The following is a 278,252-nucleotide window of genomic DNA, read 5'->3' as shown; positions in this document are numbered from 1 at the left end:
CACAGAATGTTAGGGATTGGAAGGGACCTCAGAAGATCATCTAGTCCAATCCCCCTGCCAGAGCAGGAACATCTAGATGAGGTTACACAGGAAGGTGTCCAGGCAGGTTTTGAATGTCTCCAGAGTAGGAAATTCCACAATCTGCCCTGGGCAGCCTGTTCCAGTGCTCTGTCACCCTCACCGTGAAGAAGTTTCTTCTCAAATTTAAGTGAAACCTCTTGTGTTCCAGTTTGCACCCATTACCCCTTGTCCTACCATTGGTTGTCACCGAGAAGAGCCTGGCTCCATCCTCGTAACACTCACCCTTTATATATTTGTAAACATTAATAAGGTCACCCCTCAGTCTCTTCTTCTCCAAGCTAAAGAGACCCAGCTCCCTCAGCCTTTCCTCATAAGGGAGATGCTCCACTCCCTTAATCATCTTCGTTACCCTGTGCTGGACTCTCTCCAGCAGCTCCCTGTCCTTATTGAACTGAGGGGCTCAGAACTGGACACAATATTCCAGGTGTGGTCTCACCAGGGCAGAGTAGAGGGGAAGGAGAACCTCTCTCGACCCACTAACCACCCACCTGCTAATACACCCCAGGATGCCATTGGCCTTCCTGGCCACGAGGGCACAGTGCTGGCTCATGGTCATCCTGCTGTCCACCAGGACCCCCAGGTCCCTTTCCCCTACACTGCTCTCTCTCTAATATGTAATTTCCCAACCTATACTGGAACCTGGGGTTGTTCCTACCCAGATACAATATTCTACACTTCCCCTTGTTATATTTGTTATATTTCATTAAATCTTTCCCCGCCCAACTCTCCAGCCTGTCCAGGTCCCGCTGGATGGCAGCACAGCCTTCTGGCGTGTCAGCCACTCCTCCCAGCTTAGTGTCATCAGCAAACTTGCTGATAGCACACACTATTCCCTTGTCCAAATTGTTGATGAATATATTGAATAACACTGGCCCCAGTACTGACCCTTGAGGCACTCCACTAGATACAGGCCTCCAACTAGACTCCGCACCATTGACCATGACTCCCTGGCTTCTTTCCTCACTCCCTCAGTTTAGCTGTAAGGATGCTATGGGAGACTGTGTCAAAGGCACAACTGATGCTCCTGGAGTCAGTAAAGATGTTCATGTCAATGACTAGAAAAATCACCTGAGCCAACCATCCCCTCCAAGAGCTACCTGGGCACAATTTTAACCTTACTTATAATGCTCTTTCCACTAGCTCCATTTCAGAGACAGTAGACACACAGAGAGGAGACCAAAAGTAAATTAACATAGCAGGAGCTTGTCATTAATTATCAACCCACAAATTGTGCAATGTCCATAAAACTTCTTGATGGCAAGGTGTCTGGTCTTCAGCACTCTGCTGGGAGCCTGCAGGCCCCAATTCATTCAGTCCTTGACTTACCCCTTCTCATGTAGAAACAGTTACAGACATCAGGATGGAAAAAAAGCAAAAATTTGCCAGATTTTTCTTAGAAATGGAGGGGGTTCCCGGTAGGGAGCTGTAGGCCATCAAAGCTGGTCTGAAATGGTGCTTTGTTCAGGTGGCTCCAGCAGGAGCAGCCCTATGAGAGCGCCAGGGCAGTGCTGGCCTTGCTCTCTGCTCTGGGGATCAGCCCCTTGGGCAGGCTGGGAATACAAAATAGCCCAGGGAAATCTATCCGTAGTAAAGAAGATCAAAGTAAGGGACTAAGACTGCACAAGGTTAAAGGCACAGGTTTTTGGGTCTTAGTCTCAAAATAGAGATGCAGCTGATGGAGATGCCTAAAAGAGATTTTTCCAGCATTTTATGCAGACATGGCAAGGGCAGTGAGGGTTGGGTCACGCATGGACGTGGGGCTCCTTAGCTTGCTAAGTGACCTGAGGGGAGACGCAAGTTCCCCGGGACAAAATGCTTTGGATCTAGGGGAGCCAATCATGGCCACTGGGGCGGGGAGACCAGACGTTGTCCAAGGCACTGAGATTTTTGCCATATGCCAAGATTTCATCAGTGGGCCCTCCCTGTAGCCCAGCAAGGCATAGCTTTATGCCATAAACAAGTTATTGAAGTGCTTTTCTGCCAATGTCACAGCAATGTTGCTGAGGGCCAGGCTGCCGCTCAGAGCACAGGAAATCAGAAGCTGGGATGAGGGAGAGGGATTGTGGCAGCCTTAAGTCTCCAAACCACAGCCACCTTACCTCAAGACTGATATGTGAGCATTGTTGAGGTCACTGGTGAGGAAGCTCACCTGGCTGGGAGAAGGTCATCCATCAGTTGGCCATCTTGGCTGTCCACTGTGTGAAGCAGGGGCAGGAGCCTCCTAGGAGCTCCTGGTACAGGTTCTCAGGGGAGAGGTGGATCAGCGCAAGAAGAAAAGAGGACATCATCCCTTGGACTGTAGTTCTTCACAGATGTTATGATCACAGGGGCAAGTGGACATGGTTCCCTTTTCTGCCAAAAAATGAAAATATGATGAACACTTCTGAAATGGGAATTTGTTTTCACAGGATATTGCTCTTCTAAATGAAAATGCCCGTCCTGAAACTCTCACAGAAAGTTGTTTTTTCATCAAAGTTGTTCACCTTACCCTACTTAATACCTTCACTGTGAACCCCCTGATGAGTAGCAACTTGTTGCATGAGCAGAACCACTGTCTCCACAGGCATAACCATGAGGAACAGACAGTGCTGTTTTGGGTAAATTGAGTTGCCAGAATCTGGTTTTATAAACCAACAATTTAACTGGTTGGTGCCATGCCCTTTTTGTCATACAGCAGGCATGAAGGGATGAGGGAAGACAAGGCAAGGATGATGGTGCTTCGAGGCTGGTGGAAGAGAAAGGAACAGTACTTTGCCCCCAGATAGTCAAAGTCAGGAGCTTCTGCTGGCCACTGTCACTGCCTTGTCCTGGTCCAACAGTCTAAGTCAGTTTTTAGAATAAATATATTTGTGAAATTTGAAAAGCCCCTTGGCGCTTCTTGCTCTCAATACTAAGTTTTGGCAGGGTGTGATGCTGTTCCCAAGTGCTGGCCAGAGCATGTCCAGCACACTACAGAAAATGTGTTTTCTGTGCTACATGCTGGTCTTATTAATGCACACAAGCCCTCATATTTGAACTGTGTAAACTGCTTCTAACAGCTCCTTTCCCCTCTTTGTTCAAACAAACAATGGCCTTTGGAAATTTATTTTAATGCTGCCGAGACCAAATTGTTATTTAATTTAACAAATGAATAATTCTCCCTTCCAAATCCCTTTTAGCTCTGCATGTATATTACTTAATAGCTTATCTATACACCTATCAAATTCTTGCTCCTCTGAAAGAATACAATGAGCAACCCCTTGCTTGTACAGCAGATTAGAAGAGGGAAAGGGGGATATGTCTCCTCTCTTCATTCCCATCTTGCCATACTGAGAAACAACATACTTTGGTTTTCTATGGACCTGTTTGCCAGCTTTTTTCACCATGAGATACCAAATCTGGAGCTGCCTCTGGGAAAACATTTGTGATAATGAATGCAACATAGGAGATATGTTTCCTTTAATAACTCCTGCTGATAGAATAAATTACATCAATGCATTTGGGATTCATGTTGATGGGGATCAGTTAACTCTCTGAAGGCCCCCACACCGCAGCTTTTGCATACCTGAGGAGCTACGTAGGTGACCTGTAGAAGGCAGTTTGCTCAGGACCACCTATTTTAGGAGCTGATCTTACCTTCTTCCACCAGATCACACCCTGCTGCCCTTGGCCAGGGCTTTGGCTTTGCCCAGGGACTTGCTCTCCATCCTGCAGGTAAAGAGCAGTCCTGGCAGCACAAGCTGAAGGTGAAAGCTGAGTGCTCACCTCCAACAGAGAAACAAAAAAACAGGTGTGCCATCCCTGCAGCCCTCCCAGGTAATATTGGGAGTCCCCTCCTCAGGTACCCATCATGAAGAGCATGTGTAGGCAGATACCAAAGGAGCAGAGGAGAACAGGGTGCAGAGCACCCTCATGGGCATTACAGCCCCTTGGCACAGATGGGAACGGGTTGTCTCAGCCTCTTTGCAAACTGGGGCACCACAGCACGTGTTACCACGTGTCATATTTCCAGGGCTTTTCCACAGCCAGCGATGGTACCTTCCCTTCACACCACTATGCTTTTGGAAGGCACTTACTGTCATGATTTCTACAAGAAATTTCTTGTTGGATTTCTTCAGGAGTGAGCAGGGATAGCTTGCATGTAAATATATATATATATATATATATACACACATGTATATATATACATACATGTATATTATAAATGTTATTATAGCTACTAGGATTGTCAAAACCAACATTTTCACCACAAACAAGGAAGGTGCAGGCTCTCCATGGAAAGGAGCATTGTTAGCTGCTGGAACTCACCACATGCTCTCTTTCACCACAGTTCCATGATTGCACATCACCAGCACAAGAGCACTACTCTTCCTGGAGGCCTGTGGGAGATTTGAGGGATTTTCTTGGAAGTTAATGTGTGGATGGGTTTCTATTAGGTAGAGATTTGTTATTGAACTAGTCAGGCCCTAAGGAATTTCAAGGCCACCTTGGAAAGCTGAAAACAACAGACCTATCAGCAGTGAGACTCAGGCACATGGAGAGCTCATGAACATAGACAATATCCAATCAATTAACGCATGCTTGGAGCATGGGGAGCATGGATGCATGATCAGGAAATAACTGCATATATAAGGAGGTTTGTTTCTGTAATAAATAGGGTTCACTTGAATTCACATTGGATTGTGTGGAGTCCATGATAATTCACCCTCGCAGAGGCTCAACACATTGCTTCACCCTCCACCACCATGGCTGCAGTGAGGTTAACCTGCCCTCACCTAATGGGGTGTCCCAGGCTGGCCAGTGGGGTCCTGTGGCCTTTGAGTTGGGTTTCTGTGGATGAAGGTAGGCAGGAGGGGATGACAGTGCTGGCTCAGCTGAATAACCTCTCTGCCTGCCTGGTGGGGAAAACAAACAAACAAAAAATGTTATTAGGAAGTTAACAGTGTGAATGGAGAGGGTGGACAACCCAGTTTAGCTTAGTCAGACCTGGTTGCCTTGAATATGGAGCCTGTGTGGCTGTGGGGTCTTCTCTTAGTTACAGGTCAGGAATCTTGCATCTTCCCTGGCTTTACAAAAATTACCTCTGGGGCTGGGGGCAGTGGAAAGCAGCAGCTGAGCTGTTCTGCATGTATTTCAGGTATGATTAGCCTTGAGAGCATCAAAAGGTGTTTTCGTGGGACCAGAGAGTGGGCAGCATCAGGGGAGCCTTGCGGGTACAGACAGCACTGCAACTGCTGAACTGCTGAGTTTTCCTTATCCTTTCTCTTCAGTCTCAGGCTGACTTCTGGATTCATTCAGCCTCATTCCCCAGATCCTCAGATCTACAGAAAACATTCTCCAAGGCTTCTGCCTTTGTAATTTTTAAAAGATACTTTAAAATAAATAAAACCATGAAATAAAACTAGAGGATATACCATAGGAACTACCATGTCAAGTCATAAAAAAACTGAAAACATTTAACTTTGAGAATAAACACGCCCATCACACCCCCCCTTCACCCTGCAAAAGGCAGCATTAGAAACATTCTTGTATTTAGGTAAAAATGTGAGGCCTAAGCAGTTAAAAGGCAATGTGCTCTAAAGCTTCCCTAATCTATTTTCCTCCAATTCTTTCCACCTCTAAGAAGCTTGTGGAGTTAGTTGCCGATTAACATTCAGGAAGATTGTACTCTGTCTCCAGTTCATTGCTCTCTTGTTGGCTTATTGTTATTCAGAGCCCATTTATTGTAGATGAGCCATTCATTTTCCTCTAATTGGATGGGATTGGATTTCACTTTCATTGTTGGATGCATTGAAAACCCGGGAGGGGCTGCGGGGATCAGCACAGGGCTGGGGAGATTTAACTCAGCACAAAGTTTGGGTTGCAGCTGAAAGAAGCTGCAATTTTTTTTATTATTATTATTTCTTTTTCTTTGACGTGCAAATGCCTCATGGCTATTTTGCAAAGTCTCCCTTGTGATCCCAAACACCTTATTACATAAGTTATACTTTTCGTATTTTTATATAGTTCCTCACCAAAGCACTCATCACTTAGGGGTTGCTAGGAAGACTTCTCGGCATCAGAAACCCAGCAAGGGCTTTGCCCCAATGTCCTTCCTGTCAGGATCCAGCTGGCTTTCTGATTCTCCCAAATGTTTGGATTAAATCCTTTCACAGTGCCGGGATCCTGCACTGTGACGTCCTCCCTTGCAAATCTGTTCAGATTCATTTGTGGGTAATACAAGGGTCTGCAAGCAGAAGGTAATTTGGAGTCTGCGCTCTTCTGCCTTTTTATTCACACCGCAAATTGCTCCAGCAGCTGTTGTGTGTCCCCACCTAAGGGCAAGCAGAGGGCTGAAGAGCCTGCCCAGTGCTGAACCACAGCCTGGTTCTGTGATAGAGACACAAGCCTGGACTAAACCCATCTCTCCCAGTCATCTCATAACTCTGAAGCGTTGGCAGCAGAGCTAAAAACACACACATGGGCACCTACATGTGGGTGTGTGTGTTTCTCAGGGGGAAGCCTCCTTCCCAGTCGGAAACATGGTGTGGCCGTGGTCACGGTGTGGGCAAAGGGGAATCTCATGATTGAACTATCTGAATTAAAGGCAATATTAAAATTAAACTCAAGGGTTTAGTGTCTGAAAAAAATACATGTCTGATAGCTGCAGGTTGCTCTGGAGTCAGTAGAGAGATGGGCACTCCTGGAGAGCAACTGATGCCTCCCAAGGCAAGACTTATGGGTGGGATGAGCTGCTCTCTGGAGCAGAGACGCAAGGAGACGCCTACCTTAGACGCAGCCCTGAGCTCTAGCACATCCTCTACATGTCCCCCCTAAGCTCACCTCTAAACATCAGCTGGCCAGGTAAAACCAGGGGCTGTCTTCGTGGAATAGAAGGTAGAGGGAGAGGAAAAGGAGCAGGGAGGCAGTATGGCGAAATTACTGTGGTGTGTTAACATCTGGCCTCCTGCAAATGTGCATCTGATTGGGACCTGGGGGCTGGCTGAGCTGGGATATTTACATGGGAAATTCTCCAGCAAGCTGTGAGCAAGTACTGCGGCCTTTCCCTTGGTGGAGCCCATCTTGCACCTCTCTTTTCTTCTATGGCATGGATTTTCATTAAACGTGGTGGGGTATCATATCTCTGACACCTTTACTGTGCTGACATATGTTTTTTTAAGCTGGCTAGCAGGTTTCAAAGCTACTAGAGGGGACACAGGGAAAGAACTGAAACATGTGTGCCTACACACAGTGATGGTGTGACCAGAAAACAGGTTATTAGAAGGATTAAACAATTATCAAAGAAATTGTGGAGAGACCCTCTGCTCATGCACACAAGAACCAACAACCCCTCTTTCCTACTGATCTGTGCCCAGTTGCTGATAGCATGTAAGGAGGTGCCAGCTTGGCCCAAAACCCCACCTGCAGTAAGGTATTTATTAATTTATTTTTTCATGTGGATCTTCTGGTGTTTTATAAATGTTGAGCACACACTTGAACCTTTCGCTTTTCTCTCCCTGCATGCTTTAGTTAAATTTTAAGTCACTTGATACTTCTGAGAAATCCACCCACCTCCCACACTCAGTGGAAGGAGACCAGGAGAGATCACAAGAGCCTGGGAGAGAGGCAGAGGGAACCATGCACCAAGTGAGTTGAAAATAAGAGATTTAACCTCAGTCCCAAAGACCAGGCTCCGGCTCAGACACAAGATATTTAAGACATTAACCATTAAAACTGATATACCAAGCAATGAGGACAATGTGCAAAGGTGACTGAAATTTAAAATAATATTAAAAACAAGAGGTGAAATTTGACCTGTTACTTGCTGTGCATTTTTTGTTTAAAAGGACTACGGGAAACACAATGCTAAAAGACTTTGACATGAAGATCTGCGTTACAAGTAACTGGTACAAAGCACAGATGTTTTGAGGCCCTGCAGCCCCACCATGGTACATGAAACACCAATGGCAGCAACAAGCCTGTCTGTCCAAATTTGAAGGTGAGTTGACCAAGCAAAGAACAAGCCCACCAGACCTCACAGTCTGTTGCTTCAATGCCAAATTATATCCTTTTTTTTTTTCAGTTCTATTAAATAAATCAATTTTACATACCTTCTTCCTACAGAGATATTTGGTGGTTGTCAGCCTCTGGCTCTTGGTGGTTCCTGGGGACTCCAGGCCCCTATTGAACAGTCTACAAATGGTAATTAAACAAAGCAAGTCTATGAGCTCAGCAGCCGCTATCCCGGGTTTGCATCTCCCATGGAATATTGTGGTGGTCTGCAAAGCAAGAATTACAAAAACCATCTGCTCTGGCTCCCACACAGCATCTCCTTAGCCTTCCCCTGAGTGTGCTAAGCAGCATGATCGTAAATCATCTCAGTGGGTTTTTCAGGCCTCTGCAGATACGTGGGTTACATGCGCTGAAGCCGGCCATGGTTGTGGTGTCACCAGCACCGTACGGAGGGGATCAACTCCTTATGGCCAACAGCGCTTCCCCACATTCCCCATGCAGGGATTACAGAGCCTCTGTGTAACTCATCGGCTTTGACCATTACACACCGTTTCTGTTCTACCTCCAGCACTTTCAGGTTGTTTTCCAAATAACAGATGCAGACATTGAGTCCCCCAGGGCCACAGGTTTTCCAGGAACCTGTTGGAACTTTTCCTTTGGATTATGTTGTCCAGCAGCAGTTACTGCTCAGATCCTGCTGAGCTACTTACAGTCATGCTCTCTTTGCTGAACCAACTTTAGCATTGCTTTTTCTCATAATGTTACTTCTTACTTAATCAGGGACCATGCTTTTCCACTGCTAACCCAGCTTCAGGAGAACCTTTGTCTGTAAAATCACATCAGGAGAACCTTTGTCTGTAAAATCACATCAGCCCACATCATTAAACATCTCAGTTGTGTGACACACAGAGAGTTCAGGTATTTTTCTCCTGTTTTTCTCCATTTTTTTTCCAACTATCAACTACAAAGAGGCAGTGGGACTCACAGTGAGTCACCACCACCAGCTAGGAAGTTTGCTTCCAAAAGTCAAAACAGAGTCTAAGAAGCCAGTGTGTGGGCCAAGGACCTCTTACCTCTTCTGTCCTCGGGAACAGCTACCTTTCAGCTTTTCCTCTTGCACATCAGCCACACCGAACTCCACTATTCTCTATAGAAAGGCAAAGCCAAACCTTTCATCCCACAGCCACAGAAACTCTGGGAGGCATAGACTTCTACTGGTGCAAGGGCCAGGCAAAAAATCTAGCAGGAATAGTAAAAATTATGGCCTTTTAAAACTCTTCCAAACAATTACAGAAGGAAATGAGAACTTTCTGTGCCATTTCAATGTCCTGCTGTTTTAGTAAAAAATGGACATGACTGTTTTATTTCATTTCAGAATTTTTTCTGATTTTGCCTGGTCTTTGTTTACTAATTTTTCCTTCCTCCCACTCTTAGAGAATTTGCAGAGGTTAAAAAGAACACATGCATACGAAAATTCAGAGACTGAGAAAAATAGATAACCATTTTTTCCTTCTGATGTCTTTGAATGAGAACAACCAACCAGGCAAAAAGGCCTTGAATGATGAATTTTTAAAAAAAGCGGTGGAGGAGGGGAATAACAGAAGTGGGAAGGTGAAGAATGGATGGTTCCTAAGAGTAGGACATTGCAGCCCAGACCACAGCTCCTCACCCTCCAATTGCACAACCATTGGTTATTCAGAGGCTGATGGCTCTCCTGGCTTCACTTCCTACCAAACCTTTATTTCCCAGAAAGCCTCTTTCCTGGCCCAAAAAAGGGAGCAGGAGTCCCCTGAGTGTTACCAGGCAGAGGCAGGAGCTGTGGTGGCACTGACACAGCCTTACCCTCACTCTTGGCGTGCCTCTGGGAAACACAAGACGCGCTTACAAAGGCATTTTGCCTTAGGCTGGAAAAAAACTGTCCTCATCCTCCACAATTGTCCAAGAAATGACAATGAATGAATGTCTCCCTGTCACTCGTTATTTTATTATGGGTTTTCCTGCATGCGAACAAGCTGCGCCATGACCTAGGGAATGAAAAAAGCCTTATTCTTGCAGGTTTGCACCCAATATTTCCACTTCCTCACTGCAGTAATTCAAGCTCCCCATCCCTATGCCTCTTACAACCCTCTCTCCTTCCCTCCTGCCGTGCCTCAGGAAGGGCCCCAAGACTTTCCATGGTGTCCCCAGGTCCCCCATGTCTGGTTGGGCAGGACCTGCCACAGTCTGTCATGGGGACCAGCCCAGGGGTGTTTCTGCCACCCAGCTGGGGATTTGGGGGCCATTTCTATTTGAAGCACAGGGTTAGGTCTTGAAATACATTGCCATGAACAAAAAGAGACAGGCCAGTAGGTAACAAATAACAAACCCACCACAACCATAACATTTGCTTCCATCCTTGGGCTATAAAGTTGGTGAAGGGTTTGGAGAGGAAGCCGTATGAGGAGCAGCTGAAATCACTCGGTTTGTTCAGCCTGGAGAAAGGAGACTGAGGGGAGACCTCATGGTGGCTACAGCTTCCTCACAAGGGGAGGAGGAGGGACAGGTGCCAAACTCTTATCTTTAGTGACCAACTACAGAACCAAAGGAATGTCAGGAAGATGTTCCAGGGGAAGTTTAGGTTGGACATTAGGAAAAGGTTCTTCACCCAGAGGACGGTGGAGCACCGAAACAGGCTCCCTGTGGTGAGCAGGAGGAGGCCTTGCAGGGCTGTTGGTACACTAAATGGCCTTTCCTCCTATGGCTGCTCTCCCCAGGAAGTGGAAAAACATCTTTTTTTTTAAATTATTATTATTTTTTTCCTCCAGGGTGCCTCCCAAAGGCCAGAGAGGCTCATCCCAGAGCGGCCTGGGGCACAAACCCCCTGCAAGGGCAGCCCAAGGAACCCCGTTCACCAGTGCCTTGCCGACCACGTTGTCCCAGCCTTATTTATTTGTTATGAATAATTACAGCTCCCTTTTCCCCTCCCCTCCAGCCTGGACACAAAGCAGCCCGCTCCCCAAAAGGCAGCGGCATGTAAAAGTTTGTTGTCACGTCTCCATTAAACTGTACGCTCCCCGCCCGCCGGCAATAATGCACTTCAGATAATTCGTTGACGTAATATATTTTCCAGGATAGGCTTTTGTTTTCTTTCTTGGCCGCTCACCCTCTTTCTGTGGTCAGTTTTGCTCATTTCTCTTGTAAGCTGTCTAGAGGCAGAGAAAAGGCTTTCAGTTTTAAGCAGTTTCCTTTTCAGTCCCCCTTTATTGAATTCCAACCTCCATTTTTTTTTTTTTAAAGCATAGGGACATCATTTATCTTGGACTTTAAGTTGCAGGGGCCTTCAAGGGGCTTCTTTTTTTCTCTCCCAGCTGCATTTGTTGACACACAGTCAATCTGTTTTTTGCCTTCGTTTCCCCTCTTCCCCCCAGCAGGCCATAAAGTATCGACAGCTGTGCCCTTTATTAGCATAGCCATTTTAAGCACAACAAGGGGGAAGAGACTAAATATATTACAGCCATTACCTCTGTCAAAAAGTGACAATTTTAAAACATTTTAGCTTTTCACTGGGAAAGCCGGCAACACAAAAGAAAGTGCTATAATTTTATTGTAAATGCTTTTTAAATATGGGTCACTTAGCCATAATCAATAGAAAGGATGGAAAAGTTCAAAGCTTGAGAACAGTTCAGGCAGTTAGCAGAACTGTTTTTTTTTCTTTGTTTTAAAGGTTTGTCTTTAAAATATGTTAATTGGGGCAAAAATACAACAGTGAGAAGCGTGCAAAATAAGATCTTGTTCCGGGTGGTTTTGTTTTCTGTACAGCTCCGTTCATGCTTTTCCCATCTACTTATAAGTGTGTTTTACAACCTGGATGGGAATTATTCCTCTCCAACAGGGTGTTATGAACATTTGGGGACTGAGAAAACAGGAAGGAATCCAGGCGGTCACTACCCTCTTCTCAAAAAAAAAAGAGAAAACAACAGCAAAAAACCAACCCACCCACAACAAAAAACAAAAAAATCCCCAAATCAACCAACAACCTGCTATTTTTTCAAATGCCTTTGGAACTGTGATGTGCCACAGCACTGATTTACCAGGAAAGATCACTTCCTGAGGATAAAATAATCCTGAAGCCTTAGAATCCTGGTAACTTACTTAGGTTCAGGTTTGGATTCTTATGCTTGCTGGTTTTCATATGGAAGAAACTTGTATTTTAAGCTTCTAAAATAAGGAATTAACCGTTTTGATTAGCAGAGGACTAATGCCCACAGTCAGCATCTATTACAAGTTCTAAAAGGTAAAAGAGGGCTTACAGATGCCCTGGAGCCCGTGGATCTTGGCTGCTTTTGTTTTAATTTGTAATGGGTTTATCAGGCAAAGAGGAAAGGGCAGTCTCAGCAGGGTTTATTTTGAATGGCTTCTCCATTTGCAACATCTGGAAAGAACTTTTCTCTCTCTTATCTGTACCTCCCTAATTGCAACTTTTGCTCCAGGTTTCCTTTCACTTTTTAAATTTCAGAACATATGTAAAACTTGGCTTATACCAAGGCAAGGTGTTAAACAGGCTCCCAAAAGCAAAGCTGCTTCAGAGGCTCTATTTAAGCAAAAGTCCATGAAACCCTACACACGATATACATTACCTATCCACTCCGGTGATGCAGCGTTTGTCTTGAGGTGGTTCCTGGGGACCCATATTCCACTGCACCGAGCACTCTCTGAATTTGCAGGAGAGAGGGAGGGAGAGCATCCTGCTCTGGGATGAGTGCAGTCCATGGCAAAGGGGAAATGGGAAGGAATTCTCACCACCCATCTTTTGGCAACCAATTTAGCAGTTAAATGTAACCAGCTGGTCTCCCCAGGCTCCCTCTGTAGTCAAGGGAGGGAAAGCAAAGCTCCTGCAGAGGGTCATTCAGTGCACCCAAATTAACCTTACTCTGAATTGTCCTCTCTCTCATCCGTGACTGGAGAAGGAGTTTGAAGAGACTACCCGGGTAATTTAGCCAGCTAAGATGGGTGGTCTGAATAATTCCTTCCCCACCAGCCTCTAAAAGCTTGCCTAGGTACCCCACAGAGATCAGCATGCTGTCGGAGGGATCGATTCCCAAGCACGTCAGCAGTTCAGCAATCTGCGCTCCTGCCTGCTCTAGAGAAAGCCAGGATGCTCACAGATCTTCCTTGATCCTGTTGGACCCTGTAGCTCCCACCCAGGACAGGGACCTGACCTGAGCCATGTGCTGTCAGATGATGATGTTGGACCAGTTGTGGCAATGGTCAGGATTTGGGGATTTTTCTTTTTTTTTCCCTAGCTGTCAGACTGCATCCTGGCTGGAGGCCACTGAGACGGGAGTAGCTGTGGGACAGCCTGGCCCTTAGAGGTGTCTAATCGTGAAGTTCCAAGTGGCTCCAGTGCTGCATAGATGAGATATGGCCACTCCTACCTCCTTCCCAAGAAACGAGTCTGATCCCTTCTTGTGGGACCCACTTTTCCTCATCCTCACCTGTACAGAGCAATGAACAGGGGCTTGCTCTCAAGAAGGGAACAGTCATGGAAGTATGGTGCACCACCAGAATGAGGGACAGACGCAAACCAGCCAAAACATCACCGATTCTTGCAACCAAAGGTGATATCCTCATGAGGGCACAGCCTTCCATAGGGCCAAGTAACACCTAAAAGCAAAGGGTTAACTGGACTCACCTGCAGACAGCGGTGCTGGTGGTAAGAGGAGGAGCCCTGAAGAATACTCATCTTTCCTGCAAGTGGGCAATTACCACCATTCTCTGTGCCACGAAATCACCTGCATCTCCGTACCCACCTGACCACCCTGCAGCCTGTGCCTGCCCTGGTTACCCCTGGGCAGCAGGAGATAGGCAGGATGGCTTCCCAGGTGCCACCTCCACCAGACAGGACCTCTGCTGCCCTCAGGTCACCCCTGGGCAGCTGGCTGGCAGAGAGGCCAGGCAGGAGCAGCAGTGTCCCTTTCCATGCTCTGGACACCTTGCAGTAGGAAGAGTGTGACCAGCAGGTCGAGGGAGGTTCTCTTTCCCCTCTTACTCTGCCCCGGTGAGGCTGCGTCTGGAGTACTGTGTCCAGTTCCGTACTCCTCAATTTCAGAAGGACAAGAATTACTGGAGGGAGTCCAGTGGTGGGCTGCAAAGATGATGAGGGGCCTAGAGCACCTTTCTTATGAGGAGAGGCTGAAAGAGCTGGGTCTGTTCAGCCTGGTGAAGTCTAAGATCTCATCAATGTTTATAAATACCTCAAGGGTGGGTGTCAAGAGGATGGGACCAGACTAATTTCAGTGGTGCCCAACAATGGGATGAGGGGCAACAGGCACAGACTGAAGCTCAGGAGGTTCCGTCTAAACATGAGGAGAAACTTCTTTACTTTGAGGGTGCCAGAGCCCTGGAACAGGCTGCCCAGAGAGGTTGTGGAGTCTCCTTCTCTGGAGACATTCAAGACCCACCTGGACACATCCCTGTGCGATCTGCTCTGGTGAACCTGCTTTAGCAGGTGGGTTGGACTGGATGATCTCCAGAGGTCCCTTCCAACCCAATCACTCTGTGATTCAGCCAGCACTGAGCTGCCTGCACTAGAACTGCATCCACCTTTCCAGGCACATCCAGCTGGAGGATACATGGCAAAGCTGAAAAAGCATCACATCCCCCCAAAATTCCTTGTCTAAATATTGCATCACCAGAGTGAGAACATGGATTTTTGGACAGAACCAACTTCAGGATGAGCAAATGTTTTTGCACAAATAAACCAGGCAATGTTTCCTATCACTTTCCACAAGAACCAGAGTCACCCAAGTAACTAAGATGTCAATGCAACAAAGATTTTCATTTGCCAGATTAAATTGTGCTTCTTTTTTTCTTCTTCTTTTCCTGCAAGTGTGCTACATCTTTGTATTACCACTAAATCATCATTTTTCTATGCTTGGCCAGAAAAGAATCTGACCTGGGCAGCTGTCTGACTTGCTGCTTATCAAAGCCTGGCAAAGTCTGGCTCTCAACTGTTTGAACAGTGGAACAGTCTTTTTACAGCCGGCCTTATTAAAGCACAGGATTTTATTAGCTGTTCTGTGGTAATACGGTGAAGGACAATGTTGTGGAATGCTCCTTCAGGAGATTTGGAACCTCGTATAATTCGGGGTTTACTTTGCTCCTTCAGACTAGGATGCTTGGTAACCAACTAATACAACAGCTTCATTGTAATATTCTCTTCCCTAAAGTCACCTTTAACAACCGATTTTTCATCTAAGTAGAGGAAAATTACTGCTTGAAGAATTATAAGAGAAATATACTATTTCCTAGGGTTGGTGTTTGGGTTTTGTTTGTTTGTGTGTGGTGGTTTTTTTTGTGTTTGTTTTTTTAGCCATCTCAGGTTTTCAGGTACTTGAAAAATGTCCAGATATAGGGTGAAAAATCTATATTTTGCCACACACAATATACAGCAATATTGTGCATTCAAAACACTGATGCTCTTCGACAAATTTCTTTTAAGTTCTGGTAATTTTCTCACGACGAAGTTTTTAACGGATTGTAAAGTCCCCTTTTCCTGAAAACCACTTTTGGGGCACATAAAGTTTCAATTAGCATTTGAGAATACTTGCCAGGAAGTTTTCATGAACATTTAAACAAATACATCCGAGTTATTTTGCAAAAGAACAAAGTATTCTGACAAATTTTAGCAATTTCCCATCATCTTTTGTTTCATAACTCTAATGGGAAACAAAGAAAAGCAAAGCTTCCAAATCACTGATGAGCTTTAATGAGAGCTGTGTTACTTCAGACTGTTGATTCCAAAATAAAGCTTGAAAAACACGTTTTTGTATTTGGGACTGACTGCGACAAGTTTTTTGGGGAATGAAAGGTAGATGTCTCTGGAACCCGCTGGCTAACACCTTTACAGTTACCATCAGAAAAATCTATTAACATTTTACTCAGAAGAGTTCCGTTTTCCAATTACAGTACTTTCTGTGTCAAGTGTACTCAAATGTTTTGGGGGAAAAATTAAAGCATGCATTTATATAATCAAATGTCATTATTTCCTACAGAATAGCTTATACCGTGCAGAATGTAATGCATTAGTCAAATACATGTATAATGATTCTATCAGAGGTATTTCTGGAAGAGGCAGCAAAACATTTCTTGCTCTCCAGGCTTCACATTACCAGGTATTAACATGTTGCGAGTTGCAGCAGATTCTCATGGTCATGTCTGAACAGGAACTTTGGACACTCGTTCAAATGCAGACACGGCACTTCTGTGCTCTGTTGGGGAGGAAAGCGAGAGCGCCCCCCAAACCGCTCAGGCTTACTCACCAGTGTGCTGGTTTAAGCGGGTTTCAGTTGCCCACACCTCCAATTTTGGAGGTTCAGCTTTGAAAATAAAGCTGGGAGGAAATCCTGATTTCACAGGAAATAATTCCAGGGAGGTGGTTTGTGGTTTGTTTTTGTTTATTTGCTTTTTTAACCACCAAATACTCACTTTGCTTTCCTCCAGGCTCCCAATCCAAGAGAAATCTTACCATGTGCACGGCTGCTTTGAAGAGAAAGCAACACCTTACAGCGCACAGGGAAGCAGGGGCACTGCTGTGTTGGAGGAACTTTGTCCCAAGATTTACCGGCTGGTGCAACCAGAGATGGACCTATGTTACACCTCAAAAGATAAGCCAAAAATCTTGCAGCACCACTTCCACAATCACCTTGGAGCAAGAGCTGCTTCGGGATGCTGCATTAGTGGCAGTTATTAATTTAACTAGATCCACCACAGGCAACCCAATTATGAAAATCACTCTGGAGCTGGAGGATTCTGGCAGAACCTTCTATGCTTGGGCTTCATTTTTTTCTTCTTAATTGAAGCAGCATCTCACGTCTGTAAAACCTACTACGAGCATGTATTTTCCAAGATAAACTAAACAGAAGAACTGTTTATTGTGGCTATTGTTGCCCAGTTGCAACCGGCAGGAGCCAGACCACAAAAGCCTCATGCTATACCATTCGTAATGAGGTCTCTGGAGCCAGTATCATTTTATTAATCTCTTTAGCCAGCTAATTGTAAGAACATATTCTGCAACTTGTAAAGCAACAAATTGAGGTTTTGCTCTTTTTCATGCTCTACACTCCTCCCTCTCTAGCAAACCATACAGCCTATTACTGAAATTACTGCTTCTCCAGCCCCCAGGAACAGCCTCGGCTGATAGCGGGACCAGACTCAATTCCTCATTAACAGAGCTCCTTCAGTTTTGCCCCTCGGGGAGGGTCCATGAATTCTTTGCACTTGGCAGCACACTTAATACTTGCCTGTGCTGGGCTCAAAGTAGTCAGTGGATGATGCTAAACCCAGTATTACATTTTTTGGAGTCCTAGCTTAGATGCAGCTGAGCATATTTTTCACTCCTCGACACATCCTCCCTCCCCCTTTTGGATTCATGCTTAACAGGCATGATCACAATATTATCAGTACATTGATGGGTTCGCTGTAGCTGTTGCTGTGTGGGAACAGCAGCTGCCTTCCTTTTCCCCCTATGCAAACTGTGATGCTCCGTATGGATGCAGCAGCGTAGCCCAAGTAACAACCCAAAACATCAATGATTTTAACCTTCAGAAAGGTCCCAGCATACACAAATGTACAGAATCAATGACCTTAAATTCCCTTTTTTTTTTTTTATCCTTAAAAAAGGGGCATTACTGTGGCTGGGCAGTGTCCTTTGGGAGAATAAACTTCACTGCTGAGAGGACAGCAGTGCATTATTTCGTTTTAGTCCTTTTGGAAGACTAAGGAGATCTGTGGAAGCCCTTCACATGGGAAACCACGGTATGATTTCCTATCAAGTCCTACCTTTACAAGGTCTTTGAACACTGATGTCCTTATCTCAGGGAACCAGTGTCAAGCCATAGGAAAACCAAGACAAACTGGAGAAACTTCACCAGCCTCTGAAAGGCTCTCAAGAGTGGCTTGTGTATACTTCTGAGCCAAAAAGCCAAGGAATTACAAACTGGGCATGGATTATTCTTCATGCAATTCATGCTGGAAGAAACACACAGAGAAAGAAACCAAGCAGGCAAAGAGCCAACAACAGCAGTGCAGCACGCCTAGAACTTTAATCTTTGTTTTTAAAGAGTACAGAGTTGAAAGTGACACTTTTTTCTCCTTCCCACCTTCCCATTCTCTACCCCATCGCTTCCAAGGTTCTCCCTAAAGGAAATATTTCTTTGTTGGTTAGTTTGAGTTCCCTTCAAGTGAGGCATACCCACTAATCTCCAAAAGTAGCCCCAAATCAGTAAAACACTTGCACATGCACTTCACTTTAGTCCACTCCCATTCATGGCAACATTTAAGTGTACATACTTGAATGCTGCTTTGAATGAAGATGTTTTTACTTAACCAAAGAAGGGAGGGAGGTATATTCATGTGGTCTTAATGGGGGAGGGAAGACATACAACATACATGACCTTGTTCCCAATTTAAAGGTAATTTTAGCAGCAGTCGGTGACTGACACGTTGGTAAAATCTTAAGCAGCAGCTTAATCACAGAAGTGTGTAGCAGTAAGAATCCAATGTCATTTTTAAAAGGGGTTAGCTCTGAAATCACAGCTGAATGCCAGTTCAAGCAGATTCACAAGGTCAGTCAGACTTCTAAGTTTAAACACCCTGTGCTCCTAATGCCATTAAACAAACACGCTTCTTCAATTGCAATTATATAAAGGGAGAGACTGGCAAGACAATACAAAAAAATAAAAGATCAAGGATGGGAAAACCTACCGAGTTTGGAAAACGGTGCTTGTGTTTTATTTTACAGTGTAGGCTTTCATTTTGTATCCCTTTGAAATACATTTCATTTTAAATTAATAAAGATCATAAACTAATAAATTGATATGTTCTTTTAACGGCCATAATAAAAATTCAGACATTACAGCACAGGACCCATCATTTAAATATTCCAATAACAGAACAGTTAAAGTGACGCTGGCTAGTGTGAGGATAAAATGCCTAGATAAAAGGTGTCGTGGTTCTAAGGAAAAGCACAGATTAGAGGAGAATTGAGAGTGAAGCAGGTGATGCTTTAGTCTGAGTCCGAGCTCTCTTGCTTGTTGGTCTGGTACTGGCTGACGGCTTCTTCCAAAGGAGCCATTGTACCATCCGGCCGCACTCCCATTGGCTTTATAAGCTCATCTCTGTAAGAGATTTAAGAATATATATTAGCATATGCACACATATCAATTCACATGTGTATAATACAGTCACATACAGTATATGCTTTAGTACATAATGAGCCTTTAAAGGGAAGTTACTTCTGCTAAAGCCCTCTGTTTAGAAGAAAGAGGAACAAAAACCCCTCCAAATAGGTGGGAGGGGAAGAGCAGGACAGATAAAGACTTCATTCATGTAGGCCAAACCTACTTAGCCAATTAAAGACACCATGAAAAGTCAGTGCCTAACAGGCTCAAGACAAGGAGCAGGTTTACTGGTTTAGATACACAAACTGGCTTTTCTTCTAAGAATTCCCTGACAGCCATTTCTTCCGAAAATTTCACCTGCTGTTCTGGCCAATATATGCCCAGGCAATTCAAACAATGATCTGATACATATTTATCTTGTGAAAGGAAATAACTCAGTTATGAGAGCAGACTTTGCCTACACCACTGCTAGCGGTGTGTAAGTACTTGTTGATTCATTAAAAAAAAAGCTGACCGATTCTAATACTACTGCTTTTGTTTGTGGCAGTTTAATTACAGGATTGACAGCCATTTTAATCTCTTCAAAGCTCCAAAGGCCTCTCAGCAGCTAATCCAATTATATCTACTCCACAAGCTACAGCCTCATCTAAGAGATGATTAATTATTGATTAAGCCAATCAAAAAGTATTAGCAAAGATTTATTTAATCCTTACTTTTTAACACCTCATTTATGTGTGGATTATGGCAAAAGCTGTAAGGGCAAAGATAACAGTTTGATTTTCTGCTGGAAAAAAAAATATGGAGAATACCTCTAAATATTCAGGAGTCACCTTAAATAAATGAGCGGAGGCTTGATGTCAATTTACCCTTTGCTTGAAAGATGGGCCTAAAACTGCTGATTTCACAAACATATACCACCCTCCTCAGCCACACAAAATAAACTCCATCACTTAACGGGGAAGCAAATGCATTTCACCAGATCTCTGCCTGGTCTGCACTTCTACCTTGGCTGAAAAAAGGGACAAAAATTGCTTGTATGCAGCTGGTAATCTAACCCTAACTCAGCCACAGGAATGGCAAGAAAGGAAACATCCAAATTACATGGCATGTGTACACTAGATATCGTACAGTCAAGCAGCAGTTAAATTAAGTTTCCAAGAGTCTTTTTTTGCACCTGAGGAGAAATGCAGCTATTTGCACAGATGTGGCAATCAGATACTAGGGTGATAAGCTCACAAATCCCTGTTTATGTGTGTGTGTGTTTTCAAGTATCTGCTGGAGATGTGTTTGAGAAGGGATCAAAGGCACACTCAAAATCAAATTCGAAAGGGCTCAAAAAAATAAAGACTGTAGATCTAGAGTCCAAACTGGACCAAAACCCTCCCTGCCTGCTGTAGGGGTCCCAGAAAGGCAAAGCTGGAGTGCTTTGGAGTCGCATCTAATAGTGAAGACTTTTTTCACAGGAAAAAAAGCCTGTAAATCTAAGGCCTTTTGGGCTTTTAAACTTTAAACACCATAATACAAAACAAGTGTCCTTTGAAATCAGTCTTGCAACAATTCTTCAGTGCCACTTACTCAAGTTCAAGCCTCAGTAATGATCGATTACATTTATTTTTGGAGAAGAATAACCTGAAGTGTAAGTCCTTGTTCATATTTTTCAAGTCCTAAAAGTAAAAACATAGCCACAAAGAATAAAAACACCTTTGCTTGCCTGCTAAGCCACAAAATACAGCTGATCTCACATTTCATCAAATAACAAGGATGTTTATTAACCACCTTTCTGTTCCTGCAGGAGTTTCCTGCTTTGCAAGTCCTTGAGTAGGATGAATGATGGTTGTTGCAAGTTTGCTGTTCTTTCTCTGTATGAGGAGGCTGAACTCCATATATCCTTCCTCAGACAAATGGTACCCAGTAAAGCTGAACTGTATGAAGACAGAAATATTCTAGGCCACCAAAATGAGGTAGAAGGAGAAGCAGGGATCAGCCTATTTTTTCCCTAAACTAATCTAGTCCCTACAATGGTGTTAAAACATGGCATCCTTTCACTGGTGAAGACTACACTGCAAGCTCTGAACACTATACAAGCTTATTCCTGATTTCAAAGGGGAAAAATACAGAGGGAGACAGATCATAGAATCATTTTGGTTGGAAGAGATTCTCAGGATCATCAAGTCCAACCATAGCCTAACTCTAGCACTAAACCATGTCCCTAAGAACCTCGTCTAAACGTCTTTTAAACCCCTCCAGGGATGGTGACTCCACCACTTCCCTGGGCAGCCTGTTCCAATGCCTCACAACCCCTTCTGTGAAAACTTGAGGTGCAACTTGAGGCCATTTCCTCTCATCCTGTCACTTGCTACTTGGGAGAAGAGACCAACCCCCTCCATGCTACAACCTCCTTTCAGGTAGTTGTAGGCAGCGATAAGGTCTCCCCTCAGCCTCCTTTTTTCCAGGCTAAACAGCCCCAGTTCCCTCAGCTGCTCCTCATCAGACTTGTGTTCCAGACCCTTCACCAGCTTCATCGCCCTCCTCTGAACTCTCTCTAGAACTCAATGTCCTTTTTATGATGAGGGGCCCAAAACTGAACACAGGATTCAAGGTGGGGCCTCACGCACGCCAAGTACAGATGAAAAGATCTGGGCTGCCTAAAAAGTTAGTTCCAGAAGTTTGGAACAACTATCTACTAAATAACAGAATTTTGGGTAGGATTGCAAGAGGAATCACTCAGCTAATTGCAGTACCACACAAGAGCCCACAGAGATGATCCTTATCTGGTATGACCCAGCTCAGCTCTGCCACCCTCAGCAATCTGCCCATTTAGCACTGGCTGCTTAGTGACCCTGACTGAGCTTTGACAACTCAGGATAGCTGAGGATGCTTTTACTGTTTAAGGTGAGATACAAGGTGGCAAAAGAAGCATCAGAACTGGCACGTATAGCCTCAGAAAACAGTTCACTATTCAGAAACTGGATGTTTATATGTAGGGCAGAAGAGAGATCGCTTCTTCAGCCCATTAGGTGCCAGCAGGAATACTTCTGTATCACAGAATCATTTTGGTTGGAAAAGACCTATAAGATCATAGAGTCCCACCGTTAACCTAATACTGCCAAGTCCACCACTAAGCCATGTCCCTAAGAGCCTCATTTAAACACTTCCAGGGATGGTGACTCAACCACTTTCCTGAGAAGCCTGTTCCAATGCCATGAAGATATACACAAGTACACAATGTGTACATTTTCACATATTTGAACATCCTTACCTGACCTCCCATATGCTCAAATACACCTTCTTGCAACATTCATTTTTCTAATGCAAACAAAGCATTCTTTTCAAGTGTACTTAGAAACACACCATAATTAAACAGTTGCTAAAATGCATTCTCTTCTTCCACTTCCAGATCTCCCAAGAGTCCCTTCAAATATATCTATATGAGTTCTAGCTTCCTGCTTGCCATTTAGCTTGATAATGACTCAAAAATCATTCCCTTGTTTTGAAGGGTAACTCTTACTTGTCTGCTCTATGTGCTATAGGGCAGTATTGACACATGGAATTAATGATGGTGCCTGTAATGAAACAGCCATCATGTAAACACCAGTCTGCCCCTTTGATAAAATGGCATGTTAGGGACCTATTCACCTCCTTATAATTGAGTACTACATAATAGTTCCGATCCTTTCATGTAACATTATTTTGTTCCATGATTAGAAAGGGGAGGAAAAAAAAAATCTATGTAACATTGCCTTCTTCATTCATTCCATGATTAATTTTGTGTTTTTAATGAGTATGGCTGCCTATTTAGACAGGTTCTCTTACATACTCGTTTTGTTGACTTCTGTTCAACGTACAACAAAACCCAAGCTGTGATAATTGGAGACCATTTCATCAGCAAAAGGATTCTTGCTATTAATACAAGGTTGGCTTGGAAAAAGCATCCTGACATTTTAAATTAGTCAATTAATATACAATTCTACCTACCATTTATAATAGAAAAAATGTTAGCATTTTTTCCAGACATTTTAATTAACACCAAGTATTTCCAATAATCTATGATGTAAACAGAGAGAATATCATACAACACTGATTTAAAGTGGCTAGCTTGGTATTTTGCAAAAGTGAAAGGTTGAGTTAAATCTTTTTGCAGATTTGGGGAGTTTTTCAAAGCTCAAAGATGTGCATCACATGCATACAACAGTGATTTACAGTCACCAAACCATTCTCAATGAATCAACAAGATAGTACTGACACTTACTGTGGACAAATCCCATAGAGTTACTCAAGGCCAATCCAGGCATCCAGCAAACTACTTAAGCAACATCTACATCTCCCAAGAGCTGCAGTAATTAAGATTTTTCATCCTAATTTACACTTATAATTTGTATATATACACATAATGATTTTTAAAAGTAGTATCATCCAGGCAAATTTGAGCGAAATATTGATTTATATAAAAGCTTTTGTAGAATCCAAGTCTATGTTAAAATATTGGGGCAGAGGAAATGGGTTCACAAACAATATTCAGCTTTCCCCCATACATTTTGATAAAAAAACCCTGTGATTTATTTTAATTTTGCCTTGTCGATGGTCAACTACCCCATGAACAGGCCTAAACAACCTAACAGAATGGAAAAACTTTGGAAGTAAGACCTGAAATGAGCCAAAGCACGGATCAGTTTTGCATCACCTCAAAGCAGTTTCAATTCTTCGGTGCCAAAGCCAAAACTTAAGAGAAAACTGGAGAGCAAAAATCCACTTGTCATGGAACAAGGGAGAAAATGCCACTGGGACAAAGCAAGTGTCCTAAGCAAACTGGTTTTGTTGTACCTCATGCAAGTTCACTCCAAGCTCTTGTTCAAGTTACGCAGATAAAGTCACACAAACTCATTCAAGATTAGAAGAAGGAGACACTGGTTCCCTGTCCAAGTTCCTGCACTCTTAAGAGCAAAGCACTGCTCCAAACTGAAACTGGTTCATTGTATTTGTCCCCTCCCACGGTGACAACAGTGAAGACCAGCAGAAGCAGGAAACCTGCCACCTGCCTCAACTCACAATCAACTCAGGAAAGCAACCTCCAGTTTAAATCTGGAGGTTGCAAACCAAGGGCAAAAAGTGCATTCAACTGGTAGCCTGAAGTCTCTGAAAACTCCCCAGTGCTGAAAAGCTCAAGCTGGAGGCAGAAGTGCTCAATTCCAAAACTCCCACTACTAGCAGCATGTAACTAACTCTTTCTTCTTGTATTTGTACACAAAAATGGCAGCTTCCCGTTTTATTTAACATCCACAAAACACACAATTGCACTCAATTACGTTTGTTAAAAGCATCCCACAGCCTCCTAAACCCAAGACTCACTTTCTTTTTTCTTCCTGCCAGTACTTCCCAGCCCCAATTTTCAGTAAACCAAAAAGGGTGGGAAGAACAGTCAAGTGATTTTATTCATGTTGTCACAGCAGATCAACAGTACTGTCCCACAGCAATCGCCACACTAAAAACCAACTAAACAAAAACCTTACAACAGAATGAGTCCCAAATCCTGAAAAGTTTGCAGGCCAAGTGCTATAGAAGAACCTGCAGGTGGATGTAAGTGACACAGAAAGCCCAAGGTAGAAGCAATGCTCCTGGCCAAGAGGATAAGCAGTGACACAGGGCACCAGCTGCTCATTTATTGTCAGTTTGTGGCAGGGAACACAGCAGGTGCCTCCGATCCTTCACGCTGAAAAGGCTCTTATGCTACACTAACGCCATTTGGACTTTTTGTGTAACTGCTATAGTGATAGCAACTGACTTGTCTTCAGTCTCAGTTTATCTCTGTTCTCAATCTTCCTTTTAAAAAAGTTTTAGACCATTTATTCATTTTATTGTGGTAGCCCTAATGCTCAGCATTTTCATTCTCTAGTTTACATAGCAATCATTCAATTTTATGTAGTAGTTTAATTAAGATTACATGCGCATTGCGTTTTCTTCTCTTTATTAAAAAGACTGTAGCACGCTACACTTACTTTCCATGCAAATAATGTGAAAAAGTATCTAATTACTTCACCGACAGTTTCAGATCAGTTGTTTCGAGATCCTTCCCTGCTTTCGCTCCTGCTTACAATTCAGTCTCTCAGCTAAGACAAAATCCAGATTCTCCCCTATCTTTTGCTGTATTCCTTATTTTTAATGGAGATGTAAAAATACTTGGTTTGATGAATTTCTCTCAGTAGATCCTGTTGAATATCTATAAACTCTCGCAAAAAAACACAAATATAAAAGGTGTTTCAAAAGGATGGACCCAATTTCAAAAGGCGGTGATTTCAAATTGGGTACAAATCCTGTACTTCTAGCTGCTGAGCTTTCCCATGTTTGAAGAATGATGCACTTAGATATTTACTTAAACTCCCACAGCTCAGTTCAATGGTAAATTACCATTACATTAAGTGTTTCTCAAGCATGTGAAACTTCGCTTACACAGAAAATAAGCTACAAGCAATCACTCCAATATGGCTATGAGTATGGGGGAAGAAAAACCAGCAAAGTATATTGGGTCACAGAGAAAAAAAGCTATAGCTAACAGCACAGGCCTGTTCCCTTTTTGTATGTAGAAAGCTATAAAACAAAACCCAGCTTTCTTTGTTAATAATGTACCATTTTCTTTTACGGCATTATCTCAGTCATTTAAAACAAATTAGAAAGGCTCATTTGTAATCCAGTTCACACTTAGCCTAATAAATCCACAATAATTCTTAATTGTGAATTCCCTTTTAATTGCTCTATTATATAATTTATTGCTTCTGGTGACAACTATTTTCACACTGTATTTGTTCTTCATATAAGCAGCAGACGTAAGAATTTACCACAAGATGCTGCTCATTGACTTGGGGAAAATGAGTACACTTGCCTTAGGCTTGGCTTGTGTCCCATACTTTCAAAAGAAAAATTCTTTTCATTATTATCACCATTATTATTCATTTAGAAGGCAGGTCCCCACACCACCAGATCTTGTGATTCTGTCCAACCCTCTCCAAAAGAGGTTTCCTCTGAAGTCCTGTTACATATCACTCTTTGATTTGAAGCGCTAAATGTTTTTCTCTGCAGTTACAGTGGTCCTAGTCCTGCATGAAGTTGAGTCTAGTACTGTTTTGAAGCACTAGACCTTAGTTAAGAGCCAGGGTATGACCTGCCTCGCACAAAAGCAGCTACAATGCAATACCTGGAAAGTTTATCAAACATGTTGACAAGCTTCATAGCTTCATATTCTTTTTGTTCTTCTGTCATTTCATCCATCGGATTGGGCATCGGTTCTTCTAAGTGACCAGTGATAAGGTTAATGCTGGAAGTGGAAAAACAATACAATTCACACTTCTATAGAAATAGGTATTTAAATTGTCTGCCTTCTTGACAGAAGGAAAGAGGAACACACTAACAGAAATAACAGTCTGAACTGCACATGAAAGTTTTTACTTTAAATAGCCAACATTCATTTTTATACCTTTGCTGTAGCCTTCTCCCGTGTATCACGATATTGTCTTGCTTATTCACTGTATTAATTTCTTGTTAGCTACTCAGAAATGCACATTCCACTAGTACTTGATATGTTATAACCCATACACAAGAAGTTTGAAAGCGGGGGAGTAACGACGGTGATAATGGCAGTGTCATTAGTTATAATCATAAATGGGGAACAGAATTAGCAACTAATTCTGTACAGGCCTAATTTAAAATAATATAGACAAGTTCCAGTTACATTTTCTTATTCATGAACAATCACTGAACTAGTTTACTGTTCACCTCCCGTGATGATTTTTGCTCAAACCAAATTAAGGTTACTCTGAAAATCTACAATGCCAGTTATTTTCACTGTGAAAACAAATGAACGGTGACGCAGAAATGGCATTACTTAATGCTCCTTATTTGCTTTTGTTACTATATTATGGAAGGTGAATACGTAACAAAAGCAGATGAGTAGTTTTAAAGAACACTTTCAGGGCAAATTACCTATTCAAGCAGTTTAATCACAAAAATTTGACAGCAATACAGAAAATCAGATGCATAAAGCAACTGACAATTGATTTGAACGTCTCATTTAAGTTTCAGCTTTTAAAAGTAAAATAGATGTCATGCTTTTACTTATATGCATATAACTGGATGTTAGGCTTTTGAAAGAAGAGCAGAGGCTAAAGAGCAAGAAAAAACAATCCTGAACTGCAGAAATAAAAAAGAAGCCTCCTGTTTTAGAGTTCATGTGTTGGCATAGAAGCAATATAATGTCTGTAACTTCTCCAACATTTAATCCTGTCTTTCATTCTCATTCCTTAATAAGAACGTTTCAATGAGCCACAACCCCCCATCATGTATCTAGTCATGTCTGTGTAATTCAAGGAAAATAAAGTAGAAAAATAACATGCTTCAGATGCCCACTATCAACAGTTTCAGAACCTACTTACAATAGCATCAAATCACAGATGTAACATGACAAACTGAAACCTTGAACACCAAATCAATTAGAATTAATAAAAATCAAAGAGACAGAACATCCTTCAAACAAACATGCTGGATTCCTGAGGTCTGACTTCTACTGAAGTTATTCTGGTCCTTCCGTATTTACCTATGTGACTCACTTGATTCCTTAGGAAAATTTTAGTAGCAGGCAGTCTGACTGAAACTAGACCTACTGGTTTGTTCCTTTTTTACAAAGTCCCGCCTAAAACCTTAAGCCACATTTGACATTTTTAGTTTCTCTGCTGCAGACATACACCCCACAAAAAATAGTTAGTAGTTTGGCAACTTAATGTGAGTTTCTGGAAAATCTGGGGCAAAAGCCATCCTTGCTGAGATTGTCTCTATAATTTTTTTCCTAAATTTGCTCAATTTGTTCAAAAATCTCTTTTCACAGTTGAATTTTAAATTGTTATTCAAACTCATAGTCTGCAATGAAAGGGATCTCAACTGCCTCAGTTACAATGATGCAAAGAATTCCTTTACTGTTTTTGCTATGGACTTGTCACCTTCCTCCGATCACTTACATCTCAACCACCTACTGACCACATACAGACTAGAGGCCTCCAGCTTTTGATGAAGCTGTGAAGATTCTCTTTATTCTTAATGCCTCCAGTAAGCTTCTCTTCAAAACCTCTTTGGCCTGCTTTGTTACTCTTTTATAGTATCATTTCCAATAGCCTCCTTTACTCTCATTTAACAATTTGAACTTTTTAAGTAGCCATTTAAATGGAGAACACACATGTACTCCGAACCTTTAATATGCATCTTGAAACTGCTCTTAGACCATCAACAAACATTTCTTGGGTTTGTTCCTTTTTTTTTTTGACAAGTTTTCGTTTTTACATAGTTCCCCTTACTGAAGTTAAATCATTCTCATAGTGATTTTTTTTGCAGCCACCCAACTATATGATAGTCCCTATTAGAGGCTGTTTCTTCAATAATTAGACCATGAAGTAAACAGGAGACAGTAATTAATATAAACACATGCAATTCCAAAAACAGCCTCTCTGAAAAAGGTGAAACAAAACAATTATGGCAAAACATCTGAATTGCAACAGGATATGCAGAATGAAAACAATACTATACTTTGGCTTTGCAGATTTGTATTCTTCTGTGTCCGTATCTTCATCATCGGAGTACCAATGATCTCCTCTTCCTCCGGCTAACAGGCCCCTTGCTGCCAGCAATCCTGCCGCGTTACCATAGCCTGTGTATTTTAACAAGCTGTCAACTGCAAAGAGCGATACAGAGAATTATTCAGCTATATTCAGCTACCAAACAGAAACCAGCATAGTGTTCAAAGAATTGAGAGTTACAGCAAGAGGCTAATACACTATTTACAGCAAGACCTTACACAGAAGGGAGAAGAAGTAATTTTTACCTCTCTCTTTACAAAGAACAAAAAGGAATTCTGCTGCAATTTGCTTTACTCCAAGGTCAACATGTGTCATAAGGCGCACAAGCTTGTTTCTCACTGTTGTGCCAACTTCTGGTCGATTTGATACATCTCTTAATGGAGGCAATACCTAGCAGCACAAAAAAAAGAGAAAGAAAATCAGCATAGAATGCATGGCAATACTTGCGCAATCCTTGCAGAAACAAACACAGGCAAAAGAATGAGAAAGTACCATAAGCTCTGCTCATTCAAAACCAGGAATAAATCAGCCCAACCACGCTTATACATGTACTAGTAACGACTCTTGCTTCATAACATACTCAGGCCTTCTGGCCTCCCATCCTGAGCAGAACAGAACGCAGTCCCAAACATAGACTTTTTTTTTAAAAAAAGACAACTATTAGAAACTTAAGAGCACAAATGAGTGTCCCAAAATAGTGGGCTAACAGGCAGCAGTAACCTTGTGTTCTTTGTTTCTTCTGTTTTTCTCAAATATCTGGCGAAAGCACTAAAAACACAATCTTAAGGAAACTTATTAATATGATGGGTAATATGTACAGAACGAGGAATAGACTTACAGTGGTAAAGCAGGAAAATAAGTCACATTGCAAGTTCTACTACCAAGAATTTCAAAAATTGGCTCTATGTGGATAGAGGCTATGCGTACTTCTCTCCAAAAACACTCTTTAAAAAGCTGAAGCTGAGATTCAAAAAGATTTGAGAAAATGCCATTTAACATTTCCTCAAAGACAATATTTTCTCATTAAATGGCATTAATATTAACTTCAACCCTCAAGAAAGGCGGAAGGTGCCTGAAATATGGCTGGTTTTGCAACATAATTTCCACCTTCTTGTGTATGTGCATTCAGACTCGAAACATACTTTTTTGTTTTCGCATTCACAGGATACAATAATATCTGCAATCGAATTTGGGCTGTAGTATGAAATGTTTAATGGTCTGAGGACTCCTGTAAGAATTATGGGTCTTCAACATTTTACCAGGGAATGAAACCAAAGATGTCACTAATTGTTCTAAGTAATAGCAGGTCCTTTGTCTTCTAGGTGTCTAATGTAAAAATGTCATGTTCTGTGCAAAATTACTGCACAATTACTACTGAAATCAGATTCACTGGGAACCAATACTTTAAAAAATGACTGCTATGGTATTGACTACTTTGAAAAAAAACAGACCTCGTCTTTTTCAAACTAAGTTTTCAAACAATTAGCAAAAACATGTTCCTTTGTCCCCGCTTACTTTCTATAATGGGGATAGTGCCATGACTGCCATTGCACAGTGTGTTGTAAGAATGAATTAATGTTTTTAGAATACTCTAGTATTAATACAGTGATGAGTGCCATAGGACAGTCCAAGAGGAAATCAATCATTCTGTCTTCAGATCCGAATTTGAATAGTGCATAATAACTAAAGCCTAAGGCCAACACTTAACAATGAGGGTAATTCAAAATATCAAGCATCCGGTCATGCAGTTAGCAGCATCCAGCCAATCTGTGCACTATATGAAGCAGCAGTCCTGTCGTAAGAGACAGCATGCAATTATATCCTGACATCTAGACGTCAAGATGTCGTAAAAACATGCAGACAACTTCATTTTCTAACTTCTGAATGTTTGGCTCTGCAACTCTTTTTCTTTTTTTTTAAACACTTAACAGCTCAGAAGACTATCCTAGGAAAGAACTGCTGTGAGCAAAACCAATACACACTAAGAATGAGTTTCTTAAATTCCTCAAAACCACTTTTCTGGTATAGATGAAAGAGGCAGAAAATATATGCAAAATACACCTTTTTCCATTAAAAACTCTATTTATGAATTCAGGCACAGCTTTGACCTGGGAGTGGCATCTCAGATGCAACCCAAAAATCACTGCAGCTTAGGAGAAAGAACATTTCTCAGCTGGTTTCAGCTGTCTCTCCCTTGCTCATCTTTTAACTTTCTTCACTCAGCTTCAGGAGAAGCAGCAGAACACACAGAACAGAATACTGCACCCAGCCACCAAGCCATAAAGATCCTCTAGCTCTCCAACCATGGCATGGAAATATTTTTTCCTGTAAAATGCCTACCCAGAGTCTCTACTGTACTAAACAGCTCTTTTAAGAGGTCAAGTGATTAAGTCGCTCTGTTCAGGGACAGAGTTTTACTCTATCAGACCAGCAGATACACACTGGTACACAAGTTCCAATTCCAATGACTCCTGCCCTACTGAGGTCAAACTAAAGCTTAGGCAGAACCTGCCAAAACACCTGAAGCCCCACCAGCTACGACACAGCTTCGCAAAGTTTTTAACTGCACTGAAATGATTTTTTTAAATGCTGGATGTGAGGGGACAGACCTCACTGAGTTCTTTGCCCCTGTGTCACATAATCCATAGTGACCCACGTTAACACAGCTTTACAATACCACTAGTCTTATTATTTAACAGCTCTACAAAGTGTACTGTGGAACTTAGGCCATAATATCTTTTGATTTACATGACCAAAAAATTTATTTCTAGAGCTGACAGTTGTCAGAGACCAAATAGAAAAAAATATTGCAGCGAACTTTGTGGGTAAATTAATATGAAAGCATTCATACTTCTAAAGTATCGGTGTCTTGCAGCGATATACAAACCTCAAAATGTTTATCATTAGCTTCATATTCAAATTTTGATGAATATTTTACTCACCTGAGCTTTGATAAACTTCCTGATATTTCTGTGAGTTCGGCAGCATTCAGTTAACAAACTGAGAACTGGAGTCAGACCTTCTCTATAGCTACTCCCCTAAAATAAAACCAAATACAAATAAAATAATTAAGAGCAAGTTTTCCTTTTCAAATCCTATGACCTCTTTGATAAAGTCCTAAATGACAGCCGACACGTGAACTTTACATAGATATAAACAGAGCGCCAAATGTTCCTCCTCTCACACACACAAGTATGCTTCAGATATTCACAAGAATTTGTTCTCAGTTTTGAGGTGTTTCACAATCTAGAAGCAAAAACGTCCATATTTGTGCTAAATACTGTCTGAAAGGCTTGCAAGAAGCTTTACATATGTGCACTTTTTGCTTTAATGAAAGAGGTCCCTTTTGTCAAGAATCTTTACAGCCCGTACCTTGTCTATTCTCTTCTCCATGAAATCCAGTAAAATTTGAATTGCTCCCATATTCATCCCATTGTATTTTATATCTGTTTCCTCTTGGGATGATGGACTAATAAGAACATCCAAGCACGAAACGGGAACATTGCTTAAGAGGTTGATTGCATTGCTGAAACAGATTTAAAAAAAAAAAAATCATTATTCATTTGGAAGAATGAATTAAAACCAGAGTACAACTCACCATACACTGTTTGTACAACTGCAAACAAAAAGACGCCTTGAACTCAAACAATGCTTTATTTTCTCCTCGCTGGGATTTAAAGAAGGTGGCATGCATTATCGCCTGAGCGCTGGCTCTTGGAACAAAAAAATAAAAAGCCAGACACAAGCCCCCAAAGCCGAAAAGCAGCAGCACGGTATTACTTCCATCCTGCCCCACAGGCTGTTCCAGCAGCTGATCTTCCCGGACAGCAGGGGGAACTCTCACATTGATTTGCAGAGAATGGAGGTTGGTTTTTTTTCCACCCCTTGAAACTTAAAACCATTTTATAACTCATCTGTATTACCGTCATTAGTGTGACAAAGTACACCATAGAAAACATCTCCTCCTCTTTCAACAGTGGGGTGTGGTGGCAGCTTCTCAGGTCCCCTGAAATATTTCCACTTTTACTTAGCTTAGTGTGTAGGAAATACAGAAGACTTTTAATCCATTAAAAAAAGATATATTGATATAGGTATATATTTTTTTAACCAAGCACTACCTTTCAATATCTGGCAGTCTTTGCATCCTACAAAGCACAAAGAGGAGCGCTTCTCAAATATCCATTAAGCGATTTAAATCAGACCACAGCTTCCCTCTGTTCTCTTTAACGGAGTAAGATGGGACTTATTTTCCAAGAGTCTCTGGTACAGTTCACATCCCTTGAGTATGCTATCTAGCCTGTTCTCATTATACAGACTTGTGTTTGTACTCTTCCCTGAATATGGGGCTAAATTACACAGATGCTACAAAAATCAGAATTTTGACATTATTTACTTGCTGATGCGCAACTAAAATTTAAAATGGATATATTTAGAAATACTACAGAATCATTTAGGCTTACATATGCAGGCCTCAAAGCTATCAATCAAACCACAAGCACTGATGTTTTAAGGATTGGCAAAGTATTCCAAGAACAGAGAAAACTTTTCAACTTCACATAACCCTTTTAATAATATTTACTTAGAAGCTGCCTTCATTTTTTAAATGTTATTAATACAATTCTAACAAAGGTTTAGTACAACAGTAAGCAAATCATGGCAATCAGCCGTAACATGGTTTCTAACAAACGTGCTGGTTTTAGTCTGATCAGACTGGGTGGCTGTTCCACATTGTGCCATCTCCCTTTTGCTCTTTTAGCAATTGAAATTCAGACAACTTCTACTTTTTGGAAAGCTTGTTTTCTTTGTTTTGTTCCTAATTCCTGTTTAAAATACGTCTTTTATATCACGGAAGTTATTTCTCGCCAATAATTCAGGAATAGTCAGAAGCAAAACAGTCTGAAATTTAACAAATATTTGGTGGCTTTAGGCTTTTCACCAGACGGTCTCTTTTTACCAGTTTCTTATTAAACAACCAAGTTCCCAAACACCTACAAAATTAATTTTCTGGATCACTGTGTCTGAGCTATTCTTTTCAATAAATGAAGCCTGGCTTTCTGATCTTTGTCACTTCACTGACAGTTTTATTTGTGGTAGAGGAGTGTATGAAATTCTCCAGCTACCAGGAAGTCAGTGACTATGCACAGATCCGCACAATAGTGTTTGCATTCCTACTCCAGGGGGTAGAAATACTGCGTATATTACTCTCCCCTTTTCGGCTTCCTAGAGATCATTAATCACTGGGACATGACACCCACCCACTCATGCTCCCAGCCCCCTCCTGATATGCAAATTTAGAAGCAAAGGCCTATTTAGAGCTGCTGAATGCCTTGATTAAAACCTTGTTAGTGGGCAAAAATGGCACTCACTCTAATATGTGGTGCTTTATGCCGTTCATATTCAAACATTAAGTAATGACATGACAGAACCACAATAATGACAACAATACCAGGTACTAAATTAGTTAAGATATTTTTATAGGTAACTTCTGCTTTTTTATTAGAAATAGAGTCACACTGACACACTGATTACAGCTCAGGGCATGTATCCAACACCTTATGATTGCATAAAACAAATCCTCAACTTAAACATGCAGAGCCCCAGCATTTGTACAACATGCTTTAACAGGCTGCCCGAACCCTTCATTTAAACATCGGAACATCCTGCAGATTTACAAACTTACAGAAGGGCAAGCGAGCAGCAGTTCTGAGAAATATACCTATGCCTCCCTGATGTTTCCTGAAGTTTATTCTGCATTCAGGACTGCTCACATTTTATTCCATTTGTAATGTTTTTTTTTGTAACTGCCTTATTGATGGGCTTCCAAGTGGAATGCAGAGCTACAAGTTGCACTCTGCTCTCTGACTCACACCTCATCTCTAGCAATAAAGATTGTACAGAGTCAAGCACCAAATACATCAGGGGACTGAAGTAGGGCCCTCTGATCCAGACCCCTGATCCATCTGATGGGTTTGCAGGGGCATTAGTTGTGACTATACCTTTTCTGTTCCAGAGCTGCCTTATGATGAATAGTCTTGGTGCAAAAGTATATTAAATTATTCAGCTTGTATTGCATCCCGTAGCATTCAAAGACAAAACCCATGTTCTGCAAACGGGCTGAAATACTTGAATCACAAAGGTCAAAACCTGCACAGAGCCCTTCTAGCATGTTAAAAGTAACAGCCAACCAACCAACCAAGTACGACATGAACCAAGATTGAATACTACATGCAGCAATATTATACTTGCATTCTTTCTTCTATCAACTTGAACAAACTTGCTACAGTTAGCTAACAGAGGGAGAACACTGTGTTCCCAGCATTAACAGAAAGACTGAAGCAGCGCCATGCTGAGTTCGACAAGGAAGGGGAAATAACTGAAGTGACACAAGGCAGTGATAACCATCCTTACTTCTTTTCTGCTTCCCACTCTCAGAACTAGGGAGAATTCTTGCCTTGACTTAGTGTCTCCATAAGGTCCATGCGGGCAGCACCTCTACAGAAAATATTCCTTCTGACTGAAAAAAGCAAGGGCAGAAATCACACCAATACTACATATTATCTACAGCTGTCTACTTCTATATGTATATAGATATATTCTATATCCTTTTTGGATATCATCTGCAAGGGTTTGCAAAACCTAAAACCAGAAGGACCTGCTTAACATGCATCTTTTTGCAGTAGCACAAGATAACAGAATTTTACAGGGTGATTAGACGAGTCAGATTCCTAGACAAAGAAATAGAACATGCTTTCACGGGAAGAGCATCAGCTGAATAATAATTCACCAGAATACCAGGCAGTCTTGCTGACAAGGTACAAGCTTAAATGCTAAAAGCCCATCTCTGTCTTCTTGTAGTTGTTGAATTTATCCAAATTTGTTCGATTTTCCCAGCAGTGGGGAACTTATTCTCACTAGTTCATCCCTGAAAGGAGGATGAGTGTGCAGAACACCCACCATAAGCAGCAAAGAGAAAACACAGACTGCCTTTTAGGACACACTCAGCACTAATGTTAGTCATGGCAACTACCGCAGGAGTATCCTAAATTATTCCAAACTTGTCTGCACCAGCTGAGAAGGGCTCTGATGTGGGATTTTAGTGTTCACCAAGACCATTGATCTCTAAGAGCTTTCCAAGATTTTAATCAAGTTCATTCACAGCCAGCAGCCTTGAAAGCGTTAAAAACTATATCCTGCTTCTTGGAGACCAGTGGTTTAGAAGACAATCTTCAAAAGATCCAGCACTAGATATACAGACATCTCAGAAGAAGAGAATCGCAACACTAACTTTCATTGCCAAGAGAGAACATGGGATAGTGTTTGAAGCTGCTGTACTACTGGGTCCTGTGAACAGCTGACCTATTTGGATAAAAATAAGTATGGCATGAAAAAGAGCTAAGAACACTGAGCAGAGAACTACCACCTCACTAAAATATACTCTGAGTTTTGATTGAATTATTGGCTGCAAATACATAACAAACAGTTGGGTGCAGGGCTGAGGAAGGAAAACAAACAAACAAACAAAACAATGCACCTAAAACTGAAAGATGATTCACTCATCTTTGAAAAAGAAAATATTGTTACCAGGGAACTTACATTTGTACTTTTACTAAAACAGCCTAGAACCACTGGAGATAAAATATCAACTTGTTACTTCCATCCCAATCCATCAGAATTCCAAAAGTTACATACAAAAATCTCCAAATGCAGATTTTTTTCCATCAGCTTCTGTACAAAACCACAAGAGTCTCATTCAACTTTAATTTGCACTGCCTCTAAAACTTCTATATATTTTTTCATCCTCAGTTTTATATATATATAAAGAAATAAATTCAAAAAGGATAGCTTCATTATTATTGATTAAAAATAACAACCTCACCAGCCACTTTCTGCCTGGAATAGTGGACATGCACAAATAATATTCCAGGCAAACACAGTTTTCATCCAAAAGATTAATAATATTTGACTCAAAATTAGAGATTTAATTGCTTCTCAGATTCCCACTTCAGATTTTAAGCAAATATTTTTTTTAATAAATAATAACCTTTTAAATTAGTTTGGTTCTACAATTCTACCAACCTGTGCAGCTCTTCAGTTTTGTCTTCAGTAGGGCCCGTGGTTAATAAGCAGTGTCGAAGGATGGCAGCCATGTAACGAAATTGATGAGATTCTTTCTATATAAATATAAATTATGAAGATATTTTTTCATTTTGAAGATTGCAAGTGGGGGTTTCAGGTCACTAGAATAATAAAAATTAAAGATGAAAAATACCTATTAGATCATAACATCCATCCCTATCAATAAAAGGATTGTACCTTAGAACTCACTGAATGCTTAATGCAACATAGCTGGCATATGCAGGTCTTTTAACCAGACCTTTTAAAAGGGACTTTAAAAAAGGGATTATTTTCCAGTCGAATGAGCCTCCACTACCAGAAAACCCTGTTACAAGCATTTGCTCAGTTCCATACCATTGTTTCTAATATACCACTACTATCTTCCTTCCTGTATTTACACAGAGCCACGTTTTCATCCACTTAGATTACATACGATCTGCATTTCATTTGCCTCCTCCTCATTTTGACTTTTTGCTGCCAACGCTTCAATTCCCCCACCCAGTCTGTTGCCCTTCCTAATTCACTTTTATCTGTTCCCTTGATACCTTTTCACCATTTCCTTAATAATTTCTCTACTCTTGTCAACCTTACTTGCCCTACTTTGCTCTCTCCAAGCAACTCCCCCTTCCCATCTCCCACCAGACAACGGCCACAGAGATGTCCACCAGGAACTGCAATAATTTAACTGCGGGTTTCATTGTCCTGGTCCTTTTTCATTAGCTCTTCTCAGCATACATCACATGTTCTGGTATGTTTGACCTGGCTCAAAGCACCCTAATGTATCTTGTGTAACATCAGCATCCCAATCTGCTGACTGTAGTACCTGCGGCTCTTGTCTGGGTTTGCTACTTGAAACCACCTCCAGTCATTAAACATTGGTGTTGAAAACTGTTCTCTTCCCCTTAGGATAGATCTCATTTAGTTTTCTACCTGCACATCTAACCTCTCTGGTCTCTTTTTATTTTCCATCCCACCAAGTGTTTGTAATCTCTTCAAATTCTGCATCTTCAAACCACTTAATTAACATGCTGTTTACTCTTCTTACAGATCATTAAATATTCCCACAGGGATATTTGCAAACAGAATGCCACTTAACATATCTGGCTAACAGTTTACAACTACTGAAGAACTCTTTAATTTAAAGGTTCCTTCCTCATAGGAACTTTTAGTAAGAGTTATTCTATAAGCTTTATCTCAAAACACAAATGAAGCTTCTCCCATCCCATAATGTCTTAAACTCTCATCCAAAAGAAAAAAATTAATAAAAGCACTAACACCAGAATTTCCTCTGATCTGGCAGCTGAGTGCTTGGGCTCTTTGAGGAGGAAAAGTTCTGTGGGACAAAACCTCCCTCATTCCACAGACAGCGGCCAAACAAAACGTCATCAGGTACCACCACGACTGAGTGTCACCTCCCACCTGTCTTTCTGTGGCAAACCGGGCTTTTCATTTCTCAAGATTCCCACTATTTTGTAAGAGTAAACCAACTTCAAGATCCAGATTTCAAGCGCTTACTTCTCAGGAGGAGAACATGTAATACAGCTTCACTTTCCCACTTAGCACCTGACATTATTTCCTCCACACAGAAGTCCTTAATCGCAAAGATGATAGTTCTCAATGTCTGAAGTAGCAAACATTCACGTAGCTGTGTTATATGCTTGATTTCAGGTCAAGATTCTCCACTCAGGTTCCTACCTTCATAACAATCACTTGCCTATACAAAGAACATTCTCTGACAAAGTTAAAGATGTGTTTAATAATGGTCTAAGTCAGGGATATAAACAAGAGAAAAGCTTCTTGGTTTCTTCATCTCTCCTTGAAATTTGCTGTATTAGCTTTTCTGATTTTTTCCCCCCATTCAATCTTAAATTTCAACATTTCTTATTCAGAGTATCCTTGAGACGTTAAAGCAAATAAGCTGCATACTTTTCTCAAGTTTTATGTTTCTTAATGTTATGATTAATATAATATTTACTGTTTAGACCAATGCACTAAATAGAAAAATAATTTGTCAATTTTAACTACTGTAAACTTCTACTCAGCTTTATATACTGCATATCTACAATAGCCAGTGGCAAGTTAACACTGTTTTAGAGAAAATATGATGTGGACTAAAAAGAAAGATTCCCTATTTAATTCTATTACTGTAGCACAGACGTAAGTTCTTCAACCAAAAAAGCTATCCTTATCATTTCTGTTTATAAATTCAGGGATGCAACACATAGGAAGCATATTTGTCTACGAAAAAAAGTAGATCTGATGTTGCAATGAAAAAAAACACCAAGATAGATCTTGTAAGACATAACAATGAAAGCGTTCTTCGTTCTTGTATTTCACCTCATCTTAAAAGATCATGTTTAAATTCAGATCTGGGGTTGGGAGGATGGCAGAGAAAGATATTAAAAACAGTACTGCTCTCTCTTCAGAGCTATTTGTTAAAAACTGCAGTTGATGTGCTCATCACCATGTGCAGAAAAAAGAAACAGAAGAAAACTAGAGATACTTCTGAGCTCTAATTATCACCCTATTGCCATAGTCCGCAGTCCACAGAGATGTACCCATCTGATACACTTACATTAAAAGTCAGCTAATTATTAGTGAACAGCATTTACTTTCTTTTAGAAATCTCAGACTCTTACGAAACTGTCTTCTTAGCATTTTTTATTTTAAAACATACAGTTCTAACTTGTGTTAGATAATCCAAATTACTCTCCCGTTGCACAGAAAATGTTTCGATTAGCTTTTTTGCCTAACTAGTAACAAGAACGTTATTTTGGTATTCAAAGCAATGAGCATGAAAGGCTAACTACTCTTGAAAGCCCAAGATCATTAATACGTGACACAAGCAGAATTCAGACAGAAAAATTTTCTCAGACTGATTCTGCATATAGAGAAATTACGATACAAAATTTCAAGACTACCTTAGCCTCTATTCTGAAAAATGTAATCATATTCCATCAAAATCACAGTAGTAAAAACTAAGTATTAAAATCCTTGCTCTGAGGCTTGGACAACAACTGCCTCTTGTGTATCTACCTGCTGATTCTGGCTCTTGCAGGCCAAACAAACCCAATTAAAAAACCACTTCAACTAAACCTTACCTCGCTGTGGACATTCCAGCTGTCAAGTGTTACATTAAAAAGAGCCTTTAGTGCCTCAATGGCACAATCTGTTTCTTGCAAAGATAAAGGTCTATCGTGATCTTCCGCTGCTTTATATTCTTCTGTCCATCTTACATTTAGAGAACGTTCCAAAGCCTGAGTCAAAACTTGCACCCCCTGTAGTTCCTGACGCAACTGCGATCTAATATCTGTGTGCAGAAGTGACAAGAGGAAGAGGAGACGCAAAACAAAGCATTTAATGTCATCAACGAACTCTTGGTCCTTGCATTTTTCCAGGAGATTACAGAGCATAGCCGCAAGATTCAGTTCCAAACTGAGCTTCTGTGCAACAGCACTATTAAAAATTATGTTACAGAGGCATTTTAAAGCTTCTACTATAACAGGAAATTCAGATACTCTCTCCAAAGGATCTTCTGTAGCATCCAGCTTTGCTAGCCTCATAAGGATCTGCATGTTCCTCTTTGTGGTTACAGGCACTAAAACTTTCTTGTCCCTGGAGAGGATGCGGAGGGCTTCCAGGCAGGCAACTTGACATGAAGTTTCTGCATCTTTTTCAAGGATGTTTAGAATTCCCTCACATAGTTTCTATGCAAACACAAGGAAACAAAAAAGGAACAGTTTTAGCATCGAAATACTGGTGGCAATAGGACCCTGCTTTTGCTAAGCTTCCATGTAACTTTTTAGCTTTCAGCTGACTTGAGAAACTCAGTATTCTGTATTAGCTCTTCAAAATATAAGCTACTGCAAAAGATCATCAAAAGCAGTTTTCCTCATGGATACAATCCAAGTACCTCAACACTGGCAAAAGCCTTAAGCCAAAACAGCAGGCACTACCCACCATTGCCAGTTACCACGTTCTCTCAGTATCACGGCTGAAAACTGGAGTAGCCAGGACAACAAGGTGAAAGGTTTCAAAAATGTGTCAAAGTAGAACAGTCACACCTACAGTACCTGCAAAATTATAAGCTGCAAAATTTTAGCCAGGAGGCTGGGAAACAAGAAAGCAAACCAACTGCTGTTCAACATGCAGGTATTAGTAATGCAGGTTTGGTAACAGCTACAATTTGTGTTGCCTCTTCAACCGAATCTACAGACTTCTCTGGTCTTAAGTAAGATAATTAGAAATGTTACCTCTGACAGAGAACTATAACGCAGTTTTACAGTAAGACTTAGGCTGTAACAGTTTTAACAGACCAGCAAAAGTGCTGCTTTGTCAACCCAGATTGCTCTTGAATTTGAAATATTTCGCTGATACTTTATACCAACATGACTGCAGGGTAAACATGAAATGTATAAATGCAGCATGAGAAAATAGAACGCTCCAAGAATCTGCAGGGCAGCGCAGTAAAATCTGAATTACAGAAGAATTACCTTTTATAAAACAGAAATGGACAATTAGGTGATAAATCAAAAGTGAGAAAAGACAGGAGAGAAGAGATTGCTTGATGGGGGAGGACTCCATTCTTGATGGGGGAGGACTCCATTCGGTTTTTATGCCTCAACCTCAGAATAACATTACTACTCAAGGACACCAGAGGCCGAATTACAGTTACAAAGAAATTCCCAAATAAGTGGCAATATAAACTGCATTGTACTTCACAGGACACAGTTCCTCACCCCTTCTCACCCCACAAATTTTTTGTCTTGACCACTGTAATGAATAAATTACCCAAGAAGCCAGAGTAGCAACTGAGTTGAATAGCCCCAGTGCAGAAGTCCACTTAGGACCTGAAATTCATATCATGGTCTCAGGCACTATATGTCAATAAGAAAGTGATTAAAAAATAAAGGCGTAGAAATACTAATACAAGTAAAAAATAGTTCTTGGTGAATGGTCTCTGGAACTGCACTTTTCAGCACCACCACAACAAAAAGACAGGAAGCAGAGCAGCCCAGCACACTGACCCAGAGCTCAAAACCAAAGTTCCCCTTGGAACATCCAAGCAAGTTTTGTTACTGTGATCACTTACAATCAAAGCCAAAAAAAAAGGTTAAGTCTAAAGCACATCTAGAACAGACACTCCAGAAGAATAAAGGAGGAAAAAAACACAAGTCTTCAACAATGTTAAAAGACAATCTGTAAACAAAGTCAGACAGTAGGAACTCCCAATATGATTTTTAATATGCGCATCCTGGGGTGAAGCCCACCCAAAAGCACCATCCAGATGAGGAAGATCTTGACTACATCTCCACAGCCCTGACCAGATTAATCCAGTAAGAGTCTGAAAGCAAGGAGTGAGCTCCACCTCTTACTATCACACAAGCAACATGAGAAATCTTTGTCAGGGTATTATAGATACTGCAACAGTACAGAGTCCACATTTGACCACCTGTGCAGGTATCTAGATACTTACCATGGGAATTTCAAGGATAAGTACCTCGAAAAAGTTACTAAGCTTCCTAGCCATTACAAGCAAATACATTTTTTTAAGATGCAAGATTCACATAATCGAAAAACATATAAGAACCACTGACAAAATTCTCTGGAGTTAGACCCTGGTAAGCCATCAAGAGTGATTTTAAAGGAACCAGTTACTCAGTTATGATACCACCACTTGTAATACTAACAAAAGCTGTGACAGTGAACCACTGCTGGCTGATCTTAGGTACCAACAGGAGCTTAGGAAAAACCAGAGCATCTGACTATATTTGAAGAGTTATCCACGGGTAGCTTTGAAGCAAGGAAACAAAATTCATCCTATTACAAAACTGCCTTGGAGGCAACTAAAACCAAACACCATACAGAACATTTTCTGCTTTCTTCTTGACAGTGTGAGAGAAAGGATGTGCAGAGAGAAGAGAAATGGGAAAGGATGGGACCACAAAAGCATTATTATCCTTTTCATTTTCTTTAGGTGGTGCTTTTTGTACCTCCCCGTAGACCATTAGCACGGCATAAACTAAGGGGCACACATGTTACTTATTTGCTTGGAAATTAAAGCAAGTAAAAGAATTCAGACAGCAAGGTACCTCCCCTTTCACATAATATATTATGATTGTCCTAGCTTCAGGGTTTTATTGCTCTCCCCTAAATTATTGTATTAATTTATCATTTCTGTTTGTTTTGGTTTTTTTTGAGTTCTATCCTTTCAACATTCAGAAGGGAGTTTTACTTTCATGAGTCGTGCTGCGAAATAAGTGTTTTTCATATACTTTTCCAGAGAACCAAGGCAGCTTTTACAGTTTCACAGTATGTTTGGGATTGGAAGGGACCTCAAAAGATCATCTAGTCCAATCCCCCTGCTGGAGCAGGAACGCCTAGGTGAGGTCGCACAGGAACATGTCCAGGCGGGTTTTGAATGTCTCCAGAGAAGGAGACTCCACAACCTCCCTGGGCAGCCTGTTCCAGTGCTCTGTCACCCTCACTGAGAAGAAGTTTCTTCTCAAATTTAAGCGGAACCTCTTGTGTTCCAGCTTGATCCCATTACCCCTTGTCCTATCATTGTTTGCCACCGAGAAGAGCCTGGCTCCATCCTCATGGCACTCACCCTTTATATATTTATAAACATTAATGAGGTCCCCCCTTAGTCTCCTCTTCTCCAAAATAAAGAGACCCAGCTCCCTCAGCCTTTCTTCATAAGGGAGATGCTCCACTCCCTTAATCATCTTTGTTGCCCTACGCTGGACCCTCTCCAGCAGCTCCCTGTCCTTCTTGAACTGAGGGGCCCAGAACTGGACACAATATTCCAGATGTGGTCTCACCAGGGCGGAGTAGAGGGGAAGGAGAACCTCTCTGGATCTACTAACCACCCCCCTTCTAATACACCCCAGGATGCCATTGGCCTTCCTGGCCACAAGGGCACAGTGCTGGCTCATGGTCATCCTGTTGTCCACCAGGACCCCCAGGTCCCTTTCCCCTACACTGCTCTCTAATATGTAATTTCCCAACCTATACTGGAACCTGGGGTTGTTCCTGCCCAGATGCAGGACTCTACACTTTCCCTTGTTAAATTTCATCAGGTTATTCCCCGCCCAACTCTCCAGCCTGTCCAGGTCCCGCTGGATGGCAGCACAGCCTTCTGGCGTGTCAGCCACTCCTCCCAGCTTGGTGTCATAAGCAAACTTGCTGATAGTACACTCTATTCCCTCGTCTAAATCGTTAATGAATATATTGAATAATATTGGCCCCAGTACTGACCCTTGAGGCACTCCACTAGATACTGGCCTCCAACTAGACTCCGCACCATTGACTATCACTCTCTGGCTTCTCTCCTTAAGCCAGTTTGCAACCCACCTCACTTCTCTATTGTCTATACCACACCTTCTCAACTTAGCTGTGAGGATGCTGTGGGAGACTGTGTCAAAGGCTTTACTGAAGTCAAGGTAGACAACATCCACCGCTCTGCCATCATCCATCTACCTTGTTACATTTTAGCTTTTTAAACTTTTTTGTTTTAACTGTAAAATACATTTGCATCTCCAAAACTCAAGAATTCTCAGCTTTCATGCTAACAGCAAGGTTAAGAAAGAGCAATATACACAATTCCTTTACTCTGTGCTGTAGTGTGATTAATGTTAAAACATTTTTAAATTGTACCGCATGTTAAAACAGGAAACCCAGAAACATCCATTTGTCGTCTTGACGAGTGAAATATTAATCCATTTTGGTCCTTTATCGTGACAGTATAAAAGCTTGATGCTAAGAAGCAACACAGTCCCAAAGAAAAAAACAAAACAACAACAATATCCTGAGACACAACAGACCTGTATTTTCTTCCTTGCTCAGCCACAGGTCTATTATGTGGCTTTGCAGATAAAGGTATAATCTCCTTACTTCCATTGTCTTGCACCATCTTTGTTTATGGGGTGGGGGGGGGAGAGGGGAGCACTGCAAGTGCTTATTAGCAGGTGCTTGTATTGTCCGGGTTCAACCTCAGCTTGTGAAAAATAGGATACCACATGATCTTGCTCTTTGGTCCTGAGGTGTGGGCATGTGAAGTCCTTTTCCACCTCCTTTCTTTGTGTTTGAAGATGTTTAGAAAACACACTTGACCTATATCCACTTTTTTCAATTCACAGACCACTAAACTTTTGCTACATTATGTCAGTTGAATTTACTGTAGCTTCTCAACATCAGAGTAATAAATGTCTTGGTAAGAAAAGAAGACAATTTCCCTCTATTTGCTTTTTCCCCTTTGGCAAATCATTCTATTTACACAGGCCTTTGGAACAAAAGAATATAGTCTCCATTCTGCAAGTATTCAAATCCAAGCAAACACTGCTTTATTGAATATAGCATTTAATTTAGACGCAGATTATTCAGTGCTAGAGAAGCTGCAATTCAAAGGTGAACAACAAAAGGCCTGCTAAACATGACAAATACACTTCTCAGCACTTAAGTTTAAATTACAGCAAGGGGAAAAACCTGTTGTTAAACTAACTTGGAAATACACGTTGCTCCCATTTTCCACTTTCTTCAGTGACAGATAGTATCAGTAAGAAAATTGCCAGGAAAGTCCATCAAGAAGGGAAATTCTATAACGGAACACAGGAGGCGTGCTTGGTTTTATAGCACCTTCACTCCTTTCTCAAGATCAATGATCTGAAGACTTCTTTGTATATCTTGAGGCATAAATACATCCGTCTTAATAAAAGAGCAACTGATATTAGCACATGGGGAACCATATGAGTATGTCAGACTTACGAAATTCTTACTGCTTTTGTTAGGCTTATCTTAAACAAAAAAAATCAAGCTTTTTAAAGAACCATTCACCAAAAACAAAACCCACGAAACCACCATCAAACTAGTCCTCCTCACTCTTCTTTAGTAGCTGGGAAGGAAAAGTCACAGATCTAACAGCGAGTACTTGCTCACTGTTTCAACGTGGGTGAACCAGAAGCCACAATGTCTTTGGCCTCATCAAGTATTATGTGCCAGAGCACATAATTTATTTAGGAGAATGAGATCATCATAAAGTGGTACCAGATCATGTTTTTCTTCTCCTTCACTGTCTTAAGTCCCTCCTGCTCTCTTTGTCTTCTGATCCATGTTTTTCATCATTTTTAAATTTCAATTTTTAATTAAATACTCTCTAGGGGTTCAAGAGAAGTACATTCTTAATTCAATCTAGTTCTGCAGCTGCTCAGTGGTGAGAATGGTTAATTAAATCAACCATAGTGCCAGACACAAAGTTCAAGGAACTGTATTTCCTCAACAGGTCATACAGGTCTGCTACTGTTCACTCTATCTATATTGCCATCTATTCCTCAAACTTACCTTCTACTTTGCTATGACCATGAAGATTCACAGCAGACTCTACCCAATTTCAGGTAATTGAAATGAACGTTTGTAGTAACCACAATAAACTGGACTTTATTTTTTACAACAACTCTACATTTCTGTGGCTCTTCAAGTTACTAAGAACTTCTCTTAACTAGCCTTAAATAGTCCCTCTCCATCTCATATAAGGCAAAATTAAGCATTTTAGATGTTTCTGGTATTTTCACTAGACTATACAAAACAGTGTTGTAGAAAAACAAAGAGAAACTACGTTTCTAGCAAGTCAGAGGTAAGAGATTTCAGTAGCAAAGAGGCATAACTTGGAATTGCTGAATAAGAACATTGGCTGATTGCTTCTGCTAACAGAAGCAGCATTAAAAGAATAAAATAATTGTTTTATTCTGCTATTAGGTTTCAGAGTTAAGCATCCAAGGCAGTAAGAAAGTAAGCCCAGGAGTATTTGAAATATTATTTCAAGCTTTCATTTTCTCTGGAAGTCAAGACAACATTTATATAACATTTATAATCGACTGTGCTGAACAATGGGACAATTAGACAACCTCCTCTGAAAAGGCCATGCTCACTTTTTGCCTGGTCTTTGTGGACAGACCTGGGCAGGAGGGAAGATGTACACTTGTATTCAATGTGGATTCTGTCTGCTTCATTTCCAAACTTCATGGTTCAGCCCATACTGACAGCAGGAGGTTGGCCTGTTGGGCAGGAGCCTCCCCGCTCCGACACAGCAGAGACCACGTCGCAGGTTTGAACATAGGAGACCTCTGGCCAGACGGCAATCTGCAGGGAAGGTGAGGACCATGTGCAGCAATCTGTGTTGTCAGAAACCAGTGGAATAAACACGTGGTTCAGAGTCACTCTCAGCAGCCCTCCTTGCCCTCCCCACTGAAGAGGGAGAGCCCATATCACCTCTGTAACACAGAGGTTTTAAAAAGAGAGATGGGTTTCACTGGCTTTACATCTCTTAAGGTTTATGTTGAAACTGAAAAATGCTGGATGGGAATAGGCAGAACCAGAGGGAATTAGAACATATGCTTAGTATTAATGAAGGATACTTAGTAAGTTTTCTTCTCTTACAGGCTGGTACTCCCTTAAGGGGTTTCAGTAAACTCAGAACAATAACAACAACAATTAATACTAAGATACCACACAGTGTGCCTACAGGAAAGCTTGAGCTTAATATTTTTATAGGTCACTCACTAACAGACTTTAAAAGCTTACAGAGAAGTTACTGGGAGGAGAGAAGTTCTGTGCCTCTGTGGTTGCAGGAACCTTCAGACCTCCCAGAACTGTCACAGTGTCAACATTATCTAATAACAAGGTTCTTCTGAGATTTAGAGCATGACAGCATCTTGCTCCATCAACATACTTTACAGCTTCCATCCTTCCAAACTTCAAATATGGTACAGTCCACAGCCTTAAGGAATCTTCCCACATCATGAATTAAATTTGGGGAGAAAGTCTCACAATACATTTGATATGATTTACCATCATCTATTTCAACACCTTTAAAACATTCAGCAATGTGGGAGGAAAATACCATTTTGGTGATTTTCTTCCCACTAAAGGAGGCCTTGAATTTTAGATCCATTATGTCCAAATTGACCCTGAACAATAAATCAAGAAAACCCATCTCAAACTTTCAAGATTTATATTACAGGACTGACCTAACACAGTAAGCCAGAAACAGCAGGGTAGAAACCAGATATTTTAGTCCTACAAGAGGTGAAACAGACAAAGCAGAAGGCATTGAGGATGAAATATGTCATTCATGAAGACCTGGCCATTTCAGGTAATTATACGGCTTATGAGTAACATTCTTACATTTGGTTGCTGCTTCCTTCCCCCTGCTGCCACCCCCCTGCTTCCTCCCCTAAACTCAGTATTATTGTCCAATTTTAAAAGTCAGTCTTGCTTGCTACCTTGGACAGACTGACCTTTCCTATTCTATCAGCCAGGCAAACAGCGCTGTAGCTCCTTCCAGCTGCGCAATGCCACGGCTGACTAGGGAATTGGTACTGACAGACATTTCCAGGCCACAAACACTGCTGTGATTTTCTTGCCATTTTAAGTCTATAAACAGCACAAACAGAAGCAGAACTGGGGCCTGTCAAGGTACAAATAATGGAGAACAAAGCTACTAAATGATGAGAAAGTGGTTCTAAAAAAAAAAAAATCTTTCCTCTTTGTATTGGGACATGTGAGGCTTGAGCTGAAGTGCCTGCTGTGCCACATCAAGGGCGAAGGACAACGCCTGACCCCTCTCACAAAGGTGACTGCCCAGTCAAGTCACCAGATGTTCATTTGCTGGAGCTGATTCCAGCATGGACCTAAAGAACCAACTGTTTGTGTCAACCATGCCATGCTGCTGTGAAGTGTTGTAGTTCTGAAGATTCAACCTTTTCCAGCAAAACACTGCCAAGGATTTCTTGGCTGGTTGAGACAAATACAGCATACAGCTTGTCCTCTCCCTGACACCACCCAACCTAGAGAAGCCTAAAGTTCAATTACACCTGCATTACAATACAATTACAGTCTAGACACAGCCTTGCTCTAACGCTAAGGTCATGGCTGAAGCTGTGAAGACTTGCATTGCTACACTTGATCTTCTACTTGCACTTCTGCATGGGCATGAATGACTGCCAACAAAATCGGTGAGGTTTGCTGGAGTAAATAACTAAAAGAAAATTTATTCCTAGGCATGAACAAATCCAATATGCAGCAAGAGCCTGGTAAGAAGCATTATTGCAGTCTTCAGGTTACATGGCAAGTTTCCAATAGCCCCAGAAACCAAAGACAAAATCTGCAAGTCCCTCTGTATTTGCCCCCATATCTGAACTTCAAATCTACGACATGACTTCATTACAGATTGTGACCCTTTGAACTCTCTTTCACTGCAATCATTCTAAGCTAATAGCAGTAGAACTGCACATACTCCAACTCAAGTGTATTTTGGTATTACTAAATAAAAAAAGTGGAACTTGTTTCTGTATTAGCAAGAGGCTACATCATAAGGTATTCAAGCAACTCTCATTAATTTTGGTGACAATTTCAGTAGTTTGCTCTTAGCAAGAGCATGGTACCATTTTACCTTTCAATTGAAAGCATTTTTATTTTTACCTTAACTGAAGGATAAAAGGAGAATGCTGAACGTTTTACAGGCACTAAGGATATTGAGGAAATATATAGATTAAAAAGGACACACATAGTCCTGTCACCACATTACTGAACATCAGCTTTGAGTAAAGCCATAGATAAAGCCAAATATTTAATAATTCTATGTAGGTCTTTTGAAGCTTTAGAACTGTAGAAGTTTTCAGCGGCATCTGTTCAGATGTGTATTTTTCTTACCTACTTCCCAGAGAACCATGAGGGCAGATTCAGGAACAAAAATAACTCCACAGCTTTTGATTGTCAAGTATGTGCACACAAAAGCTGCCTTTATAAAAGTGACTCTGATCACATATGATTAACATCTTTTCGAGTAAGGAAGTAATGCTATGAAAATGCATTTTTAAAAAAAGAGGTTTCTTTTAAAAAAGACTTGTTAAATCTGCTTACTGTTGTTGACACTCCTTGATGAGCTTTGTTCAGCTTTAACTTAAATGCCACAGAAAGAACAATTTGCACAGAAAATGTGTCAAGAATGTAACCAATTAAGCAACAATTCTACCGAGTACTTTCAGAACACTCCTTAGCAAGACAGAAGGCACCACTAACTACAGCAACAGGCTTAAAACATTGAATAAAGCATTATTCAAGTGTATATACACCTCTAAACCACTCAGCTTACAAAGTTATCAAACACACTTAAGTGTTTGACATACTGGCTATTGCTCAACTACAGCTCTAAACACAGATTGACATTCCCATATCCTACAGTACAGGTATTTCTCATTAAAATCCTGTTATAACTCTGCATTTAATACATATCTAAATTGCAATCAAGAAAGCTACAGATATCAGTGGTGGTGGAGGTGAAAAGCCTCTTGTAGTCTGTAACAACTGTTCTCTAAGATATAAAAAGCAAAGCAGGGAAAGGTGTTTTCAGAGAGCTCCCAGGACTGTGAAACAAACCTATTCTAGAGGAAGATTGATGAAGGCTTCTAGGCCACATTCCTGGTTTTATTTTATTTTGATTTACAAGAGACAACAGCAATATATACCATACATTTTATATAACTCTCACAATTCCTTTTGTGAACTGCATACTCGCATACAAGAGTGAAGTCAAGCTAAGAGGTCTTCAAGTCATCTGTGTAATAAACAACTGTCACTTAAGATTACCTTACTGATGGTTTTGTAAATGCAAAGGACAGACAGACTTTTCCCACTCATTTCTACCAGAAAAAGACTTCAGAACTGAAAATATTTACATTTTGCATAAAATCACTGAATGAATTGATTTGTGTCCAATATGAGACAGGCTGTCCCTACAGGAATGTTGCAATTCTGATTTCAAGCTCTGAGTTTATTTCAGAAATAGAGGAAACATGCAGCCTCATTCACTAAGGAACATTTCCTGAATAAATATGCAAATCAGCCCCAAAACTAATTAGAGAAAAGAAAAGAAGGGTCTTGTCATCACATATTATGCCATAAAAATAACAGGGGGAAAAAAAAGAATAAAAATCAAAGGCAGCCCAAGCTTTAAATGTGAGGCTGCAAATGGATCTCAAGGGACCTGTTAATCCCTGACTCACCTGTACAGCTCCATGCTATAACACACAAACATTTCCCATCTTTGGAACCTGACATGGACAGTACACATTCTGCTGACTACAGCTAACTTTGGATTAACAGGCTTCTGTAGGTTTGTCTCCCTTACAGCTCCACAGTTTTCTTCTGCACTTACGCCTTCATCTTAACCTCTAATATTCTCCAAGTATCTAACATAGACAAGAAATTGTTGCCTGCTGAGAGGAGAAAACATGCAAAAATGTATTGCAAGATGTTTATCTCAGATCCAGAAGAAAAGAGTATCTTTATTCCCCCACCCTGAATCTACACCAAACAAAATAATTTATAGGCTTTTCTGTTACTACTTTTATTAAAGACAGGGCTTTTTGTTAAGAAGATTTTTCTTCTTCAGAAAAGAGGCGAATGGGTAGTTGTCAGGTCTCTTGCACTAAAGAAACAAAACAGAAAACAGAACTTTCTAACCACTAATTGCACCTTTTCACAATGGCAGCTCAGTTATGAGACTGCTTTTCCTCTGCTATACTTTGAACGAGAGCAGTTATGCAGCTCTATAGTCTATTTTACTTACCTTTCTTTTGTCTTCATCTGCTGGATCAAATCTGAAAATGGCCTGATTCTGTGAAAAAAGAGAAGAGTTTGCATTTGTTACATGAACAACAGCTGCCAAGTAGGTAATACCTGAAAAACTGTTATAGAACTTGAGGAGTCTGGTTCAAACCAGCCTCTGCTAACGAGGCCATAACCATGTCCACTCATGTCCTTTTCCATTCTACCCAACAGCAAAAGCTTCACCAAGTGGCTCCAACTAAGGATTTCACCATTATCTCACTACTGGTGCCGAGCAAACCATGGCCTGGGGCCTGCACTTCTGAGGTGAGTTAACAGCCTCACATGTGGCACTTTACAGGGTGAAAAACACTAGTTACAGCTTTGTGTTGTTATTATTATATTGATATATTAAGATATCTTATTACTCAGACTCTTCCCTGGGCAGTTCCTGTTTACGAGCTTTTAACTGCACTTTAAAGTGTCCCAAAAGAACAACCATAGTATAATCTTGCCCAGAAAACATGTAGTATAAATCAAATAAGCCTTACTACAACGACTGCCAGTTTCTGTAGTGTGGCAATTTCCATAACACATTAACAAGGTATTTGTTTCTCTGGAACAGTTAAACACAAGATCTAAAGGTCTAAAACACAAGGTCTAAAAACAAGTACTTACTTCCTGTTAAACACTTCAAAGAGTAATTGAATCTAGTTCTATGTTAGTCTCCTAAGCTATGTTATTAGTGAAATATTACTCAAATGACAGAGTTTATTCTGCCAGTCAAAGAAAACAGCAGTAATACCAGAGAGTTATTTTAATGGTATTTTAAAACTTCCAAGCTAAATGATTAAGCATGACGAACAGCTTTTAAAAAAATAAAAGTCTCAGTTTCTATTATTTCTAAAACACAACTTGCTACATCATGCAAATGACTGAAAATCAAAAGCGACCCTCCACTGCACATTTGCAGGCCTCTTGCATTTCATGACACAAGCTCAGACCTCCACAGAAAGGCCTTGGACACCTACATCAAGGGTTACCAATATCAGATCCTTGAGGATGGCAGGAAAATAATTCCTTTCTCTTACGTGGCTCCCTAATTAACACAGTTGAATGACAAGTTCAGCAAATGCCAGCCAAAGGCAGGTGAATATTAACTGATAAGCAACTAAACATGAGAGGACAATCTTTGCATTTGCACAAGAACTCTTTTGAAACTTGGAAATGTACTGACAGCAAGTAGTCTAAGCGCTAGAGAAGCAGAGATTTGGAATAATCGTTGCAAACGGGACAACATAGAGGAGCAAGAACAGACCTACTGATTTCTCTCATAGTTTTTCTATAGCCATCTGCACCTTTAGAACTACACTTAATCCATCCTCTCTTTTCAATTAAAGCACATTTAATCCATTATTTGGAAAGAAAACTAAGAAAACCTAAAGCCCAGAAGAGGTATGGGTAAAGATAAGGAACGTGGAGTACTCATCCCAATCTTTGCTGGCCAACAGGTAACATATCTGAGTTAGTAACACATTGCACAGAAAAAGAGACGTAGGAAACATTAACCAAACTTCTTAACAAGAAACACAGTAAGAGAAATGTCATTTTGAAATGATATTAAGATTCCCATGCCACTTCAAAAGAAGTATTTAGCTACACACCTAACTCCAATACTTCATTCAAAGACCTGGAATGCTGAACAGAAACCACATCAGCTTGAGAATTCAACTATCCTTGGAGAACTCAACTTAAGCCTGCATAATTATCTGTGGAAGCTGCTGAGAAGGCATAAAATCCAGTATTGCAAATTGAAGAACAAATGTTTGTGTGCACTTTTTGATGAAACACATTTAACAAAGGGTCGTCAAGAGTAAAGACAGGAGATCAGAATCCTTCCTCTGTACCTTAGAGGTCAGTGAGTTACAGCAGTTAGATGCACCTAAGCAAACTCTACATCTACCAACCCTTCAGAAAAAGTGTTCTGCAGCTGCAGCAATTCCTACATTTTAATTTCATGTGCACAAAGGCAACCTGCATTAAGACTGTTGCTCAAGCTTCTTCTAGAAGCTCAACTCTGTTATTGCCATTGTTACACTTAAAACATACTGCACCTAAGATAGCAAACTTCAAGCCATCCCTTGGAGGCTAAAGAACAACCGTATGCCAATCCACATTAGCTTGGCTTTTCCTCTATTCACAAAGCTAGGAAACTTGAACCAAAAACCTGAATGTTTGTTCCTGTAACAGATTTCTAAACTTCAGCAGACAGTTAGCTCAACACAACTGCATTTAAGTTACATCCAGAGCCAGATATTACATCCAGAGTCAATATCAGCTTTAGGGACTTGTGTGCCAGTCACAGAGGTGTCTACAAAAAGGACAGACACCTGACGGGTTGAGATGTGATCTTTGGAAGCAGACCACACTGAAATTTAGGTTCCAAAATGCCCCTATCAGAGGACGGGAAAAAAGAAAAAAACACCTAGCATCTAGCTTCACTCCAGTTTCTGCTTCCCAATATTACCAGGAAATCCCTTCATTTCTTGACTTTGCATAGACATATCACACTGTAATGGCAAAAGACACAAGGTACTCTTTAATAACCATCAGCATTCAAAGCTCAACCTGTTGTAACCCTGCTTTTAGCTGTCGATTCTTTCGCCTTTTCTTGGCCAGAACCACAGAAAAATCAAGCGAGGCTTGGCAGTCCATTTCACACCCCCCTGCCTCCCACTGCACGGCCTCTCCTCCACGTGTTGACGTGGTCCCTGCCAAAGCAGTGGGTGCAAATCCCCCCCTCCCGCACACCCGCTGACCTTGGCTGACCCCAAAGGCAGGTGAGCAGGCATCTAACACTATCACTGAACAGACCTCAGTGTTACTGTGCCTTGCCTCTTCCCAGAGGCACACGCAGGTTAAAAGGCTTTTGAGGCAAACTGATGCCGTGGGATGGCTCTTTTTGCAGCCTGGTGACCCGCTCAGGCGTGTAAAGCAGAGGTAAGACAGAAGGTGCGGGGGGCCAAGCCTGGCAACAGGCTTGATGTACCTGCAGTATGCTGGGTCTGTGCTGCTGTGAGAGCTGGATTTCCTGCAGGCCAGGGGTGTCAAACTCATTGTCACCGGGGACCACATCAGCCTCATAGTTGCCCTCAAAGGGCCAAATTCAAATTATGAAAATATATGATTTTGTTTTCAGGAGGGAAAGTTGATTTAAAAAAAAAGTGGATTATCTGGCAAAAGGATTTAAATTTGATGAAATAGAACAGGTGTTGGCTAATGAAACAAAGAAACTACAAAAAGCAGCTCTTGGCTTGCAAGATTCAGATGATGAAGATACAACTGTTGATGTAAGTACCTGAAAATCAGATTTAAGTTGTTTAAGGATTTCCAATACATTTGTATTTTCCCCAGTAGGTTACGTAACATGTTGTGGAATGCCTGGATTTTTGTTACTCTGTGTCCTACGCTACTGACTTAGTTAACTTCCATGAGTAAGATCTGTATGTATTCTTTGATATAAAAAACATACAGCTATGAAGGTCAAGATCTATGAGGATCTTGAAAGTCTGACTTCAGAGAACTTATTTTATTTGCAATATTAATCTTGCATAAGTGGAATAGAATGATTGCCCTCAATTACAAACATGTTTTTCTTGCAGTGTTTTAAAGAAATTTTGCCCTTTGAGGGCAACGACGAGACTGACGTGGCCCCCGGTGACAATGAGTGTGACAGCCCTGCTCTATCCATTCCCGCACACACCGCCCGCGGGCAGAGAGCGCACAGGGGAGCGGGCCAGGCTACACCGGGCAAGCCCCTGCCGGGGGAACGGCAGCCGGGGCGGTGACCGCAGGGGACCCTCCACAAAGCCGAGCCCGGGGGAGCAGGGACGGGCCCCCGCGGCCCGGTGCTGCCGAGGGCGGGGCGGTGACACCGCCGGGTGTGGGGAGCGGGGGCGGAAGGGCCGGCTCGCCCCGCAGCGGGAGAGGGAGGACGCCCGCCCTACCCCAACAGCCCGTTACCTCTTCGTTGTACTGCGCCAGGACCCGCTCCACTGCCTCGGGGCCAGTGCGCCCCTCCACGGCCTCCAGCACCGCGCCCAGCTCCATGCCCGCCGCCCGCCCGGCCCCGCTCCGCCGGCAGCAGCCGCCGCCCCGCCGCGCCCTGACCTCCCACCCCGCACCCCCCTGACGTGCCGTGACGAGACGAGACGTGACGCGACGCTCCCCTTGGAAACCGCCCGGACTGGCAGGCAGCGCTTGCGCGCTATTGGTTGGAGGGAGCGGTCGCATAGACCCTTCAGCTCTCCTATTGGCCGCCCTCCCGGCCCACTCCCGCCTGGCAACGAGAATGCGGCGAGAGGACTACATCTCCCGGCATGCCAAGCGCCGGGGCGGGCGCCGGGATCTGCGGAGTTTTAAGTGCCGCGGGGCACGATGGGTGCTGTAGTCCCTTTGGGGCGGCCAAGATCCGCGGCGGGCGAGAAGGGCGGCGAGCGGGATGAGGAAAACGGTTCGAGTCCCGAGTACCCTAGGGTTGGGGGTCCTGGTGGACAGCAAGACGACCGTGAGCCAGCACTGTGACCTCGTGGCCAAGAAGGCCAATGGCATCCTGGGGTGTATTAGAAGGGGGGTGGTTAGTAGGTCGAGAGAGGTTCTCCTTCCCCTCTACTCTGCCCTGGTGAGACCGCATGTGGAATATTGTGTCCAGTTCTGGGCCCCTCAGTTCAAGAAGGACAGGGAACTGCTGGAGAGAGTCCAGCGTAGGGCAACAAAGATGATCAAGGGAGTGGAGCATCTCCCTTATGAGGAAAGGCTGAGGGAGCTGGGGCTCTTTAGCTTGGAGGAGACTAAGGGGTGACCTTATTAATGTTTATAAATATGTAAAGGGTGAGTGTCACAAGGATGGAGCCAGGCTCTTCTCGGTGACAACCAATAACAGGACAAGGAGCAAAGGGTACAAGCTGGAACACAGGAGGTTCCGCTTAAATATGAGAAAAAACTTCTCAGTGAGGGTGACAGAGCCCTGGAACAGGCTGCCCAGGGGGGTTGTGGAGTCTCCTGCTCTGGAGACATTCAAAACCCGCCTGGACATGTTCCTGTGTAACATCCTCTAAGTGTTCTTGCTTTGATGGGGGGAATTGACTAGATGATCCTTCTAGTCCCCTTCCAATCCCTAGCATTCTGTGATTCTGTGATTCTGTGTGTGCTCAGCAGCACAAAGCACACCCTGGCACATGCCCTTCTCTTTAGGTGTTGCTGTAATATGTGACAGCAAAAGAAACCCCCTTTTCTCAAGTCTAATCCATCAGAGTCATGTGGGTACATGAAAATTCCCCGTTTCCGTTTGGAGGCAAAACCTCACTCTGTGGGGTGCATCATGGCTGCACTCCCAAAACTGCCCGTATACCCTTTCACAGAGGGGTCAGTTTGGAGGGTGTTGATGTGCGTGTGAGCAACCAGGGCAGTGTGGACTAGAGATGCCACGTTTTGTGGGGGAGGTAGCAGGAGGGGAGGGTGGGCTGCACTGGTGGAGCCTGCGGCCACAGAGCAAAGGTGAGCCACGTATCCAAAGTGCTCTGCAAGACCATAGGCTTGAACTACACTGAGAAAATATATGGTATTTTCACACTGAGGGTGCCCTATAATCAAAATTCACTGTCCAGGTAACAGAAAATGATATATCAAAATTAACAAAAAAACCCCCACAGTAATAAAACTTCAGAAGGAGTTGCAGTTGGTCTCTCCTTGAAGTTTTTATTCCTTCAGCAGCAATTTAAGAGGTCCTCGGTGGTCACGAAAATAAACCTTTCATCTCAGGAATGACTGGCACCATGGTGGAAAATACCACAGGGACAGGGAGGTTCCATCTGCAGATGGATGGTGGCCCCAAAGAGCTCTGAAGGTGCTCAAACGTGTCGGTGTGTGCTCGTGTGTGTTTAAGACCCAAACTAGGCTCTGAATTTTCTGGTTAGGGGGTTTCTTGCCACAGTGGGTTGAACAGAGTTACAAAACCAGAACAACATAGTCATTGAATGGCAAGGAGTAACAAAATCCAGCCCAAAGTGCGTAACCATTTCTTCTCAGTCAGGTCCATGTCTATACTACTGCAGCTTTTGAGAGAAACCCAGTAAAAGTAATCCTTTGTTTGTTTGTTTTACAATTCTATCATAAACCATAAGCCTGCTTAGTTTTACTTCACAGCACAGCATAACACTAATTTTTCTTTTACATTGACAATTACTTTTCTATTTTAATTAAAAAGCCTAAAAAAATAAAGACTATAAAACTGTTACTGCCCTTTAAAGGCACATTGTTATTCATCATCAGTGCATTTTAGTTTCCACTTTAGGTAGCATATGAAGGATTAGGATTTCAGTGAAAGAGAGGGACAGAATAAATTGCATCCTCTACCAAAGAACTGCCAGACCTTTTCAGATGGGTGCATACCATGAGCCCTTCCCATGTTAGTCAGCTTTATCTAAACCTTCCAAAGCAATGTCTGCCCCTGAATTTCATGGGTTTCAGGGTCAGTCACAACAGAATTGTGGGGCTGGGGAGGTCAGAGGCCATTTTTGTCAAAGGGTAGTGACCTTAGCAGCAAGAGGTAGCCTGACAAAAACAGGATTCATGCTAGTGAATGGAGTTCTCACTGTTCTTCCCCCGCTGAGTCTTTTTTCTACCTGGTAATGAAAAATCTTGAGAATTGTAATGGATTTTTATTTGGATGCATGTAGATATCTGTTTAAAAGTATTATATATGTGGTGTTAGTTAGGCTATAATATACAATAATAAAATATATTGTATAAATTACGTCTATTTATCTTTTGTTATATGTTTTAGCCCATGAGAAAGACCACACTTTAAATAAAATGCTTATTTGTTGTGAGAAGAAGGTAGAAAGACAGAAAGGGAAAAAGAAAACTAAAAAGAAAAAGCAAGAGTAAGTGAAAATGAGATGATTGAATTGTTTGGCATGTGGTATAAAAGCCTCTCCAGAATGATTTATGTAGTCACATATTTACTTTACATGCACATAAATATGTGGCTAGGCAAGAAACAGCAGTTTCAGTTGCTGTGGTCAAGGGAAAAGCGTAATGAACAGGCTGCAGGCTCTGACTCAGGAGCTTTGGCAATTTGTACTAGGATGATTTAGGAGATTCCTGCCTCTAACCAGCCGTTCTACCCAGAGATTTTCATCTTCTAATGAGCCACTGCACTTCACAGCCTGGTATATACCCCTGCCACCTGAAATCTGGGGTGGTTTATATTAATTTGGCCGATTCTGACCTGTAGTGGTCAAGGAAGGAACCTGCTTTCTCTTGCAGCGCTTCTGATGCAGATGGTGGTGGTGGCCTCTGTAGAGCTGTGTTCGGTAATCTATGTATTGCTCCCCATGTATGTCCAGTTTAAATTTCAAAGCCCTCATCAGGAAACAGTTCAAAGGTAGTTGGAAGTGCATGTTCAGACTCCTGTGGCATCAACTCAAGTGTCTAAATCAATTAAAAAAACCCGCAAACAACTGTGGAGGTTCTTTTGTAAAAGGCTTTCAGAGCCCCATCTGACTGAAGATGTTCTGTGGCACTTTGTTATGAGCAGCTTTGTGGTGCTGCTGTTGGTTAAAATTCCCTCTCCCAGCACCCCATGCACAGTTTTGCTGTTCTACACTCAGAAGTTCTTTATTCTTAATATTTCTGGTGCTGACACTGTGTCCAATATCCTTCCTCTTCTTGGAACAGTCTCCCATCAGGTAACTGGAGATTAATCAATGTTCTTGTGAGTGAACAGGGTCACAGTGGACTCTAGGCCAATGTGATGCAATGCAGAGATTTGAAATTCACTGGGCAAGAGAAAGTGGACTTTCCTATTCTGCTGACACTACCTTTCCCATACAAATTTCTCACAGTCTTGATGAGGCAGATATTTCTGCGCTTGTTGATATTAAATAAGCCAGAATCAATGCTTTGATTTAAATATCTTCAATAACAAACTGCCAAGCAGGACTTTGGTCTCAAACTCATCAAAACTCCAGTTGCTAAAGACTGCCAACTTAAAAAAATTTCCTCACATGACTTACTTTCTTCATGTGTAGACAATTTTGCCTGAAGGTAACTTTAATAAGAACAAAATAGGTGTGTTAACCTAAGCCTTATCTCCCCTGTCCTTAATAAAAGTGAAGAGTTAAAGTATATTGGGTAATAACACCATCTGACAAGGGTAAAATTTCAAAAGGTCTGTGGCACTAATCCAGGAAACAAGATTTTCATCAGGTACCTGAAGGTGGAGATAGGCTCCTGATGTGCTTCTGAAAACCCCATGAATATTTAAAGAGAATATTTACGAACCCCAACTCTTGCCAAACCTGACCTGGAACATCCTTCCTCCCTCAATCCTTGCAGGTTTCCAGCACATTCCTGGTTACTTTAGACCCCAGATTCTCACCAGTTTACCCAGTAGTTAAATATACAAAGTCTGAGAATTTTACCACTTAATTTACTTACCTAAGGAAAAATGACTTTTCCATTTCCAGTATTCTAGTGGCAACACTTTCGTAACAAGGTGCTGTAAAGAAGATGGCACATCTTACCTGCCCCAGCGAGTACACAGGCTTGGGTGAGCAACAGCAGTGGCAGGGCTTAAACCAAGCGATAGGGAGTCATCTGTCCAGTCGTAGCCTTGAGCCTCGTGCAGTTTGTAGCTTCAAGCACAGGTACAGAGCTACTCCTTTGCTGTGAGTTATATACGTTCTCAAGGCCTTCATTGGATAAAAACATACATGGTCACATTGGGGATTTTTTGAAGGTTTGCAGCTTGTATAAGTTTCTGTATTTAAGTAAATTTAAATGGCATCTGTTTAATTTCAAGAGCTTTATTTGAGTGTGAAAATCCCTCATATATCTTGCACAACTGTACAAATAACACTTATGTCCATTTTAGGCATAAACATGGTTATCATCACACTGGGTGCTATCAAAGATTTTATTTACAAAACAGTTACTAAAATGCCTGATGTCATATTTCCATTTATTTATTTCTTACCCATAGGGTAATAGGTCCACCATAATTGCTTGGTGCATTTTATAATACAGACAAAAAAAGCTATGTTAATAAAATCTAACAAAAACTCACAAATAGCTACAAATCTGACAGAAAATGTCTAAGAAAAATTCTCCCCAAAATACAATACATTTTTCCACACACACACAGTACGGAGTAAGTTCAAAGGCACAGCTTTGAATTTTGCTTTTGTAGAAGTATATAGCATTATCACCACATGAAGGAATTGAGAAAACAGTTTCATACCTGTCAATAGGTAATTAAATGAATAATCATGTTTGCATTGTAATTTTCTTTACATAATTGCTTCATATCATCATATTTAACATATGTGGCTCTGAATCCAAAATCTTCCCAGTCCTCAAGTCCCTTCTTAACCTTGTCATTACTGACCAGAGAAGTTAGATTTTTCCAGATTGTGCAAACTTAACACAAATACATATATAATAAGAACAATAGTCAACTTAAGGCAGTGTATAATTCAATGCTACACGTCTTTTCTTCTCTTTTGTAAAGATCAAACTTACTGGATCAACAGAAAGGTGCATCAATATACAAAGTTCGGTGTAAACTGAAACCTACTGCAACACTCTTTTAAGGAGCCAGATAGAGGAATTGACATGAAATAGTGATGACTTGGCAGAATGTTTTTTAAGGAATGCATTAATTGCTTAAAAGAAGAACAGATGACAGAGTTCTGCTGAGAGTGAATTTCTTGTCTTTAATTCAAATGATAAATAAGTCCCATTCCAGTACTTTCTTTTGTAAGACTCATCAATATTTGTCAATAAGATCGGGGTGGGGGGAGAGGGCGCAAAACCGGCTCAAACTGATGTCACTCAGGGTTGGCCCACATGCCAGATTTAAAAAAGGCACAGATTGGCCTCAAAAGTGGTCTAGAATGGCACAAAAATATTTTTCAGCTACAGGAACATTTAGTCATACTGGTCTGCAATCTGCCCATATTATGAACTATATTTATCTGCCCAGAATCTTTTTCCATCTTCACCTCCCTTGAAGAATGTCCATGAAAAGTCCCACATAACATGAAGATTTTATCAGTCTTTTAAGTATATGGGCTTAGCTGATACCAGTCATTTTCATTTAGCCCAACCTGTAGTGGCTTCCCCATTGATGTAGGCAAAGCCGGGAAAGTGTTGCATGTGCTCATATTCAGAATTTCTGCGTGTAGTCAAGGGGGTGTATATGTCACCAGAATTCCCGTATCGTGTGGAGTGCATGGGTGGGCTCGTGTAGCAGGAGTTTGCGGCCGGGACCTCCGGCCAGCGAGGAGTCACTGGTGTGGGGTGCAGCCTCGGGGTGTTGCTCATCAAACAGGGCTCCATTCTTGACGTTGGGCTGTTGAAAGGGTACTGCAATAAAAACAAAGAAAAACAAATTAAAGCATTATTTACCACATACTTACATTTAAAATATGGGCTGGTGGTATCACTGTTCCCTATTTAACAAAACCAAAGCCATGTGAATTAGCAGCACTCCAACAACTAGGTAACATATTGAAACTGGAAAACCAGATGACTAGTGCCTGCATTCAAACTAAAGTGTCAGGAAAAGTCTTGCAAAGTAGTCAGTGCATTTAAATATTTAATTAATTTATCAAAGAGCTAGATACTGGCAGGTATCTTTGGGAGCAGAAAAATAAATTGAATTCATCTAATCTTTTTCTCACTGTTTTTACCTGGAAATTTGCTATTCAGTAAAAAATAGTCTAAAATGTCCTGACTCCTGCTTTACTCAACTGAGTTTTGAGGGAGAAAAGCGAAATTATCTTTATTACCAGAAAGGTGCTTTCCCTTTTAAGTGTTCACAAGCCATCCTGCCAGTTTCAGCAGAAAAATAGTATGGTCTGGCCTCAGAACAAGCAGCTAATTGGAGAACTTATGAAAAGAGGCAGGCAGAAGAATCTCTCTATTCCCCAGCTGTTCGCAGTGACAGTTGGAAACTAGAAATTAAAGTAGTTTGACAAACGCCTCCCACTAAGGAGAAGATGTGCTGAGGACAAGACAGGCAGGAAAATAGAGAACATCTTTTGCTCTCTATAGCCACAGGCTGCCCGGCAACAGAAAGTGAACTGTGCTCATGAGTGTTTGCTCAGAACGTGTTAATCTTATTGCCTGTCTTATAGGAGCAGATCAACTGTGTGCTGTGCCTAAGAAATGCTTCTTCTTGTTTTGCCATCCTGTTATCCATCTGCATAGCAGAGATGGTTAAGATGCCTGTTCCCCTTGACCAGCCATGTATCTTCAGAGCTTCCACATTTTACACCTTCACACCTTTTCTACAAGAATTGTCATAATTTAAAATATTATGATCTTGGGTTGTTTGACACTGTGGTATTTCCTTAACTAGAAAGCTGTCACCAAAGTAGGACTGTCACCTCTTCTGATGCTCACAAACTTTGAAAGCTGCATGGCAAAACTTCATATGGCTGAGGACTGTAAAACTTCTTCTCCATATTTTGGAGGGTCATGGAGAGAAGAACTGGTGTAGGTTTTTGCAGGAGGGAGCTGTCAGCTGGCTTTGGGATCTGACTCCCAAAGGGTCTCATTACATTACTCCAATGCTGGATGGGGCTGGGGTTATTCAGCTGTGTAAACAGGTCCCCAAAGCAATTACAGAGATGTCCCCATGAGGAGTTTCTGCTCAGTCCCTTTAGACCAGAGCGAGGAGGGCAGTGTTGCCTTGGCAAATGTATTTGAACAGTTCACAAACCTCAGGCAGCTCAAAAGCCACACACTGGCCACTCCTGATTGAAGACGGGAAAGAGAAGACTATTTTTGACCAACATATTGTGCTGGTTTTGGCTGGGGTAGAGTTAATGCTCTCCATGGTAGCCAGTACCGGGCTATGTTTTGGATTTGTGCTGAAATCAGTGTTGATAACACAGGGATGTTTCAGTTACTGCGAGCAGTGCTCACACAGAGTCAAAGCCTTTTCTGCTTCTCACCCTGCCCTGCCAGCGAGTGGGCTGGGGGTGCACAGAAAGCTGGGAAGGGGGACAGCTGAGACAGCTGACCCCAACTATCCACAAGGGTATTCCATACCATATGACATCATGCTCAGCATTTAAAGCTGAAGGAATGAAGCATTTAAAGAAGAAGGAATGGGGAGTACATTTGGAGTGATGGAGTTTGTGTCCCCGAAGTAATAATTACATGTGATGGAGCTCGGCTTTCCTGGGTATGGCTGAACACCTGCCTGCCCACGGGAAGCAGTGAATGAATTCCTTCTTTTGATTTGCTGATGCGCACTGCTTTTGCTTTACCTATTAAACTGTGTTTATCTCAACCTGTGAGTTTTTTCACTTTCACTCTTCTGATTCTCTCCTCCGTCCCACCACAGGAGGAGTGAGCGAGCAGCTGTGTGGTGTTTAGTTGCCAGCTGGGGTTAAACCATGACAATAATGTACTTGTTGATATAGTATATTCCACCTTGTCCTGGGGAGACAGGACAGTTAGTAAATGAGAGGGAAGACATCATTGCTGTACGATGCATTATTTAGCATATACTTCTCATCTACCACAGAGACTGGATTTACATGTGCAATCAGCTGCTGAAACAGGCTGGTAAATGGCAGCACCACACTGGAACATCGACACTTCAACTGGTATTGCTAATACGACTATCAGAATAAGCTGTATTGGTGACAGTGGCAACAAGTCCATATAATACCAACTAAATTTCCAACTTTACTTCCAAGCCAGGGAAAGGCCTTTAGGCACTGACCAGAGAAAGCCTTATATTCCTTTGCAGAAGAATCAAGTTTTCAGACTTGTTGACTTTCCAGAGGCTTTTGCTGAAGATAAGAGTTGCCAGTGCCCAACAGAAATTAAAATCAAGCTTTGAAGTTTTAAACGAGGTTATCTGAATTTAGGATCATGGTGCTCTTCTTTAACTCAGTTAAGGACACAGCACTGTGTCAAAAGACATCCAACCTGAGTATTCTAAGTAAATATAAGAGGTTCCAGAAAAGGTTGAACGATTTTCATATTTTTAATGTTTGAGAGACTAGTTAATAAATTTAAGATGCTGCTTTCCTGGTCTGCACTGGCAATACACAAAAGTAATTTTCGTGGGGGTGCCTGCTGACTGCCTTTGCCTGAGCATCTTCATGAACAAAGCTCTTGCCATAATGAATACAGAGGAAACAAGTTGTCTTGTGATTTGCTATAGATTCAGTGTTGAATTAATTTCGCTTAACTTCAGTTATCAAAAAGCCAGGCATCTAATAAAAGTGCGTCATCTCTGCTCTGTCTACAGCCACCAGAAGAATTTATCAAGCCTCAAGATAAATATTTAAGACAGAAGATGAGCAGTCCTCAGAAGATGTCTCTTTTCTTCCTCTTGCTACGTGATATAATCCATTAGTGAGGTTGGCCTGAGTTAAATAAAAATCCCTTTTCCAAGCTGTCAAATCCATAAGTTGTTTTTCCTGGCTGATCCCAAATGCCCCACTAATGACTGCATACAAAATGCTTTGAAATGGTCAGAGTCAGGACCAGGCTGGATCATCCAAAAAAAACCACATCACAAAACTAATACATTTTTAAGTTTATGTTTTCTATACGTCACCTGTGCACCTGGAAGATGTGGGCTAAGATAGAAACATTCTTCTTCATCTTCAGTAGTGTTTTACTTGATACCAATTGTCATGATATTTGCCTTTATCAATTATTGATCTATACCTAAAGCCACTCTAGATTCCTGTATTAAAGAATATACTTACAACAAGGTTAGTCTAGACTCTTGCCATAATACACCAATGATTATCTCTTGTCTTCTTCCCAATGTGATATCTGATCTACTTTGTTGTTAGCTGCAACACAATCCCTTGCCACTCTGACTCAGTGCAGTTTTCCTTTGAGGCTTGGAAAATGAGGTTGTGAATTATAGCACGGGAATGACTTGCTTTCACATCCCTTACGAACGCCAAGAGAAAACCCCAGCTTAGAATCATAGAATCATTTCGGTTGGAAAAGACACTCAAGATGATGAAGTCCAACGATAACCTAGGTCTAGCACTAAACCATGTTCCTAAGAACCTCATCTATGCGCCTTTTAAACACCCCCAGGAACAGTGACTCTGCCGCTTCCCTGGGCAGCCCATTCCACTGCTTCTCAACCCTCTCCGTGAAGAATTTTTTCCTAATATCCAACCTGAACCTCCCCTGGCGCAACTTGAGGCCATTTCCCCTTGTCCTATCACTTGCTACTTGAGAGAAGAGACCAACACCCTCAATGCTACAACCTCCTTTCAGGCAGTTGTAGACAGCGATAAGGTCTCCCCTCAGCCTCCTTTTCCCCAGGCTAAACAGCCCCAGTTCCCTCAGCTGCTCCTCATAAGTCTGGGATTATTTGCTACTTGATAATTTGCAGGCTGCAAAACTGTCACCCACGAGCAAGAGGAACAAAATGAACTCTAAGAATATTGTGGTGGGTCTCCTGGTTGTGCATGGCATTAGGTGGGGAAGGCACATAATATTGTTTAGGTAGTTTAGAACCACAAAAGCTGTGCTGTTACGGGAATGAAACCTTGGCTCCCAGAATGAACTTCAAGATGCACTGAAAAAGAGAGATAATCCTCCTCCTATCTGCTGTCAAGAGGCCATGCTAGGCTTGCTAAGAAGGCAGAGCTAATGGCTGCGCATGAGGGGAGAGGGTACAGTGTGCTGCTTTTCCTTTTCATCAAGCGCACCCGATGCAGCTGCGTTTATGAATGTGTCATGAATGTAAAAAGAATAATTGCTTGAAAATAACATGGACTCTAAATATCCACTATTTTACAATAAATTCTGTTATGACTGAATGCAAGACGGAAAGTTTTGTAATGGTAGGTCAGCTAATCGCAAATGAGTCAGTGACTTCTTTTTCCCTAGAGTGAAGAGACTATTGAAAGACAATATTTTTAAAGTACTCATTGGCCCCTGCCTGACTATTAACTCACCCGATGAAGCATCTATTCAGCCTTGTTGGAGTGTCCGAAGCGAAGCCATCTGGGCGGATGCCTGCCCATGCTGCCTGAATCACCTTTCACACTCTACATCCGGTTTAATGAAGAGTGCTTAAGCACGCTGGACTCAAAACACTGGGGCCTAGTGATCTTTGCCAGATATAAAAGTGACATTTGTTGGAGGGCTCTTGACAGGAAATTACCATTTTCTGGGTTAACTCACACTTGCTGTTACTGCTGCCATTAGACCTAGACAAGAAGCCCTTTAAGGCTGGGAGACTTTGAGCAGATTATTGTTAGGGCCTTGCCCAAAAATGTAAAATTAATTCAATTTTTTTTAGTATTATTTTAGAAAATACGTTAAATATGTCCTTCCATGAAGAGAAGACTGAGTTCCTGTAGTGTGAGGATGGAGAATAACCTCTTTTTTCTTATCCTCAACTCACTGGGTGATTATACATGGAGGCGAAAGGTGTCTCTGTCCAAACATCAAAATATTTTCCTTATGAATGTGGCTCTGACTTTACATTGCAATAGCTCACACTTTTGCAGAATGGTATAAGTTAATGTTGTACGTTAACCACTACTTTAGGACATGCAAATAACTCATACCAGAAATAATAGCAATTGTGAAGAACTGGCTATAAATTAACTTCACAAAAATATGCTTAAAAATCTCAAAAAATTACATAGTCAAAACTATTGGTTGATTGCATCTTACAGCCCTTAATTTGATCCTTTTCTCCACAAACTGAAACTTATTGAATATTAATCTGTCAGATGGTTTGAATGAAACTTTCAAGCTAATCTAGGTGATGTTGGTACTTTTGGGAGTAACATTTGAAGCCTTATGAAAATGCTATTCATAATTATTTAAAAAGAAGTCAAGACATCTGTTACCCTTTGCATTCAATACATAATTACTTCAGTTACATTCTAACAATCTCAATTTCATTCTGAAGCCATACGGTTAGGAGCAATGATTCTTGATGCATGGGTGGTGTTTGGACAGTATTTTTTTATTTCTGCCATTACTAGGTGTTTGATGACAGAGTGGTTGTCAGGGAGGGTATATTGGTATATTATCTTTACAGCATTGGTATAGTTATGAGCTTATACTGTATATGTGCTGGGAGGACAAGAACTTTTCCCCTATTTTTTCTTTGGGAAGGAGATGGGCCAGAACAATGTGAATGGACACTAAAGCATAGGCTGTGCCTGGGAAAGGTTTTCTTCATCTCTCCCACTGTAACAAGAACCAGTTACTGCTTTCTTCCAGTACCGCCTCCGCGTAAACCCTGCTGTAGAGGCACATGAAGGGAAGCGAAGACACGGTTGGGTAGAATTGTGCATGCAACATTGCACAGAGAAACCAACTGGTGTTGCAACTCTGGGAAGCCATGAGACCACTGCAGTCCTCAGAGCAATTTAGGAGAGTCAAAGTACAAACACTGCTTAAAGCTGCTCTAACTGTGGCCCCAATACTGTGCTCTATGTCTCTGAGACGTGCAGACCCAACCTACTGAGTAATAGCATGTTGTACTACCATGACGTTTTCCAGACTGACTTTTTCTGGTCAGACCATGGAAGTAAACTCTGTTCATCATAAACCCAATCTGCCAACAACAAAACAGCTGCGCATATAAGTGTGCTCCCCACAGTCCCAGAAGTTGATTAGTGCCTCTTGAGGAGAGGACCCCAGTTCAGGAGCAGCTGAGCCTGGCGATGCTCCTGAGTGCAACAGGAGACAGGTTAAAAGCAGCAGAAAAAAAAAAGCTTGTCTTTAGGGTGGGAACTGCATCTCAAGGAACAAAAAGGTGAAGACTGCCATGCCACTTCTGTGGCTCTCTGTTAAGTACCTCCATCCGAGATGCACCATTTGCAGGTGGTTGCTCCATTTTGGAAATGCAAAGGAAGAAAAGGTAACATAAGGCTGTGTGCAGCGTGGGGTCTAGGAGGACTTCCCAGATCTAAGTGGCTGACCCGGCAGATTCTTAGCTGAGTCCCTCCTACCTACTGTGAGATCAGGTTTGCACGGAAAGGCTGGAGGGGAGCTGCGGCTCCAGCAGGTTCCCTGCTCCACACACTGAGAGAACAGGATGTTCTCACACTCCTGAGACTACCCCTGCCCTGCAGAGCAGATACAGTCCTCAGATAAATCCCATGTATAGAGCATCTGTCGCAAGAGAAACTAAACAGATGATACTTCTTAAGTCTGGAGAAGAGGTGACAGGAAGGAGGTGAGAGGAATGATGCAGACCTGTAATGTCTTGACTGGTGAGAATAGATAAATAGAGAATGAATATTCCCCATTCCTCATCACCCAAAAAACATAGGGCACCCAATGCAATTATGGGACTTAAAACAGACTTAAACTTAACATGAGAATATGTTTCATGCAATCAATCCCTAAGCCTGTAAGTACAAAAAAGCTAAAAGAACTAAAAAGCTGGAGGATGGAGTAACAGGGAGTAGTTGGCTCCAAATACAACAGTCCAGCTGGTGCTTCTTACTCAGGATGTCCCTAGGTCAGCTCTTGACAAAGACAGTGTGGCTATGCTGGTGAAAGGACCACTCTCTACTTGCCCTATTTCTAAGACATTTCCTCCACACATTCCTTTCTGGCCTTTGCTGGAGACTGAACCTGGATAAATGGACTTACAGGATGATTCACTACAGCCATGCATTAAGAGTACTTACACGTGTTATCAGATACATTAAAATATAAAAATATATACTGCTGCACATTTCCCTAATGAGTCTTCCTACTACAACTGTTATTCTTGTGATCTACAAGTTAAAATGACTGCAGCATGAATTACTTTGTGTTTAAGGAAGATGTAGAATTATATGAATTGAAATATTTATGGATAGATGAAAAGAGGATCAAGGCCTGTCCAACCAGGGTGAAACTAGCTGTGATCAAAAGCCAGTCAAGTGTACATTGTGGAGGTGGATTAGGTGGTGACATGGTGAAGGGGTTACCTTTGAAGGGGGTACCTCTCTGCTAAACTCAACGTAGGCTGATAAGAACACTGAGAAGCTTTTGGACAGAGTTTTGCCTATTTTCTACCCTGGTATCTGGTACCTAAAACTGCAGAGACAGAGAATGGACAAAACATAGTGTCCACATAAATATATGCACATACATTACAGAGTCCTTTGCTATATGATGATGGAGTAGCACCATAGGATTGTATGCACTTCTGCACCATAGCTCAGAGAATTAGGTAGTAACAAATCAATCTGCAGATCATTTTTCTTTATTTGTGTGCCAGGCTCCTGGCCAGGAAGCCAAGTCAAGGAATGAGCAGTCAGGCCTGGAGTTACAAGGAAGCAACTGTTCTGAGAACTATTCACAGATGCTGATGAAAGAAAAAAAGAATCGGATTAAGACCAAGGTTTGAACAGACTGTCCCTGTCAGCAAAAAGGCTCTTAGCCATCAGTGGGAGTTACTCAGCCTATATTGCCAGAAGGAACCAGTTTTAGACTTATGCTTTAGTAGCTGCAGATATTACTTCAGCAGATTTACAAGCCATCTCCTCCGTTTTTTGGTTTTTTGGCTTCTTGTCCATCTGAGAACCACTGATCTTCATGAAATGATGAGCTACTTATCAAAATTTTTTTTAGCCTGAAGTCACAAGACACTTACCACATTCCTCTGTGAGCCAAGGTAAGCTCCAAGACTGCATCGGAGATGGGAAAAAACTTAAAGGGCTCTCACCAGTCTGTACAGGACTGGGTGTGAATGAGCATGCAGCTGTGACACATGATCCTTCAGTGTTATCAGCCTTAGCAACTGCCACTGTCTCATTTCCTCTGACACCAGTGGATTCAAATTATCCAGAAACTTCTCACTAACATGAGCTTGCCACTTGAGATGGGCTTGGCTTTGGACCTGCACTTGTGGTTTTCAAGAGCTGCACATAGTACAATACTATAGCTGCGTAACTTCTTCCCCAGCACAGCCCCACTGTAAGGATTCCAGTGACAAAACCACAGTAGACATCCTAAAATTAGTGCAATGCAATCGTCAGTGTATTGTTGGGTTGGGATTAACATTCTACATGTTGGCAAATACAACTTAAAGCAGGGGTGTCAAATTTAGGGCAGTCATAAAATTACATTCGACCTTTCGAAGGCAACTGTGAGGCTGATGTGGCCCCTGCTGAAAATGAGTTTGACACCCCTGACTTGAAGGGTCATTCCCTTCCCTTCCCTTCCCCGTTCTCAGCTGTGCAGTTCCCCACTTCCATCAAATAAAAGTTATTCCCTCCACCCCCTTTGCTCCAGTTTCAATTTTTGTTGATGGTCTGTAAATCATATCTGTAAAAGGATCCATGTTAAAATTCTACTAAACCAACAAAAAATCAAGCTCAACTCTCTGTTTATCTTTAGGGACATTTCTCTGGGATGGAAAATAGGCTCAAAATAATGGACCTGATAAAACCTGGAGTATGCTGCTCTCTTCCACAGAAAGAGGTTGGACATGGTATTCTTCAAGACTAAAATAGCAATTTATAGCTGCTGCCTAAAACCCACCTTGATTACACATCACGTGTTTTGGCTCAGACCCCTGTCCAGGACAAGGTCTCCTTCTGAATTCATGTTTGTAGAGTATAACTTACCAGCCACACAGATTTCTTTTTCTTAGGCATTAATCCCTCGACACTACGCTAAAGACCATGATAGAATATTAGCTAAAGTTGAGCCACAGTTCTATATTTGGACTGAGTGTGGATTATAACAAAGAGTTCTTTTGAAGAGTTATGGTCAATGCCTCTTCTTCTCAACTGATTATATTACCACTTTGCATCTCCTCCAGTTTCAGCATAGTGTCAGCTGATTACATATTTGTTGCAAATTTGGCTTCCTGTACTTGGATTTTGCAATGTTGGGAGTCCTACTGATACTCCTTGCACCAAGTTCCCCCCAAAAAGTCACTTAGAAAAAGAGTAGTACCCTAACATCTTATTAGGGACATCTTAAGAAATTTTTGTTAAAAGTATCTAAGAAAGGACTTATCACAAGGGCAGGCATTTTACAGAAACTCAGCTTTAAAAAGAATGTCAGCACATTCCATATTAAACCAGACTTCGATATTAAACAAGATTTTTAGTTTATTTTTGAAAGTAAGGTTTCAATTTGTAACTGAACGGGTGCATTGGTAGGGTTTTGTTAGCTGTGTCCTGCTGTGAGATTCCATCTCAGTTTACAAGACCATGAGAAAGAACATGCTAAATACAAGTTGAAATAATTTTGCTCTTAAGTGTGATCATTAAACTGTTGCTGTCATTCATGTATGCTCAGGACAATTCAAAGGCTAGCAAGAAATGATCTGCTATCTGCACTTGTAGAGACAGCCTACTACAGTATGAAAAATATTTGCATGATTTTAATGTAAGTTACTATTTCCATGTAACATGTTAACCAGGACATGAATAAACTAAAAATGTGTTTATCCTGATTTGCTTTATTTATTTCTTGCTTAACTTGTGTTATGTCAGTGTGATAGGCAGTTGTCAAAGGGTAGAAAGAAACTCCTGTGTGGGTGATAATATTTCTAATAATTAAAAGCCTAATTCCCTGTTTTACACACAAATTCGTGGCCTTACAGACCTTGTCAGAATCAGAACTCATACGAGTTTTCTGCACTGAAGGGTAAGAGAGATTGAAGAAAATTGGCAAGCCAATTTTAAGTCAAAAAGTGATGCATTCTGGCAAAAATCTTGAGATAACAGGATAAGGCCTGTATTGAAAGACCAATGAATAGAAACCTGTATTGAGTACAGAACACTGTACTTAAACATTCACTCACTGTTCCTATTGAAGCTGTAACAGCCCTCAACCAAATCCTGACACCAGGTGCTACACAAATAGGTGAGAAGTTGTAGACTTGTTCTTTCCATAAGCTAGGGAGCTGTTGTTGAGCTGGTCCAAATGAGTATACTGCGTTTATACAGGACAATATTCCCAGCACATCTCAAAAACCTATAAGGAGATTATTACCCTCATTCTTATCTTACAGCTAGGGAAAATGAGGCATAAAAAAGAGAAATTACTACTCTGAGATCCCTAGGCATACTGATGCCGAAGACCAGAATGAAATGTAGGATTTATGTGTTCTAGTCCAAAGCACTATCAAATTCACATCTTTGCATCTGGTATGAAACTGTTCCAGTCCAGCGATGATAGTTAAGCAAGGTGGTCCCTAGTATGCCTGTATAAATTTCCAGCAGATAAAGTATAAGAGGTGTCATATGAGTGGTATACCCCAGTGCCATCACCTCCCTCCTGCCTGTACCTGCATACTGCAAATCTTCCAGCAGACCACCCAGAGAGGAGCTTCCTACACTGGGGAAGCACCAACTGCATGAGGTGCTGAAGCCCTCCCGCAGTGGCGCTACTTTTGAACTGTTGCCAAATATCGTCTTCACACTTAATCTATGCTGGTTCCTACTGGCTCAGTTTCATGAAGTGAAATAGTCCTGAAATAGCTACTGACATGATTTCTCAGCATTATGGTAGGAGACACAGGGATTAAACAGAACCTCTTTGAAGTGGCATCCTGAAGTTATTCAAACTATATGCAGAACTCATAGTTTTGGCAAATTCCTAAACATACATATTCTCAAAAGCAGAGGCCCCAGAAGAATTCACTATGGCCTCTGCATCTTCTTTCAACTATATGAAAACATTTCTATTTCTTGTTAGGAATTTCTTCCTGTTCCCAACACCTGAGACACATGCAACTAGTTATATTCTTTTTTTTTTTAGCCTCTCCTTAACACAAAAATATTTTCTATCACCCTGACTGCTGGATTCTAGAGTGAGTACTCAAAATTCACAATCTAACACTATTCTGATAAAATAATCTCCACCAAAATGAAAAGATATCGAGATAATATTAGAAGAGAAAAAATATAGGGACCATCAATGACCAGACTGATGAGAACTTTTTGATTCAGACACCTAATATGCTGATAAATTTACAAGCACAACTTTACTTAAAATGTTATAGCAAGCATTATCAAGTAATAAATCCAACTTACCTGTGAAGAGCTTCTGTGGTAAGCTGAGTAGTGAAGTGGTCCAGAAATAGCAGTATCATGCGGTAAGGAAGGATACTGACTCTGCATTGGATGGGGATGCTGGTTGCTATAGCTACCGTAGTTGTAACTTCCTGTGTATCTAAAATCCATACAAAAACACTATTCAGTGTGCATAATAATTGTATTCCCATTAGTAACTCTAGAACTTGAACTAGACTTAAGGAACTATACAGGGGAGTTCAGTTATCTGTGTCCTTACACTGGGGTGAGATGTTCTTTCCTTGGAAGGGAGAGAGGTGTATTAATTTGCATCTGAAGCACACAACCAACAGCTTTAGCACAGCTGACTCAAGAGCAGAGTGGGATTTGAGGTTGGAGAACCTGTCTACTTCCTTTTTTTATCCCAACCCCTTGTCTAGGGACAGCCGGGGGTAAAGGAGGGAGCAGTTCCCTGAGCTACAAGAAACTGCAGGGTCACAGTTTCTTGACCACCATTATTTGGGCCTTTTGCTAGCAGAAGATGCACGGACACTTTCTGCAACCTCTCCATCTTTGTGTAGCCATGCTAATTCAGCACCAAAGTTTAAAGGTTGTTAAAATAATGCTACTGAAATAATAAAATTACAGGGTGGTTTGAGTTGGGAGGGACCTTAAAGATCATCTGGTTCCAAGCCCCCTGCAATGAGCAGGGGCATCTTCAACTAGATCAGGTTGCTCAGAGCCCTGTCCAACCTGGCCTTGAACTCTTCCAGGGATGGGGTATCTACCACCTCTCTGGGCAACCTGGGCTACTGTCTCACCACCCTTATGGTGAAGAATTTCTTCCCAATATCCAATCTAAATCTATCTCTTTTCGGTTTAAGCCTGTTTCTCCTCATGCTATTGCTGGACTCCCTAATAAAGAGTCCCTCCCCATCTTTCCTGTAGGCCCCCTTTAAGTGCTGGAAGACTCCTATAAGGTCTTCCCAGATACTTGTCTTCTCCAGGCTGAACAACCCCAGCTCTCTCAGCCTGTCCTCACAGGTGAGGTGCTCCTGCCCCCTAATCATCATTATGGTTGGTCTCCTCTGGACTTGCTCCATGAAACACAAACCATGATAAAAAAAGTCACACAAGCAAGGTAACCAATTCATTATATGAGAGAGAAGACAGTTATTTGTACAGACTTATTCTTTTTCTGGAAAATTCAACATTACCCTTCCAAACAGTACTCAGTCTTCCACACTGGGAAAGCACTTCTGCAAAGTTAATGAGTATGCAATGAGACTGAGGAACTCGGTAAACTCTTTTGAACCTCTTGCACCATGTCAGCACATGGCTATTTGCTAATCTTTCTATGTGCCCAGCCCTTCTCCACCCATTATTTTGTGATTGTTTCTTTTCAGTTGTGGATACCTATGAGGTATACACTCACTTAAATCAGCATGGCACAGAAGAAGTGTTGCTTGACGAAAAGAGCACTGAGAGACTTAGTGACCAAAGTTTTCCAAGATCAAATAATTTTACATAAAATTATACCATAATTATTTTCATTGAGAGCCTTGAGGAAATTTTGGTAATGAAGATGGGATTAGAATACTATGGTGAAAATGGGGCTATTTCTCCAAATGTTGGACATTTTCTATCTGCAGTTTTAACAGTAGTCATAGAACCATTGAATCACTGAGGCTGGAAGGGACCTGTGGAGATTGTCTAGTCTAACCCTCCTGCTCAAAGCAGGGTCCACTAGAGCACAATGTCGAGGATCATGTCCAGATGGATTTTGTCCATCAGCAAGGACAGAAACTCCATAGCCCTTCTGGGTAATCTGCTCTAGTGTTTGATCATACTTAGAGTAAAACAAGTTTTTTGTTTGTTAATGTTTAAACAGAATTTCTTGTATTTCTATTTGTGCCATCATGTCCTGTCACTAAATACCACTGAGAAGAATCTGTCTCCGTCGTCTTTACATCCCCCAGTAGGTATCTGTACACATTGATAAGACCCTCCCTGAGCCTCCTCTGACTGTTGCTAAACAATCCCAGATCTCTCAGTCTCTTTGTATGACAGATGCTGCAGTCCTATAACCACAGAATCACAGAATGTTAGGGATTGGAAGGGACCTCAAAAGATCATCTAGTCCAATCCCCCTGCCGGAGCAGGAACATCTGGATGAGGCTATACAGGAATGTGTCCAGGCGGGTTTTGAATGTCTCCAGAGAAGGAGACTATAGTCATCTCAGTGGTCATTTTCTGGACTAACTCCAGCATGCCTGTGTCTGTCTTCTACTGGGGAGAACAGAATTGGATCCAGATGTGGTGCCAGCAGTGCTGAATAGAGGAGAAGGATCACCTGTCCTGAGATATGCTATAGCAGAGTTGTTCTTTGGGCACAACTAACCTTTGGGATGGAAAATGGCCCAGGAAAATGAATCAGAGAAGAAATCTACTGAAGCCTTCTCTTTTATAAAACATTCTCCAAGCCTATGGTGTTTTTAAATAGAAATAAATGAGATTATACAGCTGAGATATATTATAATCATACAAGAGTAACAACAGCCAAAGAAAAATGGTACTGGCATCTTTGCAATATAGACTTACTACATCAAAAAACAGATTTCACTGTATTTCCAAAAAAAACCTCAGAACCTTAAGCATAAATTAATGCAAACACCATATAAAAAACCCCAACCAACCAAACAAACCCCAAAACAAAGAAACCACCAAGAAACTGGGAAACGACTTACCCGTGTTCTTCTCTGTGGGGATAGACAGGTATCCGATGTGTGACAGATGATGATGGTACATGTGGACTTCTCATGCAGGGCAGCTGTTGGGAACTTTCAGCAGGTGACCCTGCAGCTGTTGTCACAGTGTAGGTAAGTGACCACGTATAGGATTGCATAGCTCCTGCAGACAAAGAAGCATTAAAGGAACACAGCTAACATCATGCGTCATCCACAGAAGTGTTATGCTTTAAGACGATTATAGAAAAGCAACCTCATAGGCAATAATAATGGGAACAGCATCAACCAACGTGAACACAGCAGTTGTATGTGAGACAAAAATAAAAATACAAATAGATCAGCTGGAACATGCGAAGGACCAGAGGTAGGAGACCTATCTGGAATGGCTCACGCTGTGAACTTTCAGTGTGGTGTTGAAAATATTTTTCAGAAAAAAATTGAATGGTATGTAGAAGTGGAAGACCACCAGTGCTAATATTTCTCAGGCACGATGCACCAAGCCCTGAGGTCTCTCTCACATGGAGTGAGCTGCTGGCCTGTTTATCTCTGAGAGTGATCAGGCCTGGACTGAAGCAGGAAGTATGACCAGAACAATGAAGGACTTGAACAAAATTAGTGTTAGGCAAATAAATTTCTTGAATCCTTTTGCAGCTTGCATCTGTTCCATCCAACTAGGTACCAGCCTTTGTAGTGGCAACACAGTGCTAGAACTCAAAATTATAACCAATATATAGACAGAAATAGCCTAGCCATTTTCTTCCCACAAATAATATTTCTTTATTCTTTTGATGCTGCAAGACTGGTCTTAATTTATTTTTTCATGTAGCATATTTGTAGGAAGAGTAAAGCAAAGAAGTGGGTTTTCCATTTTGCTTGGAAGTTGCTGAGATTTTTAATCATCCTGATCCCTTCCAGGCAGGAACTTCAGATTCATTGGCCAGCTGCTGAGAAACCTTTGTCCTTCGCACACACCCCTTTCACTCAGGAGGCTGACAGATCCATTGTTCCAGTTTAACATAGCTCTTGCTGGAGGTCATGACCATACTGGCTGAGATTACCCTGCAAATGAGGACCAGAACACTGAATTTAACCCAGTACGAACGCTAGTTTGGGGGTCTCTGGGCACTCTTTACTCTTTTTCACCAGCTAAAAGGAATTGCAGGAGGTGACTCATTTTTTTTTTCAGTGTGGATTCTAGGACTTCCTGTAGGATGAAAGGGCCTAAATCAGAGGGGGAAGCGATTGTATGACCAGGTCTGTGTCCACTCCCTAGCTTTTGGAAATGAAAAGCCTTTCTCAGATGTGCATAATTTTCTTCAGTGCATGTGATTTGCTTTGGCAAAAACAGATAAACAATGTTTTTAAATAGGAAATGCTCAATTCTGGGACTGAACAAAGGCATTCTGAGCTTCAAAAGATAAGTCCAGCTTGAAATACTCCAGCAGGGTGTGATTTGGTACTCTTATAGTCGAAACATCCTTGGATGTGTTATGGTCAGGGATATTTGTGTTACATCTATTTTCACATGACTGCATTTTCTGTCACTGACTTGAATTTCCAGTCTTTCATCTCCTCCCATTGCAGAGGACTATTGAGATCCCTGAGAGCAAATTGAGGCTGGCACATCAGTCTGTCTGTGGATATAAGTGGTCACAGTTCCTTCAGTTGAGCAAAATATTAAGGAAACCTATCTTCGCTAGAAAATACAGTTCATGTGGAAGGGGCCAAAACTACTTATGCAGTCACCAAATAGCTTCATTTGAAAACAAGAGAAAAACTGTTTTGAAAATATCAACAGCTTGTCTGCGGAATACTTTGGTGAAATGTTGCGGTTTCAAGAGGTCAAACATATTTTCCTAGCGCTATTTTCCAAAAGAAATTTTGAAACTTTGTTTCAAAACAGGTCTAAATTCAAAAGACAAAAACGAAGAGAAAAAAAAGTGAAGAAGGACAATAAAGACGGTGAAAAGAACCAAATACTTATTTTTAGTTAACATTCCTGAGTTTTTTTCGCTTTTCAAATTCAACATAAACCAAAAGTTTTTCTTTGACCTGATTTCTTCTTTTCCAATAAAAAACTTGGCCATTGAGCCAAAAAAATCTCATCACCTTCTTCACCCTAACAAGAAGTGCTAATAACAGGGCCAAAGGATCCTTTGCATTTTACCTAATATGATTAATTTGACTGGCCTCAGCCATTCTGACAGTCTTCTTTTCTTTTTTTGAAAAGCAGTAGGGTCTTATCTCAGTTTGATGAAAATGAGTCAGTCCAGGACAGCAAGTTGTTTCATGTGCTCCCTGTGGGAAGCTGGACTCCTTGGATGAGAAGACTTGGCCACTCCTTGCATTCAATCTGACTGGAAGCCACCATAGTTCAATTTTTAAATAAATGTTCAGGGTGTAACATGCTGTGTGCCCATCAAGACTACACAGAAACAAATACGGAGAATACGTATTGCACTGGAAGAGTTGTGAAAATCTTTGTTTAATTCTCCTAATCAAGAATTGTCCAAGGAACTACAGGATAGTACCTCACACAGCTGCTCTAAGAAATACTTTCTTTTGGAGGTTATGGTTTAGAAACAAATGTATGTTGGGTCTTGCTCTGGATTTACAGAGTGACAGAAAGATGTTCAAATATTTTTATCAGGATGTTCTTGGGAATCTACAGTTGCCTCACTTCTCCTTGCCTTTGTGGAAGGGATGCCATTATTTTCAGTGACCTAGTCACAAAGACAACAAGGAAGGACAGAAGACAACAACAGATTTGCAGATTGTGTGTATGTATATATCAGGTTAGCCAGGATACTGCAAACATTGTGGTGGGTGGAAAAGGATGAATAAGTCTGAAATTTTTTTCATAGTTAGCTTTTTAGTACCCGCTTCTCTCCCAGTCCTATATGATTAATCTCCTCAGCTGGCTGCAGAACTGAACTCCAGGAGATGAAGTCTCTTTTAGATATGACTGAACCCAACTGAACTGCTTTCTGAAATAAGCAAAAACAATAGCGATTGAGCAACATTCTGGTCTGCTTTGTGTTCTGAACATGCAGGGTTTGATTAAAATAGGGAAGTTCATTTAGTATCACTCATTTTTCTTTTCTCTTTTAATGAAAAAATTGATTTTGACAATACTGACCAAGAGGCCATCTGACCTGTAGGAAAGTCAAATGTAAATGGAACTTCTATCAGTCCATGGACAGCCCTGTTCTTATTGGTGCCATCCCCTACACCAGTGCAGAAAGAAACAAATGTTACTTCATTATGCTGCATTTTATATTTGCTTTATGCTGGAGTAAATGACCACCCAGGCACAAGCAAGATACAGCACTGTGTCTTATTGCTGATAGTAAGCATTACTGTCAGCTTCAAACAATCAGAAATCTGGAGTCAGACACCCATTCTGGCCACACACAGCAAAGAGATTACCTTAAACTATCAGCTTTAGAAAAAACACAAACCCTTCCATTGAGAAGGGGAGAATTGCCTTTTGAAATGGGAACATTTGACTTTTACACTCTGCAGCTATGATAATTAAACTCTGATCGTTGAACAAGAGCTGATGTTCTCACATAGTCACATGAGTCCAGAAGCTGAAGATTTAGGAGAAAACCAGAAATTTTTTCTGCTCACATACACAAATAAGAGAGGTGGTAGCTCTGTGCAAGCATCCCCTGTGCCAGATTCCCATAACTTTAATACCTAACCTAGACTTTTAAGAACAGTGACCTTAAATGACCATTGCTGGTCTGAAGACTTTTGTCACACATACGTTTCTTGAAACTAAATTACTTAGATCAGTTTACTAACATATTAGGAGCAACTTACAATTCAGAGTTCATTTTGGGTTGTCTAAAAACCATTGCACTGGCAAATGAGTAATCACAGCTTTAAGAGGGGCTTTAAGAGAGAATAGCAAAGTCAGCCATATAGCTATCACTTTTATTACAATATTATTGCAGTTTGAACAATCATTAATCTGGCCTTTGTGATTTGGAAAGGATGGAGACTAATTATCCTCTTAAATGTCTAGTAACTTAACAAAAAGTTTTAAATAAAATGTCAGTTGAGCCATGCCAGATGTTCTACCACAGAATGCTATACATAGGATCTACCTTTCTTTACTTGGTATCATGTAATTGCAACAGTTTGATTTGCTGGTTTTGTACTGACCACTGACTGAAAGCAAGAACGTGAAACTGCAAGCTTAATAGTTAACTTTTATTGCTAATGCCACAAGCAAGAAAGAGTTAATGATGCCTTAAACTGGGGAACTGAGAGCTAGTGGTAACCAATGGAACTAATTCTCAAGATTTGCAAAGCATTTGCCTAGTTTCACATTTACCTCATAAACGACACATCAGAAAATCAATACAATATACTTTTAGTGTTTATCTCCAGAACAGAGTTACCTGTTCCAAAATATCCCATATATTAATGTCACAAATCTGTATATGGAATAGTTTGAAAAATGGAATACATCTTCAGCAGGGCTGAAGCAGGGTTGCTATTTTGTATTACTCTGTGTAAATGAACCTTGCATTCCATAGTGTAATGGTGAACAAACTAAAATCAGTTCATCTACATGATCAGTGTGGGAAGTGGAGGTATTACTAATTGCCCAAATTAACACCAGGAAATTACTACATACGTACTTAATCTTAACCAGACCACTGCTTGCATTGGCGAATGTGGCTTATGCTAGACAGAAACTATTTTCACAATCACAAAAGTGAGACTGCACCAGACTGTAAGAAAAAAATCCAGATCAACCAAACAAAAGTTTTTAAAACAACCTAAAAATTAAAATCGGAGGGGGGGGGGGAACAACTAAAAAATTCAGAAATCTTTTTCTTGCTTAAGTTCTGCTACAGGAACAACTACATCATAATCTACTGCCTGTACTGTGGGAGCAGATACTTCAACCATTGTTCCTAAATGATCCTGTTTTTGGCTTGAGACTTCACACTAGCAGACCTCGGACTTACCAGGACATTAAAAAAATTAGAGGGATAGAATAAAAAAGACTATCATAAACAACATGGATTAAAAAGGAATTGCATTGATAATGTTTAGATGAGTCCGTTCCCTTGCGTTACAGGTGGGATTCAGGAGGGATATACAAGATCCATGCATTTCCCAGGCTTGCCCAGATCTGTGTCTAAGCCAAGTACCTAAGTCACGTAAGCAGAAGGTGGAATCTCAGATAGCTGACAAATAGGCTATTACATAAGTATGGAATAAGCTTTGGGTGAATAGTTATGACAGTCACATAGAGTTACAGTCTCTGCACCCCAAACACAAGTCCGTCAAATCTCCATTCCTGTCAACACCATCAGAGAGCACACAGTTCCTTACTTTTCTGTCTTTTACTTCTGGGTACAGTTCTGTATCACACTGAGTTCTGGTTATAACATCACAATGATCCCGTTGGGTCATGATGTCTACAGATCAAGCTGCCCACACAATCAAAGTTTCAACAAGACTCAAGCATATACACAACCTCCAGCATTGCCTGATCTAAAGCAGTGAGCTCACCTGCCATGTCTAGAATTATGTCTTTTGTCTAACTGTTCTGGGGCTAATACCCTCCTATTTCCCTCCTAAATGTGCTAGTGTCTCCAACAGCGAGAAAACCTTAAGTTTTTATGCGGGGACCAATGTTCTTAAATCTCTTTCCACCACAATCATGCGTTGTGTTTTCCCGTTGATGCCTTTGAAAACATGAAAAACATTTGTCAGAAAGATTTATTAGTCCTTTAGCCACTGCCAAATTCTCCAGTGTGGTAAACCATCACTTTCTGACATTCTTTCAAGAAGGTTTTGTAACTTTTTTAGTATATCACAAAAGTGATAGTTTCCACATTCTGATTATACAGCCTTTTCACTATGGAGCATCAAAGCTGGAATTTCACTGTCTAGAAGGCCTTCTGAAAGTCATTCACGTTTCTGCCTTTTTTTCCAGGAGTCAAGAAAACACTGTCTTCTGATCATACAGACAGACTGTTCCGCCCGCATCAGAAAGGTAATGAGTAAGTTTCCCATCCGAGTACAGAGGACAGTTGTCCATTTATACAGATGAAAAAAGAAGCCAGTTTTGTGCTTATTGTTTTCTGTCAGTCCTACCCACAAGCTGAATACCTTAAAGCACAGATTTTTTAGTCGCTGGGCCCATGAGAATACAGTCTCATGAGTTGCCATAATAACACTATACAGCTGAAAATAGGCTTCAGACATGTAATTCTTAGTCTCTAACACTGAAAGATGAAAGTAATCAATGAGGTTTAAAACATTTCCAAGAGAAACTTGCACAGCTGTTTAAACATATTTGGGTCTCAGATATGTTTAAAGATACACAATTCCCATTTTACCCACTAGGGATTCCAGAACCGCTAGTGGTTCAGGATTTTGAAAACCTCACTAAACCTTAAAATATCTGGCACATTTCCTTGAAGTATAAAACATCCAGACATCATATCTTTTCTCTATTAGATTGCATGTCATGTTTGGATACAGTGAGAAGACATAAGTGATATTTTGAACAGATTTCTTTTTGGGAAGGGTTCTCATCCCTTGAAAGCCAGCACATCATGTTCTTAGGATCAATTTCAGGTGACTAAGTGCAAAAACCATCTTCAAGCAGATCCAGTTGCTGTAAGCCTACCTACCTGTTGTAGCTGTTATCCCACCATACTCTGGGGACTGATTGCTGATGGGTGAGGGTGCAGAGGGCATTTCCACTGAGGTGGCAGATTTAGCTGGGGAGAATGGCACTGGGGAGGGAGTTGGAGGAGCTGGTTCACTCAGAATAATTTCTTCTTGTACTTCTGCTGTAGGACGAGAGAAAAATCATCAAACTTAGCTAAAGGTAGAGAAAGGGAACACTGAGAAAAAAAAAAAAAATCAATGGAAGAAGTTAAATTCTGCAGGTTGTATTTCAAAAAATGCATAGCAAGAATCAGAAATCTTTGAAAGAAGTACTTCTGTAACATCCAGCATTACAACCTTTAATGTACCTTCATAAGACCTCTTAAAGAACAGTGCTGTTTTTCCTGTTGTATAGACAGGAAACCTGTGCATAGACAGATTAAGGCTTATGTTCCTGTAATATACAATTAGATACCTAAAATTATGAGTCTAGTCCAAGTCAGGCACTCCTAACTCCTTCTAGAGATGTTGGAAAGAAACAGGAATCTCCAGGGGATTCCAGTGGCTTTTGGTTATGACATTTCTTCATTGACTAAAGAGGATGACACTCTGGATAGTCCTCACTGCTAAAGGTATGCGGAAAGTATACAAGGATAAGCAACTTCATCAAAAAAACAAGAGCCTATGGCAGGGCAATGAATTCAATCCAGATCTTTCAACACATAGAAGATATTATCCTAATTGCAGAAATAATCTTTTTCCTATAAATCTACAGAGGGACAATTTAAGCCACATCTAAAATAAATAATGGAACTTTTCAAAGGTGACAGAGGGGTTTAACTTCCCAAAATTAATGGGAGATTCAAGGAAAAAAGATCACTGAGAACCATTCGTTAAAAGGGGCTGCCCTAAGCAGAGGGAGACTGAAGGCAATCTCTGCCTGCTTCTCTTCTGGCAAGTCAGTGTAGAGTGGAGGGGGACTCAGAATCTGCTTCTGTACGGGCACTCAGAACAAAAGCGTACCTGAAATAACAGCTTTGATTTTTGTGTTTGTTCACTTACTCTATCTCTCCCTTTTATTTAGGGTTGCACAAATCTACTAATATCAGTGAATTTATTTGCTATTAAACCAGGGTGAGAGAGAACCAAGAATCAAGACTGGGTCCACTGAAACACAATGGTGGCTAAAACAGATTAACTAAGGTAAAGGGTTTCGCGCAAAAATCTCTTACTGAAACACCAAGTTTGGTGTTTCAGACATCCAAGAGTTACATCATGAAGCAGGCAGGCCTCTTTCAGAACATGTTAACCAGGAATGCCCCCTCTCACAAATGACTTATTTAAAATCATGATGGAACTGAAAAACTTAAAAATTAACTCCTAGATAAGCCTCATTGAGTTAGAAGAAGATAAAGAAATGTCATAACACAGAAAACAGTGAATCCAGTGGAATAAAACAACGAAAGATGAATGAAAGAACAAACTCACCTGTGCTTCCTTCTCCTTTCATTGCCCTCATTAGCTCATTAGCTCTCTCCTGACAATGGAGTGATTCTAGCAGGTACAATACATAGTCATCGAACATCAAGTGAATAAGGTGAAAAGACCCTGGTAATAAAGTGAACAAACAAAAAAGCCATTAACTGTCTCAATACACTCATTAAGCCAATGATTATGGTATTCAACACAAACAGTACTGAGTAGGACTGCCTCCATAGACTACTGCCACTGAAGGGTCTCTCTTACTCAAGGCAAGAGAGGTCAAAGTAAAACTGAGGACTAGCAAACTCTGTTGACTCCTGGATTTATGCAGGCTTGTATGACCAGTTACTGTGGTTTAAGGTGCAAGGAGGCTGCCTAGCTGAGAGCTGGGACCTAATGAAGTTTTCTCCTCCTACATTAGTACTGAACAATTTAGACAATTACACTACAGTGGAATCATTTCCTTTTATCTAAAGGAACAGATATAAGTTCCTGCCAGAGTTAGAATCCTGAATTGGCTGCATTAGTGACACATCCTGTTATGAATTATCTGAGTGACCTGTGTCATTGAACAAGGAAATGAGAGACTAACCAACAGGAAGGTAGAAACAACCTTTTGAGTCTCCTGAAGGTGTATCTCCAGAGCTTTGCCTGGGCTGGATGAAACATCCATTAAATACCAACCACAGAGACATTCGCAGCAACTGCAAATGTCTTAAAGAGTAAGACTTGTGCCAAAGCTTTGTTCTGTCATACATTCATACGGTTCAAACTGATAATCAGGAAAACATAGCGTAGCAGAAAAACTACTACACAATCTTTTCCTAATTATCAGTTTGAACCATGTCAGTAGCAAAACATTTGGCCTGTTCCTGTGCTTACCTCTGAAGATGCGCTTGATACTACCTCTTATACTGTCATGACAGGGATGTGAAAAACTTAAGGGCTAAAGAACTAGAGGGCTTAAGGGAAGAGTATGGAGAAAAGAAAATCTGGGTGATGGAGTCAAAAAGGACTTTGAAAGTTAATAGTAAAAGGAGGCTATATGGATAGCTATCTGCCACAAATTCTCAAGTAAGATTTGATTAAAGATGGAGCACTTACTAATGTTGTTAAGAGGAAGAACTGGGTAACACTATGGACTATAGTAATGGAAATGAACTTTAATAGCATGGTGTTATAAGTTCTGCCATTGGTGATTTATATCATCCTCTGATTTATATGCTTCCTCTATAGAGGAAGCACATACAGAGCACATATAGCCACAAAAACCAGATACATAAGAAAAGAGCATGGATGCATTTCAGGGGAAAATTAGACACTGTGTAGTGTCCTAATGAAAGTAATAACATTCATCTGCAGGGGAAGATTGACAAGTATTAGGATGAACTTTGGTCAGTATATGCAATAGACTCCATGACACAGAGCATCTGTAATAGCTCCAGACAGGATTTGATCATACAATGTTTTTTAAAAAAGCTCCTATGTTTATTTAGACTTGCATGGAATATTTAAAACCTATTCGTATCAGTCACTAAATAACTCTGGCAAGTGCAAATGCAGTCAGGTTAAAATAATGGCCAGTCCAGCAGCTGGCTTAAACCAGAGAAAGATCACCAGTTGAGAGGAAAACAGGGATCAACTACTGCCAGACAAAAAAAAAAGCCTCACATAGATGTGTTGCTTTTGAAATTCCACTACTACATTTTGAGGAAAAATTCTTCCATGGGAAAAAAAGATGCAAGAAGTTTCAAATTCAATTGAATTTCATGATTGGTTTGTTCGCAGAAAAGTTAGGTTCATCTTGGGATACCAGATTTATCACAGCAAAGCACAACTACCCCTACTCCAACTTCTGTACTTAAACATAGCATTGAGGGGCAGAAGAAGTGGTTTGAAAGACCCTACATCCTTATACAACTCTAGCTGGCAATTCAGCTTTCAAAGTGACTCTGAGCACATTCTTTTTCTTTGTGACCTGGATAGTCTTTGTGTTTAATTCTCTCACTCCATGCCTGCATGGCTTCTGGCATCACTGATATGAGCTGAGCACACACACTGGGAGGTGAACACACGCCTTTGTGTTCTTGGGCAAGGCAGCACAGAAAAGGGACGTACATGGTTGCAACACCTTTGCTATGGAGAGGAAATATTTGGCTGCTGGTGAACCTGGAACATCGAGTTTTTCATTTGTTTCACATATCTATGTAAACCAAAATGGGAACAAGTTTCCCCAGCCTTTCGAGGGTAAATAGTGGAGTCCTTCACTGAACTACTGCAGAGAATTTGGTTTTAGAAATATTTTAGGCTCAAGGTCTTGTTAAATAAAATACTATTTAATTCAACAGTGCAATAAAGGCAGCAGACCTGGCTGATCACCTTCTTCCTGACCTAGGATTTCCCCAGTGAAAATCTAGATTATCAAGAATTTCCACAAAATACTCACTCTTCTTCTGATTACAGTTTTTCATAGGGAAGCGTCTATTGACTTTAGTGTAGTTACTATTGATAAGTATTTCCAAAGTAAGAAAAACAGGCCTAAACGCTGGCAAACTTCATGTGGTGGTACAAAGCTCAGGGTATTCACTGTTTCCCATCAAAACCCTTGCTCAGCCTTAATTTAAAAAAAAAAAAGAAACTCATTTGTAAGTTTCATAAAAATATTTGGTAGTGTGAACTCTAAACACTATGGTGCTAGCAAGCAAACAAGAACCCAAGATTTGCTACTTTAAAAAAATGTCTTTGTTTTTGGGGGGTCTAATGTTTTATTTTGAAGACTTGAGGTTGGCAATACTGAATGCAGCATTTAAAAACACTCCAGTGCCCTTGTCACTCTTTTGAATTTCTCTCTTCCTCTCCTATTATTTCTCCCACTGTGTATTTTTAAACTCTATACAGAGTTTTTGAGCCCAGAATTTGCGTGAAAGACGCTAGACAAACAAGTTGTTGGTACTGAATGAATGCAATATTTTTACATTTTTTAAATGAGTTGAATGAAATGTAAGCTATAGAGGGAAACCAATATCAGGGCATGCATTTCAACTACGCAGTGGATAGCTATTCAGCACAATGTACAATAATTTATTCTGTGTTGGCAAGCTACTGTTTTTCACATGATATTGTTTGGTTCTTTCAAGTATATCTGTAAGTACTGAAAAGGATCCAGCTGTAGGTAGTAAACCATACACTTCTTTAGGAAGAGGTAAGAAGTCATTCAAGAGACTAGTTGAAACAACAAATAGAATTTGGCTCTAATTTTCATGAGTTAACAGAAATCATAGTAATGATTACCCAGCTAACGTATAGTAAGTATCAGCAGCCATTAACAGATACAGCAATTATGTGTAAGTAGCAAAACAACAGTGAGATTTCCAGATCTGGGGAAAACCATGGAGCTCCTATTACTAATTAGTTACTTTGTACACTGGATGCATTACCCAAACACTGCCACCAACTGTGCCTTTGATATGCATAGATGGGAAGGAGGGAGGGAGGCAGAGAGAAAAAGGGAGCAGGAGAGGGAGTGAGAGAGAGGAGCTTTTTCTTCCACCTGCCCATGCCACCAAACTTTAAATCTTTGGATAATCAAATCTCTGTGCTATTCAGTCCAGCGCCAGGTATTCCAGCTTCCTCCAATCAAATTTCTTTATCACATTTTTCAAAGATAAAAATGTTCTGTCCCATATATAGTAAAGATCCCATCATTTAACACATTATTTTACTTTTTTTTAAAAAAAATACACTGTGATCATCTGAGTATATATATCGCTTGAAGTGGTAAAAAAATCAGTCCACAGAAACAATTCCAATGCAGTAAAGATGCAAAGCTTTTAACCTCAGTTAAAAACAAAAGCATATGGATATAAATATTTAGAACAGTAAATCAGTCTTTGTTTCTCTCCATAGAACTCACTTAAATGCATACATTATTCTGAAAAGCTAGAAGGAACCCTTAAGCACTGGAGAGTTTCTATCATCTAGCTTGGAGCTGTTTACGTTCAAGGTTCATTTTTTTGGAACTTGCTCAACTCTGATTCATTAACAAAGTGTTAAATGGTCTTGCAGTGACAGAGTAGCATCATTAATAAAAATTATGATTCGGACATTTTGAGGGAAACAAGATAGAGATAGTTCAGGCTTCTGCCTGATGGGATGGGAATATGGTTTTGGTATCATTCTCCCTTTTGAAAACCTGAAGGCTCCTCCTGCCTCTGCTGGAGCTGTACCTGAGCAGGGAAAACTCCACCCTGCAGAAACTGAAGATGTCCCTGCTCATGGCAGGGGGTTGGACTAGATGACTTTTGAAGGTCCCTTCTGACCCAAGCTATTCTATGATTCTATAATATGATTCTATGAAAATTAAAGTACCAAAGCTGGGTGCACTGTGCAAAGTCATGTCTCGAATCACTCGAGTGCCAAAACAGGACCACATCAGGAGGAACTGCTGAGCTACTTTCTTCAAAGAGCCTTGTCTCTTGGCAGCTACCTGCAAGAAAGAAGATACATGTGACATGGAGAAACTTTTATTTCTACCACCTGATACAGCTGAATGATGCACATATCCATCTTTTATATACATACATACTGAAAAACTAGTTACCATTATATTCACATGGAAATATACACTCAAAATTTTTTTTTAAAACAAACAAACAGGAAAACAACCTTACACAGGAAGCCAACTTGTAACTATATACAGCCTTCAGAAAGAGGAAGACATAAAGTACTATTCAACACCAAGGCTGAATTTCCTTTATAAATGGTGAAAGGACTGCCAAAAAATTGCCCTGATCTTCATCTTAACCTAGTTACTTACATGTTCATTCTTGCTTCTTGGCCAAGGAAACAATTTATAACCAAGAACACTTGATCTACACTGAAAATTTATATTAGTATTTCAATTAAAGTTTACTATTGAATATAATTGTTTTTGTTCCTTCACATTTTTTTGTTTTTGTTAATACACATAATTATTTTACTAGCAAAAATACTTTCCAGAAAGTACACTTTAGGCATCAAGTCTTCAGAAATGTATTTACTATAGCCATATGTGAGTCTAAGAATTAGGTTCAGCCAATCAGCTAATAAAATTCATGTCAGGTTCTTCATGAATATTAACAGTTGAGGTCTGAACTTCAAATTGCATTCCACTGACTAAAAGAGAAGTTCCCCAAAACAGTCAATACATTTCAAGTAATCTGGGGAAGTATCTGTTGTTTTGTGTATGGATCTTTTGCAGCAGAGGGGCAGGCACTATTTTTAAAAAATTATTTCTCAGTTCTGACAGCTGGAATGAAGAGTTTAAATTCTAATCGGATGTTCTATTAGAATACAAAATATAGTTAGTGACAGAAGTTAAAATAGTCATCCAGTTTCACACTCTATGTAAAATCATGGCGATACCTAATCACTTTTGAAAGTGTTTTTAAAATATTTGTTAGTAGGTTTCTGCACACACTTAAATCAAAATAAAAATACAAGCCTCGGTCTCCCAAGTCAGCTCAAAAGGCAACATAAATGTATCCTTGACTGAATGGTAATGTAGACTTTCATCCTTAAAATTGAACATACACAAATGAATTAACTAACCTAAATATCCTTTTCATTAAAATCTTAAAAGGCCAGACTAGATAGTGCTTTTTATTTGCACTATGTAGTTAGGATGAGTCTGAACTCATCTTTCCACACCCTTGAAGTATTGATTTGACTGGAAAACTCAACCGTGTTCCATTTGTGAATACCATCTTTTGGGACAGAACAGACAAAACCAGAATAAAGCAGAATCCTGAGTGTGAGCAGTTCTCAAATTGAGCATGAAAACTGGTAAGATGTTGCCCACTGCTGCTTTACTCGTGCTTATTACCAATGTTTGTCTTCTTTGTTGTTTTGGTTTGATTTTTTATTTTTCTTTTTTTTGCTAGAAATCTGTGGGCTGAATAGAGCTCATACTGCACATCAGTGACCCAGGTCCTTACTCCTGCTTACCAACCTTCACAACACATCTGTCCACCATGGAATCCAGCCACTCGATGTACGACTCAATGGGGGACTGTTCCTCTAGAAGGTGATCAAACTCCCGATACACTGGCAGACAAAGAAAACATAGCCCACCTCAGTACTCGGGTTACATTTCAGACAAAAGAGAAACAAAACGTAAAAAGCTGCCAATAACGTCACAAGTTTGCTGTGGTTTTTATAACAGATTGTTTAGCTATAACAAATACATCTTCCCTGGTGCTGATCCAATAAGTTTGCTTGGTCTTTTATTTCCTTTCTACTAAAAGTGATAGAGTCATTGGAAGTTGTATTTTAATGTGAGCAAATCAGGAACTGTTGTTTAAAATTCGTCATTTGATTTAAGCTTCAGCTGTCTGGTGTGCCCAGAAGAGAAACATTCATGGTGTTCTCTACAAAGAGTGTGAAGGTAGGCCTTGATCCTGGTGATGAAAAAGGGTGTGCATAAAATTGATTTAGAAGTGCATAAAGAATGTTCTAAGCACCAAAAGGATGAGTATTGCTGACAGGGCTCTCATCTGTATAATGCTTTAGTTGCAAAAACATGATTTAGCTGCTGCAAATCATCTATTTGCAATGCCAGACACACACACACAAAGAATTTCCATAAACTTCTGCTTATTCAAAACACATTGCTACCAATGCACTGAATTTACCAAGAAGAGCTTTCAAAAGCAGACTGAATACTTTTAAACTTCTCCCAAATACACATATTCATATTTTAATACAGAGAGTAAAAGCAAGTCATTCAACTGCAGATCTTAAAATTGCAAGTCTGTAGTTTGTTTATGAGAATCAATGACTGGAAAACAAAGAATCATGCACTTTGACACCTTAAGAAACTGTTCTTCAACTCAGCTGAAATAAAAGGCCAAATAGGTCAAGAAGAAAGATACTTTCTACCTGCTGTGCTACAGGATGATCTCAATGCTCTATGCATTTCCATTTCTGCTTAATTATAAATAACAGGAGGAAGGAATTTCCCACAATAGCAAAGACAGTGAGGGAGGTGGAGGAGGCAAATCTCAGAGGTGACAGCTAGAGAAGTGAGCCAGAGAGGCTGAGAATAAAGCAAAGAACAAGCTCCCTGGTCTCTAAGTTGGATCAGGAAGACAAGCAGGAATGCATTTGCTTCACACCTGACTTTAACTTTGTTTAGTTTAGACTTGCAAAGGCTGGATAGATCAGAAACACTAGCTGGGGAAGAAGGGAAATAATTATATTTGAGTCACCCTTATCTTGTTTCACTGAATGGGCAACTTCCCTTTTTTCAGAACAGGATCACAGAGGAATCTAAATGTTGTCTCCTTACCCAAGTATTTGGCTGGACGAAAACTGCCTGATACAACAGATGAAGTAATTCATATGCTGTGCAAAGAGGGGAACAAGAGTGGAAAAATCAGTTGCCTGCTTTGCTACTGGAGCAATTCAACTGTGTACAACAACCTGTTTGAGAAAAGTAACTATTTGGCCTGTAGTGACTGTTAAAAATACTGCAACAGGAACTGAGAAAGAAGGAATAAAGAAGAAACCATGTCAGAGACAGCTATCATAGCAGAGCAGGAAAGAGCTTGTCTTATACCAAATGATTTTTCTCTAAGCTTTCTTATAAGCTAATAAACACTTTTTCCCAGTTACAGTAGCTAGAAATTATACTTTTTTGGTTAATAATACAAAAAATGTGAAAGCAGGCCTTAATTCCATGTAATATGAGTCATATAGAGTATGATCTTTTCTAAGATCTTCAGCTAAGTAAAATAAACATCAAAGATGGAGGGGGGGAGTCTCAATTCTAGAATAATATCTACACATATCTGCAACTCTTAGTGAAATCCCATCTCATTATGAACATCCATGTTACATTACCATTTCTGGGTAATTGCTTAGTGGACTTTATGTGCCTAAAATATGTAAAAAACTGTTCAAATCCATCAGTATTCAGGAAAATACCATTTGATTTGGTTACACTTACATTTATATTTAAATAGTTAACACATATAGAAAGAGCTTTCCTGAATAATAGGAATTTTCTGAATGAGAACCAAAACTGTTGCTGCTACTAGGGATTATAACTTTGAGAACTTTGTCTTTTCGCCCAGTGGGATGACATTGGGTAGACATTGAAAACATAACAGATGATGGAAGGATGTACCATATTCTGGTCTCCAGTCTCCCTATGTCCTACCCTCCCTGCCACCATGTCAAGTTTCTATCTCCTCAAAAGGGAAGAGGGCCATGTCAGGAAAAAAATCAAGGGTTAAGAAGGAGAAGAAAGAGTACCAAGCACATCTCACTGGAAAACAGAGCTAACAGAGAATGCAAGGCCTGTCCCTAAACTGGGGAGAAGACTTTTAGTGTTAACAGGATGGGACAAGTGCCAAAGTCAACCTTGAAGGGTCCAGTGTACATGCTAAGGTGTCACCCCTCCTCTTCCCAGCCACTCACTGAAAGAGTGACCCCACTGGCAAACCTACCCTTGCAGGGCTCCCACAACTGGTTGCCCAGGTTGCTCCCCGTTAAGGCTGGTTCTGGATAAAAGATGACTGGTCCTCCTCAGGAGAGAGATGGCAATACAACAGGTTGGTTCACAGGGAAGTGAGGTTATGAATGATGCTAAAGACAAAGCTGGTCACCCTGGGACAAACTCAGTGTGCTTAGGGTTATACCTAAGCTTACAACCATGAAAACTTGCTGGACAACGTAAGTTAAATTTTATATTTACAAAAGATCTGTGACTCTAAAACCAATTTGCCAACATCTACAAAGTCACTTTTCAGTTAATGCCCCTCACTATACTTGGCAGAATCTAAATTAGCCAATAAGTTTGTTTAATACGGGATTTCTATTTCCTCATGAAAGTTCAGGATAAAAGCTTATCCCATCAAATGACCTTGCTTATGAAAACACTGTGTAAAATTGAACTTTTTATAAAGAAAAGTTTTAAAGGAACTCAACTACACAGCCACTTTAGTGTCAAAGCCATTCAAAAGACAACTCTCCTGCAATTCTACAGCAGCAGAGGCTGGATTTTATCAGATTCAATGGTTAACTCATAGATTCATTTTGCTCAAGTTCATGGAAAAAAATCCTCCTGAATCTGGGTGCAAGTTTTGTACCATTGGCTATTCTGGTTATTAGAATGAAACTCATAATGGAAGAGTGCCCAGATCTATGCCTCAAAACATTAGACCTTTACAGGGCTTTGCTTTATATTTTGATAAAGGTCTCTATATTTATCTTAAGCCTCCAAGCAAACCACTGGCTACAAAAACAGTGTTACTTTCACTGAGCTTGTTTTCCAGCAGGAAACCAAGTTCACCTGGCTTTATTTGAGGGTTCTGCTCTTACACTGTATGATGAGCTTTCTGTGTTCCTCCCGTGAGTCCTCCATAGTATAGAGGGTTTGTTTGGTAATACTATTCAGATCCACATTCCTCCAGTCCTCCAGCATTTGAAATGTGATGTCCGCACTGTGGATCACCGTTCTTGATGCCTGTAATCCAATCCAATCTATTCATTAGTTCATGGTTTATTAGGTTAAAAAATAGGCTTTATCCCCTTTTACGCTTCCTTAGCTAGGCTCACTAAGTTGATTCTCCTCATGGACCCCCACCCACCAGCTTGATGTCTTATGGATGTTACAGGGCGCTCTAATCACAGAGAACTCCCAAGTCTTTTTGCCTACTTTAACCAGCTGTAAATATTTTGCTTGCACCCACCACAAACCCCAATGAGCAACCCTAATCTGGCAATGACATTGCTAGGTTCCTCCACCTCTAACAGCTCCGTTGGTTTTCTTAGAATCATAGAATCATTCCAGTTGGAAGAGACCATCAAGATCATTGAGTCCAACCATAACCTAACTCTAGAACTAAACCACGTCCTTAAAAAACCTCATCTATGCGCCATCTTGATCAACTTCAGTTCAAAACCAAAAAGCGACAAGAAAAACTAGGCCAAAACTGAACAAACCCCAGTCAGGTTTGTACCCTCCCCCCTCCCAAACTGTGAAGACTCTCCTTCTTCCCTCAGCCACATGAAAAACTTAGAGCTCATTTGCCTTCACATCAGATCTGCTTCCTGGCCGGCTGAGATGGGGTCTGCTGTTGAAAGGGGAACATGGGCTGATAGAAAACGGATTGACAGAAGATCATGGTCATATAATATACACCAGATCTCTATAAGTTAAGCAGAGATGATAACCCAGGCTAAGGTTATCAGCTTCCCCAAGGAAATGATACATTTGAAGAGTCCTTCATGTAAGTAAACTATTTGATCCTAAGTCCAATGCAGAACGTTGTTGTCTCTGTATCTTGATTTCCTCTGAATCCCTATAGACCTCCAAAGTTCAGTGATGACCCACCATGTTTGAGGAAAGGCAACACTGGCAACTTTGCCTCCACCACTAAAATAATGGAGGAAGAAATCTACACCTTGCAGAGCTCCCCCAGAGCTTCTTCCTGTGGGCTTCACCACTCAAAGGATTAACCTGGGGTGTAGGATACGCCTTCCAAAAGTGGAGCTTTCAGTGTGACAGGGAAAACAAACTGTTTGCTCCAATACGTAGGTGAAATGTTAATGAACTCGATGCATCCTTCCCCTTTTTATACTACGCAGAATTTGGTCTCATGAATTTTTGATAAGTAATTGTGATCTAAACAAACTGATGAAAAACAAACACTTCAGAGTAGTTTTTATATTCACTTGCTATGGTTGCAAGAATATTTCTATTTAAAACCCCAGTGGTTAAACCATTTTGAGTTTTACTAATCTGCATTTGATTTAAATACACAATTAGAATTGGATTTTTTTTGTCAGGTATATAGAAATTTTTCTTGCTTTGTAATGGTCCTGAGACAAACCACTCTGAAGTCATAGGAATGGCTCTCCTGTATTTCATTGAAATGAACCATCTCTTCAAATCAAGTAACAATTTTGTTTGATAAAAGTTCCCCACTAAATTGAAAGATCAGGGGTTGTGAGTTATCTAGAAAAGTTTTTTTTTTGCTGATTACTTTTTGATTTTGTAAAGATGGGCACAATAAATGTTGGAGACAAACTTTTAACATGATCTCTTCCTCTTTGGGTAAAATCTAGCCTGCCAATCCATAAAATTATTTGAAAAGTTAGTAAAAATTGCATTCAGCAAACTTGGGTAACTGAAATATTTACTTGGCAGAGATGATTTAGTGATGTCTGTCGCCGGAGTATTTGTGAGAATCTTCTGGACACTGCAGAAAAGAAAAAATAAATATTTACATATTGTTTGAAATAAAGAAAAATATTTCTAAAAATATTAAATTAAAATAAGAACAAAAAAATATATCCAGTTTCCTGTATACAATTGTGGCTACATAAAGTTCCTTCAAATAGCCTAGTTTTAACTTACTTTAAACCTTGACCTAAAACCTTACATCTGGATGCTCAATCGGTTTTACAGAGGCATATTACAAGCAGTGATTTATAGATGCTGTGAATAATGAGATGACAAGAGAAATGTGGAGGACAATGGAAGAGCTTCACTTGTTCAGCATAGCAAATTTTCTCTTGGTACACAAAGGAACTGAAGACTAGAAAGAACTACTTAATAGAAAGAAAAATGTTGGTGCAAGAACCAGTGGACATAAAATAATGATAGCTACATTATGCATGGAAATTAGAAAAGGTTGCTACTTAGCAACTTAATGCAAACAAAATTTGTTGGAGTCTTCTGACTGGACTAGTAGGAGCTAAAATCAGTTTCGGGTAGAATTTGGTCAAAGTTTCTAAAAGAGATGTATGAATATGCTATGGAGTAAGATGGCCCTGGAGGCACTTGCCAGTTCTCTGGTCCTATTTTAGCTATTTCAAAACAATATGGACTTTGTATTAAGGTACTTCCTATACTTGGATTTTAAAATGTTGGTTTGTGCATCTTTTGTCTGAAATCTGTGACTTGGCAACTACAAACCTGACCAAGGCTTGCAGTTACTCCTCTCAGTACCTCCATTTGCTGTGCACACTATCACAAATTCTGATAGGGAGGAAACAGTTGCAGGAGCAACAAAGGCTCACGTAAAAGGTGGGATGCACTCAAGTTTTTCCTTATATTAGAATCACCAAAGACTTGCAGATCTATCCAGACAGGCCTTAGACATGGCCACAGAGTAGGTTTTCCCTCTGCACTGTACACAGAGGCAGTTAAAGAGTACAGGTTGAGAATGACTAGAAAATACAGTGTCTATCTCCTTTTTCCCTATAAGATCAGAAAATATTTTGCTGTTGCAGATTCTCGACATTTTTGAACTGAAAAATATGTGATAAAGCATATTTTCACTTCCAACTCTGTGTAACTTCAAAAATAAATTAGTAAATAACACAAAAAAGCTAAAATGAGTTGCTCCAATTTATATCCTGACTGTTCTTAGTAAAATATACACCTAATTTTCCATGCTGATCAAAATAGTTAATCCTTCTCCTAAATTAGTTTTTTTTTCTTCTTCTTTAACTTTGTGGTGTGGAATTTAGTGCTCATGAAAGGCAAAGAATTGAGAGCCGTGAAATAAAGCAGACTTTATCAATAGGTGATGTGCACTGCAGGCATCTACAAAGCATGTCTGAAAAGGACTAGTGCCCTTTCCTGTGGCGACAGGGTAATTTGATCTCCTTCATTTTTAACTCTGGCACTTTTTTTGAGCAAGGGCCTCAAAGCTGTATTCAAATTGTGCTAGCCAAAGGCTTGTTTAATAATTTCCTTTGCCTAATATCATCCCTAATGTTTGCTTACTATCAACAAAATTAATTTCTTATCAGAATCCACAAGAAAAGAAAGACAATTCTTCTCATTTTGAGCAGTGCCTCATTTCTCTAAATAAAATTGGTTCTCATGAACAAGTGGAGATTGTAAGCGAATACAATATTTATAATGCTGGCCGTTGTTAAGAGAACATTAGCCTCACTTCCAGTTAATTTGTACTCAATAAACACCGTATGCATTCCAGGTTAATAGGAGAGAGATTGGGAAATACATACATTCAAATTTGATATTTCGTAGGTTTTCTGGTAAATCATGGAGAGCTACTTTCAGCCACTCATCCAGTTGCTTTGCAAACTTTCGGATCACCTGTGTCAAACTGAAAAGAGAAATCAGTCTATCAGAACATGTTTACTCTGTGCTTTAATCTATAAAATCTGTGAACATGTAAATACTATGAGTCAGTTATTTACAACTCACTATTATGCAGACTTGCTGGCATATTTGAGTTTGTAGGCATGAAGATAAACTTCTGACTATGTTTGCAGGAAAAGGAAAACACATCACCATGTGAGGGTTCAAAACCTGACAAAGAATGAAAGTCTCTGTACTGCACTGCTTTGATACTTACAAACGGTATTCTTAGCTTGAAATAAAATCATTCCCACTCTGTACAAACACAAGAACGTAAAATCAGAACTGTTTAAAGAACACAATAGAGCAAGCTTCTGATTTCAGCTCAGCTGTACCCACATGTATACAGATGTACACAGGGATGTGCACCAACCATATGTGCTGCAGGCAGTGAGTGGGTGATGATGGTGGAGAGGAATTTCCAGGCCAAGCCCACACAGGTGGAGAAGCAGGGGCAGAGCACGACCTGCTTGTTTAGCTCTGCACAGGACAGGAACTTCCCTAGTCAAGTGAGATTTCTCTGTTTCCCCTTTACTACCCTTTCCTGAGGGCTCCATCATTTCCTGCTAAACTTGGTGAGCAGATTCTTCTTGGCATTGATCAGTATAAAATGGCCATTTCCAGGAAAAGTTGCAGGGTGTTGTTCAGGGGACTCCAATAGTTGGTTCTGACAGACTGAGCTGCACTGCATGGAGCAATACTCCAGACACAGAAATGAGAAAGACAGGGAAGATGCAAGGAACTTTCCCTCTTTCAACCAGACAGCTTATTCTGTTTGCACTCCTAAGATGCTGCACTGAGAACGGAGCAGGTAAAATAAACACAGCCACAGGCCTGCTGTGCTCCATGCAGACACCCAACATGACAGGGAATGAATGATGACTCCTGCACCCACGAAAACGTGGCTTTTCTGGACAGACAATGTTTGTTCCCAGGAAGTACCTCAGAGGGTTCTGGCTGAGTCAGCAAGATTTTCTTCAGGAGCTTCCATTGCAATGAGACCCTTCTTCACCCCCTCCAGTGCAGGCTATGGCTTAATAGCCACAATCTGGCCCTTTATATGCATTACAAAAGTCCATATTCACACTCAAGTCTCTCCTTATTTGCTATGAAAGAACTAAGCAGCTTGAGAAAAGGACTGCTGTTCTGTTTAATCCTTCCAATGAAATAGATTGGGAGGGGTGAAGGGCAAAGCCTGTAAAAATGTACGTGTCTTATCAAGGAAAGCCCATGCTTCTAACAGGTTTCTTGTGGAAATACTTTGGCTGTACTTTAGCAGTCATAGAGTCTGCACAGGGGAGCAGAACATCTTGAAAACATTTGTCATAATTAGAACAGCTTCAAAATCTTAATGGCCAAACATACAGCACTAATAATAAACTCCTAGAACAATATTCTTAATGAATTACTCAATCTCAGGAAAGCATCAATCAAATAATAATGAAGATGTACTCATATATTTAGATGATGCTCATCTTAGGAAAATCAAAGGGGGAAACAGGGTGGCTGCATTCAGTGATTACACTTTTTGCTGTGAAATACTGATATCTGACCTGCTTCATCTATTAAATAAGACTTTTTGGACTCAGATGAGCTCCAGGTAAGAAAAGAACAACTGAGATCTACCACATGGAATGGAAAAGTGAATTTAGCTTTGAAACAAAGTAGGCGAATACTTAATAATAATAATAACAATAATAATAAAGTGTTCCTAAAATAAGCATGCATCTGCTCTTCATAAGATAACATTTCAATCAAACCAGCTTGTCCAAGACTTCACAAGTATGATCTTTGTGTTTTACATCCCTGGCAAGCAGAATAACAATTGGGGTCCAAGAGTGTAAACAGAGACAAATGCTTAGGTTTCAGTATCTGAATATGCCTATGACTATTCACAAACAGAGCAGCCAGGCCAGCTCCTTTTGTCGTTATAATTCAGAACACTGTTACACTGTTATCCCAGGCTAGCAGAAAAGTGCCTGAAATTTTCAGAAGACAGTGTGGCACTCTGCAGCCTGCAGATTTGTGACATTACCTGAAAGTCAGGACATGACTACCAGCTTGATGTTAATAAACCAAAAAGAAGGTGGTATCCTTTATCACACAAAAAAAAACTTTTTTTTTTTTTTTTTTTTCAATACAAGCCTTGTTAAAATCTGAACACTTCTTCAGGAACATGCAGCTCTTTGACCCCCTTGAATTGACACTGTGATTTAAACTCAAGCAGCAAGTAGCTTTTTGTGAACCTGTGCCATTCTTGAAGACATGTAACAAAGACAGCTGAGCTAAAAGTGGTCAGTGCTGCCAGCTACACTGACCTGTCAGGTAATGCTTGTAGTACCGTTGGCATCAAAACTCCAGAAATTGCTTTGTACAGAATTGAATCACAAACTCCCACTATATTCACTACAGTTGAAGAACCCAATACAGGCAGCATATGAGGAGGCATCCCTTGCCAAAAGTGCAGAAGAAAACTTTGAACCTGCAATCACAAGAAAAAACAGGAATGTTTAAACAAAGATGATCAAAGGCCACAAGTACCATTTTTTCTTCAATGACCCTTCTTACATAGTATTCATTTCAGCCCCAGAGCTGGACTGATGCTGCATAACACAGGCAACGCATATTCCTTAACCAGACAGGCTTATACTATAACACAGCCACAGTGGTGTAATCAATCAAAGGGCAACGAGACACTCTGAGTTGGTAACAGGGTGTCTTTATGTTACTACAGTAGACACGCTCATGGGTACCACCCTATTTTTTACCTTCCATCAATGGCTGGTGAGTGTGACTCTGTGGCTTCCACATGTCAAGCCTTTTTCTCTCTCTTTGCTCTCTGTCCCTGTATACAAAAGGATGCGGCCTAGGGCTTGGTGTAGGGAGGGATAGGAGGATAGCGCGTGGCTTACAGGGATCAGTATACCATTCCCCATCTTTATTTGGGAAAGAACCACTACACTTTTGGATTTCTTCTTTCCTTCACTATGAAGGAAATAGAAGAAAGAATGGAGAAAGGCAAAAAAAAAGAAAATAGGGAGGTGATTTCAGACACAGCAAAATATACCTCTGAAATTTTTAATTTAGGAAATGAAGGTCTAATTAAGGGAATGTGATCAGTGCTACAGGGGTCAGAACACCAGCATTCATCAGTTATAACCTTTTGCACACAATTGGTACTGAAATAAGTAACGACACCTGGGGCAGTAAAGAATATTTGCCATTTATATACTGTTGCTGCTCTGCCCCTTCACCACCATTGATCCTGACAAACAGACTCCCTAACAAAATATAATGTCCGCCTCCTAAGAAAGTATTCTGAGACTTATCCAGCAAAAGTCCCTGGATTTGTGTCACATATTTCTCTCACATGGAAACATCTCAACTTGTTGCAATGACTTAAAAGAGCCTCAGCTTTAAAGCAGAAGAGTGTGAGAATTAAACTGGGTAAGGAAATAAAGCAGAGAGTTTCTTGCCATTGTTCAGAAGACAGCGTCAAAAGACCCAATTTCCTTTGATTTTTTCCAGGACCTGGATGTCATACTTGAATTAGGCCCTCAGCATCTCTATGGTCAGATTTGTTTTCCTGGACTGGAGGCCTTTCCCACATGTAATATAAAACTGCTTGCATTCCAGTAATGTTTTGTTTTTCAGCTCTAATCATAAAGCTGTCTGCATGCACTGCCAGAAACCCCTCAGACTGCAGGAGGTACAAACCTTATCCATCTCTAATGGATTGTACCCATCTCCAATGGATTGTATCCACTGCTGAGCAGAGCATGTGTTCAGCGCTGCACTGCAGTACAGTTGAGCAACTGGGGACTCCAGCTACAGCTTTCTGGGATGTCTGGGAGGCTGCTGAGCCCCCAGCTGCCCTGCACCTTTCCTAATAGACCAACAAAACCCACCATTTTGACTGTGGCACCTGTCCTGTGTTTATGCTGAACACCCAGAGAAATTCCTTCAAACAGAACTCAGTCCCAGCTCAAAGCTTAGAAAAGTGGTGACGGACACACTTCTTGAGTTGTAAGAACTGAATTGTCCACTATCTTGTAAGGGGATATTGCTGCCTTACTCTTGCTGGAGAAAGGAAAGACAAAAAATTTCCATTGCTTTCATTCCTCTAACTTGCACAGTGTTCTGAGATTTAATTCTATCGCTCACATATTATGTACTCAAGTACAGCTATTGTTCATTATTATTGGCCACCACAAACCCATAAGTTTGTAATATCACATTCAAAATAAGCTCTTGGATCTATCAATACCCTATATATCATTAAACTACAACTGTAGTTTCCAACCATACCTCATCAAAGTTTGCTCTTATTACAGTGTCGAGTATTCTCTGACAGTGAGTTCTATACATCATAATAAAGGTAGAAACCTGAAAAAGAATGAGAGGTAGACACACAAAAGATCATTCTACTTTAAGAAATGTGCTTTTAAAACTGTCAGAATATTGAGCACCAAAAAGTAAGTTTTTTCTTCTTACCTATGCACAATTACAAAAATAACTAAATCAGAATCTAGTTAGATTTGTTAGATTAGCTTAAAGATGAGCTTTCTTCTTAGAAGTAAATTCTTCCTTTGAATTCATGAATTTTTCTATGTCAATGGGGATTCTTCAAAATTCCTCTTACTTCAAAAGTAGGAGGAGCAAAAAGCCTCGGTGAGATGAAAGATAAGAATGTGGCCCTCATTAGGACATAAAGAACTATAAAACCCGATTCTTTTGTCCACTTTACATTGATACTACACATATGAATAGCATTAGAAAACTAGCGAGCTCAGCTAAAAGCAGCCAGAGCACTTTTGTCATATGTGCAGAGAGGATTCTCTTCATTTCTAATGTAGCAGGATAAGAAATGCTCAAGAAAGCATGAGAACTGTTTTCCAGTTTGCCATCAAATGTGTTCACAGATTGAAGAGCTGTAATATTTTAAAACTGTTACGCTCAAACCTCACCTGCTGTATGTAATGTAACTTTAGAAAAAAACTGTGCATGGGCTTCAGTAATGTTGTACAGCAGCGAGTGTCAGCTGCCTATTCTAAGGGAAGATACTTCTTCCTATTACATAAAGTAATTAAGACCCTCATAAATAAAATAATAGCATTATTAAACTCACTCTCATTTAAAGGTTTTGTATTTTAGATGAGGCTTTCATTCAGAGCAGGGACCAAAAAAAAACCCCAAGCAAACAAACAAAAAAACAAAACCAAAAAACACAACCAAAACACCACCAAAACATAAAAACCCACAAAACAAGAAGCTGAGAAAAGATTTGCAAAGTGTTACCTTCTCCTCTGGCAGACTGGCTGGCAGATTTAGATCTTTGACATTTGGAAACTCTGGCAGTAATGTTCCCAATTTGGATCGTGGTGAATACGCCACTGTCTGTTTGGTTACTTCTTTTTTCCCTGTTTCGTTGACCCAGGCTGCTCCTTTTTTAGAATACATCACATCATAATACTGGGAATTTTCTTTCACTGCAATTCCATAATAATGGTACCTGATACACAGAGATGTATATTTTATAAAGCATACTGTTTGAAAATTTAAAAAGAAGAGGGGGAGGTAAGATAAACTGATAATGCAAATACTTTCTGCAGCAAAACAAACTGTGCAATACTTTATATATTATTAACAAGCATTGATTCAGTAGCAGAATATTGGGTAATATATTGGGCTTCCAATTTTCATTCCTTCTGGTAAAAGTAGATCTCTTCAGAGTTAATAAAGCTTACTCTATGGCAGGGCAGTAAAATAGTGGACTTCCATTTTTTTTTTCTTATATTAAAAAACAAAACAAAAACAAACAAAAAACCCCCCAACAACCAAACCAAACCAACCAACCAAACAAACAGCATCCTAAAGCTACTCGTTGGCAGAGCTCTGCTGTGCAGCTGCCCCTTTAGTTTTGCAATAAGCCGAAGTACAGACCCTCTGGACTGGCCCTTCTGTTGTTACTTCAGCTCCCTGATTCTCAGACTGTTGGGGGCTGGTTTGATCCTTGACAAGCACGAGTTTTTATTGCAAATGCATTGTTCAGAAATGCTTCAAAAATTGAAAACACTTCAATGAAAAGAGAGTGGGGAAAAGGCTTGTGCTGGAAAGCAACGAATGGTAGGAAATGTACAGTTCAGAATTATTTGCTTCGTAACTTAGCATCAGCACTGGGCTTAAATCAGCAAAGGGCACTACACAACCCTGTAACTCTATGCAGACCACAGTGGGAGTTACACAGTGCGGCTGTGCTACAAAAGTGGATTGGTGGCCTAGTGGCACAAGTTTGTGCTACAATTTAGCTTTATTATATGTGTTAGTGGAGGCACTGATTATCCTGTCTAATTCTTGCATCAAAGTAGCGTTCCTTCCATAATTTGCCAACTTTTATTTCGGTTTCTCAGCTGTAGACACCACCAAGCCATCACGCAAAGTTCTTAAAAAGGCAACAAAAATTATTTTGCTTATATATTTTTGATATCACCCTACTTTCCTAGAGGGAATTTTCAAGGATTTTCTAGTTCTCTACTTACAGCCTTTCAAAAGCCTGTCAGAGCATGATGAGACACTGAATCCCACTACGATGGCAGGAGAGGTTGCCATCTCTGGATGTTTTTGTTACTTCTCAAACAGTTACTGATTTCACAGTGCTGACAGCAGATCTGTTCACCTGAATAGACTCAAGATCGCTTAAGGCAAAATCAGCTGGTTTTACAAAGGTCATTTATTAAATGAGTGAGAGTAGCATCTGAGTGATGGTAGTTTACACTGACTCAGGTGATATTTTTTCCTTTTTTTTCACTCTCAGTCATTCACCCACAGATCAATGCAAGTCCTAATATCCAGCAGAAAGTGGTGGCAAAGAGCTGGAAGCCCTAATCTTGTCCACCAGCACAGATGGGGTGAGAGGAGGCCTGGGGAGTTGTAGCAAACTTGTAGTATGTGGCTCCCTTGCCAGGCACTCTGAGGACGTTACATGTTGGCCATTAAAAGTAAAAACTATCCTGAGCTCAATATTGAATAATCCACCTTAGATTCATTAAAACATTAAGCTGACACAGATTTCCTAGCTTCAATATTTTAGAAAGTCACAGTATCTGCTTCAAATCTGCCCATCAGCACTTAGGCCAAAATGTATATTCCACACTAAAAACCAGGCTCCAGATCAATCCTATACTGTTTCAGGCAACTAATGGCAGGTTTGTGCTAAAACAGTGGTTATAACACCAGCTGTAGAAGTTTGTCTCTTCAGCTTGAATGGTAACAAAGCCATCTTGCAGTCCAAGTCCCTGGTTTGGTCTCTAGCAGCTGTCACGCATGCACTGCACTTAAAAGCCATAAAGCTCACATACGTTCTGTGCAGCATGTCTGGGGCTGAGGAAACCTAAAGGAAATGCTGCAGGGAGTTGGCACCATAAATCACTGAGGAAAGTGTGGGGAGGAGGGAAAATGTCACATCAGGCAGGACTGCAAGTGTTCTAGATGGACTGAAGGTTTGCATAACTTAAGCAGGGGTCAGTCTCTCATACCAAGCTCCCTCTTAAATAAATTCCAGATAAAAATGAACTGAAGCCTAGAAAATGTAGCAGAATTTCACCGTGCATTATTTAATTTCTTGTATATTTCACTTGGCAGTAAACTACATAAAAGAGTTTTCTGAGTATCTTCAAAATCATATAGACAGCAATAGCCAAATTAAAGCCAAAATTTTTCCAGAAAACCCATCCCAAATGGCAAAAATTCACTCGTGCACCTTATAAAGATTCTTCTCCAAGCACTTTTCTGTATTTCTATTAGAAAAAAATCACAACTTAACTCAATAAACAGAGTTGGAAAGTTTGATCTGCAAAAGAATAATGCACAGACTGCATAATTATTTTGTGGTAAACAGTGGAATGTTTTCTCCTCTCATAGATCCATTATCTGCAGTACTCCTTTAAAAAAATAAGTCAAATTCCCTTCATACCATGTAGTTTCCATCAGTTTAACTAACCTCTTGTGTACATATTGAAGAGTTTCAAGGTACAGCACAGCAAGAAATTACCTTCTGTGTTTAGCTGCCTGCTCATGGCTCACCTGGTGGTGGAACTGGTTTTAAGCTCAGTGCAATAAAGAACAGCTGCATGCTTACAGCAATAAACCCAGCTGCAAGAATGAAAACCTCACAACTGATGACCAAGAGTATAGTACTATTGTAGCTCTGAACTTTGTCATGTTACAAGGCAGCTGTGCTATAAAAAGATTGAAGGCAGAACAGTGTGAAGTCAGATAATCTTAACCACTTCCATGGCTGAATTTCCTTTGGCAGTAGCAGGGAAGTGGAATGAAAATCATACTGGTGGTGATCGGTCAGCACAGCTGGTGATAAAAGGACTGAAGTGTTAATACCTAAAGTCATTTCTTTATGTAACACTTAATTGGAATGCCGTCAAATGTTTTGGAAAAAGAAAAGAAAACAAACAAACAAAAAACACAAACAAACACAGAGCTCTGTTGCAGCTGTGCTGGGTCTAGCAAGAAGTGTATTTATTGAAAAGAAGTACAGTGTGTATGTAGTGTGTGTTTATACCTCTCCTCTTCTTTGGGTCAAATGAGGAGGATTCCTCTGTATGCTATAATCCCTGGGGTGTTAACCACTGCCAAAGACGTAGGCATCCTCTTGTGGAGCAGAAGAACTCAATTGTGTGTCTACTGAGGCTGTGAAATTTGAGTAACCATGATGTCCTTCACAGGGGTGACCAGGGACTCTCAGAGGCCAAGGGTTTTGCCCAGCACAGACAGCATGATTTTCAGAAATCCCTTCGTGTTTGCTAGATAGGGAGGAGAACCACTGCAAGGGTGACATGAGAGGAGTGCGTGACCCTCTGATAGGCGTGCAGGTTAGGGGGAAAATATGCAAGAAATATTAAATCCCATTGGTTTTTAGCCTTATTGAGAGTAAAAAGACATAGCTTTTGGAGATACAAGACACCCCTAGTCAGCAGATCAAGAGCATCTTGCTCATCTGAGAGACTCCTGGAGCTATGGGACGTGCCCCACTTCGAAAATGCAGCAGTACTCATTCCTTTCATTAAACAGGAAGACAAATACCAAAGCTGTAGCCAATGTCAGAGTGGTGTGATGGCTTACAGCAGGTACTCTCACCTGAATCCTTCCTTAAAGCAATAAAGCAACTTGTGCATGCTTTCACTCTGCCTTTATGAACTTCCAAATAACTCATATTCAGAGCTAAATCCTGATTCTACAAGTCTGGACCTATCATGCTTTCCTAATATGCTGTTGGACTAGCCCAGAAATTGCACCTGAGAGATTCCCAGTATCTCTGTTATGATTGATGTTACAGCAGCTCTGAATGTGCATTTAAGATTTCAGATCTTCAATTAGCTGCTTATATATGACTGCTCTACTAAAAGAAAGCTTAGTTATAAAAATTAGGAGAATATCAAGATGGGGGAAGTGACATTTTGTCCCATCAAGGTGAACCTGCTTGGCATGGACCATTTGTTAGAAGAGCACAGTGAAGGTAATGTTAATGGCATTTCTTTAGTGCCTTAATTTCTTTTTTCCTTTAAAGAGTAGGTCATTCTAGCTTTAGTATGTAAGTTCAATTCTCATAGCGTATTTGTCTCTCAACATTTATCAATATGGTGTTTATAGGTTTAATTTTCAAAAATAAGTTTTACCAGGAAAATTTTGCAAACACAGGTTTTCATTCCCCCCTCTATAGTTTTCCACTTGTGATCTACAGAGACCACCCTTAGACTACCCTGTAGGATTCTGTGAAAGTTAATCAAGAAAAGCAGATGTGTGTATATGTGTGTATATATATATTTATATATAAATATATATATATACACACACGTTTTAGGGGGCTTGTGCTTGCCATAAAAAGATCCAAAACTCCACTGGAAAAATTTCATGAAGTCCACAATCAGAAAAAATGGTATTAAAACATCACCATATCCTCTTTGTAAAATAGTAGAAACACATCTTGACAACAACAGGAAAAAGTCAAATACTCCAGGAAGTGCGCTGTTTTTCTGAATCAATTTATCATTCAGGAATTAGGATAAACTGTTTCCAGGAAGTACCATCTTTTGGGTAAGGCAATAAATTAATTCCTTGATCACTTAAAGATATGTTGGATTTCGTTACACAAGAAAAATGGTGATTAAATCCAGATTTGTGGACAATTTCAGTTTAGACCAATGTATGTTCCTACCTAAATTCCAGATAGCTTTCTGCCACTTGTTCTCTAAACTGAAACATGATGTTAACCAGCTGTCATTTTCCAGCCTCCCACAGTAGCTCCGTTACTACTGGGTGGGAATGTCCTTTACATCATGTAAAGTGAGATGAGATGAAAAACATCAAAGGAACAACACAGAAGATATTGCTGATTAAATCAGTAAAAGGCCTCCATTAGACTACCTTTGCAGGACTATCACTGCTGAACCAATAAGACAATGAAAAGAATGGAATCTCCAGCAAAGTTGTGGTTTAAGTCCCCAATTGGACAAGTTATTCCCTGATGGCATACTGTTCTATTCAGTAAAACCAGAGCCAGACGGGGCCCTGTGTGAGATGATAATAAGACCATACACTGCTTACTTTGATTGACCTCTGGTTCCAAGTCTTCTTGTTGTTAGCTGTGGAAACTGTTGCCTTATTATCTGCAAATATATAGAACAGATAATTGAAAAAATAAAAAAGCACATTTACTAATACTTAATATAATCTGTTAAGACAGAAAAGCTACAATGTCAGCAAAATACATGCCAGGAGAAATCAGAAATAAAGCTTTTAATTTTTTCCATTAGTGAAAGTGGGGAAGGCACTTTAAAATTCAGTATAATTGCATTAACTACCACTATTTTTTAAAATAAGACTTTCAGAGGTTTCTGCAGCAGAATATACTTCCTTAAAACTCTAAAATCATTTCTGCCTCTAATCTAATAAGGATTATACTTAGAATTGGCCTGCTATTTATTTATGTCAGTTTGTGGGATCAACAAACTTTCTTTTTGAGAGTTTTGGAGGCCACAGCTCTTTAAAGACTTGCACTGTCCTGCCATTAAACACTCCTTTTTCTAAAAGATGATTCCCTGAAAAAGATTTTGGTATTTGACAGGGGCACAACTTCTACCAGGGAAGAATCACTGTTGTAAAGACAGATACCTCATAATTAATGTATCCTCTATAGAAAACAAGTGCATCTCAGAAACAGCAGGGTATTATCAAAAATCTGGACTCCAGTCTGTCAGCAGAGATTAAGTAAACATTGTTACAGTAAAACAAAACTTCTTTAGTGCCAGACGAATTTAAGGAAATGGATTAATGAATGTAGATTGTGCCTCCGTCAAGCAAGCAAGACCTGATGAAAACGCTCTGGTGCAGTTGCTGGAAAGGAGGAGTTCAGCACCTCGCAGGATTGCACCTGATTCGTGGTGTGGTCTGTAGGAGGAGGAAAATTCTTCTGGCAGAACAGTCATGTAAGAAAGACTGCAGAAGCCTTGAAGATTCACTTGCAATAGGAATTGCTTCCTTTTAAAATTTATAGTCTATTTTGTTTTCATTATCTAAATTGCTAAATGCTTCCTCTTTGAGGGGGACAGCAACTAATACTAAAGGAATACAGGCATACAAGACAGAATATAACTGCTTAACTAGAAGAAAACGTCAATTAAAATTGATTAAATAATATAGATTTTTTTTTCTCCATTAGACATTTTGCCACCATGATAAATATTTAATCCTGATTGATGACTGAAAGCTCTGGAACATGTATTTAGATCAAAAGGTGTTATATAAATAAAGACATTACAGTGTCACACGTTTGACCATTTCTTCAGGTTTGTTTTTGTTTTTGTTTTTAGCAAATGTACAATCATCTTCCCTTTGTATCATGTAAAAATTGACCTGCGTTGGTTTCCAAGAGCTTTGCACAACACGGCTGGTGTCAAAAATGCAGCACAGACTCAGAGTCGCTAGGTTGTTCAGCTTTAATTTCTGGAGCAAAACTTCAGCAAACAGTAAAACACTTTTGTGGAGCTGTGAAAGTTCAGCCTAGCTGTTTGATAAATGAGCAGACAGGCAAGCAGCCCTTCTTTCTTTTTTTGTATGGATTCAATGAAGCCTGCCTAAAGAACACCACATGCTGTTCCAGCTACTGATCTAACATTCCGCAACATCTCAGCCTTCCAAATTCCCTTTAATTACACATTAATCCCACCCCTCTCTCTTTCATTTTCTGCAGACAGGGTTGGGGGCTCCACAAGGCTGTGGGAAAAAAGGCGGTGTTGAAAAACTACTTTCTGAGGATGATTTTTTTGGGGCTAAGGGATTTCTTTATTATTTTTTTTCTTTTCTGGTGGCATTTGTCATTTAGAAAATATCATTCCTCTCCAAAAGTTGACTTTACAGCAGTAGACTCAAAATAAATCTTAACATTAGAGATACTTTTACCGTATTTTATCTTTTGGAACAACATGAACCCATATTACTTTCAAGTCTTTCTAGTGGTGATGAAGTGTTACAATGCACACTGTAAATGCTACTTTATGAACCATATGCCATGGGAGTTCCTGGGATTTAAATAAATCAGCCAATTTCTACATACCAGGGCAGAGGTGATCACGAAAAGAGAAGAATAACGGAGCAGTTGATCAGATGATCCCTCTCTCTTTTCTTTGTTTCTTTTTAAAATCCAATGCGTTTTAAACAATGAGATATACCTTTCAGAATACAGCTGAAAAGTATGCATCACTGAAAATATTCTTTACCAATAACTTACAAAACAGAAAAAAAAAAGCATATTCTAGCAAACCTTCAAAAAAATGTCAGACGTCTTTGATCTAATGCTGCATGTGTAAAATATGTCTAACATGGCATACTCATGCTTGGGTGCTCATACACATATTTGTGTTTGGAATGAAACAAGTCAAGTGCTAAATGAACTAGTTGTTCATATAAATATTTCTATTCAGCTACTTTATGTGAACCCCTGTGCAATGATACTGCCCAAAGGCAGTGAGATTTTCCTGAAAGGAGAGAAGCAGCCAGATCGGGCAGGACAAAGTAGAGTACACCGTGTGCTGAAACCAGTGGAAAAAGCAGAGGGTCCAGAAGGTTCATTTTTTAAGTCATACTTTCATCTTGAAAAGTCACCCTATAAAATACATCATCATTGTGTTTCGTGTCTAACTTTTAAAGAACAACAGAGAAAATTAGTCAGATTTACAGCTGGGTGGGGAGGGAAGGGAGTTCCTAATTGTTGAACATGAAAATTCAGGTTCAGATCCGAAAAACAAATCGGATCATTTTCCTTTCATCACTGCAGTGAGGTTGCGCAAGCAGAAGAATCAAGACCAGACCACGCAGTTTGAACTGTTTTCTGAATGGAGCCCAGTCCCCTTTCTCACAGTAGCGCTGGCTTCTCAACAGAAGCAGTGCTAAAACGATCTCATGGGTGGTATCCAAGGGAATTTTGGAGTGAACTGGCCTTTTACCATTGTCCTTCAACGGAGCTGAAATTTCATCTCATAGTTCTCCAAAGTGACCACAAGTCCAGCTGCCCTATGAGATCCGAGTAAAAGGGTACAAGTTTTACATTTTGCAAGTAAAATTCCACCTAAATTATGTGGCAGTATTGACCGTTAGGCATTATTTTATGGTACTCGGCTTTTTGGTTTTGAGACAGATGTACATCAGGAGCTTCATATGCAAATAACTTCTGTCCCTCCTACATTAACCTCAGATATCAATGCTCCTTCAACTTCTTTCTCAGTTACTAAACTTTAGTTGTATGCTCGCTCTCTCTTTCCTCTGTACCCTGCTCAAGATCTCATCTTGCCTTCTGCTTATAGAAGATATTGTATGCCTTTCTTGATTTAAAAAAAAAAATTATGAACTGCCTTGTCCTTTTGCAACCTAACAATTCTTTTTAGTGCTTGCCTACCATGTACATAAAAGCCAGATAGAAGTCATTACATTATAAAACAACATACCTTTAGTTTATACCTTTTCAAGGGACTAGTATATCCAAATCAACATGTGTTTGACCCTTTTGCAGAAAATCCTGATACATGGTTTTAGGAAGGCCTGTGCAGGTGGAATATAAGGGGATCTTTTTCTTTCAGACAGGTAGTAACTTTTCCCCTCCAAATGTATGGGGCAGATAAAGTAAATGCAGGAAAGAAAAGTCTTCTCTTATCGTTCTCTCACACTGAGATTACAATGCTGGTGGTACAACGTTCAACATATATCGCACAGATCTTGGAGCTAACATGATTTTTAGCCTGTATTCACTTTTTAAACCTAGCAGTGGTGTCTGAATAAACTTAAATTAAATATCTAATTACTTGTATTTTGGGCATTTTAAAAATAGTTCAATAAAAATTCAATAAGTTACTTAAGCATCCATGCAAAACACAGAAAACTTTATGAGCAACAACTTTAAAAATGCACTTTGTCTGTAAAGGTCTGCACGACCTATTAACCTTGGCCATGGCGAATGGCAGGAGCTGCTCTGTTATTTGACAGTAGCTGCAGACGTGCGCTTCTTCATCTTGATTACTGCCAGCTGTGATTTCTGTCACCGCATCTCTCCTCACATCTCCAGTACTGTGACATTCCAACACAAGCAGACCCAACCCCAGCTTTAAAATAAGGAATGGTCTAGTCTGTCTTCATCCCTGCACTGTGACCCATCGCTCCTCATTGCATTCACTATCAAACTGTGAATTTTATGTTTCACAATCATTCCACCTAAATTATTCTATGATGTGAGATACCAGAACAAATTGGGTGGAAAAAAACTTTAAAACCATCTTATGTGTTTGTCTTCACGCAAACAAATGAGGATGTAAGAAATCAGAGAGATCTGGAAACTTCTGCAGTCATATTTTCTTCCCACCCTGTGTCAAAACATTAAATTTTGCTTGAGACAATAGGAAGAGGATGTTAGAAGTCTTTTCCCTGGAATGATTTAAATTGCTACTTTTCAAAAGGCATGTTCATTTTGTTAGTGCATCTGATCTAGAGGGATGTTATTCTTCATGACTCTTGTTCCTTTTTATTTGTAATAATTCCAGTTGTGCTTCTAGAACTTCCCAGACTAATGAAATAAAATCAGATTAGTTTGGAATCCAGAATTTGCACTCTGCCAGAATGAGAAATGGATTTCAGGCTCTGGGCTCTGTAGCACTGGGATGTTCTAGAGAGATTCTACATACAGTGGAATGTAGATAACAATTCTTCATAACAGGGCCTGGCTCTATTTATCTCAACTCAGGTTTCAAGTCTCATAACTAGAAGGCAGGTTTTTCTTCTACCAAGTCAGGTACAGAAGATCTATGTTTATTTATCAAATTCTTCTGTAGTGTTTCAGTCTTAAACTTCATTGCCATGGCAGCAGGAAAGAAACCATTTATGCCAAATACAGCTATACTCCCACCCAGCTATGCTTTCCTTATCCTCACTGCCGTGAAACACAAACAACGCTGATATCCTCAGTCTTACATGATAAGTGTAGGATTTTTACGCTCATTCATCTTTGGCCTGGTACTGCTCCAGCTGGGTCATTCTGGGGTTTCCCCATCTGCTTCAGTGCTTTTGAAACTCCTGACCTGAGACAGCCTTATTATTAACACCTGTGTTAACAGGTACCACTTGGCTCAGAGATAGCTTGGGACTGGCTTAATACCACATTACCTCAAGGAAAAGGTAAAAAAAGCTTCACCCGAAGAAACATTGACTGATAAGAAATAGCGTAATCAAATTGGACCACTACAAAATATTGTTCCTGTCCCTCAAATCCAACAAACTATCAAAAAACACCCCAACAACAACAAAAAACAAAACAAAACAAACAAACAAAACCAACACAACAACAAACAAACAAACAAACAAAAAAAGCAAACAAAATAAACCCCAACCAGACAAGGGAGAAAAGGTGTGACTGTATCAATACCCTCTCTACTTCTTGCTCACTTCGTTTCATGGCCCAGGAGAAAAGACTGCAGTGTACATGTCCTGTATTCTTTACCTCAGATCTCTTATCTGTTTAGATTCAATAACCTTCTCATTTCTTTCCATTCTCTTTCATCATTTTATAGAACAGCTATAGGATAAGGATCTTGTTTCTAGCACTGACGCATCTCTACTGATCCTGCAAAGCAAGTCAGAAAAGCCTGCTGACACTTTACCTAAATGCCTGTGCCCAGTTCTGCCTGCTATGGAGATTAGACTCCATGAGGAACTCTAGCTGAACTGGACCTTTTAGTGAAGCTTCTGAGACCTCTCCTCAAATTCATCTATGCACAACAATACTCTCCTTCAGCAGCCCTTCTGGCCAGATGGAATTCAGCCTAAGGCATGATCAAACAGATTACTGCATCCTAACAAAGCTGCAAACACCAAATGCTCTGACTCAGATGCTTAGCTGAGCTGCAGCCACTTTTGGTGCTGACTTGCTGAAGCCAAGCAGATCTAAAACCCTGCACAACTCCCCCCGCTCTATACTGGTGCCAGCACACTTAGTGCCATCACCCAGCATATCTGTGGGAAAAGGCTGAGCGCCAGGATCCCTGCACTCTGGCAGCCCCTGTGCTGTAAGAACAGCCTCTGGGATGTGTTGACAAGGCATGAGGTAAAGCAGCCCAGAGGCTGCTCTACTTCATGCTGAAGACCCAATTAGAAGCCAGATGCTTGATGTGGCAAAGCCAGTAAAAATCCCTTTGCTAGAGGGCAAAGCTTTGGGAAAGGAAAAGTCACTCAGAAGAAACTGAGGTGTTCTTGCTGGTTTTCTTACTCCCCACACTCAAGGAGAAAAAGGCAATAGTCAGCAACCTGCAATAACACAGAACCAATGGGCAAAGATCTTTCTAGCTACGTCGCAGGATCCCCGTTCTCCACACCAGTGTGACGGCTTGCTTCTGCAGTGTTGCGGTGTTAACTTGTGTTATTGTGGCCTCCTCAGGGGAGCTTGTCCCAGAAGATGCTGAGTTGGGAAGAAAAGTCATACTGGTGTTAATGGTCCTTCAGTCAGGAGCCTTAGCTGTTAAAAAGGGATGAAGGAAAACCAGGGACAGTTCAGATAGTGCTGACAGACTGACAGGGTCTTTCAATGCAATAACAGAAATCACATCCTCAGCTTTAGATTGATTTTTTCCCCATCCCGTATGTTGGAATTGTTAACAATAAAGTAAGTGCAGTTTTAATCTATGAGAAGAGACCACTAAGAGTGAATTTGGCTTTGCTATGCCAGTTATTATTGAGGCTACTTAGGAGCAAATTGAGAGTAAAGGAAAAAAATATATCTTCAGAACTACCCCCTTACACACAGCATGCAATTTCCGGATGTGTGCATTTCAATACAAAGACAAATCAGAATGCAATCACATCACAATGTCGTTTTCAAAGAGGTTTCCAAAAGGCTACTTGTCTGTCCTTTTAAAACATTAAATATCTACAGTATGATGGCACAAAACTGTAAAACCTATTTATGCTAATCATGCTTGGAGGAAAAAGTCCTGCTGGCAAAACTTCTGGGCATAGAGACAGTGCATAGTGATAAAAGGGGATGCTGGCTGGTACAGCGTGTACTTCTCTGGAGCAAAGCAAACTCTGGAAAAAAAATCAACACAGTTTTCTGCTGTTATAACCGTGCCTCTGTCCATTTTTTGGAAATGGTCTGGAAATACTGGTTAAAAATGTAAAAGATCTTTTTTTCCCATCAGTATTTCAAATCTATTGTGGACTCTACTCTTCTTTATTTAGTGAAATAAGTTTATTGGAATCTAATTTTCAGTTACAGCAAAGCCACTGAGGGAGCAACAAAGAGACTCTAAAACCTGTATGAGCCTGCATCCATGCTAAACCTCTTTATGCTGCCAGAGTGATGTGAAGGGACCTCAGGCTGGGGGTGAACCACCCTGCAAAGTGTCAGCCTCTTTCGTTTTCCTTTTCAAATATTAATTTATTATTGCTTGTCAAAAGACATGGCAGGAAAGCACCAAAAGAAAAAAGGAAAAACAAAAGAGGAAAATATTTAACCTCCAGGGGGCATATGGGAGTTGTGGGAAGAACGCTACATGAGGACGCAAAAGAGGTTGCACCACGGGAAACTAAGTGTTCGTGAGAGAGATGGCAGGGTCTGGGATGTGACTTAGCACTGCACAGTAAATTTAAAGCAGTGAACTGAGGAGGTGGAGGATAAGGGAAATCAGCACAGAGGAGGAGGATCACTTCTTCAAGAAGCTTGATTAAGAAAAGAATGTTCATACAGGGTCACAAGAGAAACAAGGACAAAAATCAGTGTTGGAAATAAAAATGAAAGAGAAGCTCAGGGACGCACTAATACAGCTCAAGAGCTGGTTGACATGCCACAGCTAGGAGAGAACCCACCCACACAAAATGACTACTGAAGGAGTTGGAAATGCTCAAAACATTCCTGCTTTTTGATTCAGTGAAGTCCCTGATGAAGAATGATTTAGATTTTGCAACTAAACCCAGTGAGAATGAGTCAGTGCCTTCATCGAATACAATTCTTAGCTCGGTGTATTAATTATCGCTGACATTTTATGTTAACATGTTGCTCAGAAAACAAACAAAACAAAACCAAAACCAACAACAACAAAACACCAACACCTGCTCAGCCCTCTCTGCTGCAGGCAGTGGCAGAACTTCCACGTGGAAACACCTTAAACTGCTCCCCGAGTCCACAGAGTCCCAGAGCAGAGCCCAGGGTTTTTGCAGCACAGGGCTGAGGGTCACAAGGTCGCTGTCTTTTTTAAATGACCCCAGCAGCAGGGCTCTCACTCCTTCTGACTGAAGACTAATTCACAATCTAAACATGTTCACTGTGAGAATGTGAACATTCGCAGCTTTTTCTCATACACAACATTTTATTGTTAGTAACTCAGCGACATACCTGTCCTTCCTCACTGTACTTCCCTGCCTTCCCACTGGTTGCATGGAACTTTTTGACTTATTCTGCTTCACTTTTGGGTGAAATCATGATCCCATTGAAGAGAATATGCTTTGCTGCCTACAGTAAGAGCAGAAGTTTAACACTGGAGTCTCCAGTTGCTGACACTGAGCTGTAGCCAGCAAATACAGGGCCCTCCCTGGTCACTGATTATGGGTAAAAGAGTGTGTGCTCCTGTATTTTGCAGGGAAAAAAAAGTTCAGCAATGACAGACTAGGTAGCATAGCTATTAGGAGATTGGCAAATGCTAGTATAGACAAAACTGCCTGTAATTTTCATGTATATTAATTTGGCGAGTAAAGCACTAAAATCTTGACTAACATATTGAAGCTACAGCTCACATTGTCAAATAAGAATATATCACATTAATAACCATATTAGAGTCTTCCTTATTTTATATGTGGCTTATGAGTATAGGTTGCTTTTTTAAAGGTGTTTATTTATACAGTAATTATTTCCTCTTCTTGTTACTTTTGTTGCTATTAGCCTGGTTTCCTCGGCAAACAGTCAATGACATATCACTGTCTCTGTTAATCTCTTCACACCGCAAACCAATTTTTGTTTCACTCATCCAATATTACCAAATGCCTGAGGTCCAATCCATGTCCTAGAAGTTTAATAGAAAACAGTGGCTGAAGAATGGGGAGAACACATCAATGTTCATGCTGAGGACAAGAAAGGGAAGAAAGCTCAGGATTTAGCTGAGCCATTTGGCACTGACTGGACAACCATGAGTGTGGGGCAACCAGTTAACATTTCTATTGCTCTGAACCAGCCACCCCATGTGCTGCTTCTTGTCCAGCTGTTGGCATGAAGGGAAGAGACAAGCAAATAGACAGACGTGAGGAAGTCTAAAAATAAAGTAGAAGGAAGTTGCAGCAGATATCTGAGAAAACTGAAAGAAGCAAAACCTTGATGTAGTGACCTGGACCTAGAAATAATTGAATGTGCTGCAGGGAAACATAGAAGTATTATATAAAATTTAGGTAAAGCTGTAGATTTAGGGAATGTGGCAGTTGGTAGGAAACAAGATGCATTAGTTCAGCTGTTCATGGACAACTTGTTTGTTCTCCCTGTCACACTCTTGTGGACACAATTGACTTACATCAGGATTAAGAAGTACACATGGCCTGAAGTGCTGTCTACAAAACCTTAATCTGGACGGATCACTTTCAAGGCAAATATCATATGTCTCCAGTGGCATCTTTAAAAGTGAAATCAACACTGTTCTGTTAATTGGGATGTAACTGAGTATGTAACAATACAGTCGGATGTTACTTATTACAGATTGTTTTAATGTGCTGAACTCCATGTCTCTTTCTAAAAACTACCAGCCTGTTAAAGAAAAAGCCTAAATGTTTAACATTGCCCACAGAGCTAAAGTTCAAAGATGAATCATAAATTCAATGTGGTCCATTGAAAGGCGAACTGTCTACAATTTCACAGAACAACTAACTCCTTTCTCTGGAGGAGATGACAGCTGCAGGGCTCTTGATGATTCCCAGTGAAAACAAACATGTCTGGGGCCTCTGTTTCAGCAGCTAAGCACAGAAGCCCTCAAACAGCACCTATTTCACTGCACTGCCTCCAAGGCATTTATGCAACACACATTGCCAACCTGGTATTTAAGTCACACGATAACAAGCCTGTTGGCTAAAACTTCATCTGTGCACTGCCTGCTCCTAAGGAGAAGGTGACTGCAAGCTACTGGTTGAAGTGGGTGTCAGCCTCGACGATTGTCATGACTGTGAAGCACATTTTCTTAGCAATAACAGATTGGACAGAAACACTGGGGTCTGCTCTGGCATCTGCAGAAGCCTCATCTGCTCCAATATTTGTGCCAGTGTTGTCTGAGGTTCCTAGACACACCTGTGCAGAAGCCACAGTTCCCAGACCCAAAAGTAATGGCCACACAAAGCACTGGTTTAGCATGGTACTATGAGGATTTTGTAAGGCTTCCTCTCCCTAGAAAGGGAAAACAAGATTTGTGCATCAGTGCTTCAGAACACATTGGAATGCTTTGATTTTTGGATGGAAGACACTGTACCTGTCCTGCTAGGTCAAGGTACTCCTACTGATGAACAGGTGTGTATATGTGGGACAGGGGGAAAAGGAGGATGGAGTAATATACAGGGCAACAAGACCGCTGCACACTGAAATTTGGTTAAATCCCTGGAAAATTTATGTTCTGATTAAATAATTTCAACAGCTTACAACTTAAAGAATTTTTTTGTAGCAGAAAAAATAGCACTTTGTAAATTTTACCCAAGTTTCAAATACATTAGCCTGCATTAAATCTGTTTCTTGTTCTCTCTATTCCTAATTACACGTTTCCACTATACTTACCACTTGGTAGCCATAATATATACAATGAACTATTACATCCACACTTATGCAGTGTATTTAAACAGAAACCTAACAGAATCAACTGAGCTATGTAGATCTTTAAGACACAACAAACACAATAATGTTACAACATGGTACATTTTACTTGCCTTGCAAAGATGCCTACATGAAGATGCACTGTAGAAAACAACACCTCATTAAATACATTCTTTCCCTTCACCTACTCTTTACACAAGCACTTAGAAACATTTTCTCCTTCTCAGAATACCCAGCACTTCTACAGAATAAATGTTGCAAAAACTAGAAAAGAAAAGCTTACAGGACAATCGGCTTCAGATTCATGCCTGCAAGCATTTCAAAAATAGTGGTAAACTCTGCACTTTTTATTTTTTTCACTGCCTACAAGTTTTAAAGACCTGTGACATATTCTAGTGTAAAATTTCAGCTTTAAATTAAAAAATTAAAAATATCCTCCTGTTTTTCACTGGGCGATAAACATCACCTGACCAGCAAATCCAAAATAAGAACTTTATGCAACATCCTAGCCAGTCATTAATGTCTGCTAGTGATGTATAGCACAAAAGCTTTACTGCTTACCTCTGGACAAGAAACAGCTGCATCTGTGCTAGGAGTGCATCTCCACTGTGAATCTGGACTTAACTGTAGTGGCCCTTACTAGAGCTGAACTGGAAAGTAGAGGCACAAGGAATCATTGTGCAAAGATAACCTGGCAACCTGTATCTGCTGTGCCACACAAATGCCCTTAGGTCCTTCCTCAGCTTTCACACCAGGAGACGTTGCACTCCAATGTGTGAATTTGTCAGTGTGGACTGATATTGTCAGTTCAGGGATCTCCGTATCATGCTTATAAGAATGGCACAGACAAGCCTCAGACTTAAATGACTGATATTTTACATTTCTATCTAAGAAAAAAATATATTGGGTAAAGCAATGCAGGTCACAATACAGATGTGTTTACACTTGTATTCAACTTCCAAGTGGCCAAGGTTGTATACCATGTCACTGTCCAGCCTAGCTGACAGTGACAAGAAGTCATCAAAAATTTTAGTGTATTCTGGACCTTAGCCATGATCAGAAATTATCCCAACTTTCTAAATACCTAAAATCTCAGCCTTTGCCCAAAAAATTGAATACATAAGACTTTCTGGTCATATAGCTCTATCTCCAATGGTAAATGATTATTTAGTTATTTTCAATAATCCAGATTCACCTGAACTGGGTGAGGGCTCAAGGCATCAAACTGCTGTTTGGACTCACCTTCCCAAAGCTGGCGGCATTGACAGGTTGCGTGTCATTTTTCTCGCAGAAGTCCAAGTAATGCATGTAGAGAGCGCTTCGAGGAATACAGACACCTTCTGCAATCTCATAGTTCTCCTCCAGCCTTAAAAATCAAATATCAGAGAGAACTGCAAGTATGTTGGATGTCCTCTGTGGTAAACAGTGTGCAAAGCTACTTCTTTAAAATTAAACATTCTGGCTATTAATTGTCAACTGAATTTTCTCTGCTTTGTTCCTCAGTGCTCCTTGTAATTCACTTCCATACTGCTTACTTGCTTCATTTCATTCGTGCTTGCTGTTCAAAACATAGGCTGTGAGTTCTCAGGTGAGTAGAGATTAGCACAAAGAGATATTGGTCTTTGACCATGCTCCAAAGTGCTATTTTTAGGAAAAAAATATGCTAGTAATCTCTTATACCCTAAAAACATCCTGCAGTAAACAAATATATGTACAACTCTGAAATAACATTCACTGAGGTGAAGCATTCTCTCATTCTTTACAGAACAAGACACCTTTGGTTCATGACACATTTTTCATTCCTGGCCAGCTGCAAAATTCCTTACCTTGAGGAAGCAGGTGTGGCTAAAGCAAGTTATTTGCAAGTCCTGAAGAGTACGCACTGTATCATATCTGTATAATGCTTTCTTGTTATTGTTGATGAACAAAGTGGAAAAAAAAAGAGTCCGTGATCCGAACTCAGTGCCAAATAAAATTGTGACATAACATCCTCCTCTGCCTTGAAGAAACTATCATCATTCATTTACACAGGCAAACACACAATTATAAAATTTTAAATTATGCATCAAATACATGAATAGGCATATGCTTCACCTTTAAAATTTGAAACTGGGCTCATTATAAATCTATATGTTAGAAGAATCATTCCTTTGAAATAACCTTTTTATGATTGCTGATCCAACAATGTTCAAGAGGTATTTACATATACACTTAACTTGAAACCATAATTAATCTTGTCATCAGTGGTGTTACTCATAAGCTTATAGTTACATGTGTGCTTGTCTGCTTTGCTGGCTAGGAGAAGAAAGTGGGTGCAACTTCCTCTTAAACATATTAGAAAATCAATAGATATTCTCAGAAAACTCAGATTTTACTGTAAATAACTCCCTGTAATTTGATAGTTGTAGAACACCTTCCAAATACCTAGTTTTGCTCCTTCATTGCCTTTTTCAGGACCTACCTACCTTCCATTTCAGTTATCGTGGTCATTTGCGACTGCAAACTATTTTAATAAGATAGCCGGCTGGATGAATGGAATCAGTTTGTATGGGCAACATCTATTCTTCCTTGGTTTCTACAGAAATATCATCACGGCATCTTTCCTCAAATTCATAGCGCTTTAACAAAACCTCCTTTCAAAACCTGGAGAGTTCGTTTGTATACTATAGCTACTAATTGGAATGTCAGCTTCCGTGACCAAGACAGGACAGAAAGAAAAGCAGTTAATTATTTCTGTTCATATCTGATGAATTTTTCTCTTTTTCTCCTCTCTTTCACAGAGAGTCATTAGTCTGACACCGAACAATGCTCCATTATACCTGAACTTTTTTTTTTTAATGATCAAAACCCCATCTTGCTCCACTTCTTTTATTTTCCTGTCTTTTATTTAACAACTTTATCATATTTTGAATTCAGCTTCATTCTACAGTATTGTGGAAAGATAATGAACTCAATCTTCTACCTAACAAATCATTATCAGAAATAATATATATATAACATTTTAAATGTCCTAATAAAGCCATGTGAAATCCAGTAGTTCACAATGAGACCTTTTGTGCCACTACAGTATAGCAATAAAACACCTAATCCTTCCACAGGAATGACAATTTTATCTGTCCCTATTACTATTTCCCTCTTTGTACACTTATATACTTCTGGATTAAATGAGATTATTCTATAGCAGAACGAGGTCTGTAGTGTTGTTACAGACTTGAAGGCAACAGAACAACTGTCATGTTACCATTCCTAATCACATAAAGGATTCTAGAACAGATTAATTTTGATGCATTATAACATTTTCTGAGAAACTATTAATCTGGGGAGAATGTTACCTAGCAATGATTTACCTTCCCTTTTTTTACTACTTTTTACAAATGTTGCAGAAAATAGTTTTGTTGATTTTAGTTTCACAATACTGTTATTATTCGGAGCACCTACACTGCAAGCCACCAAACTGCATGGAATTCGGCTGTCCGAGCTTTTAATAATTCTATGTTTGGAGAAACAGGCACACAGACGCCCCAAACTGAGTTAAATCCAGGTTTCACACAATTTGGTCAGCCACTTCACCACTGAAATAATCACCAATGTTTTAGAGCCAGGTGTTTAGCAAGCTATAGTTTTATAGATGATAACGAACACAGGAACAGGGGATAAGCACAGGATGCTAAGTATTGGTGTATGCGTGCCTTAACAGTTACATTCAAGCTCACATAGTTTCCCCGATTATGATGTATTTGGCAGTAATACTACATTTGCTATGCGTTTCACATTATTTTGTCTCATCAACAAACCAAAACAAAAACATGTTTCCAGGAAAATGTTATTTAGCCAGGCTGACAGTCATCTAGACTTTTCCTGACATTTTCAGCTACTTCTTCCTCCTCATTTATAGTGTTTAATGTACTTTGCCTTTGGAGAAGCAGAAGCATTAAGGACAGATCCCTGTCGGATAGATGTTGTTCACTCTTTTCAGCAAGATGCCAGACAAGGAATAACTAATAAAGTTGATGGCAAAATGAACCATGTGACAAAATGTACTTATTTCCCTTATGTCTCATTTTGCTTTCCCTAATACTTTTTTCCTCTTCTTTTTCCTTGTTACTGACATTTCCTCTGTTTCTGTTCTCCAACACTCCATTGCCTTCATTAGCTGTAAATGATAGTAGCATCTAACAGTAAAAATGTGACCAGTTTTAACTTGGCAGACACTGCAGACAATTGTGGTGCTTCCATTTACCAGCACAAGACAAGTTTGGTTCTGTGTCCTGAAATCTGGTCAATAATTTACCCCACCACTTCCACCTCCTGAAACTGGCCCAGAGATTCCTGTAAGAGGGTAGGACACATGCTTAGCCAAGGCATATTCAGGTAAATTTAGTCTTTTTTGCCTGTGCAAAAACTTGGATAAGGCAAAACTGTCAAACACTTCAAGCTAAATCTACAGGAAGTGCTCAGTGCAACATTTGTGCAGTGCTGACCACAATATTTTATCAACCCAGAGGTTGGTAGGTGTTACCGCAGCAAAAATTACCTGATGCTGCTGTGTCTGGCACTCCAGAAGGGTGAAAACTCCATATCTTTACTCAAAGCAAGCTCGCTACTTTAGCAATTTGACAACAACTTTTGAGCTTGTAGTTTTATTTAGTATATCAAACCCAGTAGTACAGTTTATCTGGGACATACCAATTCAAAGCTGCAGTACATGGGCTGAAAAGCATATGGAAACCACCATCAAACTGTTCTATGGTATGGCTACAAAGCTGGGAAACTTTCACCTGCAGGTCTATTAATAAATGAGCCAATTGTATCATTCAGTTTAAGATCAGCTAAACAAATTAAACTTGAAAACTTCATTGCTTTCTGTTCCCTCATGTATTTTTGTGTGGAAAATGGAATGGAGGAAATTGCAGATGATGCGAAAGACTCAAAGGGGAGAATGTCTGACCTACCTAAACGTTTCAGAAACAGGACAAAGCAAGCAGGTAGTGAGCCAGTACACTAGCAAGGGGCAAGGAAAATAATGTGAGCAGCCTTTTCAGAATCAAAATTCTAGAATTCTCTTGCAAACACTGCTGAATGAGCATTAGCGTGCACACTGCATTCCAGCAGGGCTCAATATCCCTGGAGTTTAGGGATTTACCAACCTTTATGACCAAGGAAGCTTGAAAGTATTTGGCAGAAGACTGTTTACAGTATTTGCATGTTTTCTGTTGGGAACAGTATCATTGGCATGTTCTAATTAACTCTGACTTCTCAGCTACTACGTTATTTGCTTCTCTGGAAAAGACTCTTAACAGACTCTACTGCAAAACAAACACTGTTCTAAATTTGGGACCTACCTCCTATTTTATTTTAGTTAGATAGTTATTTGTTATCCTGTTTGAAGTGTGTTGAAGTTGTACGGGTGAATAATGGAAAATAATAAAATACATCTGTGACATTTCACTATTATTTTAATAATTTTCTCTTGATCTGCAGACATCCCCTTTATTCACTTTTCTTGAACTTCTGAAAAACAGTCCTTTAGTGATACAAATAGTTGCAAAGAAGCAATAATTCAGAAGTAAATGCCTTTATTTATATTTGCCCATCTCATTATTTGCACTGGAATTTTCTGCAAGTTTCTTCAAGGTAGAACACTGAATACTTGCAGCAACCTATTCTAAATCAACCCACAGGTGTGGGGTTTTTGAAATCTAAAATTTAAATTATGAGATTTAAAAAAGAAATACGGATAAAATAATCCAAATATCTCTATGTGTATTTCACAGAATTACAGAATTTCACGGAGTGAAATTTACTGAATTAATTATTCTTTGCTGTTTGTTCAATTAGATCTCCCAAGAGACTGACGGAAGCAGAAAAATAATTTTGCTGACATCTTGCTAAAAACCCCACATTTTTTGCCAACAATCTGATCTTTTCATCCAGGAAACTATGACAAGTACTTCGAGGTGAACTAAAGGCCTTTCTTTAACAGACTTAAAACAAGCTAAGGGGCATGGGTTTTCAGACAAACATGCTCCCAGGCTTCTCTGTAGCAGAGCTCTGCTCTGCCGGATACAAGGAACCCCCTGAAAGATGCTTGATTATTTACAATGTTAAGAAAGCTAAATCAGAATAAAAGTCTAAATTAAGAGAAAAGTCAACAAAAGTCTAAGAGATAACCTATACAAAGGGATGTCAGAAGCATAAGTGACATCACAGAACATGCAGCCTTAAATACTGCTGTAAACTATAGCAAAAAGCACTTGTTCATTTTTCATAGCACAGTAAACTAACAAACTTTCCTCTCCCCATCTTCTCTCTCTTCCTAATTACTCTTCCTTTTTCCCCCTCACTTAATTTGCAAGGGATTTTGGGAAATGAATCAAACCACAAACTCACTCTCTTCTTTTGTTGTCTTCTACATTAAATTACAGAGATCTGATTCAGTAAAACAGTAAATGTGGGCTTCACAAGACACTGAAACAAATGTGAGTCTTGAAAAAAAATTCTTAGTACTAGTTTTCTTTATGTAATAGATATAACAATGATGACAAACCACAAATCACCACCTGGCAAGGTGGCAAACAAATATGCCAAGTAGATCTTCTAAACTCTATCAGAGGTTTCCTATGTTCAACCAAATCCCATAAGAGTAAGACATTTGTTGAGAAATGCTGTACAAGATACTAATGAGCAGATTAAACACATACAGTGAAAGTATATTTTGAACTGTATAAGATGTCCAAGTTGTCTATTCTCTTCAGCTGAAAAAGGCATAAGAAAAAACACTAACAGGGTTTCTTGATTTTTTAAAAAAGGCATCTTACCATTGCAGTGTAGCTGGAGTTGAATGTGGTTTCGATGCTCTATTATTTTCTTTTTCCTCATCTGTTAAGAAACAAAAATTACTATGTAATTTCAGTGGGAATTGCTCAGGCATTTATGAATTGCTAAGGAATTATCTGATTTTTAAAAAGTTCTAAAGTGCCAAGGCTTTCTCAAAATATATTGACTCAATTGTGGGAATGTAAATAATTATGTTCTCTAAGTTAGCATATGTAGATACTGCTTAAGGCAATAAACCTTGCAAACATCACTGATAGCAGGAGCAGGGTGGAGCATAGGGATAATGACATTGGAAAGGATAAATTTATTTGAAAAAGAAGTGCAAGTCTTAGACCTCTAGCAGCATGTCAGAACATAAAAACCCTTTCACCTGCTTTAAGGGAACAGTTGCCTTACCCAGGTTTTATATTAGATGAGGCATTATACATAATTCATCCACGGTTGTGATCCTAACATACAATATGAACTGGAAGTTTATAAATTTACAAAGATTAATTATGTACAAGAAAAACTGAAATTAAAAACATTCTATAATATACTTTCTTCCCTTTCAGATATTTTTTATGATAGTATTCCTCATTAACTGTTTCCAAGGTAATTCTCTGATTTGCCAACTTTCCAAAAATTAAAATAAAAGATGAATAAAGAAGATAATAAAAATAAAACTCCTAAAATATTGGATTATTCCTAGTTCACATTAGTTCTTTTGAAACAATTTTAACGTATGTACAGAATAATTCCTACTAAATTCTAATTTGTGAAGGATATAAAACATTCATAGGTGAAAGATGGAGTGAAGCGCAATCAGCATCTCCAGAAGGGTATTCTCTGGGACACATTGTTTTATTGAATGCGGTTTGATATTTTAACAACTTTGTCCCTTATTACAGCATTAGGTGTAGCAGGCTTTGATACCTAAAAAACCCAAGGTAAACCACTGCGCCTGTACACCTTGCTTGAAGTTCCATTTCTTCATACAATTAACTTTAAGAAGTTACTTAAGTGAGCCTTTGGGATGCTGAATCCTAAGGGAGCTGCGCTATCACCTCTGAGCCTCAGACCCCATTGGGAGGCCCTTTGTGCAGTCCCAAGAGCTGACATGCACAAACAAAACCCCACTTTGGAAAACATCATCTTCAGCCCTCACGCCACATTATTTCTTCTGTTACATACAGGGCAAGCTGTTTTTACCGAACACCCTTTACCCTGTGAGGCCGGTCCCCCAAATGTCAGGAAAATCCAGATTCACAGTTACCCGCAGACACTGCCAGCAGCCCCTCTTCTGCATCTGCATGACAATGGCCCTCTAATTATTGGACCGCACACTCTGGCCCTGCCTTTCAGGGGCCCACTTTTATTCAGTGCATAGCACCAACATACACATTTCAAATCACTTTTAAATTGTGTTTTTCACTTGTTTTTCCTAAACAAACGGTCGGCACGCAACAAACCTTCAGCACACGGGGCCTGAATGCTGAGTGGCCATGGCTGTTGCAGGCCAATGGCGCTAGACAACAGGACAAGCGCCTTCTCCATAGCAGGAGGCAGAGCCGTGCAGCACAGATTCAAACCACTTGGTGGATTAAATAGTCAGAGCCCCCTTCTCTCACAACAATGACTGTTTTTCCCTTCTTACCCTTGACAGCACAGGCACCCTAAGAAGAGTTCGCATGGCTGCAGCCTTCCCTGAGAAGGAGCTTGGGGAGAAGGGGGAAGACATGTCTGCCCCTGAGTTTCATTGTTTATCCAGGCAACAGGGGACAAAAGAGCCTGGCTTGGAGGTGTGAGAGCACCTGCTGGGAAGGCAAATGAGCCATAGGAGTTGGACTCAATGATCTTTGTGGGTCCCTTCCAACTCAGGACATTCTACGGTTACATGATTCTATGGTGTGGAAGGTCCCACAGTTGCCATGGAGGGGCAAAAGGCAGGTCACCTGACCAGAGCCCGGTCCAGTCCTGCATCCTGCTGTGTCTCCCCAGCCAGGGAAAGAATAGACAGCAGGGCTGGGAGGGACTCACAGTCTCACATCTCCCCAGGCTTGGGGCAGGGAGACTGCTGCAGCTCCATTCACCTACAGGCAGCCCTGTGGGTGCCCAAGAGGCAGAGACCTCCCAGCCTTTCCCAAATTAAAAGCGAGAGAGAGATAGTCATGAACAATTCATCTCAGCAGAGTGTTGTGGGAGGTGAAGTACTGACTGGCAGGGGGCCTTTCCCCTCCTTAAGAAAATTATGGCTGGCAGTCAGGGGGGTAACACAAGTTGTACCAACATGACATGAGCCAGCAATGTGCACTTGCAGCCCAGAAGGCCAGTTGTATCTTGGGCTGTATCAAAAGCAGCATGGCCAGCAGGTCAAGGGAGGTGATTCTGCCCCTCTGCTCCGCTCCAGTGAGAACCCCCTGAAGTCCTGTGTCCAGCTCTGGAGGCCTCAGCACAGGAGAGACATGGACCTGTTGGAGAGGGGCCAGAGGAGCCACAGAAATGGTCAGAGGGCTGGAACAGCTCTGCTGTGAGGACAGGCTGAGAGAGTTGGGGTTGTTCAGCCTGAAGAAGAGAAGGCTCTGGGGAGACCTTATTGCGGCCTTTCAGTACTTGAAAGGGGCAGACTTTGTAGAAGGGAGTGTTACGACAGGACAAGGGGTAATGGTTTTAAACTAAAGGAGGGGAGATTCAGGCCAGACATGAGGAAGAAATGTTTTACACTGAGGGTGGTGAAACACTGTCCCAGGTTGCCCAGAGAGGTGGTAGATGCCCCATCCCTGGAGACATTCAAGGCCGGGCTGGACAGGGCTCTGAGCAACCTGATCCGGTTGAAGATGTCCCTGCTCATTGCAGGGGGTTGGACTAGATGACCTTTGAAGTCCCTTCCAACCCAAACTATTCTGTGATTCTAACAGAGACCCATTTCACAGGGCAGGGCAGAGCCTTTCTACAGACTGGAGAGATTCAGGTCTTTGCTGTTGCAGGGAAGGAGACATTGCAGCGAGGTACAACCACCAAAGCTGTTGCCTTTAGGTATCAGCAGCATGTGGGGGCCCCGGACATCCTCCTGTCCCCCACTGTCTTCTTGTTCAAATTAAGGTTATTAAGGTCATCCATTTTCTTAATTAGTATTTTCTATGTCAATGCCAAAGCCTATCATCCACTGGTTGGTTTCAGCCTCACTGGAAATTGCTAGCCTGTTTCCCCAAAAATAAAACCTACCCCAAAAATAAGCCCTAACATGATTTTTCAAGATTTTTGAGGATGCTCAAGATATAAGCCCTACTCTAAAAATAAGCCCTAGTTACAGTTCATTTTTTAAAAAGTCGATTTAGATAGTGTCCAGGCAGCTATACATGTAAAAAAGTAAGCAAAAATTTTATAAGACCCTGTCTTATTTTGGGGGAAACAGGGTAAGGAGATGCAAATTGGAAAGGCTGAAAGCCACTGATCTAAATAACCCCTCCTCTAACTAAGGTTCAGAAATCTTAAACCTCTGCATGTGAAACCAAGAGGTACTACTCCACCCTCTCTGGAATAAACATTTTTATTATCTTTCTTGATTTAAGGGGGGTAGTATTTAAAGGTGTGTTATTAGTTAGCACAGGTGAAAACCATCTAGACTTAGTTTTCCCCTGGATATGGCCACTCTGTCAGACATCAAGCCACTATCTAAATTATACAGTACTAGAGTTCCTACATCCCTTTCATCCCTCCCCCAGCTGTTTTTCACTCACATTAAGAGTGAGCAACTGTGAGCAGGTGCTTTACCTAACCTGCCCTCAGACACACTACAAGCCAGCCATACTCAGCTCCTCTCATTCAAGGATTTGTTTTAGCAACACGAACAACAAGATCATAAACTGCAGTTTAGATCTCCCTCCTCAGGTATGTCTGCTTCCTGGGGTACACCTTCTTCAAGACTCTTCAGCATCATCTAACTGTCCCTTAAAACCAAGAAGGAGAATGACAGACTTTGAATTTATTTTTAAAAATTCTTTAAGCACCATTTTCCTTCAAAATATTACCCATTGAACAATTGGATTTTCAACAAAACCTTTTTTTCACACGGTTAGCAGGTCTCCCCCAAAAATCAATTCTCTATAAAAGAGAACATGATTTTTTTTTTTTCCAATGGACCAGCTGTCAGCCAAAATGTTTCTCATTTTCACCAGGTGTTTGCTGAAATATTTATTTTCAGAAAACTTTGACCTTTTTGGTTAAATAGATGGAAAGAATTACACGTAGCATAGGAATTGGGGGCGACCAAGAAATACAAACATTCAGTATTACATATACAAGCACTTTATTCTGCTTTGTGTAGTTCAACAATGCAATTTCATCAGGTAACTGACTAGCAGAAAATAATAAATAACCATATTCTCTATATTTTAGTTGGTAGCAGCACATTCAGTAACTTCCCTAATGAGCTCAGAATGTTTTTTTTTTAACTCTTGACTCAGATCTGATCCCAAATCTGTTTGTACAGCACGAAATAAATGAGGAATGCTGTTTTCCCATACTTTTTGGCCTGTCATTTTATCAGTCCCCATCAGAACAATGCTGTAGATTAAAATTAACCCATACCTTTTAAGATTCAATACTTTTAAACTCCAACATATTTTGTAAAGAAAGAAAATAAAGACACTGAGAAGAAGCCTTGCTTCAAGGCACCACCAAGGAATAGAGTTGAAAATTCTTCCATGACAAATGCAAAAGGACTTGAAGTCACAAGGATAAACCCTGCTCCTGATGCACAGCTGCAGGTGGAGAAAACCACTTGCCAGGTAGGAGCAGGTCTCACTCCACCGCCAGCAGGAGGACTACCAGCATTCCAAGAAAAGGTATCTTCAAGGTACTTGGTTAGGTGGGAAACCTGGTATTTATCCCAAGCTGAAAGCAGGTAATAACATAGTTGCAAGTAAAACTCTCAGTATGGAAGAGGCCTTTAAAGAAATGCAAAACTGGGATCATCAAAGTGCTAGAAAAAATAGTATTTATTGGGTCACAGAGAATATTTTTCTTCCCAAACTCCATTGAAGCTGCTTTGCTAGCAGCTGCATCTTTCTCCTTTCAAAACTCTATTACAAAGCCACTGTAATAGAGCTCTGTTTGTAACTTCTTCACGTTTGTGGCTCTCCCTGAACTCTCAGTAGTATCCTCTAACTTCTGCTGTCTGCCTTTAGGTCCAGCTCAAAGGAATTCTTGCTTCTTGGAGCAAGACATGGAGACAATAGGAGCTACGCTCGGCACCTCTTTAAGCACGCTGCCTTAAACACAGTAAGCAGAACAAACCCAAGTGAAGACTCTGTATTAGTACACCTTTTTCTAAAATGTTGATGTTACTCTGCTTGTCAGAACTAAAGTGGAGTTAAAGCTCTGCTTTCCACTGTGAATAGAGGGTTCTGTACTTCCCAATGCTGCCTGCATGTGTGTCAAAACCTTTAAGGACATAACATTATTAGTAGCTTTATATGGATAAACTCTTTCCCTTAGTCCAGGTAACTCCACACCTTTCAGAGGAATAGCCTCTTCCTCTGCAGCCCCGGCAGTCTAGCTTCTGACTGTTCTCAAAAGTGATTTTCTCTTAGCTAAAATTAAGCAGTAGTGAGAAGCTTCCCTGTTTCTTACTTACATGCAGCCATAAATAAGATTGAGGCTCATTAGGATGTAGTCCATGCTTTTAAAATAAAGAAACATGGGAGCATAGTTCCAATTGAGTAGGTACAATTAAAAAAGAAATCATTTTCTCCAAGGAAAATTTAAACAAAATCAAGTAGCTCTTTTTTTAAACTTCTATTTTTTTTTAATTGAAGAATAAGAGGCTTAGTTAAAAAAAAAAAAAAAAAAAACAAACCACCATTGCACTATTGGATAAATCTTCCATTTCATTTTCCAGTTTGAACACAGACTTTGAACAGTGCTTTTGAAGTGCAAAAATCAGTCTGAATTAGCCAAAATCTTATTTTATCTCACATGAACTATTTACACATTTACACTTCTAAACATACAGGAAAATTTGGACAAGGAACCCTTCCAGTTCATCATGTACTGTCATGACTCCTTTCTTACAGAACTCAAGTTGAAACTTTAATAAACCTTGAATTGTGTTCTTCCAGATCCCTATTTCAATTTGGAGAATCTCGCTTAATGCTCAATACACAGAAAATGTTGTGAGTTTGAGTTTTTTAATTATTAGATATGAAGTTGTACTGTTCCCTTTTCCTGTGAATCTTTTAAATAACATGTAGAGTGTGGAAGTGGTGGAAGGAAAAAAATGTTTTAAAAAATCGAAAGTGAAATAATATTTAAGAATTTTTATATTAGAATATAAAAGTTGTGTTTTGTGAGAGGTCATATGAGGTTCCAAGAGGGTAAGAAGTGCCCCAAGAAGCAGTGAGACCATGGGAATCCACAGCTCTGAGTCATTGCTTCCCTTCACATGTAATGCAGGCTCAAGAGGCCTGGAGGTATCTGGACAAGAACAGAAGATTGCAAAGGACCCCTACATCCTGAAGTATGGTTCTGTAGCATGCTCCAAGTATAGGAAAGGAGACCAGCAAAACTATTACTCTTGTCCTAAGAACCTATAAACTCTAAAAACATCCAGGAAGAAACAGTCACAAGACCAAGCATGGTACCGAGTAAGAACATCATCAGTTCACAGTGCAAATTCTCACAGTTGTCACTAGCTGCAAGGCCAAAAAAACCCCAACAACACACAAAACCAACATACATACACACAAAAAAATACAACAAAAAAACCACCCCACAACCCTACACTGAAGCCACATTTTCTCTGGTAGAGCCAACAGCTACTTAACGTATTTAGAGACAGAAACTAAGCAGTCAAGAGAAAGAAGGGTAATGCCTTCTTTTGGCTGCAGATGAAAACTGGAGCTCCACTGACAACAGCAATTTGACCACCGTTCTGAGGAATACAAGTAGGGTTACGTGGGTCTTTCAAAACATTTTGCCTCCTGCTGTTGGCAAATGTATGACAGAGGCTGGATAAAGAGTGACATGATGGCTTTTGAAATTTCTTAATTGGTGTATGAACACTGTTAGAAAAATGTTAGAAAACTCAAGAGCTGGAAAGGAGCACATAATACAATGATTTCCAAGATGAAACTTCTGGTTTGTTCTGGATTTCACAGATTATTGGTCTTCTTGCTGCTGGGCAAGTGACTTCTTCCTCTTTCCTACTCCTTCATCTTCACTCTTTCCCCTCATCCCCAAAGCCAAGGATGACTTTTCAGGTGGATTAGTTCTCTTATCTGCACTGCAAAAATGCTGCTATCAGCGCAAAGGAAGCATCTGGGAGTACTGACTATTAAGAAGGAAGCCAGATGAAAACAACTCTCATTCCCATTTCCATTACATATTGTGACAATATCTTCTGCACACAAATTGTGGCAGAAAATGTATATATTTATTTTATCAGCTCTACGTTTGCTGCATTTCATTATCACCGCTTGTCCCTTAATTCCAGCACCAGAAAACAGAATGAACAGCCATCTGATCTTCTCAGTGCTGTTGTCTTAATTATCTGCTCTTCCTAACACTCAGAGGTCCACTTCTTACTGTCCCTGGGTATGTGGCAGATTTCTCATGCTCGCTTTCTGACTGAAAACTACAGCTAGTTTTGCTACAACCTGTTTAGGGTAACAGATATAAAACAGAACATAGAAAGAGATTTATAATTGTGACATTATAACCTGTTTTACTACAGTTGGTGGTGCTAAATTGTTACCTTGACAATACTGTCTTGAACTGTGAGTCTAAGGAAAAGCTCACTAAAGTCAACAGGGTTGGATAGAGTCTGAAGTCACAGGTCATTCATTACAGATTCTTTCCATCACTTTCTCAGTAGCATCAGAGTGAAATGAATTTTGTTGAGCCTCACACATTCTCATAAGAAAAAATCAAATTAGCAAGCAGATGCTTTCTGTGTTTTAATAAAACACACTACAGTTTTATTTTTAAAGAAAAAGTAATTTTAATCCCTTAATTCTTAAAAACAACAAAAAACCCAAACCTGTCCAAGTTGTATTATCTGTCTTTAAGGATTCTTATTCAGTGTCCTTAGCTTGGGAGTCACCAATAAACACCATGTTTCTAACACCTTCTTTCTCCTTCTAGAAGAGATATTGTCTCAAAAGAGATCCCCAGACAAACAAAAAGGCCCAAATACAGCAAATTCCATGATCCATTAAAACATCATGATGCAAGGTATGTAATTTTACTGTAACATCAAACTAAAGTAGTTCTCTTAACATAGAAAATTTTAAAAAAAGAAAAAAGTGAAAGGGACATTCAGCCATTAAGAAGTGATTAAAAATGCATTTTTTAAATTATGTGCTTGAATATTATAAAAATGTGAGACTTTATGAATTAAAGAATTCAGTCTGCATTAATATCTTGTAACATGAACTAACATGAAATACAGAGAGGAAATCTAACGAAAAGAGTGTTCTGTTTCAGGCAAATGAAGTAGAATGAAAATTGCATAAACAGGGAAAACTAAATGGTAAACTTAAAATTGTCTTACGATTTTAAAAATGAACATTTAGATTATTTTAAGGTATTTTTTGACCTTTTAAATTACCTGCTCCTATTAAAAATCAAGATAGAAGATATAAGGAAAAAAAAAGCTATTTTAAAATCAGCTAGATTTATAATTGTTCCCACTCCATGACCAAAAAGGAATCAATATCATTATTTAATATGTGATTTTTTTAATGTGATGATTGTTTAATTCTTAAAATAAATATTTTGTATGTATGAATTGATATAGTAGTACTGAAAACCAGCACAGTTTTTCCTGTATTTCAACCACATGGTGTTCACCAGTGAAAAGCAAAACAGATGGTTTTACTCATGAGCTAATACTAATAGCATATTTTAGAGGCCAGTCAACCTTTAGTCAGTGATATACAAATTCTTCTGGTTGCTTTAACTAATAGATAGTAATACTTCCTTTTAAATAGTGCATAATAGCAAATATTCCAGAAAAAAAAATAGTAAAACCATTGGATGTGTCAAACAAGTTGACTCTTCAAACCACAGAGCACTAAAAATATTACCAAGATGTAGCAACATATAGAAGAAAATTAGCACTTGGCCATGTTCACACTGATTTTAAATGAATGACAAGTTACTTACTTTCATCGTTAGAAACGTTCCCCAGAGAGGTGTGACTGGAATAACGTTTGTTTTCACTTTCATTAAGACATCGTTCAATCCAACTCTCTGCAAAAGAACAAAGATGCTCTTTTTTGTGTGTGTTTGTATAAAAAAAATAAACATCCAACATATAAAACTAAACAAAGTACCAGTTTTCAACAGATGGTGTTCTGGAGCATTTCTGTTAAAACGTGTTCAGTCTGAGGTTATTTAGCAAGAAAATAATTTCTTGCTTTCAAACTTTGCTGTTGCTTTTTAGTTTCATTTTTTTGTTTGTTTTCAAACAAGAGACTGAAACACTTCCATGTACATAACAAACCTCCTCAGGATATTCTCTCCTGCTCACATGATGCATTGAAAAAAATAATCATCTATGTGGGCAGCTGAAACACATAAAGTGCATTGATTGTTAAGTCTTAGTCTGGCAAAGACTTATGTACTCGAGTGTTCCTGCTGGCTGTGAAAGAACTCTTCATGTGTGTAAAATCAATCATTCATGTGAATTTTTGTTACGACAGGGCTCAAACTGCACTCTCTGAAGTCCAGTCCTACAAAACCCCGCTCACCCTGGTTGAGTCCCAGGCCCCATCGAGATCTTTTCCGCCCTATTACGAGTCCAATGCAGTGAGTCAGAAGCTGCTGCGCTACTCGAACCTTTGTCACTCCACGGTGCGTACTCAGCCACTACTGTCTTCCCTCTTTCCCATTCCCAATTTATTCCCACCACTCAGTACAGCATTACATTGATTGGACCCTGCTGTTCTTCTTTCTGGAAGCTATAACATACATCCCCTGATGATTTTAAAGGATGCACCAGGATCAGCAGAATTTACTGTTACAGGTCTTCAGGGCAAAAGTTGCACCTTCCTTTGTGTTTCCTTGGTCAAAGTATGAAATACAAGTCCTTGAGTTTGCCTGGAGTCCCTGCATATTACTACGATAAACTGACTTCCCTTGGAATATTATTTTTCAAGGGCACACACGTGGGCAGAAATGAACTTATGCTGTGGTCAAAGCAAGAAAAAGAAAGGTATGTGGGAAGGGTGCAAGGTAACCCCACAAGTTAGGACAGGAAAAAAACCCACTGAGTGAAGAGGTGCACAAGAAATAAGGGGAAACCGGCCTTGCTGTCAGCAAACTGTCAGGGCCAGGAACACCTTCAAAGACAGGGAAATGGCTGCGGATTCCTTTCCATAAGCCACCCCCCAAGACACATGGGGCTCCCGGCACAGCGCAGGCAGCCGCCTGCCAGCCAGGAGAAAGCCCATCGCAGCAGCAGGTGTGAAGGGACAGCAGAAGCCCAGTGTATTGACAAAGCTGCCCATCTGCTTTATAGAAGGTAAAAGTTGGTATGACTTCAGCACTAGACACCAAGAAATGAGCATATGAATAGTCATGGCCAAGCACATCCTGCAGAAAAAAAAATTGGTTTTTAAACCCACAGCATTGCACAAACTTGTGTATATTCCTCTGTACACACACTCTGCACAGTCACACATACAAAATGGTAATGACATCTGTGTAGGACTTCAGGAAGGTCTGCTGAAAGCCCTTCAGAGCTGGTTGCCAGGCCCTGTCAAGAGACCCTGGGTACTGTTGCTTTGTGCACTTCTGTTTTTCAGGCAGTGTAAGAGATCGTGTGGCAGCTCCAGGCCATTCCCTTCCCTCTGCCTATTTGCCTGTGGTAAACAACACGCTGCAGTGCTGCCTTCACCATCAAGAGCATGTCTCTGTGTGCATCTTCCTCATTCACCATCAAACTCCTCTGTGCCTATAGAGCCCCACAGCCACGCTGCCTGTTCCCTGTAGCCTGCTCCTTTGAGGTACTTCTCTGAAATTCAGCAAAAATAACTCTTGCTGTCAACTGATTTCTCGGGATATTTATTTACCCATCAAATTCAACACAGCCTTGTATAAATATCACTTTTAAGGTTGCTGACACTGCAGTTTAAAACTTGCCAGCGAGGCCAGTGCTAATCAGCTCCTGTTCAGTTACCAACCCACAGGCCTGCGGCAACTCAAACTTTGAGGCCTTCTCATGCTGCTCAGCTGCGTCGGGTGGGGGGTGTATCACCTCCTTGTCTAAAGGCCAGCACTACGAGATGGCTGCTTCATGCCAGATTCCTTTTGCTTCCCTAAAACTGAGCTAATAGCATCTTTCCTCTCCCGTTTTAGCACCACGAGCTGAGGCACAGGAGCTTGGATCCTCACCGATCACTCCGAGTTGAACAGAAACCTGCTGCTGAGGACAGCACCAGAGAGAGGTGCAAGAAGTCTTGAGAAAGATTACCCTGCCTCCTCCTCCTCCTTTCAGCACACAGCCATGGCTGTATGTAATTCCCTTGGCTCAGAGCCCAGCCACAGGGAGTAAAAGCAAAGGCGGCTGCCATTAGCGCCAAGGAGAGACCGATGCCCAGCTCTGCCCTTTCTTTTCCTCCCGGCACCAAGAGCTGGGAAGCTGGGACGCATCCTCTTCCCTCGGCAGCAGGGAACTGGCAGCAGCCATCTTTACTCATGTTCCCTAAGTAGCAGGAAAAGAAAAACAACTTTTAAAGCGTCACTCAGTAACAATTTTCCCCATCCTTCTTCATGCACTGTCTCTGAGAAGTGCGCATATACCTCTTTTTTCACTGGTAAAGCAGGCAGTTCACGCTGCAAGATATAAAGTCTATGGAGTAGGGCGCAGTTACTGTTTAATTATGTATTGCAACTCCTTTGGTCCTGAATCACGCCGGTTCAGCTCGCTGCAGCCTGAGTCTGGCTTTGTCTCTGTGGCCCTGCATTTAAATAGCTGATAGAAATTCTTCAAGCCTGAAAAGATGCATGACCTGTCTGGCAGCAAAGAATGAAGAAAACTAACTCTTTTGAGAAAAAATGTCAGGGAGTTTATGGCAAATTTGACAAATTATTTGTCAAATGCCAAAATGGGACAAAACTAACCAGCTGTTTAAAGGCTGTATTATCTCATAAACTGAGTGATTTAAGTATAAATAAATAATCTAATAAATAAATAAATATTCTAATAAATACCTTCATTTACTAAGTAGATTTTTTTACTGTTTGTAGAAAGAAAAACCTTCTTACAAGCCTTTTAACTCCCAATATTAATAATAATGCCTTCAAGTATTAAAAGAAAAGAAAATACAATGAAATTTTAAAAAAAGAAAATACAACCACAGTTCTGCTGAAATTTAAAATATTCCCTTCAGGACCCTGCAGATCTCTTTGCTCTCTAGGACTCCTTCACACCCTGAGCCCCAACATACTGTACCCCCAGCTGAACCAGCACAGTGGCTTGAGCAAGGATCAGCACTAGTCAAAAAACATCCAGGCAAAATAAATAGATTGATTAATTAATATCTAGTAGTAAAATGTTGGGTAATCACGTGCTGATAACTCTGTACTGTGACACAGTATGGAAACTATTACAATCTTATTCAGAAAGAATGCAACTAAGGTGTATTTAATGGTGTTTTGATTATGCACCTTTAAATACTCTATCGACTATTTAATTTTGCAAAGGTCAAAAGTGAATTATAATGAGGCACACAACTACATCCTTCAGCTTAACAATTTTTGTTATATAATTTTGTATACCACTGAATACAAATACATGGTATCTTCTGCAGGATTCTAACATGAGGGAAAGGAGATAGTTACTAAAATGACGATCATTTTTCCAGTGTCAGCTTTCTGACAGAACAACTGATTATGAAACAAACGAAAACCACAAATTGTTCCCAACAAAGTGCTGAAAAATGGATTTAAAAGAACTATGGAACTACTTCTGGTCATCATTTTGCCTCTTCTCTTGATCCTAATATTGCTAAGACTGACACAGGCACCAAACCTCAAGCATGACAGTATTCCTCTTCAACTAAATGTGCCCACCACGTTTTCAACAAGGGAAGTTCAAAATAAACTTGTTTCCAAATCTGGCAGACCAGAGGCCTGTGTGGCTTTCCCTTGTCCCCAGCAAGGCTCTTCCCTTCACACTGACAAGTATATTTTTATTTGTATGGTGCTTCAAACACCGAGCTGGGAAGGTAGGCCTGGGACTCCCCAGAACAGAGGCAAACACATGACAATTGCTCAGGGTAGGAGCTTTCATGACCTATCAGAAAACAGAAGCATGAAATGTGGTTTTAAATATACCTTTGCCAAATTATTTTGACACCTTGTCTCCTTCTCCTGGAAGACACCTTTGAAAGGCTTCTCCTTACAGAGCACCAATTGAGGTGAGAGGACACAGCAGCGGTGCCTTTGTACTGCCAGGACATTTAACAAGATAATTACTCCCTCTTGTTTGTATAATGGTTATTGGCTTAGCATATTTGCAGCCCAGAAAAGAAAGCATTCATTGCTCCCACATGTACACAGCCATAGCGAGGGCAGTGTGTGAGCCACCTGGGCTCGGCGCTGCGGAGAGGAAGAGGAGGTGAGTCTGATCACAGCTGGCACAGGCTTCTGCAGCTGCTGTCCCACTAGGAGGGTTAAGAGCTGCTGCAGGATCAGCACAACCTGTAATCACAGCCTCTGCCAGCCTTTGAGAGCCACCGCGTACTGCTCGGCACCCAAGCAGGATGGCAAAAGCAGCTGGAGGGGCTGTGCCCACACAGCTGGGAGGTGAGCACACCCGGAGCCACTGACTGCAGCCCTGGGACACCTGTGTGTGTCCTGAAGGGAGATTAACAGATTTTACTGGCAGAATGAAATGCTGTGGTCACCTAATCTTAGCGGCATTTTTGCCTCACCTCATTACTGTGGTGCTGACTGCACTGGTTTTCCCCATTTATGCCATATCCTCTGATCTGGATGTGGTTATATCACTGGCATAACTGCAAATTGCTATTTTTTTTTACTGAAATGGTATGAGATGAGAATCCTCATGTTCTAGAAACACAGCCAAGGTTTGTGGTAATCATAGTATCAGAGTCCGCACAATCACCGTGCGCTTATTTCGCCACAGCCTTGGCAGTTGCACAGAAATCCCTCTCATACACCTTCAGCTCTAGATTGGTTCCCATGCTCCAAATTTTTAAGCAGTTTGCTAACAAGCGTGACAATTTACCAAATGCTCTATACAGAAGTTTGCTTGTTACTGGAACAGAGCTACTTCTGGAATAAGAATCAGAGATTTGCCGGGACCCAAACTACACCCTGAGTGATGTACTAACTTGGATGGTGCAGCTGCAACAGTCCGACTCCTTACTCATAGCTGCTCTTGTAATTCTTTCCCCATTTTCTCAAGGAAGACGTAGAAAAACATTGAAAGTAACTGTGAGCAAAGGCATATAAAATGTAGATAATGCAAATATATGTGGACCACCAAATTTTAGTGGATTTACAGGAGGACCTGATGGAAAAAAGCATACTCAGAGGTGATGACAGACTTAATTTTACAGTTCCTGTGACAGAGGAGGAACTCCTGTCATGCATATGGAGTCGTAGCACCCCTCTGAGTTATTTGTTTGACATTCTCAGAGGGAAGAGTAACTCATCTCTTCCTGCAGCAATCTCTTTGCCAAGTGCCTCAGTACTGAGCTGGCCAGCAATACTGCCTAGCTGCTCATCCGATCTGTTAGGACAAGAGACAGTGGTTGCAAGCAGCCAATTTAGCAAGTTAAAGCACTACCTCAAAAGCTCAGGAGGCTGACTAAAGGTCGTGGAACCTCCAGTTTCCAGATTGCCAGCCCATGGCACTAATCAGAAAATGTATCTACCACAGTTTGTTTTTTTTTTTTCAGTGAAGTTGATGGCATGATATTCTATATGTTTTTTAGGAAAACCATCACTGCCCTGACAGCTTCTTCTGTTGTCTGGCTCAGGATAAATGCTGAGGTCTGCATGATCCATTGGGTTTTTTCTCTGCAGAACATGGTGAAAGACATGCTACCACCCAACAAGTGTTCTGTTCACGTTGTCTGTATTGCACCAGAGCTGTGGACAGAGACCTTCCAATCTCTACAGCTGTTAAATTCATAACCTCTGAACAGTCTGTCTGCTTTGACTATCCCTTTGTGCACTGCAAACCTGATTTCTAGCTGCCATATGAATTGAAGCAAAAAATTAGCCAGTGCATCTAATATTTTCTCTGTGCAATGGAAAACTAAACATTATAACACTTCAATGTCTTGGTTCAATTAGTTATATCAACACAGAAGGCAAAACACTAGTTCAAACAGTCCTTTAAAGGCAAAAGAGACCATCCTTTTCTTTTAGGTGTAATGATTAGGAGATAAACCTGAAGTCTGACCCTTAAACTATTAAAAGCATGCTCTAGTACTTGCTGCACATCACACCTGCTCTGACAAGAAGCAGATGATTCATGTTCTGAATCTCCCACACACTTTGCAGCACAGCACTGCTGGTTATATCTGCATCCACCACCTGAGAAGTGTGATACTGCTGGAGTGCTGTGGCAGCTGGTTACGGCAGCACAATCAAAGCTTTTCAAGAACCACACTGTTTGAAAGGAAATAACCAAAAATCTCCTTTTCTATGAAACCTCAGTCTGCCTTAAAACCAAAACCTGAGAAAGATCTCCTAGCCTAGCTCCTGCACAATGTTATGAACAACTGTGTGCCTGTAACATGACAAGGCTTGGCAGGCACTGGCTCCCATAGAATGCGTTAAACTTACTGAAATCCACTAAAATCAAGCAGAACAAGCTATTAGGTACAGCTAATCACACACACGGGGAATTTCTAAGAATTAGGGTTTCATAGGTTATGGGATCTCCCTCCTCCCCACTGTCAAATGAAAGGTTCGTGAGACTATATTGGGACTGACATCCAACTGTTGTTCCCTCCAACTACTCCATCACATAGACACTCCTCATTCACAAAACAGCTCCTTTGACCATCGAGGTAGACCTGACACACAGACCCTGGTTTTTGTCCTCATTGCCTCATTCATTGCCATCGGCTGGCAAGGCATGTACCCTTCAGTCAGTGCATCTGAGCTGTCAGGAGCATCTTCAGACTCCACAGGAAATCATGCCAGTGTCCTCCTTGGTCCTGCATAGCCATCTTCTGTTCTTCCAAGAGACCTGCTCCTCAGGGATGGCAGTGACACATGGCCTTGGTGCAGATGGTAGAGCCGCTACCCTGACAAGCTGCCAGATACCTTGGTGCTTTGTTTGCTAATCTAACTTTTTATTTCGTTTCCAACAGGGCAAAATGTCGGGTACTCTTGTTGCAGTCCTTTCTTTTGTTCTCTCTTCTTGGCATAGAGTTCTCTTGGAAGTATTTCAGGGTTAATGGACATTAGTACAGGGCATTTACTAGATGTTGGCAGGAATGTTTTCGTCCTTTTTCTTTGACTGGTGATTCTGATGAAGCATTGTGAAATTCACCATAATATCAAAAGAATGCAAAGATTGACCTCCTTGAATCTGTGAGAGCTCTTTTGTTTTGTTTGGCCAGGTCTTTGCTCCTAGTACTGATTTTATGTTAACCTATTTTATAAGGAATATTTAAAAATTGGCATGATATGTTTAAACTGGTACAAAAAAAAAAAAAAAAAGAAAAAAGAAAAAGCACCATAGTTCATCATATTTTAACTCTCCTAGAATACTTGGGTAGGAAATCTGGAATTTATGAGATGTTGCTTTCTTGTTACTCTGTGTACCATGCTGAAGTTCATCTAAATGTCGTACTTTCATTGAAGTACTCTGTCAACAATATTCCTCATTAAGAAGTTGCAGCCCAAATGTAGATCAAGCACACTCACAAACCCTAGAATATAAGATTCCTCTGCATATTGATCCTGGCATCTAGGGCAGTCTCCAACCTGGAACAGACAGGACTTCAAGGTCCTACCCATTCCCTTCTCTGGAATCGCATATCGTATTGCGATTGCATTTCCAACTGATTATGCGTGTCAACTGGGAGTAGCCCTTTCCCTCTCCCAGTCACACACAGATGCTATCTATCCTTTTATTTGAAAAGTAAGTTTCACCAGAACAGTAAATAGCCACTTGTTTTTTGCCACATCAAGACCATTCCTCATTTCACAGGGAAGAGAAACTCACCTGGCCCAGTTTCAGTACAGTGACATTTCCTCACTCTCACCTGGGATCATTTAAACTAGTGACACCAGTATCTGACCAATTCACCTCTCCAAGGGCACTTAACTTACATGGTTGTGCAACGTACAGCAAACCTTTCCATCAGCAAGACAATCATATCACATGCTTTCCAAGCACCACCTCTGCATATAGCAAAGTGTACTACAACATGATGTCTTATAGATCCTCAGTCCTTCAAGATCTGCTTCATGAAGCAATATAAATGTTATTGTTGTCTCAGATTTAGCTGCAATGTGTCCTTCCAAGAAAAGGCAAACATGGCCCTTGATTATTGCCAGTCCTATTCTCCCCCAGAATAAAGGCCAGTCTCTTGGTGCCCTTTTTGCCCCAGATTTCATTAACTTCTTATTCAACAGAATTAATGTGAGGCACACTAGAAAGCTCATAGGAGGAGGGCCTTCGTTTTGTGGGTATCTATCACAACATCTTATACTCCTACCCTACAGCAGTCCCTGCTCATGAGTTCTTGGGTAAAACATTCCTGGGTGCTCAACAGTGTGGATGAGAAGACATGGGGCCCTCAAATCCTTAATTCAGCTCCACTTCACCAGTGCACAAGGCTGGAGTAATTTGGCTGAACAGGCTGTGGGGCTCAGGGAGGAGAGAGAAGAGGAAGAAGGCTGGTTGTTGGAAAGGAGGTTAAAAAGGAAAAAGGAAAGGTCATGGTCAAAAATAATGTATACAAGCAAAGAGTAACTACAGAGAGGACAGTTTTTTTAAAAAATTCAGAAGACAATAGGTTAGCTCCTGAATGAATAAGACTACCGTAAATATTTCTAATCAGAAACAGCATCCAGTCAGGCAGACTGAAAGAACAAGAGAAAAAGAGAGACATACAGACACATGTGCAAAGAAAACTCAGGTGTCAGAAGGTAATCACAGCAGCAGAAAAGAGACAATCACTTGACTGAAGAAGAGTGTGAATCAAAGGAAAGACATGCCGTATTTACTCAAACGTGGCCACTTTTCCCCACTTTATTCCAAACCTAGCGCTTGCTCACTACTGTCAAAGGATGCAGCCATTACATTACTCACAACCATTTTTGTGAACAAATATGGCACTAACTAGACAGAAACAGATTTCTTTCAGCTCTCAAAACACACCCAGAGAATATCTGCATACCAAAACTAGCAGAGAATACATTAATAAATCATCATAGCATACTCCCACAAAGACTGGTACCTCTCAGAACTTATTTGTGTATATAGAGCAAGCTTTTCATGCTACTAAGTTTACAGCCTAAATGTGCTTGTTGCAAAGTCTTCACTCAGTCCTGCTGTGCATAGACTTACAGAGTCCTAAACCTTGTATGAATTTAGTCCTTTCGCACTGTCTCCTCCCATCACTTAGAAAGTACTATGAAACTAGACCGGTGCTTTTAAAACTAGGAGCCTGGCTTTTCTGAGAAGCCCCCAGTCTCCTCTGAACAATATGCAAAGCAAACTCAGGGAGGGAACATGAGAAAAAAGAGAAGTCTTCTTTCCTCCTTTTCTTTTTTTGCCTAAGACTTACCAAAACAAGAGTCTGGTATTGAATATTCAGCACTGAACACTGACTGCTCAATAGACAGTCTGTTTGCAGAGCTCAAAGTGGAAATGACCCAGCAACGAGGAGAGGTGAACACGCTGCTCCATCCATGTGATTAAACCCATCTCTAAATGCAGCCCTCCTCATCTCATTCCAATGGAGGCCATTTGCTGTCCCTACCTCAACTCATTTAAAAAAAATTAAAATATTTGCATTAGAGGGAGCCCCACATCAGTATTGTCCCCATGATTCTGTGTTTAAGAGAGGAACGTGAGCACCAACGTTGGGAAACCTGTGGCAGCCAGTCACTCCAACCAGCAAGATCTGTTCTTGCCACTACTTGGGATGAAGGAAGGACAGGGCACAGTTTGCAGAGAAGCAGAGTGTCCTGCTGGGTGTCCTGCTCTCAGCCTGCACAAGGCACGGCGTAAATCTCACCTGGGAGCTGCCTTGCTCTGCCATGGACCTTAGAGGTCTCTTAAGTGCTCCTCCTTCAAGTTAGTGCCCTATGGTGTAACACAGTGAGCACCCAGGAGACCCAGCTGAGCCACAGGCTGGTGTGCAAACACAGCACACCACTAGCAAATGTGCTATTTGCACACAGCCTCTCATAAGGCCAAATTTTCCTTGATAACTAAAATATAACCCATTTCCACCCTTGACTCTGAGAGGCCCAGAAGAAGCTGGCTTTTACAGACTCGAAGCACGCATTGCAGACCTGTCGTGCTCAGCATGAGAATTCCTGGTCTGGCTCTCCTACCACGTCTGTCCCCAGTGGGATCTCCACCTCACACACAGCACTGGGCATGGCCCCTCTCCAGCATATCAACCAGCAAATCTCTGACCCTCTGCTCAGCCAGGTCTGGCATGCAGAGACCTGGAGCTGCAGGGCTGTGCTGAGGGGTGGCTGAGGAGATGCAGAGAAACCCATTCCCTCCACCCAGCACATAAGCAAATGTACCTTGGGGAACACGCATCATAGGAACAGGCACATCTCGTGACAGAACAGCATGCTACTGCTGTGCCGTGACACGTAGCACTTGTGGAGCGGGACTCCACTGCCACATTTTCTTGCACCACCTTTCTAACAGCATCCATCATGTCACTATCACCTTAAGGACCAGGCAGGAATTTCTGTTTCCCTGTGTTGCCCAAGTTTTGTAGGGAGTAGAGGGACAGGAAAGATTTTACTTTTCTCTAAGTGTTGAAGATAGCAAAAGCTAAGAGCAGGGTGCCTGCAAGCTACGTTGCAGAACCTAACAGCATTAAATACTCATTTCCTTAACTAGGACCTCCTGCCACATGCTCTGGGTTAAACCAAATATCAGATGAGGTGAGAACCACACAAGTCAGATTGTTGAAGATTCCACCCTCCCCCAGCTTTGAATGACAGGATTGAATCTACTTCCTACGATTATCCACAAGTTTTATTCAATAAGTGACCTGTTTCTGCAAGATTCTAGAATATTAGCAAAACACACAGCCTTTCCTGCTAGTCCTCTGACACACGGTAGCTTTCAGCCTTTTGCAGCAGGTTGCACCTTCCTTACAGGGTGCTGGAAAGTACTATGCATCGTGGAAAGGATATTTTGTGGGACCTTTTGAATGAGGTATGCATTGCTGGCACCATGGGGGACCTAGCTCTGGAACACAGGTGGTTCCCCCCAGCACTGGCTGACATCTCATGAGACCCCACTGATGAATCGGGCTCCCCCTTCATACTGCCCCTTCCTCAGCTGCAGCTGAGGTAGATCTGCACTTCTGAGGTCATTTAGCAAGTAATAGGGTTCTAGGAAAAAAAAAAGTAGTACATTAACCCTCCTACCATTGCATTTGTATCTGTATTTAGGCCTACATTTGGCTTTTTTCACTGCTTTTAAATTCCCCTTGCCACTGCATTTCTGGTATGTTACTGCTTTAGAAATCTAGCACAGCCACATCTGAATTAATAGATATATACAAGGGCAGAAAGCTCATGTGCAGTACAGGAAAAAAAACAGTAATCACACTGTTTTGTTGACTTAGGGGTCTCATTTGCAAACTTACATTTGCATGCAAGACATTTTTCATATAACGAGTTCTATATGACTTAACGTGAGTATCTGTGGGTCTTGCGCCAAGTAACTAAACCAGTAAAAACGGCTGCATTGAAGAAAACAGGATAGCCTGATAGTATTATTCTAAGCAGTGAAAGTTTAAAAAGAGAAGAAAGGAAAGGTGAGCAACAACAAGTAGTTCTATTTCTAGTGACAGTGTTCTTAAAAAAATAATAAAACTAAAAACGCACAATAATTTCTAACACGCTAAACTTGCAGTCCTTACTTCCAGGCAAATCTCCCTTTTTCTAGATACAATCTCAGCAAGCAAATCAAAACCCCTAGAGAAAAGGATTTTGTGTTTCTAAGTGTTTGAGCCTGTGCCATGGGGTTCATGAGCACACAAAGCTCCAGCAGGGAGTTTCTTCAGAGCGACAACCGCAGCATCAGACTATGGCAAGCCTAGAAAACCAATGAAACCCCAGCATATGTCCCCAGCCCGCTGCTCTGAAATTAACACCTCTGATTCCCAGAGCTGTAAGTTTCAGGGAATCACTCATTCAGAGAATGTTCCAGCTATCTAAAAATGTATTGTTCCCCACCACCATAATATTTGGGATCCTGCACAAAAAATGCTCAGGATAAGCTGGTAATTTATTGTAAAGCCATCATTCATAGCTGTGAATTGACTCCTTGGTTCCTGTAACAAATTCCATCTTCAAGAAATCAAGTTCACTTACCTATAACTGAAAATCAAGCGGTTAAATGTAGCTGAAGTGAACCAAATGAGACGGTGCTGAGCCCTGTGTTTCAGTTTTGAAGCAATTTAAGCTGCAAATGAGCTTTTTTTTTCCCTTACTGGATGCGGTGAGAGACAAGGCTCTTATTTAAGCCTCTCTACTTTTCCTGATTTCAAGTTTATCAGAAAGAGAAGATTGGGCCAAAAATATTTAACTGAAGACTTACATACAAAGAATGAAACCACAGCTCTTGCAGCAAACCAGAAAGATTCAACCACTAACTTCAAGCACCATTTTTAACACAGGCTAGTATTTTATGTTTAATAAACTGCTCTTGTGGCAGATCTCCTGGGAGAAAATAAATGCAAATGAAGACAGGCCAAGACTGCTAGTTATGCATGTAAAATAGCTGCAATTAAGTTATTAACCATTCCCATTGCTGGGAGGGATGATGACAAGTTAACCCCCGGCACCTGCCCTCTCAGGGACACACACAAGAACTTCAACAGGTGTCTCCCTCAAGAGCAGACATGCCAGGATCAGGACCCATCTCTAACCTCAAACTGTATTGCAGTTTTAAATACTTACAGAAACTCTTCAACATGTGTAATTGTATAAGACACGAAAGATGTGTGTAAACATGTTTTTGCTACAGACATCATAAAAAACCTACACAGGCCTCCAGTGGCTTAATCATCACCACATACTCTTCCTTCCTACACTTATCTATAGGCTCGCTCAGCCATCAAATATCCTTTATGCTATCCATCTTCCTAACTAGAATGTTAGTGATCAAATCCCCTCGGCCGCCAGGGCGCTGGGCTCCAGCGAGGTCGGATCGTACAGGGTATTCATTTTCAGACACAATGAAACAAATAGAAAATCCAACACAGATGCAGGGAAACAGACAAGTGGGTGAACTCAGAAAATTCGCAAACCTCAGTGCTCACGGAATTGTGAGCTAATTATTTGGACTCAAATGTCACATCAAGTATCCCCGAAGGACTGACCTTACATTTGTATTAGGTACATGACGGCCCACTGCTGCTCTGATGGCATTGTCATGAACCATCAAGCCCTGGCTGTGTTTAAGGCCACCTCTTCAAAAGTCTTCATCTGAAGAGGTACCAAAGTTTCATCACTGTGTGGATTTCAGTGATCCCACGATTTCATCTTTATTTTGCTATGGTGAAATCCCATGTATAGAAATAGCATCCCAGGGGAGGCTCCTCCTTATGGCTGTGCTAACTTGGAAACCACTTGCAAAATAAGCTGGAAAAATGCAAAGGTGTTTGCACTGGGAGATGCCGCAGATTTTACAGCCATGCTAATCTTCTTGCCTGCACACTCACTGCATCTGTGGCTGAAAACCAGCCTTATTTTCTAAAAGCAAACAAGCCAATGACACTGATGGATGCAGGGTACTGTATCAGTGACTTTCTGTGAGACAACTCTAACAGCATCACATGTATCTTAGCACAAAATGGTCCCTTCTAATTTAAAGAAGATCTTCTGCTCAATAGATGTTTACTGCAGTAAAGGTGCAGCTGCGATAGACTAGCTGAGGCTACAGGTTTCTTTTCAGTCTTGCAGACAAAAGCTGGACTTGTCCGAATCCTAAGTCCCTTCTTTAATGAGGGTTTTACCCAAATAAAATCTTGAGGACTGTAAACCCTAAACTGTAACTTAAATAAATGAAATAGTTTCCTATAGTTTTCTGGCTATTGTTATGCAAAAGCTTGGTTTAGTTCTTTGTTTCATTTCATCCTTTTAAAGACCTTTTCTTTATTGTAGGTAAATAACAGATTGCAGAGCAGTGAAAAGCACTGCAGTTCCCCCTCCCTAAGTATTTTAGAATTCATTCCTGAGCAGACCAACAAATCATAAAATCATTCTTTCCTCTGAGTCAGACTTCGAAGGTGAACTTCTTAGTTCAAGGCAATTTTGACCATCTGACAAACCACTAAAAAAACCCCACAGATTTTACAAACTTCAAAAAAAAATACCCTCAGAAATTACAACCTCCTTCAGTGCTGGGACTTGCACATAGATCCCAGTTCCACTGCTGCTGAAGGCAGAAGGAGCTGCCAAGGATCGGGCCCTACCGCACAAATACTGTCTGCAGGAACTCCGCAGCCAACAGGAAAGAAAAGGTTTTTTGCTGATTTTTTTTGTTCTATTTCTTTCACATGTGAAATCCCACAAGCTATGAAATTACTTAAGACAAATAGTCAGGTTCTATTATATAAAGGACCAGTAGTATTTCTTTTGTGTGTCCATATCATATCAAATTTAGGATTCAAAAGAATCACTTTATTAACTGCTCAGCAGGTAGCAGCCTTTATAAACACAAATACTGGAACAGTAAAGAACTTCTTTGAATTTATTGAAACAAAAATAAATCACTTTTTTGCTTGGGTATGAAAAGTACTCAAAGAAAGTAAGAAAAAAAGCCAATATCAAGTTCCTCTTTATCTGTTAGTAAACAGTGTTGCAAGAAGCAAAGCAAATAGTTTTCAACAGGAAAATCAACCACTCGTTTGGTTGAAAAAAATCAAGGATCGCACGCTTCGGCGTTACATGAATGTCCTGAAATGTCACAACTCAAGTATTTATTATCAATATTGGCGATTTTCAGTAATTGAACTGGGGTATGAAAGTCATTGATTCTCTTCAACCAGTGCTTATACACTAGACCCTTTTCAAGCTCATAGAAAAGGTCACCCACCACTGCAGCTACATCTATATATTGATAAGAATATAGACTGAAATCTGACCACACCACTACATATTCCTCTCAGGCACTGGAACCCGCTTTTCCCGGTTCACACAGACTGCTTTAAGGGCCTAATCCCAACGTCTTTGACAGCACTGAAAGGCTTTCTGCTGATTTTAATGGGGTTTGGATCAGCTCCTAAATCCCAGCTTCACGTCCCAAGAATCTCATCCATCTAACACTTTGAAACCAGCGCAGCTTTTTGCCTGGCACCAACATCGAAATAACCAGGGATATTTATCGGGTCATGCAGAAAAGTTGCACTCCAAGAAAGTGTCTCCCTGGAGCGGTGCGGCTGGGAGCTTTCCCAGCGGTGCCACGGGGGAAGGGAGGGTGGCAGCTCCCCGGGAAATCCACGCCGCCCCGCGTCCCCACGCACGGTGGCACCCCGGTGGGCGTCTTGCGTGGGGAAAGTTCCGCCGGGGCGGCGAGAGGGGGACCGAGCACCGGAGCGAAGGCGCTTTCCACGTGCCGGGTGCCAAACCGCGGTGCTGCCGCGGCCGCCACGTCCCGCCCCCGGGAGCGCACCCCCGCCAGCACCGTGCCGGTGTCACTAGAGGGGGCTGCGGCTGTGGAAACCTCTTATTAATACTCGGGATCTCCCACGAAGTCCCCCGCCCGAGCCGCCCTCCGGGGCTCCCCGGGTGCCGGCCCCGAGCACACACCCCACCGCCGCCTTCCCTCGGCCCCCGGTGGGCTCTGCCGGTGGAGGTGATGGGGCAACCGTGCAGCGGTCCCCAGCCCGGCTGCTCCCGGGAGGCAGTGGACACGGAGGTGTCGGGGTCCGGCGAGGGTGTGGGGTGAGAGCTGAGCCCAGGGCAGGGCAGGCGGCAGGCGCACTCCTGCGAGCCCCAAAAGCCAGACAGGGCCCCCCAGGGGAGACCCCTTCGTGCCCCACAGCGAAAGGGCGGGCGGGCGAGCCCCGGTAGGGGCTGCAGACTTCCCTCAGTGCTCGCCGGCTCCCGGCCCGGCACGGGGGAATCACGGGCTTTAGAAACTACGCCTGGGCGGGGTGCGGGCGGGTGCCTTATCGAGTTAACGGCGGTGCGGGAAAAGATGCCGCAAATCACCCCAGGAGGGTCTGATCCCCACCCCGCGTGGATGTCCCGCTCCCAGGCCCCGCCGGGCAGCGGGAGAACCGCGAAGGCAGCCCCGCCAGCGCTGCCGGGGCCGGGAGCGCCGCGCCGTGCCCGGGCCGGGCCGTCGGGGTCGGGCGCTGCTGCGGTCGGGCTGCCGCCGCCCCGCGGGCCCCATCCAGCCCGGGCCCCGGTGCCCTGCACTGGACGGGGAGCAGCTGGGGTGCCGGTTTCCTTGCCCCTAGACGACCAGAAATCGGTTTAGGTTTGGTGACAGCCCCTGTGGGTGACTGCCCGGGTTAGGGAATGAGTTAAACAGGGATGAAAGCATATGGTACTGCTGGGGGAAGGGGAAAGAACCGAACCATTTCCCTGCCTTAAAATTAGAGCCGTGGTTGATCTTTTTTATTTTTTTTTTTTAATCCTGCTGCTTTAGGAAAAAAAAACGGTTAAGGAGAAATTAAAACATGAGTGATTTTTTTCAATGAAGCCATATTTCTCCACAATGCAAAAGGATCTTTACATAACAACTGAAACTCGGGAGAAAAGCTAATTGGATTAAGTCCTCTGAAAAGGAGGTTAAGGTGTCTGAATGAGACAACTGCAAAGCTCCACTTTTCCTGCCATCTGTTTAGCAAGACTAAAGTGTTTTCTGATTAATATTATCTTAATCAATCATGCTGCCATTTATTATAAACATACTGAATTTCAGGAACGAATATTAGGGGGGCTCAGCATGAGGACGGACAATTCTGAATGCACAGATAGAAAACGCGGGGCTTTTTTGTGTTTGGTTTGTTGTTTTGTTTTCTTTTGCTTTGTTTTTCTTTTGCTTTGTTTTTCTTTCTCTAAAGACCCGTTACTCCCGACAACGAGAAGTTGCCAACAGTGCCCTCAACTCCGCCTCGGCAGTGCAGCTGAACAGAAGGACAACTTTCTTTTACACCCTAGTAACTCCTGCACACGCTCTGACATGAACACAACGATTCCTTCCCCGCCGAACACTTGCTCCCCGTAACAACCCCCTGGGTTTTGTCCCGGGGCCCAGGCAGGAAAAGTGGCCCAAACCCGGCTGGTGTCGCCGGTGGCCAGCGAGGGGCAGAGCCCGCCCGGTTCGCAGAGCCCCCGCGTCGGGACCAAGGCAGGAGCAGCCCAACAGGGCCGGGCAGCCTCCGACCCTCCCCTCTTGTTGTTTTGTTTGGGTTTTTTTGGTCAATATTTAAATTTTACAAAATGCCCTTTGGGCCGCTTTGGGAAAGAAGGGTGGGAAAGCCCTTGCTGGGTTCGGGGCGGCGGGGAGCAAAGAGGCTCCGGGGCCGGGGCTGCCCTGCTCCGCCGCGCCTTGCCCCGTTCCCACCCGCACCAGCTACACCTGCGGGGCGCCGAGCGACCCCGGAGGAACCGAGACGGAGCTGCGGGCGCCGCGGGGCAGCGTCGGGACGCGTCCCGCCGCGGCCGTCGGGGAGGCGCGGGGTGACCCGATTCACCTGCTGGCTCCGGCGGGGCTGGGGCAGCCCGGTTCTCCGCTCCCCGGCCACCTCCCCGCCGTGCCGGCCGTTAGAGCCGGGCACGGCGATCGCAGCCGGCACAGCGGCTGCAGGAGGGGACGGGGCAGGTCAGGAGCCGGGGAGCCGTCCGTCCCCGGGCCGTGCCCTGCCCAACCTGCGAGCTGTCCGCCTGGGAAACGCCTGGGCAGGATGGGAGGGAGGCAAGGCGGGGAGTGTTTTCCGTTGCTAAAAAAATGAATTAAGACCGCAAAGGTTAGTGTGGTGGCTGCCTGCCCTTCGCTGCATGCGGGCAGGCTGGGGCCACTCTCGAGACAGAGCCTGGCGTTGCCGCCGGTGGCAACCGGTGGAAACTATGGCTGGGGCCGCACGGGCATGGCCGGCGGGAGAGAGCGGGCCGCCGTTTCGGGAGGCTGCCGGCTGACAGCCGCCGTGGAAAGACCTAGGCCTGGGCCCTGCCCTCGGGAGAGCCATCGCCCCGCGTCCCCCTGCCGCGGCTCCCCGGGCCGAGCCGGGCGACAGAGGCGGCCGTCAGGTGGCCGGGCGCGGGCTATGGCCCTCGGGCTAGTGGCCCCCTCCGCGGGTCCGTCCCCTTCTCCTCCTGCCCGCGGACTGCAGCAGCCCTTCTCCCATCCGGTTACCGGACTGTCCAAGTCATCGTTTGAGGGTGCGGGGGAGAGACCCACCCTGTCCTTCGCCAAACTCCATCCCCTCCAAAGCAGCCCAGCCCTGGCTCTGCCTGCGGGACAAGATGACCTCGGTGTTGGGCTCGCTCTAACCCCACCAACCATCTTCCCTAATAAACCTCTTTTCCTCGCCATTCTGAAAGGCTCCGCTCAAACCTAAGCGAGCGCTTACAACTAAAAGGGGGCAGGAGAAAAGTTTGCCGGCCTATGGAGGAGAAAAGAAAGGGAAAAAAATAATAATAAAAAGAAGAAAATGAAATAAAACCCACTTTCTGCTCCACCGTATATGCAAGTGCAACCTCAGGGCTCCAGCCCAGGGGCGGGAGCTCCCCCTGATCTCCGCGGCCACTGCACCCCCCGCACCCCGCTCCTCCGCACACGCCCGGGCTCATCTGCCTGCGAGGCTGGTAAGGCGGACGACATCCCCCCGCTGCCTCCCGAGCTGCCCCCGCCGCCACGGTCAAGTTGAAAAGTCCTCCCTGGAGTGCGAGAGGAGCCCGCTGCCTGCGGGGGGGGGACTTACCTGTGGAGTCCATATCGGGTTCCTCCAGCAACCCGCAATGCATGCTCTTCCCATGGACGGGACGGGAGCCCCAAGGTCCCGGGGTGTGGAGAGCCCCTATCTCAGAGATGCTCGGGGGAGAGAGGGAGCAGGGTGGTGGCGAGGGGGTGGGGAGGGAGGACAGAGGCAGATAGTTTGGGCGGGGGGGGGGGAGGGTGTAGCGCGGGAGAGAGGGACACTCCGTAATCCAGCAGGGCAAAGCCAGACCCGTCAAAATGTTTGCGGATGTTTCATGGGAAAAAGCATCATTTTATAGAAGCCCTGATGGGAGAAATGTCATTGATAGGCCAGCCAGCCTGATGAATGGCTGCTACTCAGATGGGGATGTGGCAAGGCTCAATGTGAAGCCCATTGTGATGCTGTTTTGAATAAGAAAAGCTTTCCTCCAAAAAGGGGGGCCTTAGATCTACGCAATCCCAACACTTCGACTTCCCTCTTCTATTAGAGCATTAGAAACGTTTTTCTTATTTAAAGTTCCAGCGGCCTTTCCACTCCTCCCTTCCCTCCCCCAGCCCCCACCCAAGGTCCTTGGCTCATTACAGCCCGAGATCAAAATTGGCTTAGATCTTCAAACGGGCACTAGGTTTGGGGTTGTGCTCTTTGGGGCAGCCGGGTGTGCGTGCAGCGCCGCCGAACTCCCCTCCTCCTCCTTCTCCTCCTCCTCCTCCTCCTCCTCCCGGTGGGCTCTGGGTTGGGATCCTTCGCGGGCACATGGCGTTGGAAGCTACACAGCTTCCCAAATATCTTGTGAGCATAGTTTATTGGGGAAAAAAAAAAAAAAAAAAAAAAAAAAGACGATGTGTGTGGGTAAAGGAAGAGGCGGGAGTGAGGGGAGAGAGAAATTGCCAGCGTCTCGGCGAGCGGTGTTGGAGTTGCCGATCTAGGGCAGAGACTCCCCGTGCGTCTCCCCGCGGCCCCGGGGGGCGAGGGCAAGGCGGGGTGGGGGCCGCCCTGCCACCGGCCTTTCTGCCAGTGGAGAGCGGCTGTCCCGGGGAGCTTTCCGTGGGACCGTGGGGAAAGAAGGGAGGGGGGGGATCCCGGTGGCCAAGAGAAACGCAGAAGCAAACGGGTGCGTTTTTAAACTCGTGTTCCCTTCCAGCTTTAGCCCGAGGATGCGAGGATCCCTTTTTGAGTTAGCACGTTGCGGGGGGGAGCAGGGGGCAGGACGGAGGCTGGAAAAAGTTGCTTATTCTGCATGCGGTTGTGTGTGCTGGAAGTGGAAGTAAAAGTGCAAAGCTAGGGCTCTGATAAAAGTGGCTGGTTTAGGGAAGGAAAAGCTGTGATTAGAATATGAATAGAGCTCCAGGAGAGGAAGAGAAAGGGGGATTATAGCTGAATTACTTTGACCATGGACAGAGCCAACGTTTTCCACTCTTCTCCCCCTTTCCCCTCCCAACACCCAGACTACCCCCTTCCCCCTCCCCTTAGGAAAAGAAGAAAAAAAAAAAGGAAGAAAAAAAAACCCAACCACCAACCCCACACAGCAAAACAAGCGGCGAGGTTGCCACAGAGGAAACCCAGCGCTCCGCCGTGCCTTCGCATCCCCGGGCGGGCCGGCAGCGGGAGAACCGATGGTGCCCACCGCCCCGCGCAGCCCAGCCCTGCGGGACGGGGTCGGGTGGGCAGCCGGGAGCGGCCGGTGCAACTTCCCCCCAGCCCCTCAGGCCGACTTTTGGCGCGGGGAACCCAGGGTGCCTGAAGAGTAGGCGGGTAAAAATCATACCGGGGTGAGACAGTGCGAAAACCGAGCCGGCAGCAACTGAATAGCGCTTGAGATCGCGTCAGGGAAGCCGACCTGCCCGCTCTGTCCGCGGTGGGGATGTGCCCGGAGAGGGGGAAACAAGGCCCGGGGACGCTGACACTCTCCTCCCGCTACCCCCCATCCCACCAGAAAACAACCGCAACCCATAGCAAGGGCTGTGCTTTCCCCCCACTGCCGTGGCTTTGCCACTGAGGAAGAACCACCCCTCGCTTTCTTCCACCACCCGTGTGCTGCCGGGCTGGCTCTGCTCCAAACGGCAACATACCGGCGGCCCGACGGGGTGGGCACGGCCGGCCCTGTGGCCACCGAGCGTTCCCTCGACGGCGCGGCCCGCGGCTCCTGCTGCCGGTGGCCACCGCCCGAGGTCCGCTCCCCCCCCGCCCCGGCCTTCTCCGCCCGCGGCTCCTCGGGCCTGCCCGGCCACCTGCCTCGCAGCGGGACGCCCTGACACCGGCCCCCGAGCCGTGCCCGACCGGCACTCCTGCTCTGTCAGTCGGGGGGACAGGCGCTGCCCGCCGCCAAACGCCCGTGGAGGCCGTGGGGTGTGCGTGAAGCTGGTTTTGATCACCAACGCCGAAACAGGGTTGTTCCCCGCTCCCTCCTCCTCCTTTTATTTTTATTTTTGTTTTTTTCTTTTCCCCCTAAGGTTTTACTGTGGAGTGGTGTGAGTCCTGAGGGGCATCCCTGGGGTAAGGGACCCTTGGGGCCTGCCTGCCCTTTTTGGGATAAGCACATGCCCTGCGGGGAAGCAGAAGCATCATGAAAACACGAGGGACAGATGTTTCTGGCCTTGAGCAAGGCTCGTCTTTGAGACATCATGAAATCAGCGCCAACTTTAAAAATTAAAAAATGCTGACAGGGAGTTGTCTGTTTACCTGCTGCCCAAATGACTTCCAGCCACAGCCCTGGTCTCCACTGTGAGTGCTCTGTGTGTATGGAGAGCCAGTCATCACCAGTTTAAAACATCAAGGAACTGCTTCTGTGCTGTCATTGTCCCAGAGATGAGCAAAATAAAAACATAGGACATGTGAACACAGGGATATGTTCTTCGAGGGGGATGAGAAGGATGGGATTTAGCGCAGCCTGTATGTCTAGAGGCCTGGGCTCTTCTTTGACATGACACAAAGATGTACGTTCTCCATAGGTGATGATGCATGGGCAGGATCATCACCAGTACTTCTGTTAGACCAGAGGTACTTGTTGCAATCTGCTTACTCCCTGTCTCTCCAGATTGGTTCCCGTCTCCACATTCTTGTGGAATATGTCAATGCTGTCTTCTTCCTGTTCACCTAATCCCCACTCAGTGTGTCTGGTCTCCTTGGTGTACTTCCACAGCTCAGTCATCGTTACTTTGCTTTGCTTACCTTTTTAAAAAGCATCCTGTGCTTCTGGATATCCCACGTGACACTTAATAAAAGACTGTATTCTTCTGAAAGTGTGGAGCATCTCCTCCCATGAAAACCAGGTTTACTTAATGCGCTACAGGTTGGAAGCATTGCAAGCCACTAGCCTTCTTTGAAAATGTAGGCTGCAGGATTTGATTTTATATAGAATATAGGAGAGGTCTTGGCAAGGATGCAAAGAGTATACAATTGGGAATTTTCACTCCAGGTTCATGCCTGTGCAGAACATCTACAAGCCATAAAATACACGGCATAACCCTACACTGCATCAGCTGATGTGTTTTTAGTGGAGAGGGACTCTGTTGCTATTGTGAAAGGAAGGAACACCACTTTTATTCAAGAATGAATACAACCTTGTACTGGTGCATGGAGAGAAGAGCAGTGTCATCAAGGGAACAGAAGACACATTCCAGACTGCCTCCAAGCTGCCCAACACCTGGAGGTGAAGCTGTCATATCCTTTTAGATGACCAGCTGGTTACCAGTTTCTTTTGATGGTTTAGCAAAGCAGAGGTATGCAGGAGGAATGACAGTTCATATCAACTTATTGCCCAGATAACTGGAGCTCTCTCAAAACCACCTTTGCATCACTGTCTTCCACTCTGTTGTCCATTTTGCCAATAGGCCACAGACACAGAAGCTTGTCTTGCCATAAAAAGCTGCTTATGCTGTTACTAGACTCCAAACATCAGTACTAGACTCTAAGATGAATACTTTGGTGGTAAACACCAATAGGAGGTTTTCAACAAAAGAAAATTGTCGGCACAAGAACAAAAAAGTATAAACTGTTATTAATTTAGCTAGAATATCCAAGGCAACTTTAGGCTGAAGTTCCAGAGAAGTTTATTCACAGACTAGCAGGGACAAGAATCTGCATTAGTTTTAGGGACAAGTGTGAATAGCTTGTGAAAGGAGCCATGTAAAATGGTTTTCTGCAACATCATGGATCTAAGTTCTGTGACTCAGGGGATCTTTTTGGATCCAGTGTATCACTGCACAGATATAAGATCGCTGGTAGCAGCCAAATACACAGTGACACTTCATGATTTTCGCAGTGACTGCTGTCTGTGAGTCGTTCCATATTTTCTTACTTGCCCAAGCCAGCAGCTTTCTGCCTCTCCGAATGAACACAGTTATGTCCACCCTCCTTCCCAGCTCCATTCCTCTGTTTCTGCTGGGCAAATCCTTTGGAAGAAACAGAGAAGGATCTTGTTTCTGTATTAGCTTCCCTATCCCACTTATCTTTATTATCAGAACAGGAAATGTTAATTGTTTTATGTATATTAACACTCGTGAAGAACCTATACATATAGGCAAAGAACACGATACGGGGTAAGCTGACAGATGGTTCCTGGAATCGACTCTGTGCATGTGCTTGGGGAGTGTGATGCTGACAGATGTAGGAATTGGAAGAAGAATATCAAAAGGCTGCCTAGGTAAACACATGCACTGATTCCTTCAAAAGGCTTTAATTGACACAAGCACTGAGAGAAAGTGGCTGGGGCAGGCACATATGTAGGTATCCGGCAGAAAATGAGCAGAAGAACTGAGGCATGCAAATGGCGGATTGCACATACACCGGGCAGGGGGCACCTTCTTTTTAGTTTGAAAGAAAAGTAACATGAATTGCAGCTGGTTTGCTGTAGCTACAGACAAGTCTGAATCCAAGTTTTGTTGAAGGTAAGCATAGGGCAGCCTTAAATGATCTTTTTTTTTCTTTCACTAATGTTTGTGGAAGGAATTTTGCTCAGCTCCAGTTCGCAGGTTCGTGGAGAAGTGCAGTGCCAGTGTTGCCCAAACAGTGACCAGTGAAAACATCTTTTTCATACTGGTCAGTTCCAGCCTGCATGGAGGAAGGGAATTCACTCTTCTGGGTAGCACTGATGTCTGAACAAGTCCAGAAGAACCTCTGCCCCCAGGGCTGCTGCCCAGAACGCTTGGCCTGGGGGACTCTTGCTGACTTGAGTATGAGAAAAGGGCAAGCACTCATCGATCTCTGAGCTTACACCAGATTTAGCTGGCTTTTGTTGTGTGTGGCTGGTACTAGTTACCAGAGGATTTGTACTGCGTGTTGGAAGAAGAGCCAGCCCTAAAAGCTATTATAGACAACAGACACAGAAAAGATCCATTCCAGACTGCATCTAAGCTGCCGAACAACTGGATGTGAAGCTGTCATATCCTTTTAGATGACCGACTGATAATGAGTTTCTTTTGATCTGCCTGGAGCATGGAGAATTACCTTAGGTGCCTGCCTCTGGCTGGCAGGGTGAGGCCTGAATACAGAGTTTTCATTTCACTAGGAGTTCAAGGGAAAACCATTTCCATTATTAGAACATAAGTTTCTCAAAATATTAGAACTTCACTGTCTAGCACACTGATTTATTTTCTTGGATTTTAAGTTATTTTTCTGTTTATAATGTGTTGTTTTTTGCTAAGTCTGAGTGGACAGTAACTACCACGCACTGTCTGGAATGATAAAGCACATGCATAGGTCAAGTAGCTCCCCAAAACTCATGTTAACGAAAAGACAAAGGTTCCGCTGCAGTTAGCAGCAGGGAATTGCTTTTGTTTTGGAAGCAACATGCTGTTTATATATTGACTGGGAGGAGGGGACAAAGACATTCACAATGAACTATCGGAAAAATATGTGGTAGTTGAAACCACCTCAGTTGTACCTGCCCCAGGAAATACACAAATTAATGGGCAGCTGTAATTAGGAGAAAGATATGGTTGGTTGAGTTTTTTTTCCCCAGCAGCAAGATGCAAGAGCAATGGGCTGCTCACAAGCTTGGAAGTCTTTCAGGAGATGGAAGAAAGGCCCAAGTCCATTTACGGGGTACCCAACAGAAAACTGTGTTGTTGACTTCAAAACAGGAATAAAGCCATACAAACCACCTTTTAAATACTCCAACTGTAAAAAAATCACTGTATTGGCTCTGACCCAGGTTTGGAAAGTTCAACTGAGACTTCTGGCATTCTGGGATGTACATTCATATGTACAGAAGGCAGAAAGGGTGTATTTGGTGACATCCAATGGTAGGACAAGGGGTAATGGATTCAAACTGGAACACAAGAGATTCCACTTAAATTTGAGAAGAAACTTCTTCTCAGTGAGGGTGACAGAGCACTGGAACAGGCTGCCCAGGGGGGTTGTGGAGTCTCCTACTCCGGAGACATTCAAAACCCACCTGGACGCCTTCCTGTGTAACCTCATCTGGGTGTTCCTGCTCTGGTGGGGGTTTGGACTAGATGATCCTTGAGGTCCCTTCCAATCCCTAACATTCTGTGATTTGTCTCCTGGCTCCATACAGTGAGTTCTTAAAAGAATGCTGAGAGGCAAAACTGACCCACTGGCCAATCACGCAGTCTTATCTACCTGGAAGAAAAGAGTCTGACTAGGGCTATGTACACAGGGTAGAGTAAGACTGACAGAGCAGCCAGTCCTTACTCTTGCACCTCTCCACCCTTTCAAAGAAAGAATTACCCCACTGAAACTCGTTGTTCCAGGCTGAGATGAAAACATCTCATGAGAAGGATGAGCCAAAATCAGAACTCGGGTTCAAACATGCTCAGGTTTCTAGCAGAGTTTAGGTCTAAAACATGGATCTGTTTTCTGGGTTTCTGAGCTTCAGGCACAGAAACTGGAATCCAGATCTTCACCGTGCCTCGCACACGTTAAGCCTCCCAGCACTGGTCCAGCTAACAGCAAAGAGTCACCATCTGGCTGGGTTTTACGGTTTGATGAAGTGCTTAGTTTTAAGGCAAGCACGTGTCTGGCACCTGGGGACTGTGGAGTCCTGATCCCAGTTCTGGCACCGTCTTCCTGTGGCCCTGGGCAAGTCATGTCCTCTTCGGCAGAGGGAATTCATCGAGTGCCCCATGGCCCCACTGAATCAGCGATGGGCTGTAAAACAATCCTCAGCTCTGCACGAACAAGAGGCCTCTCGGCAGCGCTGAGCCAGACCTGTGTCACGGACCAGAGATGCTTGCGCCCCCCACACTGCCCACACTGCTCCTGCGGTCACCAAACAGGGGCTGCAAGACAGGGAAGCCAGTTCAGGGCTTATGCACCCTTGTGTGAGGGCCATCCTCGCCTTCAAGTGCCTCGAGACAAAGTACAGACACGTTTTCGGCCCCTCTAGCTTGGTTTTACAGCTGCACGACACCATTGATTCTTGCCATCAGGCTTTACAGGTGTGGGCTGAGCAAGGCTGGCAAGCCCATTTTCAGATGCACAGCACTGTTCATTAGTTTGCCATTTGTTATCACTGACCGATTATACTTCAGTCTTTTTAGGTTTTGAATTATGACGTACTCCCATTTTGCTATAAACCACAGATATTTTTCTATTTACATTAGAAAACCTGAGAAAAGACACATGGTAATTTATCATCATCATGATGAATCTATGTTTTTCATTGGTTTTCCTCCCTGTTTAAGCAACAAGTAGAGAGTCCAAAGAACTGAAAGCTCTCTTTTGCTTACAAAGAAGCTTCAATGTGTAGCAAACTCTTAATGAGATATGGACATCACAAACAAAACCAATTGTGCTTAGTTGGAGCCCTTTACTTTCCACATCTTAAAATTATTAAATCTCAGTCTGCCTGTATTTCATATTATATTCCCCTTGAGTGCCAAAATTTGCCGGTCTGGTTTCATTCTTCTCTATAGTTTGTTTTTTTAGTTTATAAGTTTGGAAACATTTACCTTAAAAAAAAAAAAAAAGTAAAAAAACTTGTGAGGGTTATGTAAGTGATTCAAAGTGAGGCTGTGTGGGTGTCAAGAGAATGGGACCAGACTCCTTTCAGTGGTGCCCAATGATAGGATGAGGGGCAATGGGCACAGACTGAAGATGGAGGTTCCATCTAAACATGAGGGGAAACTTCTTTACTTAAAGGGTGCCCAGAGAGGCTGTGGAGTCTCCTTCTCTGGAAACACTCAAGGCCCAGCTGGACATATTCCTGTGCCATTTGTTCTGGTGAACCTGATTTAGCAGGTGGGTTGGACTGGATGATCTCCAGATGCCCCTTCCAACTCTAACCATCCTGTGATTCTGTTTTTCTGAACTCTGAACAAGTGACCCACCTTGCCCACAGTTCCAGAACTGGCTAAAAGACCCACACTTTGCTCTCCCCCAGAGCATTCTGCAGCTCAGCCCCAGCTTTATCCTGTTTCTCACAACAGAACAGTAGAGCTGGACATGTATAGCATTTGAAGGAGTAGCTTTTACCTAACATCTTTGTTTTGCAGTGAAATAATGGACTTGACTACTGAATTCTAGACCTGTATATGGTTCTTACCTTTTAATAGCATTTCATCCTTTCTGTGCAAAGTAAATGGCAACTTATACCATATGGACTTAGGTATCTCTTCCAACAGCAGCACACACCTCCAGCTTATCTCAGAAAGTGGACTGTACTTTGCATTTCAGCTGGGACTAACACTAGTGACCTTCATACTGAATAGCGTTTCTAGAAAGCCTCTCCTAGACACTAAATACAAGAGATAAAGAAGTTGCAATGGAATAAAAACTTTATGGCAGTTTTCAAGCCACAGCTCCTTGTGCTAAAGACTTAAGATTTTGTCAAGTGTGGTTCAGATTATTCTATCGCTTTCAGCAATTTGGCAGAGTCAGGGCAGGGTTGATTTGGGCCAGTCCAGTGACAGCAGTACAGCCGTTAGCTGACATAAGACCTCTTTGTGAAGGCATTCCCTGTATAAAAAGGGGGAGGAGAACCTGGCTAGGAGAATAATTCACCAGAGGAAAAGCTCACCAGAGGAAAGCAGTGTGACAGCTCTGGAGTTCTGAGAATCTATGTTACCTCAGCAGTCCATGCGTCATAATTTTTCCTGGCTGCAGTAGGATTCCTTCCTTGAACCACCACTAGGACATTCCAGGAATCCAGAGCTGTTTGTTCCATTTCTGCTGCTGGTTTTGTAATGCCTGTTCCACTGCCATGAGACTACTTGCAGGTGTCTATTACAATGGAACACAGGTAGCCTCTTAAAGAGAGGCAAAAAGTAAAAAACAGAGTTTCAGCTCAGATCTGCACTTCAATAAGCCTCTGGTGTATGCACAGGCTTAGGTTAGACCATAGTGACGTGTGAACCAAACTGAGGTAGGTACCACCAGAACAGTTGAGAGTGGGTGACCCTCACTCACTGCCAGACATGTCTAGTTTCTGTGTTCTACTGGATCCATCATTGCTAAGGCTGCACCTTTCCTCCTAAACTTCAGACACTGCAGAAGATTTCCTTCACTCTCACTTCATCACCCCCACGCTTTCATCAGCTCAAGGCAAACTAGCTGCAAGGGGTTGCACACAGAGCTGCTTTCTCAATGGGGTTACTCAGGAGCACACTCCTTTGCTCCTCCTCCCTCTCTGCTATGCCTACTTATATTTCCACAGGTGTAACTCTACACATTGCTTAGTCTTTAATGTCCTCTAGCTCCGATCATCTCACCGGGGAGACCACTTAAGGGCAGACTTGCTGGCAAGAACACTTGATCCTCAGTGTAGTTTCCTCAATCCAGGTCAGAACTTTTCCCCACCAGCAGGCTGTAGCCTTGGAGGCTCACTCCCTCTGCTGGTGCGCCGAGCCTCAGCCTGGCAATTTCAGGGTGCAAAGGAAAGGTGGTTAATTTGGTTGGTGCTTTTGGTTAACTCCTTCCTCCAGTATGAAGCAGTAGGTCACTTGCTTGTAACTCTTTACAAACAACCCAAAGCTGTTCAGATCCTGGTAGAGGTGCTTCATGAGCTCTTCCAATCTAAATGTGCTGTGTTGGCATCTGTCCAGTTTAAAAAAAAAACAACAACAAAACCAAACAAAAAAAACCTCAAAACCAAAAAAAAAACCCCTATCCCTTCAGACTTGATCTGTAAGCCCAGACACAAAACTATCAGTCTAAGTATTTTGGTGGAAGCTTAAAAAACAAGCCTACTCAGGCTGATACTCAGCTGTGCTTCTTAAGCAGCAAAGAGAAATAGCAGCAATGTGACTGCAAGAAGTGTGAGGATCAGCATGCACAGTTCAGCCATATGAGGAGTCAAAGAGCATCTCAGGGCTTCCAGATCATGGGCAGTGTTCTGCATCCTCACTGATCTACAGTGCTGCCTTTCTCCGAAGCACCTGAACATGTGCATACTTTGTCTCAACTTCAGTGTGACTAATCCTTTGTTTAAAAAGTTAACCACATGCTTTGCTGGGTAAGGGCTAAAGTGCATTTAGGGTACTAAGTGACTCTTAGTTCATCCACTGCTTTAGGTCTAGGCCATAGATCTCATGAAAAAATTCAGCTGTTCCCTTTCTAAATCCCTTCAGGTCATTCAAACCTGCTTCACTGTCAATGGAAGATTCGTTGTGTCGTTGTTGTGTTTAAGTTTTAACTATGCCCATATTTAAAAAAAAAATAAAGTTCTAAAGTCCTAGAACAGCACACACCTGTATCTAGTGTTTGCAACCCATGTTTTCAGGGCTTTGGGCCAGTGTATTATTACATTTACTATGTAAATATAATAGGAACTGAATGGATATCTGTAAGCTGTATCATACGCTTGGTGCGTATACAGTTACTTCCTTTGAACTTCATGGAAACTGCGCCCGTTTAGCAGAAAGCAGACGTGACTGCATAATCACACCATTGCTGGCACACAAATGCACCTGCATATTGAAATCCCACTCAAAATGTCTGATTTCAAGTTCTTGAAAAAGGAGTTTCATTTCTCTAAGCCTGACACTACTTAACAAAATTATAATGCTTTAACAAAATACTTTAGGAATAGGAAAATGGTTTAGAAATAATAAGAAGGCTTTACAACCATCAACACATATTCAGGTTATATTATTTAAAACATTTATTAGTCTTTCATATTCCACTGGTCTGGAAAACATTTTTAACCTCTATGAACAAGATGTGCATTCAGCTCAGCTCAAGTCCTAGTCCAGAAAATCACTTTCCAAAACCAAGCGTGGGGTTGTCTGAAGTGAAACAAGTGCTTTGCTGGATTATGGCCTTATTCCACAATTCCCACATGTCCTGTTCACTCAGACTAATCAAGCCTTTCAGAACTGCTCCTAGTGCATTCCACTGACAGAGTCTCTACTGTCAATTTAAAACCAGGCAGGATATGTAAGAAAGATTTCTTGCACTGTCCTACACCTCCCTTCTACCCACTCAGGTTTTAGAGTTATTCTTGTTCCACCCTCAAAAAATCTTCCAGTTATATATGCTGGATTTAAATTTCTGTACTTCTTTCTATCTTTTTCATTCATTGTACTTAGCTAGCTTTAGCCTAGGTATGATGTTCATTGACTGCAGTTCTTGGAATAGGAGTTTGCAGGCATATGGTATGCGCAGAGAAGACACATGACATGATGATTTGCAGTAGTGGCACCTAGGGAAACAAAGAAAAAGAAACAACGTCAGAGTTGGTACATAAATGAAGCTCTGGAGAAAAAAAAGTCGCCACTATCCACTGGTTTCTTTGTCCACCTGCATTTAATCACTGGGTCCAGTCCCAGAAGGGGCCGAGTGCTTGACCCAGTTTAGCACTTAAGGAAGTCATAACTTTAAGCCCCTCAATAATGTGACTGAAATCAACAGGAACTTAATTTTAAACCTGCACTTTTCGTGAAGGAGAATCACAGCGCTCAGTAGCTAACAGGACTGACTTCTCCTGCTTCACCACTCACGAAACTGCCAACACAAACTCAGCATTGTGTAATGAGAGAAAGGAGGTAAGCAAAGCTAAGTATTTCTGCAAAACATGGTTAACGGTCCAGTTTCTGTTTTATATACATGTCACAAAAGGGCAGCAGGAAGAAAAAAGGTTAACACTTAGTTTTTTTCCTTATACGTAGTTTTACCCTATAATGTCTCAAATCAGTACGTATTCCTACCTCAGAAAAGAGGCATCTCTCATCTTACATCGCTGCGTGAACAGCCAAAGCTTTAGTTGAGACAGGAAACAAGTAAAAACTGCTTTACCATATATTATTTGCACTCTTTACTCAAATAATGATCTTAAAATTCTGGGGGAAAGGGATTTTTTTGTCATATAGATATAACCTTGACCATAAAAGGTATAGATAGGCTGGTCACTCAGCCATTTTTCCAGTATTGGGACCCAAAGTCAGCGGTGGTAGCAACTGTTTAAATTATTTAGTTTCATACTGTGTACACACAAAGGAAATTACAAATCTTTCTCATAAATATCAGCTTCCAATCTCCGTGTTTCTTCATTCTCCTGTATATTCCATTTTCTGGTTCTGGAGAGGTGAGAAAGCCAGGCCTTTGGGAACACGGGGTGACTCAGCACTTCTCTAATGGTCTAAGAAAGTTCCCTTTTTGTTTCTGTGTTTCAAATTTGTATTTCTGCCATAAAGTTGTAACAGCCTGAAGATCCACTTAAAGAAGAATTAGCAAAATTCCTACATGCTTCTGTGGTATGGAATGAGACTGAGGATCAACATCTATAAGAAAGCCAATGCTTAGTCATTTGTTTCTGTTACCTATGAACTTGACCTAAAGCATGTAGAAGTCAATGGGGACAGGTCCAATAAAGTCAGTGAGTGTTAATAATGTTCTTGGTTATGAGAGTTGGCATTAGTCTTACAGTTGCTTTTTCGGACACCGCTACTTCTCTTTTACACACATACCTAAAGAACATGTTGAAGAGCTGGTTATTTTCCAAGAAAACTGTGGTTGTCCTGACCTCCACATGCTCCATACTTAGGGTATTTTTCTTTTTTCAAAACCAATAAAGTTGTCAACCAACAACACAGAAGCCCTAATTACATTTCTGCAGTTCATGATGAGGAATGAAGCTTCACTTCTTCCCAGTAATTGCTTTCACTTTGTCTAAATCTGACTACAGGCAGTAAGAAGGTAATAGACTGAACTTGCTGTTTGCCTGGAACAGGCTTCTCCTGTAGACATCATTACACAGAGGAAACGTTACAGGCAACATGCCCTTAAAACAGAATAGACCTCAATCGCAGGTTTATAACTACTCCCCTAGTCCAAATGCAGAGGGATAGGTACATTTTTGTGGTGGGAGGAAGTGACCTAAGCAGGAGCCATTTTCTGACGATAATATAGTGAGCAACTGTTCTCAAAAGAAGCAGCCTTGCAAGCCCTGGAAGCCTGATGAGACACTTTTCTGCTATGAGCAGACAGATGTCTGGCACCTGATCACAGCTACTAGGGACTGAGGAGCTACTCAGTACTGAGGACTGACTACTCACTACACACCCAGGCTCAAAGCTACACCGTTCTGGGCCTGCTTTGTACTTGGATGGGGATCTCCCCCAAAGGTTAAGGCGCAATAAGCATAGAGCTCTGTCAAACAGAGATCACAGAAACTGAAGTACTTGAAAGACCATTTGGTACCAGAATGGATACTAAAATGGACAGGAAAAGGCAACTGTGCCAAGGCTGAATCTGGACCAGAAACAACATTTTTCTTTATGTACTTATTAAAATGCTCAGACTTTGGGGATTGGAATACCTTCTTATCATCCTAAAAGGACCAAATTCTGCTCATTGCAGGCAGTGGAGTCCTGCCTGAGCACCTGTGCAACAGCAAAGTTGGAAAATTTCCATAAAACTGGTACGTCACAGTAAGTTTATACTGTATTTTGTATGGGGACAAACTCTGTCACTGCCACAACAGTCCCCTTCCCCTGTGACAGTACCAGATCAGGTCCTAACGCTGATGTGGTATTACTGTCTTGCAGAAAAACATCCCCAGTGGATAGTCCTTGTCTTGGACAAAGCGTTCATCTTCCTTAAGACAAGTGCCCTTAACGCTAGCCACCAAACAGCGTGTTCCTAAAAGGCTTCTTGCAGCAATGTCTTATTAATGCCAGAATCACTGAAAAGACCAATTTAGAAGTTTCTCTTAATGACTTGGTCTCTACTGTGATGCCCATTGTAGAGCCACTTGCTTCAGCTACTGGCAGACACAGCCTATCATTTAGCAGAAACTACCTCTTATTGATTACTCTCGCACATCAGACAGCTTTTCACAGAATCAGATTGCAAGAATGTCTGGCTCTGTCTGAGAGCGCAGTTTCTGTCACAGTTATTTAAAGAGTCACCAAACTTTGTTACAAACCTCAAAATATGAGATATACTAACCACACCTTAAAAATACAATCTAATGCTATTTCTAAAGTTCAAGTTCCTACTTTTCTTCCCATGGTCTCTGAAAATCTTCAAGGACTGCTCTGAAAGCCAAGGTTCTTATTAAAAATAATTGAGCTACATCTGGACATGAGTTTTTTTTTTTGTAAGGCAGTGCTTTACACAGTTAGAAGTGGCTGGACTTACGGCATACCCTTCCTTTCAGACAAGTTCCTTCAACTGTTATTTGCGTTGGGGTAGTTTTAAGATACCTGGATCAGAAAAAGGCCTCACTTGTTACATACAGTGTACACACGCTCCAAAAGAACAGGACTCTCAGAAATACCGGCTGCACAAAAGCCAGCAGGACAATGCCCAACTAAAAATCAACAAGTGACATGGGATGCGCAGTGCAAGCCTCGTCTCTCTGGATTTCACGTGTGTTCACCTCCCTCCGTCTGAACCGCTGCTCCATAAGCAGCAGAACTGCTGCTGTCGGCAGACAGATGTGGCACTTGGTTTCTGGCCAGCAGCCATGGGCTTCAGAAGAAAGGGCTGACCAAGGGCAGAAATGGTAGCTGCCACTTTTACACATCTAGGAACTGAGAACACGCCTCGCTTTCCTACTTCATTGTATCATGGAAAAATCATTCTCGAAGCACTGAAGTGAACAAAGTCCAATTTCCTGCCTCTCCCAATAGATTGATACTGATACCCAAGATGTGGCAAGTTTCCGACAATATTCTTTTGAGGTGTTTAGAAATGAATCTTTCTCCACCTCCTTCCAATTCCCCGTCTTCCTCTGACATCAATATTAGAGTAACTTGTAACTTGAACTCGCATAGTTTATTTTTTTCTCCCTTTGTTATGGGATTGCATGTTTTCACAAAGCATGCAAGAACACTGTATCTCATAAATTCGTACTGGTCTCACAAGTCTGTTTTTCTGCTTGGCTAAAACAAAACCAAAGCTAAAGCAAAGCTTTTCCCTCACCTTCAAAGAACACAAAAGCAAGTTTCCCTATCTCCTAACAATCATGGTGTATTTCCAGCATGCTACAGAACAACTTTAAATCTAGTATCTCAAAATTAGTGTAGAGAAAAGATGGTTAGAGCAAAGCCCGTAGTGATACACATGATGAGCTCCACACAGTTTAGACATCCAGTTTTATGCTTCCCCTACAGGGGAAGATCAACTCAGATAAACTCAACACTGGCTTAGGACCCAGCATAAGACAGCAAGACCATCAGCTAGTCTAGAGATAAGTTTCTTAGGGACAAGGCAGTTGGGCAGAAGCCAGCTGAATTTCCAACCAGGCAGCTGCTTGTCTCTCTGGTGCATTTGCCTGATGTTTCAAAGAGGAGCTCCTTGTTTTACAAGACTACAAAGCAAAAGGCATTTGGGAGGGGCACACTGAAGAAAGCCATATCCATGTGATTATGAACGCTGTAATTCAAGACCAAGACAGCAGGACATGTTGTTTGCTTCTCCCATTCTTCTGTGCCCACTCTCTCTTCAGCCTTGCGAGGTTCAACAAGTGATTGCACCAGGAAGCTCTGTGGCTAGCATAGCTAGTAATCTCACTTCTGGTGTCAGAAGAGTCAAGTACACTGACACAGCTATTTTCCCCTTGTCAAAAAATAGATGATAAACAGGACTGGGCATTTGCTAATCCCTTGCAAGGGTGGGAAAGAAGGCAGCAGACAGCGCGAAGGTGATCTTTCCCACAAGGACAGCTGGCTGTGGAAGACAATACCTGTGATCCCACAACAGGAGAGAAGCCAGTCCATTGACTACACACTCACTTTAGTCCTCACTTCGGTCAGACCACAACAAAGAACCACTCCCGTCACCAGTTTTCAAGCTACCAATTTTGAACGTTGACACTGGTTTTGATTAAGGTGCCTGGGACTGTTAATTGGTGCCTGTGAGCACTTTAAAACTGAGACGCACTATAACCAAGGGCAAAGTTCTGTTACAGAGAGGAGTGTTTAATCTGCACCAATTTGCTTTATGTACCTGAAGTCAAGGGTTTTTTTGAAAATATAAAACACGTCACAGGCACAAAGTGAGGAGGGGACACTGTGATTTACAAAAAGCATTACAATTGGACAACTTACCAGCCTGAGTACCCCAGCAAGCCACACTGCCCACAAACATCCACTTCAAAGGCGTCACTTGAAATCATCAGTCTCTCCAACAAAAGCATGCTGGCTCCGTAACCTATCAAACAATCCCGTTCCATCTCTCCAAGACGTAAACCACCATCCCGGGATCGACCTTCAGTGGGTTGCCTTTGAAATAAATATTTGAAAAAATGTAGTAAGTATTTGAGAACATGCGTTCTACAACTCTAGGAATGGCTGTCTTCAAACTGTAGGACCAGTACAGGATCAATGGTCTTCAAACTGTAGGACCAGTACAGGATTGATGGACAACAGCATCCCACAAACCAGAGCTGCTGATCTCACAAATGTTTTATACAAGTTAAAGCAATTAATCTTTGCTCCTGCACTAGCGATACGGTGCAGTTCTGTGAGTGGCAACTGCAGCGTCAGGACACAACTCTTTACCTCACAGGATGCAGCCCAGTGAAAACTTTAACAAGAGACTGAACAGTATCCAAGATAATGTGGACACAGGTTTGGTACTCTTTTTTTGATGAGACATTCATAATAGTTTGTAGATAACCATATGAGACAATTCCCAGCAGCTAATGAATTAATCATCAAGCTGATGTTTCAGGTGAACTACAGCTAAGACTAAATTCTTAAAATAAAAGCATTTTTGATCTGGGAGAGAATACCCAAACCAAGCAGCAAACAAGTACTACACATATTACTAACTCATTATCGAAATCCTACTGTTTTTTTTTTTTTTTTTTTTTTAAAGTAACATTCATCTAATTTATTCTTTTCATGTCTTGTAGTTAATAGACTGATTTTTTTTTTATTGTATAAGTGCCTGGTTTTCTAGTTTCTCAACACAAATCAAACTCTCACTTTTTGTCTGGAAAGATTTCATGTCCTCATGGTGCTAGAGGCAAGTTTTAACAAGCAATGTAAGTATATGCTGAAGATTTTGAGGTAAAATGGCAAGATAAAATATATTAGTTAACAATATTATGACTATTTAAGCCTTTAAGTCAAAACTTTAAATATTTTGTCATACTGCAATTTCATACAGTATCAATGCTACCCTCATATACTAGCGCAATGCAGTAGTACCTAGGTTGCAAATATTAGCATGAACTATGAAGCAAAACCAAACTCCAATTCCTGAAGCACTAATATATTGCATGTGTTTTATTAAATACTTCAACCTTAGTATAATCTCTGAAGCATAATTTTAAAGAGAAGGAATAAAGAAATGTCATTTGCAATCACAAGAGGCTCTGATGCCCAGTGAGACCCCATGTTTATGTGCTGCTTCTGGTACCTGCAGCAGTGTAACCCACCTAGAATACCCTATGGCAGATCTGGCCCATAACTTTTGGAGTATACTTTATATTATTTCAAATAATCAAATTAGTTTAGGCATACTACATAGATTAAAAAAATATTTTTTGCCAATTTATTGCAACTCAGAGGAAAGGACTTATAAAGCCTTCAACATCTAATAATCTTCTGTAACAAGTATTAAAAAAATATACTAATTACTAGACCAAAATATCTTCTAAAGATGCAAGTTGTATTTGTTTTTAAGGGGAAGTAGTTTCCCTTAGTCTGACCACACTGGAACCTTAAAAATAATCTGCTTGTAACTTAAACCATCCTTTTCATTCATATAATCTTCTATTTTTCCCACTGTTGGGAGAATGGATAGAAGTTGTTTACATCCTGATTAAAATCCCTCTGGTCCCCTCCCCAGATGATGGGACCAGCACAGTTCAGATGCTGTTTGAAAGGACGAACCCTGTGCTAAATGCAGCTTCTCTTCTAAAGTCCCAAGAGGCAGATTTTAAAAGCAGTTGGGGTCTCCAAAGATTTGCTGTGGTGCTCTAAGTGCTTGAGTTCCTTTTACCAACTGACTTGTATAATATATTAGTTAATGCACAAGCCTATTTTCAAAAGTGCCACCAGGTGCTGTTCCACAGGATAAAACGCCAAAACAGCTTCACTAACGTGAGCCTAAATAAAGTCTCAATCCAGTTAAGGAAGAATAAAACATCTTGAAAAACCATGGGGTCTCAACTCCAGCCTTTTAAGAGTTGCTATGTCATGGGTCTTCCGGCAGATATGGGATTAAGATTTTTAAGGCAGCTGAAATCCCATTAAAAAAACCCCAAAACCCAAAACCCAAACAAACAAAAAAGCACAAAACAAACAACAACCCCCCAAACCAAACAGAACAAAACACTCAACCAAAACACAGAAAACACCCCAAAATCAAAAAATCCAACCCAAGTCTCAAGCTCCTGAGTGTTTCACTTGCACTGAATGTCAAGATGACCTCATTTAAAAAAAAGAAATCCCTTTTCCCTAAAAAGTAGTTTTCAAAAGTATCAAAAATTTCAATATTGAGAGTGGGCCTTTGAAAAGAGTCTGTCTTCTGCTCCCTAAGTCAACTGGATTTTTCTTCTGGTTCACATGAGTTTGAAAATTCCCCACACCAAGGCTTGTTTAAAATGTTAAAACAGTATTTGTAAAGCATTTGTGCTTCCCCTTTCCCCCTGTACGTGTACACACACACACTGCAGCTGTTGCTCTGGGCAACTACTTCCATTCTTTATTCCAAATTTAACATTCTGAAAACAAAGCAGACTCTTGAAAATAAGACTGGGAATATCCGTAAAGATTTTTTTTGTTGTTTTTAAAGAAGAAAACTATAGAAAGTTCTTAAAATTCCTAAGTGCTAAATAAAATGCAGTGAAAAAATAAGTACAAAATAAGGCCAAGTGGTCCTTATACTATTTAACTGCTGCATTTAGGAAAAAGCATAAACCGATTACCTTCAGTGTTTCTAAGCACATTAAGAATTTATTGGCAGTAATTCTGCATTTTCTGGAAGAACAGTAGGTTCAGCTTTATGGCCTGTCCCTTGTTTCATTGACCAGGGGAGGGAAATAAGCGCACCCCCATGAGCAAGAGCAGGCCTTGTAGGCCTCAGCACATGTCCCTTATGCCTCTGAGGGAAAACCAGCGGCTAATTCGAACTGGAGTCATTGGCTGAAACACGGATCTCCAAGAAGTGGAGTATTACCTGGACAAACGCTGTTTGAAGGAGGGGGGGGTGCTCTGCTCCCAGAGCGCAGAGAGAAGCCCTAACCAGTGTCATCACATTACACCCCTGCAGTACAACAGGAACTGGCGTATCTGATAAGTTCAAAAGACATGCAGGTGGCAGCTCTGACAATGTCCATCAAAACAACTATGCATACAGAAAAGCTTATATTGATCTCTTGTGAGGAAAACTAAAAGCAGTTTATCTATTAAAAAGATTTAGCAGGACCGGGTATCCAGGCAACACCATATATAGAATTAGGTTTTAAATTGTCAACTACTCACGGCAAAATAAATTAAGTATTGCATTTTGGTTAACAAACACCAATTCAGAGGGCAACATCCGGGTGGTTTTTGACTGTGTTGACAAAGGAGTGCTGCTTTGCAATTCTATTATAAAGTCTTGTTTTAATCAGAACAATATCTAGAATCAGTGACGTTCAAAGAACTCAAGTCTTCTGCCTTATTCCAGATGGGAATACAGTTTGTCAGCTATGGTACATTTGATATATAATAAAATGCATTTCAAGACAACAACAGCCGAATTCCATGTTGAAAGCTGTTAGAGAATGACTTTTAAAAGTAAAAAACAACGTTAGAAGCAATCTACTCTCCAGGAAGTGCAATGGATGATAAAACAATAGTGAGTATGAAAGCTGGCAAAGCAGACTCTCTCAGCGGAGGCGATGGCAATAACAAAAGTTTAATTAGTTGAGGAGAAAAAAAGAAAATTCCTAAAAGACTAGTCAAGAGGCAGCATAAATTGAACATTCACTAGCTTTCCTGAAAGTCAAATAAAGAGCCCCAGCTACATAGTATGATGCTGCTGACTGGAACAAAGAATTCAAAGAAAGTAAGGGGTGGGAGAAATCACACCACCATCATCTTTACATGTAAACATTACCTTGACTTGGGATTTAGGTTTCATTTAGATTCAATATGTCTAAACAGTTGAGAAGTTGGGGAGACAATACAAGAGCAGATGAAGGGATTTGAGTAAGCCAGGAGCTCCAGCAAAGCCAACTGCATGCACCATTAGCTAAGACAGCGAGTTTTCATTTTCATGTGAAGCACCAATACCACGACTAACACACTGAAGAACAGAAAATGGATGGGGCAGACAGCCCATTATTTGGGAATATTACTTATGTTCATATTGGCAAGCAGGTGTGGTAGGAAATGATGGCTGTGCTGTACTTGCTCTTCTTAATGTGGCTGGGGGAAAAGTTCAGACAAGAATTAGAAAAACTTTTCATTATTTCTCTCCCGGTTTAAACACTGGTATTCACTTCCAAGGAAAGTGTGAGACAACTTCAGTTTGTTCTAGAGACACCATGATGCTGGAAAGCCAAAAGTCATAGGAAACGTGCAATAAAAGCGAGAAAGATACTTCCTTATCAGGTACAGCAGAGACCTGCCCCTCCATTCTCTAACAGCACATCCACAGGTAGAAAAGTGTGCCTGTTAAGAGGACAGACTTGCTTACTTGTTGTGCAGGCAGACAAGGCAAGAAAAGTGGGTCAGCACATGGTAAGAGGCATAAAAATAAATTAAGAACATGAATCATGCTTGTTACAGGGAAGAGTAGGGCAGTATAGACATGACTTTGTGCTTATATCTCAAAAACAGTGCAAGAAAAGAAGGTCCAAAAGAAGAGTACTGCCATGCAGCAGATGAGATATCAGTGGTGGACATGATACTCCAGAAAGACTGGTAAAGGACATTTAGAATAATCTTTGCCAGAATATTCAACACTAGCTGGTAATTAACTTTCTGTCATGATTTAGCAAATGATCCTACTGTGCTGGAGGGAGGTGGACTAAGTCATCCACTAGGAGCCTCCTCAAAGCAAAGCCTGTGCCACTGAACTGTTTTTTGTGAGCCAGGAATATCACCAATTTAGAACATGAGTGCCAGCAGCTATACCGCTTGGCTTTAAGGAGAAAAAGTAACATCAGTGAAAGCGGGATGCTTCAAATTGCCCAAAGGTCCAGATAATTTAATAAGCCCACCTCCAAGGCTTATACCTATTACTCAGAATAAATCTGCTTGACTTAAAAGTTTGACACCAGATGATATCAACATGATAATCAACCTTTTTGTTGGAGAGAAAAGCAAGTTCAGGCTTATTGCAATGATCATGACTCCAAAGGAACTGAGAACGTACATTTAACTGTGCAAATAAAAACTGAGATTTACTGTTGGTATCTCTGTAACTTTTGCAGTTTATTAGTGTGAAAGGTGCTATTCTCCTGCATGGTACGGGATGATAACTGTGGACATACAACCCTAAATTCAGTTTTAGAATTGAATGGAAGATTCTGCAAGACAAAGTGCAGTATAGCAGGGACGTGTATTTTCTGATGCTTGTTTGCACTACTCTAGTGCCAATTTGCCTTGCCTTGACAGACGAAGACATGGGCCACATTGATATTAACCTGATGAATACCAAAGGATGCTGAAATATTAAAAGAAATTTCTTCCTTCTACTCATACTTGATTTAGTAAAAGTACAAATGTTAAATTAGAAAAAAATCCTCCAAAAATACCTACAATATGAGCAATCTAACAGGAAAGGTCAGAGTGTGCACAGTGAAATCACCAGATGGTATTTTCACCAACTGCTAACAGAAGTCTGAGAAGCAAACTTTGGATGACATAGAGCCCATAGAGCCCACCTGAACACTGAGAACAACCTCCTGCCAAAGTCCACTGTGAGGGCTTTTAGTCTGTAACAGCGTATTAACAGGTAATGGCATTTTGTGTCAAGTATCAAAAGGTAAACAAACTTTGTTTTATACCTATCGGTCAGCTGGACGCACTTCTGAACATACACTAAGAATTCTCTGGTTAGCCTGTAACAATACCTGGTGAGCACTGCTCTGGGTCCTCGAGCTCTCGCATGCATTTTATCCAACACCATGTGCTTCAGCTTCTGGTAATACACAGGGCCAAAGTAGATATATGCTTCCAAAGGCTCACTGAAGGAATAAAAGAAAAAACACAACACAAAACCAACATTCACAGTTAACACATATTTACCTTAAGAGGGAGAAGAGTGTCATGCACAGGACGAATTTGAAACAAACGTGAGCCCTAGAAAAAGGTGTTTGCGCTGTCAGGGCAATCAGTCGGTAAACCCCACAGAGAACCCTCTTGAACACAAGAGCAGTAAACTTCCAGCACCATATACTCTTGTATCCACCCTAGGGAGGAACAAGTTCCTGAACTTGGTCCTGCAGGTACCTGTTTCAGCTGTACCATGTTAAGTCCGTCTGCCTGTACAGGAGTGTTTCAGTAGTACCATCAGCAACTGACAAAGACTGTAAATGCGTCAGATGCTGAAGAGTGACTTTAGGTATTTCTATTTACATTCCTTCACTCTAACTCATTCACACATTAAAAAAAAAAAGGCAAGTATGTATGTAAACAAACACAAGCAGCAGAAATGCTCAAAGTATCATTTTTAGAAGAGCACTTGAAGTAATTTGTGTTTGCATGCATAGAATCATATAATCATTTTGGCTGGAAGATCATCAAGTCCAACCATAACCTAACTCTAGCACTAAAACATGTCCCTAAGAACCTCATCTACACATCTTTTAAGTACCTCCAAGAATGGTGACTCCACCACTTCCCAGGGCAGCCTGTTCCACTGCTTCACAACCCTTTCCATGAAGAATTTTTTCCTAATATCCAATCTAAACCTCCGCTGGAACAAATTGAGGCCATTTCCTCTCATCCTACCGCTTGCTACGTGGGAGAAGAGACCAACACCCCCCATGCTACAACCTCCTCTCAGGTAGTTGTAGACAGCGATAAGGTCTCCCCTCAGCCTCCTTTTCTCCAGGCTAAACAGCCCCAGTTCTCTCAGCTGCTCCTCATCAGACTTGTGCTCTGAGCCCCTCACCAACCTCATCACCCTCCTCTGAACTCTCTCCAGCACCTCAATGTCTTTCTTATAGTGAGCGGCCCCAAAACAAACACAGTATTCGAGGTGGGGCCTCACCAGTGCCTAGTACAGGGGATGATCACTTCCCTAGTCCTTCTGGCCACACTATTCTTGATACAAGCCAGGATGCTGTTGGCCTTCATGGCCACCTGGGCACACTGCTGGGCTTAGCACTGGCACACCACGATCTTGACAGCCTTCCCATCCATTAATTCTCCCTATGCACCAATTGGGAGTCCAACCCAAGGCTCCACTGGCTGAGAGCCCTTCTGAGCTCAGCTGCCCCAGCAACCCCGCTCGGCAGCTGCATTCACAGCACAAACACCCCTACACCAGCTGGCACCCAGGGCTCAGACCAGCTGGGTAAATGGGCTCTTGAGAACCATGTGTAGGCATCTGCATCAGCTTGGGAACATCTGTAAGCAGTACGGAGGGTGTTACTCCATTCTATGAGCTGGGGAAATGGCTTGAGATTTCTGTGTTTCAAACACACCCAACTTTAAGAACAGTATGAGTGCCTAACAATCATAAAGCAGCAGTTGAAAGCACTCAGTCATTTCCCAGCTACCACCTTCAGCACTAAGAATGACCAGATTTAACACAGACAAACCAACTCAGCACTGACACTGATTTATTTTAAAAAAATATATATGTGCAATGTCAAAACAAGCTGGAGACAAAGGTATTGAGCCTCCCATTCAGAGTCATTACTGACACAGAGGTAGTTGTATTCCAAAAGCTGCCTATTGAAGAAAATAATAAAACTTAACTAGACATTTGGAATTTGCAAACTTCCACATTGTTATCAAATCTGCCTTCAAATTTCATAAAAAATAGATTAAACAAGTGAAATTTGCTTGGAAGAATACCAGTATCTTAAAGCAAAGTCTCTAAATAGGGTACTAAAAAGTTGAAGTTTGGGGACACGGGATTTTTAGAGCTGGATGATTTCATTCTCCCTAGGAAACAAGATCAGTTGGGTTTGTTAAAAGTTACCAAAATGTATCAGCAGAAAGTGTTTCAAATACCAGGATACTTCATATAGTTTATGGAATATGGAGTAGTTAAAGAAAACAAAATCATCTCTCTGAAACAAAAAGAGAAACTACATATGGAATAAGTTGGTAGGAAAAGCAATTAAAATAAAAAGTATTTTTTAAAAAAACTTACAAAAGAGACCTAAACTTGTTCCTTGAGAAGGAGGGGACTGGGAGGATAATAAAAATAGCAGGAAGGTAGGATTAAGATACATTTTGGACGGGCAGGCATGTGGAGCCATATGGCCTTTTCCTGTTCCTAAACTATCTTATGTTCTTTGAACTCTGCGTCTCAGAAGCCAGTCTGATCAACACAGCAGGAAGTTTGCAGATTAGGGCTTTATGCCAGACTGAATCATTGTGTAATCAAAAGAAATAAAAAAAGGAAAAAGAGTACACACAAAATACTCCCAAGAAACAGACACCTGCTTCCAAAGGCATATTTTACAGTACTATTAAAGTCAACATGAAAATGCTTCTCTGATTCCAAGTATAAATAAAGTTTGCTGCCAACAGAAACCCAACATTTCTTACAATCACTCAGACTGATTTTACCTTTTTTGTCATGCAGCAGCATACTTTCTTACATACTACAGGGGCCATTCACATTACAGCCACCCAAATACAAGTAATTCTTAAAATGTGGAACCATAAAATACTTCTAAGAAAAAAAAAAGCACACTGTTCTTAAGCCCCTTCCCTCCATCTCACAAAGTGGTTTGCAAATAAGAGAAAGTTCCTGAGCTCTGAGACATGAGAAGATTTTTCAGATGTGTCTTAACAGGATTTCTCCACCCTCTGAAACATCTAAATCTATACAGCAGATTCTTACCCAGTGATACCAGATGTTACATAGTCCTTCCCTAGGTAGTTATAACCATGGCGAATAAGATCTTCACACACATCCTTAACTTTACTGCCTCCAAAAGCTGTTCCATAGTGAAATCTGCCATCGAGGACCCCAGCCTTCCCAGCCAGGAGTTCAATTAACTTTCCTACCTGTGCAAAGAAAAGCAGAGTTAGCAGATTCATATGGAAACGTTGTTGGGTTGGTCATAGTGTACGTTAGCCAGGTAAAGTGTCTGAGGTGGTGGCCTGGGGCACTGCATGTAATGGCAGGAGAGGAAGAAGCCCAGGTTTCTCCCAGTTCATACCCGCTGTGTGAAGGGGTGAAAACCAGACACATAGCTGGGTCTGGGGACACCCTTAAAGTCCAGACTCAGACAGCTCCATTTTTTTCCAGTTGTCTGGAGAATGAAGAGGATCCAGTTTGGCCTTATGCTCTAGGAAACAGCCTCAGAGACTGACACACTACAGTGCAGCAGGGGGAACAGAAGAGAAGCGGCCAACAAAGGCTGTACGAAGTAAACAGTGGAGGTCCCACATAAAGCCCAGGCTGTCATGTGTTTAGTGTGACCCTGCAGTACAGGTGCAAGACCTCCATCAATTCCAGGGAAGCGTGTGTAATCTAAGTTATGCAGGTCTAGAGCTATTATTGAAACTCCTCTCCAATCTTTGCCTTGCAGTCTGCCCCAGCTGGCTTAGTGGGCACAGGCAATAAGGAAGGATGAGGGAGAGCAAGATATTTTCAAACCAAATGTGTGCAAGCGAGGTATTCAGTTGCTTTTTTATTAGCTTGATACAGAACAAAATGAGAATGATGCATGAACAGCCTGCATCCCTAGTCCTTTTACAGGAAGATGTTTCAAACCATGCAAAACAGAGGGCTGAATACTTGTAGGAAAGCAAGTGTGTGGTGTCATGATTGGAGAATATTCTCAGTAAAACTGTGTTCAAAACTTTTTCTTGTTTCTGCTGGCTACTCCACTTTGCTCCTCTTGTCAGGGGACACTGTCTCTTTAACCGTAACACAACCACTAACCGTCATACGCGATGGGAAGCCATGAGGGTTCATTATGATATCTGGACAGATTCCTGTATCGCAAAATGGCATGTCCTCCTGAGGAACAATCAGTCCGCACACCCCTGCAGAAGAGAAAACATTTCAATTCACAAACAGCAAACCACCAGCAGGGCTGACGCCCATCACCAGATTTTCTTCAGTGTTTTCCTCCTCCTCTCTTTCTCATGGATCACTTTTTACCCAGATTCATTACCATGAGCAGTGCTCACAACCTGCAGGCTGGAAGAGAGCCCTTGTGACAGGACTGGCTAAATTAGCATACCCTTACATAATGCTCCCAGTGATTTGTGAGCTAGCAAATTAGGGAAGAAAGCTTTAGATGCAGCTTTCAGAAGGAACGAGAAACTTCAGACCAGTCAGACTGGAACGTCTCAAGGGAGACCTAGTTGTTAAAAGCTAACGCTTTTATAATTTCCTGAAAAAAAAAAAATGAAGAAATCAGGACTCTTATGTTATCTCTTTGGACGAAATAGAAACTTGTTTGTCAGATGTATCTTTGCTAAATACTGTGAAGAAAAACAAATCAAGCCAGGACTTCGTCAGGGACTGAGAGGAGGGAAGCAGGGGAAAATTAAAAAAATAAAAAATAAAAGAAAACACCAAAGGTTTTTTCAGGTAGGATTCGCTTGCTGCTTTCAATGATTATAAGGCACAATCCACTTCTCAGACTGCATGTATTTTGTCAGTCCATGAACACAAACTGTACCCTGAAAAGTTTTGGAAGCTTTTTCCAGTTTCCATCCATATTGGATGTAAAACAAACAAAACCCCCCAAATTCTCATACTACTTAGGAAAGATTAAACAGAAACATGAAAACTCTTTTAAAAACAGACTGTCATACATCCCAAAATTTTCCTTCCAACCCTCACAACTGTTTCTACAGTGAATTCTGAAAATCAAAATACTGCAGCTATAAACGACCAGCAGATCTAACATTCCAATTCAGGTGCTAAAATGCAGCTGCTTAAGCCCACACTCCTTTGAACCAAAGCTACTGTTTCAGTTGGACAATTTCTTCCAGAAGTCCTTAGAGCTGAATAAAAGCCTGCAAGCTATTTGGGATCAGCCTGCTCCAAGTGCCAGAGCACGTTTTGGGAACCATCCTGAAGCGGAGGGGGCTCCTGGAAGACTGAGGGTGCTGGTTACATCCCTAAAAAGGCATCCCCCCACCAGCCAGTTCACAGGGGGATATTGGCGTCTGCTCAGGAGGGAGCTCCTCTTCTACTGTCCAAGCAAGACGGGGATAGGTGTATGGGACAGTAGTTAATAGAATGAGAATGGTAAGTATGGGGGAAGGGTGCAGGAAAAAAAAAAGGACTGGAACGTCTGGGGCAAAGAGGAGGGGGGTTGTTGTATTTAGTTTTTAAGCCTAGTGAAACTAATTTTCATTGTTCTATTATGATAAATCAATAACATCCTTCTACCCCTCCTCGCCAAGCAGCAATCATTTGCTGAAAATGAAAAAAAAACCCAACAAACCACTCTCCCTTGTGCACAGGGCTTTTTTCAAACTAAAATTGTATACAGAAATACTTAATTATATAGGTATTATGGCACGTATATTTTGCCTTATTCGCATCTACTTCTAAGAAAGCATTAGGTTGTATCTGGACTTCACGGCACCTGTAAGCCAAAAATTAAATCTTAGCTAACTTAAAATTACTTTAGGCTCTGCAAACCTTTTATATGCCAAGCCGGTTCCCATAGCAGACAGCCACTGTGTTGTTTGTTTTGTGTGAAAGTGAATGATAAAAGATCCATGAAATCGACACAGAAAGGCAGAACAGCAGAAAGAACTGAGGGCTCTCCATCATAGCGGCTTCTACCCTCCGCTGACTTGTATAACAATGGGACCTACACACCCAACTGCAGATCTAACACAGCTGTGCATTTCATTAGATGAAGAGCACTAGTGACACAAGTAAATAATTAACTTATTCTGGTCCGCTGACTGTGGTTATGAGACCAGTCATAGCTGACAGATTTTAATACAAGTTAACACAAAGACGGCATAATGAGCTTAGAAGTTAAAAACAAAATATTTAGACAGAATCCAGCTATGTGAAGCTCACTAGGCCATTTATAAAGTTTCTATTTTACAGAAAAAAAAAAAAAAGAGAAAGCTATAAAACCTCATTTCTAAGCTTCTGTATTTTAAGAAGTTGCTGAGCTTATAGCAGATCTATAGCATGTCCGTGTGTATTTCGAGAACATAACAGAGAGAAGCTTCTTCCTCCTCTATGTTTTAAAAAAGTTCATATTTTCTCATTAAAAAAAGCTGTTTAAAAAGCTGAAAGAAGCCTTTCCTATTTATAACACTACTAAATGCAAGTAACCGCAATTAATTTCAAAATGTAAACCTGATTTTATTTTGTAGCCACTTGCCGTCAGAAACTCTTAAAGAGACTAACGCTTGCAGGTCTGCACTTTAAATTTGCTGCTCCCTCTGATCCCTGAAGGCTGAGCCAGGGTTCGCAGCAGGGCAGTAAAAGGCAAGTCAAGGGGTTCTGCATTGCCAAGCAGCTGCGAAAAAGTGACCACGAGAATTAATCCGTAGAAGAGGAATTAACGCTTGCAACTGGCTAATAAAACAGTACAGGAGAAAAGAAGAGGCTGGATTTTAGACAGCCTCAAGTCCCAAATGTTGCCCTGTCCAAGTCAGAACTGCATTTCACAACCGAGCTGCCCAGCTACTCCCCACACAATACTCATAAATAGGACACGCTCAAACTAGCTGGGAACTTTGCTCCGGCTCTTTCTGCAAGTTTTTAAGAGTTCTAAGCTGTCACTGATTTAGACACCACATGAAAATCAGGCCCTAGAATTCACACTATATGCACAAAACACTTTGGTTTCATTCTCTTCCCTTTCCCTCACAATTCTTACATGCTGCATCTGAAATTCAGCAATATGATTTCACACTAAATGCTATACTGCAACGGGCCTGAATCTGCTCTCACCTATACACCCTGTAGTTCTCATCTAGGACCAGAATCAAACATTAACAACCAGAAAAGGCTGCAGACAGAACAAAAAAAAAACCCAAAACACAAAACCCCAAACAAACAAACAAAATCCCCCCAAATTAATAATTAATGTGTGGTGGTTGGTTTTTTTTAATGTGCACTAACAAGAGTATGTTTGAGCAAGGAACCATCCAGCAGCTTGCTATATCTTGTTCCTTTTGAACTGAAAAACAAACTGAATTCCAGAAAAAAACTTTGTATATCAATTTCATTATGTCACCTTAGAGGAAAAAAATCAGTGAAAATGCTAACAAATTCTTTTAAGATAACCCCTCTCTCAAAACAAAAAAAAAGTGGATGAATAAGAGTGGTAGTTTGCTGCAAGGATAACAGTTTAAATTGGAGTAAACTTAAATCAGACACCTATAGTGCTTTAACATGCAAGTATAAACCAGCCATGGGCAGTGTTTTTCAGGGCTATTGTGTGGCAGCCAACACATGACAGCCCCGTCCTCACACCCGCTATCTGCACCAACCCTGACAGCACCTCAACACCCGTGCACCTCTGACCGAGCATAAAGATCCCCGCACCCCAAAAGTGGGTTTGTTCTTTAAGAGCTTATTGCGCTAATCGGGGGAAATTCAGGTTTCCAGAATTGCTATGTTTTTATATGCTGTTGCTTTTCCAGTTTGCTGACAAACAGGAACATACAGAGACTTGTAAACCAGTAGTTGGGCAGGGAGGGGGAAAGGGGGCGGATGGGAGGGGGCAGGGACAGAACACAACAGCATGGGAAAGTTTTTCACCGGCTGCGATAAGATGTCTTCTATACACACACACGCCAAATGAAAAGAAAAAAATCATCAAATAAGTCAAAACAACCTAATATAGAAAACTAATTACTACCAGCAGGAGGGACATTAGAGAGCAAAGGAGAGAAAGTGAATAGAAGCAGCAGTAATACCAGTTTCTATCAGCAAGATAAAAGAAGCGCATTACTAAACGTGCTTGTTTACTTATTCTAATGATACGGTGGTAAAAGAGCTAAAACCAACTTGAAAGGCATGTATTTTAGATTCACCACATTTGCCAGAATTTGGAAAATACTCTTGAGGAACACGACCACGTCACATAACGGAGAGGAATCGTAGCTGTAACGCAGCACCATGTATCATGGACAAGCAACAGATTTGCAAAAATTAGTCAGGCTAAACAAAAATGAACATCTGCTTCAAAACTCTCTGATTACATAGTGTGTTGGCTAACTAAGGACAAAACAAGTTCAGAAGAAAAGTGCTGCATCACACGAGCTTTGTTCAATATTGAATCATTCACTGATCTATCATATCACTTGCTACATCCCATTTGACATAAGAGGTAAAGAACAGAATTAAAATTAACAGATAAATAATGCATAAGTAAACTTGATTAGTTTTCTTATTAAAAACATCACTCTAAATGAGAGGAGGTGCTAGAAGACAATACAGTTTGTACACTGCTTTCCCATGAGCTGCTGAATGGTCTGATGTGATAAATTTACATAGTCTGAAGCACACAAAGAGCTGATTAATTGAAACCCTTACAATGCTTCTGGAAGCAGCTATTGTAAAACAATAACCATAGGAACTTTACAAAATACACATGGCTGAATGAGTCAAGAGCTTAATAAAATGTGTGTTCAGGATACACTATTTGGAAACAGAATTAGAGATTTTTATTCTGTGCCATAAAATGCTAAATCACCCTAATTTCAGAGGTTCAGTTGAGGATTTACTGAAAAGGTCACAAGGTTACCTGTTTGCTGCTTGAGATAAAAAATGCTGTAATTTTCTTCTTAAGACAGCAAGTAAGCAGCGGTTTTGTTAAAACAAATAGAAAAAACAGTAGGAGAAGTTTTAATGGCATTCTGACACCTCATTTTCTCAGATTCAATTTCTGAAGATAGAAATAAGGTAAGAAATGCCTACCTTTCCTGATGCTACTACTATAACTACTAATCATCCCACATTCTTGCAGTCTGTAACAGCAAATTCTTTTTAATGCCACTTGAACCATTTAATTCCTATAAAGCAGCTAATGTTTTGTTAGAGACAAAGTACCAAATCTGACTTGTAACATGGGGGAAAATGTCACAAGTAGATATTTAAAACTAACAGCTTACTTTACACGTTCTGATGATACATACAGTACAAGTGCCCATTAAAAGGAGAAAGATAAGTTGGTCTCAACCACAGAGTTAGGCAAGCAGAAGGAAGATGCTGAAACTAGTAAAAATTTTAAAAAGTAAGCAAGGTCAGACTTTGCTAGATAAGCGGTATTGTTATGAAGTTTATGTAGCTGACAATGCTGTGAATGGATTTTGTTTTGACACCAAAGAACATTGTTCATTTAGGAAAACAAAGACTATCTTTCATGAATTTAAACTCGCTTCCTTGTCTTTAGATTTGTTTAAGTGCAGATACTTCAGAAAGGTTTAATCCTTTATCTTAGATCTTCAGCTATTAAAAAGCTTCTGTTTGCCAGTTCAAACAATCTCTTGCTTAAATACAGTTTTTCCACTCCTCAGGAATACTGTTCAGTATTGCTGCTTAGTTCTGTGATCTGCAGGACCTTTGTTGGAGGTGTTAATCCTTTTTCACATGAGAGACTGAGAAATGTTCTTTCAGAGAAGTGATATATTGCTTTTTTTCACATCAAAGGAGCCCAACTTTTTCCTCATTGTGACTTGTAGCAAAGCAAGAGGAAATCTGGAAATATAATAATTTAGTTTGTATGGAACTCAGATGAAGCTTCTTTAGCTTAACAATCCTTTAGCCTCCTGTGCTTTGAAAAGTGATTTTGCTTGAGGAATGCAAGATTGAAAAACAAAATAATTAAGCAAAAAACTTTCTTTATCCTTCTGGTAAAAATACGATGCAACATAGTTAACACAAAGTCCTACAGCTCAGGATAAGTACTCCCTGGTAGGTATATGGTTTTTTGTGAGACATTAGAAGCTTAAGGGGCTACTGTGACTGTCCCACTCCCAGAGATCTTACTACAATGTCCAGTTCGAAGATGATTACTGAGATAGAGCAAAATATTGGCTGGTGCATTCCCCAACACAACGTGATGGCTTCATTTGGGTTGTTTTCTCCTCCTCATACACACCTTTGTTGACAGGGCTTGAAGGAAAGGGTAACTTTTACAGGCAGTTTGGAAGAAGTTTACTTAAAACCGGGACTTAATGACAAGAGCGTGTGGTGGACGGGCCAGAAGTGGTGACCCTTGCCAAGACCATGCTGACATGTGAGGGGACACAAAGAAGGCAGCAAATACAGAGGCAGCGGCACAGATCTATATTATTACAGAAGCCTATAAAATGCACCTACATATTTAACAAAAGGCTCTCCTGTAACAAAACGCTAAAGCTGGTTTGTGACATTTATCCCAGATACTTTCCAATTCTGTTACTTTGCTTCTTTCTGCCCCAGTGACAAAGTATAGCTTTGGAATACAAATCAATTTGGAACACAGGAAAAAGCCCATGAAAAAACCTTGGGAAATGTGGTTTGTGCAATCCCTTATTTTGCACATATTTAAAAACTACTACTACAATTCCATGAAATCAAATCTTCATGCATTCCTTCGAGAAAATAAAAATACTTCACAGGAAAGACTGACGATACAGAATGGAGATAAATACGCTTTCTCTCTTCACTGAGTCAAGGTACTTGTTGGTTTAAGCTCATCTCAGGCTTAAATGGCCCTATGATAGGCTCAAAGCTAACATTCACAAATTAAACTTGAAGTGGTAATTGCCTGCATTCAGATGAAGATGAAAGAACAAATTCAGGGCTAATTAAAAATTCTCTCAATGGAAAATGTTAAACTGTTAGTATCATGATTTCTGTTTCACAGCTGCCTATATTCCTCTGTTATGACCGATCCTTCCCCAATTTGATGACTGAGAAGGATGATATTATCTGTATTTTTAAACAGCTAGCAAAAGAGATTTTCCCTTTCCATTTCATCCTTTTTCTGCAGTGCTGTCATTGCCTGTAATCTAACATTAATGTTGGTATCTGGTTCTCCATTGTATACTGAAGTTGCAAAACAGTAAACTCCACTGTTTTAGCCAACATTTTTTTTTCTTGGTACCTAACATGTCTATCTTCTCCACTAAGCACATTCCTCCTTTCACCTGTTTATTGTAACATCTTTTCCAATAATGCACTACACGCCAGTGAACTGAGAGATCTACTACCAGGAAGCATATGTATCCTAGTAGAATGTAATAATTTAGAATACAATCGCTGCTCTGATCACAAGGGATTTCCAGAGGTTGATGTACTAGACAGCTAACAAGCACGTCTACAAAATCTGTAACACAACTGTTGCAATATTCCCATTCATATCTCTAAAACCAAGCTGAAAGAGACGTGCTATTCTGAATAATAGATGGTTTTGGCTTATTATTATTATTACAGGTCCAAAGCAGAGCTACGTGGGGGATCAGTCATTCCAACCTGACGTAATACCAGGCATAACTAAGGGCACCCTCAAAGTTCCCTACAGGATTTAGGATGCTGTTTTTCATTACCATGGAATTTCCACGGGTATTTTACTTTGGAAAAAAATATTACTAACTTTCAATGCCTTTTGGGATATTAAAGAAGATATCACCAGATTCCACGACGGTGCGTATTAGTTGGTTCTGCATTTGACGCTGAACATCAGGGTTTGATAACAAGCAAAAGTATTAGCGAGATGTCTGCTGTTGAGCCCTCTAAAATGAGCTTACTCTAGATTGTGAGATGCCTCATGCACATTTAGCAGTACAGAAGGTGCTCTGCTCCCTAAAGCCATATTACAGCCTGCCTGACACACTCCTGTTCCCTTTATCATTCTTCCACTTCCACCTCTTCTCCTCAGATGTTTCTAGATTTGTGGAGCACCCTTCTTCTTCATTTTTGGAGAGGTATGAAAATCAGTTCCATAGAAATCTTGTTCAATCAATATTTCAACAGATGCACATCAATAGCCTTAGCTAGGAGACAAACCCTATCTGCCTAAATTTTAATGCAAGATGTCCATAAATACTTATCATGATTAACTGAATAGGTTCTTTAACATAATGTGTAGGCTATTTTTTTTTACTCCAGTAAGAAAATTTCTCATGGACAATACTGACTGCATTGTTATATAATAACTTACAGCTAAAATGCCACGTGCCACCTATCAAGAGAAAGGACTGATCAGACCAAGCTCAAAATATATGAAGAAATGGACTTTGCTCTAAAAGCAGTCATAGGCTCAAAAGTACTGCACATCTTCATTATGTATGAGACTAAAAAAAATATTTGAAAGAGACTTCCTGAACAAGAATCTTGCTGGAAAGAAGGAAGGAATGGGGCAGTGGAATGATTTCACCTGCTCACTCTGTTTGCCACTGGAGCTAATTCTTTTCCCACTCACTCAAAACTATCCTTTATGGCTGTAGTGCAAGAATTACACTGCATTTTTAAAGGAACGTCAAGAATGTACTGCTTCTTTACTTTCTGAAGCCTCCAATAGGTGCCGGTTTCCCAGTCACGTGAGGAATCAGTGAGAATAACTTAATATTTTTAGACCAAAAGCCATCTTGAAAACGCAATCAGGAAAAATGTTTCAATGTTTAGCAGAAGAGTTTCTGTTTCTTAATTACAGCAGAAACAATGCCAGAATTTATTTCAGAATACAGAGTTTCAAGAACCAATTTTATGGGTCTATGGAAAGATATCATGAGAAGCAAAGGTGATCTTGCTGGAGGTACTGACAAAGCCTGCATTGACTGGACTCTGTATAAAATACACGCAAAGAACGTGAGGCAGTATCTGGTAAGAGCTGATATTATGATCAACTACTGCCTTTTGTACCCATTTAGGTTTGCTCTACACAAAAGTCCTGACCACTCAACCTGGCGACTATAGACATAAGGATTACTGTGGCTGGCCCTACATCTCACAACAGGGATGTAAGTCTTCAGTTACACGCAGCCAGCTCACTGCCACTGAGGCTTTTGCACTCCCATAGCCCTAGAAAGTACCTCGAGTTTGACTTCTCATGCTTTACTCATGCATGTGAGTAAAGAAGTGAACAGTGATACGAAGCACCATAAAAATTACTTCTTACCTGTGCTTGGAGTCCATCTGTAAGCAAACACTCTACATAACCCCTCCAATCACACAGGGACTGAATATACTGCAGATTATTCTGTTTCAGCTTGGTTTGAGAAAGCCCTAGAGCATTTTTTTGCAGTTTCATTTCATTGCGCTGGCTCTGGTTTTCATACGGATGTTGTACAAGTACCAGCTCTTTGCTAACTGGCTTCATGGCATATTTGCCCACAGAGTTCCCTGGTTCTGCTCCCAAAATACATGATGTGAATCAGCACAGCAAAATCAAACCCACCATGAGGCTGAGACAAGAGCAGGAGCAGTGGTAAATCAAGGACACAGAGTGCTGAAGGGGACACTTGCAGGGAGCTTGTCCTAACAAAAAGGACTTTCTCTTCTACACATCTGAGAAAGAACACTACTCACAAAAGGCCAGTTTGTTTGCCAAACAACATCCCTTAGCTAGTACTGTAATTGCAAAGTTCATTGACTACAACTACTTTTAATGTTTCAAATCCATCAGTGTCCTCCATTATTTCCTCAGTCCCCTCTCTCTCCTCCAACAGATCCTTGTGTTACCAGGTGTAAGAGGCGGGTGTGCTTTACGCTGAATGCTCTAGTTCCAATTCCTCAGAAATCAAAACAAGTAAGTAAGGATTTTTTGTCCCGGGAGTTATTAAGACAGTATCAGGTTTGTCCAGTAACAGGAACGGAGTGTATGTGCTGCAATGGAAAGGATTTGGTGATATCAACCTCGTTCCCTTCCTGCCACATCTGACACGAGATTGAGCAATGTTCTTAAACCAAAATAAGACTTAAAAATATAACAAGATTGCAATATTCAGGTAACAGTCTTAGTATAGCATGCACAGTAAAGCTGGAGGTCACGCTGAAAGTACTAAAACTCTAGACTACAGATAGGTAAAAACATCAAAACTTGTCCCACATTGAGACCAATGGGATCACAATATGCTTTTAAGTCAGTTACAGTCAGATTGTTTTCAGTCACTTCTTTCTTAACACACCTCCCTGCCCTCTGAGATTCAGAGAGGATGTTCTGAGTCACATTTCTTTTGCCGTTAAGGTCAAAGGGAGTCCCCTGATTTTTCAACAGATATGAAAACAGGATCCTGATTTTCATCTTACAATCAACACTAGAAAGCTACATGTCACCAAGCAGCTTCCTAGTAGGTACCCATTTTAAACTCTCAATTCGATGATCCAGAGGTGCTCCAGATCATATCCCAAATGTATTTCTAAAAACCTTTTCTCCTTCTTCCCAGTCTTGGCTGATGCACTCCTAGTTGCGCTCCTGATTTGTTTCCCCTTTTACACCATAGCTCTGAGCAGTGTCAGATATCATCATGGCTGTATCTGCTGTATCTTGTCTTTAGAGCAGTATGTCTGCACAGATGACTTCCAGATATCTCAATCCACCTCTGTTGTTTTCTGTCCATTCAAAATAAGCCCTTTCACTGTTTCCTCCAATATCTCTCATGATAACTCATTGACAAATACATTACCTAAACCCAAATTCACATTTGGAAAAAAACCAAACAATCCCAAACCCCTGTTCTTGTTTTAAGTGGACAGCTACTGTGTTTTCCAGATTCATAAGCCAGAAAGTCATGCTTGCCAACTCCTTCCCTCAGAAACATCACTGCTAAATCTGGTGAGCTTAACAAACAAAAAAAGGGGATATGGTCTTCTACCACTGTATTCATAAAAGATATGAACCAATCAATGGAAACATGCATGATGATATTATGTATTTATAGTAGGCATATCCAACGTGCATTATTTTTACTAAACATGTAGCTTACCTTTCTGTCCATGACGACTGCTAAATTTATCTCCAATTTCTGGACGTCTCGTTTGCCTCAACAACATTTTGATCAAGAAAGCATCCTCTGCATTTGATGAAATCATCACTTTTTCAATATAAGAATCAGTTGCACCTTTGTAGCTAGTACAAGAAGACAAAATGTGAGTTTTACATCTATAAACCAAACACAAGTTACAAATATCTGTGTATTGGTAAGCTTCTGGCTAAACTGTAGTCTTCATGGAACCTATATATGGGAGGCAAATGGAGCAAAGACTACACATATAAAGTTCCAGAGCATAGTACGTTTCTGGAAAAGAAAAGCTTAAGAGATAGAACAGAAACAAAGGGACAATTAAGCTGAACTTGTAAAGAACAAGGTATATTTTTTCTAGTCATGTGGGTTCTTCTTTGACAGGAAAAAGCTCCCTAGTATATTGCAAATTTCTAGATCTTCAGTTAAACAAACAAAAGCCAAACAGAGTTATAGTTGAAGAAGGGAGTTTAAGGAATATACCATGATAACTTAAGAGCAAAATTAAGGTATAACATCCTGACTGAAGCGATGTACTAGGTGCAGGTGTGGAAATGAACCAAGGGTAAAACACAGTATAAGGTATGGAAAGAGATGAACTCCTGAGTACGAGATGCAGAGATTTTGGAAGGAGATGAATAAAAAAGGAAAAAGGAAAAAGAATTTAAAAAGGTAGGTATGACAGAGCAGGAAGGAAAAGGAAGCTATTCCTGTATCAGGTTTTTCCTACATATTTTAGAATGTGAGTAGAGCAGACTTTAATATCTTATTTAGGAGATTATTTTGTCTCATCGTTTATGTAGCTGAGATGGTCAAAATATGACGCCTAAACTCGGAACCCTGGATCCATGTCTTTAAGTGGCAAGATTACATCTTACCTTTTGATAATTACAATGTTGCCTCACTTCCTTATTAATATCTTGTAGGAGTAAACCTAGATCTTTCTATTGGTTTTGAAACACACAGAAGTGCAGCAAAGCTAATTCTGCCCTTTGGATCTGGGCATCAATTTCTTGCCTTGCTCTCTGCTAATTTGTCAAACTGTCAGGGCTATTACTGACAAAACAGTGAAAATGCCCTTCCCTTCCCTTCCCTTCCCTTCCCTTCCCTTCCCTTCCCTTCCCTTCCCTTCCCTTCCCTTCCCTTCCCTTCCCTTCCCTTCCCTTCCCTTCCCTCACAAAATTTTCATGTCACACCTCAGAAGCCCTCTCCCATTCTTTTAGGACAGGATTGAAAAAATATTGACTGTCCTTTCCCATTCACTGGTGCCTTGGTAAAGGACGTCTCATTGGAGTGGCTGGAATGAGCAGACTGTCAGCCTCTGAGACAGAAGGGCTTCTACCTCCTGGCCTCCTGGTATTTATATGCTTACAAATATCTTCAGGGTGGGTGTCAAGAAGACAGGACCAGACTCTTTTCAGTGGTGCCTAATGATAGGATGAGGGGCAATGGGCACAGACTGAAGCACAAGAGGTTCTTTCTGAATCTGAGGAGAAACTACTTTGAGGGTGCCAGAGCACTGGAACAGGCTGCCCAGAGAGGTTGTGGAGTCTCCTTCTCTGGGGACATTTAAAACCTGCCTGGACACATTCCTGTGTGATCTGCTCTGGTGAACCTGCTTTAGCAGGTGGGTTGGAATAGATGATCTCCAGAGGTCCCTTCCAACTCCAACCACTCTGTGAAAGGGAAGCTTGAGCACCAGTCTGGCAGCCAGTATGGAGATGTGCCCCCTCACTAGGTACACGTGTTCTCTGCCCTCCCACTCATCCTGCTTTTCTCCTGTTTCTCCATCACTTCATCCATGACTGACTCCTCTCCGCTCTACCACTGTCTTAGTTCTCTCCTTGGTTTCTCCTGGGGACCTGCTCAGTGATTCCTCTCTATACACACACCTTCAGGAGTGGTCCTCCCTCTCTTTATAATTCCAGCCTTTCAGGTGTCAGAATCTAATTTATTAGTGATTAAGTGGCTTGGCACTTCTGAAAATAACCTGGGCTCTGAAAAGTCCTGTGAAAAACCAAGACCTAGAGAATTAAGTCTAATTTGCAGAGGGAAGTTTATTGACTTTTCTACCAGATACCTTTCCTCCATGTACCTTCCCCAGTTATAAAGTTATGATGCAACATACGTTACTGGCACATCTTTGTACTGTGGCTGCTGAGGCACATTACTTCCTTCTAGAGGCGTCTGGGTAACAGTTGGCATAGATTTGTTCACAAGGACTTGCTTATTTTCTACTTTTTCACCTACAGAGAACAAGAAAAAAAGAAGCACCATGAAAACCATATCTGGCTACCTATGTTAAAAATACATTTTAAGCTTTAAAAAAAGGTAAGATGGAAGACAAACTGTGAGGAATATGTCCAGGAAGTATGCCGTGTTATTTTATTAAATATTGCATGGTAAGGGAATTATTAAACTAACTTTTTTGGGGGGGTTAAACCAAAACAGAACAGCTTGGATGCTGAGTGGGCTATGAGAATAGCTATTCAATATACCCTGGGTCTAAGGAATACACAAAAGCATCTGAAGTTATCTGCCCTAAGTATGGAGAAAATTAACAAGTCAGAGTGTGACTAACAAATTTTAGAAATTCACAGCTAGATTCAGGACATTGCATCATTTCCACAATGAGGTAAGCAAGACTATCTTCAGCTCTCCTTGCAATTACTTTTTCCTATTGCTTCTGGTCTTAAGCATCAGCTATTTTTCCCCTCTATTCCCTTATCCTGCCCTTCACATAGACAGCCAGATCAGCAGCCCAATGATGCTAATACTGATCAGGTACTCGAATCCCACCTCCCCCACAAAATTACATGGAACTTCAGCCTATGTCTCTTTTCTGTCCACATGAACTACTTCAAAGAGGTTTTTACCTACACGTTGAGACCAGCCTGAGTCAGGAGTCCGCCCCAGTCATATCTGTTCTAATACTTCACAACATTCTTGCCTATTTTTTTTTAAATTAACTTTGAAAGCTCCATTGTGATGTGTTAAAGAACAAAAGTGACCCAATTGTGTTGCTATAATGGAATTAAGCTTAGTGCCTTTTATAGCACCTTTCTTATTAGATCTCTGCAGATCTATTAAGCTGTTTCCTAATTAAAGCATGACAGTATGAGAGGATTTTTTCTCAAGTTTATTTCCATGGGCAAGTCCTGTCCTCATAACCAAATGTAGTTGTATTTATTTCCTTACCTCTCCCCAAACATATTTCTAAAGTGTTAAAAACACAAGGTTTTACTTCCTCAAACAACTGCATGAAGCATGCTAGGATGTTTTGATATATGAAATCAAAATCATAAGGAATTTATCCTTAAAAAGTAATAATGACAGAACTTATGAGAGACAAACAGTAAAAACCTACAGTATTAAAAGTTTGCCAGTTTGGAGATGTAAGAAGAATACAAGTTCGAATGCTTCAATAGATTCACACTGTTAAAGACACTCTTCGACTTAAACACAAAGCTCCATTTTCTCAAACACCAAAAAACCCCCCAATGACTCATACTGCACTGCTTTCAGAAACTAACATTTTTAAATTTTCCATTACAATACTGTCACCTTCAAGAAAAAAAAGACAGTAAGTTTAAAACAAGGTGCACAAGAAATATTAACAGAACATTAACTTCTACCTCAGATGATGAACACGCTGTGACCAAAACATGTAGTTTGACATACCTGGAGAGCAGATGCCATCAGCATCTAAAATTTCATGGCGCCAGATTGGTTTCCGGGTAGCTGCATCCAACATGGGACCCATAACTTTATCAAATGTCTGATTTGTGTAACGCTTCAGTGTACACTTGGCATTCTTATATACAAGACATCTTCCAAAACCTAAAATGTAACAGAAACTCATCTGCTTAGGAGTTCAAAGATTCTTTATAATATATTATCAGAATAAAACAAGAATGCTGATCTACCTGCTGAGCTACATAGTGTAAAAAAGTTTTTATTAGTTAGATTATTCATTGTCATTTCTCTTACCTTTGGTGTTCCACAGGGAGACATAACATAGGAGGAGAGACTGTAACAGGACAAGAACAGCACCTCTTCCTTTTGGGAGTTCTAAGAAACCTGAACTTCTACTCATGGTTGTGGATGACACAAGGCAGCTTACCAGGAAAGCGCCAATTGAGTGTTTCATATAATTACCACATTACTCACTTTTTTCCCCAGCTGAAAGAATTCTGAATTACACATACTGTTATCAAACAGGTTTGTTTGGGGTTTTAGATGAGAAAAGTGGCATCTCTGGAACTTCTCTCCAAGTACAGCAACTAGCCACAATACTGAACACTTTCATGACACTTAGAATTACAGACAACCAAGAACAAGGCTTTCTAATAATCCGATGTTATTTTAGTTCATTTGAAAGATCGTTGCAGCCACGTACAGTACATCTGTATCTTTAGATTACGTCAAGTAAGTCCTGACAAGCACCACAGCTCTCCCTGTAAATGTTACCAGTCTACCAGAAAAGAAAACATTCAGTTTTAAATCATGCCTGTTGTTGTTTTAGAAGAGGAGGCATAAATTAAATGCGGCAGACATTAATGCCAAAGATACATGTCTAGGAATACTATTATTGCTGCCTAGCAACTAGAAGGAAGGGAGTGTGTGGGGGGGAATAAAGTCACGGAAGAATCTGATTTTGGCCACCCGAAACTAAGACCAATTTGATCACACTGCACTGTCTTCTCTCTAGGGAATTTATTTAGGAGAGAGAGCGAAGAGTTTTTATGCAACTCTCTTCCAGCCTCCAGCAGCATTAACACAAAGCTCTGAAGAATTGTGGAAGGAATGAGACAGGCCAGACAGGCACAAACACAGGTTTCACTTATTACCTTCTATCTGGTGCTTAAGTACTTTTACTTAAAACACACTGTACAGGTTTGTTTTTTTGTTTGTTTGGGGTGTTTTTGGTTTTGTTTTTTGTTTTTTTAAGGAAGTGGGTCATTAGTTTATCTCTGAATAAACATTATTTTGCTTTAGACAATACTAGAATTTTCCCTCAGAAAGCAGGCAACACTGCTATTGCTCCTTCAGAGAATCAAGTTCACAATGGCACAAACTGCCATGCGGTCCATTCCTTTCCCAAACAGATTCCAAAGTTTAATTTCAACTATTGCTTTTGTTACTGCTGAAAATAATGAGGCCCATCTGTTAGTAATGAACAATGGTTCAGGTAAGCATCTAAAAATCAAGCCCCACAGAACAGATAATCTAATACCTTACATTTTTCATAAAGTAAGTATTTTCAAAAAGGGACCATTCAGCCTTTTTTATTTGAGGCCAAAAGTTACCCATTTTTTTCTTATAAAATCCTTACTTCAAAGTTGATTCACATGTTGGCAACTTCACCACACTATTGCAAGCATGGAATTACAATAACTATTCATGCAGAAAACAAACAAAAGAACTCAAAGCAGTTTTGGAATTTGATTACTTAATCGGACATCTACTGTTCATAACTGCAATAAAAGTTACTATAGGATGACACCACAAGAAAACAAGTTTATTAAAGCTTGTATTAGGAGACACATCGGAGAACTGGGAAAGAACTGATGGTTCTTACCTCTGTCCAAAGAGGCCTTATTTAGGACAAGAGCATCTTCAATATCGTAGCCGCTGTAGCTCATCACAGCGACTGTGGCATTCTGTCCAGCAGGCAGTTTCTCAAAATCTATCAGCTCAATAGTTTTTGTTTTTACCATTGGCTTTTGCGGATAGGCTAGAAGATACATAAGAGTATCTATCCTGTTTCTTTGATTGTACCCAATAGTACCTGTGTGTAAAAGAAAAACAGAAGTGTGTGAACATTAGTGAGTTTCCTAGAAACGTTTTGGCTAAAAACTTAACAAAATGCAAATTAATAAAACCACAAACTGAGGAAATTCATATAATAATAGAAATTAATAAAAGAAGGGGAAAAATAATAAGAGATCAAACCAAAACAACTTCACATTATTATATGTAAATAAAGACGTAAGTGGCTTCTTAATTTAAGCTTCCAGAAAGAATTCTGTTTTCTTAAACAGGGAAAACCTAAGCATCAAGACAAAAAGAACAACAACAAAAGAAATCAAAGTCAGGTCCTATATGACTGAATGCAAATAAGATTTCTGGTTTTTAATCACTACACCAAATAACAGTGTAAATAAGAAGTTTGCTTTTATTGTTCTAATAGCCATAAGTTGTTGGGTTTTTTTTTTGGAGGGCTGAACTTATGTTCCATAGACCTGATCCAAAATTTCATGAGAATCAATAGAAAGACTCCCATTGAGTTCAAGAGGAACTGTGGCTCAAGCTCTGTGTCTTCCACACCATATTTCCTTCCTTTTTCTGGGCAATAATTAGTTCAACAGCAGCCTGTGTTAGAATGTCACAAAGCATGAACAAAGCGTACAGTTAGCAGCAGCCAAGACTGATTTACTTTCTGAAATTAGAGACGTCATTGCTAGAAAGACTACAGTAGAAGTTCACTCACAATATATTTGTCTTTTACATGAAATTAATTTTAAATTTATGGTTCAGAATTCAAGCCTTTGTATAGACCTCCCAGCTTGAGACTGAAATTTTTGGCCCTGTCCCATCAGACTGCCAAAGTGTCTTCTGAAATCTGAGGGAAAAAATAATTAACACCCAGCAGGGAAACATAAACTGTTGTGTAGCAGAACAAAAGTTAAGGCAATCGTATGTTATTAGAGTTTGCTGTAGCAGGACTACGCTATGTCTCTAAGCAATTACAAAATTACAGTCTGAGAAGTTAAAGTTCTAAAGTTTAAAGTACTAAACATTCTGTAGTACTTGTACTTAGGAGATAACTCTTTCAAAACCTTTCCATTTTCTCCTGCAATTTCAGAGGCTGGCTGCTCTCACGGAAAGGTCGAAGCAGTCAGTGTATAATGAAGACTTGACACAGGCAGAATACAGTACAGCTGAACACCAATCTGCTCTTAAGGGAGGCCAGCTTCAAGTTTTGTGCGTATCTACTTGCAATTTCCAAATGCCTGCATTTAAAGAAAATGTCTAGAAAATCAAACCAGGCAGCATCATGGGCTGTTCCAAAGACCTACCCTGTCCTTGGCACTAAGCTCCCTCTCCTAAATCACCGCAGGCCTACCCTTCCCAAGGACAAGAGCAGGGAACTCAACAGATACTGTCTGAAAATAAACTGTTTTAACCTCCTCTCGCTCGCCTGGACGTTCCTTGGTTCTATAAAGTGGCTTTGAAGTCACAGGCACAGCATTTTCAAACAGTGAGGAAGATCTTGTAGAGTTGACCGGCTCTACTTGTCTCTTGCTTTTAAGCAGTTGTTTTTGTCTTCTTGGAGAAGGCAATTAATTATCCCTGAGCAGTAAGAAGCAAGCTGGTAGGGCTTGGATTCATCAACGCTGAAGACCCTTCCAGTTGCCCCTGCAGGCCCCAAAACCTGAAGGCCCTATTCTGATATTCCCTTAGCCTAAGTATTAGACATTGTTTTTATTGTACTTTGATAAACAAACTGGTTTTCTCACTATTCAGCTAGGAAAATCTACTTCCAAATTTAAAACTTCAGAGATTTAGGTAATTTTTTCCCCTCTGCACCTAGAAAAAATAATCTGTGTGCTTTCGGGATAGGTTGTCTGCTGTAGAGCTCATCCTAAGAGTTTTATGGAGAGGTACATTTTCCTGTTGTTGAGGGAAATCGTCTCCTGAGTATGTCATCCCAACTTTCACTTTTGAAATGCTTGCAATTTTTTCCTCTTCTGAGACACTTATGTGCTATACCTGATATGGATCACTGGTCAGGGATGCTAAGATGGGATGAAATCTGGAGCACCTGATCATTGCTAAACTTGTCCTTTATGCCCCAGTAACAATCTGTGGAAATCCCCTATATAACAAGCATTACAGATGACAATTTTATGTATTTCAGGTAATGCGAATTATTTCTCTCCCAGACGCTTCACGTATTTCAAAGTTGATATTTTTATCAGAGGTTCAGATAAGTGTAACGGAACTGTAACTGTTTATATCAGACCAGAAGCCATGAGCTACTGATATTACTGAGATTTTGAGCCTCAATAATAAACTGCATTCAGGCAGTTCTTCAGGAATTGAATGCTGTGTCATATAAAATGGAAAATTTATACATATATATCAATGAGAGATATCCTAGCAGGCAAGAAACTGGCTAGAGAATGATCAAAGACCACAAGTGAAATAAATTAGCCAAAAATGATGCTGTAACTCAGCAATATTTGTCCTAATTGCTATCATTTAAAGGTTATACAAATAATGCCTTCTCCAGACGTGTCTAACAAACCACAATCTTAAACAACACTGTGCTTATTTAAAATTAAGAAGCAGCTCTCTTCTTCTGAGGACTGGTGTGTTGGGACGAGACCTCTGTGTGGGCACTGAAATGAAGGAAGCCACTAGCTTTATTTCTGCTTTCTCTCTGAAAAAACAGAGCCCTTGTTTGCTTCAGCCAAACAGCCAAGCAAAAGTAAAGTATAATTAAACTTTGCCATCACAAACCCCGTGCACAATGACCCACATTTATAATTACCCCAACAGCAAGAACCAATTTTTTTCATTGGTAATTAGCCTTGTTTAAAGCAAAACACACAGGGCTGACCTAGATACAACAAAGATCATTTTCTTGCTTTTTCTCAGTGCTTGGTACATCATGAATGCACGTGTGCATTCTCTCCTTTTTTCCATTTCCTGATAAGTTCTTCTTTTTTGCTTTTAAAGTATTGTTTGATCATTCTTTGTTGTGAAGTAATCTCTATAAAAACGCCATCTCTTGATATTTAGCATGAACAGTGTATTATTCTGATGCAGAGAGTTTTGAGAACTCACCAAAACAAACAGCCGACTAAAATAAGGATTTATCCAATTCTTTGGTGTATTACTTACAGCAACATTTAACTGTACAAACAAAATTAACAAAGATATAGAAATCAATATATTTAAGATAAACAGCAAAAGAGCTATTATTGTGCATGCCAAGAAAATAATTTCTGTATTGATTTTGCCACAGATTTTCTACTCTTCCGTCTTTTTAAATGAGCACAAACCAATAAGAGAAAGGAGTACAATTTTTAAATTCTGTACTGAACCTTGCGGAGGGGCCTCCCACTCAGCTCAGAGAGATTTTCACAGTACACATATTAAGCAATCTGGATGTTCAGCACTTGAAATATTCTTTTCGCCGTGGACAGATTAAAAACTGAGTTTAAAAGATTATAGGTAAACTGGGGGAAGGCGCCTGGATCATTTTTGTCTCGGCACCTCTGTGCCCGCTACCAGGGAGAGAAAAGCTGGCAAAGAGACACACTGCCACAGAGCACAAATCCTGCTTCTCAAAGGGCAGTGGCAGAACCGAGCCATGGCCACAGAGCACCCAGGTCCAGCTGTGATGACCAGCAACAGCTGGTTTTGCTTTGACGTTCGTTTCGATCCTCTGCCAACAGGGTGGCCGTAACAAAATTTGGAAGCACTTTAGCTCTCAGCCTACCATCAAGCCTTTCAGAACTGCCAAAACACAACCAACCCCAGCGCTTGGTTCACAGAACCACAGAATGTTAGGGATTGGAAGGGACCTCAAAAGATCATGTAGTCCAATCCCCCTGCCAGAGCAGGAACACCTAGATGAGGTTACACCTAGATGAGGTTACACCTAGATGAGGTTCCTTGAGCCACAATGCATCTTCTCAACTCAATTTTAACACGTTCATCTGGTTATAGCACAAGGCAAAGCAGCAAACCAAGGGCTTTGCCACTGCATGGAAGCAAAGCAGAATGCACACAATACAGTAAGAGGGTTCTTTTGTAATATTCTTTGATATTTGTGTTGCTTCGACACAAAACTCTGCAAGAGAGCCCTCGCCCACCTACCACCCTCCTCTCGAATACTTTCCACTCTTTCACAGGTTAAAGCTAACACCCAAACCTCTTTTCCTAACTCAGGACTTGCATTACGACATTTGGGTTGGGACTGCAGAGCACAGCTGGGCTGTGGGAACGCACAGCTTGCTTTGTGTACCCACACCACCGCTTCCACAGATGCGTGTGTGCAGTATGGTGGATTACTGGCAGGAAAATGTCTATGTTTTCATTTCTTACACTAGGTTTCTATACAACGCTTCACAGCTGCAGAGGTATCGTGTGTAAAACAGACGGATTCTCTATGTCTTAATGGAATTGAAAAGCTCCATTGAAAATTATTTCTCTAATTGTAGGAGCCTTTGATCCTCTTAAACATTATTTTAGTAACATGAAATGCAAACAGCACAGACTCTTGTATTTTAATCTTAAATACTTCTCAGATTTTAAGATACAACTGTTAACTTTACACTGAAATGTCAATGTTCAGCTGAGGTCCTTGCAGCTGCTGTTGTATTTGCTACCTACCCATAACTTCCCCTCAGTCTTACAGTTCAACCTGCAACATACAGTAAGTTATCTATGCCAAAATAGAGGGATTTCATTTCAATTTAATTTCACTGAAATCCAGTTTGCTCACTAAGTGCAGCCCTAGTCGTCCAGCAAGGTAACTCATTCTGTCCATAAAAGGGGGGTATTTTTCTGGATGTTTCATGTTATCCTATGGAAATATTGATATTTTAATACCTAACGCTTATCAGAGATACTGGATTGCAGACCCCATTGCAAGCTCTGATGTTCATCCTCCATTTACTCGTGCTTTCACACCTTTCCCTAGCTTGACGTTGCTTAAAAAAGGGCACAGACTGTCCAAAGATGCTGGCATAGCTCTGTGACTTGTTCAGAGGGGGTCAGTGTTGAGAAGTGCAAGTCTCCCCCTTTCCAGGCTAAACCCTTGGGGCTCTCTCTGTGCCCCCAGGGGTTTAGACAGGCAAGGGAGTGACACAGTGGACTTGGACATGAGACTTTCCACATGACACTGTTGGACCAGGAGCTGCTCTGCAATTTCAGGACAGGAAAGAAAACAAGAAGGGTGGATGGTTACTTAAAGGTGAGGGTTTGAAACACTACATCACATCTCTTCCTAAGTACAAACAGAAAAAAATATGTGTGATGTTTCAGGAATATTCTCCAGGTGTCATTTGATCAAAAAGCGTAGAGAAAAATCTTTCCTGCTCCTACATCTTGCCACTTATGGTGGCTTTTTTTTTTTAAGCAGTTATTAGAAAAAGCTTCAGGTGTTTGCAGATACTTCAGGCAGAGCAAAATATAGCTTGGGTCATGTGCCAACTTTTAAAATGTACTTTTATCTAGCTGCTTATTCTTTGAGTCAGGTGTTTTGTCATAACAAACCGAAACAAAAGCTTTTTTTTATTGCTCGAGATATTCAATGGCTTTTGTGTTCCTAGCGTCAGCAGGAACGTCAGAGGATTGTATCCAAGGAGCTAAATGTGCAAGACCTAGGGTCAAAGCAGCTGAATACACCAACCTCAGAAAACACAGACAATGAATTGCAAATGACACTCAAAACAAAACGGGAAAAAAACCTTCACACAGAAAACTACAAAAGAACTCCACAGATACTGAATTGGCTTTCTGTACACACTGATCCTGCTTAACTGTGTGTGGTAACTAACCAAACCTTCTGAGACTAATAGTCATAAAATAGAGACTCGGGGGTGGGGGAAAGATAATGGTATGGGGGAGAACTGTAAGGAAAAAGGTTGCATTGCTCCTCTTTTTTTTTTTTCCTTTTTTATTAAATATAAATTTAAAGGGAGGACATGCATCTGTTGCCATTTTCTTCTATTTTGATGTGCTGAACATGACAGCTCAGCACAAGGCAGTTACTTTGATATTAATTCCGCTGGAGAAGCCTCATAAAAGGAGCAGTGTCTCAGTTTTGAACACACAGCACAAAACAAATGGTTTAGTAAACCCAACAGACGTGTTAGTTTTTTCAGGACACAGAGCTGTTCTACTGTAGCTCTCAACTTGCGAGCAAGCCATCAATACAAGGACATAAAACTGGCATGTACGGCACAAGTCTGAATACGGCTGTCTGAATTGATGTACCACTCGTAGGGTTCTTCTCGGGACTCACTCTGCCTTGATCACGGGCCATATGACTTGGATGCTTTAATGCTCATTTAGCTGTGTACTAAAGGAAGGATTAAAACTTACCTAGTGTCAATCATCCACAAGAGCAAATTTACGAAATGCTTGGTTTTTAATGACTGGTTATCACACTTGTAAAAAGAATTATTAAGTGATCAGGAAATTAATTTTCTTTCAGTCATTTTGCTGAGAAGCCATTCTTTGCCATCTTCATTCGGAACAGAAAAAGCCAAAAATTTAAACTACTACTGCAGGAAGTATGTTTTGCGTTTTGATTCCTCTTATTCTCTAATGTCAGTGTAACCATTTATTTATTTTTAGGGCAACTACTTGACTATTGAGGGAAATTCTCCTCTCTCTGTGCTCCGTGAAAGCACTTTTTAACTCTTTTTGTCTGGAAACCCACAGCACATCACAGCATAAAGAGGAAAAAAAGCCCACTCTGCCAATCCTGCAGCTACGCTGAAAACTTGAAGTCATGATGATTATAAAAGAAAAAAACCCAACAAAACAACAACAGTGCCCTGTTTCTCCAATTTTTCTCTTAAGTATTAAGACCTGCAGATATAGTCCCCATTAAGTAAAACTGACAGGTAATTTTTTCATTTTAATTTTTACAACTTTTAGAGGTAAATTCTTTATTTCCCTAAGCTAAAGAAGTGCTCTTTTCCTCTTCCTAGCAAAGCCTTTATGTGAACTACGAAAGAAAGAATTTATCTCTCTTCTCACTTCTGCTACATGGCTTCAAAAACTACATAACACTCCAAAAGGGTATTAAAAGAGTCTTACCCATTGCTTGCTTCCCCATGGCACACTGATAAGTGTTTCTTGGGGACTGGTTGTGGTGAGGATACGGAATCAGCCCAGCACAGACACCAAGAAGCGTGAAAGGCTCAATCTCCAAATGCGTTGTGTCTCTTAAAAGAAAGAGTACCAATTATAGCATCCTTGTGAACAAACACCTTAACTAGAACTTATTTAATTTAGTAGTATCTCATAATACTTCAATTCAGTTCTGTTCAGGAAAATGTAAGTCAGCAGGACATCAAAATATGCATTCACTATGGGATTTTTTTGTTTTTAACTTTCTTTTGGCTTTAAGCGTTTCCACATGAAAAGAAATGAAGGAAAAATAAATGAGGGTTTATGAATTTCCATCATGGAGAAAAAGCCTCCAGATAACGACAACCTGAGGGAGCTCAGTAGGACAATAAAACATCAGTTTACATAGTAAGACCCAAAATGCCTTAAGGAATGTCTTCTCATGTAATGAGAGTCCTCTGCATCAAATTACCAGTCTCAGAGATCTAGAAATCCACTGGGGAGGTGGAGAAAGGAAGAACAAGACAAATCAGGTATTGAAAAAAAGAAAAGTGTAGTTTTAGTTTTCCATGGTCAGTTATGTAATATCAGTTAGAGGGAAAACATCTGTGTCCAAACCATATCCAGTGCCGTGGGTGATACGGCATAATAAAACACCATTTGAGAAGCTCTGCAAATATTCTGGAAGTGATTGTGTTGTTAAAAGGCAGTATTGATGAGAAATAGAGAGAGAGAGAAGGAGTAAAGATTGAGAGATAACAAAATTCGTTGTACCTGGCACGAGCTTCAGAGGAGAAAGTCCATACGCAGTAAAGACAATTAAATCATAACATGCTTTGGGAGGCAAACGGAGTGACTAATAAGTAAGGATGGAGAGTACAATAAAGCTTGGCTGAAGCAGATCTGCTTTTAAAATCAAGATCAGTAACTAGGAAATGGAGAACTTTGAAATACAGACAATTATAACTAAACCTATACAAAGCTATCTTTCACAAAGTGCTGGACTTATTATGCATAGCTTAGTTTAGGCATACATTGCTTCTCCCACACACCTAAACTCACTGCATTCTGAAAACCCCATCTTTAATGTAGGACTTCTCTTGGAAGTCTTTTGGAAGATTTTTAAAAATCAGTTAAATTACTTGATTACTGAAAGTTAAGACTTTGCAAAGGAAATGACTGGAAAAATCTTTATTATGGCAACACTTAAAAGACAGCAAAGTATCACAAGCTCAAAAAGGCTGAGGAGTTATCCACAGGTACATACAGACTGTAGACAAGGAGCAGCAGAAACTTACATAAACAATGGGTGTACTGCTGGAAAAACTGAAATCTGAAAACTGAAAAAAAATCTGGAAGCCCTGAGGGGCAAGCCTAGTGAAATTATCTATCAGTCCCAGAAATCTTTACGAATCATAAATATGCTTGAGCAACCTAAAAATCACCCGCTAGCCAGAGGACAGTCACTGTTTTCCCCACTCAATAAAAAGGAACTATGTTAATTGAGGCCTGCCTGAAGGAAACATGAATGGTAGATTCCCAGTTACAATCAAGTAATTGCAAAATGGTCCCAAGAGCCAGTAGCAAATTTAAAGCACAGACTGCTCCCCCATTCTGCAGAACTTCACAGAACTCCTGGCACTTCTCAAACAATAAAACAAGAGACTTAGGATTTACTCACAGTGAAGTTAGCTAATTTCTTCAGAAGGCATTAGTGCATCGAACTACATATACATTTTCAGACAGGGAATTCAACACAACTGTTTTTCCATTTAGGTCAATTCTATTTCAACCAAAGATGATGAAATTTATGCAGATGCTAGTGTCTTATGAAGTATTCCGCAGTGCTAATGAGAGATCTTAAAACTTTACAGAACAGTTCAACTTCTGCAAGTCAAAATGCCACTGCCAGAAATGGACCCAAGAAAGGAAGGCAACCTCATGAGTTTGGAAATCAGAGTTACAAATGGGTAAGGAAGAAACTGAATGCATTAAATAGAGTCAAATCCTCCCAAGAATAAACCCCTAATTGGATTGGAAAGGTAAAGAGAGGATACTGTAGCTAAAAGATGCCTACATTACAAAAGCAGGAATGTTAATGGATACTTCACAATAGTGGATTGTATCCCTTGTATTACCAGAACAAGTTGTATCAACATGGTCACACCATTTAAAATGCAAGATGATCAGCTGCGGGAAGGGGGCACACAAATCAACTATTCAGGATGTGGGGAATATAATTACTAAGCACAAGGAGCAATATGCTCATATGGCGCAAGCTCAGATACTTGAAGACACTATTTGCTACAAGCACCAAAGCTAAACTCAAAACAAGTCGATGGACAACACAAGAAGCTCCCAAACTTTTTGGCAATTGTCATGGAATCATTTCCTTGTACTAGTCCACTGGAAGTTCACTGTCTCCTCCTATTTTTGACTAAACAGTTGATTTCATGTGATATGCTCTCATTAATCTTTCTAGCTGAGTCAAGTGTCCTCAGCTCTGGTGCTTCATGGAAGTTATTCAATTTTGGCACAAATGACAGCAATCGTGTGTGCTTTTCTTTGCTCATGTATACAGAAGCCAGCCAAGAGCACACAAGAGTAATTTCTTAAAGTGATAAGTCTTCAAAAGCCTGGGCAGGAGCAATACGATTCAATTAGCAGAGTTAATGCAAAAGGTTAAAGATAACTGAAGGCCTCCACTGAAATCAATTATGTATTTCTATTGGCTTCCATGAGTACCTGACCAGGATAGAAGGCTTAGAAAATGCATTTTCTGCATAAATCAAACATTTCATGGAGATAACTTCTAACATCTTATACACAGCCTTTGGTTGACAGGATATTGTCAGAGAAACATTAGAAAAAAAGTATAAAGATAGGACAACTTAAAAATTTAAAAGAATCCTTCCATTAATGTGGGCTCTTTAATCACAGTCACAAGACACAAGGGAAAAAACACCAGGTCCTTCCTGTATGTGAAAAACGCTATGAATCTGGAAACCTTTCTAAATGAAAATCACGTACCAGGAATGAGTTTAACATACGTGGTAAAGAATACACAGAATGATACAAACATTTTTATCAGAGCCTATTATACATCCAAAAGTCAAAAAGAAGGTCTCATTCTAGTACTTCAGACATTTAGCGTAAGCTGGTTGTCCAGGGCCCCTCTACGGCCGTAAGAGAGAGAGATTTTTCCAAATGACAATCACGACATGCTAAGATCATCATTTAACATGTGGAAACATTTTACTTCTGGATTCGTATTGCATAAAATTACTTATGATGAACAGCCCAATGATCACAAAAAAAAAAGCCACATCCAGAGAAACAAAGGATATACGTTTAAGTATTTCATATTTTCAAGACTTAGAAGCAGGAAGAGATCTCCCAAAACCTAAACCACGTTTTGTAACTATTCCACGGATAATTTAGCATGTATGTAACCAGATTTCCTTCTTTACCTTTCATCTGGAGCTGTTTCAACCATCAGCAAGGGAGCAGTGTGTATATGTGAAAACAGTAACATTATTAATACGTTCGCATTTCAGGGAGTCACCTGATGAAAGTTTTTCCTCTAGCAGTGTTTAGTCTGAATGCATACTTACTTATTAATTGTATGTTCATATAGTGCAATGCTACAGTCATTTTCTTCATTCACATCCAAATATTCAACGAGGCCTTCATGCAAGAAGTCTTCAAAATTCCTACAGTTAAATTAAAAAATTACATCAGGAGTACTGTCTTGTCTTATATTTCTGCAAAAGTAGAACTACATAATATATACATTGATGGAATGTGGTGTGTAGAAGTTAAACTAGAGAAATGCTGTGCTTTTTACACATTTAAAGAACACTGAATTTTTAAAAATTAATCCCCTTGCCCATTCCTGCTTCACACAGTGTGACTGAGGAATGTTACTTATTTGAATACCTAAATTAAATCTTCCTGTATGTACCCACCACTAAAAATGTAGGCAAGTATAAGAGTAATCTAGTAAGCTTTTGTGACGGTTTTGCAAAATTTACTGAAAGCTAAATTTAAATGGGTTTGTTTGTTTTGTTTTGTTTTGGTTTTTTTTTAACATCCAAACTAAGAATTTGCAAGTAGTTTCAAAACTGATTCTGAATGTGACTGGTTTAGGGTGGTCAAATTTTCTTTTGAAGTGTTTGGCTTTTCATTCAGGCGAAGGGCAATATTGCCTCAGGCCTTCCACTTAGAGAACGAGGAGAAAGTGAGATATACTTATTCTGTATAATCACCCAATTTCACAGCAGGGACAAAACAAGAAGACCAGACTTAATTTGACTTAAAGAGAAAACCTTCAATACACCGATTATTAATTTATATATGAGGGTAGAGTTTTCCTCTACATAGCTAACCCCAAGATAGTGAAATACTGATTGACTGCAGTATTTCCACACAGTATTTACAGACAGATGTGAAGATGAATATGGTCTTTTTGAATTGTGTACCTGTATCCCTGAGCCAGTTCTTCCATATGCTTGTTTGTAACCGCAGGTTTTTGCTTCTTAACAATTATGTAGGGTCTACAATTAATAAATAAATAAATAAATAAAAAGGATTATCATAGCAAATACTTAGTCAGGTAACTTGATTTACATTTACACTGAGAACCCTGCTCACACACAATCTATTTCATAAACCACTTTCAGAATGTGTGTGCCTTTAACTGAAATATGCTGAGCTGACAAATTGTCTATGAAGTACCCAAAAAAGTGTACAAGAATAATTAAGATTTCGATTTTGAGAAGGAAGCCTTTTCTCCCTCCTCTAAATCTTTAACATTTTATGAGTTTCACCTACACGTTTTGTTGATGGCTTTAAAAGATTAAGATTCCCCAACCTACCAAGCTAGAAACAGCATTAAGTTCTATGGATATCACAGGGACGTCATAAAACACTGAGTGACCAGTTTATGCTCAAGTGTCCACATGCAATAATGTACTTTGCTGTTGCCTACATGATGTAAAATACAGGAATTTACTATGGGTGACCTACATGAATCCATAAATTTCAACAGCACAAGGATCTCTGAAAGCTTCCTGACTGCAAGAAAACACTTAACACAAAGGATGGCATGCAAGAATGAAACGTCAAGGACTGTTGCTATTTGGACAAGTTGCTCATATATAAAGAGCAGCAAATAGTTACAAGATACTTGTGGAGTCCAATCTGAAGTCTAAATAACTGTTTGAAGACTAATGAGCACTTTTAAATGGCTAATAGCTATCTGAACAATTGCAGGGTGGGAGGTGCCACAAAGCAAAACTTGGTAAACCCCTGGAAATCCACATGGTTTCACTTGTCTTTATTTTAGAAATCGGAAGTTTTGCTGCATCTCCAAACCTGCGGAACGGCCAATATTAGTCCTGACTGGAAAAGTGATTTCTCTGCCACTAAATATGCCCCTATTCTTGATGTCTTGATCAGGTATGATTAAATGATGGTTTGTATATCTACTGTTTCGGAGCCTCTAGCATGCCTCAAACTGCATTCAACGTGCTCCAAGATTCAATTGCCGAATAAGGTGTAATGCCAACTGTAGTTGTGACCGCTGCTTCTTTAAAGTGCACACAAAATATGCACATAGTTAGTCAATGCTAAAATATGCACATATTTACTAAATCATTCTGCCCCTCCCAATCTCTGCTTTGTTCAGCTTCTATGCCCTGTTCTTTAGGCTGTTTACTTGGGCCTGCAGATGCTTTACTTTCAAATAGCCAGCACAGTGCTGCCATAATCTGACTGGAGTCTCTAGACTTTACTATAAATCAACCTGACTTTCTGTCTCAAAATATTGTTATGTTCCACTCTGTCTCATTTTAGCCACCCAATTCTTTTTGCTTTCCTCCCTGACATGACTGTTATTCAGGCACTCCTGTCTGATAAAGAGCACAAGCATCTGAAGGTGGAGACCTTCCTCCTAGGTTTACTGAATTCCCTACTTACTTAAGGGTAAGAAATGCAATAAATCAAAGCTGTGAGATTCTTGGTATTATAGCAAATAGGTATACACATCTGAGAAAGTTTTGCACCAGAATTAAAGGCCGTTGAAGACAAAGAGCAGCTTCTCATCCCAACATGTGATATCACATCCACGGGATACCAGGCAAGTGGCCGCTTGCTTCTTGCTTCACTGGAAGCAAAAAAACCCTTCAAGGACAGTGGACATTACCACAGTTGCTGATCAGGTTGATTTTAATCCTCCCTCACTTTTTAATTTTTTTTTAATTTTTAAAGAAGACAGAAGAAACATTTTCTTTTTACTTTTGTTTACAAATAAAATGGATTTGTGCTTTTTAAAAATTTCTTGACTGTATAGTATGTTTCTCAGATCTGTCTGTTTTGAATGAGGGCTATTTAAAGAAAAAAGAGATGCTCAGGTACTACTGAATTTGCTTAAATCCAAAGTTGTGAAAGTCTTAGCCCAGCGTATTTGCAGTGCATAAAACAATGCTTATAGTAAGTTCACTAGTGGGATAATTCTGACAAGATGTTTACCTGCACAATCTCCCTCCATCAGAGGAAATGTAGACACATCTGTCAGAAAGATTCGTAGAGATAGAGACGAATTCATTGATATAACCCGCTCGACGCATTATCCGAAACGTGTTGACTAATTTCTGATGATCACGTATGACACCAAGGATGTTACCTATTCAGAAAGAGAACAAATTCACGGTGCGTTCTTTGCATTTCCAAAACTCTACTTACAGATTCCGATCACATCTAGCATGCATAGAAGTACTTCCTACTTCTTGCAAATAAGAGTTTTCATAAAATTTCCCTTTTCTGACATTAATAAGAATGAGCTTCTATTTTTCTCTCAGTAAACATAAGAAAAAGTGCCAGATTTTCACAGATCATCTATCTGTTTGCCTCCAAATAGCTTCAGAAACCAAATGGTATGTTTCATTCAGCTTTCTTCAAACATGTGCGTGCTCAGGTGCAAACGACGCTTCTGGAGGCTGCAATTTTACCTGTCCTGAAATGGATCCAAGGTTTCCAAGAACACACCAAGGAACTGTCCTGCTGCCTTGTCAGAAATTTCACAAAAGACCTGATATTTTTGAGATATGTGATTGCTCACAACAGCACCAGAATTCCTCCCTTCAGGAACTTAGCTCAACGAGCTATTGCTATCTTAGCAGAGCACTTGAGCACATACTTAAGTTTTCTGATGCATGCTGAACAAACAAGAGGGTAAAATTCATTTAAACAGTCACCTGACGAAAGTCATCTTAATATATAAAATAAAAATAAGTACAGTGGCATTTTAAACACAACTTTAAAAAAGGAGACAAAGCATGATAATTTAGGGAGTTTATAAGAAAATACAAAGGTCTTTATAACTTAAAGGATTTATACTTAACACATTTTCTGCCCTTTTAGGTCACAAGTTTAAATCAAAATCAAGTCAGCCATCCACAAGCCTGACATTTTTTATGGATTAAACCCACAAACTAGTAGATTGGCCAGTGAACTGTTTTGTCTCAGTACTAGATCACCTAGTACTAGATCAATCTAGTAATTACTAGATTACTAGATGTTTAAGAATATAACTATCTTGTTCCATACCACAGACTGAGCTTGTGAAGGAAGAGTCCAATATTTCTGCTCTGCACTCCACTTTGGACCATAAAACGAGACAGAAAAGTGTGCATGTGGTTTCACTGAACCTCATCTTTAATGTACTGCTACAGAAAAGCAGAGGAAAGGAATGCAGTTTGGTCAAGTGTTGCTTTTATGTTACTGGGAAAAGGCAGGACTGAAGAACAACTGCTGTTTAATTCAAAGGTAAATGGAGAACTTATTCATGGTGACAGATATTAAATATTAGTCTCTGGAAGCGGATGCTGTTGACAAAAGGCTATTTTTAAATCACAGTTGTAGTTTTTAAAACGTCAGTGTTTTGAAATCTGATATCACAGTACCTGTTGATTTAGAAACACTAAAAGATAAGTTGTAAAAGGAACATAAGCGTGCAGATGCAAAACACATTTGCAAATCATCCCTTTAACAAAGCAAAGAGGCCTGTTTTCCAAGGTCTAATTTTTTCTAATCATTCATAAAGCAAGTTGCCTTTACATGGTAGTTTTAAAGAGAACAGCATTGCTGAACTTTGCAAACAACTAACGTTTCCTTTCTGTTTTTAAAGGCTCTTGCATGAATATATATAAAAATACATAAAGATCACAGTAAAATTAAATACTTTCTGTGAATGAAGCTCTGAATTTGTAAATTTAAGTTATTAAAATATTTACAAATTAATTTATTTACACATGGAAAATGGCATCTGCGGTTGACTGTATTCAAAAATAGTTGGAGGATTTCCAAAGCCCAACTCTCCATCAGCAACAAATCAGAGTCAGACTGCTGAAGAGTTACAATACATACCATTAAGGAAAACAAGGAACACATTTGGATATGAAAGTTCTTCACCACAGAGCAAGTTGACATCTTCAACTCCAAGATTACTGGCTAATTTAATAATCGGGCCATCTTCCATATCTGTAGTGATGTGAGTCATGAGGGCAAGGTTTTTAACCAAACCACAAGCCTAAAATAAAAGAATACCTTTTATCCATTTTATTCCAAAGTGTTAATACTACACATATATTTTTGTTCCAAAACTGTACTTAATAAAAAAGTCTAAGTATGAAGTGAAAGAAATGAAACAAATTAATAACACTGAAAATTAGAAAGGAAAAAAGGAAGAATTTTCTATATCATGCTGAAATGTTTTAGCATTTACAAAATAGTAAAAAATATAAGTGATGAAGTTGTAATTCTTAAGTTACCCAACCATATATAACTCAGTATTTCTCTCTTTGACGTAACAGCTACTTAGAAATGCAAATTCAGACTATTTACCCGTTCGCCCGATATCCTACATGTTCTAACACAAACTTTAACGTTTTAAAATGAAAAATACCCAGGTATGTTATAGAGTGCAATTTTATTTCAGCTGCTTAATAAGACTAGCTCATATTGATTACATATTTATGCCAGAAAGTTCAGAGGTCCCCCAGCACTTTCTGTTCAAGAAAAAAGAAGTAAAACTAGAAAACTAGAAAAGCATCCATCATTTGGTTGCAATAGCTGGATGATGTCTTTTAAGTAAAACATACAAAGGTGTTTCCTCAAGCTAAAGGCTAAAGCTGTTTCTGTAACATTAATGTATGTTTCTTGAAAAATTGTAGGTTGCTACTGCAATTCCAAACCAGAACATTTATTACAGAACAAAAGGATAAGTTTAGCATTCCTCTCTTCCTGTCCTGACCAAAAGAGAATGAGAAGCTCTGCTGCAAAAATGGGAAACCTTGTGTTAATCTCATACAGCCAAATGACTTCTGAACAGCTTCCAGCCAGTCCACTCAGGTAGGAGAAAAAAATGCAATACAATGAGGACCAGGATGTGAGAAGACACATAAGTTGTGTTATCAAGCTGATGACAATTTTATCTCCCCAGAAACCTCCTCATCAGAATTCTTCCTCTGATGGAGGATCACCTGCTTCAAAATAAATGGTGTGTACATTCCCCAGGAAAAGAAATACTGAAAGCAAAATAGGAGTTCCTCACCTCTCCTTCAGGAGTGTCAGAGGGGCAGAGCATCCCCCACTGAGATGGCTGCAGTGACCGAGGACCACTCACTTTCCTTGTCTTTTCAAACTGAGAAGAGATTCGAGTCATCATTCCCAGAGCAGATATATAAGACAAGCGGGACAATACTTGAGTCACACCTTGGCGGTCCATTTTGAATCTCTTCAAAGACCAATTTCCCTGTAGAATAAAAGGAAGACTTCAAAAAAATTATTGGAGTTTATCCCTGTCTTGACACCACGTGCCTTTTTTCAGTATCTAGACAGAATGGTCTCTGAGGAGCTTTGTACAGTAAATGTTGTCCATTTATATAAAACAACTTTCTAATGACCTACCTGCATATAAACTACTAGTTACAATATACTTGTAAAAAGTATTAAAAAAAGTTGAAACAGAAGAACTGCTCCTTCAGATTAAAGGATACTTTTTCTATTTTCTATATATATTTTGCTATATTCCATCACACAAAGTTTCTTCATCATCTGTCCCTCACAAGTAAATCAATACTCAAATTTGTTAAATTAAACTACTTTATGTTGCCCCTTTACAGATTCTTTCAAGTCTTTAAAAACAAAACAAAAACCACTTATTTTGAGTGAAATACACTTTTGCAACAGAACCCACAAACTTTCAGTTCTGCCTTTTTTGTGATTCGTTATTTTGGTATGAAACACAGGCAGGTATACTGGAGAAATCTGACATCAAAGCCGTCTGTATTTTCTTGAAGCCTTTTGTTTTTAGAATCCAGAGGAAAAAGATTGATGCGTCTTCTCGCAGAAGAAGAGTGTGGGGGGCTCAGGTCTACCTAACTTCTATGGTAGGATTACACCAACTATGAAATGCAAGATCTGTACATGCGTCAGATGTTTCATGTTTCTGGTCCATCACAGGCAGTATTACTTGTGATTTTAGTTAGGAGAACAGAGTTTAGAGAATGTTACAGGACACAATTATGTTTCTATGCCAAGCAGATTTAATAATCTCTACTGTAAGATCTTGAAATGTAGTGCTACATTTTTTGACTTCATGACATCTACTCCATATAGAGTTCCTAGTAGCTGAGTCAGTGGACAGAGCAAGTTTCTGTCCCAATTGCTACTACTGACACCAGCCACCACGTTACCGGTCAATCCAAAGTCAACAAGGATCTCAAAGGTAACACTTTTCCAAGGATTATCTTCTGCTAATTCCTGTAGCCTCTTTGGTGAACTTAGCTCAATGATACTAACAAATAATTTGAAGCTTTCTTGCTGTACTACACTGAAATGCTTTTAGAGGGTGACTTGCTAGGCTTCTTTATTTGCTTGGCTTCTACACTAACAGCACAATCCCATTTTGTGATGAACAGCAAGAAACCACCACCTATCCCATGGATTCTGCCACTTGCTTCCAATGGAGAGACTGTCAAGTAGTCTGCAGAACTTGCCTTTTTAACTTGCAACAGAAAGTGGGAAGACATAACACTCAAGGGTAAGCCAGTCAAAAGGAACCTGTCCCCTTGCTCACCTTTCTCAGGAAGGGTTCACTCGCTGACCATTTAACCCTTTAAGAACTGGGAGTTATCAAATTATAAGTCGAAGAAAATAAAAGAGTAGCTTTTCCTCATGCTAGAAATTATTGCATCTGCAGTCTAAACTAGTATGTGGTTTCTTCACCACCACTCAAGAAGACTGTGAAATCTCAAAGACTGGAGGAAAGGGGAGATAAAAATGTGCTCTGGAAGTGACAGACTGACTCCTTCAGAAGCTGTCCAAAAAACCCAAACTGGGGCCTGGGCTATTGTGAGGCCAATGCCCAGCAGAGAACTTCCTACTGAAAACTCCTGTGAACTGAAAGTTACTCCCTGGGCGGCACCGGATGATTCTGCAGACACTGAAATGTCTGTGAGGCCTATGGCGTCAGCCCTGACCTACCCTCTCTGCTGGTATTTTCCTGGGTAAAAAGAAGACCTACAACAAATAGCACTGAACACCCCTGTCCAGTTGATGCAGTGGTGCGACAAATTCTTTCACATGCTACTGGTGTAATTATGAATCCGCTGAGTTCTTTCATTGCTCTTTGAGACTATCACTGAAGCATTCTGGTGAGATTGGAGATTGTCATTTCCAAGAATGATTTTTATGGTATTTGCTTAATCTCTTGAATAGTAGGCACTGGGCATTGTTCCTAAGAAATTATTTTCAATGCTTAAGAGCAGATGGTGTTTAACTGCTTATGTGGCAGTAAAAAAAAAGTCCAAAGATTGTGGAAGAAGGAAGACTTTACAATACGTACTGAATAGTTTGCAGATTTATCTCTGTCAGTCCAAATGGAAAAACTGGCACTGGCTAGAAGAAAGCACTAGCATTTAGAGACACAAATCTGTCAATTGTTTTGGTAACGTGCACTGTAGAGATTTAACTACATTTGGGGCACTCATAAAATTAAATAGTGATAAGCTTTAACACTGGGATTTGTAAGTAACAGACTGTTGCTGGTTCTGGATGCAATTTGTAGAATTAATTTTGTCTACAAGAACTGAAGAAAAACCTCAGTTTCATGCTAAGCAGGAAAGCTCTCTCTCAAGAATTCCAAAGATTAAAAATTAAGTTGCACAATTTTTAACAGCTACTAGACTACTTAGACTAATCTAATTTCTTAAAAAGTCATGGATTTCAAAGTCATTTACAAGCTAGTAGCTAGATTTCAGGAGCCATTTCACAAATTGCTCTTGCAGATGTGTGATGCAAGAGACAAAGTCAGTAGTTGTATTTTTGTTCTTGTCCACTGGCATGAATGAAAATATCCATTCTAGTAGAAGGCAGACACAGGGTAAAGCCTAACTAAGACAAATATTTAAAGGCTTGATTATGTTTGGTTTGTTAGTTTTTTTCAATAACACAATATGTAGCAGTTTTCCCTGTTAAAATAGTTCATTGTCATTAGCAGAGATGTACTAACTTCTATGCTGCAAATTTGCTCATACTAGCAATTTCATACGAATAAAAAGGTCTCAGTCTTAAAGAGCTCACAATTAAGCTTTTTTAAATTTTCCCCACCCACAGTTGTGTTCCGCTTACGATGTTTTCCTGCTGTTTTTCAACTGCCTTTTGGACATATGACCTGACCCTAGCTAAACCCAGATATTAAAAAAATACCATGAACCAGATAGTGAAGTAGAACCAAAGAGATAGCAGGTTGGACAAATACAAACAGGATCACTATCCTAAATTCGTTTGTTTCTACCATTCCCTCACAAACACTAAAGCTATGCCTTGAAATAAAAGCTGAAATGAAAAGTGTTGATTAATGATTCTTCAGTTAATTCCATGACAGAGCTTTGCAATTTTAACCTATAAAGAATGTTAAATAGATTTGCCTTCAAGACCAGTAGAGTAATCTCAAGATAGCAGAGTCATCACAACTGAATTTACACATTTTCATCACTCACTATAGTGGAAAAACTTCAAATACTAAAATGAAAACTTAAAATACTCACTGTGGAGATGGCATTGACCATGCCATTGGTGATTTGGTCTTGACGCATATGCTTCACTACATCAAACTGAGCTGCACGTTGCTTGGGGATTACCTGGTCAGCAATCTTTTTCAGTTCAGAATTAAACTTTTTGAACAAATCTTCAAACAGAAGAGAAAGAAGCTGGAAATACAAAACAATTGGATTAAGGGAAAAAATGATACTTTTCCGGTCTGGGAAATGGTGTGGGGGGGGTGCGAGTAGGAGAGGGGAGCAGTGGGAAACCTTTAATATTTCTACTTTTATACTTCACATCAGTTTAAAAAAAATGAAACTTTTCTCGCAAGTGTTTTACCTTGTTAAATTGAAGTGCAATATTAGACCAATTATCTCATGATAGAATGCAATTTAAGCAGAAGAATGGTCTAAGCCAGAAGTGTCAAACTCATTTTGACCAGGGGCCACATCAGCCTTGTGATTGCTTTCAAAGGGCAGAATGTAATTTTAGATCTGCATCAGTGTTACTACTCCTACATTTATACAGTCCTAAAATTACATTTGCCTTCAAAGGTGGTTGCCTTCAAAGGGCCAAATGTAATTTTAGGACTGTATAAATGTAGGAGTAGTAACACTGATGCAGATCTAAAATTACATTCTGCCCTTTGAAAGCAATCACAAGGCTGATGTGGCCCTCGATGACAATGAGTTTGACACTCCTGGTCTAAGCCACACACTTACCACTTTTTGGTTTGTTTGAATCCCCCTTTCACTGTATCTTAGCACACCCATCCATCTCTACACGATCCATTTAATAACTGTTTTCCCTAACCTGCTACCATTATAATCCAGTTGATCTACTTCTTCCTTCCTGAAGCCACAAACTCTCTTTAAAGATTTAATATCCTAAATGTACAACCCTGAACTGCATACAAGATTTGGAGGCAAGACCAGCTTCTATTCTACTGGAAGGAATAATTACAGGAAAGCAATAAGTGAAGAGTCACTTTAAGATATTCTATTATTAGAAGTGAAAAAGTCAAACAAAGTGCCCCTCCCCAGAACTACTGAAAATGGACAAGACAGACACCCCAGTGACTGTAAGGGGCTCTTGGGGGAAACCATTTGCCAATGCAGAATTTGGAAGCAAGGCACAGTTTGCAAGACCAGACTGAAGCACAAAAGGTGGACAGTTATCATTGCTTTTGGATGAGTAGAACTAAAAAAGACCTTTTTAGGGGCCCAGAAGCAACCTCTGCTCTTGACAGCAGGCAAGAAATATCTCAGGTTATTTAGGCAGCTTCCTCACCCAGATACAACTTTATCCTGGTGCTTTCTGCTCATCACAATCTACAGAAAACCAACTACACCCACAGGGAGTCCACATGGTTCAACACTTGCCATTCTTTTCTAGAAGCGCTACTATCTGGAATGTGCAATGCTCTTCCACATCTCTCCCTTAAAAAAAAGAAGTCTACAGTTTAAGCAACAAAGCTACGTAACACAGCTGAACTGAAAGAAAAACAAGCAAACACACACCAAAAACACAGGAAACCACCCCCAAACAGCAATATGACCCTTCAAAGTGCTGCAATTTTAGTCAATTATGTCCTGTATATGTATACCAATTACTTGTAGTTCTTAAAACAGCCATCACAGGAAAAGGCTACTAAAGTTCACAATCTGACTTTTTTTGCTCTCCAACCTGCTTTGCTTCTGCAGTTAGCACAACCTCTCCTTGCATACACTAACAGCTTCCCAAAATGCTTAAATCTGCATTACATGATACATTTTAAGTGTTCACAATGATTAGCTTTGCAAGCAAGCAGCGTAAATTCTAAAGCTTGGCAGTCCTGTCCTGGGACTCTGTTTTCCAGCGGCTCCAAGTGTCAGAAGAACTAAAAAACGCAGCAGCTACCAATGCCAGAAATGTTAGTTCCCAGCGTACAAAGCATTGTAGGGCTGAACAAGGTAAGTATTCAGCTACCACAAGCTAAGACATTCTGGAGTCAGTTGTGCAATTTAATTTCTGTACGTGCAGAATTAAACTGAATTTCAACTGTCTACATCACACACACTCCCAGATTCTCAGCCTCTGGAAACAAGAAAGCAAACCACTCATTCTTCCATCACAGGGATGGGCCACGAACTTTCATTTGCTTTCCTCTACCTACACGCCCCTGCTGGGCTGACCAAAGCATTTGGCAAATGACACTGTAAAACATATCTAACAAAATTATAAGCTACCCTTTTCACTGGCATGACAAATGCATTTAGGAATAAAAACAAGCAAACAAACAAACAAACAACACCTAGAAACTGAAGACAGACATCTAATTTGCAATAAAATGCCTCCACTGGCCTTCATGGTCCAGCAAGACTGGATTACCTTGGATAGTCTACTCTACAAGACATAAGAAACACTTCATGTTCAGTCACTAAATTGTAGAACCAGCTGCAACACACACTGCATGCCAAACCTTGACAAAAATGCAACCTTATTTCTACTCTGGACAGAGAGTTTTTGCTGAGAACTGGTTAAGTGGGGCTTTTTAGACCTGGCCTTGGCATGAGAGGAAGGTGTTGTAGACACTCTTTCCCTTCCTGACACTTGTAGTATCATTAACATTTACAAGGCAATACTCTCTCACCATTGTCAAAAGAAATGCAGTCGTCTGCAACTCACCTGCAATGTCACAGCTTATTTAAATCAGATTTCCATCAGAAATAAAAGCATGTTTTATGAAGTGTCATATTAGGAAGGAGAACCCAGAGGAGTCTCCAAAAACTAGATTATGAGGAAAGTATTTCAAAATTATGGAAAAAGTAAAAGGAAGGAATGTGCACAGTTTTAAGACACCTCATAGTCTTGTCAAATAAGAACTAGACTCTTTCAAAATCAATCACAGTATACATTTGATCTCAACAGGTTTGAGCAAGACTTGAACATTCAAAAAAAAATCACTTATAAAATGTTCCCATATTTGATCTCTTGATCACAAAATTGAAAAATAAAATCTCCTAATTCCACAGGCCATAGGGATTATAAAGCCACGCCACCCTTCCTCTTCTTTGAGCTAATAAAGTAAATTACACCCCAAGTATACCAACTTGCTACTATTTCCCAGTCGGAAAAGCACCACACTTCGCTAATGTCACTCACAGACTCTGGGTCTGTAAGAGCTCTGACTATCTGGCAAAGCAGAGTCTCACAATAACCACATTATTTAGGTCAAGAGCAAGTGATTAAAGAAAAAGGATGGAATGCCAGTGATAATATTCAACAAATTTCATAGTTAGTCCAGGGCCTTTCAGACAGGAGAACTGAAGAGCAAATTATATTTAAGAAAAAAAAAATACTGACAGCTCATCAATTGATTTTCATTGAAAATCCTAAGAAAAATTAATAAAGAAGTTAAGCTGCTGAAATACAGTTTCACCAATTAGCTTAATGTCAGAGAATTCTAATTAGGCGCCTTGAGATTGCTATTTAGCGTTTAAGCCTTTAGAGTGCCAAATTCTCCCTTTCACACAAACTGGTTGCAAAATTAAAGACATTAGGCAGCCTTAATTATATTATCAGAACAGCTGGGATTAGGCAATCTCTGAAGTCAAGGCGGTATTCTTTTGTCACAGGGTAGAAATCCCTTGCTTTCCAGGGTGCCGGATTTTGGTGCTGTTCCATATCTCACCCATACAAAGCAAGCTGCATTAGAAACAAAAAAAAATACAAAAATTGAGGACAAAGAACAGAGTAATGCTTAGCAAATAATGAACACATTAAGGAAAGAGAAAAGGTAGGTGAAAAGATTAAGCCTGAAACCGGTAGGTTTTGCTAACACCTCAGCTGGCACCTGGCCTACCCAGCCTCTAGTGGCAGAGAGACTAAGGGAAAGCTCTGTAAACCAGCTTGGCCGGCGGATACAACCCTGTTATCTAAAGCTAAAGCACATTTCGTACTCTCTTGTCCCATGGGGTGTGAAATTAGCAGCTATTGTTTTCACACATTTTTATAAACACAATGCCTTTTATGTCTTTACATTGTTTAGACTGCTATGTTTTTCTCCTCACATGGGAATCTTTTTTTTTTTTCTTTATTCAAATTGTAAATGAACAGGATTTTTATTCCAGGAACACGCTGGCACTAAAAATAATAAAATAAAATAAAAAACCACACCACCAAAACCCACCAGCCATTTCATCCACACATACTTTAACCAAACACAAACATTTAGAAATTGGCAAAAAAAACCTCTCTCACTTTTTAGTCTGTGTTCCAATCAAATTAATATCACACAACGTGGCGGAGAAGAATTCAAGTGTTTAGCTTGAAATCAGCTTTTTAAAATATCACGAGGGAGTCAGGACTACTCTTAATCGAGTGTTAAAACACCCCCTGCATAGTTCTCCTTGATGCAGAAAACAATATGCATTGGCTTTGTTATTATGATGTTCTACATTTAAAACTTCTTCCCAGTAAATTTAAAATTACTTTGGTTGTCATCAACAAACATCTGTGTGAGCAGAGGCCTTTTTCTTACAGCTTGTAGGAAACTTTTTACCTGCTTTATTTTCTGCCTCTAAAAATATTAGGAAAAACAAACTATTCCTTCAATACAGTTACATAAGAGAAATAGGACAACAAAGCAACAACTAGTTTCCCCGATTACAGTCATATTGAACTACAGCAACATTACAGCAGAAACCAAATAAATCCATTACAGCTTAAAATATTTGCCCCACTATAATATTTCACTGATGCCTTCTTACTGCTTCTTACACTTTAAAAATATTTTCTGCATCAGCACAGAAGTTTGATGAAGAGTCAACATATTAATTTGAATAAAGGACTTTTTTCCTAACAGGTTAAGAGGTTTGTTTCCCCCCCCCCCCCCCCTTCTATTTGTGCTCAGAGTGTCTTCAAGAGTGTTTGTTTTTTTTCAGAAAACTAGGAAGAAAAGCATATATTTTTACTCTGAAATGATTGTGCACTCCGTGTGCATGTTCACATGTGTTCATGGAAGACAGGGCAGGGTGGGAAGGAGAATAGGAGTATGAGAAAATATGCAAGCACACTCTTAAAAAGTACAATAGGAGGAAAATTCCCACTGGATAGGAACAATATTGTTACTTGTAATGATATTGTTACTTATGATGCAACAGAAATCCCAATACAAATGACGTGGGGAGCAGAGACGCATAGTTTCTCCAACCTGGTGCATTTTGTATACTTCTCTGAATTTCTGATGCACGATCAATAACCAGAGATGATACTGACTGCCAACAATTTCAACTTGAGTTAATACAGAGCACAGCAATGAAGTCCAGTCCTAATCTATAATGGTTTAGTCAAATAACTACACATGGTGAGGCAAAAAAATCCATGCCACAATAACTAAGCTGTTCCTTCACCTGACAGGCGAATTCCCACTGCATTAGGAGAAGGTGGTTTGGCCAAGAGCTGTGAACTGCCAGAAGAACAGTGCCAATCAGGCACTTCAAACCATTCCCTCCTTCACAGCCCTTTGTTACGGCTTCTACCTCCAGTGCCAAAATCCTGCAAGCAGAAGTCCGTGCACTCCACTTTCATTAGTTGCTCAAGTTAACTTTAAACCACTTATTTTGTTAATTCATGCTACTCTAGAAGCTAAAAAGGCAGCTGACAACAAATAAGCAATCTTACGGGCTTCTCCAAATTACAAGAGGCATGAGTGGCTGTTCTATGATCTGCTACACAAGCCTGGCTCTCCACAGTGGGACAGCCTGGACCTGACACGCAAACACCTACTTGGCCCCAGTTTATTCCCTGACCCAGCTGCTTAGATGGGGACAATGGAAGATGGATCTTACTGCTGTTTTCTTGGCACTAACAGTGTTATGATGGAACTACAGCTGATGCTGGATATACACTGCTCTGTCCTTTTATCTGGTATAAAGAGGCAATAGCTAAGTAAGTGAGGATATAATTTATTAGCCTCAATCAGGGAAGCGTTTCTATGAGTCAACAGAGAAAAGCCAACAAAATAAAATGAGAAGAAAAATACTTCCATCAAGAAGACAGGAATGCTCCTTATTCTGCATCTTTTAAAAGCAGATAGTAACAAAACCTGAAAAGAGCACTTCGCTCTGAACTCACCTGCCCTGCCAGCTCCAAACGCTTATTTCCATAGTAGTCTCTGTCATCTACTTTATTTTCTCCTTGAGCCAAAATTACTCTGCGCACCATCACTGCTGTGTATATGCACTTGGCACGAAAATTGAATTCCTTAACCTGTAAACCAAAAAAAACCACCACACATACTCATGCTTCAGGATCAGTTCCTTAGTTCTTATTCAGACAAACACATCCATTTAAATCAATGGGTACCTAAACTGACGGAGGAGTTATAAAAGGGATTTGTGTACTTCAGCTTCTTAAAAAATGCTAGAAATAATATACATTAGAGACATTGAAACACATAGCAAATGAAAACAAATCAGAGTAAAGGCATAGATCATGAGAATAATGTCCTGAACTAACAGCTGATACTACCTGGCTACAGAAAAAATGCATAGTATGGCAAGTAGTTCAATGGTACAGCACTTCATAATATACAGATTACTTCTGATTCAATCTAAATCTTCGACTTTGAGGATGATTTATCTCAATACAAAGCAATCAAATACATTTTTCCCTGCCAACAATGCTCACACCATAAATAACCATACAAATTTACTCTAGCTTAAAAATCAACAACATAACATACAAGAACGTGGGTCAGAATAGTTGATGCTAGCAGCTCTCGTGCTTCTTCCATCTTTGTTTTCTTTGGACCTCCCCACATCCTTTGCCTTCGTACTTTGTTTCCAATGTACTTCAGTGCCTGTCAAGGGGGAAGATTAACCTGAGTTAGTTTCAGAATTGTAACCTATACAAATATACACACACAGGGAGATCTGTATGTATTCCTCAGTCAGTGCAATCCCACTAGCCACAGATGATTCAAACTCCAAGCGAAATGCAAAATAACAAACATGTAAGTGATGCTAATAAAAAAAAAAATCTTGAACATTGACACAATTGATTATAATTCAATATACAACATGTAGTTTATCATATGTTGATAACATCTGGAATAGGAAGTGGTGAAATGGCATGATTACTACAATATTAAAAGAAATGGGATTGCAGAGAGATAGGAAGAAGACTATATATTATAAATTCCAAAGGTATCTAGTGTATTTAATTTGACTTTTCAGTTTCAGCTCTTTTGTGTACTTGATAAGTTTCATTCAGATATTAAACCATGAGGTGACACTCACTGTTTTAATAGGCACACACGCTACTGTCTGACATCTACATCTGTCTCCACAAGTACCTTGCAATGATTAATGCATTCTTACTATCTCACCAGTTGCCTAAGAAATTGAATAAATCTGCAGATCAGGGTCAGATGAGTCAAAGACACTATCTGGATCCACACAGAAAGTTCCTGCCTGGAAATGAAGCCATGACCCCTGTGCCAACGAATTACCCCCTCCACCAAATGACACACCATCCTGCCTGTTGCCTTCTTCCCCAAATAGCTCTCTTTCTTTTAATTTCATTTGATACTTCTTGCACAGAGTAAGTTCTGTATTTCTGTTTTCCTACTTCCCTGGATGCTTCACATTTCTCTGCGTTCCTCCAGCATCACCATTTTAGTCTTCTGACTCTGAATTAGGAAAGCCTTCATGCTACCTTTAACACTAAGATGCAAACTTGAAAGAGATTCACTTTACAACACTCAGCATCACACATGGAAAGATTTGATACAGTTTACAATAAAATAGCAGAAATAAGACTAATTTTCAAAAGCTTCTTCCAGCAGATTAGTATGTACATGATGGCAATGCTGCCAGCAAAATGTCCTGTGTTCTGGCTAATTAAAAAGGTACACATGAGCTGAAAAGAGTTCTGGCGACTCTTTAGCAGGACAGAGGGTGGCTAATATTATGGGCTTTATACAAGAGATAAGAATTGGAGGAGAACGTCTACTCATGATGAAATGGTCGTGTCCACATTAACGGGGCTTCTGCAAAATGGGGCATGCGATTCCTTTTTAAATATGGGAATTGTCCTCAACAAAAAACCTCCATCTTAAGGACAACACTACTTGTCACATCCACTAAGACACAACCCTGTGCTTCTGAAAACAAAGCATTTATTGACTTAGGTTTAAAATAACTCCCCAAAAACAAATCTCTAAATAAAGCGTATGACGATTGCTGACACAGCAAAGGGGTCAATACCCGGGGTCTTTAGAAATTTGATGGTCCCTGGCCACGTGAAAAGACACACCTGCATCTGTGTAAAAATCTGAGCTTTTTGGCATTCTTCCAGACTAGGAGCAAATGCAGCCATCACGTGTTCCTCTGTGCCAATCATCTGCACAATCTCTTGGTCACTCTCAACACCCATGGCCTAGGAAAAGAAGAAAAGACAGAAATAGCACAGGCTTTATGTTAACTCACTGACATTTGCTTATGCTAATTTGGTATTGTTTGTCTGCGTTACTACTAAGCAAGAGTTAGTTCTTCTCTAAGAAACTGTGCCATCTGGCACTGGCAGCACATATTCCAGCTATGGAAGAATGCTAAATGGAAATCTTGATAAGCAGCAGGAACACACACATACATTCATGGGAGAGCGTCTTTTTCTTCACTGACAGGAGTTAAATTCTATGTGTTTTCTTAAGGAAAAAATAAATACAAGGTAATAACAACCCTACACATGTAGCAATGAAAAGCAAGTCAGAATCTACAATAAATAAAGGTGAAATTTCTTAAAATATTACACGTGGTCTCTTACCACAAGTGATTTTGCAAACCCAGTTGACTGTGATGCAGCATGACCTATTTGAGAAACATTTACTATCTACCTCCTTTGTAGCACTCTGCTTTTAGAAGATGACTTCACTACACAATACCACTAGAAAGCAATTCTGTTATTTCACTGATCCTTGGACACCTTGTTAGACTTTATACTGCGGAAAAACCTTAATAAACTAAGAAAGCGCTTAACAGGTTTAGAAAAATCTCTCTATCAGTAAGTGTTTCAAGGTGGCAGCCAGCAGCGAAGGCCTTTGTGGATTCCAGATGGTGCTAAAGCTCCCCTCTTCGCACATTTGCCTGGAGCTCTGCCATATCAAAAAAACACAGAATAATCTCACTAAACCTCTTCTGGCTGAGTTATGTTCCTTAGAACTTTGTGTGGAAGTTACGTTTGCATTCATATTATTCTTCAAACTGCCTGCCACAAAGACCTTTGTAAATAATGGCCTGTGTGGACCTTAGTTATTCTGGTTCTCATTAAAAACTGGCAGTGTACCAAAAAGCTACATTTTCCCCAAAAATGCACAAATACCTTCCCTTATTATTTCCTTCTTTGGGTATCATTTTGCTTAACACCTAGCTAACGTTAACCCCTTGCAAAACGTGCTCTAATTGTGACGTATCCAGCTTTCCCACACACACACACTTTTCCTTTTTTGTTTCATTTTTCTTTATTTTTCAACAAGGAAGTGGAGGGCTGAAGTTCCTTTAACCTAACACTGCCTCTTCACCTTGCAGTTTATTTGAAATTAAAAGCAATGTAAAAGTAGCACAAACCCATAACAGTGTGAGAGTATTTCTGTTTTAGTGCAAAGCACGGGTCACAATTCCACCATTTTGGACAGACCTGAGTGCCAAATCAAGACACAGTTCCTCCATCAGATAAGAGTGTTTCATCATAGTTGGCTCTCACGAAGTAGTCACCTCTCTGATCTCAAGGATTTTTTCAGAACCAGAATTTGCTCATGTGATATCGCTGTAGTTCAGATACCTGTTTTTCAGATATTACACTTCCTCACCCACTTAAATAAGGTCATACAGTAGTCAAAAAACCTCAGCAGAGAAGCTAAAATCCCTCATGACCTGAAAGCCAGACTCATAAGAAAGTCTACACAGGCACGAAAGCTTCCCAACAGTCATTTTCCATGTGTTTAGGACTTAATAGCTGATGAGCAAACCATCTTAGGAACCACAACTGGACTCATACAATTATTGCACTTAGCCTACAGAAGAACAACATTTTATTAAGGGAATATTTGTGTCATTCTAGGCACATATAGCAGGAATACATTTATCTAAACCATATCAAATGCAAGCTAATAAGGTATCACCCTATTTCTGTCCACGAGGCTAACTTCAGGATGGCAACCAGATCAGGAGTCATGTAAAAGGTAAGCAAATCAAGCAGAAAATGAAAAGTCAACCTGCAGTTCTACTATGCTCTTTCATCCATTAAAAAACAGAAAGGCACTATAATTAAAGACAGTTGATGATTTCTTCTAAGTTTATGAATTCTCTCTTCAAAAGTTTGACAACGACAACATGAGGAAATATCATTATGCCCATGTAGATTTTGTAGTTGAAGTTTGTAGCAGCAAACTCACTTGAGAATTCTCAGTTTGTGTGTGGGAGACACTGGGATCTGTCACCAAATAATATATGTTATATTGTTAGATAAGCACAAACTGGGAGAAATTATTTTATGAGAAATGACTAAAAACTTTGGAAGATGACTGAAAAAGATGTGCTGATACAATAGCCTAAAAGTCAGCCCATTTATTGTCGTCTGTGCTCTCAAGAATCATGGGCAGAGCTGCATACACAACTCCACCTACATGCAACACTAACAGGGCAAGCAACTGGTCCATGCTGGCATGTGACAGATTTGTAATTCTAGCACTTTTTTTTAGTAAATTTGACCCTGATGCTGCACTTCTACAGGAAAATAAAAAAAAAAGTACTCCAGAATTAGTCTGTAACATCACTAGGACAGTAACAAAATATTCCTGGGTTGTTGCTTGTGTTACAGAAACACTGAGGGCACATGAAGTAGGAAGGGGTCCTACACTTAAAGTGCTCATAAACCCAGGACAAAGCTGAGGGAAAGGGAACTAACAAAGTCTTGGCTTTTTTATTGATCGGGAGGCAATGTCACAAAGGGATCATTCTACGGGTGGGTGGCGGGGAAACAGACATTGCAAAGCCGTAACTTAACAGTAGCGGTGAAAGGATGAGGAAGGAGAGGGCTGTTGAAGAGCACGGTTGGAAGGCTAGAAGTCAATAGATATAAGACACACCAGTCAAATCAAACATTCAGAATATCCAGATCATCCTGCGTTCAAGTGGAAGAAAGTGGTCCAACTGGAGTCAACTGCTGCCTAAGCCTGGAGAGGTTCCTGCTGCCACACACGTGTGTGCACATACACAGGTACGCATGAGAGAATATACACATGAGAGAGTGCGAGCCCAGCTCTTCCTCCCCCGGCTTGTGTCTTAATGATGATGTCTAGGCGTTTCCATGGCACTTCCTTAGCATGCAGCTCTGCAGTCCATCAGGTTAAATTACAGAATGGAGACAGGCAGATGACTGGATTAAAAAGATGTCAGGGAAGTTCAAGGTTGACAACACAGAGAGAATTGGTCTGGACCTTTCATAATTCAAAAGATACGAGCTATGAAACTTGCTGCCATGGGAACCTGTAATTCTGCAGGTCCAGTAAGACCACCATTCAGCTGTTCCTCTAGAGTCACCTCTTAACAGCTCCACGACTAATATTAGTTTGTAAAAATGAAACTTGACCTGCTGTTCCAATCTGTTGCCCCAGGTCCTTGAGGAGCTCCTTATAGCTCCCATGTAAACTAAAGATACTTCATCTCGTGATCCAGATTGTAAAATTCAACTTTTAAGTTCCCTAGGTTACTTGTAATTCTGTTCTTTCCTCAACCAGTTTTGGTGCAGCATGCAACCTTCATTTACTTCAGCTCCCAGGACTCATTCAAGTCTACTGAATCAATATCACATACCTAAAAGAAAAATAGCCCTTACCTTAGAACAGCACTAACTCCCTGCAAAAGCAGCAGCATCACCTCACTTGTATCCCTGATGTTTTCCAAGACAGAAACACACAAATATTTGACACCTCTAATGCTCATTGCTACCTAGAACTGTCCAAGCTCCCCTAGACAAAGCACGCATAGCTCATATCCTGACATATTCAAAAAACTACTAAGCACCATTCACACCACCCTATGATCTGTGCACCACTGACACACAACTAAAACAAAGGTCTCTTGGGGTTGCAAGTCAACTCAGGACATCCTAAATATCATTCTGGTTGCATGTGTGTATTAACTAATGTAGCAGTGTTACACAGTAAGCTGGAAGCAAATTAGTTGTGTCTGTTTCCCATTACAAAGCAGTTAACAGCCCTTTAAAAACCTCAACAAGCACATACCTTGGGAGCAAACCTGTGCAATTTATAGCATTACTTCAATCCAAAAACTGCATTTACATATACAGGGGCTGCACAAATGTCTCTGTCACTTTTAAGAAGAAAGGTCAGGAAAGAAGTGTTTAAGCTAGCGCAGCAAGAAAGCACTAACTTCCCACATCTGAAGAGCAGACACTTCAGCTCTGTCCTAGAATAGTGCCAGGGACATGCCTTTTGTAGGCTGTGGTCAATGTGTTAAACTTCACAAAGCCACAATTATATGTGTTCAGCAAAACTAGCTGTTCAATCTCTAAATATGTCAACTGCAAAGATCCTTACAGGTCTGGATGGCAGAAAAGCAAAAACTGCAGAACAGATCATTTGGGCCTGCAGTTTAGGAAAGACTACGGATAAGGATGAACTGCAAGGCAGATGCCTCCTTTAGGCTGATACTACACAGTCCAGTCCCCCCAGCTACCCAAATCAAGGGACCTTCAGATCCACACCACTCTTCCCCCCCATCCCCACAACCCATGTACCTGGGTATCTTCTCTCTCCATGAAAGAAAAGAAAGGATGGGGAACACTGTATGTCCAGACCTGGCCCTAGCATGTAGCTAAAATGTGTCCATGACTCATGCATGAAACATGAAAGTAATCTTAGATTCTATTTAAAGGGAGTTCTTTATGAATGTTATGCCTCAGCTCTGTCAGCAGGTGGAATTTATAATGCTGTCTACTTTACAGCCCTTGCTTTACATGAAAATGTCTAAGGGATATTAGTACATCTCCACTTTACAGCTTCGGTAGCTTTAAACCCACATTATATCATAGATCTTCAATACTTGCTTTTTTCTGTAAAGCTACACTGATTTTCTGTGCCTGATCGACACCTTAAGTCATTTGCAGGAATACTGGGCCATTTAATGCTTTGGGATTAGAAAGATAATCCAAAATTGCCCAACTTTATCCCACTGATTCTCTGACAAAACTGTCCCCTAGCTGGCCCATGCACTGGATAACAGCTCTCTACTAATTACTAGACATTTTCTTAGTTAAAACATAAAGCTCTGTGGAATGTGTTTGCAGCCTGAATGTTGGTCTGGGGTGAAATGCAGAGCAACAGATTTTTTGTCAGTCTTCTGGTTTTTTTTGCACTCTCCTTTTTTTTTTTTTTTTACACAATTACACAAGCAGTTACTATGGTAAAAGTTGAGGATGCAACCAAAACTTCAGGTCTCAGGTTGTCTACACAGCTTAACTGTGCCCCTTGCAGATATGCATCTCTCCATCACAAGAAGCAGAATACTTACTAGTAACGAGGAAGATCCGTGCTCCATGCCTGAGGCTTGGGTCTCAGCAGAAAGGAATTATTCTCTTTGCTTTTTCAACAAATCTCTTATATATAATAGTACCATGTAAGAGAGCTGAGGCCACACAGGGATCCTTAAGTTTGGGATTTTCCAGTTTCCAGGGCTACGGTGTTTGTAACATCACTTCTAGTACTTATATACAACAAAGCTGATTTTTAGTTTCCAGCTGGAGACTCATCAAAAGTGGACAGACGATGCCTCAAGTCCACGTCATTAAAGGAAATGTAAGGAAAACGACCACTCATAAGTACAGTTAAGTGCCAGTCAAGAAAGTAACATACATAATAGGTAAAATGGGTGCAGCTAATTCCCTTCTGGATTAAATCAATATAAATCTTTGACAAGTACTACTGCCAAGAGCTTCTAACAACTGTAACCTCTTATTTAATAAATAAATGAAAAGTTATGCAACATTATGTAGAATATAAAAGATACATATAGGCAGGGGGATAATTAGAACAAGGATTGTCAGAAGATGATCAAATAGTCAGTACAATGCTGCTTAAAAAACCCAACGACCACGTCCTCAGACTTAACAACTAGAGCAGTTACTCTTCTATGAGCAGGTATTTATCTACTCCAGCAGGGGGTGACAAAATGTAATAAAAGTCTGTAAGTGAAAGTGGAATCCAGCTGTTTGGTACTTGAGCAAATGGATTAAGAACCACATTAACACTTTCCTGCAACAGAAAATTTGTGAACTTAGTTCTGACACTTTTATGTGCATTTCTGCCCACAAATCATTTCTTAACCTCCTTTAACACTGGTCACTAAGACCAGATGATCTTCTCCAACTACTTGAAGGTATTAGCTTAACCAGAGATAGCAGACATTAGTTTCTCAAGTCCAAATCCAGTTATTAAACTACTTTCTAGTACCAAGTCCAAAGCACTTCCTACAAGAAAACAGGTTCTTACAACTCTCAATCAGCAAAAGAGCTGTGCCAATACAGATAAGTCTGTAGTTGCCAATGACAACCCACCAGCACTGCTGGCAGAAACTCTTGGGATGCTGTGAGCAAGTGCTGCCCTCTCCTGGCAACTCATTTCATTGCGCGGTTAACCCCTACCCAAACCTCCTTTGCTGTTAACCATCACAGCTAAGACAAAAAGGGAGCTAGAGGATTTACTTCTGTTGTTTGCTAGATCCAGTCAGAGGCATTTTTGTGTCCTAAGCACCTTCCTTCTGAACACCTCCAACAGTGCCTCCAAAAACGCTGCCCACTCTTCTTCTGCACATGCACCACACCAGGCTGCAAACCCACCAGCAGCCTACAGGACACGAAGCCACTAGCTGCGGGGAGGACAGGTCCTGGTCTAAGGCTTGGCCATGCCCTGCTGCCTTCTCCAGCAGCCAGACAGCACATGTTCACCCACCACCTTTACTGGCTGCCACCACCTTTAGTGGCCGTAGCCCCTGTACTCGATATCACACACAGATGGGCTGCCAGCCTGCTTCCAGCCCCATTGAGCAGCTATGGAATGGTCATGGTTACACCTTCAGTTGTGTGCACCCTTGAGCGAGTTAAAATGAGAGAAGCAGAGCATGAAATAAAGTAGTTCTGGCAGTTTTACAGGAAATGACACAAGCCAGCAATGTGAACCCACAGCCCAGAAGGCCAGTTGTATCTTGGGCTGTATCAAAAGCAGCATGGCCAGCAGGTTGAGGGAGGTGATTCTGCCCCTCTGCTCCGCTCCAGTGAGACCCCCCTGGAGTCTTGTGTCCAGCTCTAGAGGCCTCAGCACAGGAGAGACATGGACCTGTTGGAGAGGGGCCAGAGGAGCCACAGAAATGGTCAGAGGGCTGGAACAGCTCTGCTGTGAGGACAGGCTGAGAGAGTTGGGGTTGTTCAGCCTGGAGAAGAGAAGGCTCTGGGGACACCTTATTGCAGCCTTTCAGTACTTAAAAGGAGCCTGTAAGAGAGATGGGGACAGCCTTTTTAGAAGGGCCTGTTGCACTAGGACAAGGGATGATGGTTTTAAACTAAAGGAGGGGAGATTCAGGCCAGACATGAAGAAAAAAATTTTACAAAGAGTGGTGAAACACTGGCCCAGGTTGCCCAGAGAGGTGGTAGATGCCCCATCCCTGTGGACATTCAAGACCAAGCTGGATGGGGCTCTGAGCAACCTGATCTAGCTGAAGATGTCCCTTCTTGTGGGTGGGGGTTAGACTAGGTGACCTTTGAAGGTCCCTTCCAACTCAAACCATTCTATGATTCTAAATGAGAGATGCTGTCATCAGCTCAGCTGGCAGGGCAAATACTCCTCAATTCTTGCCTGGAATCAGGAGTGGATGCACCTCTCAGCCCCGTGTCAGTCCCAGCAGAGATGGCTTCAAAGCTCTGATGCCTGTCCATGCGTTCGTTCACTGCACTGAAGATACTGGTGAGTGTTCCTGTATCAGGCAGGGATTCTGCATCATTCTGACTGAGGCAGGGTTCCTTCACAAGGAAAGGAAGTCAACTGCCAAGAAATGCAAGACACTCTAGTAAGCTTAAAGGACTTAGAAACAGGTCTAAGAATTGCAAGATTTCCCCAAACATTATCAGTTTTGTTTATGGTTGTGACTGGAAGTCATGTATATTTGAGCCCACGGCTATGTCATGTCCTCAGATCTGAAACAAAGGGTGTTGAGCTACTCAGCAGTCCACACGGTAGAGGTGGGTGCAGGGGGGACTCAAACTAGAAATGAAGACCCATAACACAAGTTTACAAAATAGCTCAAAACAAAAGAAACGAAAACCCTTCTGACCTTCTGCAGCAACAGGAGCAGAGGCAGCAGTGCAGAGGGACCTTACAAAGAAGTAAGGGAGTTGCAGCATTTGTCTTGGCACAGCAATGCTCTCCTTACAGAAAAATGCAGCTTTTTTTCTCCTTTTTGTTGAACAATAAAGATAACTTCCCAGGGGGACAAACGCTTGCATTCTCTAAGCCCTGCCAAGCCCTTCTGTACATATTAACTTTTGAAATCTGCTGCCCATCTTACTTCTTGAGGTAGAACACAGTTTTGTTTTGTTTTTCCAAACCAACAGTTGTGTTACCTTAAATATGATAGCAATGGGAATGTCTTCTGACAGAGTGTTGTGCCTCAGGTAAAATCTTCCTTGTTTCACAACCATATTTGTTCTGCTCTTCTTCTCATGAGTGGAACTGAAGTGTAAAACATACATATATTATGTCCAACAGAAAGTTTGCACTGACACTCCTAGAATCTTCTGTGAAAAATTTATTAAGCTTGATCAATCTTTCAGCTGAACTAATCCCACTTTCTCCTCTTTTGAAAATTACATTAAAACAGACAGATATTATCCCATAACTCCAAGGTAACAGGGTATTATCACTTGCGTTGGGAAAGTTCAATACGTAACTTAAGCAAGCAGAGGTCTGTACTTTTCAAAATCACCTTTGCATGCACTTATCATCGACTTAGATGTAACCAGCAAGGTCAAACTGTGCACAAGTACCGTGGCAACAACAGCAATGAGATAAGAGTACTTTATGTTGTATGTTTAACCTCACCTAGACTTACTGTGGAACAAGAAAGTAGCTAGGAGAGATGCAAGAGACGCCTCTGGAGAAGAAAAAAACAGCCCTCACACTTAACAGTTGCAAGCACCATATTATACTAGCATGCAGTTTAAAAACAAAATCAAAAGGCAAACAAAATATAAAAAAACTCAGCTGAGGAAGAAAGGGAAAGGCCAAATTTAGACTACGTTGCCATTTTCAATAATTTGTGTAGCACAAAATATTTGGGTTTTGTTTCCTTCTCAATTGCCTTTAAAAGCTTTTACACCAATTTGATTCAGAGTCAGACAAAAAGGCTACATTCAGTTTCCACTGCAGTAACTTCATGTTACTTGCTGCAAAATGAGACCAAACACCATCAATTAGGAAGCGCACTTTGTCATGCTACAAATTAGAACTTACTTTTCCTAGTCTAGGATGGATCCTGAAGCATATGAGGAACTTGCACTGATTTTTGCGGGAATACTGTACTTATTGATTTTGGGATTGATGTTTTAGTGTACAGAATGACAGTAGCAGGAGAGGGTCACCAAATGTCTACAGCTTTTTCCAGTTAAACTATACTAGGAAGAAAACTACAGAGCTACTTCAATACAACAAGGAACTTTGAAAGCTTTGGGTTTACCTCCCTTATGTAATTGCAAGCATTTACCATACCTGGTAACAGAAGCGCCAACTGTGCCTTTCCTATCGGCTTCCACAATGATTCTGTTTTTGGATAACTGCTCTTGAATAAGAATGACTTTCTCTACACCTTTAACAATGAAATAGCCACCTATTCAACAAAAAAAAAAAGAAAGATTTTTCCATGTCAGTACCCTTGCACCTTACTTGCCTCTTTCAGTATGCCTTTGAATATAAATTAGACAGTAAACAGTAAGTACCCAAAGGACGAAACAGGAGAGTGAATTCTCCCTTAAAAGAGTAAGGAACAAAGTCTTTGTGGAACCTGTAACAGCTATGAAAATGTTCCACTAGACTAAACAGATATTTCTAAGCTCACACACAGTATTCGGGGTCTAAGATTTTATTTTGGAAGTACTCAGACAGAAAGAACTCGCAGGTAGACCGAAAACTGTAAAGCTGTAAAAAAACCCAAAAACCCAAACCTGTAAGGTAACCATACTTATTAAAAGATGTTATAGAATTGTTAGTTCTACAAATTAGGTAAAAATATTGCCTGTCAGAAGAATATGTCATAAGGACATCAAAAAAAGAACTAGCCATTTCAGATGCTTGGTATCAAATAACGAGAATATGTCTTCTGTAATTATCAGCTTGCTCTTTCTGGCACTCCAGGGAGAAATTTTTTTTTGTATTACTTTAAAAACTGTATTTTAATGCCCTTGTTGTATCTAAGACAATATAAGGAATATGCACATGCGCTATGTTAGATTCCTCTTTTAAACTGTAGTTATCGATCAATGGTTCTCCAGCACAGCACGCCAAGTCACTGTACCTTGCCATTGCAAGCAAGCACAGCACACGTCCACTGCATGCTTCAAAAACAACAGATAAAGAACAAGTAAGTAGCTTGTTAACACCCTTCCTCTCTACATCTCAAATATTATCATGTAACACTTTATTCTCACTTTACAAAACGCAGCAAATGAGAGTTCCCACTCTGGAGGTCACCATTATATCCCAGTCTCCCCTGATCCACTTCATTTTCGTGAACAAACTCCATCTCTGTTCCCATACAACACATCACTGTCCAATACTATATAGACTTCGACTTTTTCAAAATTCTGGTGTATTGTTTTTATGGCTGAAAACTCTGTCTGCAAATCCAAACATTCCATGCTGTCAACCACTTCTTACTATTTTCAAAAGCCTGCCCATTTCTTTTAGTTACAAACTTGAGAAGTTTAGTTTCACTTGAGAAGTTCCTACCACAACTTCCCAGTGCCAGGAAACATACCAATGGGATACTTCTTTGCTGAAAAAGATTTAAAACTAAAAGCACAGATGGCGAAAAAACACGAGTGCAAATGTACCTGGATCTAAAGGACATTCATTAAGTTTGGCAAATTCTGCTGGAGTCTTCCCAGTAAGAACACAATTGGAGCTACGCAGCATTATAGGCATTCTGCAAGAAAACCAGTTACACTTTTACTTTAGATTCATATAGAAAAATATGAATAGTCAAATTCAGAACAAAAAACATGCTGAACAAACTGAAGAAAACACATTTGAGATAATTACAACACATGCAAGCTATGAACAACAGGTTTTTCCTTTAACCCCACCTTATTTCCTTGAAAAGGGAGTCTTGAAATTAGACATCTACTGGCAGAATCTGCAGGCTTCCTATTTAATTTTTATGCAGCTCCTATAGGCACCCATGACAGTCACAGTCACCAAGGCCAATGATTACAAGTGCAAACACTCCTGGTCCCCAAAACCCGTACAGCCTGCACTGAAGAGCATGCCCTCACAGATCCACTCTTACCATTTTCAATTAGAAAACTCTAGATCCCATCTGATTTCCCACACTGCCATCACACCTTCTGGCTGCAGATAGATAATGCTTCTAAAACATAACCAAAGCACAAAGTTGCTCCAGCAGTAGCTTCAATTTCTCTGGTGTCTTTGCACAGAACCCTGCAGCAAACAGTGTGTGAAGCAACACAAAGTGGTGGGAAAAACAGTCCAAAAATTGTTTTCTTAAGGAATGACTTAGAACAATGTTACTACAGCTACAGAACCTTGGTTTTGTAAACGCATCACTGTGTATCATGTTCTATTGACAGAGCTAAATTGTATTTTTTTTATATGAAACCTTAACATTTCACTACAAGAAGTGTAGCTCCTTAACTATCTATCTTCTCTTTCCTGCCAGTATTCCTGCTTTTGGTAGGATGCACAGTCACACAGTAAACAATCTCTGTAAGGCACTGACCTTTAAAGCCAGCAGGGTTGGTGTTTAAGAAACCTTGTCTTTTTTTGGTTTCAATAAATGCTACAACTGCCAGGTATGTTGCTTTTTTGGTATGGTTAAGAGATTGTTTTTCTCCTTAAGGTGCAATACTTTTTTTTCTTTAAGAAATTAGATGTCCTTCATAATACTAATAACCTCAAGTCATTTGACAGTCTTTAGAAAAACAGAATCAGTAAAAAAATCCTCAACACTTCTCCACAAAGCTCAGCCTTGGCTCTAAAACAACTGATTTTTAAAGGAAAGGTCAACTTCGTATAGAAGAACTAATGCTTGCTTTACTGGTTTTAGTATCCACCTTCCACAGACATATCTCTACATATTATGTATGAAAGACTGAGCAATTCAGCTACAAAGCAAACATGATTACTTTCATTTTGCAATAATGCAACTTGCAGCTCTAGTATTCTTTCATATATTTCCCTCTTTGGTTTTATATCAATATAAACACAGAAAACATCCATCCTTCTTTGGAAGTAGACAGATCTCCAGAAGCTTTTGCGAAACAAAACCTTATAGTAGAACCTAGTGATCACATTCTGTACAGCTGTTCAACAAGACTTACCTGCTCACACTTTCTTTTAAGAAGGAAGCAAGGTTAGCCTATATATATTTTGCAGCAAAACCTCTTCCCAACACAGCAACAAATGAAAATACCAGAAGCTTGACACATGGTATCTTACCTGCCAATGGGTAACGCATTGCGTATGATCCTCTGGCTTCCTCGTGTATATTCAATGTCCACTGTAATTGGGGCAGAATAAGTCATGTCTCTCAGGCGGCACTAAAAAGAGAACAGTCATATGGTTAGATGTTCTCTCGTAAAACATCCCATGTTTGTCCTGTCTCCTGTAGGTGCTCACAAAGAAATCAAGCTCTTCATGGTATCTGGACTATGTTTGACAGTTTCCTGTTTAAATCAAAACAGAAAAAGTCCAAATAAAATTACTGTGATGTTTCAAAAGCAGCCAGGGAATCTGTGATTTCAGAGGACAGCACTGCAGAGCATAACTTCTAAACATTTAATTAAACAAACAGGCCTAATCAGCAGAGGTGACACAAAGACCATACCATGCTGTAAGCTCTGAGAGCAGTGCTCAGCTGAGGGACATTTCTATATGAAGACTCTCAACAGCTGAGGAGTTGTGTTGTGGTATGAAGTTTGATAGAAGTGAAAGACGTGAGAGTAAGAGGGGCACTATGCTACCTTACTAACAGAATGAATCTCACTATACGGTACCATTTCTAAAAATTACTTACAGAAGGCTCACTATAGTATCACTTGCTGTACAGATTTCCAGAATTCGCTTGCAAATTCCTGGGACAGCAAGAGAAGCAGGACATACATATGTAGGACATTACATAGCTTGAGGCTCAATCATTTATAATCCAATCTTTCTAGTCTGCTGTTCTGAACCTCATTCTGTGACTCTTGCTTGCCCCTAAGGTATTGTGTATCTTCATGCGAGACAAGGCTTATTGCATTTGTTGAATACAACAGAGCAACTCACAGCAGGTCATTCATGATCTCACTGAGCATTCTATCTATACCTTTGAGCTCCAGGATTATACATTTATCAGTATTCAGACTTGTATATTTACAGTTCTATAGTCTTTCAGTGTATTGATCATGCATCAATAAAAGGCAATGAAGATTGTGCTGTGCATTGAAGATGCAACTGTAAAGAAAAATCTTTGCAAAGTGTAAGCTCTTTCTCTCCACATCAAGAAGTAAACCACTTCTCTAGTAATAAAATACTGATGCGCACCAGCAGTTTTCAGGCTGTGGCGTGTAGAAAACTAGGTCCCATTGTGCTCCTGGCAACTTCACGGACTTTAAAAGCAACTGAGAATATTTCCATTTTCTAATGACTTGAAATTCATCTGTATGAATAGCTGACGAAACTCCCATAAGGACTAGGTAAGTAGGAGAGTTAGACAGCTTCATTATTATTATTTAGGGAAAAAAGGCTTTGGGATTCTTTGTGCATGCTTTGTCCACACAAGACACAGATATAAAACACAAATTACACACTGCAATATTCCAGCATTTGTATTTCTGTATCACCTTCGTTTATGTAACATCTCCTTACACTAGATACTTAAGAGATCAAAGACAGGCATGATTTGATCTTCAATTAAACCAAGGATATAAAAACTCTCAAATTTCATTGAAACAGGTAAAATACACCCTTTATGAAAATCTGTCATTTTCTGTGTCTTTGGGAAGGAATTTTATAAGCCTTTAACAGAGAAATGTAATGACACACTCCTAAATATCCAATCTTTTTGTTTGCTTGTTTTTAATCTCTGTAAATTGCACTCCTGGTTCGATCTAATCAGCATCCTATTTAAGAAAAAACTGTGGCCTTCATGTGTGTATAACACACTGAAAAAAAAAAAATACATACTAGTATTAAGCATCTATGGGGATAAATCTGAGATGCATTTATACTAAAGTCAAATTCAATACACTCTACAAAGCATTTATTTTGACCCGTTCTGCTTGTACAGTCACTTTTTAAACAATAAGCAAGCATTTTTAATACCCGGATTCTTGGATACAAGTTGTAAGCCACAAACAACATTTTGCGTGCAATTTCATTCACGTACAGAAAAATCTGCATTTTGTACACATTTGGACCAACTGATTTAATGTTAACTACACGTTTGTGAGATCCATTAGCTATCCTGTATTAAATCTAATTGCACATTACTTAAAAATCGTTCCATCAAGTTAAATGAGATTGGAGTCAGGACACTGGAGACAGAAACACAGTTGTGCACAGGAGGCAGCCACTAGATGGCCTTTCTTACAGAATTTCTCTGAAGCACAGATTTTTTTTTTTTACGATAGAGTGTGCCACATATATTAAATGAAAAACAAAACCAAACCAAAACAAAAACAAGAATCCAACTTCAAGCATCAGGTATACATAGCAAGGAAAAAAGTGTTGGATACGTGCACTGATTTATTAGGTTGACAGTAGGCTGTATGTAGGTAAATAAGTGCGAGTTCCAATCCCAGTTCCCATTGTGAGGCCAAAAAGAAGTTGTCAGTACCTCTGCTGCAGTGCTATAGATCTCAGCACAGCAGCACCAGAAAAATACTTTGTTCCTGAGCAATCTCTGAAGGGAACAGAATGGCTTTAAATACCTGGAATCAATCCTAAAAGGTCCAAACTTGATCTTAGTTTATTGCTTTCTCATATGTACAGAATCTACTTTATACCCTGCCAAAAGCAACAGACTGATTTGTCACAGCAGCATTTGTTCTTGAACATGCATCTTTATTCCAGAAGAACACAATCCATTTGTTAACCTACATGCTTACAGCAGTGTAAAGAAGATAAATATGCTCCCCATAAGGAGTTTCTTGTAATTTTATCAGCTTCCATCTGTTTCTGCTCAAAGTCTTCAGGTTTGCTTAAAGCTTAAGAACTACAAGCAAAAAATGAGTGATTCATTCCCAAGGAAAACTGAGGGATGAAGTGTCCTATGGTGCAGACAGTAGCTAGGCTAACATTAAAAAGAAGTTAATAAAAACATCAAAGAACGCTACATTGTAATGTGAGGACTTCAGCTGTGTCATAAGGAGGGCCACTAGATTAAGCAAAAGAGGCACTTTTCACTAGTTTTATGGAAACTCACTAAAATGCAGTTACCATGAAACAATTAATCCAGCCATTTGCGTATGAAAGAAAAAATAAAACAAAACATTTTCATTTATTACATGATATTTAAATTTCTGAAGCTTCTTTCTACAGTGTTGGTGGAACGCATTGTATCATCAGATGTAGCATGCATGTACTCAAAATCATATGCAGCTACTATCCAAGACATTGCCAAGATCAAACAAACAAAACAAAACAGGAGGAAACATTAATACCTCATGAGGTGATACAGGTCGTGTCACATTGAAGCTTTCTTCTACATCTGGAGTACCCACATAGATATTAAGGTACCTGTAATACAAGCGGTTCAAAAATGAGCAATGAGCCAAATATTTTTCAGGTGACCTGAAGGAAGGAGAATTCTACATATACTGGAAAATGAAGTTACTTTGATGAATGCAGGTTGATTAATAATGAGCAATGATTCTTCCCAAAGTAATTAATTGTATTTGAGCTGTGTTAGAGTCAGTTAAAATCTGAACTGCACATGCAATAAACCCCAAGTTGCCTTTCTTCTTAAAACTCCCATCTGTCATCTGAGATTACTAAAATTACAGAGAAATGGCAGCATAAGGTATTGTTAACAGCTGGCTATTAAGTCTGCTTCACATTATTTTTCTTTTAATCTTCCTGTCTTTCAATGCTCCAACAAGTCATGGAAAATACTCTCTTGATTTATACCTACATATATGCCTGTAAACATTTTCTAGCCAACAACAAATGCATGTGGTAGTACGCATGCTACTACTGATATGGAAATAATTTCATGCTTACTTCAAGTACCACATTGGGTCAGCATCACTTGTCACTTTTTCATTCGCCTTCATGATTTTCTTTATCTAGAGGGGAAATAACATAAAAGAGAGTAACATAAAAAAATAACATAAAAGAGAATCCTGTGCCTGCTCTGAGTACTAAGAGCCACTCACTTCCCACCAAGAAAGCATACCTCTACATTGATGAAATAGTTGAACGAGTCTATATGCTGTTTCACAAGTCCTTTCACCTGGAAAATATATGCAGGCAGCAAGTAAAATTAGCTTCAATAATATGAACCATACAAGGCTGAAATTAAGATACAGGCATTTATAAATGTTTTTGGAACTGTGCTAAATTCTTTCAGTTGACAAAATTGAGAACTGACTGGATGACCGGTCTGCTTCTACACTGTACGTTTCCAGGTTTACACCAGGGCGGTCATTGTTCCTTGAGTCAGAAAAGTAATTCAGTAACTGTACAAAGGAAACACCCAATAGACTTTGTAATTCATATAAACAAACAAGAGCCATTGCAAGTCAAAATATTGTATCAGCGTGTCATTATTTTGAAACAGTTTAATAATTTATAGCGTAATTAACCAGACATGCTGTTTGAGAAAGAAGTTGTCTGCACCCTAACAAGAGCAGCTGGCATGAAGAAGAACGAGAGGAGGAGCCAATGAGATATGGGAGACAAAACAGAATGGGGTGTGAAACAGTGTCCTGGTTTTGTTAAAAACAAGACCAGTTCTCTTTCAGTGAATTTTTTTTCAGCTAAGTTCTTCTAAGTACCTTCTAAGCAACTGCAAATTTTTCAGAAACTGCACTGCAGACTGATAAGATGACCAGTGGAATGCTGAAGAAGCTCATGTTTAGATTTATTGCTAGGACAGCCAAGAATTCTGATAAAATTTCATATGTTCCATTGTGAGAGGGGCGTGTTTGCAAGGAGGGGTGGACAGAACAGGTGACTAAAACTGACCAGCTGAGTATTCCATCCCATACGTGTCGTACACCCTACAAAAGAGGAAGATCACGAGGGTCTCTCTCTCTTTGACCATGGCTGGCATCCGAAGAGGATCCTGCCTGTCTGCCTGCAATCCAAGGCCTGAGATCCTGCATCCCTGAATACAGTTTCTGGTTTGCTGTGAAGTCCTGCCCAGCACGTCCAGGTGCCTGCCCTGCAGCTGCTGCAGCCACGCCAGCTCCGCCACCGCTGGAGGGGTTACACGCCGCTACCTGGGATATTCAGGATTGGGTTTTGTATTTTTTTAAATTATTTTCTCTATTTATTAGCAGCATTAGTAAAGCACTTTAAAATCTTTCCAACTTGAAGTCTCTCTCCCTTTTTCCTTCTTATCACCTTTCCTTAGGCAAGGACTTTTTTCTATGCTGAGAGGGTGGTTTTTCCTATCTAAGGATGGGGCATTAACAGAGAGCATCTGCCATGGTTTATTGTCGTTTTGCAACTAAACCTTGACAAACAGTGACATCAACAAGCAAGAAAACAGCCACAGGAGGGCAGGACACTCAAGAAATGTGAGTTTCATTTGTAGGCAGGAAGGCAGAGAACAAATCCTGGGGTAATATCACAGAGAATGAACAGAACCCCATTCCCCCAGGTAATGAGTTAATACAGTACATTTCAATTATTTAAGTTTAAGGTGTTTAGAGAAATCAAAAGAAGGGAGGGTTATACTAAGTAAAATGATCAAGGATTAAGCAAACAAACAAAAACAAACAAACAAACCAACCAACCAACAAAAAAAAAAAAAACACACAAAAAAACCAAACAAAAACCAAAACAAAATGAACAACAAAACCACAAAGCAAAACAAAAAACCACAACCAAACAAACAAAAACAACAACAAAAAATAGTTTGGTCTGAAGGAATAGTAAGAGAAACATTCATTTTGTTAATAAATTGGTGTTTGCAGAAATAAATGGGATATCTATCCTAACCACAGTGCAAAACTCAGCCCTGAAAAGGAAAGAGTGCTGGCTGATATTGAGACACGTGCTTATATGCTCACAGAGGACTTTAGGTTTGAAACATTCCTCAACAACTGACACAAGACTTAAAACTTCATGCAGAAAACAGACGCATTTACATAGTTCGTGTGACAGGCAATGGTTTATGATTAAATTATTAGAAAGAAATAGGATGCTTGGAATGACAAAACCAGCTGCTCAGTGAAGCCTCCATGGGTTAAGACAAAGGAGGAATGACTCCAGAGAAACATTATTTAGATAAGTTTTCCTAATTTAGAAAAACATTGCACATCATATGATATAGGCAAGAAAATATTATGAATGTATTAGTGTCTCGAAATCAGGCTGGTGGTCCTTTCCATTTTTATGAGGTCATACCAAAAGCTTTCTTGAAAGAAAACTCCACTACAGAAACTGTAATGCACATCATCAGCTCTGTATAATTGTATCACTGCAGGCACAAATAAACCAACGTGCAACAGAAATGCAAGACCACCATCAGCAGTCCTAGAGTCAAGGGCTCACTGGCTGGAAATAATGTGGGATGGATATACTTGGCATAAAGCACACAGTAAATTGCACCTCACAACCATCAGCCCTCCCTTTTTCACAGTCTCAAGCATTCAGACAATGTTCAGACTAGCTCAAGCTTGAGATGGAAGTTCATGTGGTTGCCAGGAGAGATACAGAAACAGGAATCATTAGGGCCATGAAGCACCTTCACAGCCCTGAACAAGAGTGAAAACATGCACAATCCGCAGATGACTTCTGAACTCTGTTTTCCTGCCAGGATGAAACACTCAAGGGTGCAACAAAAAGAGAAGTGCAGGTATTGAGACCCGGAAGGAAAGCAATTAACAAAGTGAGGCTGGAAAGAACCTTGCTGAAGAGGGCAACACTTCTGAAGGCTGATGACGGCCATGGAGGTGGCTGCAGCTCCCTGAAGGTACCTCCGCACATACCACACTACCTGCCATCTTCATGATACAATTTTCATTGCTGCCTTTCTCATTCCTCGCTTCCAACTGTTTGTTAGTCTTGTTATTACACCCAATGGCATTTTATATAGAACTGTCCCTTCAACTAATACCAGATTATGAGAGTAGCACTGAAATTAAGACACTAGTCACCTCTGAGTTCAGTCAACCTCTCATATTCATGAGAGAAGATATATATATATATTTTCAAGCCTTTGCAGAATCCAGATCTGTGGTCATATGCTTCCTATGACAAAGAAAACTACAAACCTAACACCACAGTCTTATATAACAAATAGGGTCTCCGAGTGCCAGTAAAACAGAAACATAACCTGGAACCATTATATCTATATCTGTATACCCACACACTGTTCATTGAGAATGACCATAAAACAACGGAAACCTCTAAAAGGATACCTCCACAAATTAATCTGTAAATTAATCAAGAAACAAATCTATGTAACAAGTTTATCCATAATTGCACAAAGCTGAAAAAAAAAAAAGAAAATTGCAAAATCCACATAGAAGGTGAGGACAGCTATTCTGGGAAACAGCAAAAGCTAGAACAGGTGAATATAAAGTTAGAAAGGAGACAGAGTATTCATGCCATGAAACGAGCACATAACACTGACCTTCAGAAATGCTGGAAGAAGTCTCCATTTTTCCTGAAAACAAAAACCATTTTGAAATAGATTTCCAAAGAGTGACCAAACATGTAAGATACTTGAGGTTTTTTGTTTGTTTTTATTATTATTATTTTTAAACAGTACCATTATTTAAAATCAGATCCACTTAGAAAAAAAACTGCCCAAAGACAATTTAGATTAGCAAAAACAAACAGGTAGATGACAGGGATCATATTAGTAAGCCATATGTGCTATGCAACATATCCTCGAGACACAATGGGACACTGTCTTTCTAAAAGCAACTTATGCGAGAATATATATATTTCTTAGAAAATTCCTTGCTACCATGTCTTCATTTAAGAACTTTTTTTTCCTGTCCTGTTAACACTGTAAATTATATTCCTAGCAAGGGAAGACTTGCTACAACTTTTACTTCACAAAATACATGCAAGAATCTCAGCCCTGGGAGCAGCACTAGCAGACACAAGTCTCTGTAAAGCCTACCAGTACACTAACTCCTACAAAGATTTAGCAAAACTATCTAAACAAAGTAGTGACAAGTGTAATTATATCAAGGTTCCTACAAACTTTTCCCCGTTTCTGTTCTTTGGTGATCACAGGGAACATCACCTTACATCAGCCCCACCTTCTACCCCCATGGCATGAGGAGTCCACCCCAGATTTGGGATGAGAGATGCAGGTGGAGGACCAGCCAGCACAGAATGAGGTTGCATCATGTAGCTCCACAAGGGAGCGTACTATGATATTCAAAAAGCATCAGCACCTCATAATTCTAGTTTGGCATTTAGAAGTACACGGTAAAGCGGCAGGCGTGGTGTCACACTGTCCCTCATGGTGCAGGAACACGTAGAGGAATTCACAGCACAACACAGCACAAGGCTCTTGGCCTCCATTTCTAACATGTTCTTTCTATAAAGAAAGCCCAGTCCAGCCAAAGAGACCTGAAACACGGCCTCCACCTCACCCCTCTCCCCATGTGAGGCAATTCGCAAACTTTAAAGGACCTGCTGCTAGGGGCAGAAACCTTTGCTCATGTGTATAGGGTGCGGGATGGAAAAAACAGAGGGACACAGACCCCCACTGAGCTGAGGGACAACCCGCGGGCAGCACAGGGCAGAGACCCCAGCCTCAGTCCTGACCTTACCCCCTCCCTTCCTTTTCCAGTCCCTTCTCCCTTCCCTTTTATTTTCCCTTTCCCCCTCCCCTTTTCCCTTTCATTTTCCCCTTTTCTTTCCCCTTCCCATTTTCCTTTTCCTTTCCTTTTCCTCTTTCCTTCTCTTATCCCTTTCTTCCCTTTCAGTTTTCCTTTCCTTTTATCTTTTTTCCCTTTCCCCTTCTCTTCACCTTTCCCTTCCTGTTTTCCCTTCCCTTTTCCCCTCCCTTTCCCCCTTCTCCTTCCCTTTTCCCCTTTGCCTCTTCTTCCCTTCCCCCTGCCCTTTTCCTTCCTTTCTCCCTCTCTTTCCCCTTCCTTTTTCCCTTTTTCTCCTTCCCCTTCCTTTTCCCCTTTTTCTCTTTTCCCTTCCCTTTTCCCTTTCATTTTCCCCTTTTCTTTCCCCTTCCCATTTTCCTTTTCCTTTCCTTTTCCTCTTTCCTTCTTTTCCCTTTCTTCCCTTTCCGTTTTCCTTTAATCTTTTTTCCCTTTCCCCTTCTCTTCACCTTTCCCTTCCTTTTTCCTTTCCTTTTCCCTTCCAGTTTTCCCTTCCCTTTTCCCCTCCCTTTCCCCCTTCTCCTTCCCTTTTTCCCTTTCCCCCTTCTCCATCTCTTTTTCCCTTTGCCCCTTCTTCCCTTCCCCCTGCCCTTTTCCTTCCTTTCTCCCTTTTTCTCCTTCCCCCTCCTTTTTCCCTTTTTCTCCTTCCCCTTCCTTTTTCCCTTTCCCCTTCCTTTTTCCCTTTCCCCTTCCTTTTTCCCTTTCATTTTCCCCTTTCCTTTCCCCTTCCCATTTCCTCTTTCCTTCTTTTCCCTTTCTTCCCTTTCCGTTTTCCTTTCATCTTTTTTCCCTTTCCCCTTCTCTTCGCCTTTCCCTTCCTTTTTCCTTTCCTTTTCCCTTCCAGTTTTCCCTTCCCTTTTCCCCTTCTTCCCTTTCCCCTTTCCTTTTCCTTCCTTTCTCCCTTTTTCTCTTTCCCCTTCCTTTCTCCCTTCCCTTCTCCCTGTCTTTTTCCTTTTCCCTTTTCTCTTCCCCCTTTCCTTTCTCCCACCCCTTTCCCCCGCCCACGCGCTCTAGATGCCCCCCCGGCGCCCACCCGCGCAGGCAGGCGGTGCACACTGCGCAGGCGCACCGGGGTCTCCTTCCACCCCAGCCCACCTCAGGCCCCCTCCGGGCGGGCCCGACGCGTGTCGGCCCTTCCCCAGCGAATGGGCCGCTCGCTCCCCGCTGCCTCCCGCCCCAGCCCGCCGCTGACCTCCACCGTATTCACCGGAGCCGCCGCTTGCTCCGGGGTCAGGGCCCCCAGCTCCGTGGCCAGCGCCTCCATCACCAGCCCGGCAGCGAAGCAGCAGAGGAGGCTGAGGCCGAAGGACCGCTGGTGCACCAGCCAAACGCGTCCTCCCGCCGCGCCACCGCCGCGCCCGAACGTTCCGGGCCCACGGAGACCGGCCTACACCGCCCCTTCCCAGTGCCCCGGCTCCTCGGGGGGGACTTTAATACCTTTCAGCGTTCCCCCTGAACCCTTGGGGCGATAACCCAGCCCTGCCGGCCTCCTCACGGGCCCTCCAGTGCCGGCAGCCGCAGGAGCAGGCAGGGGGGAGCAGCAGAGGAGGGAACAGAGCAATTAGGCTACAAACTGGGCTTTTTTACAGTTTTTAGCATGAAAAGCAAGGTGGCTCCTTGTTGCTCACACTTTAGTAGCATTACGCAGAATAGCTGCACAATTCAGCCAGTCTTGAAGTGCTAGCTGTACTGCTTGTGCCACCTTTGAGAAGACTGAGAGGGGATCTCACAAATGTTTATAAATATCTCAAGGGTGGGTGTCAAGAGGACGGGACCAGACTCCTTTCAGTGGTGCCCAATGAAAGGGTGAGGGGCAACGGGCACGGACTGAAGCACAGGAGGTTCCATCTAAACACGAGAAACTTCTTTACTCTGAGAGTTCCAGAGCCCTGGAACAGGCTGCCCAGAGAGGCTGTGGAGTCTCCTTCTCTGGAGACATTCAGGACCCACCTGAAGACATTCCTGTGCGATCTGCTCTGGTGAACCTGCTTTAGCAGGTGGGTTGGACTGGATGATCTCCAGAGGCCCCTTCCAACCCCAACCATTCTGTGATTCTGTGGATCGCATGTGCTGAGAATATGCTGAAAACATTTCCTGAACTTCTAGTATTTCTAAAATGACTGCTACTCACATCTGGATTTTGATCTTTTGTAATCCTTATTTTATTTTTTTTTTTAATTCTTCTGTGGACAATTTACAATAGCCTCAAGACAAAGTTACACCAAGTACCTGAAAAGCACATAATTCTGAATATTCAAATCTGTAGTAAAATCAGAAAAAAATTGCTTCTAATAAACTCTCCCACTCCTCCCCCCAGTTGCACAATAGGAACAAACATTTGGGAGTAAACTTAGAGCTGAAAGCTGGTGCTGTCTGATAAAGCTTAAGTATCCTGTAAGTGATAACATACAAAAAAATGGGCAAAGAACTTCACCAACTCTAATAGGTGCCAGGTTTAGAAAGGAAAGAACAAACTCTTAATCGCCTAACTCCCACTTCTAATTATAAATTTTCTGTTGTGGAAGCAACCATGATTTCTGATTACATACTAACCACAGCTAACAGACCAGGTTGCAGGGTTACTGGACTGAAACAGTTGATTGGTGAGCTTGTAGTTCAGGGGTGTCAAATTTGTTTTCACCTGGGGCCACATCAGCCTCACAGTTGCCTTCAAAAGGCCAAATGTAATAAATGCACAGTCCTAAAATTACATTTGGCCCTTTGAAGGCAACTGCGAGGCTGATATAACCCCCAGTGAGTAGGAGTTTGACACCCCAACATAGCTAGTTAGATAACAGCTATGTAGGATGTTGTGGGATTGTATGTATTAAACTCATGGGGCTGGCCATCCACTTTTTGCAGGAAAAAAAATAGAAGAGGCCTGAAATGTTGTTACTCTAACATGGGTCCTTCTCACAGGCTGCAGTTCTTCAGGAACTTCTCCAGCATGGGTCCCTTCCCCAGGGCACAGTCCTTCAGGAACAGGCTGCTCCAGCCTGGGTCACCCACAGAGGCTCAAGTCCTGCCAGCAAACCTGTTCCAGCGCAGGCTTCTCTCTCCATGGGGCCACAGGTGCTGCCAGGAGCCTGCTCCAGTGTGGGCTTCCCATGGGGTCACAGCCTCCTTTGGGCATCCACCTGCTCTGGTGTGGGGTCCTCCCCAGACTGCAGATGGATCTCTGCTCCACCATGGACCTCCATGGGCTGCAGGGGAGTCTCTGCTCTGGTGCCTGAAGCAGCTTCTTATCTGACCTTCGTGTCTGCAGAGTTTTTGCTCTCACATATTCTCACTCCTCACTCCCAGCTGCTGTTGTGCAGCAGTTTTTCCACCCACCAACTACCAAAACCTTGCTACACAAACCCACACAATACAGCCTTCCAAGGAGTATGATTGAAGTGAGTGTTTTGAACGGTATTTGTGCAACTGGATTAAAATCCAGCTCACTACACTCCAGCTGCAACTAAGAAGTTACAGAAAGAAAGTCACAACATATTATTAGTGCAGTCATTTATCTTCAGCATTTAACAATCCATTACATTTAACAATTTGCATAAATGACTTTTTACCACCACTGGTATCACAAACAAGATATAACGCATACAAAACCTCAAATATTTGTATTTCAACAAAGAAAGCTACTACAGAATGGCATCTTGTTTCACAAGGACAACTTCAGAGTAGAGGCAAGTGCGTTTCAACCACGGCAGCAGAAACAGCATGCAACACATGACATTAAACAGATGCAGTGTCCATGTTTGAAACATTAAATAAAAATTAAGATACATTAAACAATCACTTGAAACATAGGCCATGCTATAAAATGCCCTTTGCAAGTCACCTTAATCACCAAAAAAACCCAATGAATCCTCATTTTTTGAGTATTTACTGGTAAAAACTAGTATGACAGTTTCCCCAGTACACTAGAGATCTATATAGTTCAATATTTATTTTTACAATAAAATGCATATAAAGTATCATGATAAAAAGTTCATAATCATGTTATAAATCATCTTCAAATGTTCATAAAACTCTTTTGGCTGAAGCTCAAAATAGTTTAGGTATTTTTAAAGATGTAGCAAATCACTAAGATTTAATTCCTCATAATTGCTTTTGAAATGCATTCTTCTCTTGATGATTTTGAATTGCACATCAAAATTTCATATTCATCTGAGCAAGCCTGTTCTACCTAGTGGCACAATTGCTATATTCTAAGAGTTCCTTTCTCTCAGGTATTTCAGGCTTCAGGAAGCAGTTCCCTTTAAAATATGTATTCATCTCCGTTTTGTGCAATGTTTTCACAAAAGAGCAGAAGTGCACTAGAGAAATTTTCTAAAAAGGCATTTGGAAGAAAGTTTCTTATCACATACATGTGACAAGTCACAACTGACTAGAAGTCATTTCCCTTACTAAAAAGAATACACAATTCTGTAAAAATGGACTACAAAACCACAGTGCTAATAATGCCCATTTTTTTAGACCTTTAAGATAGACATAATAATGTACATACACAATTTGTGTCACACATTAAGCTTTTACGGGCAATTTTGTCTCTTCATAAAAAATAGACTGTAATAGAAAATATTAAACCAAGCTATATAACTTGTACCACATGGAGTTTTTTAATATATATGACGCTTTAAAAGGACTATTAATATGGTAATATATTAAAAGATCATTTTCAAGTAAATTATAATTCAATTTCATAGACAAGAATGCCTATAATATGTATTCCAGCAGTATCTATTCCCAGTAATCTGAAACATGCAAAATAAAGCCTGTGTAAACTTACAGAAATTTACTTCCACGTTTCTCAATTTCAAATCTGTGGATTTTCTGTATGCAAGATTCCTGTTGTCTTAAATGGGAATTAAGTATTGGGACCTATTCCAAAGCAATCTGAAGATATTTTGAAGAAAAAAAAGCAATATTTATCAAAGACTCCTGAAAGTGAATCTAATTACATTTGCAAGAATGACTAACAATTTGGGTTCTGGCTTTCAGACCAAAGAATACATTTTGAAAAGCTTATACCCTCATCCAACAGAATATCTAAGGGGAAGTTCTCTGTGGCCTGTAAAGTCATTCTCAAGTGTTTTTGGGAATACAGGTCAGAAAGACCCAACTTAAAAATACTTAATACCCATTAAGATCAAAGATCACTACATACGCATATTAGAGATCAGATTTAAAAATCTGTATGACCTCCACTGGCTAAACAAAACGCTTATAAACATTATATACATAATTTTTTATCCCCCCCCCCCCCCCCATCATGTTTCTTATGTGTTTATCATTAATTTCAATTACAGTTGAGAAGTTCTGAATGATTCCTACTTTAAGTGGTGAATGCTGCTTCTGTAACTGCTATACTCCAAACAGCTCCTAATACTGACATTCCTTAATGTATAACAACAGAGCCTAATTTCAGGCTCCTGCAATACCAGAACTTGGCCTAGTATGAACCTGGTTTTGATTACAAAAGCAGTTATGCTTGTACTTTTTTTGCTTCAAATTCTTTTCAGAAACAATTGTTTTATAAGATATTGCTCTACAAAAATACAATGTAAGCATAGTATGTTTTATCTATAATTGTTTTGTCATTTCATAATTGCATTGCTATATGTAAAATATATTTAAGTTGAAAAATGACATTATGTTTTAATGGTGGCAAAACAGTTAAGTACTTTGCCAGTTCTTTCCTGCTGCAAATCATAATAAATGCTTGACTTAAACTAGTGATTCACCAGCTATTTCAAGTGACACAATCCATTAAACATTTAGTCTATTAAAATACACATGTCGTTGAAATGGACTTCTTCCCAGTGAATTTCAAAAACTTTCTGCATACAGTTTACAAGATCTCTTTAATAGTCACTGAAGTGGGCTGTTCTTAATTGGGAAGCCAAATCACTGTCTTGGAAGGTAAAAAAAAAGGTATAGAAGTAGGTCCTATTTTTTAATTGGTAGGTGTTTCTGTCTCTGTTTTCCCCATTGGTGCCTCAGGAAAAAGGAGTTTTCTAAGTATGTTTGCATAGAATGGTCCATACACTTGTTTATTGAAGTTTACAATGCTGGCATACTGAGATCCAATCAACTCCATCTCTGTCTGAATCACAGAAAGGCCTCCCGGCACAGTGGGCATGCACTTCTGAAAACTCGGAAGAGCAAGCACACTTCTCATGAAGAACTGGATTCGTTTGTCTGAAATGGAATATAAAGCAGGCTCAGAACAAATGTAAACCCAAGATGAAGCCATACTTGCTTTATAAGCACCCTGCACATCAGCACAACAAAAAAAAAATGCAATAATGTAGGTAACATGTCTTTCCCAAGCTCGTGTTGCAGTGGGAAGCAATACTGAAAGCTTCTTAAAGTTTGCTCCTGCAAGGTTGACACAACTTTGACTTGTTGCAAAAAGTCACATTACCTGATATGAAGTAGACTCAAAGAGAAAAGAAAAAACTAGGTTAAATGCAGAACTGTTAGGAAGGAGACTGAAGAGCACTTGTTTTTCTAAATCCTCCAAAATACTAGCATCTCTAGATTTGTTTGTACAGACACTTTAAAAATTATTTCTAGCTGTGACTAACCATGTTCTGCAGCATACCAAGAACACCATAGCTGAACGTTTCCTTACTTCTAGTTGACTCAGTATTTTACTGCAATAATAAGGTGCTTTTAAAAATAATTAAGCTTGCTAAGAATACGTTTCTATACAGATACATACAACAAGACAATTACGTATTATCTTACCAATCAATGAACTGATGGGATTATTCTCCTCAGCAATATGACCAATTTGACCCATCAAATTACTCTGCATTTCTGCATTAAGAGTGGGAAGACCTCTTTCAGTTAGAGACCTGTTCACTTTGCTGCAAATCTGGACACCAATAGCATTTAGAGCCTCCTTCAAATCAAAAGTTCTGTAAGAAAGGAGTAGAAAGGCATTGAGTTTTGCAGCTTCTGTAGCACAGGCTGTAAGGTGACCTCACTTGTCTCCTTTCCCTTTTATTTTCAACCTGCTCTCTGCAATGAGATAATCTAGAAAAGCTATATTTTGCAGATTTATGTGCATCTACAGACACAGGACAAATCTCCCTGCAGAAAATAAAATGAAGACCTAATTGTGATTCAAACAAACAAACAAAAGAACAACAACAAAAAACACACTTCAAGTGTGCAGCAGTGACACCAGTTCATTTTGCCCTTATGCTTAGATGTTTTCCTGGGTCATATATGCATAGCATTTTATGAGAAAAAGAGTGGAAAACTCTTATGAGACACTTTTGGATGACAGCAGACTTGTCTGTAGCACAAGTGGCAGCAGAAATAGGCAGCCAAATAGCTTAAACTACTTAAAAGAAGTCTGAAGCTACCTGCAAGACAATTTGGTGAATGTATTGCCATAGTGTCTCCAGTATTAGGAACATATGAATGAACTTAATTACTAGGCTCCAAATCCTTTAGACTAACATGAAGGTTTAATTAAAAGGTAACATTGAAAACATGTGCCTAACATACAGTGGACTTACATTGTAAAGAGAATATAGATATAGATTATTAAAATTGTGTCTTCCTATTATTAACAAGCACTGGCTATTACGTTAATTGTTTTCCAAGGGTTTTCAGATCCACCTAGTATTTCCTGTTAAAAAAATATGAAAAGAGAAAAAAGCGCCTTACTTCTTGCTCATGCCTTCAAGAAGAGGAACAGAGATCCTTTTCAGCTGCTCAGCAAAATCAGGCACGTCTACAATTGCTGCACCCACCATATTGTTTGTTATGAGACAAACACAAGCTATGATTTTTAACTGATTGAGCTTCTCTCTCAACTCCTGAAGACGAACTTCATCTGTTATTAGAGTCTAGAATTGAAACAGTTATACTAATTTAGGAATACAGAGGGCAAGAGCCAGGGAAAAGGACAGGTATAAGATGTAGTCAAGAAGCATTACTATTTTTAATCACAAATATGCAAAGTCAGAAGAGACAGCACATGACATACCCAGAGTATGTAGTATTGCACAAAATTGCATTATGTAAGAGTACCAGAAGTAACCCTGTGGTGGGAAGAAAGGTAATGCCTTAAGTGCAGAGTAAATTGAGGACATTGCATCTTATTCCTCATTCCTGCTGACAAATATGTGATCAGTGGTTTAGCCCCTAATGTGGAATGCTCAGGGGATTCAAAAACCTTGAGCATGACAGTGTTCACAAACAGAATAGTCTTTAGATTCAGCTGTCCTTTGAAAAACACCATAATCTGTAACTGATGAACTAACAACTGCACATGACAACAGCCAGAGCAGGTTCTGCAAGTGATACATAACCTTCCACAGGCAAAAAGCCAGTTGATCATACCAAGATTGCAAGTAATCCCACAGCAAGATGTAGCTGGAGTGACTTACTTTAGGTTAGAAAAACCTGTTTGTAGCTCTTACTCCAAACTGTTTGAAGGAAAGGTAAGAATAAGGTGGTCTCCCTTCCATCCACTGACAGAGAGCACTAAGACCATCCCCATGTATTTAGCAAATTCTCCGCCAAGCCACACTAAGTACAGCTAAGGCGCTCACCGCAGATGCTAATTTTAGCCCTGACTGACTGCCAATTTCAAAATGGCTTTACAGAATATTGAAGACGTCAGTAATCAGGAGCTGGAAGGAAAAACTGAACAGTGATTCTTGAAGCAATAACTTATTCACCCTTTCCAGTTCTGTTCCAAAGCAAGAGCAATCCCACCAATCCTGCTGCTGTTAGGAAAGTGGGATGCTATGGGCAGTTCTCTCAAAGGTACTGACAACAGTTGGCTTTCTGTATGAAGTCCAGCCTTTGAGCATGGCCAAGACTGCTCTTAGGGTGGAGCTGGTGAGCTATGCTTCGACAGAGGCAAAACAACCTTCACCTTATTCTTTTATAGTTGACTTGCCATCTTGCCGTCTCATATTTCAGAAACTAGAGTAGAATATACTCTCAAAATTCCAAATTTACTATTCCAAAATTTGAGAATTACACCTGTTGCCATCAATAGTATTATGTTATACTACACCAATGTTTTCATACAGCTAGAAATCTGACACCGAAATATATTTCTTACCTCTGGAAATGTTTTGTGATAATCCCATTGTAACAGTTTCAAGTAGCCATTGTTTAGCACCAGTGTAGGACTAATAATTGGCTTAGAACTACTATCAGCACCAGGGGATGATGAAGATTCATCAGAAACAGATGACAACTCATCTTCTATGGATTCTTTTATCCATTCTGTTGTGAGATCCAGGGCATCTAAGCATTACAAATCAGCACAGATTTACTACATGCTTTCATCAAAATAAGCAGTAGCTTGAGGAAAAGGGTTGTGCACATTAACAAGAACTTCTGAAGACAAAACACAGTGGACAGCCAAGTCTCCACACATGTACATTCTCTCCCTCACTTCTCTTAACTGATCATCTTCTATTGGACAACTGAATTTATTCTAGCTTGTACAAGCCCAACAACAAATTGTTAGACTTCAGCCAAGATTTCTGGGTTAAAAAAGCCTCCAAGACCAAGTTCCCAAAGCATTTCTTCCCTTTTTCAGAGAGGCCACTTAAGAGTTGGGGCTTAGGACTGGAGAGCAGTGCTGAAGAGAGACAAACTGTATTAACAACAAATGAAATGCTTTTAAAGAGTTATTTCCCAGGCTACGTATATAAACACAGTAGGCTGTATCAGTGGCTCAAGGTTCCCATTTTAGAAGTCCCTCCTCCAAATGTTAGTAAGTTTTCTTTTTCTTGGAAAATACACTTTCCTGAAGACTGTTTGGCCACATTACACAAAACCTATAAGAGGGGGTCAGGTCAACTTCGCATCACCTAAGAAGTTTTCCTCAGAGCCTGCCTTTTATTTAAAATAATCATCCCATCCCTTTCAAGTTTTAGGCACACTAATTGGTTTTACATGCGTACTTCAGACCAACAACAGACTTGCATACAAAAAAAGATAATGTCTCTGCTTTCAGTATGTAGAGCTTCTGCCTCCAGATAGTAAAAACCATTGTCTGGTTTTCGGACAACAACCGATTTAGCAAATACAAATTTTTCTGAAATCACCCCAGATTACAGATAAATATACTTTATAACAAGTCAAGCAATTGCCCATCAGTAGCTTGTTTATCAAAGAATTTTTGCATTAGTTAGATCCAAACAAAAAATTGAATTTTTTTCCAAGTTAACTGCAATTGATAGATTTTATAGGATATCTTTAAATAGTCCTCTTTTAAAACAAAGCTTCAGGTTAAATATAGCATGATACCTACTTGGTGTTTCTTCAAGAATTTCCTGGAATTTTGTTCTTTCATAGTCCACCAAATTACGCTGAAGGTATGGCCTAAGGTTTTGAATTCTGTAATTAGCCATATCCACTTTCATTAGGTCCAAAACATGGAATATTTGTCTGAAAGAATAAGTTCAAAAGTTGACAATTCGAATAGTATATTGATTTTAACCAGCACATGCAAGTTACACCTACATTAGCACTTTAACTTCAGTTCTGGGAGAAGTTAATGCCTTCATTGATATTTCAGTGTTAAGAGGTTTGCTACCTATCTTCCAGAACACTTGAAGGATTGTTGCGTTTAAGGCTTGGTGTCAGTTAAAGAAGACAAGTATTTAGCATCCCTAAATGCTACAACCCTGTAACAGAAAGAAGTGTTTTCAAGAACTGTATCAATTGGTACATTTCAGACTAAATGAATAGATTAACTTTTTAGTCACCCTAATTGCACCAAGAGAAACAATCCTTCTGCCCAGTTGCTTTGGTCCCTGTATATGATCCAAGTCGCAATAAAACAGTAGAACAACAACTAACATTTGCTCATAATATTTCAGTGTACCTAAGAAGCAATAAACTGGTTTCTGCCCTTTTATACAAGTGTTTTACTCAAGTTCAAGTAATAAGATCTTCAGTAAAGAGATTTTAAATGCAAAGTCTGGCCTCCTAGAGAAGTATACAATACACAGTTCAAGAAGGAACAAAAAAATGTGCTACTTAAATTTTGTATGGATAAACAAGACTGAAAAAGCAGTCTCTGAAACAAATTATTGCAAAAGTACTTTTATTGTTGTTCAGTGGCTTAGATATTCAGAACTGGTAGTGTTTGATCTAGGCATTCTACCTACTTCATTAAAAAGATACACATAATATTCTGGTCATAGCTCCTGCCCTTTAATGCTTCTGTATAAAAATAAGGTCTACAATTTGAAAACAGGTGTTATGTAAAGAAGGCTTAAGTTGTGTCAGTTTAAAACTTTACCCCCATATTCCATTGCCCAGTACTCTTTCAGAGAAGAGGTTTTTCCTCAAAAAGAAGGAACACCCAAAACCACCCAAACAAAAAAAACCACCAAAACCTGAATACCAACCTCAGTAATTCTACGATATTGTCAGTTGCTTTTAACTGTTTTATATCGTTGTCTCTTATTGGAGCACACAACTTTCCCATAGTGTTGATGATATAGTTAGCTAGCCCATGAATATCAACAGCATTATGTTCTGCCTGTTGTCTTATAAGATCTGTATCTAGAACTTCACAAATTTGATTTTTAATCCTGTTTGCTCCAGGAGTCAGGAAAGAAAGAAGAATCTAAAGTAAGGGGACAAAAAAAAATATCAATAAAAACCAAACCATTCAGTAAACACACTGAAGTAAGATTTTTAATATTGATGTATCAAGTGTATTTAGCTGACTGACTACAAGACACATTAAGACTGAACATTATCTAAGGTAGCAGGAAAAAAAGGACTGTTAAAAGGATCACAGTACAGTTCTGAAAAATGCTCAAAGCCAGTAAACCAGAAAACAGGTTAACAATGAGACACTTTCAAAAACTGGGAGGCTGCCCCATAAAACAAACATTTACTAACTCAAAATTTTTAAAGACTTCAGTATTGTGCCAGGATTTAAGGTGTGTATGCTCCTCTATGTGGTGATTGTAAACAAAGTCTATTTGGGCAGGTGCAGTCATGTTTATGCTCCAGTTCATGCCCTAAGCTCACACAGTGTGTAGCTGGAAAGAGGCTGATAGAAATGTGAAGCTCTGAGAGAAGAGCTGACTTGCAACTAACCATCATGCAATGAAAGCTGTGTGGACATGCCACCATGTATGCATGGCCATATTACTGGTTAATACAAATATACTATAAATAGACAACTACTGCAGTTTTGAGTAGTTATAGTTCCATCTCAAAAGAAAGCACTTGAAGATGTTGTCTTGACAGAGTGAGCAGATCCTTCAGTCAACTAAGAGACTCTCAAACCTAAGCTGACAAAACAGTACTGGGGATAGTGTGTGGAGGAATGTTACCTCCTTAATTTCCTCAAAGAGCTTGATAGCATGTTCATATTCTGGAGGATCTTCATTCAGTTCTGATTCCAAATGATCCCAAAATGCCTTATGTACAATTCGTTTCACTGTGCCTGCAAGGCTGTGGAAGAAGTCAATTAGATACAGAAAAGACTCCCAACTAGCTTTCATCCTCAGTGACAAATGTTTTGGATTTGCCTAATCACTTGTTGGGAAACACACAACACCCCACTATTATGCCCTGCAACCGTATCTTTCTTGGGCTGTGGATTGTCAGCTGCCAAAACATGGTCTAGACCGGCAAACCTTTCCTAAAACACCTGTCTTTTATAAAGTGGTGCTGGTAATTCAGATGTAGGTAGAGATATTACCTTTCCTTTTTCCTTGTCAAATTTGTATTCATTATCCTAACCTGGTATGTTATGTACTAGGCTTCCTCAAAAACTGTTCTGTCATATAACCAGTTATCAGTTAAGGGACTCATGAAATTAAAACCTGTTTGTTTTCTTCATGTAAATTTTCTTAAAGTAAAGACCAGGGTTACTTTTAAGTTGTACATGTCTATAAGCAAGAACATTTTAGCTACCTATATGAGAGAAGTTACTTCTCGCTTCCTCTGTTTCTCCAGGTGTTTTTGCATCTCTTCTGAGGCTAATATTAGAACTATGTTCATGATAAGCTCTGTCTTATCACTATGGCACCAACGAGCTACTACACAACAACTGTGCAGAAGGCCACCAGCTCCTCGGCTTAGAACTGAACACAACAGACCAATACTCACCTTCACCTCAGTTACTCCTATTGCATTAGCCTTTTGTCTTCCACATGACATTTAACACAGAGCAATATGCTCCCAGTCATTATAACAACTCAGCTGGACTGCAACACCTGTTCCAAGCAAGACAGCTTTGACAGTGACTGCTGGAGATGCAGGATGAAAATCTGTTGCCTTTCAAGGTGTTTTCACTCAGGGTTTTTTGTTGTTAGTTTTAATTTGCTGCTCCATTCACTTCTCTCTTCCCAACCCCAGTGCTATTTTTTTTTAAATTCAGGCTCTTACCTGTTCTGCGGGAAGGCTTCATGTTTTATGCAAAAATTTGCATTTACAGCAATTTCATGAGCTAGAGTCAAGTCTGACAAATTTCTTGCAGCTGCCATCAGTTCATCAAATGTAATAATCTTGGGAGGGCTTGCTGCAGGAACAAACAAGATCCATTCAAGCCAAATATCTGTGATTGGCAAGTGCAATTTTAAAATATTAAAATTCAGGAATTTTACTGTTTGCTAATTGGACTCTAGTATTCTAAAAGAAACAACCTAGGATTACCAGGACTTTATATCTTCTCAAAACACTAACTCAGGAAACTCCCATCTTATCAGGGGGGTGTGTGTGTGGGTAATACCACACAAGCCTCGTAACACTTTGAAAAGCAATTTCATATTTCTGCATTTGAACCAAGATATCTTTTTTCCTCTAAAACAGAATCTCACATTCCACAGATTTCCTACTGACTGTTCTGTAAAACTGGACCAAGAGCACAGGCAGTAACAGACACCAGATGACCATAATTCTGAGCATGTAATGGCTACATGTGGTTTTATTGCCTGTAGAGAAGGTTCTGAAGTTACTAACTTGAGAACCCTCAACTTATGTTCCATAGCAGATAGATCATAAGTTACACTCCGTTTAAAAAAAAAAGTATATATATATATATATATATATATATATATATATATATACACACACACTACACTGGAAAGCAAGAAGAAATTCCCCAAGTTTCTAAACCCCAAAATTCTGTTATTTAACTTAGTATCTGTAATTAAGCCTTTGAAAACTGTCCATAAAGAACCAGCTGCCAATTGAAGCTCCACTAACAAATTTGTTTTAATGCAAGATTTCTCTTATATAGACACTAAAAAGTATGCAGGGTCTGACAATGCTTACAGACATGAACATGAAGCACATCTTAGCCAAGGTTTTATTGATCAATCCTCAAAATACCTTCTTTGTGCAAATGTTTTTTTTCTGTTTGATCCTAATTTTTATACAAGAAAAAAGTGAATTTGAGATTAATGTCAGGTAACTTCATGTAATATTATAAATCTGTAACTTACAGATTTAATTCTAAAGTGTATGGAGCAAACAGAAGAAACCCACCCTTTGCACAAAGCCAGGTCTGTAGCCAGACCTGCTACCAACATCAAGACTAGCTCAAGATCAGGATGTCCATGGTGGCACACTTTTCTTACACTTTCCGATGGGAAGGTGTGCACAGGGAGACCCCCACGGATACAGCTGCTGGTGGTGTTCCACACACAAGGAGATGCGCTGCTTCTCAGAGAGAAAGTCATGCCTTTCTCTTAATACTCTTAAACAGAGATTCAGAATCCTGGGTTCTACCCATGACAGCAAAGAGAAATGAGATAAGTTAGCCTTATCTGTCTACGCACAACGCAGGTAAGGTTGAAATAGGCTTACACGCTGGGGAACTGGGTTTGCTTGAAGAATCGCTGTTAAAGCTCTGTCTTGAATACTCAGAGTCGCTGGAAGAAGCTGTGCTTTCAGAGAGGCGTGAAGAATCTGAATCACTGTGCTGGTCATCATTGAGAGGCATTCTGATTCAATTTGTCTGCTACAGTAAACAAGACCTGGAAGGATACCATAAAACCAGCACTTACTTTGTTTGTTTGTTTCTCAAAAGTCAGATACTGATCATTATATTGTGAATGAAGTTGCCTTTCTTCAAAAAGTGTTATAGAAAGGATCTGGCTTCACATGCAGAACAGACATAGTTTGTTAGTAACTTTATGATTCTGCAAGAACTTTTTTTTCCTTTCTGCTGCTTCATACCTTAATGGTTATGCTAGAGACAGCCTAAAAAACCCCAAAATTAGACTACCCACAGTAACCCCTGAAGTTGCTTGTCAGAATTTTGGAAGCACTCAACATCCATAAAGGCACCTCATGGTGTTACCATCCCCCACGTGACTTCACCGAGTGCTGTTTAGCAATTAACTTCCTTCCACAAACAGACTGCACTGAGTGTAACAACTCTGAAGCAAACACAGAAGTTGCTGGGGGAAAGTAGGTAAATAATTCAAAATACATTTCCTGACAAGGTGCAGCCAGAAGCCTGGCCTGTTGCTTTAGGTGGGTCTTTGCTCAGAATCAGATCAACAATGGCATAGACCCCAGAAATACTCCTCCTAGAGGTGAGGGTGGATGGGTTTTCTGTTTGAAGTCAAACAGTAACTCTGATCCTCTAACATTATGTTCAGCATACATGACATTTAACACTGAGAAGTGTCATGCTTCTTAGTGCTTCTGTCTACATAGAGAAACTGCCTCCCAGGCAGATAATCTGCAACTGCAGAGAATTTGGACAGCTGCATAGTGCGATAGAGATGATTAATAGTTATATGACGGGAAATGAAAAATGTGTTCATAACCATATTAAAATGAGAAACTGGAAGTCAGCCACAATTACTACCAAAGGAATTTGGCCCAGATACCAAAAGTAGCTGTCCATCATTGACTAGGGCCATGAAGCATTCTGTAGTAGACTTCTTGAAGAGACACAGCCAACAATGCCTTCCATCAGCAAATTTAAGTAACATGACTCCATTTATAATTAAATTGCTAAAACTTTAGCAAGGCAAAGAATACCACACTTCGCAACAGGTGAACTTGGGAAAAGCCACTTTTGGCAGCAAAAGGATGATCTTTGTGTGCATTTATGTGAATAAACATATTGTTGGGTCAAGAGGTAGACAAAAAGGAGTAAGAATGAAGATTTCTTTAATGCTGGCACCTAGTTAAAGCCTAGAGTGTTCCACTTTTTGGGTACCAGCTTGTCCTGAATAGACCTTTATAACTTCATGAGGTACTTAACTGATGAGTACTCCCCTGTTAATTGAGGTGATTAACATTTAAGTGTATGTTTACCACTCCTCCTCTCCCAAGAGGAAAGACAATACATTCAAGTACCTTATGTCATGTTTTATGCTTTTTATTTTTTGGTGAGAAGAATTAATCACTTCAGCAAGAACACAGCACAGTTTATTACCTTACTGGAAAAGCCAGTAAGAATAGACTTTTGATCAGGATATAGAGGTCATGGGTTCAAGACTTACAGTGTTAGTTGTGATCCTTAACATCTTTTATTAGAAAGGCAATTTTATCATTTCTAACATGCAACTGAAAACAAGCAGATATTTAAAATAGTACTGACAAAACAGGACAGTTGCAAGAGAACCTAGAACACCAAAAGGCTGAGATATTTTTGACTTTGAAATTGTATTTGTCTAAGTTACAATTAGAAATGAGTCACTAATGTTACACAAGAGACTAAAGTTATTTCTTCAGTTAAGACGTGTTACAAATCTCAAAGTTAGCCCTGACTAGAAACTAGTTGTGATGAGTAACCTACCTGTAGAACACATTCCAGGTTCTTGATGCGGAACCACTCACTTAACCACAGTAACCCTACAGAGCCTGCAAAGCTTATATTACTCTCCCACATTGTTTCTGGATCAGCATCAGCACACTATTTCCAGGCTTTAATAGTGTATAAAACTCATTTATATACAAGTAACTAACCTCCAAAAGGTTAATGTTCCACGTGGTCCATCGAAAGATTTGATTAGCGTTGTTAGTAGTGTACTGGCCCAAATGGTCTCGTAAGTCACTCGCCTAGTAAGAGCACTTTGAGATGTGCCTACCGCTTCAGTCTAGGTGTTAAGAACACAGATGAAATTAAATGACCATTGAAAAAACAGAATTCCTCTTAACTGTCAGTACAATAATTCTAATAATATTCAAATTCGTAAATATTCAGATTTGCAAGGTACTCCTGACAGCAAGTACTAAACCAGCCATGGAAGCAATTCATCATTGCCATTTTCTACCCCAGCCTTGATTCCCAAGGCAAATCATCACGTTAGAAATTAAAATTTATATACGTTAAGCCTACATACTGGCCCCAGCAAAGGGCCTTTTGGCAACAAATGCTTGCATTTCAAAAAGACTCACAACATACTGATGTACTGAGACCATACCTGTTCCTACAATACATGCACACATACAGATATAGTTGCCAGTGGAGTGCTTCAGGAGACTTAATCGAAATAATAAGTTTCAACAATGCACAAGGAGATGACACACCGAAAAAACACTGCAACCTTTGCCACAGTAAATACGTTTCCTACTAGGATGCCTCAAACAGAATGGTGAGGAAGAAGGGGTGTATTCTGCAGATTCAGAATATTATTGCTAAACCCTGACTTTAAAAGATAAACAAGGCAGCAAGCACATCAAAGTAAACATACATAAATACACAAGCAGAATCCGGATACGCCATCTAGAGTTTTTAAATATGCTGCCCGACAGCTAAAAAGCTTACAGAAAAGTATGTTCATTGAGCATATCAAAGAGAAGTACAAACCAAAAAAAAAGGCTTTTCTAATTAGTTACAACAATACACTACTGAGTTACTTAGTCCATCCTTTATAGTATACACTGGAAAAGCTGCTTTTCCTTATGCTTTTGCAGACAGCACAGAGCTTCTCATAAATTACTAAAAGCCAAGTTCACGTGCAATTTTAAGTTTAACTTAATATAGTTTCCAAGTAAAAGTATTTCAGGAAGCCCTCTAACCTCCCAAGATCTCTTAGGAGGATCTCTACTCACCATCTTGAGTAGACAACACCATCTTATTTTTGATTTGTCAATTAGGTACTACAAATTAGGCTGTTTCAATATACAGCTTAATATCCCACCTATTCTATTAAAGGGTCAGCCTGTGGTTACAACCTGTTTTACTCTTCCTGCATTAATAACAACTGATATTTACTTTTACATTAGGCTGGATACCTTCACAGTGGGCTTAATTACACTGTTTGCTTTCCTTTGATCACTACTATTTCGCAGCTTTTGTAAGAATAAACTAAGTGGGAGACAAAGATAAAAATACCTTCTAAATTTACAAAACCCAAGCTTCTAGTTAATCTATCGAGGGTGAAGTAAATTATCGTGGTTTCTGCTTTTATTTATACATTTTTGATTATTCTTTCTAGTAAAGACACAATGGATACAACACTGTAGATGCCTAAGGGCATCTTGCTTTTATAGGGTCACCACACCACCCAACCCGATCTTTCACTTAGAACTGATGAAGATCGCAAGATCAGATTGGTTTCAGAGAACACAAACGCACTTTTTATTCCCAAAGGCTTCCTTTAGAAGTTACTTTATGAGGCACTTTGGGAAAAATAAAAAGACAGCTCGGAAGTTGTTTGTTTGGGTTTTTTTCTCCCGTCAGATACCATCTCCAATAAAGGTTTTTCCTGCCCTGCTTTGTTCAGATAGGACCCTCCATGCACACACACTTTCTTAGTGCTCTATCCAGTTTTAGCACTATAAACATCTCAACTTTGTTTATTCCCCTGGGTTTACGTCTTTACTATCTCGAAACTGGCACCGGCTGAATCCCTTTGGGCTCGAGTTTCCCTTTCACCGGCTGCCCCCTTGCCAGCACCCGAGGCACAGGAGCAGCAAAGAGCCTTTGTTAAGAGCTGCGGAATTTCCTCATGCCCCGCTTTTGACAGCTCGCAGCCGACATTCATCCCCTTTAGCTCTCTAGCTCCGCAGCTCTTCCCTTTAGACAGCGGCTGAAGGCCTAAAAATACTCAAGTAAGAGGGAGACGAGCCCGTCCTCCTGGTCTGTGTGCGGGACGGCCGCGGGAGTTCCCCTCACCCCAGACGCTTAAGCAAGGCGCCCCCAGGCCCAGTCCGTGACAAGGGGCCACACCGCCCTGAGGAGCGGCCGGGATGCTTGTCCAGCCCCCTCACCCGCCGGCTCCCCCAGCGGGGGGAGCGGCACGGCCAGAGACGGCTCCTCCTCTTCCTCCATCTGTTTCGCTGTCTGTCTCCTCCCCCAGCCCCATGTTTTTAACAGCACAGGCAGGAGTTTGGCACTCGCCGACCAAAACAAAACAGCGTTTCCAAGGACAGACCCGGGGGAAGGAAGGGAGGAGGAGAGAAGCAGGAGGCACCCTCCCTCTGCCAGCCCCGGGGAAGGCGAACGCGGCTTCCGCCTCCAAGTGTCCCGGCCCCGCATGCCCCGGGGTGCCCTTGTCCTCCAGGGCTGCAATGGGGAAGCCCCGCAACTGTGCCCGTCGGGCAGCAGGCATTAAGGGACGGGGGCAGCCCCGGAGACACGGGGCAAGGGGTGCGCTACAGACCCAGAGCAGGAGCTGCGAAACCCGCCTGCTGCAGCGGGAGCCCCACCGGGGCAGCAGAGCGGAGCGCCAGCCCGCCACCCCCGCTGCACAGGAAAGCAGCGCTCCCGGGTCAGCTCCGAACCGGACTCATCCCGCACCTCAACACCTGGACACCCAGGTGTGTGCTGTGACGGACGGTACCGCCATCAGACGGCGCAGCTCGGCTGCAGCCCTGCCCCAGCCCTCCCCGGTCACTCACCCCGGCCCAGCAGCAGCAACTCACCCTCCTGCGCGGCGCTCGCCAGGGCTTTAAACTGCCCCCCCGCGGATTTATACACCCAGCCCGGACTATTAGTGGCTCCCTTGGGCGCGTCCATCTCTGCCGGTGACGGGGGAGGATGTAACCTTTTTCTGCCTGTCAACAGCGAGTTAGCCCGAGGGACTCCGGTCAACGCACCCCTATCCCGCAGAAACAGCCCATGTCTCCTCATTCTGCCCGAGTCCGAGCACTAACCGCCTAGAAATAAGAGGGGACGAGGGAAGACGCTTCCATGGACTCCCCCGCGCTGAATGGGCCCTCCCGGGGGGGGGGGCGGGGGAAGGGCTGGGTGGTGTTTACGGAAGAGCCGCGTCGATCCGGAGTGACCCCGCCCCTTCCTCAGCGTGGGGCGGGGCCTCCGCGTTGGCCCCGCCCCGGAGCCGCCTCAGGGAGTGGGGCGACACGGCGGCCCCGTGGAGGCGGCGCTTCAGGGAGCGTAGGGTCGTGTCCATTCGTTGCGCTGTCAAGGAAGCTTAAAACACACCCCCACGAGCTTTTCTGCCGTTTCGGTGAGGCTCTCGCCGCGCGATGGGGTGAGGCGCCCGGTCCTGCCGCCATCTTGGTCCCAGCACCCCCTAAACACCATCTCAGCCTCAGGGGAGCCACTCGGGACAGTGCCGCGTTTAGTCACCTGCCTGGCTCACGGCTGTGGAGCGAGGAGGCCTGCTGAGGAATGCGGCCTGGAGCGGTGCGGCACTGTTATTACAAATGCTTTGGCCATTGCTGTATCGACCACGTTCCATGAGCAGCTTTGTGCACCCGCTGGGCCAGCAGTACCTGTCCAGGTCGTCACCTCTTCCTGTCACAGGAGCTGCGTGCCACCAGTGCCTCACCCACCAGGACACACAGAGGGCAAAACACCAGCAGCTGCCTGAGGCAGGCGCTAACTTAATCAAGCCTCAGGGCTCCCCTTCCTGCAAATAATTAGGCCACCTTATGCGTGACGAACTATATAGGATAGATGCTGCGTTTGCATGGACCAAAGCCCGCGGTGGGCCCTATTAATACTGCCCTTGCTATAAAAGCAAGGGCTGGGAGGTGGGAATGGCTGTGCAAGTGCCAGGTGTCTGGCTGGGGCGGCAGCGCCTGCTCGCAGTGGCACAGAGCACCTGTCAGCCCTGCCGCTCTGAGCCCAGCCTGCAGAGACGTTAAATGGGATTAAGTCCAACAGCCTAATCCGATAGCTTCCATAAAGAAGACGATGTTTTAAATAACTGTGTTTGCACTACTTTGCCCCAGTTTGTGCATGTGACATGGCAATGACAATCTGAGAGAAGCTCAAAGAGCTTTGGAGAAGACTGTCTGTGATGGCGTACAGATGGACTGCCTTGTATAGGACTGTTTTTACTCCCAAGGACATTATTGATTATTATTTTTTACATCCATTTTGTCCTAAATGGCATCTGAAAGATGGGGGAAACCTGAGTTCTGGTCTTTGCTCTGATGGCTCCTGATGCCTTTTATTAATTAACTAGTTGTATTGTCTAAAACTGCATGAAGAGTACTTGCAGCAAACACCAAGGCCAGTGACTCGATCCATTTTGTGTGCTGTCTATGTGGACCATCAGCTGTGGAAGCCTGTGGTGCTCAGCGGCTTTGCTTGCCCAGGGAGGGGAATGGATGCCCCAGCCTCACCAAGCTGGGAGGAGTGGCTGACACGCCAGAAGGCTGTGCTGCCATCCAGCGAGACCTGGACAGGCTGGAGAGCTGGACAAGGAAAAATTTAATGAAATATAACAAGGGCAAGTGTAGAGTCTTGCATCTGGGTAGGAACAACCCCAGGTTCCATTATAAATTGGGGAATGACCTATTAGAGAGCAGAGTAGGGGAAAGGGACCTGGGGGTCCTGGTGGACAGCAGGATGACCATGAGCCAGCACTGTGCCCTTGTGGCCAAGAAGGCCAATGGCATCCTGAGGTGTATTAGAAGGGGGGTGGTTAGTAGGTCAAGAGAGGTTCTCCTTCCCCTCTGCCCTGGTGAGACCACACCTGGAATATTACGTCCAGTTCCAGGCTCCTCAGTTCAGGAAGGACATGGAACTGCTGGAGAGAGTGCAGTGCAGGGCAACAAAGATGATTAAGGGAGTGGAACACCTCCCTTATGAGGAAAGGCTGAGGGAGCTGGGTCTCTTTAGCTTGGAGGAGACTGGGGGGTGACCTTATTAATGTTTACAAATATGTAAAGGGTGAGGGTCACGAGGATGGAGCCAGGCTCTTCTCAGTGACAACCAATGATAGGACAAGGGGTAATGGGTTCAAATTGGAACACAACAGGTTCCACTTAAATCTGAGAAGAAACTTCTTCTCAGTGAGGGTGACAGAGCACTGGAACAGGCTGCCCAGGGAGGTTGTGGAGTCTCCTGCTCTGGAGACATTCAAAACCTGCCTGGACACCTTCCTGTGTAACCTCATCTGGGTGTTCCTGCTCCAGCAGGGGGATTGGACTAGATGATCTTCGAGGTCCCTTCCAATCCCTAACATTCTGTGATTCTGTGAAACTGGCTTCTAAATATTTATATGAAAGATCAACTTTAAAGCAAAAAGTATCTCTGGGGTATCACCCTGTGTCACAGAGTAAGAAATGGAATTGCAGAAAGGGATGGCTTTTAAACATTTTTTTTTCAGCTGTAGTACTGCCCTTCTCCCACAGCACCAGAGGCACTGAAGCTATAGGCCATTATATGGATCTTAAAGTAGATTTTCTCCACAGAGAAACATCACTAGTTTCTCACTGCCTGTGTCTTCTGCAATGTCAGCCAGGAGAGTAATTGTTCAGCCTTTAAATTTGTTCTGCTCAATTAAGAAGATCAATATCCATGTATCTGATGTAGGACATGCAAGTATGTGCTGGTTTTGGCTGGGACAGAGTTAATTTTCTTCATAGTAGCTAGAATGGGGCTATGCTTTATATTTGTGCTGGAAAAAGTGTCGATAATACACAGATGTTTTTTGTTATTGCTGAGGAGTGCTTATACAGTCAAGGCCTTTTCTGCTTCTCACCCTCTGCCAGTGAGTAGGCTGGAGGTGCACAGAAAGTTGGGAGGGGACACAGGTGGGACAGCTGACCCCAACTGACCACAGGGATATTCCACGTGACATCATGGTCAGCAAGAACACTAGGGGGGAATTTGGGGTAGGTGAAGGAGCAGCACAGCTCGAGGACTGGCTGGACATTGGTCAGTTTGTGGTGAGCAAATGTTTTCAGTTGTGTCAGTTGTCTGCCTTGGGTTTATTTCTCTCTGTTATTTTCCTTTTCCTTACAATTTATTTTATTTTCTTTTAATTATTAAGCTGTTTTTATCTCAGCCCACACTTTTACCCTTCCAACTCTCCCTGTCAATCCTGCTGTGGGGAGTGAGTGAGCGGCTGTGTGGTGCTTAGTTGCTGGCGGGGGTCAAACCACAAGATACAAATTTGGAATTTTGAACAGTGTCTCAAGTTCACCTCAATTCTTGGCCTTTCACTACAGAAGTGCTGTTAATTGAAATGTGGGACTAGTTTGTTCTCAGCCTTTGCAGCAAGTTAGTTCATAATCTTTCCTTACCGTTACCAGTAAAACTGGCAAAGACAATAAAGCCTTACAATTAATGCATTGCTTTATTCAGCAAACAGCAACACAGTTACTGAGTAGGTAAGATGTGCGGTTGCATTTGGCCCTGCAGGTCAGAAATGTGCCAGCATGTGGCTACCTGATAGAGTGGGAGGAGAGGGAAAAGGCAAGGCATGTTATTGTTTACACTGGGGCCCAGGACAACCAAATTGAGACTATAACTTGAAGTCACAAGATATTTTGCCCTAATCCTAATAACTAAGCCAGGCAGACTGGCTTTAGCACTAACAGATGGATTGACTGAGACCATCAGGCCCAGATTTGATAATAGGCTCAAGGGTGAGACAAAAAGTCTAGAAAGAAGGTGTAAGGATGCCTTCTCAGCTCGCTCTTCTGTGGAGTTTCCTGTATTCCAGGAAGGAATAAGTCTTGTCAGAGGGAAACAGGATTGCTGCTTCTCCCCACCAGAGTATTCAGCTTCAAATCCACACAGAGGCAAACTAGAATATTGACACTTCAGAGAGAAAATGGTACATCAGCAAACACCCCAACCGCACCAGTCGGCATTGTCTAGCTATTTTACCACCTCAGCAAATTCCTAATGCACTCTCCCCTCAGCACTAGTGGTCTGTCTTTCTTACAGAGGAAAAAAAAAAAAAAGAAAAAAGAGTTTGACCCACATTGTAAAATACAATGAGAAGCTGTTTGTCGAATGCTACTCTTGGTCAGAAATATTTTGTTTTGGTTTCTTGGTGAGAAAAAGCCTTAGCTGTGTACCTCACCAACATTTTCCTTGTCACTGCCAAAGCTGGAGGAGGAGAAATGGTACAAGGGTTACCTACACTGCCTTACTGTGTGAAACAGATTTACATCCCTTGATGCTTAACATTGATTATCCTCTTGACTATTGTCTCTGGCAACATCCATATGGCTCAGTTCTTATGGTGAACTCTCTGAAATAAATGGCTTCAGAGCTAAAGTCCTGGATCTCAGGATACTGGTACAATTCCTGGGCTTTCTAGGTCCTTCCTAAATAGAAATCCGAGATCCCCCTTATCATAAAGTGTGAGACAGGCTGTGGGTAGATGTTCACTGTGGCAACTCTGTTATTCCAGCCTTCCCAGGGTTCTTTGTTTACTGCTGAAGGTGGTATTGAGGAGGACACAGTATTATAAGAGCTTCTCATCCATGCAAGACCACTCATATCAGCTCCAGCCACCTCTGGAAGGTATTTAAGAAAATCTACTGACCCTGTGCGAGCTCTCTGCTACTTGTAGGGTCAGGGCAATCAGCTAACCAAGTTCTGTTGTGGTGTTCATAACCTGCAGTCACTCCAGCATCCTCTCCAGCTAGTGACTTTTAGCCTCAAATTTGTGCAATTGACAGAATTATGCTGACAAAATGCCTGAGACAATCAACTATAAATTGTCCTTCTGTCAGCTGTGCTAGTAGTCACTGACTAGAACACCATGTGCAGACCAAACTGTTCAGTTCATCCTAAGCCTTGGCAGAAGTATTGAATGGAACTGGATTTACCAGGCTGAAATCAGGGGCTGTGATCCTGCCTAGGTTTAAGATTCACCATCTCTGAAGAATACTCAACTAAAATTCATTTAAAATAAAAAAGCAATCAAAGGGAAGACCAAGAAAGGGTCTTCCAAAACTTGATTGGATTTCTTGCTGTAATCAGAGAAACAGATGGATTAGCACCTCAAGCTTTTATCTTGCAAGGAGTTATGGCTTGCACATTAATGTAATGAACTTCCACTTGTGGAATGTCTCTTGGCAAGCAAATGCATTTCTGTATAGCATAGAAACATGAGAAGGAAATAAATCCAATTTGCACTAGCAGTTCAGCAGCCTAGGTGCAGAACTGGAAAGAGCTTGTTGCTACTAACACTTTTTCGTGTCTTAAAGACACTGAAGTTACATGTATAGGATCTTTGCCCAGAAGCCCCAGTAGAGCTTTAAAGCATTATTTTCATTTGTTGATTCTATGTCTTGAACAGAATTTTCTTTTATTCCACACAAATCTTTCATATGGGCAAATATTAACGGATCTAGATATGAAGACAGAATTTTAAAAAGTTAACTTTAAAGATGCATATTAAAATACAAAAGAGTAACATGTCTGAAGCAGAAACCAACTGCCAAGAACTTTTCATTTCATTGTTCTTAAAACAAAAATAAAAAAACAACAACAAAAACCAAATCCTTTTGAAACTACCACTATTACTACTGGTTGTTCTGTTCTGTTCTAATCTACTCCAGTCTGAAACATGGGTAAGTGTGGGGATGAAGACTTTTTATCATGTTTTTATGTTCAGGATTCTCCAATACAAACTCTGTCACATTGGATGCTTTGTTACAACACTGTCCTAGGTCCAGAATCCTGGATCCAAGTGCCTCATGGAAGCTGCCAGCAACATGCAAACTCCACCTGATTGCAAGCACTCTTCTACTAACTCCAAACCAGCAACTTCCAATATGCATCTTGCTTTGCATCTTCAGGCAACTCAGGAAACAGATTTTCTAGACATGAGAGTAAGTTTTGCTTCCAAAGGGAACAGTGAACAAGACATCAGCACCTGGGACTCAAGAACCAAAGAAGGCCAAGCAAGCACAAGAATCATGTACTCCATCAGCTTTTATATAAAAAGTCTGTATTGCTGTTGCCTGCAAAGTACCTACTGAGGCCAAAATAAAATATGCCCCAGTCATTTTTTACAAAAATTGAGACTCACTTCCAGAATTGTAACCCTTATTTACAAAACTCAGCTGCAGTGACAGACCTTGGCCTTGCACTGTGCATGTGTGGACAACTTTATACAAAAGGTTACCAAAAAATGTTCCCTGTAAGCCATCAGTGATTAAGGGTCTAGACCCGAAACATCATACAATTCGATAGTGACCTGGCAGAGAAGTTCGATGTTGATCAGACACCAGTCATTAAGTTAACCTGTGCAGTTAGGGCTAAAGGATGTAAAAAGAAGTATATTATTGATGTATTGAAGGTGTATTTTCAAAACATTTAAGTTTTTCTGCACTGTAATCTGTCCTATAGTCTAGCCCAAAGCAGTAGGCAGACAGTAGAAGGAGCCTTATGTTGTATTTTTCCAAGTTTCCACAATCAAGCAAGTATATGATAACAATCTAAGATACAACTGTGTGGTTTATGAAATGGGTTTAAGTAGCTCTTTGTGTTCCTGGAAAATTTAAAGGATTTTCCAAAAATGTTTTAAAGTTAATCCCATATGATACCTCCCTTCTACCCAAACACAGGTGTAGAGCATGTTCTTCTCCCCTTCCCACCATGTGGAAGAGCATCCACTCCCCAGCCCTCTGTTACCAAAGCCCTAAAACTGCAACTTCAAGGCCACTCAGTTTCCCTGTGTAAGGATCGTCTATTACATGATCAGATGCATTCTTCCCGCCCGCTGATACAACCTTTAACTAATTCAATGCACAGCAGACTATTTTCTCCACCAGTGCCTTAACCCTTTGCTCTGCCTTGCTCTCTCCTTCCCCACTCTCCCCTTCTTAATGGCACATCCAAATTACTCAGCTCCCACCTCCCTCTAATTTGCCTTCTTACTAGCAAGAGAAGAACTGAGAGCATGAAGAGGACCAAATGGCGGGCCTGTGTTCTGGATCCAGGGATGCAGGGGACAGCCTGCTCAGCCTTTCCTGTCCTGGACCAGGATGATGAATGCAACAGGTTTACGCCAATGTGGTGAGGAAAAAGAGCGTACTTGGAGCACAAAGGCTTCGCCAGGAATTTTGGTGTTGAACTCCCAGCCTCTACCGAGTGCACGCTCAGACAAAAGCAGTCCGTGAAACCCATGAGAGTTTGAGTCGGGCCAGAATCACTCCTGCAGCTGTTGCGTGCCTGAGAAACCAGCCCGATGCCAAGTCTCTGCTCTAGGGGTACAAGAAACTGGGAGGTGCACATGGAGAAAACAACTTTTTCCTTGCGCTTTGCTCTCGGAGCTTACTGTGATCCTATCAGCCAAACTCACACTCAAGCAAAACAGCAGCTGTATGAGGCAGGAGCCTGCCGCGCTCTGCCACCAAAACTACATGCAAGACTAAAAACCGGCAGCGCGCCGGAGCTGGGCTTGGGGACACCCGGGGGCTGCGGGGGCAATGCCCAGCGCACCCCGCGCTGAGTGAGACCTCCGGACAGGCGCGGGCGAGGCGGCCCCTGTCGGGACAGGGTCTGTCACCCCGGGGCTGGCCGGGGGCTGCTCCTTCGCCCTGCCCGCCGCCCGCCGCTCCCCTGTCCCGTTGCCGCCCTCGGGACGGCGCCGAGCCCGCCTGCTTGGCGGCTGTCCCCGGGAGGGACTGGGTCTGTCCCCGTGTGCGTGGCGACTCCCCGGGGCGGGGGCCGGGGCGGGGCGGGGAGCGTGGCGCTGCCCGGGCCGGCTCCCCCGCCTTCCCTCCCTTCATCCCTCTCTTCCTTCATCCCTCCCTCTCTCGCCCGCTCCCGCTCCGCGCACGACGGCGGCGGCGTCCCGCCATGTCGGCCGCCAAGCACCGGGGCCCAAAGGGGGGCAGTCCGCCCGCCGCCGCCGCCAACGAGCGGGGCGCGCAGCCCAGCGGCGCCGAGGAGCCGGCGGCGAAGAAGCCGGCGGGGGGGCACGGCCGGGGCGGCAGGGCCGCCGCGGGGGGCGGAGGGGGCCGCTCCGGCGCTGGCCCCCGCCGCGGCTGGGCGCTTCTGCTGGGAGCCGCGGTGGTGCTGGGCGCCGCGCTGCCCGCCGGCTGGTACGTGCGGCAGCTGCGGGAGGAGGTCGGGCGCAGCGCCCGGGAGAGGGAGGCCTCCGAGCGGCAGCGGCAGGAGCTGGCCGCCACCCTGGACACTGTGGTGCAGAAGGTAGCGCGGCGCCGGGCGCTGTCGGGGGGCGGGCAGGGTGTCCCGCGGGGCCGCTCCGCGGTGGCGGCGCTGGCAGCGGGCGGGCTGGGGCGCGGGACCGTCGGGGCGCTCGGTATTGCTCGGCGGGGCGCGGGGCAGCAGCCGCCCCTGCAGGAATGAGGACTGGGCGGGGGTTCACCCGAGGGCAGCACTCGGGTAACCCGGCTTGCGGGAAGGCAAACGTGTCCCGTTACCCCGCCGCTCCGCCTCTCCCCCTCCGTGCTCTCTGTAAAGATGCTTTCATGGCTTTAGAGGGAAAAAAAGAGTCTGGGCCGCAGTTATTCCCAGCGCCTGCAAACGTGGCCTCGGTAAAGCGAGCAATCTCCGGCAGCAGCGCAAAGCGGGGCCGGGCCGGGGGCGGGACCCCGCGGCGGGCGGGCGGACCCCGGGACAGCCCGCAGTGGCGACCGCAGCCGGCTCTTGGCCCAGCCTGCGCTTCCACGGCTTGGGCGTGAAGCCATTTTATATAATGCAGCCAGCACACTTACGTGTTGGCAGCAGCGCAGACCTGCAGCTTCGAGGGCCTGCTGGCCGTAATTTTATATCTTGGATCCTCGCAAATCATGGAACGCCGGGTGTGGCCGATGGGCAGCTCTTTGTCGCCGCGTCGAGCGGGCAGGTGTGCACGCCCAGGTGTGGCAGCATGGTCAGATGTGGCAGGATCCTGCCTCGACGTCCCTGCGTGCTCCAGAAAACAAAACCTGTGCCAGCTTCACGGAGCAGCAGAGGCCGTGCCAGAAACACTGCTCCTGCCATAACTTGCCTTCTGTGTTCCTGCCACTGCCTCTGGTTGAGCAAACTGGACTCTTGGTGTCCATGGCAGTGCAGGACCAGGAAGAGCTGTCAAGTAGTTTGCAAAGGGTGTGGCTCAAGTGAAGCGAAATAAATGCTCATTTATCTCCTAATTTTTTTCACTCAGGCCTTACTAGCCCCCTAGCAAGAGTTTCACAAGTGTCACTGTGCATCTGGATATGCCTTAGGGAGCCTAAAACCTTAAAAAAAATGGCGTACATGAAGGCGCATCGTCAAGGTCTAATCAAGCTCCTGTCTAGGGAGTAGATAAATCGGTTGTAAAGCAGTGTGCAGAGTTATGACAGAGTCAGATCAAAGAAAAGGAAATTCTTGTCTCAGCTTGACTGCTTTCTGCACAGCAAGCCATGCAGATTCCCCATGTTCCCTGTGAGCTCGGGCCCCGGGCTGGTGGCAGTGGGACAGAATGGGGGGACAGGGTGGGGGGACATGTCCTGGCAGAGATCCTGTGGCTCTCTGGGAAGCACGGTAGCCTGCACACGTGGAGTTTGTAGGGTCAGTCTCACTGTTTCCTTTCCCTTACGACAAGCAGGAAAAGGAAAACTCACATGAGGCCAGGAAAGGGCTGTAAAATTCAGGGCTATAGTGTTGTTTCTGAAGCTCATTTTAAATCCTGTGGTTTTTATGCTCTGATTCCCAGGCCATGATTTGAACTAGCAAGAATGGTTGTTTTTCCCTAGTTTTTAAGGCATTTTTACAGAGTCTTTGCAAGAAGGAATAAAATGCAACGGCAGGGCATACAGGACGTAAGATTACAATACGTGAGTGTAGAACCCAGATGTATGTGCAATATATAAGCCTTTCCAGGCACAGGAATGGGTACAACTTTCTGCCTCTTGTCTCTGTATCAATGCAGAAAATCGTAGGTATATGTTGTATATTCTAGGATTCAGGTACGTAACAAAAGTTTATAAATAGTTGGTTTCAAAGAGAACTGAAACTTTCCCTGTGTGCCTCAGACAGCTGATGTTATACATAGAATAGTGCAAGAATTAAAGGTGGGGGGAAAGAGATCACAGAGAGTTTTGGTGTAACACTTGAAGGCTTTGCTTGCTGTGACTTGGCATTGCCTTTACAGAAGGATGTACTGGAGGGAGGGGAGACTGTGCCATATTTCATTGCTTTACAAAATCGCAGGGTCCTGCATTGCACTTTTGAAGTGTCATCAGCACAGGCAGCTGTGTGGAACTGGTTTTCTCCTTCTGTCTTTTACTGCAGAGAGCTCCTGTCAGGAGTAAGCGTTACATAAACTCATCTGCTTTACACATCAGCAGTGGGAGGAGAAAGGAAATGATGTGGAAGTTTAGTCTCTAATACAGCACAGTTCTCAGAGGGGCCAAGATCTTTAGGTGTTTAAATACAGCATTGTATAACCAGTTAGAGAAGATATAGTTGCTAGCTATAGCCATATTTTTCTGTCCTATTTATGGTGTTAAACCTTTCAAGGGCTATGGTTTCAAGTCTTACCAGCCATGAACACCAAACAGGCAAACTCAGACGTAGGTGCACACACAAACCAACTGTGTAGTGAATGTGAACTACTACTTTGAAGTTGTGAGTTTTACTCCTCTCCTGCAAGGTGTTTGCTTTGGGCCCCAGTGGCTCTTGGTTAGGACAGATCAAATTAGAAACTGGTCTGATTTGAAGACCCCAGTCCATTTTGTTACATCAGAGCTTGCTTATCTTTAAGTGACTGGCCCAGCTGGAAATATAGGAGAATAGCATCAAGTGACACTATAAGCATTGGGCAAATGTGGTGGAGGAGCAGGTATAAAGTCCTTCCACTTGCAGATGGGTGGGATCCATCTCAGTCAGACGTACAGCAGCAGAGACCTCCTGGCCTTCTGGAGAGTTCTTCTGGCCATTTCTGATGCCTTTTCTTAGACTAACAATTGAAGAGAGTTAAATTGCAAATAGGATTTTGGTGATTTGGTTGGAATGTGTCAAAGAAAATCTGTCGTAAGAGGGGGAGGAGGACTTTCCTTTACCCTCCTTCTAGATTTCTGAAGTCCATTCATAGTGATACAGAAAAAGCTCTCTACTTGGAAAAATAATCAGAATGAATGACAGCTAAAATGTAACGAAAATGTGGTTGATAAGTCAGTGTAATGGCTGGTGTCGTGCTGTGGCACATGTCGCAGTATTACCTGCTTCTCCTTCACCCCCAGCTCATTTCCAGTTTTGTGTGTAAGCACTGCAGAATACATGTATTGGGAATGTAGAGTCATTACAAAACTTCCTACAGAAGAGAGGGGAAAAAGAAGTCCTCTTTGTAGGTATTCTTCAAACTGCAGGGATCTGTTGAAGCAAGAGCAAGTCTTGTGGCCAGA

At 41.2% G+C, this 278,252-nt stretch overlaps 5 protein-coding genes across 13 annotated transcripts in view; 1 reads left to right on the top strand and 4 right to left on the bottom strand.

The window, feature by feature from the left end:
* Positions 1-18,115: 18,115 nt before the first annotated feature.
* Positions 18,116-55,726, bottom strand: RIC8B (RIC8 guanine nucleotide exchange factor B). Its single transcript, XM_065039264.1, has 10 exons — positions 55,565-55,726; positions 51,564-51,611; positions 40,039-40,644; positions 36,899-36,993; positions 32,195-32,348; positions 31,765-31,860; positions 29,068-29,212; positions 28,773-28,917; positions 26,398-26,517; positions 18,116-19,208 (listed from the first exon to the last, which is right to left on the bottom strand). The coding sequence occupies exons 1-10, from the start codon at positions 55,649-55,651 to the stop codon at positions 19,097-19,099; spliced, it is 1,608 nt and encodes a 535-aa protein (XP_064895336.1). The 5' UTR covers positions 55,652-55,726; the 3' UTR covers positions 18,116-19,096.
* Positions 55,727-60,395: 4,669 nt separating this feature from the next.
* RFX4 (regulatory factor X4) lies at positions 60,396-154,466 on the bottom strand. 4 transcript variants are annotated; one of them, XM_021294678.2, is made up of 18 exons: positions 153,985-154,466; positions 135,002-135,088; positions 125,836-125,896; positions 120,260-120,383; positions 108,259-108,320; positions 102,940-103,153; positions 101,950-102,027; positions 99,960-100,123; positions 97,506-97,606; positions 95,667-95,725; positions 93,843-93,987; positions 90,469-90,563; positions 88,848-88,965; positions 84,486-84,605; positions 83,018-83,179; positions 76,350-76,512; positions 73,624-73,762; positions 60,396-61,972 (listed from the first exon to the last, which is right to left on the bottom strand). In XM_021294678.2, the coding sequence occupies exons 1-18, from the start codon at positions 154,025-154,027 to the stop codon at positions 61,700-61,702; spliced, it is 2,208 nt and encodes a 735-aa protein (XP_021150353.1). In that variant the 5' UTR covers positions 154,028-154,466; the 3' UTR covers positions 60,396-61,699. The 4 variants fall into 4 exon arrangements, with proteins under 4 accessions (XP_021150353.1, XP_064895309.1, XP_064895318.1 ...); XM_065039237.1 differs by having other exon boundaries at positions 83,018-83,176; positions 153,985-154,354; XM_065039246.1 differs by lacking the exon at positions 108,259-108,320 and having other exon boundaries at positions 153,985-154,337.
* Positions 154,467-165,019: 10,553 nt separating this feature from the next.
* On the bottom strand, positions 165,020-248,122 carry POLR3B (RNA polymerase III subunit B). Of its 3 annotated transcripts, none has more exons than XM_065039156.1 (28): positions 247,954-248,122; positions 245,540-245,572; positions 242,129-242,185; positions 241,954-242,018; positions 241,395-241,470; positions 238,189-238,289; positions 236,565-236,656; positions 235,225-235,342; positions 234,081-234,189; positions 225,705-225,827; positions 224,131-224,247; positions 223,521-223,655; positions 217,409-217,570; positions 213,910-214,110; positions 212,724-212,886; positions 210,828-210,981; positions 208,778-208,852; positions 207,911-208,009; positions 204,264-204,391; positions 196,996-197,205; positions 195,096-195,254; positions 193,543-193,660; positions 191,379-191,521; positions 180,409-180,512; positions 179,359-179,525; positions 176,405-176,518; positions 170,436-170,609; positions 165,020-165,583 (listed from the first exon to the last, which is right to left on the bottom strand). In XM_065039156.1, the coding sequence occupies exons 1-28, from the start codon at positions 248,023-248,025 to the stop codon at positions 165,454-165,456; spliced, it is 3,399 nt and encodes a 1,132-aa protein (XP_064895228.1). In that variant the 5' UTR covers positions 248,026-248,122; the 3' UTR covers positions 165,020-165,453. The 3 variants fall into 3 exon arrangements, with proteins under 3 accessions (XP_064895228.1, XP_064895235.1, XP_064895243.1); XM_065039163.1 differs by having other exon boundaries at positions 247,969-248,096; XM_065039171.1 differs by lacking the exons at positions 165,020-165,583; positions 170,436-170,609 and having other exon boundaries at positions 176,495-176,633; positions 247,954-248,096.
* Positions 248,123-250,253: 2,131 nt separating this feature from the next.
* TCP11L2 (t-complex 11 like 2) lies at positions 250,254-266,920 on the bottom strand. 4 transcript variants are annotated; one of them, XM_065039182.1, is made up of 11 exons: positions 266,616-266,920; positions 263,712-263,842; positions 261,591-261,760; positions 260,169-260,301; positions 259,109-259,229; positions 258,167-258,387; positions 257,062-257,198; positions 255,859-256,046; positions 254,448-254,629; positions 253,515-253,687; positions 250,254-252,962 (listed from the first exon to the last, which is right to left on the bottom strand). In XM_065039182.1, exons 3-11 carry the CDS (start codon positions 261,724-261,726, stop codon positions 252,718-252,720), a joined length of 1,536 nt encoding a protein of 511 aa, XP_064895254.1. In that variant the 5' UTR covers positions 261,727-261,760; positions 263,712-263,842; positions 266,616-266,920; the 3' UTR covers positions 250,254-252,717. The 4 variants fall into 4 exon arrangements, with proteins under 4 accessions (XP_064895254.1, XP_064895260.1, XP_064895269.1 ...); XM_065039188.1 differs by having other exon boundaries at positions 266,592-266,687; XM_065039197.1 differs by lacking the exon at positions 266,616-266,920 and adding an exon at positions 265,867-265,941.
* Positions 266,921-274,620: 7,700 nt separating this feature from the next.
* The window catches only part of CKAP4 (cytoskeleton associated protein 4), an 8,312-nt gene continuing 4,680 nt past the window's right edge, over positions 274,621-278,252 (top strand). The window contains exon 1 of the mRNA XM_065039219.1: positions 274,621-275,073. Within this exon, the coding sequence (XP_064895291.1) occupies positions 274,720-275,073 (354 nt within the window). The 5' untranslated portion in view covers positions 274,621-274,719. The remainder of the gene's footprint in view (positions 275,074-278,252) is intronic.

The sequence above is a fragment of the Columba livia genome, chromosome 1, assembly GCF_036013475.1.
Source record: "Columba livia isolate bColLiv1 breed racing homer chromosome 1, bColLiv1.pat.W.v2, whole genome shotgun sequence".
NCBI classification, from domain to species: domain Eukaryota; kingdom Metazoa; phylum Chordata; class Aves; order Columbiformes; family Columbidae; genus Columba; species Columba livia.
This window is presented reverse-complemented; position numbering and strand designations above follow the sequence as displayed.

Excerpts from the sequence above, each read along its gene's own strand:
- TCP11L2 (XM_065039182.1), bottom strand. The coding sequence starts at position 261,726 with ATGCCTCTCAATGATGACCAGCACAGTGATTCAGATTCTTCACGCCTC. Across the intron at positions 259,230-260,168 it reads GAAGCCTTCCCGCAGAACAG|CCTTGCAGGCACAGTGAAAC; the intron begins GTAAGAGCCTGA and ends CTTCTTCCACAG. Across the intron at positions 253,688-254,447 it reads CTTGAAGGCATGAGCAAGAA|AACTTTTGATTTGAAGGAGG; the intron begins GTAAGGCGCTTT and ends CCTTTCTTACAG.
- RFX4 (XM_021294678.2), bottom strand. The coding sequence starts at position 154,027 with ATGCATTGCGGGTTGCTGGAGGAACCCGATATGGACTCCACAG. Across the intron at positions 120,384-125,835 it reads ACTCCAGCTACACTGCAATG|GCTGGAGGAGAACTATGAGA; the intron begins GTAAGATGCCTT and ends TTGATTTTTAAG. Across the intron at positions 90,564-93,842 it reads CAGAAAGCTCATCATACAGT|TGTATCGGGAGTTTGATCAC; the intron begins GTAAGAGCAGAA and ends TTTGTCTGCCAG.
- RIC8B (XM_065039264.1), bottom strand. The coding sequence starts at position 55,651 with ATGGAGCTGGGCGCGGTGCTGGAGGCCGTGGAGGGGCGCACTGGCCCC. Across the intron at positions 31,861-32,194 it reads TGGAGAAGAGAATAGACAAG|GGGAGTAGCTATAGAGAAGG; the intron begins GTACGGGCTGTA and ends GTTTTATTTTAG. Across the intron at positions 29,213-31,764 it reads GGAAGTTTATCAAAGCTCAG|GTATTGCCTCCATTAAGAGA; the intron begins GTGAGTAAAATA and ends TTGTGCTGCTAG.
- POLR3B (XM_065039156.1), bottom strand. The coding sequence starts at position 248,025 with ATGGAGGCGCTGGCCACGGAGCTGGGGGCCCTGACCCCGGAGCAAGCG. Across the intron at positions 234,190-235,224 it reads GTTGGCGCTTCTGTTACCAG|TTCCACTCATGAGAAGAAGA; the intron begins GTATGGTAAATG and ends TTTACACTTCAG. Across the intron at positions 225,828-234,080 it reads CCATTGCTATCATATTTAAG|GCCATGGGTGTTGAGAGTGA; the intron begins GTAACACAACTG and ends TTCTTTTCCTAG.